This window comes from Mustelus asterias, chromosome 9, assembly GCF_964213995.1.
Source record: "Mustelus asterias chromosome 9, sMusAst1.hap1.1, whole genome shotgun sequence".
NCBI lineage: Eukaryota > Metazoa > Chordata > Chondrichthyes > Carcharhiniformes > Triakidae > Mustelus > Mustelus asterias.
Window position 1 is genome coordinate 16,287,358 of NC_135809.1, and position 243,793 is coordinate 16,531,150.

The 243,793-nt window shown below is 41.8% G+C and overlaps 5 protein-coding genes across 8 annotated transcripts; 4 read left to right on the top strand and 1 right to left on the bottom strand.

Moving 5' to 3' along the window:
• The first annotated feature begins 18,196 nt into the window (after positions 1–18,196).
• On the top strand, positions 18,197–65,041 carry cpsf6 (cleavage and polyadenylation specific factor 6). The gene is made up of 10 exons (XM_078219740.1): positions 18,197–18,337; positions 31,034–31,252; positions 32,020–32,123; positions 32,502–32,647; positions 33,455–33,625; positions 36,940–37,441; positions 38,508–38,623; positions 39,296–39,449; positions 49,876–50,075; positions 63,528–65,041. Exons 1-9 carry the CDS (start codon positions 18,278–18,280, stop codon positions 50,069–50,071), a joined length of 1,668 nt encoding a protein of 555 aa, XP_078075866.1. The 5' UTR covers positions 18,197–18,277; the 3' UTR covers positions 50,072–50,075; positions 63,528–65,041.
• A 34,476-nt stretch (positions 65,042–99,517) lies between these two features.
• yeats4 (YEATS domain containing 4) lies at positions 99,518–112,195 on the top strand. The gene is made up of 7 exons (XM_078219777.1): positions 99,518–99,876; positions 104,128–104,247; positions 106,114–106,180; positions 107,534–107,628; positions 109,192–109,284; positions 109,662–109,749; positions 111,643–112,195. Exons 1-7 carry the CDS (start codon positions 99,826–99,828, stop codon positions 111,810–111,812), a joined length of 684 nt encoding a protein of 227 aa, XP_078075903.1. The 5' UTR covers positions 99,518–99,825; the 3' UTR covers positions 111,813–112,195.
• Positions 112,196–119,242: 7,047 nt separating this feature from the next.
• frs2a (fibroblast growth factor receptor substrate 2a) lies at positions 119,243–196,931 on the top strand. Of its 4 annotated transcripts, XM_078219756.1 has the most exons (8): positions 119,346–119,362; positions 120,444–120,535; positions 172,395–172,505; positions 182,843–182,934; positions 186,151–186,337; positions 190,514–190,672; positions 192,035–192,198; positions 194,366–196,931. In XM_078219756.1, the coding sequence occupies exons 4-8, from the start codon at positions 182,869–182,871 to the stop codon at positions 195,320–195,322; spliced, it is 1,533 nt and encodes a 510-aa protein (XP_078075882.1). In that variant the 5' UTR covers positions 119,346–119,362; positions 120,444–120,535; positions 172,395–172,505; positions 182,843–182,868; the 3' UTR covers positions 195,323–196,931. The 4 variants fall into 4 exon arrangements, with proteins under 4 accessions (XP_078075881.1, XP_078075882.1, XP_078075883.1 ...); XM_078219755.1 differs by lacking the exon at positions 120,444–120,535 and having other exon boundaries at positions 119,243–119,362; XM_078219757.1 differs by lacking the exons at positions 119,346–119,362; positions 120,444–120,535 and adding an exon at positions 134,729–134,785.
• Positions 196,932–198,723: 1,792 nt separating this feature from the next.
• cct2 (chaperonin containing TCP1, subunit 2 (beta)) lies at positions 198,724–222,128 on the top strand. Its single transcript, XM_078219753.1, has 16 exons — positions 198,724–198,857; positions 201,538–201,612; positions 205,691–205,756; positions 205,984–206,095; positions 207,250–207,326; positions 210,665–210,777; positions 211,569–211,771; positions 212,464–212,564; positions 212,680–212,807; positions 212,931–213,034; positions 214,607–214,726; positions 214,847–214,975; positions 215,512–215,615; positions 220,547–220,646; positions 220,745–220,886; positions 221,883–222,128. The coding sequence occupies exons 1-16, from the start codon at positions 198,855–198,857 to the stop codon at positions 221,911–221,913; spliced, it is 1,608 nt and encodes a 535-aa protein (XP_078075879.1). The 5' UTR covers positions 198,724–198,854; the 3' UTR covers positions 221,914–222,128.
• Positions 222,129–225,964: 3,836 nt separating this feature from the next.
• Positions 225,965–242,977, bottom strand: lrrc10 (leucine rich repeat containing 10). The gene is made up of 2 exons (XM_078219776.1): positions 241,670–242,977; positions 225,965–226,012 (listed from the first exon to the last, which is right to left on the bottom strand). Exon 1 carries the CDS (start codon positions 242,690–242,692, stop codon positions 241,760–241,762), a length of 933 nt encoding a protein of 310 aa, XP_078075902.1. The 5' UTR covers positions 242,693–242,977; the 3' UTR covers positions 225,965–226,012; positions 241,670–241,759.
• Between the last annotated feature and the right edge of the window lie 816 nt (positions 242,978–243,793).

Below are 243,793 nucleotides of genomic sequence, written 5' to 3' on the forward strand. Positions count from 1 at the left end.
GATGGCTCCTGTGCTCTGAGTATGTGCCCCCCGACAAGGAACCGTGCCTTCAAGAGAGGAGAGAAGAAAATTGCAGAGAAAACTATAGTTAAAAGAAAAGAAATAAACTAATAGGAAGGTTAAATTATGTAAATGAGACAAAGAAAAAGAGAGAATTGTGGAAAAGAGGAGTGAGAGGGCAAACAGAAGTAAAGTTTAATTTTCTTTTTTGCCAATTCTGCTCTCTTCACTGGGCCTCATTTCCATCCTACACACTATTCCCCCCACCTCCAACCAACTCTCTACAATTGCAATCCTCTTCACTTACTTCAATGGTTGCCAAAGCAGTCCATACTCGCTGGCCTTCCTCCAGCATTTAGGTCAAGTCATCCATTTGCTGCTCCTCAGCACTGTAAACTTAGACTTACAATCACCTCTTCGATTTGATTTATTATTGTCACATGTATTAGCATACAGTGAAAAGTATTGTTTCTTACGCACTATACAGACAAAGCATACCGTACATAGAGAAGGAAAGGAGAGAGTGCAAAATGTAGTGTGACAATCATAACTAGGGTGTAGAGTAAGATCAACTTAATCCGAGGTAGGTCTATTCAAAAGTCTGATGGCAGCAGGGAAGAAGCTGTTCTTGAATCGGTTGGTACGTGTCCTGAGACTTTTGAATCTTTCTCGCGATGGAAGATAGAAGAGCGTATGTCTGGGGTGCATGGGGTCCTTAATTATGCTGGCTGCTCTTCCAAAACAGTGGGAGGTGTAGACAGAGTCAATGGGTGGGAGGCTGGTTTGAGTGATGGACTGGCTTCATTCATAACCCTTTGTAGTTTCTTGCAGCCTGGGACAGAGCAGGAGCCATACCAAGCTGTGATACAACCAGAAAGAATGCTTTCTATGGTGCATCTGTAAATGTTGGGGGAGAGAGTCGTAGCTGACATGCCAAATTTCCTTGGTCTTCCGAGAAAGTAGAGGCATTGGCGGGCTTTCTTAACTAGTGTCAGCATGGGGGGAGCAGGACAGGTTGTTGGTGATCTGGACACCTAAAAACTTGAAGCTCTCGACCATCTCTACTTCGTCCCCATTGATGTAGACAGAGGCATGTCCTCCTTTATGCTTCCTGAAGTCAATGACTATCTCCTTCATTGTGTTGACATTGAGGGAGAGATTATTGTCGTCGTACCCGTTCACCAGATTCTCTATCACCCCAGTTAATGGCAGTGGAGTTGATAACTATCAAAATCAACCTTAACGATTATATTTCTTAGTGAAATAACTCCTCAGAGCCTGGTGTTCCTTCACCAGGTTCCCTTTATTGACAAAAATATCTCCAGTTTTAAGAGTGCTTCAGGTACAAAGTCAGAATCCAGAGTGCCAGTAGATTTGACACTCCTCTTTATATACAGAGATGAGACTCCCTGATTGGGCAGGCAATCATTACCTCCATCAGCAAGCTCATACTCCAAAAGGCCCATCTCATGGGCCTCATTGAGGTCATTACACTTAGCCCACAGCCAGCCTGAGAGGCTAAGTGTAGCTACAGCCATCTTGATGTTTCCCAACTTTGCCTATTTCTGGATATGCACATACTTAAACTCCTGCATTGTCATTGTTGCAGACACCTCCAAATACATCCACACTTCAACACCCCCAGTCCACAAGACACTCTTCAAGTATTTCCACACAGTAGTTCGATTGATTGCTTTCAGGCATAACACTTCACTGCATCCTCCACTTACAACTACTCACTCCCTCCCCAAATGATTCTCTGAGCCCATCTGTAACAAGCAGAAGCTGTCAGGTGCCCACCCCAAATGTTAGCCTCAACATTACCTGCTTCATGTCTACTCCTCTTCCTGTATGTCTGATCTCTTATCATCTATTCTGTTTATAATAGCTCCAGGAGTCAGCTGTAAAGGAACAATGCTTTATTGCACCATCTAAAGTAAAGCAAAAATCACAAACCTGTGGTGAACACAACAGGTTCCAACCGGGCAATGGAACACTGGACCCACTCAGGGGCCTGCTTTGTACAGGGCTCAGTAGACAAGCTCCACCTGGTTAGTTAATTAACAATTCCCAGGGAGCTTGTATTCAACGAGTCCTACAGGGGGGGGTCAAGACGCGCCATCAATAGGTCCAGGCAGCGGGCGATCGACGGGGCCGTCCATCCCGATTGTCTGCCCCTCTACCGCGGCTACATTCGCGGCCAGGTGTCTCTGGAGAGGGAGCATGCGGTGTCCACGGACGCGATTGACGCCTTCCGCGACCGCTGGGTGCCGCAGGGACTGGGGTGTATTATCGACCCCGATAATCACCTTTTGGTTTGACGTTTTAAGTTTCCTTTCGACTTTGTTTTTGGTTTGGGCTGTTCCCCCCTTCCTTTTGGGGAGCTGCCTCTTTTACTTTGTCCCTAAGTTAATTTGAGTTCGTTTACTTGATTGGTATCAAAAGAAATACAGGGGGGGTCATTCAGTGAATTTCCCATGCAAATCATGGGGGAATATCACACTGCTCATCCGCTTTCTACCCAACACATGGCAGTTCAGAGGACATTTACTAATATTAATCAAAGATATCATTTGCTCTTTAATCTTAATTCTTTTTTCCAAATAGCCAGTCATCTGAGGTCCAACATTGGACAGGTATTTAGACAATAGAGTTGAGCAGCACACTCCAACACAATATAATCTTGAAGGTACATGTCCTAAAGACAGAAAAGTGAAAAATATTTCACATTGAACGACAAAGCCTTTTATTTGTTATTTACACTGAAAAGCCACAGGAGAGTAACTAGTATCTATTTTGCTAGTTCTTTGTACACATTTCTCTTTCCTGGCATAAAAACAACATAATTTCTTGCCAATGTTATAAAAATTGGTCCACAGGGACCAATTAAGTAGTTTTAATTTGCATTTTGTGAGGGATTAGTGGCAGAAAGTAGAGATACAGGAACAAGGAGTGGTTGCTGTTTTTTTACCATGATGTGAATTCAATCATCCACAATGTAGTCAATGTACCATTGACCAGAAACTGAACTGGATTAGCCATATAAATACTATGGTTACAAGAGCAGATCTGAGGCTGGGAATTCTGCAGAGAATAACTCACCTCCTGAATTCCTAATGTCCACCATCTACAAGGGACAAGTCAGTAGCGTGATGGAATACTCTCCAGTTGCCTGGGTGTGTGCAGTTCCAACAACACTCAAGAAGCTGGATACCATCCAGGACAAAGCAGCTTGCTTGATTGGCACCCCATACACCACCTTAAAGATTCATTCCCTCCACCACTGATCTACAAGGTGCACTGCAGCATATTACCAAGGCTCCTTAGACAACACCTACCAATTACTGCCTTGAAGGACAAGGGCAGTAGATACATGGGAACGCCATCACTTGCAGGTTCTCCTCCAAGCCGAACACCATCCTGCCTTGGATGCTCACTCACTGTCACGGGATCAAAATCCTGGAACTCCCTCCCTAACAGCACTGTGAGTATATGAACACCACATGGACTGCAGCTGTTCAAGAAGGCAGCTTACCTCAACCCTCTCAAGGGCAGGCAAGGATGGGCATTAAATGCTGGCCTAGCCAGCAACACCTACCCCATGTAAAATAGTAATTTTTATAAAGCCATGACTCACAAAGGCCATGAGAAGCATTTGTGGGGGTTATGGACACAGTCATTGATTGAGCTATAAGTAGGGTCATGAAGGTGGCAGTGGAAGCAATAAACAGGGTGAGATGACATTGGAGAGGTTAACCTCAAACAACTGAGCAGGGTGAGAATATAAGAATGTAAGAATTAGGAGCAGGATAAGACTATCTGACCATATCCCTTGCTTCACTGAGGGATTAAAAAAACTATCTATTGCAACCTTGGATATACTCATCAATGTATCATCCACAGCCCTCTGACGTCAGGCATTACAAAGATTCATAATCCTATGAGTGAAGAAATTATCCCTCATTTCTGTTCTGAATGACTGACCCCTTATTGTGCAACTGTGCCACACGGGCTAGATTCCCCAGCCGAGGAAACAACGTCTCCGAGTCTCGACTCTACCCTGTCAAGCCCCTTCAGAATCCAAAATAAAAACAGAAAATTATGGAATTATTCAACAGGTCTGTTAACATCCATGGAGAGAGGAATAGAGATAATGTTTCAAGTCTTTTTGACTCTTCTTCAGAGGTAAAGAGAGGGAGAGATGTGATTGAATTTTCACTGCTTAAGAGGGGGTGGGGGGGGGGGTGGATGGTGGAGCAAAATAGAAGGTCAGGGATACTTGGTGTTAGGGGAAATGAAATGAATAGATAGAAAACTTGACTCACATGCTGGTCAAATGCTTATGCTCCAGTGAGATTTACACAGCTAAGTTGAGCTAGGGACCTGAGATCAGCAAGAACCCTCCAGCATGGCCTTGGTTGTTTACTGTTAAAAGGGCAAGAATTAAGTCAGAGCAGATAGCGAGCGGGTCCTGCTTCTGGGTGAAGGTCCAGTAATAAATCATGCTGTGGACAAGTTTGGAAATTAAACAATATGTACTGATTAACAGTGTATAAATCGGTGACTTGGTGAGATTGCTGTGTTAGGAAGGAGTGCTGCATTAGAGGAGAAAGCTGCATTATGGGTCTCTAAGACAGTGCTCTTCATGTTTGAATCGGGAATAAACAATCATAACCTATACATTAGTTTCCTGTGGTTAGTCCATAGAAGTCCACCACAACAATTTGGTGTAGTTGGCAGGATACTTGTATCATTGGAATGGATCTGCAAAAAGGGGGAGTATATTTTGTCTCCCACCCACAGTTAGTGCAGCAAGCCTGCCCGAGGGTGGTCTGGTCAAATAACAAAAGAATCTGAAACCAGAGCTCAGGACAGGAGACGCCAGGGTAGGGAGCTAGTGAGCTAGCAGTCATAGAGAGTCATAGAGGTTTACAGCATGAAACAGGCTCTTCGGCCCAACTTTGTCCATACCGCCCTTTTTTTTAAACCCCTAAGCTAATCCCAATTGCCCGCATTTGGCCCATATCCCTCTATACCCATCTTATCCATGTAACTATCTAAATGTTTTTTAACAGACAAAATTGTACCCGCCTCCACTACTACCTCTGGCACTTGTTCCAGACACTCACCACCCTCTGTGTGAAAAAATTGCCCCTCTGGGCACTTTTGTATCTCTCTCCCTCACCTTAAACCTATGCCCTCTAGTTTTAGACTCCCCTACCTTTGGGAAAAGATATTGACTATCTACCTTATCTATGCCCCTCATTATTTTGTAGACCTCTATAAGGGTCACCCTTCAGCCTCCTACACTCCAGAGAAAAAAGTCCCAGTCTATCCAGCCTCTCCTTATAGCCGAAACCATCAAGTCCCGGTAGCATCCTAGTAAATCTTTTCTGCACTCTTTCTAGTTTAATAATATCCTTTCTATAATAGGGTGACCGGAACTGCACACAGTATTCCAAGTGTGGCCTTACCAATGTCTTGTACAACTTCAACAAGACGATCGAACTCCTGTATTCAATGTTCTGACTGATGATACCAAGCATGCCGAATGTCTTCTTCACTACTCTGTCCACCTGTGACTCCACTTTCAAGGAGCTATGAACATGTACTCCTAGATCTCTTTGTTCTGTAACTCTCCCCAATGCCCTACCATTAACTGAGTAAGTCCTGCCCTGGTTCAGTCTACCAAGATGCATCACCTTGCATTTGTCTCAATTAAACTCCATCTGTCATTCATCAGCCCACTGGCTCAATTGATCAAGATCCCGTTGCAATCAGAGATAACTTTCTTCACTGTCCACTATGCCACCAATCTTAGTGTCATCTGCAAACTTACTAACCATGCCTCCTATATTCTCATCCAGATCATTAATATAAATGTCAAATAACAGTGGACCCAGCACTGATCCCTGAGGCACACCACTAGTCTCAGGCCTTCAGTTTGAAAAACAACTCTCTACAACCACCCTCTGGCTTCTGTCAAGAAGTGGAGATGCCGGCGTTGGACTGGGGTAAACACAGTAAGAAGTCTAACAACACCAGGTTAAAGTCCAACAGGTTTATTTGGTAGCAAAAGCCACTAGCTTTCGGAACAGGCTGTTCCTTCGTCAGGTGGGTGGGAGTTCTGATCACAAACAGGCACAAAGACACAAACTCAATTTACATGAATAATGATTCAGGTAAATTGAGTTTGTGTCTTTGTGCCCTGTTTGTGATCAGAACTCCCACCCACCTGACGAAGGAACAGCCTGTTCCGAAAGCTAGTGGCTTTTGCTACCAAATAAACCTGTTGGACTTTAACCTGGTGTTGTTAGACTTCTTATTCTGTCAAGAAGCCAATTTTATATCCATTTAGATACCTCACCCTGGATCCCGTGAGATTTAACCTTATGCAACAACCTACCATGCGGTACCATGTCAAAGGCCTTGCTAAAGTCCATGTAGACAACATCAACTGCACTGCCCTCATCTACCTTCTTGGTTACCCCTCAATCAAATTTGTGAGACATGACTTTCCACTCACAAAACCATGCTGACTGTCCCTAATCAGTCCTTGCGTCTCTAAATGCCTGTGGATCCTGTCTCTCAAAATACCTTCCAACAACTTACCCACCACAGATGTGAGGCTCACTGGCCTGTAGTTCCCAGGCTTTTCCCTGCAGCCCTTTTTAAACAAAGGCACAACATTTGCCACTCTCCAATCTTCAGGCATCTCACCCGTGACTATCGATGATTCAAATATCTCGGCTAGGGGACCTGCAATTTCCTCCCTAGCCTCCCACACTGTCCTGGGATACACTTCATCATGTCTTGGGGATTTATCTACCTTGATGCGCTTTAAGACTTCCAGCACCTCCTTCTCTGTAATATGTACACTCCTCAAGACATCACTATTTATTTCCCCAAGTTCCCTAACATCCATGCTTTTCTCAATAGTAAATACTGATGAGAAATATTCATTTAGGATCTCACCCATCTCTTGTGGATCCGCACACAGATGACCTTGTTGATCCTTCAGAGACCCTACTCTCTCCCTTGTTACTCTTCTGCCCTTTATGTATTTGTAGAAGCTCTTTGAATTCTCCTTTGCCTTATCTGCCAAAACAATCTCGTGTCCCCTTTTTGCCCTCCTGATTTCTCTCTTAACTCTACTCCCACACCCCCTATACTCTTCAAGTGATTCACTTGATCCCAGCTGCCTCTTTCTTCTTATTGACCAGGGCCTCAATATCCTGAGTCATCCAGGGTTCCCTACTTCTGCCAGCCTTGCCCTTCTCTCTAAGAGGAACCCTGAACCCTGGTTAACACACTTATGAAAGCCTGCCACTTACCGGATGTCCCTTTGTCTTCCCACAGACTCCCCCAATTAACTTTTGAAAGTTCCTGCCTGATACCATCAAAATTGGCCTTGCCCCAATTTAGAATTTTAACTTTTGGGCCAGACCTATCATTCTCCATAGCTATCTTAAACTAATAGAATTATGGTCACTGGTCCCAAAGTGACCCCTCGTAAACACTTCTGTCACCTGCCCTTCCTTATTTCCCAAGAGGAGGTCAAGTTTTGCCCCCTCTCTAGTCAGGCCATCCACATACTGAATGAGAAATTCCTCCTGAATACACTCAACAAATTTCTCTCCATCCAACCCTCTAATACTATGGCTGTCCCAGTCAATGTTGGGAAAGTTAAAAACTCCGACTATTGCCACCCTATTTTTCTTGGAGCTATCTGTAATCTCTTTACATATTTGCTCCTCAATTTCCTGCCGACTATTTGGGGGCCTATAGTACAAGCCTACCAAAGTGATTTCCCCCTTCTTATTTTACAGTTCTATCCATATAGACTCAGACTCAGCAGTGCTGAAGTCTCGCAGGTAGGACATTCCACCAACATGTGAAGCTGAGGAGCCAGTGCCATGTGGTGGGTTACGATCAGGAAATGACGTAGTTGAAGCCACGGAGGGAAGCAAGACCCCTGGATAGGTTGAGAAGATTTGGATTCATTTTAATTTTACGTGAGTTTCTTTATAGAGAAAATTCAAACTGTGCTAGAATTCAAAAGGATTGGGTTTGGGTTTAAAATTAAGCGGTACAAGTTTAGAATTGTGAAGACCAGTTTGTTCCCAAGTATAAAGATAAGCCTGAAGTTTGGCGGCAATCCAATTTGCACTTTTCCAAACATTTGAATTTTAAAATATGAACTGTTAAGATTTCGTTCAAACTTTGATTAAGTGGCAAATATTGGAAATTGAAAATTGATTTCGAGAAGTAAAGGAAACAAAAGAGTTGGTGGATAGATCAAAATTGAAGAAAATAGAACAAAATAATTTAATAGAGCAAGTTTAAAAATGAATTCGTTTTTTTTGTGCTTGGGGAGCTTATTTAAATTGACACAGTTATGTGCCTCAGCTCCGGATCTTTATGGTTCTGCAGAAACGTTAACTCTTTCAGTAGACAGTTGATTCTTTAAAAATCTCCACAGAGCTTTTGTTTTTTTTTAATATAAGCGCGTACAAATTAAGTTACAGGAAGTTTGTAAAGTTACAGATATGTTTGGACACGTTAACACATTGGGCACTTGGCCAGAGTGAGAATGGATTGTTTGTATTTTTCTAAACAGGTGATGATGGTTTCTGTCTCCAAGTGAAGCCAGCAGTTTTGAGAATTAAAGCGGAGAATAAAAGACTTTACCATATAGAAAATGGAAATTACCTCTAAAATTACGTTTGAGGGAAAGAACAAACAAGCAAAAATGTTAGCGCCTGGAATCAAACGGAAATGTTTGATTTCTGTTTTAAATTTATTATGAGAATACTTTATTCGACTGTAAAGATTCTCCAGAACTCCGGAAGTGATACAATGAGCGGAAGTTTTGCGTCCCACCTGCCAGGGGAATTGTAGTGGGCGGCTCACGGACCATGTAAAGCTCCTTTGAACTCAGACGGGATTTTCCGGCCTTGGGGCAAGCGTAGTCGAATAATCGCATCCAATAACTCACCTTGGGTGTAGTTCAATGGAATGTATAAATTTGGGTATTGATGAACATTCTAATGAGAGGAAAGTGTAGGTGAGATGACAGCTTTTTCTTAGAAATATTAGTGATTTTGCTGAGGAACTTCTTAAGAGAACTGAATTTGATAAGCTGGCCAACATCTGAGACATTGGAACTGATGAAGTGGAGATGCCGGCGTTGGACTGGGGTAAACACAGTAAGAGTTTTAACAACACTAGGTTAAAGTCCAACAGGTTTATTTGCTACCAAATAAACCTGTTGGACTTTAACCTGGTGTTGTTAAAACTCTTACATTGGAACTGTACAGGGGGAAATAAGCAAAAGTCTTGAGATGGAAACCACTGTTTGAGTTTTTTGGGGAAGATTCCAGAAGAATTATTGAAAGGTACATCCTTTTACAGACAGTGGAATCCAGGTAAAATACACAGAGCAATCCCAATAGACCTGATAAACTTTCCATAAATGCAAAACAAGGTTTTGTGGGAGAGGACAGAGAGCTGCCACTCTGCATGACAAAAGAACATTGCCCTGAATAAAAAGTCTGATTTAAAAAAACACAAGCATTCAGCAGACGGGGAAATATGTGAAGATGACTTACGGATGTTTGATTCCAAGAGAGGATTAAAGAAAGAATTGGAACACCAATGTGATAGTGTAGAAGTGATTTGTATTTGTGAACTAACATACCAGAATGCACTGAAACAATGGGGTTTGCTTAGCTACTTGGCATTGAACATAGAACATAGAACATTACAGCGCAGTACAGGCCCTTCGGCCCTCGATGTTGCGCCGACCTGTGAAACCAATCTAAAGCCCATCTAACCTACACTATTCCAATATCATCCATATGTTTATCCAATGACCATTTAAATGCCCTTAATGTTGGCGAGTCCACTACTGCTGCAGGCAGGGCATTCCATGCCCTAATGGTGTGTGATCTCTTCAGTGGCTTCTTCCCTCTCTGGGCAGAATTTTCCCATCCTGCCTGCCACGGGAATCATAGCGGGCGGGATATGGACTGCGCAAAGGTCCGTTGACCTTGGGTGGGATTTTCCGGTTTTGTGGCGAGTGCGGCTGGTAACTCCCGCCCTCTGTTTCCCGCCCTCGTTCTATTACATTATTTCTGGTGCATACATTAATGCAGAGCTCCAAGGAGCCAATAGGAATAAAAACAAATACATAACATTCCCGTTTAAATTGAATGTCCCCAAACAAATTCTGAGCAAGTTCAACATGAACATCAGTCAATAAATCAGTCACTATTAATCAGTTAGATTGTCTGGAGGTGTTGCTCTCAGAACGGTTTATGGTGAGATTCTGGCTTCTTCTTCTTCACACTGATGGAAACCTCTGGTGTCTTTGCACTGATGTCATTGGTGGTTGGTTTAACCGGCGTTGACATAAGAACTAGAGGTTGTCTCTGCGTCTGAACAAAAGGTGAGGTGTCTCAGTGGTGTCTGGCAGTGTAAGGGGTTGTAGGAAGATTCAAGTCAGGACTCTAAGTCTGATCCTGAATTTTCGGCAGGTTCCAGATTTGGCGGATCTGTTCTTGCAGCCAATAACTGGTCTATATTTCTCCTCCAGATAATATAATCACTGGCCTGGACAGTGTAAGAGACAGGGCCAGCCTGCGCAAGGACAGTGGCAGGAAGTCACTTCTCCCTGTGGACTAGTTCCGAGCCAAAACCCCTTTCCTCGATGGAAAACTCTGTGTTTCATCTTGCCTTCCCACCATTCTACTTGTGGTTGTTGTTGCATTCGCACAATCTCCTTAGCTTTTGGAGTTTTTAAAAGAACATATACGGAATGCAACTGCTTTTTTATCATGAGTAAGGCAGGATAGGTCTTGGTCGTTGAATGTGTGGTATTCCGGTAGAACAGTAGACATTTGTTAAGGTGCTTGATAGGCGAACCTTGTTCCTTGGTTGCTTTCAAGGTTTTTTTTCAGAGTTTGCACAGTACATTGTCATACAGTGTGGAAGTAATGTAAGAACATAACATAAGAACATAAAAACTAGGAGCAGGAGTAGGCCATCTGGCCCCTCAAGCCTGCTCTGCCATTCAATAAGATCATGGCTGATCTTTTCGTGGACTCAGCTCCACTTACCCACCCGCTCACCATAACCCTTAACCTTGCCTTAAAAACATTCAATGAGGTAGCCTCAACTGCTTCACTGGGCAGGAAATTTCACAGATTCACAACCCTTTGTGTGAAGAAGTTCAAAGAACAAAACAAAGAACAAAGAACAGTACAGCACAGGAAACAGGCCCTTCGGCCCTCCAAGCCTGTGCCGCTCCTTGGTCCAACTAGACCAATCGTTTGTATCCCTCCATTCCCAGGCTGCTCATGTGACTATCCAGGTAAGTCTTAAATGATGTCAGCGTGTCTGCCTCCACCACCCTACTTGGCAGCGCATTCCAGGCCCCCACCACCCTCTGTGTAAAAAACATCCCTCTAATATCTGAGTTATACTTCGCCCCTCTCACCTTGAACCCGTGACCCCTCGTGATCGTCACTTCTGATCTGGGAAAAAGCTTCCCGCCATTCACCCTATCTATCCCCTTCATAATCTTGTACACCTCTATTAGATCTCCCTCATTCTCCGTCTTTCCAGGGAGAACAACCCCAGTTTACCCAATCTCTCCTCATAGCTAAGACCCTCCATACCAGGCAACATCCTGGTAAACCTTCTCTGCACTCTCTCTAATGCCTCCACGTCCTTCTGGTAGTGCGGCAACCAGAACTGGACGTAGTACTCCAAATGTGGCCTAACCAGTGTTCTATACAGCTGCATCACCAGACTCCAGCTTTTATACTCTATACCCCGTCCTATAAAGGCAAGCATACCATATGCCTTCTTCACCACCTTCTCCACCTGTGTTGCCACCTTCAAGGATTTGTGGACTTGCACACCTAGGTACCTCTGTGTTTCTATACTCTTGATGGCTCTGCCATTTATTGTATAACTCCTGCCTACATTATTTCTTCCAAAATGCATCACTTCGCATTTGTCTGGATTAAATTCCATCTGCCACCTCTCCGCCCAATTTTCCAGCCTATCTATATCCTGCTGTATTGCCCGACAATGCTCATCGCTATCCGCAAGTCTAGCCATCTTCGTGTCATCCACAAACTTGCTGATTACACCAGTTACACCTTCTTCCAAATCATTTATATATATCACAAATAGCCGAGGTCCCAGTACAGAGCCCTGCGGAACACCACTGGTCACAGACCTCCAGCCGGAAAAAGACCCTTCGACCGCTACCCCCTGTCTCCTATGGCCAAGCCAGTTCTCTACCCATCTAGCCACTTCTCCTTGTATCCCATGAGCCTTAACCTTCTTAACCAACCTGCCATGTGGGACTTTGTCAAATGCCTTACTGAAATCCATATAGGCAACATCCACGGCCCTTCCTTCGTCAACTGCTTTTGTCACTTCCTCAAAAAACTCCACCAAATTTGTAAGGCACGACCTCCCTCTTACAAAACCATGCTGTCTGTCACTAATGAGATTGTTCCGTTCTAAATGCACATACATCCTGTCTCTAAGAATCCTCTCCAACAACTTCCCTACCACGGACGTCAAGCTCACCGGCCTATAATTTCCCGGGTTATCCCTGCTACCCTTCTTAAACAACAGGACCACATTCGCTATCCTCCAATCCTCAGGGACCTCACCCGTGTCCAAAGAAGCGACAAAGATTTCCATCAGAGGCCCAGCAATTTCATCTCTCGTCTCCCTGAGCGGTCCAGGATAGATGCCATCAGGCCCTGGGGCTTTGTCAGTTTTAATGTTCCCTAAAAAACCTAACACTTCCTCCCTTGTAATGGAGATTTTCTCTAACAGGTCAACACCTCCCTCCGAGACACTCCCGGTTAACACGCCCCTCTCCTTCGTGAATACCGATGCAAAGTATTCATTTAGGATCTCCCCTATTCCCTTGGGTTCTAAGCATAATTCCCCTCCTTTGTCCCTGAAAGGTCCGATTTTCTTCCTGACAACTCTTTTGTTCCTAATGTTTGAATAGAATGCCTTAGGATTCTCCTTAATCCTGCCTGCCAAGAACATCTCGTGATCTCTTTTTGCCCTTCTAACTCCCCGTTTGAGTTCTTTCCTACTCTCTCTGTATTCCTCCAGAGCTCCATCTGTTTTCAGTTGCCTGGACTTAACGTACGCCTCCCTTTTCATTTTAATCAGATCCTCAATTTTCCTGGTTATCCACGGCTCTCGAATCCTACCTTTCCTATCTTTCCTTTTTACAGGCACATGCCTATCCTGCAGCCTTATCAATTGTTCCTTAAAAGACTCCCACATGCCAGACATGGACTTACCCTCGAACATCCTCTCCCAATCAATGTCCACCAATTTTTGACAAACAGTGTAACATGAAATGGTTAACAGGATCTGAAGAGTAAGACAGCATTTTTAAATGACTGAGGCACTGACACATACTCCATAAAGAAACTGACTTTAAGACAATTAATTGTACTCCCCCTGACTTGCCATCTTAGAGTCAAATTAAAGTAAAAGTGAAAGGAATTTTGGATTGGGACAAATGGTGTCCAGGGAGAAATAATATTTAATAGTAATAATGCTGTCGGGATAGTTTCCTCGAACAGTATGTTACAGAACCTATGAGGGAGCAAGTTATCTTGGATCTGGTCCTCTGTAATGAGAGGTAAAATTAATGATCTTCTTGTGAGGGATCCTCTTGGAATGAGTGATTACAATATGGTTGAATTTCTAATACAAATGGATGGTGAGAAAGTAGGGTCCCAAACCAGTGTCCTGTGCTTGAACAGAGGGGAGTACAATAGGATGAGGGCAGAATTGGCTAATGTAGACTGGGAACGCAGACTAGTTGGTAGGACAGCTGAGCAACAGTGGCGGATTTTTAAGGAGATTTTTCTCAGTACTCAGCAAAAATATATTCCTGTGATAAAGAAGGAATGTAAGAAAAGGGATAACCAGCCGTGGATCACTAAGGAAATAAAAGAGAGGATTAAATTAAAAACCGATGCGTACAGAGTGGCCAAAACTAGTGGGGAATTAGAAGATTGGGAAAGCTTTAAAAAACAACAAAGAACCACTTAGAAAGCGATAAAGAAAGGAAAGATCGATTATGAAACTAAACTAGCACAAAATATAAAAACTGATAGTAAAAGTTTTTACAAATATATAAAAAGGAAGGGAGGGAGCATGTGGGTGGAGGGAACACAGGTTAACACAGGAACACAGCTAGCTATTCTGTCTGGAGACAATACACATCTCTTTAACCTGTGTTTAATGCTCCCTCCACCCACATTGTCTGTACCTTTAAGACCTGGTTGGCTGTAGGGATTCGCATTCTAATTAGTATTCTGTAACTTGATTTTGTGTCTCTGTGCCCTGTTTGAGAGCACATTTCCACTCCATCTGACGAAGGAGCAGCGCTCCGAAAGCTTATGGTATTTGCTACCAAATAAACCTGTTGGACTTTAACCTGGTGTTGTGAGACTTCTTACTGTGTTCACCCCGTTCCAACGCCGGCGTCTCCACATCATATCTAACAGGAAGCAGAGAGTTGGAATAAATGGGTGCTTTTCTGGTTGGCAGTTGGTGACTAGTGGCGTGCTGCAGGGATCGGTGCTGGGGCCTCAACTGTTTACCATATACATAGACGATCTGGAGGAGGGGACCGAGTGTAGGGTAACAAAGTTTGCGGATGACACAAAGATGAGTGGGAAAGCGAATTGCGTGGATGATGCGGAAAGTCTGCAGAGAGATTTGGATAGGCTAAGTGAGTGGGCAAGGATCTGGCAGATGGAGTATAACGTTGACAAGTGTGAGGTTATCCACTTTGGAAGGAATAATAGTAAAATGGACTATTATGAAAAATTACAACATGCTACAGTGCAGAGGGACCTGGGGGTCCTTGTGCATGAATCGCTGAAACTCAGTTTGCAGGTGCAGCAGGTGATCAAGAAAGCAAATGGAATGTTGGCCTTTATCGCGAAGGGGATGGAGTATAAAAGCAGGGAGGTCTTGCTGCAACTGTACAAGGTACTGGTGAGGCCGCAACTAGAGTACTGTGCAATTTTGGTCCCCTTGTTTGCGAAAGGATATATTGGCCTTGGAGGGAATACAGAGAAGGTTCACCAGGTTGATACCGGAGATGTAGGGGTTAGCTTATGAGGAGAGATTGAGTAGATTGGGCCTGTACTCGTTGGAGTTTAGAAGGCTGAAGGGAGATCTTATAGAGACATATAAGATAATGAAGGGGCTAGACAGGGTAGAGGCAGAGAGATTCTTTCCACTTAGAAAGGAAACAAGAACTAGATGGCACAGCCTCAAAATAAGGGGGAATCAGTTTAGAACAGAGTTGAGGAGGAACTTCTTCTCTCAGAGGGTAGTGAATCTCTGGAATTCTCTGCCCATTGAAGCAGTGGAGGCTACTTCGTTAAATATGTTTAAGATACAGGTAGATAGATTTCTGATCAATAAGGGAATTAAGGGTTATGGGGAGCGGGCGGGTAAGTGGAACTAAACCACTATCAGATCAGCCATGATCTTATTGAATGGCGGGGCAGGCTCGAGGCCTAGATGGCCTACTCCTCCTCCTATTTCTTATGTACTTATGTACTTATGTAATCAATGGATACAGGTGAATCTTTTACGTGTATGCAATTATATGTTATCACGACTTTTATATGCAATTCATGAAGGCCTCGCCTTCACAACCTTGCCCTTGACCTGATGAGCTGTTTCATTTTTGAACTTTTTAAACGTTATTGAAGATATGGACACGATAGCTGTTGAATTTCTTGCGTAATCTTTACATTTCCGTAAACCATCAAATGTGTCCATTTGAGACCAGCTATAGGACAAAATTATCACTCATGCACACATTTCAGCTCAAGCTTATCATGACATAAGAACATAAGAAATAGGAGCAGGAGTAGGCCATCTAGCCTCGAGCCTGCCCCGCCATTCAATAAGATCATGGCTGATCTGACGTGGATCAGTACCACTTACCCGCCTGATCCCCATAACCCTTAATTCCCTTACCGATCAGGAATCCATCCATCCGCGCTTTAAACATATTCAGCGAGGTAGCCTCCACCACCTCAGTGGGCAGAGAATTCCAGAGATTCACCACCCTCTGGGAGAAGAAGTTCCTCCTCAACTCTGTCTTAAACCGGCCCCCCTTTATTTTGAGGCTGTGTCCTCTAGTTTTAACTTCCTTACTAAGTGGAAAGAATCTCTCCGCCTCCACCCTATCCAGCCCCCGCATTATCTTATAAGTCTCCATAAGATCCCCCCTCATCCTTCTAAACTCCAACGAGTATGACAGACCATAAGACCATAAGACATAGGAGCAGAATTACCACTCGGCCCATCGAGTCTGCTCCAACAGAACAACTGCAAGCACTGTAACAAGTTTTTTTTCTTATTCCCTGACACTGTAAATTGTGAACCTCGAAGTGAAACTTGTGTGGCACCTTGGTTATACAGTGCGGCCCCCTTATAACGTGATGGTTGGGGTCCATAAAATGTTATCGCGAAAAAAACGGGGTCGCGCTAAGTCGGGGTCGCGCTAAATTTGCCAATTTTTTGCGGGAAAAAAAGGGTCCAATGATTCATCGCGTTATATCCGAATTCGTGCTAAATCAGGGCACGTTAAATCGGGGTTCCACTGTACCATACTTGGAGGCCCCAGCACCGATCCCTGTATGTTGGCCTTTATCGCGAAGGGGATGGAGTATAAAAGCAGGGAGGTCTGTACCATACTTGGAGGCCCCAGCACCGATCCCTGTATGTTGGCCTTTATCGTGAAGGCCATTCAGTCCATCATGTCAATTCCGGCCCTCTGCAAGAGCAATACATCTCAGTGCCACTCCCTTATCCTTTTCCTGTAGTCCTGCAAATATTTCCTCTTCAGATAATGACCCAAGTCTCTCTTGAAAGCCACAATTGAATCTTCCTCCACCCTACCCTCAGACAATGGACTACGACTAACTGCATACAATGTATTTCCTCGCATCACTGTTGCTTCATTTGCTAATCACCTTAAATTTGTGTCCTCTATTCTTCAATCCTTCTGCCAATGGGAAGAGTTTCTCCCTATCCACTCTGCCCAGACCCCACATAATTTTGAATACCTCTAGCAAACCTCTCTGATTTTCCAGCATTTTCTGTTTTTGTCTCTTCTGAACATTCTCTTCTCCAATCTATCTATGTAATTGAAGTTCCTCATCCCTGGAACAATTATTGTAAATTTTTACTGCACTATCTCTAATGTTTGGGACCAGATCAGAAATCCCAAGGGATATTATGAAGTTAGACAAGACCCCAACTATTTTTTTTATTTTTGGCATTAGTGTGAGGATAAGGTGTTTCACTCCAGGTGTGATTCTATTCACACACCAGGAAGCTTTTGTCAAAACAAACTTTATTTAACAACACTGTTTAACTATAATGAATGAATTAGCTTAACACTTACCAATTGAAATACTTAAACATGACAAGATACAATTCTTAACTGCTACGCTAGCTCTATTCATTCCATTTTAAGCAATGTTCCTCATAGACTTAAATTCTTCTTCAAAATCAGTTCGAAAACAACACAGGATTACATGGACTGGTTCATTGGCTGCCAGTCCTCAAGCCTCCAGAACAACTCTGGTGCCACCCACCGGTACAAGATCCAAACCAAACTAATTTAAAGTGTATTGAAAACGAGTTGCAGTAAGAAATCAGATCTTAGTTTAAGACTGAAATATCAAATTGCAGGTCTTTGAAGTCAGTTTGCTTGGCATAGGGGTGGAACAGTGGCAGAGTGGTTAGCACTGCTGCGTCACAGTGCCAGGGACCCGAGTTTGATTCCCAGCTTGGGTCAGTCTGTGAGGAGTCTGCGTCCTACTCGTGTCTGTGTGGGTTTCCTCCGGGTGCTCTGGTTTCCTCCCACAGTCCGAAATACATGATGGTTAGGTGCATTGGCAATGCTAAATTTTCCCTTAGTGTCCCCGAACACGCGCAAGGAGTGTGGCGACTGGGGGATTTTCGCAGTAACTTCATTGCAGTGTTAATGTAAGCCTACTTGTGACACTAATAAATAAACTTCTAACTTTAAAAGTTTTGGCTGGACTTGCCACCTCAGTGTGAAGAGTTGAGGGTGCAATTCGGAGGGTGGCCTGGCGGGGAGGAGGAGGGCGCTCTTTCCGGAAGTGATGCAGTGACCCTTCAAACGGCCGCTCGAGGCTGAGAGAGAGGCGCTGAAATGGCCGACGGTGTGGATCACATCGATATCTACGCTGATGTCGGCGAGGAGTTTAACCAGGTAAACGGACGGCTCGGCTGGGATGGGAGCGGTGCGTCGCGCCTAGAGAGAGAGAGAGGGAGGAATGCTGCAGTTCACCAGCTCTCCCCACCCCTCACACACACACACGATCGAGGGGGCGGGAGAAGTCGGCCTGTTTCACCCGCTTGAACAGCAGCCGCCCCCACTCTCACGTCCAGAGCCGGCCGGGCCTCTAATCAATAATCTCAACAGCCCATAAACGCAGCTCCGCCCGGGGGGTGGTGGGGGACGGCCTACAATGAGGGTGGTCCTCTTTTCCCGCTTCTTCCCTCAAAGACGCGAGAAAGCAGAGATCCTGACTCCCTTCCCGCTTTTCTTAACCCGCCCCGAGATTAATTCGCAGATTATAATTCTCCCCCGGGGCGGCGTTATCATTTATTTGCTCTAGTTATTTTGAAACCCGTGTGTGCGCATTTTCTCATTCGCCCCCACGGCTGCTGGATGCCGCGCCGCTTTTTTTGTGAGAACAAAACAGGACAACATGGCGCCCGTGTGAGAGAGGGTGGCGCGCCACTAAATAGCAGCCAGTGATTGCGTATCCTCTCCTCAACAACATTCCTGCAGCCTGCCCTCAACTTTGAAACCCCCACTCACCACTTGTCGTTTTCCTTTTAGAAAAAGAAGGGGGCGGGGGGGGCAAGCAAATATGCTGGAAGTACTTGGAATTATCAGGTCAGGTGAAAATTTGGGAATCAAAAATTAACAATTGCCACATTTTTGATTTTAAATTTTTTTTGATGTATTATTGTCACGTGTTAATTACACAGTGAGAAGTCTTGTTTCTTGTGGGCTCTACAGAAAAGGCATATCTTTACATAGAGAAGGAAAGGAGAGGGTGCAGAATGTAGTGCTAGTTATGGCTTGGGTGTAGAAAAAGATCAACTGGAGGTAGGTCCATTCAGAAGTCTGATGGGCAGCAGGGAAGAGGCTGTTCTTGAGTCAATGGGTACGTGATCTCAGACTTTTGTATCTTCTCGATGGAAGAGAGTATGTCTGGGTTACGTGTGGACCTCGATTATGCTGGCTGCTTATCCAAGGCAGTGAGAAGTGTAGACAGTCAGTGGATGGGAGGCTACTGCCATTTCTGCTCCCTTGGCTGTAGTTTCCTTTTTAAAAATCTACTTAAAACTCATTTAGTGCAATTTTGTATTTCTCACAATTGGAATGCAGTTATAAATTGCCATTACTTCAACTTGAACACTGATTATTCAAGAAAGTTTGAGTACACAATCTCCATAATTGCACTTACAAATGCTGTACTCCTGTCAATGGACCAGAAGTAGACTCATTTGTTTCTATGCCCTAGCTGTGTCTTCTCTAAATAACTTTGTGACAGTGATTCATTCGTGCTCTGGGAAAAGTAATTTATCATGAGATAGTTTTGAGGGTCCTGAGGTTGTACCAAATTTTTCAATAGTTAGTTGCCTATGTGCAATGATTACACTGCTTTTTATATGCTTGCAATTCCAGAAAGCCAACAATAAACAAACATTTCCATAATTGCTTGCATCCTTTATTAAAGTTAATCAGTTGGGATTCCAGTCATTTTCAGGTATAGCATGCCACTTGTTATAGATTTTTAGTACAAATTGGGTTGTTAAAATTCTGAAGAGAGGAAACCTATCTTCTGACAGATTTTTTACACAGAGTAGTGGTGCCTGGAACTTGTTGCCGGGGAGGTAGTGGAAGTGGATACGGTAGTGACTTTTAAGGGGCATCTTGACAAGTACATGAATAGGATGGGAATAGAGGGATATGGTCCCCGGAAGGTTAGGGGGTTTTAGTTAAGCCGGACAGCATGGTTGGTGCAGGCTTGGAGGGTCGAAGGGCCTGTTCCTGTGCTGTAATTTTCTTTGTTCTTAGAATCATCAGCTCTGTTCTCTCTCAACAGATGCTGTCAGACCTGCTGAGGTTTTCCAGCATTTTCTGTTTTTGTAATGTGTTTTGTTTCCTGGTTAGAGAACCAGAAAATGTGTAGGGTGAGAGAGAGATGAAGAAAAATGCAATTTAGAATTCTAGGAGCAAAACAGAAAATTATGATTGGCTATGCATGAGTGGCAGAAATGTACTTTCACTTTTTGGTGGTTTACTATACAGAAAAGGAGGGAAATTATTTTCAACTGCACCAGGTGCTATCTGAAAAGTTTATTCTGAAATGCAGTCTTGTATATTGCCAATTAAAGCTCAGTCATTTAGAACATAACTAGGGGCAGGAGAGGACCATACAGTCCAACAAGTCTGCTTGCCCATTCAATACAATAATGACCGATTTTGGGCTTTGACTTCACTTTCCTGGCTGTTCCCATATTCTTGAGATACAAAAAACTGTCATATCTCAACCTTAAATATATTCAGTAGTGGTGTATCCACAGCCCCTTGGGTCACAACCTTTGAGTAAATAATTTTCTCTTCATCTCAGATGTAAATAATCAGCCTTTTATCCAGAACCTGTTCTCTCGATCTTGATTCCCCAGCTAAAAGAGAAACGGAATGTCTGTGTCTACCCTATCCTTTCATAATCTTGAATGTTTCAGTGACGTCACTTCTCACTCTTCTAAATGCCAGATGATACAGACACAATTTACTCAGCCTCTTGTTTTTGGACAACCCTCTCATCCCAGGGACCAATTCAGTGAATCTTTGCTGTACTGCCTCCAATACAAATATATCATTCCTTAAATATGGAGGCTAATGTTTTCCCTCTTTGGGAAGTAGAGGTTTGTTGCCCTTCCCTAATTGTCCTCGAGCTAAACAGTTTGCTATGCCATTTCGGAGGGTAAGAGTCATTACGTTGCTGCGTCGGGCACCGCACGTAGACCAAACAAGACAAGGATGGCTGGTATCCTTCCCTAAAGGACATTGAAGTGTTTTTACAGCAATCAATGATAGCTTCATGGCATAGTCACTATTACTGAAACTAGCTTTACATTCCAGATGTATTAACAGAACTTAATTCCATCAGCTACCATGGTGGGATTTGAACCCATGTCCCCAGAGCATTAGCCTGGACCTCTGGATTACTATTGACATTACCACTGCCATCATCTTCCCACACATGGTACTCCAGGTGTGGACTCACCAAAGCCCTGCACAATTGTAGTAAGACTTTTTTATTCTTGAACTCCAACCCCTTGCAGTCGTGGCCAACATTCTATTTGTTTTCCTAATTACTTGCTGTACCTGCATAATATTTTTGTGTTCCTTGTACAAGCACACCCAAGTGCAGTCTGAACATTAATGTTTTCAAGTTTCACAACTTTAAAAAATAATTCTGCTTTTCAGTTCTTGTGACCAAAGTGAATAACCGCACTGCCCCACATTATACTCCCATCTGCCACAGTATTGCCCCTTACTTAATATCTGTGTAGCGTCTTAGTACCCTCCTCTCAGCTAGCATTCCCACTTTGCTTTGTATCGTAAGGAAAGTTCGATCTATTTCACTGTCTCTTCGTCTAAATTGGGTACGGTGGCATAGTGGTTAGCACTCCCGCCTCACAGCGACCTCAGTTCAATTCTGGCCTTGGGTGACTGTATGGAGTTTGTATGTTCTCCCTGTGTCTCCATGGGTTTCATCTGGGTGCTCCGGTTTCCTCCAACAGTCCAAATATGTGTGGGTTTGGTTATTTTCAACTCAGTGTGGAATTTAGTTGTATTATGATCACTGTTTCCCAGCAGATCTCTTCCTATGATACTAATTAATGCTGCTTCATTATGCAATAGTAGGTTTAAAATAGCTTTGTCGCTAATTGGTTCCACAGATATTACTCCAGAAAACTGTCACAGAAGCATTCTATGAAGTCATCTTGCAGATCACCATTGCCAATTTGATTGGTCCAGTATAAATTAAGATTAAGTCCAAAGATGTGCAGGTTAGGTTGATTGGCCAGGTTAAAAAAAAAATTGCCCCTTAGAGTCCTGAGATGCGTAGGTTAGAGGGATTAGCGGGTAAATATGTGGGGGTAGGGCCTGGGTGGGATTGTGGTTGGTGCAGACTCGATGGGCCGAATGGCCTCCTTCTGCACTGTAGGGTTTCTATTAAAGTCCCCCACAACTATTACATTGCCTTTGTTACAAGATCCAATATTTTTTTGTTTAATGTACTGACCAACAGCATAACTATTGTTAGGTCTATAAACTACCACCAGTCTTTTCTGATCCTTGCTAATCCTAATATCCACACATACTGATTCTACTTCCTGATTTTTCTGATCCAGTATCTTTTCTCATGTCCATGTTATCCTTTATTATCGTGGTTTCCCCTCCTCTTCCATTCTGCCATCTTTTCAAAATGTTTTGTACGCTGCAATATTTATTTCCCAATCTTCACCGTATAATCATGTCTCTGCAATGCTCATTAGATCTAAGCCATTTATCTCCATATCAAAATCATTTTCTTCCACAGCAATCTTTGAGCCATGCATTTCGCTCTTTGACCTTATTTAATCTATGCCAATTTGTTTGTGACTCATTATTCCAGAGACTATTACCTTTGTCTTTCTGCTTTTTAATTTAGGCCGGAGCTGCTCATCCTCTGCTGGATCTCTTTCTTAGTCCCACTTTTGTCATTGGTGCCTATGTATATCACAAGTAGATCCTTCCCCTCCCACTCAAATCTTCTCTGGCCCAGAGAAGGTGTCTTTAACTCAGGCATTGGGCAAGCGATATAATCTTAAGGACTTCATCTCAGCTGCAAAGAACAACATCTATCCCCTGAGTATATTTGCCTTTTCTACAACTGCATTTCTTTTTACTCCTTCTGTTTAAATGGCTCCCTACACTATGGTGTCGTGGTGAGTTGTTTTGTCCAACCTACAGTTTCAACTCGTCTGCACAAGTTGCAAGAACTTTGAATCTGTCAGACAATTTCATGTCTAAGGTTCCTTCATTGCTACCTTCTGGATCCTGTGACTGCCTCCTGGAACAAAGTATCCAGGTAACATTCCCCCTTGCAGTGTCCAAGCTCAGCCTCCAGCTCATCAGCTCTGAGATGAAGTTACATAGAAACATAGAAAAACTACAGCACAAACAGGCCCTTCGGCCCACAAGTTGTGCCGAACACATCCCTACCTTCTAGACCTACCTATAACCCTCCATCCTATTACGCTCCATGTAGTCATCCAGGAGTCTCAAAAGACCCTATTGAGTTCCACCACCACTAACGGCAGCCGATTCCACTCGCCCACCACCCTCTGTGTGAAAAACTTACCCCTAACATCTCCCCTGTACCTACCCGCCCAGCTCCCTAAACCTGTGTCCTCTCATAGCAGACATTTCCACCCTGGGAAAAAGCCTCTGAGAGTCCACCCGATCTCTGCCTTTCAACATCTTATACACCTCTATTAGGTCTCCTCTCATCCTTCGTCTCTCCAAGGAGAAAAGACCGAGCTCCCTCAGCCTATCCTCAAGGCATGCCACTCAATCCAGGCAACATCCTTGTAAATCTCCTCTGCACCCTTTCTATCTTTTCCACATCCTTCCTATAGTGAGGCGACCAGAACTGAGCACAGTACTCCAAGTGGGGTCTGACGAGAGTCTTATATAGCTGCATCATTATCCCTGGACTCCTAAACTCAATCCCTCGATTGATAAAGGCCAGCACACCATACGCCTTCTTAACCACCTCCTCCACCTGCGGGGCTGATTTCAGAGTCCTATGGACCTGGACCCCAAGGTCCTTCTGATCCTCTACAGTACTAAGAGTCTTTCCCTTTATATTGTACTCCTTCATCCCATTTGACCTACCAAAATGGACCACAACGCATTTATCTGGGTTGAAGTCCATCTGCCACTTGTCTGCCCAGTCTTGCATCCTATCAATGTCCCTCTGTAACTTCTGACATCCCTCCAGACTATCCACAGCCCCACCAACCTTCGTGTCGTCGGCAAACTTACCAACCCACCCCTCTGCTTCCTCATCCAGGTCATTTATGAAAATGACAAACAGCAAGGGTCCCAGAACAGATCCCTGGGGCACACCACTGGTGACCGACCTCCATTTAGAAAAAGACCCATCTATACCCACTCTCTGCCTCCTTTGGGCAATCATGATGTGGAGATGCCGGCGTTGGACTGGGGTAAGCACAGTAAGAAGTCTCACAACACCAGGTTAAAGTCCAACAGGTTTATTTGGTAGCAAATACCATAAGCTTTCGGAGCAATGCTCCTTCGTCAGATGGAGTGGTCTCTGTTCTCAAACAGGGCACAGACACAGAAATCAAATTACAGAATACTGATTAGAATGCAAATCTCTACAGCCAGCCAGGTCTTAAATGTACAGACAATGTGCCCTGTTTGAGAACAGAGACCACTCCATCTGACGAAGGAGCTTTGCTCCGAAAGCTTATGGTATTTGCTACCAAATAAACCTGTTGGACTTTAACCTGGTGTTGAGACTTCTTACTGTCCTTTGGGCAAGCCAGTTCTGGATCCACCGGGCAGACACTTAAGCCCAAGTTGCAGACACTTAAGCAGATATGGTTGTCTTGGATCACACTGATGTCCACCAGCTCCCAGCTGCTACATCTGCAATACATGACCTGCTCTGTTGTTTTTAACTAATTGGATTCTTACTTTAGAAATATCCTCAGATACTGAGGCAGCCTGCAGAAAGACCTGGGCAACGTTCATGTTTAGAGTGAAATGTGACTTAACATTCATACCGCACAAGTACCAGGCACTGACCATCTCTGGAAAAGAGAATCAAACTATCCCCCCTTGAGAATTAATGGTATTACCATCACTGAATCCCTCACTATCAACATCCTGGCAGTTACTATTGAACTGGACTAGCTATGTAAATACTGTGACCATAAGCACGTCAGGGGCTGGGATTTCTGCAGCAGGTAACTTGTCTCCTGGCACTCGAAGCCTGTTTACATGTACAAGGCGCAAGTCAGGAATGTGATAGAATACGCCCCACTTGCCTGGATGAGTGCAACTCCAATATCATTCAGGTTTGACACCATTCAAGACCCAGAAGCCTGCTCAGTTGGCACCCCATTCACTCCTTCCACCAATGTCTCAGAAAGGGACACAGTCTCAAGATACGGAGTTGGACCACTTAGGACTGAGATGAGGAAAAATCTTTGTCGTGAACATGTAGAATTCTCTATGGAAGCTAAGTCGCTCAAGGATTTTTAAAATAGATTTTAATGGCTTCAAACAGTATGGGGAGAAAGTGGGAATATGGCATTGAGATAGGGGATTCAGCCATGGTCATATTGAATGGTAGAGCAGGCTTGAAGAGCCAAATGGCCTACTCCTGCTCTTAGTTTCTAAGTCACAATGGCAGCAGTATGCACCATCTATAAAATGCACTATAGCAATTCAAAAGGGTTCCTTCAACAGCACCTTCTAAACATATGACTTCTGCCACCTAAAAGGGCCTGAGCAGCTGATGCATGGAACACCACCACTTGCAAGTTCCCTTCAGAGTCTCGCATCATCCTGACTTGGAACTGTTATCATCATTCCTTCACAATTGCTGAGTCAAAATCCTGGAACTGCCTTCCCAGCAGCACTCTGGCTGTGCCAACACCAGATGGACTAAGAGGTTCAAGCAGGCAGCTAATCACCACCTTGAGGGTAATAAATGGTTAGCCTAGCCATCGATGCCCACGTCCCATGATCAAATAAAAAACACAACTGTTATCTGTAGTTATATTAAATAGTCTAATGAATTAAGTTTTAGTGCTATACTTGTATGTCCTCAGCACCAATTTAAATCACTGCCCCCATTTAGAGGGATGAAATCTTAACGCACCAATCAATCACCTACCTGCTCACCTAATTAATGCCTTTGAAAACTCACCCACAATTGGATGCTGAAATAATGATACAGAAAGTAGCACCTTCTTACCCCTCTGCACCAAATTCCCAAGTTAACGCTCATTCCAACTGCTAAGGCAGCTTCTTGCTACAGTATTAACCCCAATTCAGACTTTCAATTATCAAAGCAAATTATTGCAGATGCTGGAGTCTGAATGATACTGTTTGTTTCCCCATAATTGGAATCAATTACACCTGTATTGCTGGCCACAAATGAGCTAAAGTTCTTGGTAATTTTGGTTTGTGGATATGTTTTCATTGTTTTTCTATCTATTTTACTGAAATGTTTAATTACAGCACCGTTTTCCTCTCCCTGAACTACTGGGTCACTTATCTGCTTAATTTGAACAGAGTATAGTCACGTTCACATTATGTTTTAGATGTTGATTTTAATGTGTTTGGCCCAATGAAGTTTGATGGGCCAAATTGACAGTTATATCATTTGTCATCTTATTGACGTGTGCTCGGAAAATTAACTTGTAACCACATATTTGACCAAGTAGGAAGGCTTTCCTATAGATTTTGCTTGCCCTGCATGAAAAGCCGCAACTATTACTTCTGTCAACCTAAGAAATCCCAGGTAGTCTGTGATTTCCAAGTTTAATTTCTTAATGAAGTAACCATTTATTTTCTAGTTTTTTGGTTCAGAAATCTGAAACAAACACAGAAAATGATGGAAATGATCAAGTCTGACAGCATATGTGGAGAGAGAAATATTAAATGTTTTATGTTGATGACCTTTTTTACTTCTGAGAGTATAAATTCTGTTGTGAGCCAAGTTCCTTGTTGCTGTAGGCATGGTGCAATTTCAAAGAGAAACCTAGGGCTGTTTGTGCACATCTTTGAAGGTGGCAGAACAGATGAACAAAGTATGTGGGATCCTGGGCTGTACAGATACAGGCAGGCATAGAATGTGAAAGCCAGGAAGTTATGCTGCGTTGATGTAAAATGTTAGTTTGGTCCTGGTTGGATTATTGTATCCAATTCTGGGCTCTACACTTTAGGAAAGACCTGAAACCTTTGGAGAGGATACAGAAAATATTTACTTGAATGGGATTTATTATTAAGGGAGTTTTAATGAATTTAAGCTGTAGTATGATTAGAGTCAATGTGGTTTTACAAAAGGGGAATCATGTTTGCTAAATTTATTAACTGAGGATGTAAATTGTAGAGTCGGTAAAGGAGAGCTTTACCTAAAGGTAGTATCCTAAAGACATTTAATAAGGTGCACACAACTTAAAATGCAAGATAAGGGCTCATGAATTTGGGAGTATTAACATGGCTGGAGGATTGGTTAATACAGTAAGAAGTTTAACAACACCAGTTTAAAGTCCAACAGGTTTATTTGGTAGCAAAAGCCACAAGCTTTCGGAGCCTTAAGCTCCTTCAGGTGAGTGGGAATTCTGTTCACAAACAGGGCATATAAAGACACACACTCAATTTACAGAATAATGGTTGGAATGCGAATACTTACAGCTGTCCTGTCTGGAGATGTGTATTGTCTCCTGTATGGAGACAATACACACATCTCTTTAACCTGTCTTAATGCTCTCTCCACTCTCATTGTTTGTACCTTTAAGACTTGATTAGCTGTAAGTATTCGCATTCCAACCATTATTCTGTAAATTGAGTCTGTGTCTTTATATGCCCTGTTTGTGAACAGAATTCCACTCACCTGAAGAAGGTGCTTAAGGCTCCAAAAGCTTGTGGCTTTTGCCACCAAATAAACCTGTTGGACTTTAACCTGGTGTTGTTAAACGTCTTACTGTGTTTACCCCAGTCCAACGCCGACATCTCCACATCATGATTGGTTAATAGACAGGAAGCAGAAAATAGTAGTGTCAACTTGTTAATTCTGTTAGTAGTGGAGTGAATGCTGGTCTATTTTCATGTTATATTAATGACTCCTACAAAGAGATCTGAGAGTAATGCATTCAAGTTTGTTGTTGATGATAAACTAGAACAGAATGTAGGCTGTGAGGAGGACGCGAAGAGGCTACAAAGAGATATAGATAGGTCAAGGATTGAACAAGTTGCAGATGGAGCAGAATGTGGGGAAGTACTTATTCACTTTGGTTGTAAAAATATTTTTAAAAAGGTGCGAAGCTTGTCAATGTTAAAGAGACTTGGAAACTTCACATAGGTACATCAAGCGATTAGGAAAGCAAATGGCATGTTGGTCTTTATCACAAGGAGATTCGTGTGTAACAAGGAAGCCTTGCTACAGTTCATAGGGTTTGAGACTACATCTGGGGTGCTTTGTAGAGTTTTAATCTCCATATCTAAGGAAGGATATAGATTCCTGGGCTGAGAGGATTGTCAAGAGCCTTTTGTCTGTAAGAGACTGCGTAAATTGGGCTCAAATTCTGTATAGAGTTTTAAACAATAGTTCTCAAATGTTTTTTTCTGGGGACCACTTGGGTGGGGCAATAGACCCCAAAGACCACCTACCAGTTCTCCATCACCCACTCTCATCAGAATTAATGGAATTATAATATATATATGTGCATTAATTTTTTAAGCTAAATATCATTAATTATGCTTCATGCTGGGGAAACAGAAATATAAACATTTTCGTACTATAAACGTTAATGTCATAAGGGAACATGTTTACTTGAAACATTATAATGTTATGAAATCGTCAGAAAGAAACTAATGCTTACATCAATAGTAATCAAACAAAATCAATACTAACACAAATATTGCTTATAAATTTGTATTGTCGTTTACACTTATAACAACTATGCTATAGACCCAGGGTCTCACTTGAATGAATGAGGATTCTGGCCTGTTACCTTGCATGGCCGCAACCATGATATTGTGTGAGTGATTTGCATTTTAGGTCTGCCTGCAGCCCACCTGTGGAACCCTGTGAGCCTCCAGTCATCCTCAGATCAGAATTGCTGGTTTATAAAAATGAGATGATCTCATTGAAATGTATGAGATTCTGAAGGGTAGGCACTGACTGGGGAATTTAGACCATGGGCCTTTGCTCCAGGATTAGGGGTTGATCTTTTAGGGCTGACAGAAATTTCTTTTGAATCTTTAGAGAGTTGTCAATGCTCTGTTATTGAATACATTCATAGATTGTTGATCTCAGAAATTCAAAGGATATAGGGCATAGATGAGAAAGTAGCATTTATGAAAATTGATCGAGTTGAATGATGGAGTAGACAGCATTTGACAAGTGTTGCATAAGAGGTTGGTGCATAAAGTAAAAGCCCATGGAATTGGAGGGAGCATGTTAGTATGGATTGAAAACCGGCTGTCACATAGAAAAGAGTTGGAATAAATGGGCCCTTTTCAGGGTGGGAAGATGTACTAGCGGAGTACCACAGCGATCAGTTCTTGGCCTGCTATTGTTCATTATTTACATTAATCACCTTGAGACGATTACCAAATTTGCTGATAATATGAAGATAGGTTGAAGGGCATGTCGTGATTAGAATATTGTGATTCTGCAATAGGATATAGATTGAGTGACTGGATGAAAATCTGGCAAGTATGAGGTCATGCTTCAGTAGGAGGAATCAAAAGGCAGATTATTATCTAAATGGAAAGGGAATGCAGGTGAGTCAAGTACAGGGATCTAAGTGTTCTACTACACGAATCATAAAAAGCTAGCAGGCAGGTACAACAAGTAGTTAGGGTGACATTTTGCCCTTTATTGCAAAGAGATTGGAGTTTAGAAATAGGGAGGTTTTGTTGCAGTTGTAGAGTGTTGGTGAGGCCTCACCTGGAATACAGTTTTGGTTCCCTTACCGTAAACAAATAGTAACATTGGAGGCAGTCCAAAGGAGATTCACCAGGCTAATTCCTGAGATGAAAGGGTTGTCCTATCAAGCGAAACTAAATAGTTGGGTGGGGGGCTTGACAGGGTAGATTATGAGATCGTTCGCTAATGGGAGAGTCTCGAACAAGGGGGCATAGCTACAAGATCAGAGGTGGAAGACGGAAAACATTAAATAATGGGTGACCCCACCCTGAGTTTTTTGGTGGAGACCAATGTCTAGCTATATCCATAAGAGTTTGGAAATCTGAGATAATTAGTATAAATCTCTGTCTGAAACATCCCAGGTATGCCATGATGTTTTGGAGATAGATTACAGGGAGGTGTTCTTGGTTTTGGGTTTAGCTGTGTGTTTTCTTAGAGAAATGGGCAGTTAAAGACAAATAAGGAGAGAATCTGCCAGGAGCAATCAGGTTTATCAGAAATCTAGGTGTTTTCTGATTTCGAGTCACTAGCAAGAAAGCAGTGAAGCCCGTGCTTGAGCTGGACAGTCCATAATCATGAAGAGTTGAAGGGTTGCCTAGTCAGAGGACCCCAAGAAATCCTGTACCTTGGAGAATAGCAAAAACATTGAGGAGAATCAGTGAATCCCTGAGAGCTGTGGCACACTTGGATTTGTTTAGAAGTGAAGGGATCCTCAAATCTGTAAAATGTAGGGAAACTCCTGGGTAGAAATTAGATAGAACAGGGTATGTGCTGCTGAGATTTTCAGGTATAAAGTATATGTTTATGAAAAAAGTGTTTAGTTAGTTAGTGTTTAGTAATCATTTTTTTGTGTTAAATTTGAAATCTTGTGGCATCATTTTGTTCAGTTAATTGGGAGTTTGAATTTATTAATAGTTGCTGGTCTCCACCAAGATCATAATGTTATAGAGGAGTTTGGTTTTTACATTTCAGTTTCTCTTGGTTGTGCTTTCTTTTATTGACTGACCGACAGTGAGGGCTGCTTTAGTCTAGAGGATCAAGTTGTATTTATGTTAATGCAGAGCACTGTTAAATCATAATTCTAGTTGAAGATTTTTATTTTAAAAACTTTAATTATGTTCTTGCCTTATTAGGAAACTGAGTACAGCGGTCATGATCAGATAGATTTGTATGATGATGTCATATCGCCATCTGCCAATAATGGCGACGCACCAGAGGATCGTGATTACATGGACAGCATGCCACAGTCCGTTTCAGATGATGGTGGCAAAACTCCCAATTCATTGGGTCCAAATATTGTTTATACCTATACTGGCAAGAGAATAGCTTTGTATATTGGGAATCTGACTTGGGTAAGTGTTGCGATTTGTCTCTACTTTTTGCTAAGAGTTTTATTTGTACAGTGTTTGAGTTTTGCAACATCCTCAAACAGCTGCAAATACAACTTGTTCAAAGGTTCCTGATTTGGCTCAATAACAGATGAACAAAATATTTTGGGTGGAATTGTAAAGAGTTTTAAGCTTCTTTGCAATAGAAGTTGGATGGATATACTGATAGTAAGCTGAAAGTAATTTTAAAAGAGCCAACCCCATCTGCTAGTGGGAGTTATTTTCCACCACCTGGCCTTAGGAGCCAGGAAACCTATCCCCACTATAGACTAGAAGAGCTTCCACTTTTTCTTTGAGTATCTGATTATCAATAGTTAATGATTGACATGATTAAGAATTGGACCTGCATAGATTAGTTATCTATCTAGCATGGAATATACACTAAATGGTTCCCAATGGTTGAACAAGTGTGTCAGGCCCATTGTCCCCGAGTGTTTCAAAGGTTAATGTTTGAACCCTGTGATGGATACTACCCAGGATTCTCAAGAATTTGCAAACAAAATTTAATGAACTTGTTCATAAACTGCATTTCAGTCCAGTGACAATGAAAGATCTTGAGTATATTCTGAAAATCCTTGTACAGTGTTCACACTTAATGCAGTTATCTTCACTCTTCACAGTTGGCAAGCATCTCTTCTAAATTCAGAAACTAATTTAGGATCTGTGTGCTAGTGAGATATGTATTTTTAAAGCATATTGCTTCTTATTTTTTTCCCTACATTGTCTTACAGTGGACCACAGATGAGGATTTGACTGAAGCTCTTCATTCAATGGGCATTACTGATGTTTTAGAAATAAAGTTTTTTGAGAACCGGGCTAATGGACAGTCAAAAGGGTGAGAGCATATGATGGATTTACACTGTTTAAGCATTACAGATCAACTTCTGCAAGTGTTAAAATTGCAATTTATTTGGGTTCGGGTAATTAGATCTACAAGGAACTGTAATTTCAATAAATTAAGTAAAACCTAAATTGAATAGTGCAGTGAATGTTCATCAGAAACTTGAAATGGCAAGTTATATAAGCTGCAAAAGACTTTAGCACCTTTTGCAGAGGGAAATTGCTTTTAATGATAACCAATCATGTTGAAAGTTAACTAATTACATAAATTTATATCACAGGAGTTGCCATTTTAGGTGGTATAAAAGATTAATAATGCTATTAAATGGCCATCAAAGTGTAATCAAGTTTGGTTTTTATTTTTTAAAACCAGGTTTGCACTCATTTGTGTGGGATCTGAAAGTTCATCCAAAAAACTGTTGGATATGCTTCCTAAACGAGACATGCATGGACAGAATCCTATTGTCACACCATGCAATAAGCAGTCACTCAGTCAATTTGAAATGCAGTCTAGGAAATGTAAGTTTATGCAAATACATGTACTGTAGAATGTGATTATTATTTGCCATACAGATACTCTGTCAAGGAGCAGTTGTGTATAAACTTTTTAAAAATCATTTATGATGGTCTTTACTAATACTAATTGAGCATTTTGATTTAGCTCAGTTAAAAACAGCCCCCAGGCTTTGAATTCAAAGTTCACTCCAAGACTTGAACACTTGATCTAATCTAATCTACCTCTATGCAATTACTAAGCGATTGCTATGTTATTAGTCATGCAGTCTTTCAGATGTGCTTTAATGGAACCTCATTCTATCTGTTCAGGAGAACATGAACACATATCATTATGTTGAGAACAAGGCACTTGCCTTGTGTCTGCCAATTTTTCTATTAACCAACTGAAAATATTTAACTTGAGATTTATCTTTTTTCCTGTTTCTGAAACTGACTCCCATGTTTGCCTATATAAGGGAAATGACTATCTGAAATTGTTGGAACATAACTTACATGAATGCAGTTTTTTCTGCTAAAGCTGGATGTTCTACTCAGTCTTTCTGTGGTGCACTTGAAAATAAATGCACTTAATTAGTGCACATGATATATACTTGTTTGATGTATGAGAGTTTTACCACCACCTGCCCATGGAATGCTCTCTGACACTGCAATTTTGCAACAGTATAAATATAGCATTACCCATCAGTTGCAGGATGATATAAACCCGATGTCAATATATATTAGGTAATGAAACTGCTTTTGATATTTGTTTATTGCACATTAGTTCTTAAATCATGATTTTAAACTGATTGGCAATTATCATTCTTGCAGCTACTCAGTCTGGCCAAATGTCAGGGGAAGGCAAAGCTGGGCCTCCTGGAGCCAACAGTCGCTTAGCATTTTCCCAAAGTGGAAGAGGACGTGGTCGTTTCCCACCATCTGGCCCTGGTGGGGACAGATTCCCCGGGCCTTCTGGACCAGGAGGCCCCCCACCTTTTCCTGGTGAGTGTCAGTGATTATCAGTATTTAATGAACAACATAGGAAGATGGTAACAAAGTACCACACATGCTTTAATATCCAAATCTTCATGATTCTTAATTTCTTAGGTTGTTCCATAATTTCCATAGTAAAGAATAGCAGCTGATCTAGGTTAGGTATTCTTCCTTCCTGTGACCATTCTTGTACCAAGTACCTCTTCCTACATTTCTTCCTGATCTCTCGTCTCTTTTCATTCATGTATGCATCAAGCCACACCTTAACTGTGTCAAAGCTATCTTTTTCAACTACTTCTGCACGGCAGCAAGTTCCACATTCTCACCATTTTCTAATCCTTTGTTTTCCAGATGATTGTGTCATCAAGTCATTTGGACTAATAAGTATTATTCAGGCAATTGCTTAGTTTGTAAGTTCACTGCCACCACACTACGTGCATTTTTTTTTTGGAGATGAACAAGTAATAGCCATGTTCAGATATCTTCCACTGAATTTCAAAAATTTAATTCGTTTTCCTAGACTTCATTGCTGCCAAAGCAAATCTTTAAAGATGTTCAGTGCCGTGAGTTGACATGTTTAGGTGCTATTCTTCATTATGGTTTTTTAAGAAATTGTAATGGAAATATAAATTAGAACGAGAAAGGGTAGTGAATCTTTTGTAAAGGGGCCCCTAGGAAAGAGTGACCATAACAGAATACAAGTAAAGTATGAGGGTCATGTTGGCTGAGGTAGATTGGAGAGCTACATTAAAAGGTATGACGGTAGACAAGCAATGGTTAGCAGTTAAAGAATTAATATGTGGCTTGCAACAAATTTACATCTGTAAATCCAATAGGAAAGGTGATCCAACCATGGGTAACACTAAAAGTTAAGGATTCTATCAGATCAAAGGAAGAGACATATAAAGTTGTGCCAAAAAACTAGTAAATTTCAACAAGAGAACCAAGAAATTAGTATTAAAAAAATAGAATACAAAATTAAACAAGCAAGGAATATAAAAACGGACAAAGCTTCAAAGTTATGTAAAAAGGAAGAAGTTTATGAAAAGAAATGTGGCCTCAGGGCAGTGAATGGAGAAATTATAATGGGTAAACATACATGGAGGAAGACGTGAGAAATCTCCCTGGGGAGCCAAGGGACTAGTAATTGAGGATCTCAGAAAAAAAATTAGTTTCAAAATGAAGTAGTGTTGGAAAAGTTAATGGGGCTGATAAAGTTGATAAATCCCCCGGACCTGATCTATATTCCAGAGTGGCTACACAGATCGTGGATATATTGGTGATCGTCTTCCAGAACTCTATAGATTCTATAGCCTCCCAGATTGGAAGGTAGCAAATGTGACCCCACTAGATAAGAAAGGACGGAGAGAGAAAGCCAGGAACAACAGACCTGTTGGCCTGACACCAGTGGTAGTGAAAATACTAGAATATATTCCAAATAATGTGATAACTGGGCATTTGGAAAATAATGATTGGGTGGAGTCAACATGGATGAATGAAAGCTAAATCATGTTTGACAAACCTGTTGGATTCTTTGAGGATGTTACTAGCAGAATAGATGAGTGAGGGAGAACAAATGGATGTGGTATATTTGGATTTTCAGAAGGCTTTTAGTAAGCAAAATTAGAGCTCATGGGATTAGAAGAAATATACTGGCATGGATTGTGTTTTGGTAAACCAACAACATAGTAGGGATAAATAAATCAATCTCAGCAGGCTGTGACTTGTGTACTGCAAGGATCAATGTTTGGGGCCCCAGCCATTCACAATTTATATCACTGATTTGGATGTGGGGGCCAAATGCAATTTTTTCAAGTTTGCTGATGATGCAAAAATTGGTCAGAATGTGAGGTGTGCGGAAGATACAAAGAGACTTCCAGGAAATTTAGATTGAGTGGGCAAGAAAATGGCAGATCGAATATAATGTGGAAAAATATGAAATTATTCACTTTAAGAAAAACAGACAGTACTACTTTAGTGGAGAGTGATTGGAAAATGTTGATGACCAAGGAGACTGGCATGGTCTTGGGTTCATAAGTCATTGAAAACTAACATGCATGTCCAATAAGCAGTTGGGTAGGCAAATGGTATTTTTGCATTTTGTAAGGCGATTTGACTATAGGAATAAGAAAGTCTTGCAGAAGTTGTATAAAACTTTGGTGTGACCACACCTGGCGTAGTGTGTGTAGTTTTGGTCACCTTATCTAAGGTTAACCAGTCTAATCCGGGGATCACGTTATTTTCCTATGGGGAAAGATGAAGGGGAGGGGGGGGGCGAGAACCTTGGGATAGACTCAGAATAAGAGGTAGACGATTTGGGACCGAGATGTGCAGGTTCAGTCATTGCATATGTTCAAAGCAGTGGTTGGTAGATTTCTAGGTATGTGACTTGGGATCTGGGAGTCATTGTTCAAGATTCTCTTAAGGTTAACGTGCAGGTTCAGTCGGCAGTTAGGAAGGCAAAAGCAATCTTAGCATTCATATCGAGAGGGCTAGAATACAACAGCAGTGGTGTACTTCTGAGGCTGTATAAGGCTCTGGTCAGACCCCATTTGGAGTATTGTGAGCAGTTTTGGGCCCTATATCTAAGGAAGGATGTGCTGGCCTTGGAAAGGCTCCAAAGGAGGTTCACCAGAATGATCCCTGGAATGAAGAGCTTGTTGTATGAGGAATGGTTGAGGACTCTGGGTCTGTACTCATTGGAGTTTAGGATGAGGGGGGATCTTATTGAAACTTACAGGACACTGCAAGGCCTGGATAGAGTGGACGTGGAGAGTATGTTTCCACTAGTAGGAAAAACTAGAACCAGAGGGCACAACCTCAGGCTAAAGGACGATCCTTTAAAACAGAGATGAGGAGGAATTTCTTCAGCCAGAGAGTGGTGAATCTATGGAACTGCCGCAGAAGGCTGTGGAGGCCAGGTGATTGAGCGTCTTGAAGACAGAGATAGATAGGTTCTTGATTAATAAGGGGTTCAGGGGTTATGGGGAAAAGGCAGGAGGATAGGGATGAGAAAAATATCAGCCATGATTGAATGGCGAAGCAGACTCAATGGGTCGAGTGGCCTAATTCTGCTCCTATGTCTTATGGTCTTCTGATGAACAATATGGGGATAGTGCAGGAACATAACATTGAGGTGACTAGATCAGCCATGATCTAGTTAAATGGCGGAGCAGGCTCACAGCTGGCCTACTCATGCTCCTATGTTCCTAAAATTGTTCAAAACAGAATTTTGGCGTTCTAAATATAATGCATGTGATCTTTAGTGCAGATGATTATTATAAATTGCATTGCGTGTAACAGTATCTTTTTATTTTTGTCAGGACAAGGTCCACCCCGACCACCTCCAGGTCCTCCTGGCCCCCCAGGCCCCCCGGGTCCACCTCCACCTGGGCAAGGCCTTCCTCCTCCATTAGGTGGGCCACCAAATCGTGGTGATCGTCCTCCACCCCCAGTTTTGTTTCCAGGACAGCCATTTGGGCAACCTCCCATGGGACCACTCCCCCCTGGTCCTCCCCCTCCTGTTCCAGGCTATGGCCCTCCTCCTGGCCCCCCTCCTCCTCAACAAGGACCACCCCCACCACCTGGTCCTTTCCCACCTCGTCCCCCAGGTCCACTTGGCCCTCCCATTAATCTTGCTCCACCTCCCCATCTTCCTGGACCCCCTCCTGGTGCACCTCCTCCAGCCCCTCATGTAAATCCTGCTTTCTTCCCACCACCGGCCAATAATGTAATTCCCTCATCTGACAGTCGTGGACCACCTCCATCAGATCCATATGGGCGGCCTCCACCATATGATCGCGGAGATTATGGACCTGCTGGCAGGTAAGTCTTGCGTATGCTTAATTTTTATAAATGTCCCTTTATTGATCTTGAGTGAAAATCCCTTATGACGTATACAAATATCAATTAGTTTTAAATTGATATTATCTGGGAATAGTGTGGGAAGGGGACAGTTGGATTTTGTATCGATTACTGACCTTTCACCTTTGAGACTTGGGTTCAAATTCAGCAGTGGTAAATGACCTTTATGGTTATGGTTTCAACTTTATTAGCCAAATGCACGATATGAAACAACCTATAATTCATAACTACATTGGAAATCATAGGCTGCCTTTACATCGCATTAATTGGTCTGAAACTAATGGTATACAGTTTGGGTTTCAGTTGTGCAGAACCTTGTTTACAATAATTGGCTATTGCCTGATTAGAATTTCATCCTGTATGTTTGGTGAGAACTGCGTTGGTGGATGCAAGAAGGGTCAAAATTACCTTCCAGTTATTAGAAATGCAAATATTTTAGAAAGCAGAATGGTGAATCCCTGCTTTCTTTACGCGTTAATTAGAACTTTTCTTTTTTAAGAAGTACTTACTTAGCTAGTAGATCTAATAGTCCAACTTTGACACTCTACTGTAATGTTACAAGAAGTATGTAGATGCTTCTTTCAGAAAGTGTCACTGTGCTTTGACCAGAAATCAGGTTAAGCTTTGATTCATTTCTAAGCCAGACTAAAATCCCATTGCACTAAAATCATGAATCGAGTGTAACTTACACTAGAAGGCAGTAATGATAACTCATGAAATAGTGTTGTCAGACAAGTAGGTTGGTGATCTTCAGAAATTGGGTTCAGGCACAGTATCAATAGAAACTTAGCCACCTTCTAACGTTTTTGCAGTGTCACCACTCAACATTCCCAAGAAGGAAATCAATTCCATCATCAATATTCACAAAGAAATTCATCTGAAAATACTTTCTTTGTATTTTCTTTTTTAATTTGCCTTCCATGATTCAATTTAAGATGTCAAGAAAAGACCGGTGATTTGTTGCTATAGTTATTAGGAAATAAATTTATACTAAGTTTGCTATTGTTTACTATTTGTTTCATGATAGAGACATGGATTCTTCACGGACTCCACTGAGTGAAGCAGAATTTGAGGAAATCATGAATCGAAACAGAGCTATTTCTAGCAGTGCAATTTCAAGGGCTGTGTCGGATGCTAGTGCTGGTAAACTGAAGCAACTTCTTTCTTTCTCACACCACCCACAAAATATATCTCCATTCTGAAAAAAGCAAATTGTGCAGGATATAATTGTACTGATTCTGGTAACCACGTATCTCACCTGGTTTATTATGAGCTTAAGCAACCTGATCAATTGAAGTACATTGCAGTAGATCTTCAGAAGCTGGAGTGCATTACATGTGAAAAATTACCCTTCATTTGACTTCAGAATTATTAATGCTCACACATTGTCGACATAGGCTAGGAGAAGTCTTTGGAAAGTGTTCACAGTTGAAACCAAAGGTTGCACCCCTCTCTCCAACCAAAAGACACATGCCAGTTGTAGCTTCCTAATGCCAACTGCTTGGCTAGCTGAGATCAGCCAGTGGAACTAAGTCTGGAGATCAAATTGGGAAACCTTTTGATCAGTATGGCTTAGTACAGCACTAAACCATTCATTTATTCATTGGACCGTTAACTGACCAGAAAGTAATCTAAGTGAATGTCAGAAGGTAAGATCAAAAGTACAAGTTGTAGGACTGGGGGTTGAGTAAGATAAAATAGTTGTAGTAAAGAAGGAATTTCAGGTGTGAATTCAGGAATTAGTTGATTGTCTACATTTACGATTCTGAACTTTTGGAATAGACTAATGGCCAATTTTTTTCATTTGGATTGCAGGTGATTATGGGAGTGCTATTGAGACCCTGGTCACTGCTATTTCTTTGATTAAGCAGTCTAAAGTATCTGCTGATGACCGTTGTAAAGTTCTCATAAGTTCTCTACAGGATTGTCTTCATGGAATAGAATCAAAGTCATATGGCTCTGGGTCACGGTAAGGTGATAGTTTTCATCCTTGATCAAAATTCAGTAATGTTGCTGGTGTTAATAACTAACAGCAGTTGTGTTGCATTAACTTTGTCTATTAGTTGCCAAAATTTCATCGATGGTACAAGTTAATCAGCAGACAATGACAGTGTTTTGAACTGTCAAATTTGCTTTTTACTAAGTGGAAGGGCTTGCCAGAGCTGAATTTTGCTTCGCAAAGGATGTTAACATCATAATGTTTAGGCATAGAGCAATCATAATTTTCTTTAAATCAGCTGCTTAACTTTCCAACCTTGTGACTGGGAATGGACTGCTGCGTGTTTGCAGCAATGAACTCAAATTGACTAAAGTTAGAATTTGAAATCTGGTCCTGTGTTCAGTGATGATTGTACTGTCTGTGTTATCAAAGCGTTCAAGTGTTTTATTCTGTGCTAACATATTTGCCTTCGACAAGAGCAGTTGCCTCCATTGATGCTTCCACATGCTGAGCAGCAATGTTCCCATAAGAGTCTGATCATGAAAAAAAGGGTCTGATCATCAGCTGAGAATTTCTTTTATCCCCATTTAAAGATTGTCTTTTGCCACTTGAAAGCATAGGATCAACCTTCTTGAAATTAGCTAGTCCCATTCCAGAAATGTTTCATGTGGCTTTGTCCAAATTTTTCAGTGCCCATTTCATTTGAGAGGGGAATTTAAAACTTTTTGAAACCAGAACACTTTTTTTGTTGTCTGCCTTCAATCCTACCCATTGAGAATAGGATGAAAGATTTGATCATGGAAATGAACATTTGCTTACAAATGGACTCTGTTATCTTAGTTTTTAAAGATGAATTAAATTTTTAAAATCTGGAATTAATGGTGACATGAAACAGTGTCACTTGTCATTAAAAAAACCCCATCTGGTTCACATCATGCCCTTTAGGGAAGGAAATCTGCTGTCCTCACCTGGTCTGGCCTACATGTGACACCAGATGCACAGCAATATGGTTGACTCTTAAATGCCCCCTCAAGGACAATTAGGGATGGCAATAAATGTTGACCTGGCCAGCAACGCCCACATCCCTAGTTTAAATCACGGGTAGATAGTTTTCTGATCGATAAGGGAATTAGGGGATATGGGGAGCAGGCGGGTAAGTGGAACTGATTCGCTTCAGATCAGCCATGATCTTGTTGAATGGCGGGGCAGGCTCGAAGGGCCAGATGGCCTACTCCTGCTCCTATTTCTTATGTTCTTATCCCATGAAATTTTTTTTAAAAAAGATTAAACGGATGGTTAAATTCCCCTGATGGAATTCTGGCTAAGATTAGAGCAAATTTAATTTGAATATGGTGTCAAAGCACCCAGGTTGTTAAGAAGGCATACGGTGTGTTAGCTTTTATTGGTAGAGGGATTGAGTTTCGGAGCCATGAGGTCATGCTGCAACTGTACAAAACTCTGGTGCGGCCGCACTTGGAGTATTGCGTACAGTTCTAGTCGCCGCATTGTAGGAAAGATGTGGAAGTGTTGGAAAGGGTGCAGAGGAGATTTACCAGGATGTTGCCTGGTATGATGGGAAGATCGTATGAGGAAAGGATGAGGGACTTGAGGTTGTTTTCGTTAGAGAGAAGAAGGTTAAGAGGTGACTTAATAGAGGCATACAAGATGATCAGAGGATTGGGTAGGGTGGATAGTGAGAGCCTTTTTCCTCGGATGGTGATGGCTAACACGAAGGGACATAGCTTTAAATTGAGGGGTGAGAGATATAGGACAGATGTAAGAGGTAGATTCTTTACTCGGAGTAGTAAGGGTGTGGAATGCCCTGCGTGCAGCAGTCGTGGACTCGTCAACATTAAAAGCATTCAAATGGTTATTGGATAAACATATGGATGATATTGGAATAGTGTAGATTAGAGGGGCTTTAGATTGGTTTCACTGGTTGGCACAACATTGAGGGCCGAAGGGCCTGTACTGCGCTGTAATGTTCTATGTTCCAAGATAATCTCAGAATTGAGGCTTCAGTTTGAAGCGTGACAGTGCAACCAAAAATACTCTCTTGGACCACACATGTCAGAGTTTTATCACAAACTTTCATTCCAAATTGTAACAAAAGTGAGGCTCTTTCTGGTATTGTTTGTTTTTCCTGTGCACCTATTTTTTGAGTGGCACTCAAACAATTTTTCCAGCTAAATCTCACAAAGTTCTCGCGCTTCCCACAAGCTGAGGATGTTTAATGCAGAAGTGGACTGCAATAAGATGTCAATATATATTGCACAATGATTGTGCAATTGGAAAAACGGCTTCAATATCGGTGATAAATTTTGTAATGTTGGGGCCACATACTCTTTCGGGTATAGAAAACAAGCAGTGATTTGGGGTACAGGTGCACAAATCACATGTTACTCTGATCAATAAGGCTACTTAAAAAAAAACATGGGTTCATTTTCTAGAGAGAGAATTAAAAACAGAAAAGCTGTGCAAAACTTGTATAGAATCTTGGTTAGGCCATAGGAGCATGGTGAACAGTTTTAGTTTAAAATTATAACAATTATCTGGAGGCACTGAATTTGTACAGTGATGCCAGAATTGAGAGGTTATACCTATCGGGAATGATCAGGCATGGATTCTTTCCCCAGAAATTGGAAAACTTGACTAATGACCAGAGAGAGGTTTTCAGGATTATGAAAGGATTTTATAGAGTAGAAATAGAACAGATGTTTCCGCTTGCAAGGAGTACCTGCACTAGGGATCTATATGTTATAAGGTAGTCACTAATAAATCCAATAGGGAATTCAGGAGAAGCTGTTCTTCCAGAATTCGATGCTGGAACTCCCTACCGTAAAATGTAGTTGAAGCGATTGGCAAAGATGCAATGAAGAGGACGTTTTGTAAACGCACAAGAGGCAAGTTAGATGGATGTGTTGATGGAGTTGGATGAAGAGGGTGGAAAGATGCTTGTGTAGAGCATAAAAACCAGCATGGACTTGTTGGATAGTATTTACAACAGAGGCAGGCAATTCTGCCCAAGTATAAAAGTGCTGTGTATCTGAATTTCAGAAAATCTTAATTCGTCCAGGAGCATGTTTAGTTTATTGAATTCTTTTAAACTTTGAAGTGGGCACATCAAGTTCCAGATCCATACTTTAGATTTAATTCAGCCAGGACGTCATAAGGTAAAGGATAAGTAAGAAAGCATTGGGGAAGTGTGGGAGAGGGAGAAAAGGTTTGTATGGAATGTTGTGTAATCAGTTTCAGACTATTTGATAAAATTGTATAAATTGTAACATCTGCTTCAGTGGAACTGGATTAGTTTAATTGGAGATTTTGTTGCAGTTTAAATACATTGTATTCAAAAAGTGAAAATGATCACACTGTTCCACAAAGTTCCAGTGATTGTGCAGTGCTCAGTGTGTGTTTTGGTCTAAGACAAATAAAATTGGGTATTCTTTTCAATTTTGCCACTCAGCATTCTAGCTCCCCAACCACCCCCAGTTAATAACCAAAATGTAAATTGCCTCCCCAGATTTGGGCCAGGAAGACGAGTCTTCTATGCAGAGTTAGCTCAGGTATTTGCGTAAGAGATTGAGTAACTAGACACCTACGCAAAAGTCATAATTAATAAGGGTCTGATACTTCATAAATTCGAAGGTATGGCCTTAGCAGGAACCCATCAAAAGTTACAGGTGTTTACTTCAGCGACTGTAAGCATAGAGACAAAAGATTCCTTTGAGGTTGAGGTTTGAAACAATGTGTTGGAGGCCTTACAAAAAGTTCCCTGAGGAGTAAAACTGAAACTTTGTCAAGTTTTAGAACTTTAATGGAGATATTGGCTTGATGCAGATTGAGCATTATAAATTTTTCAGCTGAGCACATTTTGAACAAGCGGATGTTGTGATTAATACACTGGTGCAAAATAAACTTATCACGGGGTTTGTACTTTGTCTACATGCTTCATATGATTGAAGTCCAGCTGTCCAGAAATTAATCTTTCATTCACTTTTCATTGCAAAAGACAGTGGTTTTCTTTGCATCCCAAGTGATGCTGTTTCTGATTTCTGGGCAGACAGTTTCTTTGGAGATGGAGGTTCCTGTATGCAAGGACCCTTCATGGGTGATTCACCTCCTCCATGGCTGAGAAGATGAATCATTCTTGCGATAACCAAGAAACTGTTTGCTAGATTACTGGTTGATTCACGAGATGATGTCACATAACTTTCTGGCTCCCTAGCGTCAGATTTGGGAGAACCCTAAAGATCGTCTGGGGAATCCATAAAAAGTAGGATTAGAAGTAGGCCATTTGGCTCATCAAGCCTATTCTGCCATTCAGTGAGATCATGACTGATCTGATATGATAATCCTCAACTCCACTTTCCTGCCTTATCCCCATAACCCTTGATTCCTTTACTGATTAAAAGATCTTGTCTGTCTCGGCCTTGAACGTGCTTAATAACCCAGCCTCTACAGCCCTCTGCTGTAAAATCAGTAAAAATTTCCACTGATTCATTACCCTCTGACAGAAGAAATTCTTCACCTCTGGCAGAACCCTGGGGAGCATTGACATACTGAGTGAGCTGGGTGCACAGGTCAACGGATCCCTGAAAGTGATAACACAGGTGGATAAGGTAGTCAAGAAGGCATACAGCATGCTTGCCTTCCATTGATGTAGAGATGCCGATGTTGGGCTGGGGTAAACACAGTAAGAAGTCTTGCAACACCAGGCTAAAGTCCCAACAGGTTTATTTGGTAGCAAAAGCCATTAGCTTTCAGAGTGCTCGCTGCTCCTTCGTCAGGTAAATGGGAGTTCTGTTCACAAACCGGGCATATAAAGACACAAACTCAATTTACAAAATAATGGTTGGAATGCGAGTCTTTATAGGTAATCAAGTCTTAAAGGTACAGACAATGTGAGTGGAGAGTGCATTAAGCACAGGTTAAAGAGATGTGTATTGTCTCCAGACAGGACAGTTAGTGAGATTTTGCAAGCCCAGGCAAGTCGTGGGGGTTACAGATAGTGTGACATGAACCCTAGATCCCGGTTGAGGCCGTCCTCGTGTGCGGAACTTGGCTATCAGTCTCTGTTCAGCGACTCTGCGTTGTCATGTGTCGTGAAGGCTGCCTTGGAGAACGCTTACCCGAAGATCAGAGGCCGAATGCCCGTGACCGCTGAAGTGTTCCCCCAACAGGACAGCACGGTAGCACGGTGGTTAGCACTGCTGCTTCACAGCTCCAGGGACCTGGGTTCGATTCCCAGCTTGGGTCACTATCTGTGTGGAGTTTGCACATTCTCCTCGTGTCTGCGTGGGTTTCCTCCGGGTGCTCCAGTTTCCTCCCACAGTCCAAAGATGTGCGGGTTAGGTTGATTGGCCATGCTAAAATTGCCTTTTAGTGTCCTGAGATGCGTAGGTTAGAGGGATTAGTGGGTAAAAGATGTAGGGATATGGGGGTAGGGCCTGGGTGTGATTGTGGTAGGTGCAGACTCGATGGGCCGAATGGCCTCTTTCTGTACTGTAGGGATTCTATGATTCTATGAACAGGAAGAGAACACTCTTGCCTGGTGATTGTCGAGCGGTGTTCATTCATCCGTTGTTGTAGCGTCTGCATGGTCTCCCCAATGCCAATGTACCATGCCTCGGGACATCCTTTCCTGCAGATTATCAGGTAGACAATGTTGGCCGAGTTGCAAGAGTATGTACCGTGTACCTGGTGGACGGTGTTCTCACGTGAGATGATGGCATCACCAGGCAAGAGTGTTCTCTTCCTGTTGGGGAACACTTCAGCGGTCATGGGCATTCGGTCTCTGATCTTCGAGTAAGCGTTCTCCAAGGCGGCCTTTACGACACATGACAACGCAGAGTCGCTGAGCAGAGACTGATAGCCAAGTTCCGCACACATGAGGACGGCCTCAACCGGGATCTTGGGTTCATGTCACGCTATCTGTAACCCCCACGACTTGCCTGGGCTTGCAAAATCTCACTAACTGTCCTGTCTGGAGGCAATACACATCTCTCTAACCTGTGCTTAACGCTCTCTCCAGTCACATTGTCTGTACCTTTAAGACTTGATTACCTATAAAGACTCGCATTCCAACCATTATTTTGTAAATTGAGTTTGTGTCTTTATATGCCCTGTGTACAGAACTCCCACTGACCTGACGAAGGAGCAGCGAGCGCTCCAAAAGCTAGTGGCTTTTGCTACCAAATAAACCTGTTGGACTTCAACCTGGTGTTGTGAGACTTCTTACTGTGCCTTCCATTGGCCAGGGCATCGAGTATAAAAGTTGGCAAATTATGTTACGGCTGTATAAAACTTAAGTTAGGCGGCATTTGGAATATTGTGTGCAGTTCTGGTTGCCACACCACCAGAAAGGTGTGGACGCTTTGGAGATGGTGCAAAGAAGGTTTACCAGGATGTTGTCTGGTCTGGAGGGTTTTAGATATGAGGAGAGGTTTTCGGATTGTTTTCACTGGAAAGACAGAGGCTGAGGGGCGACCTGATAGTCTACAAAATTGGGAGGAATGGATAGGGTGGATAATCGGAGGCTTTTTCCCAGGGTGGAAGGGTCAACCACAAGAGGGCAAAGTTTAGGTGAGAGGTGGTGGGTTTTGGGGAGACATAGAACATAGAAAGCCACAGCACAAACAGGCCCTTCGGCCCACAAGTTGCGCCGATCACATCCCCACCTCTAGGCCTATCTATAGCCCTCAATCCCATTAAATCCCATGTACTCATCCAGAAGTCTCTTAAAAGACCCCAACGAGTTTGCCTCCACCACCACCGACGTCAGCCGATTCCACTCACCCACCACCCTCTGAGTGAAAAACTTACCCCTGACATCCCCCCTGTACCTACCCCCCAGCACCTTAAACCTGTGTCCTCTCGTAGCAACCATTTCAGCCCTTGGAAATAGCCTCTGAGAGTCCACCCTATCCAGACCCCTCAACATCTTGTAAACCTCTATCAGGTCACCTCTCATCCTTCGTCTCTCCAGGGAGAAGAGACCAAGCTCCCTCAACCTATCCTCATAAGGCATGCCCCCCAATCCAGGCAACATCCTTGTAAATCTCCTCTGCACCCTTTCAATGGCTTCAACATCTTTCCTGTAATGAGGTGACCAGAACTGCGCGCAGTACTCCAAGTGGGGTCTAACCAGGGTCCTATAAAGCTGCAGCATTATCTCCCGACTCCTAAACTCAATCCCTCGATTAATGAAGGCTAGTACGCCATACGCCTTCTTGACCGCATCCTCCACCTGCGAGGCCGATTTAAGAGTCCTATGGACCCGGACCCCAAGGTCCTTCTGATCCTCTACACTGCTAAGAATGGTACCCTTCATTTTATACTGCTGCTCCATCCCATTGGATCTGCCAAAATGGATCACTACACACTTATCCGGGTTGAAGTCCATCTGCCACTTCTCCGCCCAGTCTTGCATTCTATCTATGTCTCGCTGCAACTTCTGACATCCCTCCAAACTATCCACAACACCACCTACCTTGGTGTCGTCAGCAAACTTACCAACCCATCCCTCCACTTCCTCATCCAGGTCATTTATGAAAATGACAAACAGCAAGGGTCCCAGAACAGATCCCTGGGGCACTCCACTGGTCACTGACCTCCATGCAGAGAAAGACCCCTCCACAGCCACTCTCTGCCTTCTGCAGGCAAGCCAGTTCTGGATCCACAAGGCAACAGCCCCTTGGATCCCATGCCCTCTCACTTTCTCAAGAAGTCTTGCATGGGGGACCTTATCGAACGCTTTGCTGAAGTCCATATAGACCACATCCACCGCTCTTCCTTCGTCAATGTGCTTGGTCACATTTTCAAAGAACTCAACCAGGCTCGTAAGGCACGACCTGCCCCTGACAAAGCCGTGCTGACTACTTTTGATCATACTAAACTTCTCTAGATGATCATAAATCCTGTCTCTCAGGATCCTCTCCATCAACTTACCAACCACTGAGGTTAGACTCACCGGTCGGTAATTTCCCGGGCTGTCCCTGTTCCCTTTCTTGAATATAGGGACCACATCCGCAATCCTCCAATCCTCCGGAACCTCTCCCGTCTCCATCGACGATGCAAAGATCATCGCCAAAGGCTCCGCAATCTCCTCCCTCGCCTCCCACAGTAACCTGGGGTACATCCCATCCGGTCCCGGCGACTTACCAACCTTGATGCCATTCAATAGTTCCAACACATCCTCTTTCTTTATGTCCACATGCTCGATCCTTTCTGTCCTCCGCAATCCAGCAGTACAACCACCCAGATCCCTTTCCACCGTGAATACCGAGGTAAAGTATTCATTAAGCACCTCCGCCATTTCTAACGGTTCCGCACAAACTTTTCCCCCTTCACCTTTTAAGGGTCCTATGCCTTCACATCTCATCCTTTTACTCTTGACATATTTGTAGAAAGCCTTGGGATTCTCCTTAATCTTACCCGCCAAGGTCTTCTCATGACCCCTTCTCGCTCTCCTAATTTCCTTCTTAAGCTCCTTCCTACATCGCGTATACTCCTCTAAATCCTTAACACCTCCTAGCTCTCTGAACCTTCTGTACGCCTCTCTTTTCTTATTCACCAGGTTCATCACAACCTTCGTGCACCACGGTTCCCGTACCCTACCAACACCCCCCTGTCTCATCGGAACGTTGTCATGCAGAGCTCCAGACAAACATTCCTTGAAAATCCTCCACTTTCCTTCGGTACTTTTCCCCAAGAATGCCTCCTTCCAATTTACCCGTCTAATTTCCTCCCTGATGACACTGTATTTCCCTTTACTCCAGAGAAACACTTTCCTCGCCTGCCTGACCCTATCTCTTTCCAATGCTATCGTGAAGGAGATAGAATTATGATCGCTATCCCCAAGATGCTCACCCACCGAGAGATCCTCCACCTGTCCAGGTTCATTAGCCAGCACCAGATCAAGAACAGCCTCTCCTCTAGTAGGCTTATCCACATACTGTGTCAGGAAACTCTCCTGGACACACCTAACAAACTCCTCTCCATCCAAACCCCTAGCCCTAGGGATATTCCAATCTATGTTTGGGAAATTAAAATCTCCCATCACGACAACTCTGTTATTCCTACATCTCTCCAGGATCTGTTTCCCCATCTGCTCCTCAACATCTCTGTTACTATTGGGCGGCCTATAGAAAACACCCAGCAAAGTTACCGACCCCTTCCTGTTCCTAACCTCCACCCACAGAGATTCCGTAGTCAGTCCCTCCACGGCGTCCACCTTCTCTACAGCCGTGACACTATCCCTGATCAACAGTGCCACTCCCCCCCCTCTCTTGCCTCCCTCCCTGTCCTTCCTGAAACATCTAAAACCCGGCACCTGAAGCACCCAGTCCTGTCCCTGAGACATCCAAGTCTCCGTAATGGCCACCACATCACAATTCGAAGCAGCAATCCACGCTCCAAGCTCATCCACTTTATTCACTACACTCCTGGCATTAAAATAGACACATCTCAGACCTTCAGCCTGAGCACTTCCCTTCTCCCTCACTCGTCTAACCTCCCTCTTACCCTGTCTACATTCCTTATCTATTTGCGAGCTAACCTCCTCGCTCTCAGTCCCCTCATTTCGATTCCCTCCCCCCAACCTTTCTAGTTTAAAGTCTCACCAGTAGCCTTAGCCAACCTTCCCGCCAGGATATTGGTCCCCCTGGGATTCAAGTGCCACCCGTCTTTTTTAAACAGGTCACACCTGCCCCTAAAGACGTGGGGAAAGTTTTTTTTTCGCACAGAGGCTGGAGCGCACTGCCATTGGAGGTGGTGGAAGCAGGCCCGTTAGCAACGTTCAAGGTATATCTTGATGGACACATTAATTGGAGACGAACAATTGATAGAAACTGTGTATCAACACAGATTTGGTGGGCCAGAGGGTTTGTGTCTGTGCTGTATTGTTCTTTGTCCTGTCTTAAATTGTCCTGTCTTACTCTGAGATGATGCTCTCTGGTCCTAGACACTCCCACAAGAAGAAACCTCTCCACACCTACTTAAGCCCCTGGCAATCCATTATGCCTCAATAAGGTCGCTTCTCATTCTCCTAAACTCCAGTGCTCAACCTCTCATAAGAAAATCTTCCATACCCGGGATCAACCGAGTGAACCTCATGGAAGTTCCTTGATAAGGATTTATGCAGCAATTGATCACAATTGCTAACCTAGGGCAATTGCTCAGCGCTGGGAACCATCTGACAAAGCAATTTAAATCACTAACTTTGGATGCTTCAGTCACAGAAGCAATGTGGATGACAATGCCTCAGGTTACATACTGGTTTGTTACAATACAGAATAAAATAAGATTTTTGTTGGTTATGAGCAACCAGCAGAAAAATGCTGGAAGTAATCCTGCGAGTAGTAGAAATTGGTTAATTAACTTGTATGACCATCAAAACAAATGGAACTTTTAAAATAAATGTTAAATTGATCATTTTTTTAATAACTCCTCGTAGAAAACGTGAACGTTCACGGGAGCGAGATCACAGTAGATCGAGAGAGAAAAGCAGACGCCACAAAGAGCGCTCACGAAGCCGTGATCGGCACGATGACTATTACCGTGAAAGAAGTAGAGAGCGGGAAAGGCATCGTGATCGTGAACGAGACAGAGACAGGGAGCGAGACAGAGAACGAGAGTATCGTCATCGCTAAATAGGTGGGTTGCTCTGCTCATTTTAGAACTAAAGTGATTTATTTTTATTCTTCTGCCTATTTCACAAACAGATTTGATAATTCTTCAATTTTATGCAGTAACATTCGACTGGGACCTTATGTTAAGTTGCACAGAAGCTGTTTTAACACATTTCTCAAATAACATTCTTAATTTTGGTAAGTATTACGCCATTGAAATTGGTGTCTAATTTATGACGAATTACATTTGAGTTACTTTACTCTTGAATTCACAGATTAAAGCTTTGCTTTTCATGTAAGAATCTTTTAAAAAGCTTTTTTTCCACAATTTCTGTTCCAATTTAGAATTTTGTTTGGTGCTACATGTGCTGAAGTAATAATAGTTGCCACAGATTTGTGATTCTGGGTGCCTCTGGCTGCATAGTTCCACTTAAAATGTTATTTTTAAAATGTATATCCATTCTTTACTTCCCACCATCCTCACCTCTGCCATTCCAAGCAAATTGCCTTCAGCACAAGGTGTTGCAGATCACATTTTAATTGTGAGTAGGTTCAAAGCTAAGCCTATTGATACAAGAATGCTGACTTGCAAACCTCCTTCTTTTCCATATTGTGGGGAAGGTTTGCATCCAGATGTTCCAAGTTCCATTTCTTGCCAAATTTATGCAGGGGAGATTCCCGGGCATGTTGTAGGAATGCTTAAAGTAAAAGTGATTCTGTGATATCAACTGGCCAATTTACCAGATGTATAATTTGGACTGTAAAAGGATAGAGGAGTACTAAGTTTTGGGTAAATGCACAAATAATGTTGTCACTAATGTTTGGAGGTTTGAATATGTATTAAATTTAAATTTCTTTTCTGTGGCTATGTGGTCTTCCAACTAGGGAGATGGGGCTCTGACTCATTATCTTCAAATTCTTAGAAACAGATTTCGCAGCAATCTAATATTCAGAAGCTTAAACCTTTTCTAAAATGGCTATATTGAGAGATGCTGTGTATACTTGGTCGGTGTTTAGTAATCCTAAAATAGGTCATTGTGAGGATGTGAAGCTGCAAAGTTGAAATTCCCCACAGGAACGGAGTGCAAGAGGCCATGCTACCCTCCCTGAACAAAAATGACAAATGGCATATCCAGTTAAGGTCTTGTAACAAATAACCTGTTGATCCCTGTGGCAATTGATGGTGCCTGAGAAAGGAGAAACCCATTTGCAGGATTTGTGAGTTTTATGACACATTTCTGAAAAGAGCAACTTGATGTGTCCTGCACTGAGACTGACAGTAATATATTTTACCTCAAAGAAACTTTCAGGTAAAGCTCTTTTCTCCTCTTTCTCTCCCCCCTCCCCCACAAATGTTTTATTGTCTGACTGTTTAGATTTGCTCCGGATTGATGATAAACATTCCATTTAAAGCTTTTCGTTCTTTTGCACCTGGTTGAGTAAATAGGCTTTACAAATGAGGACAGTCCTGCACAATTACCTTGGAGTAGTTTTCAAAATGGAGCACTTGCAATTTCCTAATCAGTTTAGCATCTTTATGTCTCACATTTTGCTTTGATTTATTTCTTCAGCAAGCTGCAACTTTTATGCCTTGAGTTACTTTCATTTATGGTATTTATTAATATTCAAGTTGGCCCGTAATGAAAAGGCAAAGGGAGCATTGTAATGATATAAAGAATAATGGTATAAAAAAAAAAGTAATGATGAGTATTGATACAAAAATAGATATTCAAGTGATGTTTTTGTGATGTGGTCTTCAAATATCACATGCAGAAAAATTGTAAAATACCAAATTGGTTGACAGTTTACATTTTATTTCCCACAGGTAAATAGGTTAATATAATGGAATGTTTTAATTTTTGCTTTTTTGTTGAAGCTTATTGTAAATTTAGCTTCAAAATTAAATGCACTTTCTTACCTCTTTGACTTGCACTTTTTAAAGCAGTGTCTGAGTTCTGCTAGTCATTTGGTAATTGCTCAGCACAACACTTTTGAGAAGTTTACAAAATCCAGCCACCAGTGTTGTTAGAGAAGTATTGCAATTTTTATGCTATTATAACTTAAATAGATACGATTGGTAAAAATAATTGTTCATGGATTTTTTTTTACTGTGCAGTTTTTAATTTGGTGGGTGTAGTTTGCAGATCGGCATGGACAAGCTGGGTCAAATGGCTCCCTTCTGTGCTGTATCATTTCTATGGTTCTATTATGCCATGGATGGTTTAAGGCCTGCTATGATTGTTTCTTTAGTGAGATCTTTAAAAAGACCCAGGCTGGTGAAAGTTTATTTTATGCACAGTTTGTATGTAAAGTCCTGTTTTTTTCCCTCACTTTAAATCTTATAAATTTGAGTGTGTTCACCCTGATCAGTTTTTCTCCATGATGTGGGGAAATGTTTGTATTATAGTTTCAAGGAATTGTGAATGTCTTTTTGGTATGCTAAATGTAATTTATTTTGTGAAATCTATGCACTACACTGAATTGGTCATTTCCAAAGTAATTCGCTCAAGTTGGTTTGTGAAGTTAGCAACACAGTTTTTGAATTTTTTTTAATGTATTGCAACCAACAATGTTCATGGAAGTAATAATACCCAATTAGTCATAAAGACATTGCTGAATATCAACACAAATCCTCAGTTACTATTTTTACACCAGAATTGAATGGCACTGTTTAATATTAAGAACATTTTTGATTTAAGGATTCTAATGTGGGGCATTTCAGGAATTTAGGTTATGAATTGTATCTGCCTTGGTTGGATGAAGTTAATAGTGCTGTTGTGCTGCACACTTTTCATTTAAATTTATATTTTATTTATCCCCATTATTCACACATGGAACTATACTAATTGTAGCTATGGAGTATCCTGTCCTAAACTTCACAGTCAGGAGAATAGGTAGAAGCCAGTGCTGTATATGAAATTGAGAAAGAATTGAATCAAAATCTTATGGCACATTTTCATTCTGCCATATTTGGCTGTTGACTATTGTTGTCCACTATTCCTTAAAATTATTGGGCAGTTATCCTCCCCGTTGCTCTTCCAATCCATCTTTAATTGAAGACCTGTCTCTCTCGGATGTATTACTGTCAGTTTAACAGGTTTCAGAGTTTCAGGTTTACTGTAGCTTGTCAAAGATTAATTGGTTTAGTCTGATATTTGTGTATATTTGACTTTGAAGGAGTTTTAAAAAAAGAACACTTGACAATGCAATTCCTTAAATTGCCACTCTAAGAATGTTTACATCGCTACAGACAGTGTTAAACGGATGAAATATGCATCAGTGATCTAATGCTACTTTAACGCCATGATACCAGAAAGCACAAATCTAATCACTCAACTGGGCACTAGATCAGGTTTATGTTCAATTTTAATTGTAGTTATTACTAAAGTTCTTAATGCATAGTCTATAAGTAAATGGAGCTTAGGTACCATAGGTTAGCTGCATTTTATTTTCTGCTTTCACTATACTATCCTGTAAATTGCCTACAGTACATATACATGTAACAGAATTGCACAGTATGTCCTATGAGCTATCTTCAGAATTAAGAAACTATGAAAGCCATGTAAAGTGTCAAATTACACTAAAATAGAGCGGTAAGAATTTTGCCCAATATGACCTATCTGGTAACTTAAATTCACAAGTAATGAATTGAGTTAATTGACGGAGAGCAAATGAGGCTCCTTGTCAGGTGGGGAGTTAATTTTTTAATTCATTGTATAGAAAAATGAATAAAATGTTCATTGAACATATGCATTTGAAGCTATACAATATTCTCCAAGAACTTCTCATTTGGTAGTAACTTTAAGTTCTGTATTTTGTTGTAAGTTGTAACTAACATTTTAAATAAATTTTAATCCAGGGTTTAAATTTCACCAAATCTCATGAATAGTTTGCACATGTAAATCTTTTCAAAAACTTCCAAGGCAGTGCGCACACATTTGTGTTCTGATAAATTTCTATGGTGATCAGCACCTATAACTGATATTGAATGTAAAGTTTTGTTTGCCTTGTATGAAAGGTTGAATTGGATGTTCTGTATATCTTTCCCTGCAATCTATGTATATTCATGTAAAATGTGCTCTCAAATTATAAGCTACCAAATTGGACTTTTTATAGGTTACCAGTACCACTCTACCTTTTGCTTCTCTTAAATTTTCCCTTGAGTTTCCGATGGAAAAACTAAAGAAATTGCTGTTGCCCTGCAATAAACTGTTGGCTGTGCCCTGTAGCTAGCAAAAGTCTTAATTATTTAATAAAAGCATTTAATCTTCAGTAATTTCAAAATTAAGTTTCTTCAGAACTTTGAATTGTTTTAGCTACTTAAAATCTTTTAAAACATACTCCAGCCCCAATTTAAAATCAATCTTGTGTTGCACCTTTCACTATTTACTTGTGTCAACATTTTCTGCAGACTTGGGAAACCTGTCTAGTCTGGTGTTTTTTTTTTGTTTTGTAAATTGGTAGAAACATAGTGCTTATTGTGTCATTTCACAGTTGCAGAAAATTTCTATTTCATCTTTATAAGACAATTAGGGATATAATGCCTTAAAACGGTGAATAAAATTTTGTTAATGGCTGTCTTGTATACAAAAATTAGGCCACAATTTGCATGAGGAATTATCCACAGTAATCAAAACTAGAGGCTTGTACAAAATACTCTTATTGTAAAATAATTTTTTACATTGTGTAAATGTTGTAAAATGCTGGTTTTGTTACCTGTATAAATACAATTTTAAAATGACCTGTCACATGGGTGTGAAAAATTGCTTTGTAATATAATTTGAATGTGATCTCTACAAGTTAAAATTCATTAATTATCCCTCTTATTTCAACCCTAAATATCAAATCACTTGTGTTCTGTGCCATTTCTCATTGTGTTTTTATTATTAGTTGATTTCCTAATTATATCTGTGGATTATGAATGTTTGATAATCCTTAAAGCGACATATGGTTGGATTTATTTCAGTTTTTGGTGGAATAGAAATTGTGTGCATTGTTTTTGTGATCCATATTTGGATTCAGCTTCAAATCTACTTTTAAATTGCTTAATAACTGAACTCTGTATTTCCCAATCCTGTTTCCTTGGATAAATTGCCCAGAAAGAGGACAAAACTTTGCCAGTTGGCTGTGTTTTGCTAAACAAACAATATATTCTACTTATTTCTTTACAAGACAAATCAAATCTTTAGGCGTTTAATATTTCTACGAAACAGTAATAGTGTAGAAAGTATTCAAAGATGTTGATGCCTGAATGAATGTACTATGATATCTTTTTCAAGCAATTTATAATTCCCGTGTGCTTTAAAGGTTTGTACTTTGCAGAATTTTTGTTGTAAAAGCTGGACAGCTGATTATTTCCATTTTCTGGTTTCAAGGTTTTTTGAGGTTTTTTATATTGATAGAACCTATATAATCACCATGAGACATTATTTCCCATCTGGAGATCCTGGGACATGGACTTGCCATAATTTTCTTATGAGCATTTAATAAAGTTTATGGAAGTGATTTTACATGTTGGCTTATTCATTTAATCGAAGTTTTCTTTCAACATGTTGCACCACAAAACCATCTCCAAGGACTTATTGCTCCAGCATGCATTAAAATTACAATCTAAAGTCATGTTTCTTTGTGTTGTGGTAGAGATAAAATCTTTAATCTAGAATAAGTTTGTAACATTTAACAACCCTATCTCTCACATTTATGCCCACCTTTTGTCATTGCATGGGCTTGCTAAAACGGTTGGATATAATTTGCCACATGCTAAGTCATTAGACACTAGCTTTTTGTTAAGTCAGGATAAGTTGATTAAAAATTTAGTGCCATAATTTTATTGCAGTCAAAGGGGAGGCTATTCTGAATGGCCACAATCTTGAGGATTGTGCGTACAATATATAGATGAACCCATATTTATGTCTTTACCCATCCATGCTTTCAAAATTGCTGGCCAGAGGCACCATAAGAGAAGAGCTTTTTAATAATTACTTCTCCACTGAGTTGACCCAATGCTTATGTCAGTGGAAATGAGTTACACAATTAACTGTTGTCGATTAGAGGAATGCCTGATGCACTGGTATGGGAAGAAGACATTTTTATAAATAGAATCATATTGACCTTTTTTGTGTTGTAACCGTGCAGCCTATTATGTCCACTCTGGCTCTCTCAGAGATGTTCTAGTAGCCCCACTCTCTGCCTTTTCCCTGTAGGCCTCCAGATATTTCCTCGTTGGGTAATTATCCATTTCTCTTTTGAAAGTCACAGTTGAATCTGCCTCCACTGTACTCGGGCAGTGCCATTCACCTTAAATCAGTGTCTTCTGGTTCTCGATGCTTCTGTTAATGGGAACAGTTTTTCTCTACTTTGTCTAGGCCATTTATGTTTTTGAATATTATCAAATAACATCTCAGCCTTCTCTAAAGAGGAGATATTGGAAAGGTTTTGTTGATAAGTCTCCAGAATCAAATCAGATGCAGCTTGGGATGCCGAGGGAAGTAGGGATGGAATTTGCGACGGAATTGGCCATGTTCTTCCAATCCTTAGATGCAGGGGTGTGCCAGAGGAGTGGGGAATTGCAAATGAAACTCCCATGCTCAAAAATGGGTGTACAGATAAACCCAGCAACTACAAGCCAGTGAGTTTAATTTCAGTATCTTAGTGGTGGGAAAACTTTTAGAAACGATATTCCAGGTTGAAAACAGTGGGTTGATTAAGCGAAACCACAGATTTGTTGAGGACAAATTATGTTTAAATTACTTGACTTGTTTTTAGGTAGCAGATGATTCATGAGGGTAAATAGGGTTGATGTGATGTACATGGACTTCAAAAAGGCATTTAATAAAGTACCACATAACCAGCTTGTCAGCAAAGTTGAAGCCCATGGGATAAAGGGGGCAGTGACATCGTGGATACAGAGTTGGCTTAGTGACAGGAAATGGAGAGTAGTATTGATTTTTGGATGGGATGAAGGTGTATATAATGCGGCTTTCCAAAAGCAGGGCCTAGTGGTATTATCACTAGACTATTAATCCAGAAACTCAGCTAATGTTCTGGGGACCTGGGTTCAAATCCCACCATGGCACATGGTGGAACATGAAATCATTGTCAATTGTTGAAAAAACCCATCTGGTTCACTAATGTCCTTTGGAGAAGGAAATCCGCCACCCATATCTGGTCTGGCCTACATATGATTCCAGAGCCACAGCAATGTGAGTCTCTCAACAGCCCTCGGGCAACTAGGGATAGGCAGTAAATGCTGGCCTGTCAGCAACGTCCATGTCCCATGAATGAATCGAAAGAAAAAGTATTCAGGCTACTGCTTTTCTTGATCTATATTGATTACCTGACCTGGACTTGGGTGTGCAGGGCATAATTTCAAAATTTGCAGATGAGAATAATAGTGTTTAGAAAAGCTAAACTGAGCATCACTAGAAAGTGGGACAAATGAACATTGGTCTTCTGCCTCTTGCAACACATCTAGTCCTTTGTGAAATTCTTGGTGCAGGTCTTGATATTCAGACTTGAAAAGCATAAAGATCTTTAAGTTGGGGAGGGGTCAAGATATATTCTTGTAGATCTCCAAGTGACTTGATGTCGAGATGTATTCTGATCTTTACATTTTTTTTTAAACAATATTCATTATTATTCATCAATGCAAAATACTCTTCCCAAGTTGACCTTGAATTAATTAGTAGTGGGGAAGAGTGAGGTTGTCATCATAAATGGAATAATTTTCTCTATATCATTGTTTTCAGTATATGAACCTCTGCATTGCGCAAGTAATTTCAATTTAATATCGGAATGCTATTGAAAACATTACTGTCAGAAAGTATGAATCCCATTCTTTCCGTAACATGCATCTCAGCAGCATTCTTAAGAATGAAAGTCTTGTCCAAGACTATTACTTTCAAAATTCTCTGTAGAGATGAGATCAAAAACATTTACTTTATAAGGGGAGGATTCATAGAATCCCTACAGTGCAGACGAAGGCTGTTCAGCCCATTGAGCCACACTGACTCCAATGGAGTATCTTGCCCAGGCCCTATCCCCATAATCCCACGTATTTACTCTGCTAATTCCCCTAACCTACACATCTTGGGACATTAAGGGGGAATTTAGCATAGCCAATACACCTAACCTACACATCTTTGGAGTGTGGAAGGAAACTGGAGCACCCAGAGGAAACCTACGCGGACAGTGGAAGAATGTGCAAACTCCACATAGACAGTCGCCCAAGGCCGGAATTAAACCCAGGTCCCTGGCACTGTGAGGTAGCAGTGCTAACCACTGTTCCGCCCCAAAATTGGAAAAGACTTTGCACCACTAATTTTGCAGCTAAACGTTTTTGTGAAATTTCACTGCAATTGACTTTTAAGTAGAACCAAACTTTGAGGTCAAGTTCACAAATAGGCTTACATTAACATTGCAATGATACTGTGAAAATCCCCTAGTCGCCACACTCCACCTGTTCGGGTACACAGAGGTAGAATTTAGCATGGCCAATGCTCCTAACCAGCATGTCTTTTGGACTGTGGGAGGAAACCCATGCAGACACGGGGAGAACGTGCAGACTCCGCACAGACAGTGACCCAAGCCGGGAATCAAACCCAGGTTCCTGGCGCTGTGAGGCAGCAGTGCTAACCACTGTGCCAGGTTGATGACTATTTTAATATGCTTTTGGCTTTGAGATATCAAGCACTTAGAAAAACACAAGTATTTGGGATTGGCAAATATTGGGCTGATGTGCTGAAAATTAATTTTTGTTTCATTTTAAATTCAGTAGTCTCGGATCTAACTGTAAAAGTACCCCAAAGAAGTGGAAATCTTAGTAACTGCATTGTATACACCAGTTCAAAAAATACTTTTTGACCGTTTATCTATCATCAGTTTCAGTCTTTTCTCTAGTGGATGTTATAACTTCCCATTCATGGCTACAGCGTGGAGTTTGTGGATTTTTATCTTTAATTTCCTGTAGCCCAACTGCTGTGACTAATGGTCTAATTTTAGTTATCGTTATTTGTATATTCAAACATCAGAAGCTGTTTTTGAGATATTGTTGAGTACAGTTTAGCCAGAGTAAACTTAATTCCTTTGCAGGAATTAGTTAATAATTGCTGTCATAGTGGATAAGACAACCGAATGCCTGGTAAAATGTCCAAACACTATATTTTCAAGTGCACATTCTTGCCTCTATTGATGTTCAATAGCACTCTTCTGCACATGGTCTAAATATATAAAATAATTGAATGATGCAGAGGAAATGTGCTGAATCTATAAGTGTCAGGGTTTCAAGTTAATTTTAGCCATTCCTATAGACCAGAGTTGATTTTTTTTTTGTACTGTTGCACTAAACTATTTGTGAAATGAATGTTTGCTAAATTGTAAGCCTACTAATAATAGTGTACATCTTCTATTTAATGATTGGGTAATCCTTTGAAACAAATTGAACAAGATCTGCACTAAGGTGTTCATTTTCTGTATCAACATTTTCTAGTATGCCTCGAGTAGTTTTTTATAATGACCCATTTTATAATTGTCATGTATTGTAATACCAGTTCAGTGAACATTAATCTCTCTATTCCCATCCTAGTCATGTACTTGTCAAGACACCCCATAAAAGTCATTACTGTATCTGCTTCCATTACCTCCCCCGGCAACGAGTTCCAGAGACCCACTACTCTGTGTAAAAAAAATCTGCCACGTACATCTCCTTTAAACCTTGCCCCTCGCACCTTAAACCTGTGCCCCCTAGTAATTGACTTTTCCACCCTGGGAAAAAGCTTCTGACTATCCATTCTGTCCATGCCTCTCATAATCTTGTAGACTTCTTTCAGGTCTCCCCTCAACCTCCGTTGCTCCAGTGAGAACAAACCAAGTTTCTCCAACCTCTCCTCACAGCTAATGCCCTCCATACCAGGCAACATCCTGGTAAATCTTTTCTGTACCCTCTCCAAAGCCTCCACATGGTAGTGTGACAACCAGAATTGAACACTATATTCCAAGTGCGGCCTAACTCGGGTTCTATAAATCTGCAACATGACTTGCCAATTTTAAAACTCAATACCCGGCCAATGAAGGCAAGCATGCCGTATGCCTTCTTGACTGCCTTCTCCACCTGCATTGCCACGCTCAGTGACCTGTATACCTGTACACCCAGATCCCTTTGCCTATCAATACTCTTAAGGGTTCTGCCATTTACTGTATATTTCCTATCTGTATTGGACCTTCCAAAATGCTTTACCTCACATTTGTCCGGATTAAACTCCATCTGCCATCTCTCCGCCCAAGTCTCCAACTGATCTATATCCTGCTGTATCCTCTGATGGTCCTCGTCGCTATCTGCAAATCCACCAACCTTTGTGTCGTCCGCAAACTTACTAATCAATCCAGTTACATTTTCCTCCAAATCATTTTTTATTTATATATCAAAGGTCCCAGCACTGATCCCTGAGGAACACCACTTGTCACAGTCCTCCATTCAGAAACGCACCCTTCCACTGCTACCCTCTCTTCTTTGACCGAGTAAGAAGTCTAACACCAGGTTAAAGTCCAACAGCCGTCCAACAGTCCAATAGCTGTTGGACTTTAACCTGTTGTTGTAAGACTTCTTACTGTGTTTACCCCAGTCCAACGCCGGCATCTCCACATCATCCTTTGACCGAGCCAGTTTTGTATCTATCTTGCCAGCTCACCTCTGATCCCATGCGACTTCACCATCTGCACCAGTCTGCCATGAGGGACCTTATCAAAGGCCTTACTGAAGTCCATGTAGACAACATCCACTGCCCTACCCTCATCAATCATCTTCGTCACTTCCTCGAAAAACTCGATCAAGTTTGTGAGACATGACCTCCTCTTCACAAAACCATGTTGCCTCTCACTAATACGTCCACTTATTTCCAAGTGGGAATAAATCCAGCCTTTTAACAGATAGCCAAGTCACTTTGAGCAGCTTTTAGTCATCTAACCTAGAAGCAACTTTCCTATTGCTCACGTGTAGACAGATAAATAATCTATTAACATAAACGATGAGATGTGAATAGCATTCGCTGAAGATGCAGAAGTAAGTTGACTTGGTAGAAAGACAAAAGCATATTGGATTTATTGAAACGGCTGGTAAATTTGAATCATCAGGAACTCAAAGACTTATAACTTCTGACCAGTTTTCTAAACGTTTTTACAGTAGTTTTGTTGGTAACTTGGGCACAGCACTGGATGAACAACTGATCTGTGTATTGGATTAGATGTTATCCATTTTAGATGTGTGCTTTGCTTAATTGCTCGCTGCTGAGGCAGGCAGGTAGGAGGGTTCTTAATTATCCTTTAAAACTGCAAACAGCATTGGAAACCTCAACCGTGCTTTAGCTTAGGATCAGCCATTGTAATCTGCGGGCTATTGGTCGACTGCGAGGGTACAGTAAGTACTGTTAAACGTGGATGCTGTCCTCAATATTAATATACCACTTAAAATCTACATTGTTTAAAATGTTAAGTGAGTTAACACATTGCAGTAATTTATTTTTAGATTGGTCATTAAATTTCACCGCTGCTTAATGCCTTAATAGACTAGTGACACTGGTTTAAGTGGTAAATGAATGCTTGCACTTTGTGCATCCAAGGATTCGCAGTTCTTGAGGTATTTCCTCTATACAAACATCATTGGTCACTGGATTTTGATGTAATTGTGTGACCGCAATACACTTCAGGAGAATTTTAACTTGTTCCAACAGTGGCATTAATTGTTTATCCATAAATCCAATAATGTTTTAATTTAGATTTGAGTGTAGTCTTAAATTCTGAAGGAACACAATGGTGTGCTTTCCAAATTTAATCCATGTTGGTTCAATTTGAGCTATCTTTATGGCGAGGTGGTGAACATTGATTATGGCATGGCCGAGGGGAAATGCTGTCTCATGGAGATTATATGACATTTAGGCTCAGTTTTATTGAGTGTAAAAGTTTTTTTTATCCCCCCCCCAACCCCCCAACATCTAGTTCAGATGATTACTTAAAATTTAATGTGCTAACAGATGTGGTATTGCAACGTTTCTAGATTACTGCAAAACTGGATTGGTTCTCTTGATTAAATTATACTTTGTATGGCTTTGCTATTTAATAGGCTGTGCTGTTTATAGTTCAACTAAGCATTAAAATATAAACAGCTACTGTTTGAAAGCAGTGTAAAAGTTGTAGCTTCTTCAGGCACAAGAGATTTTATTAAAAGACCTAGTCTGATGCAATTAATGCACAGTTTCTGGATAACAAGGGAGGGAAATGGTGCACAATAACTTTTATTAAGCAATGGATGCATTGGTAGCTAGGTTCCATGGGCAAAAAATTTTAGTTTATTTAGTCCTGTTATTAAGTAATGTAATTCAGAATCAAAAGACTTTAGTTCAGTTAACTAGATATGGAATTACAGGACCTGGGGAAACCTGTGGCTGTTGCAAAATTTTGTAAAATTGTTTTGTTTTTATTCGGAATGAAATAATCTAAATGCAATTTAAATAGAAGATAATGTTAAGAGTTTTAGCCCAAAGCATTGTGTATCTGCATGTCTGGTTATTATGCAAGAATGCAATCCATGTGTGTTTCTGTAAGGTGCAATATATTGACAGTTTTCCAGCAAATACCATTTATCAATTTACTGAAAACGTTTCATGTTTGAAAGGGAGTATTTCCACACTAGCTCAGTTGAGACCTTTGACCTGTAATTCAAGTATCCCCTAGGTTTTAAGTTGATCTTTTCCTTAAATCTGCGGTTGTATGACTTAAATTTCCTCGCCTTAACTGCCTCTCTCTTTAGTTTTCAAGAATTTAAGTATTGGGTGCAAACTTTCACAACTCTAAAAAGAACAGAATGTTTTAACACAAACACACATTTTAGTTGTCAAGTAATCAAGTAATGCATTATGACTGGGCACTTGGTTAAATGTGACTTGTTAGCTCAGTAACTGTTTTTTGAAATAAAGCATTTAAAACTCCAAAGCCAAACACACCTTGGCACTAGTGGACAAATTGTTGCCACTATTTTACTGAGTCAGCTGGTGAAAGGTCACAACTGGGCTTAGTTTTCATGCTTGAAATGTTTTCTGATGAATCTGCGTGGTAGCTGAAGTCTTTTTTAAATGGTTTCCTTCTAAATGTGATTGAAAAATACCTATGACGTGTTAATCAATTAATTTACTGATGTGTAGCATAATATTGGTCTTGAAAATGTATATTCTGGGATTTTTTCCCGAATGTGTGGAAAAATATTTGGCAAAGCTTGCAACTGCTGAAAGTGAGTTTGAATTTTTTCAGATTTCTTTGATCTGTAGTTTTTGAGTACTAATGGGGAAAAAAATGTTCAAGACACCAATATTAATACACAAATGCATGATTTATAATATGTACTCAGTAAATTCAGTATGATGGTGTAAAGTATGTACAAATGTAATCAGGGAAGAACAAAATCTACATCATGAATTTTGACACATTACAGCTGTCTGAAGAGAAACGTCTCCAGATAAAAGAAACAACAAAGGCTCTTCACAGAAAAGACTGCCCTTTATCCATCTGTTGGAATTTCATGGTTGAACAGGAATTCTCAGGCTACGTGGTTAAACGGAGCAACAGTAACGAATAAAGCAAATCCACTGTAATGGTAACTGATTGCTCTACATTTTTTTTATGTTGCTTGATTAACCATTTTATTTGGACACAACCTGTGTGACTTAAAAGTTACTAAAAGCTTTGGCAACTCTTCGTATTCTAAGCGTTAGAAGTACAAGACATGTAAAATTAAAAGTCGTTAGCTTCACTGTTTTTATAGTTCTTTCATCTTGTTACCAAAATTGTTACAAAAATGTTAATGTTCAAATAATGACTGTAAACAGCTAAGTTTCAGTTTATCAAAATAGATGTACTATTAGTGTTGTAATAAACTGTTAAATGGAGCCTACAGTTGTGTAGATTATGCAAGTTCTCAGATTCAGTTTCTTGATGTTGAATTCCTTTTTGAAGGCTGTATGTTGTGGTATTTTAATTTGATAAATTCCAACATGTGTAATTTGCCTCAGTTGGTTTGAAGCTTGTGTTAGTCAAACTCACATTGTAGTTTTAATACAGAAGTATAATGACAAAGAAATCCAGATGTGGCTGATTGAGGACATTTTTAACACGCTCACTTCGCGTTTTCGTTTATAAAAGATCAGTAATATAATATGTGACAAACACTACTTGTGTAGAAGAAAGTATTTTTCCTGTTTTGTATGTCAGCATAGTGTATTGGGCATGAAATTCTGATTTTAGTGAAGGACTTTTTCATGTCCTGTGTTAATTGTTTTTATCTGCCTCTGCTACCTCAATTGGGAAGAGGAATGGTTTACTTCAAAAATGTACAGCAGTTGCATTTGTATTTTAATGTAGACTATTTGGGACTACCAAATACAGTTTTTAACTGAACACAGTACAGACAGACAATCTGAATATAGAAGTAGAAGCCCATGTTCTAAGTTTTTGTTGTGGTAATTGAAACTGAAAGCTCTGTATCTGTTTTCATTTTGTCTTGAGTTTGAATTTGAAAACCACCAAAACCTCTACACACTGCTTTTTACTTTGTGAATAGATTTCTAGCCTTAGTAGAATATGCAGTTAATGTCAAGTATTTTTCTGCAGCCTTAGTTTCTGAAAATTAGCACAAAAGGTGTCTAAAAGCATGTATGGTCAAAAGGGCAGTCTGTGTAGATTAATTTTTGATGGTTTTAATGTTCTTGTACAAATCGAGAACAAATCAAGGATAGCACAGTTTCAACTGTCTGTATATTAGCACTATTTTTGCACTGAAAAGTCTTAAATGTTAAATGTGTGAAACTCAACCACTGGCCAAATACAAAAATGTCTAAGCTTTTTGAAGAAAGAATGCTTTTGGGTTAGGGTGTGATCAGTCTAATGCACAATTGTCAGTTGCAAAATGTCCTGAGTTTCTAAAGTGTAATAAAACAAATCTCAGTTCAATGGGTGACTGGTTGCACTAGTAGTAGCATTTGACTCCCATTTAGAAGTCCTGGTTTTGAGTTCTTGTGTTCATTGAGCTTGGGACTCAGCTATTTTCATGGGAATTATTTCCTCAGTCCCTCATAGCTAGATGGCGGGGTGTTGGAGTCATTTGCTGTGGTAATATTTTTACATGCATGTTGCATTCTGGAGTGGTGGTAAAGGCTCCGACTTTCTTTCCAACATGTGGCTGACCAGGAATTCCTCCAACTCTTACTGCCTGCCGTTGGCATGTGTTGGAAGGATAATCAACCACCTTTTTTGATCATCAGTCTTGGGGTGGGACTTTAACCCGGAACTTCTGAGTCCAAGGCAGAGACACTGCCCACTTCACCAAGACTTCCCTCAGCTAGATAAATCTCTTTTTATGATCAGTGATTTGACTGGGAGATTCAATCCCTAAAGTTTGCTTCCTTTTGGCTAATTTGGCGCATTACTGACAGCATATGTGGGGGAGTTTGTTCACACCGTTTGTAACACAAATTTCAAGCACTAGCAGTGGGGCACTTAAATTTAGCTTCTGTTTGACCGAGAGAGTAAATGTGTTTTTCTAAAAAAACAATATTGACTGGTCATGCTTTCTTTTCTCAAACTTGGCTGACAATTTTTCAGTATCCAAGACAGTTTTGGTTCCTCACTACACTACACAGCATTATTGCAAGTTGTTTCCTTCCCTTAACAATTCAGACAACCAATGTTACATGTTTTTTTTGGCGGGCCATGGTGGTGGGGGATTGACAGCGGGGGTACCATTCATGTAATTCTTTAGCCCATGTAACAGGTGGTGCACTGTTTCACCTCATGTACAAAATTTTTGTGTTTTTACTCAAGTCAGTAGTCGCTTCAAAAAAAGACCGTCTACCATAACTTTGTTATTCTAAAAGTGGTAATTTTGGTTTTGCATTATATTTGTTTTTCTGGAAAGCCTTTGATCTGAACTCGTAATTGAAAAGTGTATTGCCAGGAATTGTAAATGGATCATATTTGTATGAAATTACTTCATTAATTACAAAAGCAGTCAATTGAATTGTTATGGATTGGACATTGTCCTTTTTTGAAATGATGAATTTTGCTTTAATAGTTCTGAACGTTAACCTTTCTGACATTTGCAAGCTATGTTCACCAAGAAACCAGACAGCACAAATAAGGTTTTCCAGTACAGGTATGAGATTTTAAATTAAATAATGTTGGAAATTTACCAAAAAAATTCTTAAAACATGGGTGTTCAAAAACAAGACTCAGGTAAGTAAAATCGTTTTTAAAATTAAATTTGGATATTTTGCTTATCTGCTTTTACATCATTGACTAAGCACTTTTGTTACACATTTTTAAAACAGTTTTTTAAAATAAAACGTTTTATATAAAATTCAAGTGTTTTTATTTATGGTATGCAGTTGTATATAAATGTATCAAAGGTTAGTCTGTAGTTTTGTTTTACTGGCCCAGATCTTTATGGCATTTCTAATGGGAAAACCTTTGCCCTCGTTACAACTATAAAACTGGCAGCTGCTTATCCACACATTGCGGTTAAACGTGGAAATCCAGAAATTGCTGCCAGTGACTTCTTGCTCCTCCATGGTTAGAAGTCCCTGCAGATGGGAAATTGCTCAAATTCCCATTTCTACACGACTGCTCTTGCTGTGAACCTGTTGAAAAAAGTTATACTATGTTGAATGAGATGTGACTGGGTTTTTACAGCCTTCCAAGTTCACAGTTACTGCAGAACAACCTCGCTCACCCTGAAACACGTGTTTGTGGAATGTCATTTAGATTTTTTTCAATTTGATATTTCGATTACCTTAATCCAATGTGCATGTCCCAAGCTTTTTTCTGTGTATAAAATTTACAAAATGTGTAGGATTATTGGCAGTTTTACTTTTTTTGACTGAGAATGTAATTGACTGCTTGTTTTGCTTGGATTGCATCATGCTAGATGCTGTGGCAATCCTTTGTTGATGCCAAAATTAGAAATATCACTGGGAAAATGAAAGCTATGCCAGAGAGATTGTTGGATCTTTGTGGGCTGCTTTCTTCGAGGTCAGTGGCAAGCGCCACCACCTGGCTGCTGATTGCAAATTCTGGGCTAATTGGATGCCTCTTTCTGCTAGTGTCAAATGATAAAACTCAGTCCTTAGAAAATTGTACTTCATGCTGGTTCAATACTCTTAAACTATGTTTAAGGTTGTGATGATATGGTAGAGTTCTTCCAGGTAACAGATTTGCACTGCTGAAGATCTCAAATTCCAGTTGTGCAGGTGTAGTTGGCCTTCATGTCACAGCTCCCATTTTTTGAAAGTTCAACTTAGATTCCACGGAGCGTGTCAAAAGGCATAGTCTCCACGTTCTCTGCTCCCATTAACCTTTGTCATGTGCACAGAATCTTTCCATCTCTGAAAAGTGATGGGCTGTAGCGAGAACTTCACATGGGGTGTCTTCATGTGGCATATTTTTGCTAATATCTGAATCCTTGAGAGGCACATTCTACCACAAGTGTCACACGTGAAGCTTCCAAATGTTGTGGGTTGCTTTCGGCATGGTGCCTGTTGCCAAGCCGCAATATTGTGATGCATACTTCATAGGAGTTGTCGCCATTCTGGTAACGGCTCATGACTCCCATGGGTCCAAATCTATTTAGGTCTGTGCGTCCCAATGTTTTCCCAGTGTAATCCCATTTTAATACTTCAGACTACATCTAATTCTAGAGTGAAAATTGGTTGGGGTAGGGTTAGAAGGTAATTAGTAGAGTTGATGAGGGGAAGCCAGTGGTTGTGGTTGATTTGAACTTCTGGAAGGCTTTCGACAAGGTCCCACATAAGGGGTTAATGTGTAAAATTAAAGAGCACGGTGTTGGGGGTAGTATATTGAGATTAATAGAAAACCAGTTGGCAGACAGGAAACAAGGAGTAGAACAGGTTTTTTTCCCTAAATGGCAGGCTGTGTCTAGTTGGGTATCGCAGGGATCAGTGCTAGGACCCCGGCCATTCACAATATAAATGATTTAGATGAGGGAACGAAATGCAATATCTCCAAATTTGCAGATGACAAAGCTCGGTAGGAGGGTGAACTATGAGGAGGATGGAGAGATGCCTCAGTATGATTTGGACAAGTTGAGTAAGTTTGCCAGTGCATGGCAGATGCAGTATAATGTGGATAAATGTGAGGTTATCCATTTTGGTTGCAAAATAGGAAGGCAGATAATTGGTGATAAATTCAGACAAGGGAATATGCAACAAGACCTGGGTGTCCTTGTACATCAGTCATTGAAAGTAAGCACGCAGGAGAGTCAGATGGTGAAGAAGACAAATGGCATGTTGGCCTTCGTGGTGAGATCGAGTCGGTTAGAATTATGTTCACAGGAATTTGGATGGATCAGGGCGATCTCATTGAAACCTAGAAAATTCTAACAGGATTAGGCAGGGTAGACGCAGAAAGGATGTTACTGATTGTGGGGGAGTCCAGAACCAGGGGTCACAGTCTGAGGATGCAGGGTAAACCATTTAGGGCTGAGATGAGAAATTTCTTTACCCTGAGGGTGATGAGTCTGTTGAATTATCAATTAAGTAATTGAGGCCAAAACATTGTGTGTTTTCAAGAAGGACTTAGATATAACTCTTGTGGCTAAAAGGATCAAAGGACATGAAGGGGAAAGTGGGAATGGGTTACTGAGTTGGATGATCAGCCACAATTATGAATGGCAGAACAGGCTTGAAGGACCCAATGGCCTACTGCTATTTTCTGTTTCTGGAGGGTTGTTGAGCATGGTAGTGGAGGAGGATGTTGGGAGTTGTTAAATGAGGGAAGAGGAGAGAGTCTGACTGGGAAGGGGGTTTAAAATTTCTGGGTTTACCCTGAAAAAGTGAAGACCTCACCATTTCACAGGCTGTTGTAGCAGTGATTAAACTTTAGAACAGATGCGATGGGGTGGCACAGTGGCCCAGTGGTTAGCACTGCTGCCTCAGGGCCAGGGACCCGGGTTCAATTCATGGCTTGGATAAGTGTCTGTGTGGAGTTTGCACGTTCTCCCCATGTCTGCGTGGGTTTTCTCCAGGTGCTTCAGTTTCTTCCCACAGTCTGAAAGGTGTGTTGGTTAGATGCATTGGCCGTGCTAAATTCTCCCTCAGTGTACCCCAACAGGCGCTGGAATGTGGCGACTCGAGTAACTTCATTGCAGTGTAAGCCACCTTGTGACACTAATAAATAAACTTTTAACTTGAAGATGCCATGCTTACTGAGAAAAAAATGACCATTTAAAGGAACCACAAAGCTGTCAGTCCAAGCTCGACAGCCACCATTGCTCGACCGCAATACCCCATCATTGCGGCACACGGTTAGGGAACCCCTGGTTTAATCATCTTATTACGTTTGTAATTATCCTCGAAGCAAAGCTTTGGGCGTTACACTGGTCATGTGATTCTGGCAACTTTCTCCCACAATGTCGTGGTGTATATGACCATATTCCATTGCACAGATGTGCTTGAGCCAACTTAAGCCACCGTTGTTTTGAGTGCTAACAAATGTAGGAGCTCTACCTTTGAGAGGTTCGCAGCATTTGTGATTTTTGTCCTGCCAAGATATACCCACATGCATGTTTCATGAGTCAACCAAAGGTCGTAGCTGCTTTCTGCAGCAAGTCGCTGACTGTTGTCACTGTGGACCTGAGTTAGAAGAACTTATCAATCACTTACAATGAGGTGTTGTTTAGTTTGATCAGGGGCACAGATGCAACACCTCCCATTGTCACGGTTTTCTTGATCCTTATAGTCTCCTCTACAGTTATCATCTGATGGAGTCTCCATCAACATATATGCACCAGTTCTGTGTGCCAGCATCTCAGACAAAATTGTTTCTGTGACTCACTACGAGATATTCAGAGGAGCACTCCCAAGCAACCAGAGGCTCTGCATCCTTGGTGACTTGAATGCAAGTGTTGGGGCAGACTGATTCTTCACCAATGAGGTGGACAAAATCAAGTGACATGAGTTTTGTGCCCTGAATAAATACTGCATCATTAATGTCATCTTTAAGAGCAGACATTGCCATAAGTTATCAAGGTGCCACCTAAGTTCTGGACATCATGAGAAGGTGCAATCTATCCAGTGTTATCCAATTCTGTACCCACCACAGTGCAGATGGCAATACCAACTGCACTTGTCACCAGCAGATTGAAGGTGCACCCCTTGAAAGCTTCACAGTTCCAAAAACAATAGCTGTCAACATCCCACTAACTTTGGTGACTGTCTATATAACTCAGCCAATTGTGGGAATTCTCTACAACATATGCAACGCCCAAATCTGGGCAATTTTGTAATAAACCAGCACAAAGGTTTTGACTACACATCCGTACTGAGCTAACAATTTTACTGGAATTTAATTGGGAAACAGCAGCGTCCTTTGAAGTGATATGTATCTCAACTAAAATTAATACAGTGAATGCATTCTAAAATGCCCTCCGAGCATAGCTGCTGCATGCATGAACTCATCATTTTTTATCAATGCTTGGAGTGAATAGAGGATGAGCTACCGTGGATATGTAGATGAATAAGATACTGAAATCCTGTTTAGGGTGCCAATGAAGTGTCTTAGCCAGGAGTAGCTTTTTTTGCTTTTGCAAAGGAGCACCATTAACACAGCATTCAACCGGGAGACGAGCCTTGTAATAGTGTCCTGCACATTACTAAAGACTTGACTCTTTTTTGACTCCATGTTCCAGTGTAAAATAAATAGCTGTATTGAATTTTGCCATCAGTGATAGGGGACAAGCAATTAAACAGCAATCCAACTGACTCGACAAATATCAAACAGTTGAACTGCCAAATGAGCAATCTTCAGATATTGGTCTTGCTCATATACTTAGTTGGCTACCTCCAAAACCACAAAGATGTGAACCAACATTGAAGTGCTACATGAGATGTTCAGGATTAAACAAGCTCTGAAAATTGATTTCAACAGCGCCACAGCAGTTCGTGTCAGTGCTGTTTCCTTGAGTCAGGGAAGTGATAAGGAGGCTCATCACTAACCTGAGATTCAGTTGGTGCTTGAAGATGAATTAAATGCTTTGTCTTAAAAATTTTAATGGCTTCCATATCCCATGTGCTGCAAGACCTGGACAAATTCAAGGCTTGAGCTGATAAGTGACAAGTAATATTTGTGATATAGAGGACCAGGCAATGACCAGTTGCAGCAAGAGTGAATCTAACCATCTCTTTGTGACATTCAAAGGCATTATTGCTGTCATGTTTTGTCCCCATTGATCAATATCCTGGCTGCATCTATCAGCAGATCAGACAGTGGAAAGTCGATGGTGAATAGCTCACCTCAAAACCACCCACTGCTTAGAAAGCAATTAAAAGAGTATGATGGAATGTGCACAACTTGTCTTGAGTGCAGAAGCAGCAAAATTCAAGAAGCATGCATGAACCAAGATGAAGTAGTCTACTTGATCAGCTCCCATCCTTGCTTAAACATCCATCACCAGTGTACTATTGTTATATTGTGTAGTGCTAAGAGGATATATCTCAGATTGCCAAAATAAATCCAAATCCTCTCAAACCCATGGACACCGTCTTGAAGGGCAGCAAGTGCTATCTCCTTCAAATTAGATATGATGCCGTGTTCTTCATCACTGGGTCAAAAACCTGACCATGTTGCACTTTTGAGAAGGACCAGTGTTTAATAGACGTAAGTAATTCCGTTTTTGGTAATTGCATATCAAGCTTTCATTTTCCCTGGGACTATCACTCGATGCACAGTTGCATACATTACTGAAAATTTGTGAAATGCTAATGGTTTGTAGGATTTCATGACAACATTGTAAATCTGCACTGTAACTTCAGTTTATAGATTTCAAGTGTGAGTTTATTTGCCATAACTGACTAACAGAAAATTGTGATTTGTTGCAGTTAATTTTTGTTATACAAATTTAATTGCAGTTAACTGCTGCAGCATACAGCTATGCTAAAGGGGGTAGTTCACAAAATCCAGAAGTGCTGCTTCGGTAAGTATTGAAGATTTGCTTTCTGCTAAAATTTTAATCCATTGTACATTATGATAATTGAAGTGATTGGATAAACGTTGGAGAAAGCACAATTAGTTATGCATACTGAAGAAAATGAACGGTTCTGTGTCTTGGGTCTCATTCCAAGGGCATAGTTAACACACCTCACTTACCTGCACCCAAAAACAAAATATATGACTGCAGTATTATATAATATGTTATAAAATGAAGAAAAATACTTTGATAGCTTTTTAAAATTAACACGAAAAATCTTCATGTGCACTGAAAACGTCACATGAATTTCCCTCCAATCTTTTTTCTCTCCACCCATCCCCTACCACTCCAGTGGCAAGGAGATGGGTGGAATCGTTAGAGCACAATCTCGAGCAACTTTGCAGACATCCTATGCCACTGAGTTTGCTGTCACTTAACAATTAAACAAAGAACAACCTTAGTTAATGCATTATTTTGTTCATTGTTTTAATGCCAGAGATGTTAATTTTCCTACATTTTACCTACTTCTGATCAAGTTTCCAGCTGAGATCTGAGCACAAAGAATTATCTGGCATTTTCTTGGTCCTTGTGGATCAACGGCTGGTGCATTCATTCACTGAGCTAGAAGCGTATCCAAACATCTTTGTCACATTTTCACTGCAGGTATTCCAAGTGAACATCAAGTAGCAGGCAAGATCTGCTCTTATTAGATAATAAATATTAGATTTCTATAATGTACCTTGTGAAATTGGATAATTTCCCTGAAATTAGTCAGTATGCATTGTAAAGTTCAGGGTTGTTTCCAGTTCCCTTCATCAGGTTAATGAAAAATGATTTTGATTTCTATATTAAGTAAAAATGAAGCTTACTCATCAGTACCAAAGTGTGAAACAGGGCTAGCTTCTAAGTTTAATTGAAGTACTCTTGAACCTTACTTATATAGTCTGCATTTACAGGGAGTTTTATTCAACACAAACCATTCCAATGTGAGCAAAAAGATTTGTTTTTCAGCAATCTAAAGTTTGCAGTGAAACTGCTAAATATTTACATGTCAAACATTTGGCAAGGTCTACCTTTTTCTTTGCCCTTTCCTCTTTATTGTTCTTAAAGAATAAATTGATTTTTTTCCCAGGTGTGATCTGTGAATGAAACCTTGAAGTTGAACGAGTGTAGTAGTTTTGTTAAAATGAAATATCTTGTACTGTTCATAATTTTCTTTTTACAGATTATTTTCTATATGAATTTTGCATGCAGTAGATAAAAAATGATACTCCAATCATAATTTCACAGTGGTAAATGCAGAAGTGTGGCCCATGGTTTTTTGCAGAATATTTCAGGGAAATCAACAGGATGGTGAAGACTAGAAAGACTCATAGTCTTTCAATTTAAAATATATTACCAGATTTCATAATTGGTGAATGATGCATCATATGTATTTCATTTTGTTGGGAAGGAAATGGCAAATTACCACAATCCCTTAACATTTTTTTCATTAAAACTAGAGTTGGTACTAACTGGATTGCATGTGTTGTGTTGAAGCTATATTGAGTAGCTTGCATGATGCTGGTTGCTGTGAAGTTTGTAGTGAACCTCCAGCATGTGACTTGTACTAAAAATGTTGAATACAATTTTTTTAATTTTCCAAAGAAAGGTGACACCATGCAATCCAGCAGCTGTAAATGAAAAACAAAATTAACTTTTGAATTATCTGGAAAAGTATACCCATTGGTGCCTGAAATCCATAGCATGAAATCTCTCACAATTATTCCTAACTTAAAGCACTGATGAATATCCCCTTAGCCTCTCGCAACAGAATCGTGGGAAAATTAAGAGAGTTAACACTGGGTCAAATGGGCATGCTTCGGCAACTTTTGTAATAGACTTGGAAGTAATTCTAATTAATCAAGTATTTGTATATAAATGTCAATTACTGCTTTGCTAGAGAAATGAAATCTGCAAATCAAGGTGCTGTTGTTGCACATCTATGTGTTGGTGTTTTGTATTTATGGTTCACCATATTGTAAATTAACATGTAATTTGCTCCAGGAGTCGAGAGTCATTTGTCCTAAACGTTGTTTTGCGATGTATATTAGAAACATACGAGAACAAATACTTTGTCAATAATTTCTCTAAACCCCTTTAAGTACAGAAATATTATCAACACCAAATTTGGCAGGGTGGGGGAGGTGGATTTGGAATCTAATAGCATTTTATTTTCTAACAAATTACTTGCATTAAAAGCATTTGTTTATGTTATTCCACACTTGGAGATTATATTCCTGTAGATTTGATTTGCCAGGGGACAAAAATGTGGGGTTTCAAATAATGGCAGTGACTGAAGTCAGTCCCAATGTCCAGTTGCTTTAAGAAATACTTTTTAAAAGCATACTTTTTCACTCCAAAGATTTTAATATAACAAACCGAATGTATCACAATTCCCAGGTATACCAAGGTAGGGGTGCATACATACTGGAAGGAAATGCATCACGCAATATGCAATCAGTAAATTGTTAAATATAATCTTGATTCTCCTCATGTCATTTAATACCAATTCAGAAACATTTCCAGATCTTAACTCTTAAAAGTGGATTACAGTGCATGCAGCTCAAATGATTGATTAAATTAAATACTGGCTTAGATTAGAAACAGTTCTGTAAGACATGAGTGTACAAGTTGAAATAAAATTCCACTTTTCTCTATTTAAAAAGGTTAAATGCTCTGTTAAAATAATGGACAAAGGCATTAAACATCAGGGAGTGCAATTTTAATGTTATTGAATATGGAATATTTCATCCAAAATACTGAATTCTATTCATCTGCTTTTTGCTGATCTACTTTGGTTCCATGTTCAGCAAAGATTTTTTAAAGATTCTCAGCCTTCTATTCAGAACTCTCCATGACCTTGCCCCTCTCTAACTGTAACGCTGAACATATCTGCTGTCCTCTAATTCTGCTTTCTCATCCCTGATTTTCTTTCCTCCACCATTTGATGACTGCCTTTGGCTACCTTAGTCTTGAAATCTGGAATTCCCTGACCCCTTCTCCCTCTTTCCTCGAGTTGTTCCTTGAAACCTATCTCTGGCCGAGCTTTTAAGGTCCCTTGTTGTATCTCTTGTGGCTCTGTCAAATTTCCGTCGAAGGCATCATTAATGTTTTACAACATTGCATGTGCTGTACTTTCTGAAAGGTGCTGTATACTACAAGCTATTGTCAGTTTGTATCTTCCAAGGTAAGCAAACAGAACTTAAGTCTTTTATTTAAAGTATATTAAGTTATTGATGTTTATGAAGTGATCCAGCAAGAATTTTTTTCAAAAGGAGTGCGTGAATAAAACAACACAATGGGAGCAGTTCGGCTTCCATGTCACTAATTTTGGTCATTAACCCTCACTAACCTGATATTATGTTCAACAGCTCATGAGACCTCAGAGGCTGTTCAGGATCATAAGTATGTGCCGGTTTAGCCAGAAAATAAGTGAGGATGTTGAACACCTGGTTTGCAGAATAGTTTCATATTTTCCATGTTTTCAAATAGTCTGTTGTTGTGACTAATACTTAGAAATTTTGTATTTTTCTTTATCTCAAAGGCATTGATGTGCAATAACTTGCATCTTATGTTGTGGACTTTCTTAGATCTGTGTATGTTCTGTGTATTTTTTTTTAACCATTAATTTACAGGAGTTGTAGCATTAAAAAAAAATAAAACAAAATCAACATTATCTTGTGTTGATGTTCAGTCCTTTAAAATCATGTGTGCTATATATAAAGTTTCTCAATGCAAACTTCCTAGAGATATTTGGTATAGTTTTAGTCAAATATAGTTTTCTAATTTTTGTGAAAGCGTATCAGTTGAACTGAACATTTTTCTGAAGTACTTCACACTTATTTTTTAATCAGTAAATAAGTTGAATCTTAAAATATCCCTTGTGGTAAATATGAAAGTTTCTTTCCAGCTAATATGGTGCGTCTTCATAAACACAGTAAAAATGCTAAGGGAATTGTCTTTACAGTTAAAAGGATTGCAATGCAAGCTATCATTTTCCATTTTTTAAAAGACAAACTTAGTTGTAGAATGCTTCACCTGTATTAAACTTTTTGGTAACTGAATTTTAGCAGCCCCTCTGATAGCAGAAGTCAAGGTGAGGACCAGTAAAATAGCGAGAGCTGCATCAGAATAGCTCTGCAAATCTGTTGGAAGGTTTCTCCGGACGTGCTTAAGACGAGGTAAAATTAACTGGGGCATTCTGCTCTGATCTGGAGGATTTCTGCCCTTGGGCATCACTTTTATATCCAACTTACCCTTGAGGCTTCTCGGTCTCCTTGCCGCCTTTGCCAATACCTATCTCTCCTGGTAGTGTTTTTAGGGTTCCAGCCAGGTAGGTGGTTTCCTCGGGGCAAAAATCGTTGGGTGGATTCCACTGCAGACAAATGCTGACCTTGGATTTCCATTTGGTCTTGAAGTCCATGCTTACATTCAGCTTATTCTTTGCAGAGCAAAAATAAACTTGGGTTTGACTTGCTAGCTACCCATGGTGCTGGTTCTTTGCATGGATAAGAATGAGCACTTAATCAAAGTGTTGCATCTTGGACAGAAAACTGGAAAGAAATATTTTAAACTTACTGATACAATGTTAAAAGGTACAGGAACAGAGGTGGGGATAGTTGCTTACATAAATCTTTGACAGGACATACAGAATCCTTGGCTTTGTGCGTTGCTCTTTTGCGTACAAAAGCAAGCATGTTATTCAAAATGTTTATCAATCATGGCTGGGGCTCAACTGGAGTACTGTAATTCTAGCACCATGTCTTAGGATATCAAGCCTTCACGAGAGTGTAGAAGAGATTTGAGTGATACTGGATACAAGTGTCTTGAGTTGGATAAGCTGTGATTGTTCAACTTGGAGCAGGGAAGGATAATTTTGATAAGTGGGGTAATGTCATGGCAAATGAGAAACCTTCCATTCGCAGGAGGGTCTGTAACCAGAGGGGATAGATTGTAGGTAATTGGCAAAAGGACCAGAGATATCGAGGGTTTTTTAAAACAGGGTGAGTGCTGATCTGGAATGTACTGCCTGTAGGGGTGGTAGAAGAAATTAAATCTTAACTTTCAAAGGGGAACTGAATATGTATTTGAAAGGGTGAAGTGTTAGGAATATGCGAGACACTACCTTTGCAAATAGCTAGTACAGGCACAGTATGCCAAAATGGCTCTTGGAAGACTTAAATGGGAAATATATGTATGAGTACAATTTCTTTAAACAGAATGCCACAGCAGTTCAAATGAATGAAGTTTAGTTTCCTATCCAGACTAATTCTATGTTTTTTTCCCCCATGGGAACTAAATTCGATAATAAACAAAATCTCTTGCTATCAATATCTTAAAACAATACAGTAAACTCATTTGCTATGTGTTAACTCCACCTCCCTAGTACAAGGGAAGGGAAAATACATAAGAGGCAATGAAACCCCGAGAGATTTCACAAGTCGACTGAGAACTGGATTTTAATTCCAGTGTTGGGATTAGACTGAGGACAGCTTCTCCCCTTGTAATCACCTAAAGAGCTGGACTTTTCCTTATCAACTTGCATGCAGCTCTGAATGGCACTCGACTGAAGTTTGCAAAATGCTTTGTCACAGCATTCTTTGTCATTTTTAGTTTGGCCAACCTAATTTTTTCATTTTATCAATACATTTCCTATGCTTTCAGGTGCAGTCAAGTGACATTGTTCCCTCACCTTCCCACTCCTCAACGAATTCAAGTTCCTTCAGTCTTACCCCATTTCCTAGGTTTACTAATCCTAATGGTTATGGCCATAGGGGCCATGGCCTTAGTGCCCTTTCCTAAAAGGGCAGTTGATGACTCTGTTCTATCAGCCCCACCCTTATAGGCTCAACTGTGTCATGGCAAACGGCAGCCATCAGCTTTTCTGCATTTCGCCATTGGTCTAACTAGTTATAAATATGAACTGGTAACAACCATTAACTTTTTCTGTTATTTGTCCTTCTGACGCAACCACCAGCTTTTCTATTCCCCGTAGGTCCTTTCTGAGTTCCACCCGTTCTTCTGCATGTTAATGATTTCTTTATCCACTATGAACCTCGTGATGGGGTCCTTGGCTCCCCAATTGAAGTCCACAGCGCTTGCCTCCTTCCTGTCAGACATTCTTCTGTCTACCTCTGCGCACTTTGTTCTTAAATCCAGCACAACTCTTATTAATTTTAGGAGGGTGTGTTATATACTTCTGCATTCAGGGGTGTGTGAACTCTCCCTGCATGGCTTCAATCAGATTCTGGTTTGCCAATATGGCTTCAGCTGAACATTAGCCCGCTGGCGCTCACTCATCGTTCGTGACCAATTCTGCACCCTCACGTCTGTGCAATCGATTCTGCACTCACTGTTTGCAAACTCTCATGGACAAGGGGTCTGGCCTCCCTGTGTGGCTTTGGTTAAATAGCCTGCCAGCATGGCTCCACTCGCTTTCCCGGCACCACCTGTCTAACCCGGCCTGGTCTGAGTTTAAAAAAACTTCTGTTCACAAATTACTTGTACTATTTTATATATACTTGTACTTTTGATACTCGACCACACTGTTCCCGGGTGGGCTTACTGCGCTAACTATAGGCAGTAGGTAAATGTACTCGTCCCTTTGCAGAGCCATCCCGAGTGTCTGATGCAGGTATCCTGCCAACTACATTATCGCTGATTTCTTACAAACTAACCATGGGAGACTCAGTAGGTTATGATCACTTTATCCAAGGATATGAGTGGGAGCACTACTTCAGGAGCCTCTGAGGCAAACTCTGGTGTTTACAGAAAAAATGCACATATTTATACCTACTTTGTATGTACATAGATGTGATTTTAAATTTCGTTCTAACAATACATAATAAGCTTTACCAAAAACAGACACACCTTGTGCTAGTCTCGGATTTACCTTTGCACTCCAAAACTTGGGATGCCAGCTCATCAACTGAGCTAGAGTTCCTCAGTCTTCACTGGACACTAGCGTCCACCAGCTCCTACATGCTGGAGCTGCAACATCATCTGCCCTGCCATCTTTATTGTGTTTTATTTAACTAATCCGTTTTAAAGTTTGGAAATATCAGTCTCTAATATCTGTAGTTACATCAAGTAGTTTAGCTAAGCTACAAATTTAATGCAACACCTTTCCCCAGTATCAGTTTTTAAACTACTGTCCCCATTTCGAGGGATAATAGCATTGTGGGTCAACCCACAGCATGTGGACTGCAGCGATTCAAGAAGGCAGCACACCACCACCTTCACCAGCTCATATCCCACGAATGTATAAAAACAAATCTTAACTTCCTTAACCAATATACCTACTTGCTCATCTAATTAATGCTTTTGAACACTCACTAACTACTGGAAGCTGAAAAAAGGTATTAAATGCAGCACCTCCACTCTACCAAATTCCCGAATTGGCATTCGTTGACTCCACTCAGTCTACAAAAAGTTAAAGTAAAGTTTATTTATTAGTCAGAAGTAAGGCTTACATTAACACTGGAATGAAGTTACTGTGAAATTCCCCTAGTTGCTACAGTCCGGCACCTGTTTGGGTCAATGCACCAAACCAGCACGTCTTTCAGAATGTGGAAGGAAACCCCTACAAGCTCCACACAGACAGTGACCCAAATCGGGAATCGAACCTGGATCCCTGCTGTGAAACAGCAGTGCTAACCACTGTGCTACCATGCCGCCCCCGTGCCGCAAGGGGATATAGATGAGATTAGGTGAGTGGGTAACAATTTGGCTGATGAAGCATTATGTGGGGAAATTGCAGTTATTCACTTTGCGAAGAAGAATAGGAGAAAGAAACTTAAATGGTGAGTAATTATTGAATGTTGGTATTCTGTGCAAGTTCTGCATCCTTGTATGAGAAACACAAGTGCATATGCAGGTACAGCAAGCAATTAGGAAGGTAAACGTTGGCCTTTTTTTTTTGCAAGGACTTAGTACAATAGTGAAGAAGTCTTGCTGTAATTGTGTGGGCATTGGTGAGACTATGTGGAGAACTTGTAATGTGTCTTGTAATGGTATCCATACCAAAGGAAGAACATACTACCTTAGAGGAGAAGGTAGACTGCATTGATTCCTCACAGGATGGGAGAGACTGAACAGATTATGCCGATACTTTCTCCATTGTGGAGCACAGGTGATATCATTGATATACAAAATTCTGGTGGGGCTTGAGAAGGTAGATGCTGAGAGGCTGGTTTCCTTTGGAACTGGGGACATAGTTTCAAGACAAAGGGTTGGCCATTTAGGACTGAGTTGAGGATTTTTCTTCACTGAAGGTTGTGAATTGTGAATTTTTCAGCATCCAAAGTGTTCTGGTGTAGAGAATTCTAGTCGTTGAATATGCTCACAGCTGAGGGGCATCAAGAGATAAGAACAAAGAAAATCACAGCACAGGAACAGGCCCTTTGGCCCTCCAATCCTGCACTAACCATGCTGCCCGACTGAACTAAAACCCCCTACCCTTCCGGGGACCATATCCCTCTATTCCCATCCTATTCATGTATTTGCCCAGATGCCCCTTATCTGCTTCCAATACCTCCCCGGCAGCAAGTTCCAGGCACCCACCACTCACTGCATAAAATACTTGCCTCCTACATCTGCTTTAAACCTTGTCCCTCGCACCTTAAACTTATGCCCCCTAGTAATTGACTCTTCCACCCTAGGAAAAAGCTTCTGACTATCCACTCTGTCCATGCCTCTCAATCTTGTAGGCTTCTATCAGGTCGTCCCTCAACCTCTGTCGTTTCAGTGAGAACAAACCAGGTTTCTCCAACCTCCACTCATAGCTAATGCCCTTCATACCAGGCAACATCCTGGTAAATCTTTTCTGTACCCTCTCCAAAGCCTCCACATGGTAGTGTGACAACCAGAATTGAACACTATATTCCAAGTGCGGCCTAACTAGGGTTCTATAAAGCTGCAACATGACTTGCCAATTTTTAAACTCCGTGTCCTGGCTAATGAAGGCAAGTATGCTGTATGCCACCTTGACTACCTTCTCCACCTGCATTGCCACTTTCAGTGACCTCTATACCCAGATCCCTCTGCCTATCAATAGTCTTAAGCGTTCTGCCATTTACTGTATATTTCCTATCTTTATTAGACCTTCCAAAATGCATTACCTCACATTTGACCGGATTAAACTCCATCTACCATCTCTCTGCCCAAGTCTTCAACCAATCTTTATCCTGCTGTATCCTTTGACGGTCCTCATCACTATCCGCAAATCCACCAACCTTTGTGTCGTCCGCAAACTTACTAATCAAACCAGTTACATCTTCCTCCAAATCATTTATATATATATATATATATATTACAAACAGATTATGGAGGTAAGATTAGACAAATCTAGTGAGTACAGTATTCGTACACCTATTCCTTGCATTTTGTTTCCACAAGTTCCAATTATAACTCTTAAGTTTGCTTTGGAGCTATTTAGCACATTGTGATCATTTAACAGAATATCCTTCAATGTGCAAATATGTGCTAACAATTAATTACATATCAGTTTTAACTTGGAAGATTTTTGTTTCTAGATGAAAAGTATATTTAAATCGAGCACTTGATACTCAGCAGACCATTTCCAGTTAAAAATCCATGTTGAATTTGGTTTTGATGGTTCAAAGTATTAAACATTTAAACACTAGTTCTATCATAAGTAACACGTTGAGGATTCAATTTCGTCTGTCACCCATTCATCTGTGTGTGAATTTAAATTGAAAATTAGAGTTCTTTGAAAGAGCAGCATACTGATTTTTTTTTTACTGTACCTCCTGATCATTAATCACAAACGCACTGATGCCCACAAAGAAAGTAATAATGCTTTCTAAAGCACACTAGAATGTCAAGCCATTTCAGTGTGTCACAAAAATTACATACCAGTCACTGCACTTCAAAAGAATGCAACTGCTGCTGTCTTCTACCCATTTGTAAAAGCTGATGACTTGAATAACCTCCTGAGTTGTAACGGCTGAGGCTATTGTACCCTTGCAACAATGGCTGAGGCTGTTGTGCCCTTGTGACTTTAAGAGGGGGGGGGGGGAGGGATTTACTAACAATTAGTTTTACATGGAACTGGAATATTAATTATGTGGGTTAATATACTCGTGGCTTCCATTGTAACGTCAAACATTTGCATGCATAAATAAAGTCTCTGGCAAAGTTATGGTGGCAGAATGGGGAACAGACCAAAAGTAAAGGTTCACCTCTCACTTTTAACAAAATTTTCAGACCGTTGCCATCAGTTCAAAAGACATTTGAGGAACAGTGCCAACAAAAACTGAAAATGCTGGAAAATTTCAGTAGGTCTGACAGCACCTGTGGGGAGAGAATAGAGCCAATAGATGACCCTTTGTCAGAGCTCAGAATCAGCAGATTTATACTATTGGGGGGGCTGTGGAATTGGACAAAGGGAATGTCAATGAGGATTGAAAAGGCTGAGAAGGTGCTAAGTGTCCATTAATGATCAGAATGCGTGAACAGCAGAACACAGGTACAGATTGTTGAACGGCTGCCTGAGGAATGTGGCAGTTGCACTGAAGGGAGGGGGCAAGAATGAGCTGGAATGGAGAAGTGGAAAAATGGATGAATGAGAGGAAATAAAATAAATGGAAATGGGGTGAAGGTGGAGGAGAGAGTTCATTATCTGAACTTCCTCTGAAGTTGTTCCCAGCTCTGACAAAAGATCATCTGGACTCGATGTCAGCTCCTTACAGATGCTGCCAGACCTGCTGAGATTTTCCAGCATTGAGAATTAATGTCATTTAGGGTCAGCAATCTGCTTTCCTTATCCAATCTGACCTACATGTGATTCCAGACCCACAACAATGTGGTTAATTCGTAACTGCTCTCTGAAGAAGGGAAAATGGTGGCGTCGTGGTAATGTTACTGGACTAGTAATCCAGAGGCCCAGGCTAATGCTCTAAGAGTGTGGGTTCCATGGCAACTGTGGGGATTTAAATTCAATTAATTAATAAAATCTTGAATCATAAAGCTAGTCTCAGTACTATCATTGTTTTTTTAAAAAATCTTTTGGTTCACTAATGCCCTTTAGGGGAATCTTCCATTCTGACCTTGTCAGACCCACAGCAATGTGGTTGACTCTACTCACGTCTGCAGTTTTCTAGGTACCATTGAGCAACAAATGTTTACTGGGGCACCATGATACCAGCTGGCTACAGAAAAGTTAAAGGAATGAAACTAGACAGTCCAGTCATCAGGTTAGGTATCAGACATGACAACGATATATCCTGTCCAGTTGACCATGCAAAGTCTTCCTTTCCAATCTCTGGAGACTTGTGAAAATTGGGAGAGCTATTATACACACATTAGTCATAGGAGGACATACCAGACTGTTTTGTCACCATTCCGCCCACCAGAGGTGGTGACTTTTTATACAGTCAGGAGGGAGTTGACCCAAGGATCCTCAACATTGACCCCAGGTCCCCTGCTATTACCACCTAGAATCCTACAAAGCAGGAGGAGGCCATTTGGACCATCGAGTCACCTACCCCCTCCTTCAGCTGTTGAATCAGTGCTTCATGTTAAACAACATAATTGTCAGAATGGAACTACAATAGGTGATCAGGGCAACAACCCCCATCTACCTATTGCAGCTCCATCTGTCCATGCCAGTATTGGTAGGAGCGGTCACCACACCAATATTGTGGAGACAAAGTTCCATCTTCACAGAGGACACCCTTCATTGTAATGTGCGGTACCACCACTGTGCTAAATAGGATAGATTCAGAATAGAACCTGCAGCTCAAAACTAGGCATCCATGAACTGCTGTGGGCCATGACCAACAGAAGAATTATTTTTAACCATAAATTATAACCTCGTAACCTGGCATATCCCTCTATCTACCATTACTATCAAGTGAAGGATTTTATTTGATTTATTGTCACCTATTAGTATACAGTGAAAAGTATTGTTTCTTGCATGCTATACAGACAAGGCATACGATTCATAGAGAAGGAAAGAACAGTACAGCACAGGAAACAGGCCCTTCGGCCCTCCAAGCCTGTGCCGCTCCTTGGTCCAACTAGACCAATCGTTTGTATCCCTCCATTCCCAGGCTGCTCATGTGACTATCCAGGTAAGTCTTAAACGATGTCAGCGTGCCTGCCTCCACCACCCTACTTGGCAGCGCATTCCAGGCCCCCACCACCCTCTGTGTAAAAAACGTCCCTCTGATATCTGAGTTATACTTCGCCCCTCTCACCTTGAGCTCGTGATCGTCACCTCCGACCTGGGAAAAAGCTTCCCACTGTTCACCCTATCTATACCCTTCATAATCTTGTACACCTCTATTAGATCTCCCCTCATTCTCCGTCTTTCCAGGGAGAACAACCCCAGTTTACCCAATCTCTCCTCATAGCTAAGACCCTCCATACCAGGCAACATCCTGGTAAACCTCTGCACTCTCTCTAACGCCTCCACGTCCTTCTGGTAGTGCGGCGACCAGAACTGGACGCAGTACTCCAAATGTGGCCTAACCAGCGTTCTATACAGCTGCATCATCAGACTCCAGCTTTTATACTCTATACCCCGTCCTATAAAGGCAAGCATACCATATGCCTTCTTCACCACCTTCTTCACCTGTGTTGCCACCTTCGAGGATTTGTGGACTTGCACACCTAGGTCCCTCTGTGTTTCTATACTCCTGATGACTCTGCCATTTATTGTATAACTCCTCCCTACATTATTTCTTCCAAAATGCATCACTTCGCATTTATCCGGATTAAACTCAATCTGCCACCTCTCCGCCCAATTTTCCAGCCTATCTATATCCTGCTGTATTGCCCAACAATGCTCTTCGCTATCCGCAAGTCCAGCCATCTTCGTGTCATCCGCAGACTTGCTGATTACACCAGTTACAACTTCCAAATCATTTATATATATATATATATATATATATATATATATATCACAAATAGCAGAGGCCCCAGTACAGAGCCCTGCGGAACACCACTGGTCACAGACCTCCAGCCGGAAAAAGACCCTTCGACCACTACCCTCTGTCTCCTATGGCCAAGCCAGTTCTCCACCCATCTAGCCACTTCTTGTATCCCATGAGCCTTAACCAACCTGCCATGTGGGACTTTGTCAAATGCCTTACTGAAATCCATATAGACGACATCCACGGCCCTTCCTTCATCAACCGTTTTTGTCACTTCCTCAAAAAAAACCCACCAAATTTGTAAGGCACGACCTCCCTCTGACAAAACCATGCTGTCTGTCACTAATGAGATTGTTCCGTTCTAAATGCACATACATCCTGTCTCTAAGAATCCTCTCCAACAACTTCCCTACCACGGACGTCAATCTCACCGGCCTATAATTTCCCGGGTTATCCCTGCTACCCTTCTTAAACGACGGGACCACATTCGCTATCCTCCAATCCTCAGGGACCTCACCCATGTCCAAAGAAGCGACAAAGATTTCCGTCAGAGGCCCAGCAATTTTATCTCTCGTCTCCCTGAGCAGTTGAGGATAGATGCCATCAGGCCCTGGGGCTTTGTCAGTTTTAATGTTCCCTAAAAAACCTAACACTTCCTCTCTTGTAATGGAGATTTTCTCTAACGGGTCAACACCTCCCTCTGAGACACTCCCGGTTAACACGCCCCTCTCCTTCGTGAATACCGATGCAAAGTATTCATTTAGGATCTCCCCTATTCCCTTGGGTTCTAAGCATAATTCCCCTCCTTTGTCCCTGAGAGGTCCGATTTTCTCCCTGACAATTCTTTTGTTCCTAATGTATGAATAGAATGCCTTAGGATTCTCCTTAATCCTGCCTGCCAAGAACATCTCGTGACCTCTTTTTGCCCTTCTAACTCCCCGTTTGAGTTCTTTCCTACTCTCTCTCTATTCCTCCAGAGCTCCATCTGTTTTCAGTTGCCTGGACTTAACGTACGCCTCCCTTTTCATTTTAATCAGATCCTCAATTTCCCTGGTTATCCACGGCTCTCGAATCCTACCTTTCCTATCTTTCCTTTTTACAGGCACATGCCTATCCTGCAGCCTTATCAATAGTTCCTTAAAAGACTCCCACATGCCAGACGCGGACTTACCCTCGAACATCCTCTCCCAATCAACATCCACCAATTCCTGCCTAATCCGGCTATAGTTAGCCTTCCCCCAATTTAGCACCCTGCCCGTAGGACAGCACTCATCCTTGTCCATTACTATCCTAAAGTTAACAGAGTTGTGGTCACTATTTGCCACATGTTCCCCTACCGAAACTTTGACGACCTGACCGGGCTCATTTCCCAGAACTAGGTCCAGTATAGCCCCCTCTCTAGTCGGGCTATCTACATACTGTTCCAAAGAACCTTCCAGTACGCATTTTACAAATTCCTCCCCGTCCGGACCCCCAGCTCTAAGCACTTTCCAGTCTGTGCCAGGGAAATTAAAGTCCCCCACTACAACAACCCTATTTTTTCTGCACCTATCCAGAATCTCCTGACATATCCTTTCCTTCACTTCCCGTGGGCTGTTGGGTGGTCTGTAGTACACCCCCAGCATAGTGACTGCACCCTTCCTGTTTCTGAGTTCCACCCACAGCGACTCAGTACATGACCCCTCTAAGTTGTCTACCCTCTGCACCGCGGTAATATGCTCCTTAACTAATATCGCTACTTCCCCACCTTTTTTAGCCCCTCCTCTGTCTCGCCTAAAACACTTATACCCCGGAATATTCAGCTGCCAGTCCTGTCCTTTTAACCATGTCTCCGTCACCGCAACCACATCCAAATTCCGCATAGGCATTAAGGCCCTAAGTTCATCTGTTTTACCCGTTACACTCCTCACATTGAAGCAGATGCACTCCAGGCCCACTCAGGTCATCCTCCTCCGGAGTGCTCCTCTTCTTAGCATGCCTTGCCCTGGCCCCCAGCTCAACCCCAGCCTCAGTATTTACTGACCTACTGTTTTGTTCCCCACCCCCCTGTCACACTAGTTTAAATCCTGCCGAAACACTCTAGCAAAACTCCCAGCCAGGATATTTGCTCCCTTCCAGTTAAGGTGTAACCCATCCTTTCTGTACAGTTGCCATCCTGACTTGAAGATTTCCCAGTTATCTATGAATTTAAAACCCTCCCTCTTGCACCAGTCCTTTAGCCACGCATTCAACTGTAGAATCTCCCTGTTCCGAGCCTCACTTGCACTAGACACCGGGAGCAGTCCAGAGATTGCTACCCTGGAGGCCTTACTTTTTAGCCTAGCACCCAACTCCCTGAATTTCTCTCGTATGACCCCCCTGCTCTTCCTACCTACATCATTTTCACCAATGTGTATAATCACATCCGTTTGACTACCTTCCTTTTTAAATATGCTTCCTACCCTCTCGGAGACATCCAGTACCCCGGCACCAGGGAGGCAGACTACCATCCTGGATTCTCGTTCACTCCCACAGAACCGCCTGTCCGTGCCTCTAACCATTGCGTCCCCCACAACTATCACTCTCCTAAACCCCTTCTTTCCCTTCCGGACCCCTGAGCCTGTCTCCGTGGAGGCGATCTAGTCCTCGTGGCTTACCCCTGGAGGGTCATCCCCCTCTACAGAATCCAAAACAATATACCTATTTTGGAGGGGGACAACCACAGGGGATCCCTCCACAGACTGCTCACTCCCTTTCCTTCTCCCATCTGTTGCCCATCCCTTTCTTTTATGGGAGACTGCCACTGGGGTACTTTCTGGCACATCACCCTTCTGACTATTACCCCTCCTAACTGTGACCCACGTGTCTTCCTTCCGAGACCCTGGTGTCACTACCTGACTATAACTTTTATCTATTAATCTCTCATTTTCCCTAACTAAACTGAGTTCATCGAGCCTCAGCTCCAGCTCCCTTACACGATCCTTCAGGAGTTGCAGTTCCACACATCTGGCACAGATATGGACTTCTGGGAGGCAGGTTGTCTCCAGGAACTCCCACATCCCACACCGAATGCAGTATACTGGCCTCCCACTCATACCAGCCATGTCCTTTTTAGTTTTTGGGAGATAAAACAAAAAAGGGGGTGTAACAGAAGAAAAACCAAACTACCTTCCTCGCCTTCGCCGAAGCCCTGTGAGCCAAAGCCCTTACAGCTCACACTCTGCTCCCTGCTCACTCCGCTGCCCGCTCCAGACGCTGCCCGCTCCAGATGCTGCCCACTCAAGTGTGGCCTGCTTTTAAACCCTCCAAAAAAAACTTTCCCCAGGCTGCTCCTGGGCCTACTCCCTGTTTTGAAAAAAACCTCCGATTTTTAAGCCAAATTTAACTGAAAAATAAATAAAATGCAGACACAATCTTTCTTATCCTCAGCCTGCTCCTGTGGAACAATGAGGCTGAAACCTCCACGGTAAGCCCTTTTTAAACCTTCCCCAGGCTGCTCCTGGGCCTATTTCCTGTTTTGAAAAAAACCTCCTTTTTAAATTAGCCCTTTTTAAACCTTCCCCAGGCTGCTCCTGGGCCTACTCCCTGTTTTGAAAAAAAAACCTTTTTAAATTAGCCCTTTTTAAACCTTCCCCAGGCTGCTCCTGGGCCTACTCCCTGTTTTGAAAAATACCTCCGATTTTTAAGCCAAATTTAACTGAAAAATAAATAAATAAAATGTAGACACAATCTTTCTTACCCTCAGCCTGCTCCCGTGGAACAAAGGAGAGAGTACAGAATGTAGCGTTACAGTCATTGCTAGGGTGTAGAGAAAGATCAACTTAGTGAGAGGTAGGTCCATTCAAAAGTCTGATGGCAGCAGGGAAGAAGCTGTTCTTGAGTCAGCTGGTACGTGACCTCAGACTTTTGTACCTTTTCCAATAACGGAGAATCTTAATTCTCCGTTATTGGAAATTTTTTGCCGAATTCCCACCATCAACAACCTGGAGGTTACACCATGGTCCAAAAGCTTAACTAGACCAGCCCTATAGATAACTGTGGCTATAAGAGCAGGTCAGAGGTTGGGAATTCTGCGGACAGTAACTCACCTCCTGACTTGCAAAGCCTGTCCATCACTTACAAGGCAATGTGATGAAATACTTTCCACATACCTGGAACTTACTTGGCTCCAACAACATCAAGAAACTCAATACCATCCAGTACACAGCAGCCCTTTTGCTGGGCACACCATCCACCACCTTAAACATTCATCTCCCTAGTGCCAGCAGTATATATCATCTACAAAATGCACTGCAGTAACTCTTAAAAACATAAGAAATAAAGATAAATTTGCTATAGTCCCAGATGATCAGAGGCTGGGAAGAGCTGATTGGTGGTGATTTAACCTGAAGATCGCCACACCTCGGGCGAGGAGTGAAGTTGAGAAGGTGGGGCCTTCATGAATAACCTGTCAGTATGGGAATTGAACCCACACTGTTGGTGTCACAACATTACAGACTACCCATCCAGCCAACTAAGCTAACCGACTGAAATAGGATCAATAGTGAACCTTACAGTCCTTCCAGCCTGCTCCACCTTTCAATAAAATCACATTTGAACTTTGCCTGAATTCCACTTTCTCTCCCACTCCTCATACTTTGATTAGCAGAGACACCAAAAATCTGTCTAACTCCGCATGAAATCTAGTTAACAATGGGCATTCCAAATTTTTAACTTTCGAGCCTGCATATTGATTTCACGTCCTTTGTTTAAAAGTCTGACCTTTTTCTCATCCCACCTTCAGTGTCAGCTTTTTGTCAAACTAGTTATCCCCCACCCATCAATGATATTCACCAACCTTACTCAGCAATCGCCTCTTCTGAGTTCGTGATTAGTTGTCATAGCAACAATAGTTGCGAACAATAACTAACATGCCAAATTTTATTTCAGTGCTGTATCATAGAATCCCTACAGTGCAGAAGGAGGCCATTCAGTCTATCAAGTCTGCACTGATAACAATCCTACCCAGGCCTACCCAATCCTACCCTCATCACCCCACTTATTTACCCACTAATCGCCCTCTCAGTAAGGATCAATTTAACATGGCCAATCTACCTAACCTGCACACCTTTGGAGTGTGGGAGGAAACCGGAGCACCCAAAGGAAACCCACGTGGACATGGGGAGAATGTGTAAACTCCACACAGACAGTCACCCGAGTCTGGCGCTGAGACAGCAGTGCTAACCACCGTGCCGCTGAAAAATTTCTTTTTTGCAAGCAAAAATTGAGATTCGTACAGGATGAATGTTTCTATTCAGCGGACAGATGCCACTTAGATGCAGTAAACACATTGTCTAAGAACACTGTAGTTACAGGTTGTTCTGTGAAGGGATGCCAAAAGTTTTTTTGCTGCTGAAAACTGATTAAATCTTATCCTGCACTAATCTTGGTTTACAAGGTTAACTGAAAATGCTTTTTCCTCAACCACCTTAAAGGAAATCGTTCCTTTCACTATTTTACTAGAATTTTCTTTATTACTGATGCCAAGAATGAACAGTTTGTTATTGTCACGATGTACTTTGCTATAAAAACTATTCTGCCAAACCTACCTACCAAACAGATGTGCTCTCCAGAAAATCACTTGAAACTTGCACAAAGTACAAAAGTCTGAGGTCACGTACCAACAGACTCAAGAGGAGGGAGGAGGTCCACTGGTTCCTTTCCCTGCCGTTTCAACACGGTGAATTGAGCATCAGGCGCCCAGTGGGAAGGCCAACAATTTATCACTGGGAAGGTGGAGGGGTGGGGGGAACTCCAAGCACAAATGGGCGTGTAGGGCAGGACATTCAGTGGGGAGTAGTGTTGGGCCAAGATCCAGAAGATTCAAGCCTCCCATCCATTGACTCCATTCACATTTCTCGCTGCCTCAGAAAGGCAGCCACCATAATCAAGAACTCCTCACACTCCAGACATTCTCTCTTCCACCTTCTTCTGAGAGGAAAAAGATACAAAAGTGTGAGGTCACGTATTAACCGACTCAAGAACAGCTTCTTCCCTGCTGCCATCAGACTTTTGAATGGATGTACCTCACACTAAGTTGATCTTTCTCTACACCCTAGCTACGACTGTAACACTACATTCTGCACTCTCTCCTTTCCTTCTCTATGAATGGTATGCTTTATATAGCGCACAAGAGACAATACTTTAAAGTAAAAGTTTAAAGTTTTATTTATAAGTCGCAAGTAAGGCTTACATTAACGCTGCAATGAAGATACTGTGAAATTCCCCTAGTCGCCACACTCCGGCACCTGTTTGGGTCAATGCACCTAACCAACATGTCTTTCAGACTATGGGAAGAAACCGGAGCGCCCGTAGGAAACCTACACAGACACGGGGAGAACGTGCAGACTCCACACAGACAGTGACCCAAGCCGGGAATGAAATCTGGGTCCCTGGCGCTGTGAGGCAGCAGTGCTAACCACTGTGCTACCGTGCTGCCCCATACTTTACACTGTATACTAATACATATGACAAAAATCAGAAGTTGGTCCCCTTCTACCACAGATTGGCTGCTGTTGTCTGTCTTGACCTGGCCTTTGTGCAGCAGGGGGTCTCTCACCTGCCTGGACCACAGAGCGCAGCTGTCCATAGACACCTGGCCTCCCGTCTCCTTTGTCTCACTTCCTCCTCACTGGAGTCGCCTCCTCCAGTATGCACAGTCCTCCATGGGGACACAGTTTGCTGAAGTCCTCACCCTCCAGGATAGCCCTATCTCCAGGCCGGTATTGAACAGGGTCCCTGGCTGGTTTACCAGGCTGATCCTGGGAATGGTGGGACTGATGTATGAGGAGAGATTGACTAGGTTAGGATTGTTTTCGCTGGAGTTCAGACAAATGACAAGTCACCATCTTGACAATGGAGTCAACCACATCACTGTGGCCCTGGAATCGCATGTAGGCCAGACCAGGTAAGGGTGGCAGATCTCCTTACCTAAAGGACATGAGTGAATCGGATGATTTTTTTAAAACCACAATCTGGTAGTTTCATGATCGATGGTAGTCATGATGTGGAGATGCCGGCGTTGGACTGGGGTAAGCACAGTAAGAAGTCTCACAACACCAGGTTAAAGTCCAACAGGTTTATTTGGTAGCAAATACCATAATGGTATTTAATGGTAAACATAATGGTAAATACCATTATGGTATTTGCTACCAAATAAACCTGTTGGACTTTAACCTGGTGTTGTGAGACTTCTTACAGTTTCATGATCACCATTACTGAAGCTTTCTTTTTATTACAGATTTTTATTTTAATTAAATTTAAAATTGGGATTTGAACCTATGCCTTATGAAATCGAGATACGAGATCAAATTTGTATAGACTTTTTAAATTCTAACAGGACTAGACAGGTAGATGCAGGGAGGATATTCCTGATGGTGGGGGAGTCCAGAACCAGGGGTGACAGTCTGAGGATTCAGGGTAGACCATTTAGGACAGAGGTGAGGAGACATTTCAACACTCAAAGAGTGGTGAGCCTGTGGAATTCATTACCACATGAAGTAGTTGACGCCAAAACATTGAACGTATTCAAGAGGCATTTGGATATAGCACTTGGGGCAAACGGGATCAAAGGTTATGGGGAGAAAGCAGGATTGGGCTATTGAGTTGGATGATCAGCCATGATCGTAATGAATGGTGGAGCAAGCTCGAAGGGCCAAATGGCCTCCTCCTGCTCCTATCTTCTATGTTTCAGGCCCCCTTCCCTCCACTCATTATTTGTAATGTCAGCCAACAAGAACTGAAGAAATAAAATCTGCCAACAGCCAAACACTGCCACCTTTGGCAGCAAACTCTGCTGCTACTGCAGACATGGGGTTTACAGGCCTTTTTATCCACCCTTGAACACTGCCTATGCTGATCTATGCTAGATTTGGCATTATGCAACGAGAAGGGATTAATCGCTAATCTTGTTGTGTGGCATCCTTTAGGGAACACTGACCATAACATGAAAGAATTCTTCATTAGGATGGAATGTGCAGAAGTCCGATCTGAAACTAGGGTCCTAAATCTAAACGAGGAAACTACAAAGGTATGAGACTGAGTTGGCTAAGATCGATTAGGGAACTTCATTAAAAGGAATGATGGTGGATAGGAAATAATTAATATTTAAGGAATGAATGTATACATTGCAACAGACATTCCTTTCTGGCATAAAAACACAACAGGAAAAGCAAGCCAACCACGGCTCACAAAAGAAATTAAGAACAGTATTAGATCCAAAGAGGAGTCAAATAAAGTTGCTAGAAAAAGTAGCAAGCCTGAGGATTGGGGGCAGTTCAGAAGTCAACAAAGGAAAACCAAGAGATTGAGGGGAAAGTAAAGTATGAGAGTAAATTTGCAAGTAACATTAACGTGGACTGTAAAAGCTTCTGTAAGTATTTAAAAAGAAAAATTAGTGAAGACAAACTTCAGACTGAAATGGGAGAATTTATAATTGAAAATCAGGAAATGGCAGAGCAATTAAACAACTACTTCCATGCCTTCATGAAGGAAGACACAAATACTTTCTCAGAAACGCTTGGGAACCAAGCGTCTGGTGAGAAAGAGGAATTGAAGGAAATTAGTATTGCTAAAAAAAATAGTGCTGGAGAAATTGTGACTGAAAGCCGATAAATCCCCAGGGTCTGATAATCTACATCCCATGGCACCATCCCAGGTACACAGGTCACTGAAAGTGGCAATGCAAGTGGAGAAGGTAGTCAAGAAGGCTGACGGCATGCTTGCCTTCATCGGCCGGGGTACTGAGTTTAAAAATTGGCAAGCCATGTTGCAGCTTTATAGAACCTTAGTTAGGCCGCACTTAGAATATAGTGTTCAATTCTGGTCACCACACTATCAGAGGCTTTGAAGAGGGTACAGAAAAGATTTACCAGGATGTTGCCTGGTATGGAGGGCATTAGCTATGAGGAGAGGTTGGAGAAACTTGGTTTGTTCTCACTGGAGCGACGGAGGTTGAGGGGAGACCTGATAGAAGTCTACAAGATTATGAGAGGCGTGGATAGTCAGAAGCTTTTTCCCAGGGTGGAAGAGTCAATTACTAGGGGGCATAGGTTTAAGGTGTGAAGGGCAAGGTTTAAAGGAGATGTAGGAGGCAGATTTTTTACAGAGAGTAGTGGGTGCCTGGAACTCGTTGCCGGGAGAGGTAGTGGAAGCGGATACGGTAGTGACTTTTAAGGGGCGTCTTGACAAGTACATGAATAGGATGGGAATGGAGGGATATGGTCCCTGGAAGGGTAGGGGGTTTTAGTTAAGTCGGGCAGCATAATCAGTGCAGGCTTGGAGGGCCGAAGGGCCTGTTCCTGTGCTGTAATTTCCTTTGTTCTTTTCTTTGTTCTTTGTAAAGGAGGTGGCCATGGAAATAGTGGGTGCATTGGTCATCATATTCCAAAATTCTGTAGATTCTGGAACAGTCCCAGTAAATTGGGGGATGGCATATGTAACCCCATTATTTAAAAAGGGAGGAAGAAAACAGAATTACAGATCAGTTAGCCTAACATCATTAGTAGGGAAAATGCTAGAGTCTATTATAAAGGATGTGATAACAAGATACTTAGAAAATCTGAACAGGACTGGACAAAGGCAACATGGATTTATGAAAGAAAAATTATGTTTGACAAACCTGCTGGAGTTTTTTTTTGAGGATGTAACTAGTAGAATAGATAAGGGTGAACCAGTGGGTGTGGTGTATTTAGATTTTTGGAAAGATTTTTATCAAGTCTCAAGTTATTGTGCAAAATTAAAACATGTGGGATTGGGGTAATTTCTTGGAAAGGGTTGAGAATTGGTTAGCAAGTAGGAATGGCTCTTTTTCAAAATAGCAGGTGGTGACTAGTGGGGTCCCGCAGGGATCAGTGCTTGGGCCCCAGCTATTCAAAATGCACATTGGTGATGTGAATGAGGGAATCAAATGTAATATTTCCCAGTTTTCTGTTGACACAAAACTTGGTAGGAATGTGGGTAGCAAGGGAGATGGTAAAAGGCTTCAAGTTGAATGAATGGATAAATACATGGCAGATGCAGTATAACATGGATAAATGTGAAGTTATCCACTTTGGACAGAGAAACAGAATGGTAGAGTATTATCTAAATGGTGATAGATTGGGAAATGTTAATGTACAAAGGGACCTGGATGTCCTTGTACACCAGTCACTGAAAGCAAGCATGCAGGTACAGCAAGCAGTTAGGACGGCAAATGGTATGTAGGGGTCTTCATTGCAAGAGGACTTGAGTACAGGAGCAAGGATGACTTACTGCAACTGTACAGGGCCTTGGTGAGACCACATCTGGAATATTGTATTCTCGCTGCTCTAGTTGACTTGTCTAAGAATGTATTTGCCATTGAGAGAGTACAACAAAGGTTCACCAGACTGATTCATGGAAGGCAAGATTGTTGTATGAGGAGAGGTCGACTGAGCCTGTATTCACTGGAATTTAAAAGAATGAGAAGGAATCTAATTGAAATGTGTAAACTTCTGACAGAGCCTGGTAGACTGGATGCAAGGATATTGTTTTATCTGGTTAGGGGGTGTAAAATAAGGGATCACAGTCTCAGGATACAGAATAGGCCATTTAGGACTGAGATGAGGAGGAACATCTTCACTCGGGTGAATTTATGGAATTCTCTATTGCAAAGGTTGTAGAGGCCTACTCACTGAATATATTTAAGAAGGAAACAGATAGACTTCTGACTCTAAAGGTGCCGAGGAGTATGTGGAGAGTGCAGGAGTATGGCTTTGAGATAGAGGATCAGCCATGACCATATTGAATGGTAGAGCAGGTTCAAAGGTCTGAATGACCTACTCCTGCTCCTGTTTCCTATGTTTCTTTCCTGGTGCAAGTCCCATGCAACTACCCAAAAATGGACTGAGCAACATCCAATTGCAGTGGATTGCCTCTTTACAAGCTCAAAAACTGCTAATTATTTTTTTAAAAATGGAAGGCAGTCTTCCAATTTCAGCACTTATTCCACTTCCATATTATTGGATGCTGCCGTGATGATGCAGGATTGCCAACCAATGATATCGCGCCATATTTTACATAATTGCAAGGGTGTGACCGACCCAATTTGTGGCTGTAAAGTCCAACTCCACATGTCAGAGCGGCACGGTGGCACAGTGGTTAGCACAGCGCCAGAGACCCTGGGTTTAATTCTCAGCTTAGACCACTGCCTGTGCACAGTCTGTACGTTCTCTCCACATCTGTGTGGGTTTCCTCCGGGTACTCCGGTTCCCTCCCGCAGTCCAAAAGACACGCTGGTTAGGTGCACTGGCCAAACTAAATTCTCCCTCAGTGTACCTGAACAGGCGCCAAAGTGTTGCAACTAGGGAATTTTTCATAGTAATTTCATTGCAGCTTTAATGTAAGCCTATTTGTGACTCTAATAAATAAATTTAAACGTAAACAGAGATATTGTGCACAACATTGAACCCTCTGACCATTGAACAAGAATCCATATTGGTTTTGCAAGATCACAAATGTAATATTCTTGGATACTCCATACAGGACTGTGCAGCATCTAAGGCGTTCATAGTTTTGAAGGGATTGTGTGGAATCCTATAGAATGACCTACAATCCATGCATTGATGTTTTTCCAAATTAGTACAATTTATTAGGGTTTTTTTAGTCTTGTCTCTTGAGAGGGGGAGACAAGCATTTATAAAGGTTATTATATTGTGTTGTATATTGAGGTGTTTCCAGCAGAATAACAGTTCATTATTTACACTGCACCTTGAATAGGGACACCTCATTTTTGTGGTTTTGCTGAAGGTGAAAATGGAGCTAAAGTCCTTTGGGAATATTACTTGCTGGAGAGACAATTTTGTTCTTTGATCTAAACATCAGTGCCTCATATCATAACTCTTAATATATATAGATAAAATTATATATAATTTTATGTGTGCTTCTTACATTAATTTTATTGTTTGTGTTAGATATATCTGAAGGAATAAAAGTCATATTTGTTTTGGTAGAGGTGTCAAACACTCAGGTAGAATTTATATCTAATGGTGAAATTGAAACCAGATGTTCATATGTGTTATCATCTGGATGTTAACTAGAAAAAGATGTTTCCTATTAAAGGGGAAATAACCTAGATTTTTTACATGTAATCAAAGTTTTAGGCAATTTGATTGTGGCAGAAATAAAATCAATGTTTATTTCTAATATATCCTAATCGTGATTTAGATAAATTACCAGTTATGAAATCCTAGTTGGGGTTCGGTCTTTGCAGCTTAAAATACAACTAAAGCTAAGCATTCATTGCACAAACTCACATCTCAGTTCATTATAACTATCAGAAATAAATAACATTTCCTGGCAATATATTCTTATGTGAACAACACCCCCTTGCATCACATTCATTTTTCCAGTTACTTAACTGTCGTTATCAAAGGTTATTTCATTGGACCTGACTGCTCTGCTTCCGCAGTGAATATCCTTCCCACACTCACAAATAAATAATGGCCACGTGGTGAGGCGTGGGAGAATATCCATGAAACTGTTCAAGAGTTGCACCTTTACGAGAAATGACAAGAAGAATGAAATGTTCCTAGCAGGACATCTTTCTTTGACACAAGAATGTTATTTTCTATTTTGTTTTGTTTTGTTTTACTTACTTATTCCCTTCACACCGATGTGTACTGAATCCCAGGCTAAGTCTGCCAAGAAAAGGAGTCTTCAATTTGCTGGACAGGGATCTTCAAGCACTCCTGAACAAAATTGAGTGAAAGTGGGACTCATTCATGCCTCTCCCAGGTCCCACCCCTCACCTTTGATTTGATTTATTATTGTCGTGTGTATTAGGATGCAGTGAAAGTATTGTTTCTTGCGCTATACAGACAAAACATAATTTTCATAGCATACAGAGGGGAGAAGGAAAGAAAAGGGTGCAGAATGTAGTGTACAGCCATAGCGAGGGTGTAGAGAAAGATCAATTTAAGATGGGTCCATTCAATAGTTTGACAGCAGCAGGGAAGAAGCTATTCTTGAGTTGGTTGGTACGTGACCTCAGACTTTTGTGTCTTTTTCCTGACTGAAGAAGGTGGAAGAGAGAATGTCCGGGGTGCCTGGGGTCCTTGATTATGCTGGCTGCTTTTCTGAGGCAGTGGGAAGTGTAGACAGAGTTAATGGATGGGTGGCTAGTTTGTGAGATGGACTGGGCTACGTTCATGACCCTTTTTAGTTCCTGTGGTCTTGTTCAGAGCAGGAGCCAAACCAAGCTATGATTCTATTTCTATGATTCTAAGCTGTGTTACATTAAGAAAGGATGCTTTCTATGGTGCATCTGTAAAAGTTGGTGAGACTCGTAGCGTACATGCCGAATTCCGTTAGCCTACTGAGGAGGTAGAGGCATTGCAGATAGTGAAGAGAAAGATCAGCTTAATATATGGTAGGTCCATTCAAAATTCTAATGGCAGCAGGGAAGAAGCTGTTCTTGAGTCTGTTGGTATGTGATCTCTGACCTCTTAAGGTGGTGGATGGAGTGTTGATCATTTGGGTTGTTTTGTCCTGGATGGTGTTGAGCTTTTCTGGTGTATTGTTGAAACTGCACTCACCCAAGTTGACAATATTCCTGATTTGTGCCTTGTCCCTGGTGGATAGGATTTGGGGTCTGAGAGGGTGAGTTATTTGCTGCAGAATTCCCAGCTCTCGTAGCTACAGTATTTATAGGCTGGTCTACTTAAGTTTCTGGTCAATAGTGAACCCCAGTTTGCTGATAGTGGGGGATTCATTGACAGTAATGGCACTGAATGCCATTGTTCTCTCTTGCTGAATGGTCATTGACACTTGTGCGGTGTGAATGTTAATTATCACATAGACCAGAATTTACAGTATATGAATACGGACTGCTTAACTATCTGAGGTGTATCTTACTCAGGGCATCTGCCCTGCCCTATTCCTGTTGTCCCATACATTTACCATAACTAATCTATCCAACCTCAACATCTTTGGATTATAAGGGGCAATTCGGCATAGCCAATCCACCTAACCTGCACATCTTTGGCGTGTGGGAGGAAACTGGAGCAGAGGAAACCCACACAACCAGGGGGAGAAGTGCAAACTCCACAAGACTATGACCCAAGGCTGAAATTGAACCCGGATCCCTGGGTGCTTGAGTGCTAAGTACGGTGCCACCGTGCTGTCCCTACATGAGAGGAGGAAGATCTACCACTTTGGTGAAAATGGGGGCTAAAAATATATATTTTTTAAACGAAGTACTCAGCAGAATACAGTGCAGAGAGAAGCAGAGTTGCGATTTCAGGTTAATGGCCTTTCCTCAGTATAGGTTGAAAGCATGGAGAAGAAGATAATGGAGGAAGGGGGGCGCATCCGCCATCTTGATGAGGGAGGAGAATGTGTTGATAAGGGCACGGGTCGTGCGTCCTCCATGTTGGTGAGGGAAACGTGGTTGATGCGTCCGCCATGCTGATGAGGGCGCGTACGTCCGCCATGTTGATAAGGACACGGGTGGGGGGGGAACGGTGTGTCCGCCATGCTGATGAGGGAAAGGCGGCGGGAAACCATTTTGGTGAGGGAGTGAAGCCGGTGGCGCCTAAAGGGCAGGCTTACTGACGGGGAGCGGGCGGTGCGGCTTCGCTCCGTGTCGCCGAGGAGAACCAGCGTTGGCGGGAGTGAGGGGAAGCGGGGCCAGTTTCCCCCGGGGTCCAGCAGCGGAGTGGGGGGGAGCGGTAAGCCGGGCGTGGGCCAGGCGAGGCCGCTGCGGCCTAGTGGCTCCAGCCGCTGGTGGCGAGAAACCGCGGGCTCGGGTCTGATTCCGGAAGCGGCGCCGCTCCAACAATATGTTCAAGAGAATGGCGGAATTCGGTCCTGACTCGGGAGGGAGAGTGAAGGTAAAAGAGTCTTTACAGCCTGGCAGGCAGCTAATCCTCTCCCCTTCTGCCCGCAGCGAACAGGGGAAAGTCTGAATGTTTCTAAAATATATTCACAGCAATCATTCAGAGTTATTAACGCTCAGAGGCGGCATTGCAAAGTGCCAGAGAGTGACTCCTTTTGTTGGAAGTCCGGCAGTATTGTAAATATTTCATTTTTTTAAATGCATGGTCTATGTTGTTTGGACTAAATGATCATCTTTTGTGTTGTCCACCCTTGGGGGGAGTAAACAGGGTGAATGTGGATAGATTAGATAGCAGTTCCTGAGCACAGATGGTATCTGCTTTGTCCTTCAGACTCAGGTGGGCCTTTGAAGATGAAGTGAGAATACTTAAAAGATGCCAACTCGCTTGAAATTGATGCAGAGGGATGGGAAAAAAGTGTCTCCAAACAATCATAAACTTGAACCTCAACCCCCACCTTCACCCCCACACACACATCTCCATAAACCTTATGCTCTGTTTCATCTGCCATTACTCTTAGCAACTAAACTCCATGGGGACAAGAAGACAAAAAGCCACAATACAAAGACAATGCAACATAAGGCGCAACCAGAGTTGGAGCGTGAACTAAACGAAAAGTTGCAGAGCAAGAAAAAAAGGGGACATGTCCTCTCTCTGTCTGACCCCACAAAGCATCATGACATTTATTAAGATCATACTGATAATCATTATTTGGTGCTGTCTGCAAAAATTTGACACTTTGGATTGTGGTGGAACCAAGCACGGAAGAGGCTATTTTAGATCGTATTTTGTGTAATAAGACAGGATTAATTAGCTTCTTTTTATGTTACTTAATGGGAAATGGGTTGTTGCCCATCCCTAATTGCCCTCAAGAAGGTGGTGATGGTGGACCGCCGCCTTCAACTATTGCAATCCGTGTGATATAGGAACTTAAGTTATCTAAATTAGTAAAGAAAACGCAAAAGAGAAATTAATGAGATTTTTTTATATTCGTTCATGGGATGTGGGAGTCGCTGGCTGGGTCAGCATTTATTGCCCATTCCTGAGGGCAGTTAAGAGTCAACCACATTGCTGTGGATCTGGAGCCACATGGAGTCTAGACCAAGTAAGGACGGCAGATTTCCTTCCCTAAAGGACATTAGTGAATGAAAGCCAAATGGCTGTGGACTTGATGGCCTTCATCCTGGGTTTCTAAAAGAGATAGCTGATCTTTCAATATTTGCTAGATTCTGGAACAGTCCCGATGGATCAGAAGACAACAAAAATGGCACTGCTGGCAAGAGAAATTGGGAACTACAAGCCAGTTTATCTGACATCAGTTGTCAGAAAAATGCTGGAATACATTGTTGAGGATGTGGTTACAACAATTAAAATCATAATACTGTAAATAGTGGTGAATAAGTTGGCACGATGTACAGGATGATCTAATTTTGCGTAGCCCCCAAAAAATCATGTTTTATACTCGGCGAACCTCCCCTCTTTAGCTACGACATGCTAAACTTGCATTATTAGTCAATCTCAATTTTTGACCCCACAACTGGATGTTTTACTTACTGGTACCCTGTAACAGGGATGCAAGGGATTAAACGGGCAATATGGGCTTTGTTTCAAAGATGCACAGGGATTTAAGATGTTCGCACTCTGTATTGGGTGACAATGACATTTTAAAATGGTGACCATCCACACTGCCGGGAATTCACTTTTTAATACTTGCATATTAACTTGGGGACTCACCCTTTACTAATTTATTGGTCTGTGTCAAATGCTTTCCTAAAATCCAGATAGATCATCTTGACTGCTTCCTCCCCCATCTACTAGCTATGTCACCGTCTCAAGAAATTACAGCACATTAGTCAAGCATGATTTCCTACTTCTAAAACCATGCTGATTCTCCCATGATAGCTCAACAGCCGTCCCCACCTCTCCATTTGTGATGCTCCTGTGTACTGTTCTTCATTAAAATTTTAAAGCATTTACCCAATAGTTATAAGTATGGTTTAGCATTTGCCCAATAGAAGTACGGTTTAGCATTTACCCGATAGTTATAAGTAAGGTTTAGCATTTACCCGATAGTTATAAGTAAAGTTTACAGATCCATAACTTAACGGCTCACCCTCATCCACATTTTTCCTCCTACCCCCACTCCTTTGTGATTTGGTTTGTGTCCAGTGAATTGTGAAAAATATCTCCTAGACCAGGGGTTCTCTAGCTTTTTCCTTCTGAACCACCCCTTCGGCGTTGCTGAAATTTTGCTGAACCCCTGTAAGACAACGTAAGTAGAAGTTGGGATACAATTCAGCACAAATATTTTTGTTTCCTATAAAACTCCTGTGCTATTACCATTCTATAATTTTTTAAAATTTTGTGAGCATTGTTGAAAGGTATTGGTTCAGCAATTTCTCTCCCCTTTCCCTAACTTCACCATTGTCATTCCTTGGCGGAACAACCCCTTGTTTCATCTTGTTTGTAATTGCGCAATCTCTTGATAAATTTGGTCTGGTATTATGGAATCCGTTACGCGGCATTCCCAGAGCATGCTAGTAGTGATCAGAAGGTAAAACGTTAGAAAATTTGGAAATGAACTTGATGTACATTTTGTGATGTGAAGTTTAAAGATATTTTCTCTCCATTAATCAAACTCCTTTACATTATGGCTCTGTTCCAAGCACTGACCTCTGCAAATAGTACCGTCCACCAGGCTCCCAGGTACTTGCCAGTGTTTCTGAAAGGTGAATAAGGGTTTTTTTTAAAAATAAGAGTTGGTCTGTTTTTATTCATATAGTCTTTTGGTGTTGGGCCAAGATAATTATAGACATTTATAGCACAGAAGAAAGCCATTTGACTCATTATGTATAGAATCCCTATGGTACAGAAGGAGACCATTGAGCCTGCACCGACAACGATCCCACCCAGATTCCATCCCCGTAACTCCATGTATTTGCCCTGCCTTTGTCCCTGACACTAGGGGTCAATTTAACATGGTCAATCAACCGAACCAGCACATTTCTTGAACTGTGGGAGGAAACCGGAACACCCAGAGGAAACCCACGCAGACACGGGGAGAACGTGTAAACTCCACACAGTGTCCCAAGGCTGGGAATTGAACCCGGGTCCCTGGCGCTGCGAGGCAGTACTGCTGACCACTGTACCGCCATGGGGAAAGCCTCATTTGCTGACCAAGAAAATAACCTGGGCCAGGGCGGTCATAGTGATGACCCCGAACCATTAGACCTGATAAACTCGACTTGTGCTGAGTGAAGCTCTTGAACCCACACAGTACAGATGGATGGCATGCAATTGCCAGCATGTCTAATATTGCCTGACTCTTGCTCAGATCATGGTTCCATAAGTGCCTTCAGTATGCTGCCCAGGTGGCCAGCCTGGAGTCGAGGCCAGGACAAAGCTGAGTTTAGGGCATAAGGTTAACTAAGGGTGGCAGGGGTTAGCATTGCTGCATCACAGAGCCAGGGACCCAGGTTCGATTCCCGGCTTGGGTCACTGTCTGTGTGGAGTTTACATGTTCTCCTCGTGTCTGCGTGGGTTTCCTCCGGGTGCTCCGGTTTCCTCCCACATTCTGAAAGACATGCTGGTTAGGTGCATTGACTCGAACAGGCGCTGGACTGTGGCGACTCGGGGAATTTCACAGTAACTTCATTGCAGTGTTAATGTAAGTCTTACTTGTGACTAATAAATAAACTTTAGTGCATTCAATTCAACGTATGCAATTCCTCCTAAGAGTGCTTTAAGAAAGAACATCAGAAATAAGAATGAAAGTGGGCCATTTGGCCCTTCAAGCTCGCTCAGCCATTCCACAAAATCATGGCTGATGATCTATTGCAGCCCCATCTTCCCACTCTAACTCTCATTGCACAATTCCTTTAGCGACCACAATCTGATTTACAGGGCAATATTTAATTCTTGGATTCAGGTGAGTGTTGCAAATTGCTGCAGCTTTGAAACTATGGTTCACTAACTCTTGATTTTGATCAAACTATTGTAATTGTTCCCTGATGGGAGATATTCTTGAGTAAGATGCAGTTTATTCACTCAATGAGAAAGGCTGTTTTGCTGATTGAGAGATGACTGCCTTTAATTTGTTCCTCTGCATTGCTTGCTGCAATTTGGTACTGAAATGTTTATTTTCTTGCATTCTTTCCTGTACTTTTTTTTTAAAAAAGCTCAATGTTCCCTAATGTTCATAAAACATCGAGAAACTGAAACGTATTTTCTTTATTTGTACTTCTCCAGGGTGTCACAATAGTTAAACCGATAGTCTTTGGAAATGTTGCTCGTTATTTTGGAAAGAAACGAGAGGAAGATGGACACACTCATCAGTGGACAGTGTATGTAAAACCATACAGGAATGAAGTGAGTTCTGCTATTTAGTCCTTGGTATGTATATTAGAAATACAGGAACAGTGTATGCAAAGCATAGTCTATAAATCGTTGTATTGTACCTTTCGGCCCATTGAAAGGAGGAAAATAAAGTATATAATTAGATCAAAGAGAACAGGGTAAATTACAGCACAGGAACAAGTCCTTCGGCCCTCCAAGCCTGTGCCGATCATGACACCCTAACTAAACTTAAAAAAAACCTTCTGCCCTTACTCGGTCTGTATCCCTCTATTTCCTCCCTCTACATGTACCCATCCAGATGTCTCTTAAATGTTGCTGATGTGCCTGCTTCCACCAGCGCCTCTGGCAGCGCGTTCAAGGCACCCACCACTCTGCGTGAAAAACATCCCCGCACATCTCCCTTAAACTCTCCCCCTCTCACCTTGAACCTGTGCCCCCTTGTAATTGACACCTACACCCTGAGAAAAAAGCCTCTGACTATCCACCCTATCTATGCGCCTCATAATTTTGTAGACCTCTATCAGGTCTTCTCTCAACCTCTGTCTCTGCAGTGAAAACAATCCTAGTTTATTCAACCTCTCCTCATAGTCAACATCCTCGAGACCAGGCAACATCCTGGTGAACCTACTATGCACTCTCTCCAAAGCTTCCATGTCCTTCTGATTAGTGTGGCGATCAGAACTACACGCAATCCTCCAAATGCTGCCTAACCAAGGTTTCATATAGCTGCAACATGATTTCCCAACTCCTGTATTCAATGCCTCGGTTGATGAAGACAAGCATGCCATATGCCTTCTTAATCACCTTGGCCACCTGTGTTGCCACTTTTAGGGAACTGTGGGTGTGCAAACCCAGTTCCGAGATTACTTGTAGACTTTTTAACATAATAGAAAGCTCATCATTAATTTAAAAGTTTTGCTTTTACATTATTTTAAGCAATTGATTTTGATACTGCTTCACGTTTGTGATTAGAGCCTGGCACAAGACTCACCAGGAAAATCAAATTATGACTATTCCAGGTTTATAAAATTTCTATTCCATTAATATCAAAGCATAAACTTCACTTAGCATCCTAACAGTTAGGAGGAAACTTGCATTACGCATATTTCTCAGTGACTGTTGAAATATCTGCTGTGTACATTTCATTATTCTTCTAGTTAAGAGTGAGTAACTGAGTTACCTAGCAAAATTCAGCTTATGCTCCTATTTTATGCTGCCTTAAAACAAAGGTGTTAAAATAGCACAACACCTAAATGCTCTGAGCTATCTCAACTTAATGAAAGTAACCAAGGCTGGGGTATTCCAAGCTCTGAGCTTAAACAGCCAGTCGCTAAGTCACATGGATTAAGGGAGTCATTGGTTTGCTGCCTAGGCATTGTGTTTATGTTGCTCAGTTAGATACTCAGAAGCTATTTCCCAGGGTGAAAGAGTCACTTACTCGGGGATATAGTTTTAAGGTGCGACGGGCATAGGTTTAAGTGTGAGGGGCAAGTTTTTTTTTAATACAGAGGGTGGTGGGTGCCTGGCACTCGCTGCCGGGGGAGGTAGTGGAAGCAGATACGAAAGTGACTTTTAAGGGGCGTCTGGAAAAATACATGAATAGGGTGGGAATAGAGGGATACGGTACCCGGAAGGGTAGGGGTTTTTAGTTCAGACAGGCAGCATGGTCAGTGCAGGCTTGGAGGGCCGAAGGGCCTGTTCCTGTGCTGTAATTTCCTTTGTTCTTTGGCAGCACTCTCACAACTGCATAATAAGGTTATGGGTTCAAGTCCCACTCTATGATCAGAGTGTTGGTAATACATATCTTCACGTTACTTTACCGCTATTTTTAACTGTCAGACACCAACCTGATGAGCGTAAATATTTCTTTTTGTGCAGGACATGTCTGCATATGTGAAGAAAATTCAGTTCAAGCTGCACGAAAGCTACGGAAATCCTCTGAGAGGCAAGTTGAAGCAAAAATACATTTTTTAATTTTTACAATTCTGCCAAATATATTTCAGTAAAAAAAAAATGCTCGAAATATACAGCTTCATCAGCATCTGAAAAGACAGGTTGATATTTATATTGTAAATCTGTTGCCAGAACTGGATACTCGAAGATAACTGCACACAAAAATTGTTCAGTCATCTAAAATAGTGGTTACTGTGATCTGTGGGGTCTTCTGGACTAATCAAGACCCCTGTATTAAGGTGTCAGTGGATATTATCAAGTTTTGCCATGAACATAACTTGGACAGAAAGCATGCTGTATCTTTTTTTTTGTTAGCCACAACACCGCACTGAAGCCACTGTGAAAATCCCCTGGTCGCCACACTCCGGCACTGTTCGGGCACACTGAGGGAGAATTCAGCACGGCCAATACACCTAACCAGCACGTCCCTACAACTGTGGGAGGAAACTGGAAGCAACACACACAGTCATGGGGAGAACATGCAAACTCCATACAGACAGTGACCCAAGCCGGGAATTGAGCCGGGTCCCTGGCGCTGCGAGGCAGCAGTGCTAACCACTGTGCCACCATGCCAACCTATATTTATATGTATATATCCTGAGCTGGACATAGATGCATGTAATCTTGTGATTTCAAAAATCTTTAATAATGATGGGAAGTAAAGTGATTTTTGTCTTTCCTGGTTGTGTATAGTTTCCAATAATAAACTATAAAAATACAGCCAAATCAAAAATTTGGTGCACATCAGCACTTTGCTCTATTTTGAGGATGAATGGATTCCTTCTCACGTAATGGAGAAGCTTGGCTGATGTCTTCCATTTTTAATGTAAAAGGAAATACTGGGAACATCATTTCTGAGCGAGTAGTTCACTGCTCCTACCTCGGGTGACTTGTTGAGGAAGGAGGGTTTGATGATTATGATATTGGACTAACAGCCCAGAGGTCGTGAGTTCTGATCCCACCACAGATAGGAAATTGGAGTCAGTAAATCTGGTCATTTGTCAGCTGGCATGAGGTACAGGCATCATTTAACGTTCAACTGGTTCAACAATGTCCTTGAAGAAAAGGATCCAGCCAACATGCGATTTCAGTCCCTCTTAACGTAGCTGACTTTTAATATCCTCAGGCAAACAGGGATGGGCATTAAATACTGCCTTGTTGGTGTCACCTGCGTCTCCAGAATAAATTTTTAAAAAGGAGATTTACAAACTTTCAATGGATTTGTAGAGATGAAAATATATTATCTTGTGGTTATCCTGCTCTATACGTTGAATACTTCAATCTAGTAGGTTTATGTGAAACATATTTTGAAAAGTTGATTTACCTTTCTTTCTCCCTTCTCCAGTTGTTACTAAGCCACCATATGAAATCACTGAAACGGGATGGGGTGAATTTGAAATTATAATCAAAATCTTCTTCATCGATCCAAATGAAAGACCGGTAAGAAACTAGAACATTTCTAATTTCAAATTTAACAAAAATCTTGGTAGCAATGAATACCATTTATAGATGTTGTATCCTAACTACAGCAACATGGCTTTTTCGGAAATTAAGTATCTCTCTTTCTGCCTTTTCACTCTCGTAACAGTCTCAGCCACAACTCCTCTTTTGATTCTCTTCCCTGATGCCCAGAAGAGGCAGAGTATAGGCGAGGTATCTTCCTACGGGGTGACAGCAATCACTGTGAGATTGGGAGCTGAGGAAAGGTCAGGGCTCGGGATAAATTTCAGTCCATTTTACTCCAAAATTGTGCTCTATCTGTCTTTAAAGGTAGTGGGATATTTTCCCATTCTATAACTTCAGCTGAAACCACAGAGAAATGGTCAAAGTTGCTGCTTGAATGTGGGATAAAAACCATTGAAATTCTTCCCCAGTAATTGAATATTCCATACCAGGTGATGCTTCTCAGGTGCGGCAGGGTGACACAGTGGTTAGCACTGCTAACTCACAGCATCAGGGTCACTGGTTCGATTCCCGGTCTGGTCAGACCTCATTTGGAGTATTGTGAGCAGTTTTGGGCCCCATCTCTAAGGAAGGATGTGCTGGCCTTGAAAAGGATCCAGAGGAGGTTCACAAGAATGATCCCTGGAATGAAGAGCTTGTCGTATGAGGAACGGTTGAGGACTCTGGGTCTGTACTCGGAATTTAGAAGGATGAAGGGGGATCTTATTGAAACTGACAGGACACTGCGAGGCCTGGATAGAGTGGATGTGGAGAGGATGTTTCCACTAGTAGGAAAAATTAGAACCAGAGGGCACAACCTCAGGCTAAAGGGACGATCCTTTAAAACAGAGATGAGGAGGAATTTCTTCAGCCAGAGAGTGGTGAATCTGTGGAACTCTTTGCCGCAGAAGGCTGTGGAGGCCAGGTCATTGAGTGTCTTTAAGACAGAGATAGATAGGTTCTTGATTAATAAGGGGGTCAGGGATTACGGGGAAAAGGCAGGAGAATGGGGATGAGGAAAATATCAGCCATGATTGAATGGCGGAGCAGACTCGATGGGCCGAGTGGCCTAATTCTGCTCCTATGTCTTATGGTCTTATGGGTCACTGTCTCCGTGTCTGCGTGGGTTTCTTCCGGGTTCTCCAGTTTCCTCCCACAGTACAAAGATGTGCGGGTTAGGTGGATTGGCCATGCTAAATTGCCCCATAGTGTCAGGGGTCTAGTTAGGATGAATGCATGGGATTATGGGGATAGGGCCTGGGTGGGATTGTGGTCGGTGCAGACTCAACGGGCCAAATGGCCTCCTTCTGCACTGTAGGTTTCTAGGTACATCTATTTCACCCAGTGCTTGCACAGTTTTACAGTGCTGAAAGTGGGTTACAACAAGGATCTGCCTGACCTACTGTAGAATCAGTTCATTAATCTACGCCTGAACATAAAGGCTTGAACTTTCTGACTGTGTGTATTAACTCCTCGGTGACATCTCATTTTGTTGATTTGCATTGCATTGTTCAAATGTTCTGTATTTGAGTAACTTACTGTGCTCTTTCTGTTAAACAGGTGACACTTTATCATTTGCTGAAACTGTTCCAGTCTGACAGTAATGTAATGTTGGGCAAAAAAACTGTGGTGTCTGAATTTTATGACGAAATGGTAAGCACAAGAAGGAGCTCTTGCAGGGTTACTGAATTTACAGATTCTTCACCAATTCAATAAAAGTACAATTTATTCAAATTGAAGGGTTGCAGTGGTTGTTTTCAAACTTTTTTGTGAGGGTGAGAGTTCTCTGTAAACATTGCACAGTCCTCGGGAACCCCCTCCTAATTTTGTCAGAATGCAGAAGTTGGTGACCTTGAGTTCGAAACATTTTACTCTTTCAAAGTAACGCAACTCAGAAAAGTAAAACAAAATCTTTCATAAGAAAATACTTTTAGGCGACGAAAAGGTAACCTCAATATCTTCAGTTTTCAACTACGAAATCCAGATAAGCTGACTTGAAATTTATGGCATTTAACTACTTTTGGATCTAGATTTTCCAAGATCCTACCGCAATGATGCAACAGCTGTTGACAACATCTCGGCAATTGACACTTGGAGCCTACAAGCATGAAACTGAGTGTAAGATCCTGTTAATATATTTGTATAGTTAAATTAAATAAAATGTTCAGTGATGTAATCAGGATCTTATTTAAGAATTACAATGTTTCCTCCGGTATAAATTCAGACAGCTGTCTGTAATTATCAACAGAAGAAAGACTTGTATTTCTCTGTCCAGAACCTCTGGACCTTCCAAAGTGCTTCGCAATCAATTATGTATTTTTGTTTAACGTGGCATTGTCGCACTGCCCAAATATCAAACATTGCAAGCTCAAAGTTCTCTTTGCAGACAGAGCCATCTGCATGAAATAGTTGTAAATAATTGGCATCATATTAGGTGGTGTGACACAGGTGAACATCTCCAAATTATTGTAAATGATAAAGAGTGATGTGACCAGTTGATTACAGAAGGTGGTGGTGGTTATTTGGCTCATCGTGACTGCACCAGCTTTCCAAACGAACGATCAAGAATGCATGAGCAGGGCTGATATTTTGGTGCAGGACAGGAAGCGCCACACTGTCAGAGGCACTGCCTTTTAAATCGCACGTTGATTTGAAGTGTTTGTTCAGATGGATGTGGCACAGTGGTTAGCACTGCTGCCTCACAGCACCAGGGACCTGGGTTCGATTCCCAGCTTGGGTCACTGTCCGTGCGGAGTTTGCACATTCTCCCCGTGTCTGCGCCCAGGTGCTCCGGTTTCCTCCCACAGTCTGACGTGCTGCTTAGATGCATTGGCCGTACTAAATTTTCCCTCGGTGTACCCGAACAGGCACCAGAGTGTGGCGACTAGGGGATTTTCACAGTAACTTTGTTGCAGTGTTAATGTACGCCTACTTGTGACACCAATAAATAAACTTTAAAATGTAAGTTCCCAATGCGTTATGTCAGTCCAAAGGAAAGAGGCTCTTCGACCCCCGGTGCCTGTGCCGGCTGGAAAAGAGCTATCCAACCCAATCATAAGAACATAAGAAATAGGAGCAGGAGTAGGCCATCTAGCCCCTCGAGCCTGCCCCGCCATTCAATAAGATCATGGCTGATCTGACGTGGATCAGTACCACTTACCCGCCTGATCCCCATAACCCTTAATTCCCTTACCGATCAGGAATCCATCCATCCGCGCTTTAAACATATTCAGCGAGGTAGCCTCCACCACCTCAGTGGGCAGAGAATTCCAGAGATTCACCACCCTCTGGGAGAAGAAGTTCCTCCTCAACTCTGTCTTAAACCGACCCCCCTTTATTTTGAGGCTGTGTCCTCTAGTTTTAACTTCCTTACTAAGTGGAAAGAATCTCTCCGCCTCCACCCTATCCAGCCCCCGCCTCCCACCTTCCAGCTCTTAGTTTGTAACTCTGACTAAACTGATTAACTGATCATTTAACCTAGTTTTCGGGGCTTTGCTGTGTAAAAATTGGCTGTTGTGAGGATAATCAGTACCATGATTGTTCAGCCAGTGTTGATGCCAAGCACTCCCTAGTTGAGTATAACGCAGGCCAGCTGGAGAGTAAAGCTTCTGCTAATCTGGGCCAACAATGTGTCTTAACCCTCCCCCTGAGAACGACATTTAATTTAAGATCATTAAAACCTGCTGTATGCTTCAGTATATCCATGTGAAATATACTAGTCATCCATTTTCAGCTTGATTTGAAACTGAATGATTTAATTTTTAAAAAAGATTTCTTAGTGTTTCATAGATGGAATCCAAGTCCAAAGACAATTCATTTTCAATGTATAATTCACCCAAAAAATCAAAGCTACTGAAGAAGGAGCTTTGAAATGCAGAGAAATAGTTAGACCGGCAATTTTGTGACTATTTAAATAACTGTCAGCAATTCTGTACAAAAGTGAAATATAGAAAATATCTAAATGTCATAGTTTTGTAGAATGAATGGTAAAGCTTGCTGTGTTTATTTTAGTTGCAGAGCTTGAGGTGAAAACCAGGGAAAAGCTGGAAGCTGCCAAGAAGAAGACCAGCTTTGAAATTGCAGAGTTTAAAGAAAGATTGAAAGCAAGCCGTGAAGCCATCAACTATTTAAAGAGTGAAATCAAAAAGATTGAAGATGATGATCAGGGAAAAGAAACTTGAAAAATACCCATTAAGTTAACTAGAAATCTTTCAGAAGGATTTAACACCATTTGCCGAGGACAGTTTTGCTCTTTATGAAACAACGGTTTGCATTGCCTGCTCAATGACTGGAGGTCAAATCATTCAATCAAATTTTACTTTGGAGAATCCAGAACTATTTTGTTTTTAATTTTGAAATGAACTCGTTTACACCTAACTTGAGAACCCCATCTTGAAGAAGCTAACTGGTCATCCAAACAGTATTGTCCAACGAAGAGGAAAAGGGAAAGTGTGTGGCTGTTTTGTATGTGGACTTCCTGTTTATGCATTTTTTATGTTTTATATTTAAGGTGTTAAAGTTGATTTTTAAAGCATATGTCTAAATAAATCAATTTTTCTTTAAACTTGCTGTATGAATGCATTAGAATGATCTTGAGGAAAGAATTGGTCCTACGTTTTATGCGTTATAATACTCTGTGGTACGATTATATCTTTCAGTGAACTGTATAGTTTTGTAAGTAAGATAATGTGAAGTTGCAGAGCAATTCAGCTTTTATTTTCAGTAAATTATTGGGGAAAACATCTGCTAGGTTCTTTCAGTATTTAATGTACACCTTTTATGTGCCTCCACCAACAAGCCTCTTAAAAATAAAAAAGCTCCTGATTTTATTTGTTTATTAGTGTCACAAGTAGGCTTGCATTAACAATGAAGTTACTGTGAAAATCCCCTATTCGCCACACTTCAGGGCCTGTTTGGGGTACACTGAGGGAGAATTTAGCATGGCCAATGCACCTAACCAGCGCGTCTTTTGGACTGTGGGAGGAAACTGGAGCACCCGGGGGAAACCCACGCAGACACGGAGAATGTGCAAACTCCACACATGGAGTCACCCAAGCCAGGAATCGAACCCAGATCCCTGGCGCTGTGAGGCAGCACTGCTCACCGCTCTGTCCCCTAGTATCGCAGTTCCAAAGATTTTGTTCAGATTCTTCAAATGGAAGCACTTGACAAGCTGTTCTGCTTGTCTGGCTCCTTCATATTCATTTGATTTTTGGAGGAAATTTTAATTTGATTTTGAGTCAGAATTGATCACTGTTAACTGTCCACACAAATGCCAGTTTGATGTGCGAGAGAGGAAAAGACAATTTCTTGCTGTTGAATTCAAATCATGGTCGATGAATAGACCAAAAGGAGGGTGGCTTACTCTCAAGTAGAATCTGACAGCAACACGAAAAACACTGCCATTGCTCCGGGTTTACACAGTGATCTGGTACTAAAGTCACATTGGATGCTGAGATGCATTAGATGGTCAATATTGAGCTGAAAGAGTGAGGTAATCCTGCCACTTCATGAATCATTGGCATGAGCATGCTTAGAATATTGTGTACAGTTCTATCGCCACAATGCAAAAATTGCATTGCAGGCACATAAAAGAAACAACCATAATGTGGGAGGCTATGAGGAGTAATGATGTAAATTTGGCATGCGCTTGGCTAGAAAAGAGGTTGAGCGGTGGTTGAATTACTGCTTTTGTTTAGGATTTTGAAGAGGCTAAATAATGTGGGTCATGAGAAGTTGTTTCACCTTGTCCAGAGCAGGAGAGCACATGGCCTGTCCTTGAATGGGCTGAATTCAAAACTAATTTTAAGCAAGTGGTCATTCTGTGGAGTGGACTACCTGTTGGGGAGGGGGGGGGGGGGGGATTCTGGAAACAGTATTGTTTAATTCAATTGCTGATCTCGGAGTTCTTTGTAAGACAGCCCAGATAGAGCAATATGGATTGTATGGTTGTACCATGTTAATAAATATGCTGCTAGTGTATACACAAACTGATTAGCTTGGCAATTTCACGACTAAAGCACTGTTGGCAATCGTGCAAAAACATATAAAATTGTTAATTTAAAAAATATTTTTCAATAATGAAGCTTTCCTTTTAGGTTGCTGAGCCTGAAGGTCAGAGATACTCTGGAAGCAGCTTTGAGGTTGCAGAGTTCAAGGAAGAGTCTATTAAATAATCCACTGCATACAAATTATAGTTAAATGTTTAATGTTTTAGTCGGTGCAACTTGATCTCTCTCAGCTGTTTTATATCAAATTTAAACCAAGTCATGTACAACTGTTATACATTTGAGTTTGATATGTGAATCTTCACATTAAAGCAAACAAATTACTTGGTTTCAAACATGGATAATTATATTAAATCAAATCTAGTTGATTTAACATTTTAAGAGGTTTCAAAAGTTTGTATTTTGCAGTATCACACTTAATTTCACTAGTCATATTCAGATGGTTTCATTAAAATCATGCTACATAATTAGTTACACAAAATCCTCCTTTATCATATAATATTTCCATCTTTAACCTTCCTAACCCTTCCATCACCAAATCCCTACCCTTCAAGCCTTAACTTTTGTTCAAAAACTAGTATGCAGTTCCGAAGTTAACCACTGGGAGGACATCCTGGAGCACACATTTTCCTTTGGTCCTCCAGTATTTCTATATTGGATATTATGAGGGTCTGACTTTGTCACCAGAGGGTGTTGTTCTCTTTCAAATGTTGGTCTTCATGGTGAGACTGAGAATTCAGTTTGAAAAGTATTGGGGCGATTCTCCCAAAAAATATTCGAAGTGTAAAAACGAGTAAATTCCACTGGTTTGTTCAGCGGGGGTTTCCATAAGACCATAAGACATAGGAGCGGAAGTAAGGCCATTCGGCCCATCGAGTCCACTCCACTTTCAAAATGAATCTCCCACACTCTGTGCGTTGCAGAGTGCCTCAGCGTGAATCACGCTGAAAGTCAGTAGGCGGGACCTATTCCCGCTAGAGAGGCCAGCAGCATAGCGCTGAGTGGGCCACTAATCGATGGCCAGCTCAATTGCCGGCCAGCCCCACAACCCCCGCATCGCCCACCGTGCAACTGTCCCCCCCAACAGCCCAATCACTAGCCCCCAAACATGTCCAGGCCCTACACTGACCAAATTGTAGGGAAATGCATTCAGCAGCTCAGCGCTGGAAATCTGGTGTTGGGAGACGCGCGGATTCTCCCAGCCCAAAAAAAAAGCTGCGCCGTAGATTGGGAGAATCGCCCCCATTGTTTTCAAAAGTGCTCGCTGAGTGATTTGTACTTGTGACAGATATTCAAAGCTTCACTTTTTAAATTGATGCAGGTTCAGTAGGGTTTTCTGAATGGACATTTGTACTTGCAAGAACATAAAAGTTGGAATTTTGGTGGGGTGTCTTTGATGACAAACATTAGCATTTGAGAGGCAGAACAGAGTATTAAAATGACAGAAACTAGAACTGTTTAGAACAATGGAAAAGGTACAAAACAAACATATACACAGGATTCCTTTTCTTAAAAATGAAGCTCTTGGTGATCTCTCAAATTCCCAGCACGGGTACAAAAATTGTGCATCAGCAAACCACAGAAATAAAAATGATGAGGATGTCATTTCTGACACCAAATGTTCTTGAGTCCTCTCAGTCAGATACACCACAACCTTCACCACACATCCCAACTCAGATAAGCAACATAAGGGTGGCACAGTGGTTAGCACTGCTGCCTCACAGTGCCAGGGTCCTGGGTTCGATTCCCGGCTTGGGTCACTGTCTGTGTGGAGTTTGCTCATTCTCCCCGTGTTTGCATGGGTTTCCTCCGGGTGCTCCGGTTTCCTCCCACACTCCAAAGATGTGCGGGTTAGGTTGATTGGTTATGATAAATTGACCCTAGTTTCAGGGGAATTAGCAGAATAAATATTTGGGGTTACGGGGACAGGGTGGGATTGTTGTTGGTGCAGACTCGATGGGCCGAATGGTCTTCTGTACTGTAGGGACTCTATGAAGAACATCTGCACAAGGGGTTTTTATGGATCTTTCTAAGTGAGATTACGAATTGTGCACCAATTAATGCCAGATGACTGGTGGTTTTGGGCCATGGTTCATCTTTACTCAGAACTTGGACAGAGTCTGTTCAAATTTTTTTAATGAAGCTCTTAAAATTAAAAGGAGACTTTCATCCCCTCACTCTGGACAAATTGAAACCCAGAAATGCAAGGTGTTTACTCTGTTCATAGTGCAGGTCCATCTAACTGTCATTTACTTAGGCTATCTTCTCTCAGTGAGCTGCAAACCACACGTGGTCCAAACTGCAACCAATTCTCTTTGCAAACACCTTAATAAATTAAAACCAGAGAACATCCCTAAACTCCACCCATCACCATGATGACATAGCCTCAAATTGACTTTTAGATTAATGATTCCTTATTTACAATTTGGATCTGCTGAAGTGAATGGATTTTAGTACTTTTCCGGGTTATTGGTACAAGAACAAAGAAAATTACAAGGAACAGGCTCTTCGGCCCTCCAAGCCTGCACCGACCATGCTGCTCGACTGAACTAAAACCTCCTTCCCTTCCGGGGATTATATCACTCTATTCCCATCCTATTCATGTATTTGTCCAGACGCCCCCTAAAAGTCACTATCGTATCTGCTTCCACTAGTTCCCCCGGCAATGAGTTCCAGGCACCCCCCCACCCTCTGTTCAATGAATGCTTTTAAGCTATTTTAGCTCTAATTCTGAAAATGAAAACATCTTTCTGCGTAATGGATGCCATTACCGCAAGGAGTGCGGATGTCCCATCTCCAATACTTTAGCCAAGTAAGCCCACCTGCTGTTTTACAATTTATTTTTCTGGCTGTTAACCTCTTATGTTAACGTGGTTCCAAGCTTGCGTTAATTGCATTTATCCCACTTACTAGAATTAAGACTTTAATTCCCAAAAACAAAAGTTATACACTAAAACACATGAAGCAGTATCTAGATATTCTCAACAAAGGTCAGTGTACTAACCTACCACATCATCAAGATCGATGTGCACTCAAACTAATATGAAATGAGAATATTTCAATTTTGTGTGTGACAATCTTTGACCCAAAAGCAGTACAGTAAGAAAAATTTGAAATTTCTTCAAAAGGTTTGGAGATTCTTTACTTTTAAGAACGTTTGAAAGGACTTTTGTGTGTTTGTATTGCTTGTAAAGGTATCGGCTATAATCTTGGACAATAGTAGATAGTGGTCCATGCGATCTGGCAACTCTTAACCTGGAAACAGTACCAACAGGAAGGAAGTTAAGAAAGTAGCCGTGTGGCTGGCAAACACAAAGGAGAGCTATAAGCAGAGGAGCTGGAGGCTGAAGGCGTTCAGTACACAGATAACGACAGAAAGAACACATGGTAAAATTGTGAGAATAAGCAAATCACTCCCAGTAAGAGGTCAGTTTTTCTGTTTGGTATAAAAGAAGATAGGAGCTCTTGGGGACACTGTGCAAGCTGGCTAAAAAGACCAAAACCTGGAAAGCTGTGAATAGCTTAGAGATGTTAAAGAGCTGGGTGTTTTCCTTGAAATGGCCAAACTGTGATGTTATTAGTTGGTTGTATGAAAAGGAACTCTGCAAAGCTTTACCATCAGGACTTGAGAAGTGTGCCTTGCTTACGATAATTGTACCTATGAAACTCAAAGGTGAAACCTCTTGAGTTAATGGATATGATAGCTGAGCTACGCTGGGTGAATAAGGAACAGCATATTGTGGAACTGTGGAGTTATGGCATGCTACGTCTGTGCAGGGAGTGATGCAAATACTTGTTGTTGCATAAGATGCATCTTTGTTGTGTAGATTAGTTGAAGTGAAATCTACATTTTTATTTGAATATTATTTGCCTGTTAATTGATGTGCAATTTGCATCGGTTCTGATTCATGTTAAAGTAAAAGCTGCTAAACATGGAATCTTGTTGGTAATTTCATCATTTGGGGGTCATTCGGTAAATTTGGTTATTTTGGTTTCTTCAAAAGATTGTAACACTTGGAATTTCTGAGCTGTGGAGAGGAACTGAGTGATCAGAGCGCGTCACACATAAAATTGTAAAACATTAGTATTCTGAAGGGGAATTGCAAGGTCATTCAAACTGATGGAGCAGTGTTTATATTTAAGTGTCATGTATCAAAACTAATCATTATTAAATGAAATGAATGGTTGGCATTCTTAATGACAGGTTTGATTATATAGTCAGTAAGTATAATTTATAAAAAGAAACTAATCCCCCAGGGGACCACAATGGCATTATGAGTTTAGCCTAATAATACTGTTGCTTTATGGAAAAATTGTGCAATAGCTTCATTAAAAAAATCATATTGAAAAGCTTAAATAGAATGATTATGAATAATACTTGAAAATTTTCCTGATCCAATACATTATCATCTAAGATAAACTTATTGATTCAAACTCATTATCTGACATAAATATGCTGATTTAACAGGAGTATTTTTTGGACCAATATAGTTACAGACTCCTTTATTAAATAAATCTTTAAGCATTACAGAAACATGTTTAAAAATGATTTGATATTGTCCTCTTTTTTTAGAAGACATTGAATCATGCTGAGAATCATGTGGGCGGCATGGTGGCACAGTGATTAGCACTGCTGCCTCACAGTGCCAGGGACCCGGGTTTGATTCCCGGCTTGGGTCACTGTCTGTGTGGAGTTTGCACATTCTCCCCGTGTCTGTGTGGGTTTCCTCCGGGTGCTCCGGTTTCCCCCTACAATCTGAAAAATGTGCTGTTCAGGTGGACTGGCCATGCTAAATTCTCCCTCAGTGTACCTGAACAGGCGCCGGAGTGTGGCAACTAGGGGATTTTCACAATAACTTCATTGCAGTGTTAATGTAAGCCTATTTGTGACTAATAAATAAACGTTACTTTTTAGTATGGCCCCCTCCCTGGTTGGATTGTCAACACACTGTATCAAAAAGCCCTTCTGGAAACATCTAACAAATTGCTCTCCATCCGAGCCCCTGGCTGTAGGGGGGTCTCAGTCAATATGGGGGAAGTTAAAGTCACCCACCACAACTCAGTTGAAGGGTCAGTCACGAGGGGACATAGATTCAAGGTGAAGGGCAGGAGGTTTAGGGTGGATGTGAGGAAAACCTTTTTTACCCAGAGAGTGGTGAGGGTCTGGAATGCGCTGCCTGTGGAGGCGGGATGCCTCACATCCATTAAAAAGTACCTGGATGAGTACTTGGCATCCCATAACATTCAGGACTATGGGCCAAGTGCTGGTAGATGTGAATAGTTGGGGGTTCAGATGTTTCTAATGTGTCGGTGCGGACTCGATGGGCTGAAGGGCCTCTTCTGCACGGTATGATTCTATGATTCTACAACTACCCTGTCATTAACATCCCTTTTCAGTATCTGACAACACAACTGCTCCTCTGCACTGTGGGGATTTTAGGAAAGCTTGGTCCAAGAGGTAGATTTTGAGGAGGATGGGGAGGGAAACAGAGCATTTTCTCCCCTCACTGCACTGGGCTCTTACCCTCCCCACTGGACCTGGGGCCCCGCCCCCTGGACCCGGGGCCCCGCCCCCTGACGCCCTCGTTGACCCGGACGTGTTCCCCGGATGCCCCCGCCCACTCGGGCCTGCGCTTTCCGGGAAGCGGCGCCGCGGCTTTGGGTTCGGATCCTGGACTGTCTGTCAGCGACTCCCCGCCACTCAGCGGAGCCCCGGCGGCACAGTGAGTACCGGGGGCAGGGAGAGGGAGAGCTGTCTGTAAATTACTGAGCTCCGAGAGAGCGAGCAGGACAGAAATATATATAGAGAGAGAAAAGTGGAGAGAGAAATGAGAGAGGGAAAGAGAGAGAGAGAGAAATGAGAGAGAGAGAGAAATGAGAGAGAGAGAGAGAAATGAGAGAGGGAAAGAGAGAGAGAGAGAAATGAGAGAGAGAGAGAAATGAGAGAGGGAAAGAGAGAGGGAGAGAAATGAGAGAGAGGGAGAGAAATGAGAGAGAGGGAGAGAAATGAGAGAGAGGGAGAGAAATGAGAGAGGGAAAGAGAGAGAGAGAAATGAGAGAGAGAGAAATGAGAGAGAGAGAGAGAAATGAGAGAGAGAGAGAGAAATGAGAGAGGGAAAGAGAGAGGGAGAGAAATGAGAGAGAGGGAGAGAAATGAGAGAGAGGGAGAGAAATGAGAGAGGGAAAGAGAGAGGGAGAGAAATGAGAGAGAGGGAGAGAAATGAGAGAGGGAAAGAGAGAGAGAGAAATGAGAGAGAGAGAGAAATGGGAGAGAGGGAGAGAGAGAAATGAGAGGGAGAAATGCAGGGGGTGTAGGAAAATACAAAGAAGGGGAAGAGAAATAAATAGAGAAATGCAGATGGAGTGAGGTTGGGAGAGAACTATTAAGAGAGGAAGAAATACAGAGAGTGAGGCTGGAATATGTAGTGAATGTGGGAGAGAGGAATACAGAAAGAGGGAGGAATAGAGAGCGGGACAAGAAGGGAGTACGGAGAGAGAAATGCACAATGAAAGAGAAAAAGAGTGGAGTGAGAGATTAGTACAGGGAGGTAAAGGGGGAAGGAAATTGACGGGAAGAGAGGGAGTGAAAAGAGGATAGACAAATAAATGGGGGGGGGCGGTGTCAGAGTGAAAGGAGGGGAGCTCAACCCAAGTGCTAGGCCAAGACTGAACCATGTCCCTCCTGTGATCCCCAGACCCTGTGCCATCACCAGTATCCCAACTTGGGAATCAGTGAACTGGCTGCCGGGGGTTGTCTCAGACTGCATCTGATTGTTTCCCTCTCTCTGTTATCCTCCTGTCAAGGCTGCATCGCTCCCCAGCCTCGGAGTTTCCAATTCTCAGCTCAATTGTGTTCAGCCAAATTTTTTTTTCTGGACTCAATTGTGAAATACGAGGTTAGCGTTTGTGAAATAAAGCTTCCATGTTTACATTGGAGCTCATTGCTAAGTGTTGACAGAATGAATGAAAGAAACTGGTCACGTGTGCTTTTTCTGTTTATGAACTGATGGATGTGACTCTGAAACGACCATTTCGAGGAGAAAAAAGTAGAGGATAGCAAGGTGTAGCAGGCAGACAAAAAAGAAGCAAAGTTCCTATCAGAATTGGCAACCTGAGGGGGGCCTGGGTCTTTGCTCTGAGCCTAACTTGGAGTTCAGAGAATGCATTTCATTTAAAAGGGTAATTTTAATGAAATGTCAGTTCCAGGTTTCCATTTTGTATGGGAAAGTACACATTGGCGACACATTGGCTGGTTGTTGATTGTTGCTTATGGAAGAGTGTCTGATTTGCACTAATCTTCATGATTGGAAAAAATACAGAACAGATCTAACAGTGAGAGAAATCTAAGCTGTCCTGTTGACAAATAGTGTTTTATTTTTGATGTACCACATTAAAAAGACAAACCAGGAGTTTTGCGTGACATGTTCGGAAACATTACTTTCTTAGGGTAGCTTTCTTCACTTCAATTGCATAATGTCGACAGAAATTTAAATTTGCATCACAGTGACTCTGTCAATGATTAACTGTGTATCTTGGGCGTGTGACCATAATAAGCACTGGCTTCTTCTCTATAGTATTTAATGCAATCAGCTGCACGTTACTAGATACAAGCTTTATGAACACAATAGTTTGCATGAGTTGTTGCTCTGGCTTAGAGGACGACTTGAGTTTCATATGAGACATTTTGGCTTGCCCAGAACAGACTTTTAAAAAAACCCCAGATCTTTTCTTCAAGATATTTAAAGACCTGAGTAGAATTGAGCATGTACGTATTCATGTTTCTCAGATTGCATTGTCTTTTATTATGTCACTTTTGAAGACTAGAAATTGTAGAGTTGTGTTTTGAGCTTTAACTGCCAGGTACAGAAGCTATCTCAAAAATGAGTCATAATTTGCATTTGAAACCTTGAAGCTTTTTGATGCAGTAACATTAAAAACAGGATAACTGCTCTACTTCTGTTTAAAAAAAAGTTGTGAATTATGTCCTATACTTTGTTACAGTTGGTTCAGTTGTGTTGACAGATTTTCAAAATATTGCACGATGGTGGTTTGTTGCTTGGGACTGATTTTCTTTCTGTTATGTTTATTTATTAGTGTCACAAGTAGGCTTACATTAACATTGCAATGAAGTTACTGTGAAAATCCTCCAGTCGCCACACTCCGGCGCCTGTTCAGGTACACTGAGGGAGAATTTAGCATGGCCAATGCACTTAACCAGCACATACGGTAGCACAGTGGTTAGCACTGCTGCTTCACAGCTCCAGGGACCTGGGTTCGATTCCCGGCTTGGGTCACTGTCTGTGCGGAGTTTGCACATTCTCCTCGTGTCTGCGTGGGTTTCCTCCGGGTGCTCCGGTTTCCTCCCACAGTCCAAAGATGTGCAGGTTAGGTTGATTGGCCATGATAAAAAATTGCCCCTTAGTGTCCTGGGATGCGTAGGTTAGAGGGATTAGTGGGTAAAATATATGTAGGGATATGGGGGTAGGGCCTGGGTGGGATTGTGGTCGGTGCAGACTCGATGGGCCGAATGGCCTCTTTCTGTGCTGTAGGGTTTCTAAGATTTCTAAGATCTTTCGGACTGTGGGAGGAAACCGGAGCATCGGAGAAACCCACGCAGACACGGAGGGAATGTGCAAACTCCACACAGACAGTGACCCAAGCCGGGAATCGAACCCGGGTCCCTGACGCTATGATGCAGCAGTGCTAACCACTACTGTGCCACCGTGATATCTTGAAGTGTAGATAGGCCCCTCGCTTCTAATCGGCTGATTTTTCAAATGCTTGCAGAATACCTGGTATTTGTGGTAATAGCTTCTTGGCAGAAATGCTTGTAAAAAGAATTATCAGAAAGTAGACTGGTTGACTACTTGATGGGTGATGACATCTGTCAGTGTTAATGCTAAGCTTAGAAGTTTACTGCAAGCTGTGCCCATCGATTGATGGTGGATGTTTGATTTCAGAATAGAATTATGAGATGGTGAGCATTTTGTCTACATCAAAGTTTCACCGTCCAATTGCATTCTGCTACAGATTGCCACCTTGCAGAAGTTGGCTTGCCTGAAACTGAACTACAAACTAGTGTTCTGTTGTGCATCAGAGTATTTGGAATGCTGCACAGCATTACTTTTCCTCGTGCTGTCAGAATACGATTTATGTTATCTTCCAGCAACTTCCATGAGATGATGTAACTTGCCCACATCAAATGCTAGTTGTCAGGAGAATGGAGATGGTCAAAACTACAGATCACCAGTGCCCACACTCGGGCAGCATTTAATTTATTTCCTCTAGTTCACTTCGTTTGATAAAACATCAACTTCTGCTGGATGACAGTCCCACGGGTGCTGGAAGTGCATTTTTTCTAGATCAGCCAAGTGACCCTTCTAATGTTTGAACCTGCGTGTGAGGGAGGGAGCTGAGTTGGTGCACTTGGGCTGCGGGTGTTTGCTTTTCCTCTACAGCAACAAGTTACATTTCTAAAGCACCTTTAAAGTAGTAAAATATCTGAACCAAAAAGAAGGCGTCAGAACAAGTGGGAGAAAAAAATTATTTAAGATGCTCCATTATTTTATGGAGCATCTTCAAGGGGAGAGGGAGAGGCAGTGAGCTAAAAGTGTTTAGGGAGGCAGTCCCAAAGATTATGGTTTAGATGGCTGAAGACACATCTGTCAGAAGGAAAATACAGTTGTGAAGATGACTCCTCTGCTGTTGCTAAACTGTCAGACTGCTTATCCGCCATCCACTACTGCAGAAAGAGGCCATTTGGCCCATCGAGTCTGCACCAACCACAATCCCACCCAGGCCCTATCCACATATCCCTACATATTTACCCACTAACCCCTCTAACCTATGCATCCCGGGACACTAAGGGGCAATTTAGAGTGGCCAATCAACCTAGCCCGCACATCTTTGGACTGTGGGAGGAAACTGGAGCACCCGGAGGACACCCACGCAGACACAGGGAGAATGTGCAAACTCCACACGGACAGCGACCCGAGCCGGGATTCGAACCCAGGTCCCTGGAGCTGTGAAGCAGCAGTGCTAACCACTGTGCTACCATGCCGCCCAATATTAAATATTGGGAAGACATTGTTTTTGGCCTGAGCTGCAAACTTCATTTTACTAATATCTCCTTATGTGGCTCAGTGTCATACTTTATTTTACAATGCTCCCCTGAGGTGCCTTGGGACATTTCACTAAATTAAAGGCGCTAAATACAAGTCGTTACAGCATTTATGATGAACCAGAGATTTATTTCTAATGGTTTAAAGTGGGTAAAGTCAACTCTGTCATTCGTATTGTTTACCTGCGCACATCTGTTTGTGTCAAATTGTGGTCCATGCCCCTGAAAGTTCACTCATCCGTGATTTAGCATATACCAGTGGAGGAAACATTACAATAAATTGCTTAACTTCAACTACACACGGCAGGATAAGTGCACCAACGACCCTCACTTTACTCGACGTGACAGAATTACTAAAAGGAAGGTTATATTCTCTCCTTTCCCATGTCCTTCCCACATGGAAAGTGCGCACTCCACATGTACAAGTTCATCATTCGCGATTTCACCTTTCGTGGGAACAGACCCCCCCCCACCCCCCCCCCCCCCCCCCCCGCCCGCCCGCCCGCCCCCCATGAACACCGGGAATTGATTGTGTTTTCCCTTTATTCACACACTCTGCTGGACAACTGCAACAACAACTTGCATTTATATAGCACGTTTAACATAGTAAGGTGACTCAAGGTGCTTCGCAGGAGTATTATCCAAAAACAATTGACACCAAGCCAGGTAAGATATTAGGACGGCTGAACAAAAGCTTGGTCAAAAAGACTAATTTTAAAGGAGGCTTAGGCGATAGGTGGAGATCACAAATATAGTTAGGAGTGACAAAAGCCATTCAACCTAACTCAGATCGTTAAATGAGAATACATTATGGAGGTCTCTGTTAATCCGAGTCGCTAATAAGAGGTATGTGAGAGTATTCCTGGTGACTTGGCCTTTGATTTTTTTCTTTCTCTTTTCTGTGTGGCTGTCTGTTCCTTCTGTTGGTCTTGTCATACTGCCCTCGATTAAGATTGGGACTTTGCCATGTTGAGGAAACAGATGCAAACCCATGCGCTACAAGTGACTTGGTGCAGTGGAGTTTCAACATATTGTGCTATCCTCGGATGTTATGTTCATCGCAGTATGATAGGGCATATTTCATAATGAGATCTGTGTTTGTATGTGATCTAGTGAGGCAGAGGAATGATTCCAAAAGCTATACTCTAATTAAGGAATACAAATAATAAACTGAGTGGAAGTTTGGGTTAATAAGTCATGTGTTTGGTATCTATTTATAGTATAAGTTGTAATTACTCTCGGGCTTCAATCATTTTTGTTCCATTTTCTTGTAATTGTTGTCAGTGATGATCCAAACTGTCTGTACACTTTGTGCTGCTCGCGCTAAACGATTAAAAACCTCTGTGACGTATGTACTGCAATTCATAAATATATAAGACACTAAAGACATGTACACTTTAAAAAAAATTAATTTTCTATTCCTTGTCATTTTTGCTAGAAGGAATTTTGAGAGATTTACGTAGTTTAGAAGAGCTGGAAAAATAATTTTAAAATCATCTTTCATTCTATCCACACAATGGCTTTCCAACTTTCCATCAGCTGTGGCTTTGTTGTAGCACTCTCACCTCTGAGTCTGAAGGTTGTGGGTTTGGACCCCAATCTAGAAATCATTGAACCCTACAGTGCAGAAGGAGGCCACTTGGCCCATCGAATCTGCACCGACTCACCGACAGAGCATCTTACCCAGGCCCTATCCCCATAACCCCACGTCTTTACCTCACTAATAGCTCTAACCTCAGCATCTTGGGAGAAAAAAGGGCAATTTAGCACAGCCAATCCACCTAATCTGTACATCTTTTGAGTGTGGGAGGAAACTGGACCACCCGGAGGAAACCCACACAAACACAGGGAGAATGTGCAGTCACCTGAGGCTGGAATCGAACCCGGTCCCTTACATTGTGAGATAGCAGTGCTTACCACTGTGCCATCGTGCTGCCCCTATCTGAGCACATATCCCACTCCTGTGCAGTACTAAGGATGGGGTAATTGGCTATGGGAGCACTGCCCCTTTGTGGTGCTGTCTTTTAAAGGAAGCCTTGAACAAAGAAAGTGCCCTGACGAGTGGAAATGCAAGATTCAATAGCACTATTTGAGATCAGGGGAGTTCTCCTGTGTATTATGGTTATGATGAGAGCCATTCAAAAGCCATTTCTTTTACCTTTGCTAACTTTATTTTGCCTTAGAATCATGGAATGGTGAGTGCACAGGAGGCCATTCAGCCTGTCGTGCCTGAGCAAGCTCACTACAAGTACAACTCATCTCGTTCCACACCTCCATCTTTTCCCCCTTAGCCCTGCAAATTTTTCTCTCCAGATAATTATCCAATTCTCTTTTGAAGCCCTGGATTGAATCTCCCTGACAGTCAGACAATGCATTCTAGATCTTAACTACTTGCTGCGTGAAACAATTTTTTGTTCTTTTGTAAATCACCTTAAATTGAAGCCTTCTGGTTCTTGATCCTTCAGCCATTGGGAATCTATTCTCCCTATCTACTCTGTCCAGATCGCTCTTGATTTTGAAAACCTCTATCAAGTCTCCTCAATCTTCTCCAATATATTCACATTTATATTAACATAACTAAAGTCCCTCAATTCCTCAACCATTCTCCAGTTTATACCGCACCTTTTCTCGTGCCTTCGCATCCTTCCCAAAATGTCGTGCTCCGAATGGGACACAGTACTCCCCAGTTGAGGCTAAACCCATGTTTTATTCAGGTTCATCACAAAGTCCTTGTTTTCCTGAATCCCAACATCACCTATGCGTTATTAACTACTTTCTCAACCTGCCCTGCTGCCCTCAATGATTTGTGCATGTGCACCCCAGGTCCCTCTGCCCCGTATGCCTTTTAGCTTATATTGTCTCTTCTCGACAAAAGTTGATAACTCGCTTCAGCTGATCTCAGCTGAGGCAGTAATCAAGGTGCTGCAACTCGCTTCAGTGCCCCTCGACTATGAAGGAACATATTCCATCAAATCTCCTGTTATTGATCACCATTGAGTGTCACCTGAAGGAAAATTCATGTGGGTTGAGAAGATAATTTGTCTTTCCAAAGTCCAGTTGTCTGCTCTATTCCCAGGAGGATGCAGGTGAGTTACAAAGAGCACGTGGATCTCTCTCACTCTGAGAATCGACACATCTAGGATAGGCGTGTGGGAAGCAACAAATAAATTCTGCATATAGCATGCATTAGGCTCAGGCAGCTTTTATGGTCAGGATAAGTTAAAGCTGGACCTGTGGATGGTGGTTGGAGGAAGGAGTTTGCCCTTCAGCCTTCCAAAGAGGCTGTACTAGATGTACCGAAAGTCTGTCATTTTAAAAGCTTGTAAGTTACCAGTCACTCGACGAGGAAGTTAATGTTTGATTTTTAAAAAAAGTTAAATTGACACCTCTATTCTGGGTGTCCATGAGCGTCTACTAATGTAGCATTGCTTCAGTCCATTAAGGGACTGGATGGTAACAAATTAAAATGTTGAAGCTTCACTTCTGAGACCTGGTTTCACCTGCCTTGTCTGTAAGACAGCATCATGCATTTCACCACATTTTGGCAAATGGGTTGTTTTACATGAAAGGCTATTGTGAGAATGGAACTGTATTACTGGTGCGGTAGCAACTATTATTTTCAGAAGGTGGAATTCAACATGGGTGATGTTGGGCAAATTCAACCCTAAATCCAGCCAGTGCTACATCTGACTGATGAGTATTGAGAACACGTTCAAAATTGTAAACTTTTTCCAATTCCCCAGTAACAGCCTTGTTGAGAGAGGCAGTGGAGGAAGGAATGTGCATCAACGAAGACTTCACGTGCATAGCTTATGAAACCTACTTTAGGGAAATGGGGAAATAGCAGGGGAGTGGAACTAATTGGATTGCTCTTTCAAAGCGTGATGGACCAAATGGCCACCTCCTGTGCTAAAGGATTATGTAATTCAGAGTAAGGGTGACCGAGGCCTCGGAGCAGGTCACCAATCTCGAATCTCAGTCACGGAACAATGGGGACTTGTGGTGGGAGACAACGGCTAAGGTATTAGGTGATGGCAATGATAGACTGAGAGGAGATTAGTTTGTGATACTTTTTAAAATGTTCATGAACTGTTGTTAGATGCATCAGCAGACAAGTATGCATTAATAAAATGTCAGGTGCTTTTAGTCAAACTATGTGGCACGTCTGTGTTAAAATACTTATGTATTTGGACATTGAAGCAAAACTGGTATTTTTGCTTCTTCCCCCCCCTTATTCTCTCGAAGCACTGACTTTTGCTTGGCTGTGGTTCTATGTATTAAAAAAAAGTACTACATCTAGCACATTCCTCTCTGTTACACTTAAAGTGGAACACTTGACTTTCTCTATCACTCTTCAAAGGAACTCTCCAGGAATACAAAATACAACAGCCAGCCTGTCTGCAATCTCTTAATTGACATCTGTATGAATTCACTCCGTGTTTACATAACAGCAGTCTCTCAACTGAAAACTGTAAGAAGCCAGTGTTTACCTACCAGCAATTAGATTTTGTCATCTTGGAAAGATGTATCTCGGCTTTTTTGCAGATAAATATGACATTGTGTTTTACATGGCACCCTGTTCCTAACTGAAGACAGTGTGTCCTCTATCTTCCTGGGAGCAGTGCCATTGCACTTAAAGTATCGCACTGCCAAAAAGTGTGAAAAAAAGGCATATAGTCATATACAATAAATAAAAGAGCTCCTTTAATGAGAGATGACACTGATTTCGTTATGACTACGACCTCTTAATTGGCCTTAGCAATCATACTAATCATCGAATCCATACAGTACAGTGGAGGCCATTCAGCCTATCGCGCCTGCACCAGCAACAATCCACCCAGGCCCTATCCCCATAACCGCACATAGTTACCTTGTTAATCCCCTGATACTAATGGACCAAATTGACCATGGCCAATCCACCTCACCTACGCATCTTTTTTACTTGTCAAAAATATATTTTAAAAAATTATCTGGGCAGGAGATTCATACTTGGTAACACAACGTATTATTCCATAGAACCCTACAGTGCAGAATGAGGCCATTCGGCCCATCGAGTCTGCGCCGACCACAATCTCACTCACCCAGGCCCTATCCCCATAACCCCGTGCATTTACCTTGGCTAGTTCCCCTGAGACTAATGGACAATTTAGCATGGCCAATCCATCTAACCTGCACATCTTTGGACTGTGGGAGGAAACCGGAGCACCCGGAGGAATCCCACGCAGACATGAAGAGAATGTGCAAACTCCACACTGTCAGTGACCCAAGCCGGGAATCGAACCTGGGTCACTGGCGCTGTGAGGCAGCAGTGCTAACCACTGTGCCGCCCCACTGCTTAGTCGCAAGATTTACTAAGTAAACAGGCTTGATCATCATTCCAGCAATAACAACCTGCATGTAAAATAAATTCTTTAACATAAAGGCACGTTAGCACTGCTGCTTCACAGCTCCAGGGTCCCGGGTTCGATGCTCGGGTCACTGTCTGTGTGGAGTTTGCACATTCTCCTCGTGTCTGTGTGGGTTTCCTCTGGGTGCTCCGGTTTCCTCCCACAGTCCAAAGATGTGCGGGTTAGGTTGATTGGCCAGGTTAAAAATTGCCCCTTAGAGTCCTGAGATGCGTAGGTTAGAGGGATTAGTGGGTAAATATGTGGGGGTAGGGGTAGGGCCTGGGTGGGATTGTGGTTGGTGCAGACTCGATGGGCCGAATGGCCTCCTGCACTGTAGGGTTTCTATGATTTCTATGATTTAAAGAAACATCTCAAAGTGTTTCATAGCAACATACTCAAAAATATGAGGGGATTGTGACTGTGCATTTAAGGCTGCAGGGCTGATGGTTCCTTTTGTGAAAGATTTTTTGATATAAATCTGGGAATTTGATAGTGTAGATACCGGAGGATGTTTCCACTTGTTGGAGAGACTAGAACCAGGGTGCACAGTTTAAGAATTAGAGGTTCACCATTAAACATAGTTATGAGGAGGAATTTATGCTCTCAAATAGTTGTTAGCATGTCGAATTCTCTTCCTCAGAAAGCACTGGAGGCTGGGTCATTGAATATTCAAGGCAGAGTTAGACAGATTTTTAGCAGACTAGGGAGTGAAGGGTTCTGGGGAGAGGATGGCAAAGTAGAATTGAGGCCACAACCAGATCAGCCATGATTTTATTGAATGGTGGAGCGGACTCATAGAACATAGAACAGTACAGCACAGAACAGGCCCTTCGGCCCACGATGTTGTGCCGAGCTTTGTCTGAAACCCAGATCAAGCTATTTCCTCCCTATCATCCTGAAGTACTCCATGTGCCTATCCAATAGCTTCTTAAATATTCCTAAAGTTTCTGACTCCACTATCCCTGCAGGCAGTCCATTCCACATCCCAACCACTCTCTGAGTAAAAAAACCTACCTCGGACATCCTTCCTATATCTCCCACCATGAACCCTATAGTTATGCCCCCTAGTTACCGCTCCATTCACCCGAGGAAATAGTCTTTGAACGTTCACTCTATCTATCCCCTTCATCATCTTATAAACCTCTATCAAGTCCCTTCTCAACCTCCTCCGCTCCAAAGAGAAAAGCCCAAGTTCCCTCAACCTTTCCTCATAAGACCTACCCTCCAAACCAGGCAGCATCCTGGTAAATCTCCTTTGCACTCTTTCCAGTGTCTCCACATCCTTCTTGTAGTGAAGTGACCAGTCCTTCTTGTAGTGAGGTGACCAGTGGGTGACCACTCGTGGGTGGCATAGTGGTTAGCACAGCTGCCTCACAGCTCCAGGGACCCGGGTTCGATTCCCGGCTTGGGTCACTGCCTGTGCAGAGTTTGCACGTTCTCCCCGTGTCTGTGTGGGTTTCCTCCAGGTGCTCCGGTTTCCTCCCACAGTCCGAAAGACGTGCTGGTTAGGTGCATTGGCCGTGCTAAATTCTCCCTCAGTGTACCGAACAGGCGCTGGAGTGTGGCGACTAGGGGATTTTCACAGTCATTGCAGTGTTAATGTAAGCCTACTTATGACGCTAATAAATAAACTTTAAAACTTAAAAAATACTCAAAGAGCTGAATGGCTCCTCCGATGATCTTATGTCGGATGTTTAGTAAATGACTTCAATAAAATGGAAAATAAGTCAGGGTGTATAACAAGTAGTAGATCCACTACCATTTGTTGCCCAACCAAAGCTGAATTATACACCCACAGTGGATAATCTATTGTTTATATTTGAAACAAAATATTTGTTTATGCAGGCCCAGAGGGTGAACCAAACACCAGTCGTTTGCTATAGGGTTGTGTGTTCGGGAAATGAAAGAGGTTAAAAAAAAATGATACAATAATCCAAAATGGTTAGCAGCTTTTCATCAAAGGAAATACTTTGGGGTGCTTCTCTCAGCAGAAAACACAACTTTCTTGTGAATTATGTGAATGTTTATGATTGACGGGATGACTGGCAGTTCATAAAGTCTGCACTTTGCAAGCCCTGCCCCACGGCTCCCTCCCAGCCCGCTCGCTCTCTCGCTCCAAAGTGCAAAAAATTCCTGAGAATATTTCACCAATGGAAAGTAAAAGTAAATGTTGTTAAAGCAGTCCTGTGTTTATTTACTGTTCCAGATAGAGATTGAGACACAGGGAGTGGAATCTTTATTAATGGAACTCTGCTAATTATTTATTTATTGAACGAAAGCGTAACCAATCAAAAAACACAATTCGTCATTGCCAGAGAAATCTCTTGCAATCTCTTGCAAACCAGTGCTCAAAGATAATCCAAGATCTGGCAGCTGCTTGGCCCAATATGGTCAGGCGCCAGGATCAAAGATATTTTGTGGAGGCATCGTACCCCGTACTTGATGCAATTGGCTTTGTGTTGTGGACCTTAAAAGAAGGTCGGAGATAAAAAAGGTAACTTGGGCAAAGTATGCACAAGTAGAAAGAATTTTTGAATTTATGTGGTGAATGTTTAAGGACATTCAAAGCCATTCACAGCCAATGAAGTATTATTGCATTGTCTATAGTTGTAACATGGGAAACATGGTAGAAATGTTGCATGTAGCAACCTATAATTGGATACATCACCTGATAGGAGCTCATAATCCAAAAGGCCAACCTCATGGGCCTTGTTGAGGTCATTACAATCTTGGAAAATGAGGGTAAACAATGAGAATGTCCCAAGGAGAATGAAATCCAAAAGAGTACATCATCAAAATCTGAAAATTAAGTTCTTTTAGCCAACTGATAATGCGTGACAATGTACAAAGAGTACTGCTTGAGGGTGACATTAATGGTAAAAGGAGCCAAGGAAGACCAAGTGTTTCTTGAGCAAGCGACATCAAGGAATGGGCAAATATGCATTATCAGGAGTCAGTGAGGAACACTTGTAGCAGAAGCGACTGTTTGGCAATAGTGGGGAGGTAGTGGCATGCTGGTAACATCACTGGACTTATAATCCAGTGGCCAAGGTTGGCGTTCTTGGTTCATGCATTCAAATCCCACCTCGGAAACTGGTGGAATTTAAATTCAATTAATAAAATCTGTAATTGAAAGCGTCTGAAACATGAAACCATTGTCAATTGTCATAACCCATCTGGTTCACTAATATCCTTTAGGGAATAAAATCTGCCACCCTTACCCTGGTCTGCCCTACATGTGACTTCAGACCACAGCGATGTGGTTGACTCTTAACTTGCCGAAATGGCTCAATGAGCCATTCAAGGGCAATTAGGAATGGGCAATATACACTAGCCTTTCTGGTGATGCCCACATCCCATGAAAGAGTAAAAGGAAAATTATATCCAGGCAAAATGGCTGAAAAGAAAATGCCATGGGATCGTTTCAAGTTTTATTAGTGTCACAAGTAGGCTTACATTAACACTGCAATGAAGTTACTGTGAAAATCCCCTAGTTGCCACCCTCCGGTGCCTTTTTGAGTACACTGAGGGAGAATTTAGCATGGCCAATCCACCTAACTTTTGGACTGTAGGAGGAAACCAGAGCACCCAGAGGAAGCCCACGGGGAACGTGCAAACTCCACACGGACAGTAACCTGAGTCGGGAATCAGACCGGGATCCCTGCAGTAGCAAAAGAGGCCTCAGTTTACATCTCATCCAAAAAATGGCACTTCTGACAATACAGCACCCTGTCAGTACTGCACTGAAGTATCAGCCTGGGTTTCATGTTAAAATATCTGGAATCCACAATTTTCTAATTCAGTGTGTGCCCTGCTGAAGCACAGCTGATATCTACAACAACCATTTACGCTTTTCACAAAAAAATTAAAATTTGCAAATTTCAGTCTCGTCCATCTGCCAAAAAATCCAGAATACCAAGGCATAAAAATAGAATTTGACATATTCCATGATCCTAAATCAGTGGCTTGGTAATCCATTTTCTGGACAAACTATTTTATAGAAACATCATTATAAAATAGTGTAATCTCCAGCTTGCCATGCACAACATGTCTTGTTGCAGATTTAATGGGCAGCACGGTGGCACAGTGGTTAGCACTGCTGCCTCTCAGCGCCAGGAACCTGGGTTCAATTCCGGCCTTGAGTGACTGTCTGTGTGGAGTTTGCATGTTCTCCTCATGGGTTTCCTCCGGGTGCTCCGGTTTCCTGCCACAGTCCAAAGATGTGCAGGTTAGGTGGATTGGCCATGCTAAATTTCTCCTTAGTGTCGGGGAGGACTAGCAGGGTAAGTACATGGGGTTACGGGGATAGGGCCTGGGTCGGATTGAGTCGATGGGTTAAATGACCGCCTTCTGCACTGTAGGAATCTATGATTTTGCACTTCAGATTTTGTCACAAGTGCAGTGCAATCCTAAAAAGTGGAGAAAGACTGAAACCTGAAGTCCCCTGATTGTCCCAGCTACAAGGATCTGGAATTACCTATACTATGACTTGTAACAGGCCAAGCTTATGTGCAGAATTCAGACTACCCATGAGCAGTGCCACAGGAGAACTGCAAATAATCCAGAAATTATTCAATAAACTTTGGTTTTACCAAAAATATAACTGAGAAGCTAATGACCTTTTTGGAACTTGTTTTCAGTTGGGATGCATGGATACAATATAACTCTTTTAAGAAAGGTAAAATCAAACCTTATATTTAACATTGATCCTGAGTTACTGGCATCCACAAAATTCTGCATGGATGACACTGGAAGCTAAAACCTCAAACTAGAAAAACAAGCTATGGTAAATGCATTAAGTTAATTACAGTGGAAGAGCTTGATTAGTTCCATGGTTGGTCTGTTTATCTTATTATAGTTAAATTGGGCTTGATTTTATAACTTGTAGTTGAACTGAAAGATTACAAATCAAAATAACTCCGGCTCATTAAAGTATATTTTTGGGGGGGAAAAAAGTAGCTGTGAAATAATTGGAAGGGGCTCCAATAACAGAACATGAACTCACAAAGCACAGCTTATTGTAAACTGCATTGATGCACAGTAGTAAGTTCCATTTCAGCATATAACCCTGCTTACTAAAAAGTGCCTTGCTTGCACTGGCCTTGAATTGCTATTTTTGATGTGACAGGCTTGCTGCAGGTAAGCAAAAATGGTTAACACTGGATGGAGTTCCCTTAATTTTCAAAGACTGCTGACTGCAATCTGTAACATATTACTTGGCATTCAAATGTAAAACTCGCTTGGCTTTGCGTTGCAGTTGTTTTACTGAGTGGCTGTGCTGGGACAGTGAATTTTAGTTTGTGCCACCTACTGTCATGTCACAGAAATAGATTGATTATCCAAAACATGGCTTGCTTTGGCCTGCTGAACTCAGTCCAACTTTTTCTTTCACGCATCATTTATTTATAGCAAAGGCACAAAAAATATTTTGGCAAGTTACCAATGTGATATATTGCAGCAATTGTTTGGTCAGTTGTATTGAACCCAGTTCAGTTCTTTTTTTTTACTGTTTATGTTTTCCCTCTTATTTCCTCTCCATTTTCTTTACTTAATTTTGTCTGCTGTGCCTCATTCGCAGGGAGGTTGCATCGTTGTGGTTGTGGTGCAGTAGAAAAAGAAACAAGTTAGTCAAATCTCTTGTGAGTATTTTATTTCAAGTAAAAAGGGCTAAAAGTGTTTTGGGTATGAAGATGTAGAGAGAATTCTGTGTCCGAAAGGGGTCGAATGTGTTTGGGACTGGAGAAGCTAAATTATGTTAAATTCTCCATTTAAGGAGGGTAATCCTTCAGCCAGCAAGCTTGTTCATGGGCTGTGGGCGTTACTGACATGGCCTGCATTTATTGCCCATCTCTAATTGCCTTGAGAAGGTGGTGGTAAGCACCCGTGTAGTGTAGCTACGTCCACAGAGCTGTTAGTTAGGGAGTTCTAGAATTTTGCTGCAAGGCTTTATTCCTATTGACGCTTTTTCTCAGCGGTTTTTGAGCGCCTTGCTGGAACAGTTAAGAGGGCTGTTAATAGTCGACCACGTTGCTGTGGGTCCGCAATCATTCATAGTCCAGACCAAGTAAGGATGGCAGATATTCTTTCTCAAAGACATCAGTGAACCAGATGCATTTTTACTACAATCTGGTAGTTTTCTCCTGATTACCATTACTAATGCCAGCCTTTTATTCCAAATGTATTTAATTAACTGAATTTAAATCCCCAGCTGCCAGTTCAGGATCTGCATTTATGTCTCCAGTTTATTTATCCAGGTCTCTAGATTGCTAGCCCAGCAACTTAAACACACTGCTGCCATCTCTGATTGTATTAAGGAGTGTCTTGTGGTATCTGGCCATGTTTTGGATGCATTGTTATTCTCTTCCCTTTCCTGTAGATAGTATTACTTGTCATCTTTTAATTAGTTGCAGTGGATCAGTAATATGCCTTATCCATGAAACCAAGCAACTCTAGCAGGACTTCATCCTCCAGTCTATGAACTGCAGTTTCAGTTCTGTCTTTGCAAGTACCCTATACCTTTTAGTTTGTGCTAAACAGATTTAATTAAAACAGGCTTAATAACTGGCACAGTACCTTGTTCACAGTTTAAAAAAGAATCAATGGTTTATTTTCTCCTTCAGTTGCCAACGCAGCTGTCCAGACTCACACAGCACGTTGTGTCCGTGCAAAGTTGTTTGTTTTGTGCTAATGCTAAACTTGTGTCATTTGTGTCAAGGCTCACATTGACTCTGAAGCAAAGCAGACTGAAAGCACCTTCTCCAGGGAGCCTCTGCTCTCACTGCGCGTACCTGTTAGCTTCACTTGCTCCTGTACCCTTCAGCTCAAAATTGTTTGGCCCTGTAAGTTAGTGGAAGTGTGAGCTGATAACGGTGGAGCGAGAGTGATGGAGCATCTGGCACCTTGGTGAAGGATGGGACCAATGGTGTTTCTTAACTGATGAGATCAAAGAATTGAGAAGGAAACGGAGGAAGGACTGAGAAGGAGGGTGCATTAACGGGGGTGAATTGGATTGAGGGAGAGAGAAAAAAAGACAAAGGAAAAGTAAAATTGACCATTTTGAAATTTTTTAAATCCAGCAACAATTCACTACCTGAAGGAGTGAAATTCCACTGTTTGTTTGTTTGTTTACTTTCTGGGCCAGTGAGGCTGATTGGCAGTCATTAGCAATTATTATGCCATTAAAAGGCTATTTATGCGAGGTTAATGGAAATTTAATGTAGAAACAGAGCAACTTCATGTAACTTACTGGAAGCTTAAAATAAAGCTACTATTTTTGCAAAATTAGTATTGGACTGGTGCAAATCGTGCAACAGCATATAGCGATTCATGACAGGGTATCTTTGTCACCAGAAGTTCCTGGACAATTTGCACATTAGCAATGGTGTGCATCGTTCAGTCACTTACTTTCTCAGAAAATTCTGGATAGATTTGAACTCTTGAGTGCATTGAATGAAACTTTTTATGTCGAAAAAATATATAGTATTTCTTTGTCAAGTCAACCAGTGGGGTTATGGTATTTTGTGCGCATTTGTTAAATACTGAAATGATAAAAGCAAACTCAAAGTTTTAGTCTTGTGTTTCGAAAGTATTTTTCCCTTATTCTGTTTGCTTTTTTTGGATCCTGTCAGGAGATTGCAGTGTGTGTGTGGGGGGAGTTTGGAAAGGAAGGAAGAACTGTTTAGCTGTGATGCTCTGGCCATTATAGTATGGGACAAGCTTGATGGGCCAGCTAGCCGTCATCTGCCCCTCAATTTTGTATGCTGGCAGTTTTCATTTCTTAGTCAAACAAGATCTTGTTGGTCCAACATTGTGGTGAAGTGTTTTCAGTAATTTACGCAGTACAGTAACCAGTTAATGTTTTCTGGAAAATGTCTGACTCTTGTGATTACTAATAAATATTTGTTTTCTATTGGGTCAGTTGAACATTTTTGTGTTTGAAATACATGAGCATTAAATTAGTTTTGCATTTTGAGAATAAGTGCATTTAAAAACTAGCAGCAATGTAAGTTAAGTACCTTTAATTGGAAGGGTTACTCTGCTCAGTGGAAGTATGAAAACTTATAAATTAGCTTAGTCCGAGACATGACTGGAAAATTCCACTCGCCAGCCAGTTAGGGGTGAATGACTTTCCAGCTAAAAAACAAAGCAACCCTGCAGCTTGTGAGAAATTTGGTGTGTTTTTATTCTTTTATTAGCCCTTTGTGACTTCATTGTTTCTTTCTATACTCTGATTTTTGTGTAACCTATTACTAATGTCCACCACGAATGACAAGTATGTGCTTTGTCGGTGCCAAAGTTGTGTTTTATTCATTCATTTTTTATATTATCCTGTTTAAAGTTCATAATCATGGTTGCTTTTACCTTGGAAGTTACTTTAGTTGAGTTTTTAAAAGGTCCCACTGAACTCTATACTGATTACAGTGCTTGAATGGTTAAGTACTGGTGCAGTGAAAGTCATGCATGCCATTAGATATTATAGATGCATTCAAGCTTAAACCAATTGAATTCTTCCATCGCTGGTTCACTGGAATGCTAGTCCTCCAATATGTCAAAATTTGGATGTAACCCAGGAGTTGGAGAAGAATGTAAGCTTTTATGTATTGAAAAATATTTAGCCTTGCTAGTGGGAAGGAATAAGAAAGAGACTGTGTTTGGGAACTTACTTTAGCTCTTCGAGCAGAGATAAAGCTATGGATTTGACATAATCTAAAAGATAAAGTTAATAAAAATAAACCTGTGCATGAAAATAATCCTCTAATCTTCAGTGAATTTAAAAACCCTCCATGATTGCTATTGTTCCTGCTGTAATGATAGATTTCACAAACAATCCAAACATCAGTGTATATTTATGTACAAGCAATTCCAGAATTGATTTTAAACAAGTACTTCAGCTGGGCGAGCTCATAGAATAAACAAAATATCTCATCAGGTACAGTGAATTCCGGGCATTCTTTTACTTGCTTGAAAGACCGCCTTAACTTGCTATAGGGTGGAGTACTTGGAAGTTATGGAACTCTAGTACTTGGGCAAGCACTGCTGTTAATTTCATTGCTCAGGTATTCCCAGTTTTAAAATTTAAACAACAAAGAGTTTGGATAAAGTTTGTAGATCAGCGTTGCTGACAAAGTAGCTATTGTGGTCTGAAAATTCAAAACATTTAGATTGTAGCACTCTCATATAAGCATGGTTGTGTCCATAAAATCAGTGTAATTTTCTTTAATTATCAAGGCCAAGTCTTAAGTCTACTCTCCTGTCTCACTGTTGCATTTGGTTTAAAATAATCTGTTTTAATTACAGGATTGTTAAACATGTACTATTTTTATCCCATATATACTTAAATATGTTTGGTCTTCAGTCTCTTTGTAACTTGCCTTTACTGAAGGTGCACTTTTTATCAGAAACATTTATTTTCCCCAGTAGATTTGATAAAGTTGCCGCACACTGATCCTTTTTCAGAGTGGGGTGCAAGTGGGCAGGAAGTGTTGTATTGCCAGCTAGTACCACTCTTGCCTTGAGGAACATAGAAGACTGTCCCTGCTTGTTTTAACATGTTAACTAAATGGTTTATTCAGTTAAGAATAGATGTATTAATACTATGCTAACAACAATTGAAGCACCGTAACCTACAAGGCGACGGACCAAGAACTGGAAAGTGAAATTAGGCTGATTAACTCTATTTTAGCTGTCACAGACATGAGAGCCCAAATAGCCCTTTTGGTGCTGTTATTTTTTATGGTTCTATGAACCAACAGCGATGTTTATAAAGTTAGAAATTATTTTTAAAAGAATTGACCATTATTCCATGTCATAGAATCATAGAATTTACAGTGCAGGCGGCAGCCATTCGGCCCATTGAGCCAGCACCGACAGCAATCCCACCCAGGCCCTATCCCCGTAACCCCACCTAGTTTACTCTGCTAGTCACCTGGACATTGCCCTGACACTTCGGGGCAATTTAGCATGGTCAATCAACCTAACCTACACATCTTTGGACTGCGGGAGGAAACCCGCGGGGAGAAGGTGCAAACTCCACACAGTCACCCAAGGTCAAGAATCAAACCCGGGTCTCTGGCGCTGAGGCAACAGTGCTAACTGTGCCTAAATTTTTCTTTAAACATTGAAGTTTAGAAATTAGGCCGCACGTAACTGCAGCTGATGGACAGCAGTAGTAGCACAAGACCCCCTCTTCTAACTGGTCTTGCTGTTATCGTAAGAAATGCCCAGATAAAGAGGCTAGTTAGCCTACCTAAGCTCATCTATTCAGAATAAATATAAGATTACATCATGTCATGTATATGCCGCCAGTACCTTACCTTGAAAACTATTGAAAATAATGTGAAGAAATTATTCCTAATATTTATCCAGAGTTGAATAATTAGTAGATTTAACCCATTTCCCCTCCCTTCTATTTAATATGGTGCAGCTTAAAGCTGTTCCTCTGATTTACCTTGTCTAAATTATTATGTATTTTGATTATATTGGCTCTCAGTTACTTCCTTTCAACGTTAAAGAGCCACTGTTTCCACAATCCTTTGGCAGTAGGAATATATCCTGTGCACCTTCTCTGCACCACCCTCGTGACTTGATTATTACTTCATTGTCTTAGTGACCAAAGTACATTATTTTTCATCCTTTCAAATGATTAGTTAAAATGTTTTGGTAGTGTTATTTGTGGATGAATGTTGGGCATGAGACTGTATCCTTTGAATAGCAATATGGAATCTTTTGCATCCACCTATTTTAACCAAATGACAGCAGTTTATGGCGGTGCAGCACTTTCTCAGTGTTGCATCAAAGTACCAAGCTCGATTACATGCTCAAGGCTCATAGTGGGACTTGAATCTTTTGTCTCGAAATTTAAATTTCTAATGATGGTACTTTCAGAAGATGGATAAGAGCTAATGCCATCAAAGAGTAAGAGAAAATCACTTTCAAAGGAGAATAATACTGAGTATAACATGAGAAATTGAATCTTAAATTCTGAAAACCACATTTTAGAATTAAGGTATAACTATGACACCAGATGACCGAGTAATTTAAAGATATCCAGTGACGTAACCATTTAAATATGTTTTTAAAATTCACACAAATGTCATGCAATGAGGCAAACTAATGTGTGTGTGAGAGAAAGCATTAAAGTATTTTTATATGGGGACAAATTAGTGGTCTGGCATGAGGTGGATTTTTCCTCTTGTACCAATTCAGTCAGTGTTCTAAAGCACAGAAATGGAACTAAAAATAGTCAGGTTTTCTGTAGTTTGAACGTCCAGAAACTACCTTGTACTGAGTGGAAAGATCTCATGGCATTACAGTTTCAAATGGGGTGGTATAGCGGTATTTCATTTATGCAAGATGTTCATGTGGACTACTGGGGATTTGCTCAGGGAAAGCCAAATGTTTCACTTGTAAATTACCTCCAATTACTATTCAATAAGTAATCGAGTTGTAAGTTATTTTTTAACCAGATAACCCGTCCAATTAAGGAATGGGTTTTATTTTGTATATTAAAAAAGAATGTAGTGTTTGATTGGAATTTATTACAATTACATCTGACAAAATGAGCAATACTATTTTAATTGATCTATGTTAGGTATCAACTGGTGAATAGTCAGTACTATGGAATAGTAGGATGCTAGCTCTTAGCTTTCTCACTGCATTCATGAGCTCTTTGGACTGTGGTGCTTTTATGGTGGGGGGCAGCAAGGAAGGTCGTCACTTTGTTGATCTTGTACGTCTACTGACTGTGAGGGCTGAATGTAGGTATGCAAGGGAGTGAGATCCATATTCCTCATTGAACTTATCCTGAATGGTCAGAAAAATCTCAGTTAATTTAACTGATGGTGGAAATTATATGCTTTGATTTCATACCCTTGACTTTGTTTTTGAGTTTGAAGCATTATGTGGGCTTAGATCAACTACAAGAGCAGCTATGGTGTACAGATTCTGTGGATTTTGTGTCAGTTCTCTGCGTATTCATAAATGGAAATTTTGGAATTGAATTTTTTGGAGAAATATCAAGAGAAAATAAAAACAAAGTGTCTGATTAAGAAAGGGTTAGTAAGCATATAAAGTGCACTTGAGTCATTCAGAAAGTTTACAGGATCAAGATTTTTTGATTGTGTTTAGATACAACCCAGCTTGATCTAATTGAATGGCAGAATAGGCTCAAGGGACTGACTGATGGCCCACTCCTGTCCTTATATTCTTATCTGGTCCAAGGTTCACTCCTTGCTATGAACTAAGTTAGCTCATTTCAGCCAGAATGACTAGACTTAGCCATAGCGCTTTTGAGTTCAGGAGGGGAACTCAGCTGGAGATCCTCCTTTCCGATTGCTGTCCAGCGACACCACCACTATCCCCAACAGCAGGTTTATGCATTTGGTTGGCCTGCTCACTTGTGATGCCCCTCTTGGTCTTCGTGCAGCTCACCACTGCTCACTGTTCTGACTTGAATCTAAAGATTAGTCACCCTGTCCAGATTCTGGAGGGCAACCAGCAGTCATGGAACTCTATTCCAGCAGGATTCAACATGCTTGGGAGAGGAGGAGCCAAGGAGGATGCGGACGTGAGGGAATTTAAAGAAAAAAACTTCAGCAGAAAGTTGACTAAATTCAGAAGTTAGTGAAAAGAGATGCTAAATCTGACATTCGTGCCATCCTCGAGAGCAAACTATAACACTGTCTCTATCAGATCAGAGCATGCGTGTGTTTGTTTTCTCAGGACAGATGTTCATTTGAACCTAAGGTAAATTACTCCCAACAGCTCATCATGGCCTTTGGGGGCGATCAATTATTCAAAGCTGAAGCTAGAGTTCTGCAGGAACCAAAGGAGTTTTATTGAAAGGTTTGAAAGTTCTCAAGCAGCAGGGTGTTCCCAGCTTGTGGCTGAGTGGTTGGGAGTGACCTTTTGAAAAGGGTCATGCTAAAATATGGCAGAAACACAACGATAATGAGTTACTAATTTAAACAAATTAGCTATTTAAAGAAATTTGGGCTATTTTGATACACTGAGGCATATATTTAGTTTAATTGGCCCAATAAGCAGTACAGAGACGAAAGCTGTTTCTTTGTGATCAGAGAATATTTGCATTATTAAATTACTGTAATACATTAGTTTTAAAAAAGGGTTATTTTTACCCTAAAGCGCTCAATTCTTAAATTCTAAAGTCAAATTTAATTTAATTTCTTTTTTGTTTTGCCTGGGAACAAATAAAATCATGCTTCTAAAATGTGAAAGGGTTTTATGGAGAATAAAATGATCAGAAAAATAAAAGTAACTTGCATTTTATTGTCTCAACATAGTACGTGCCACAAGGTGCTTCTCGTAGAAGCAACAGATGTTGAGTGGAATTAAGAAATACAGTGGTTGACAGCATGATGGTTTTTGAGGGAGGAGAGAGATCTAATGAGTTTGAGGGGTTTACAGAGGGATTTCGGGGAGAAGTGCAAAGGTAGTTTTTGTGGAGAGCTTTATCAATGGTGGAACAGAGCAGGTCAGAGTCTAAAAGAACCATGGAGTAAGGATGTAGGCTTGGAAGTAGATTGGGGTTCTGGTAATACATGAGTTATGGTGTTTGAATGAGCAGTTTGAGTTAATGTAAGCTTACTTGTGACACTAATAAATAAACTTTAAACAGTAGGTAAAATGAGTCTTAAAATTAAGGTAAAAGGAAAATGCCAAAGAGTAGTTAGTGTACATGGATCTTAGCATTTGACTCTAAATGTGGTAAACTGCACACATTCTATGAATATGAACAATAAAAAAATACAAAATGAATTGTGTTCATGACATGAGGCGTTGCACGTCACCAAACCTTCAGAAATATACAGCCAAGGATCTGTAAGTGGGAAGAATCACCCATCTCAACGAATCAGGTTTGATCCAAAACTTTATTCAAATAGTTCCACTGTTGAAGAAGCAATTTCCCTCAATCAGGTTTTGCATAATTCACCTGAATTGTATGGGTTACAGCTCAAGAAATAATCCAAGTATTGTTTTTCTTTCACTTAACTACCAGATTTACTGAGTTGATAGATTCTTGCCTTGTTAAATTCTGTTTGATAGTGCTCCACCTGTGAAGCACCTCGGGCATTGTTATTACATTGTAGCTGCTATATAAGAAGTTTAACAACACCAGGTTAAAGTCCAACAGGTTTATTTGGTAGCAAAAGCCACACAAGCTTTCGAAGCTCTAAGCCCCTTCTTCAGGTGAGTGGGAATTCTGTTCACAAACAGAGTTTATAAAGACACAGACTCAATTTACATGAATAATGGTTGGAATGCGAATACTTACAACTAATCAAGTCTTTAAGAAACAAAACAATGGGAGTGGAGAGAGCATCAAGACAGGCTAAAAAGATGTGTATTGTCTCCAGACAAGACAGCCAGTGAAACTCTGCAGGTCCACGCAACTGTGGGCGTTACAAATAGTGTGACATGAACCAGACAAGACACCACACAACCCTGCCACAGCAACCTCTGCAAGACGTGCCGGATCATCGACACAGATGCCATCATCCCACGTGAGAACACCATCCACCTGATACGCTGCAAGAAAGGATGTCCCGAGGCATGGTACATTGGGGAAACTATGCAGACGCTGCGACAACGGATGAATGAACACCGCTCGACAATCACCAGGCAAGACTGTTCTCTTCCTGTTGGGGAGCACTTCAGCGGTCACGGGCATTCGGCCTCTGATATTCGGGTAAGCGTTCTCCAAGGCGGCCTTCGCGACACACGACAGCGCAGAGTCGCTGAGCAGAAACTGATAGCCAAGTTCCGCACACACGCGGACGGCCTCAACTGGGATATTGGGTTCATGTCACACTATTTGTAACGCCCACAGTTGCGTGGACCTGCAGAGTTTCACTGGCTGTCTTGTCTGGAGACAATACACATCTTTTTAGCCTGTCTTGATGCTCTCTCCACTCCCATTGTTTTGTTTCTTAAAGACTTGATTAGCTGTAAGTATTCGCATTCCAACCATTATTCATGTAAATTGAGTCTGTGTCTTTATAAACTCTGTTTGTGAACAGAATTCCCACTCACCTGAAGAAGGGGCTTAGAGCTTCGAAAGCTTGTGTGGCTTTTGCTACCAAATAAACCTGTTGGACTTTAACCTGGTGTTGTTAAACTTCTTACTGTGTTTACCCCAGTCCAACGCCGGCATCTCCACATCACCGCTGCTATATAAGCCAGAGTTGTCGTTTTAGCTGCCCTGATTCTCGAGGTACAGAGGTTGGCTTCACTTAAGAACTTGGACTGATACTTCAGTGTGCTACTGATGGAATGCTGCATAGTCAGAGGTGGATTTGATTTATTATTGTCACATGTATTAGTATACAGTGAAAAGCATTGTTTCTTGCGCGCTATACAGACAAAACATACCGTTCATAGAGAAGGAAAGGAGAGAGTGTAGAATGATTCACCCAGATTTGGATGGATGGCGCTACTTGAGAGTAGGAATTTTTCCTCATGTAGGCCAACATCCTTCCTTGAACTAGTGCAACCAAAAAGCCATTTGTTTTTTTTATTTGTGAGTTCTTGCAGTGTGCAAATTGGCCACTACATTGCGGACATAATTATTCATTCATTGGATGTGAAGTTCCTTGGGTTGTTCTGAGGCTGTGACAAGGTATCACGTAAATGCCATTGGTCCTTCAGATTTGGATCTTTTGAATAAGATGGTTCCTGTGTGACATTGGCAAGTGTTTTCTTTATGCCAAACCTGAGTTCCAGGTAAGACAAAATAACCTGAATTCATCCTTTGATAGTTGAACGTTTGCTTTGTTTTAAGCTGAATCATATATTTTGTATTTGGGTGTGTACAGTGGTCTGAATATTACTGTAATATTTTCCCTCAACTGGGAAGTGGCTTTCGCAAAGCCTGAGTTTATAAATTCCTTCTTGAATCTTTAGACTACTGTTGCTTCAAACTGCATTCCTCAAATGACAGAGAAGCAGTCATTAAATGAGGCAGAAAGAAATTGAGAAAGTGGAGCAGTCACAGTGATGAGTACTAGAAAATGGACTAAACAAATTTTGTCTGTCCCAAATGGATTTCTTTGGCATGACTGAGCTGCCTCAAAATCAGTGAAGGTTCCCACTGTTTGGATTATGTTAGTAAGTGTCTTTAAAAGGCTTGATATTCATTTCATTTTTAAAAATCTTGTAACTAGGAGTCATGGTATGTTACCTTCTTGGTGCCGGGCTGAAATATTTCACAGAATGATTAGAAAGATCGTCAGCAAAGTGATGGAAGGTTTGTCGGCAGTGCTATCAAGTGGCACTTACTCAGCAATAGTGCTCAGCATGGGTTCTGCCATGACTACTTGGCTCCTGACCTCATTACAGCCTTGGTCCAAACATGGGCAAAAGAGCTGAACTGGAGAGGGGAGGTGAGAGTGATTGCTCTTGACATCAAGACCACATTTGACTGAGTATGGCATCAAGAAGCCCAAACTGGAGTCAATGTGGTTGAAGTCATACCTGGCACAAAGCAAGAGGGTTGTGGAGGCCCTTAGTCACAGGGCATTACTGCAGCAGTTCCTCAGGTTAATGTCCTAGGCCCAACCATCTTCAGCTGCTTCATCAATGATATTCCCTCCAACATTAGATTGGAAGTGGGAATGTTCGCTAATGATTACACAATCTTAGAATCTTAGAAACCCTACAGCACAGAAAGAGGCCATTCGGCCCATCGAGTCTGCACCGACCACAATCCCACCCAGGCCCTACTCCCATATCCCTAGATATTTACCCACTAATCCCTCTAACCTACGCATCCCAGGATACTAAGGGCAATTTTTTAGCATGGCCAATCAACATAACCCGCACATCTTTGGACTGTAGGAGGAAACCGGAGCACCCGGAGGAAACCCACGCAGACACGAGGAGAATGTGCAAACTCCACACAGACAGTGACCCAAGCCGGGAATCGAGCCCAGCTCCCTGGAGCTGTGAAGCAGCAGTGCTAACCACTGTGCTACCGTGCCGCCCACGTGTTCACAATGTTCATTATCATTTGCAACTTGTCACATACTAAATCAGGCCATGTTCATATGCAGCAAGACCAGACATTTCTGAGACCTTGCAATATATAAGTTGGCTGCCATGTTTGCCCACATTACAACAGTGACTGCATTTTAGTAATTAACTGGATGTGGGATGCCCTAAGGATGTGGTAAGGAAATCATCCTCTTTAACGTACTGGACAGATTAAGGAGGGGAAGATTAAGAAAGCCATCACATGGGTTGATTCCATGCAAATGGTTCACTGTGCTGGGGTGTTGCAGTGAGTTCTGAAACAAGGAAAGGTGACACCTATGGAATGGCCTCAACTGAAACAGCATGAGTAACCTTCCAGAAAAGATTGAGCTGTGAGGGAGGATTTAAATTGATATGCGGGGGGGGGGGGTGAGAAAAGCCCAGGCTTGAGATGGCCAGTGCAGGAGAGCAAGATTGATAAAGCAGTTGGAAAAGGCGAATACTTAGCATTTTATACGTTGCCTCTCTTGCAGTTTTGGGACCTAATTAGGCCTTGGTCAACAGCTTTTTGGAACGGAATAATTCTCGGTAAAATGATTCTGGAATCTGATTTTTTTTCTGTGGTCGGTAAATTTCAATTATGGTTTGGTATTGTGATTTCACAGAACATAAAAGTAGTCTTATGGGTTTTACTTTAGGTATTGGTTTTAAAAACGGTGTGTTATGGCAAGTAAATGGAAGAAAAATATATAGTATGTAAAATAGATTCCTTACTTGTTTGCGCATATTCTGAACTGTGGATGCATTGTGGAGATCTTTGTATCCATTACCATAATGAAAGCCCCTTCAGCTGGGATTAAGAGCAACATTCATTAGTTGTCTTGGCTTAATACACTGAATAATTGATTTAAAGTTCCAAAGTAAGGTTTTGGCTCTTTTTCAGAAATATGATGCATTGTAACTTTGTGACTTACTGCTTCACTGTGCTGTGTTTAGGGTAAGGTGTCCAAATGAATCTGTTTGTTTGTACAAAAGGCATTTTCAGATGTTACGGCAGGAGTATGCTGAATGGTAAATGTAAACTATTAAAAGTGTCCTTATGCTTATAATAGCCCTCATTATGAGTTGAATCATATTTTTATAAATTGCAAAAATCTTCTTTAATAGAAATTTAAAACAATATTCATTCATGGGATGTGGGTTTCGCTGCCTAAGCCAGCATTTATTGCCCATCCCTTAGTGCCCTTGAGAAGGTGGTGGTGAGCTGCCTTCTTGAACAGCTGCAGTCCATGTGGTGTAGGTGTACACACAGTGCTGTTAGGCAGGGAGTTCCAGGATTTTGACCCAGTGACAGTGAAGGAATGACGATATATTTCCAAGTCAGGATGCTGAGTGACTTCCAGGTGGTGGCGTTCCCAAATGTTTGTTGCCTTTATGCTTCTAGTGGTCATGGGTTTGGAATGTGCTTTCAGGAGCTTGTGGATGGTACACCCTGCTGCCACTGTGTGTCGGTGGTGAAGGGAGTGGGTGGTATGCCAATCAAGTGGGCTGTTTTGTCTTGAGTGGTGTCAAGTGAGTGTTGCTGGAGCTGCACTCATCCAGGCAATTGAAGAGTCTTCCATCACACTGCTGACTTGTGCCGAGTAGATGGTGAACAGGTTTCAGGGAGTCGGGAGGTGTGGAATATAGTGGATTTTAAATAGTTGTTTGGTAGTACAGAATTTGAGTATTGTTGTAGAAAGAGTCATGCTGTCGAAGCTTTTCACCTTGCGCTCATCAGGACAGAATCGCAAGAATACCAAATTTCAAAGGGAACAATTTATATATACTGCATTAGAAAGGATGCTGGTTGTTTGGCAAGAAGACTCTGGTCAAGGTGTTGCCCTGTGGAATTCCCAGAGAAATATTGTTGAAAAGGTACAATACGTGGGCATGTTATTTTTGTTGCGGTTGCGACCCTGCATGTAAAGATGTCTAGCTTCTAACAAACATAAATGAGCTCGACCGATAATCTTAAATTGACTGTCAGGATTGTTCAATAATCATAGAAGAAATCATAGAAACCCTACAGTACAGAAAGAGGCCATTCGGCCCATCGAGTCTGCACCGACCACAATCCCACCCAGACCCTACCCCCATATCCCTACATATTTTACCCACTAATCCCTCTAATCTACACATCCCAGGACACGAAGGGCAATTTTAGCATGGCCAATCAACCTAACCCGCACATCTTTGGACTGTGGGAGGAAACCGGAGCACCCGGAGGAAACCCACGCAGACACGAGGAGAATGTGCAAACTCCACACAGACAGTGACCCAAGCCGGGAATCGAACCCAGGTCCCTGGAGCTGTGAAGCAGCAGTGCTAACCACTGTGCTACCGAATAAGTGCTGCCTAATCTCAGAATTAAATCTAATGTTGGATGCAATGCTCTGAGCTTTGCTAAGAGTTTCAACAGCATGTCTCTTTTTACAATAATGTACAGTGGATTTTATTCTGCTGTGTGGAAACTTAATGAAAACTTGTCATTTCATTCAAAATAGGTTCTGCATTTAGCAACCGCAGCCATTATGTAGTGAATATACTATAGATATTTGGGCAAATGCAGTCTTCATTGACATTCTATTTACAAAGTTATTTCCAACTTAACTGTATTCAGCTATGGATAGTTTCTGTATCTCAATCATAAAACTTGGACTATTGGTGATCTGAATATAAGTATAGAATTATGGCCAGCATGACAATTGGATGCACACTTTTAAACTGCTACCTTTTGTTAGAATCCTTAGCAAGCAGGTTACAGCAGAATACTTAGCAATTCATAATTTTCATGTTTGTGAAAGGGAAACCATGTTTAATTAATTTGAGAGTTTTTTTGATGGAGTAACAAACAAGGTCGATAAAGGGGAACCTGTAGATGTGGTGTACTTGGATTTCCAGAAAGCATTTGATGAGGTGCCACATCGAATATTACCACTATAAGATGTTGGTGTTGTGCAGATTTGGCCAAAAAGTGGTCCCAGGGCTGGATGTCGGCCTGCAAAGTCCTGTACATGGCCCCTGGAGCCAGTTTTCAAAATGCCGGTCAGATAAGTAGTTTGAGTGCCAGATTCTGCAAGGAACCACTCCTCCAATCACAGACCGTTGCTTTATTGTTGTTCAGCGGGAAATGTGGGAAAGAAAAAGTCTGTGATTGGAGAAGTGGCAAACATCATTTGAGGTGAGTTTGCTGTGGAAAAGAAGGTTTTCTTTCAGGTGGGGGTGGGGAGGAGAGAAAGAGGAGATTGCGTGCATGTATGTATGTGTACATGTACCCAGGGGGAGGGGGGGCCAGGCTGTAGGGACTGGCAGTGAGATGCTGTGTACCCAGATTCATTCAGCAAAGGGGGTAGAGTGTGCGACAGGCGGTGTTGGAGATAAGGCTGACTAACATGAGTGTGTGTGTTGGCAAGCGAGCGTACGCATGATGGCAAGCATGAGTGAGTAGGTGTGTGTGTGTGTGATAGAGAATGAGGGAGTGTGTGTGTGTGCGCCTTACTCCCAATCTTAGGTTTCTCACTCACTCTCACCACCACACATCATCACATACTTTCACCCATTCACACACTGGGTAATGGTGAGTGAGTCAACACCCTGAGACTGGGAATGAGTCTAACGCACGCATATTCTGCTCATTTTTGAAATTATTTTTTATCTTCACAGTGTATTGCTATGACATTGCTTTATTGTTGTTCAGCGGGTTGTTTGTTTTTGTAAGATTGCAACCTTTCTTTGAAATTCAGTTGAATGTTGTGCCCAACCTTATTATCTTCATAAAATTAGCTCAGTGGCTCCCTGAATGAGAAAAATGGAAGTATGCCCCCACACTACCCCCCCCCCATCCCCTAAACAAAAAGGTTGGACAAGCTTTGTATGGGGATAACATATTAGCATGGATAAAGGATTGGTTAACTAATAGGGGGCAGAAAGTAGGGATAAATTGATCTTTTTTGGGTTTGCAAGCTGCAACCAGTGGATTGCCACAACGATCAGTACTGGGACTTCAGCTATTTATAATCTGATTTGATTTGTTTTATTATTGTCACGTGTATTGGTATACAGTGAAAATTGTTGTTTCTTGCGCACTATACAGTCAAAGCATACTGGTTCATAGAGTACATAAGGGAGAAGGAAAGGAGAGGGTGCAAAATGTAGTGTTACAGTTATAGCTAGGGTATAGAGAAAGATCAGCTTAATATATGGTAGGTCCATTCAAAAGTCTGATGGCAGCAGGGGAGAAGCTGTTCTTGAGTCAGTTGGTATGTGACCCCAGACTTTTGTATCTTTCTCCGGCGGGAGAAGGTGGAAGAGAGAACGTCTGGGGTGCATGGAGTCCTTGATTATACTGGCTGCTTTTCTGAGGCAGCAGGAAGTGTATATGGAGTTAATGGATGGGAAGCTGGTTTGCATAATTGACTGGGCTACGTTCACAACCCTTTGTAGTTTCTTGCGGTCTTGGTCAGAGCAAGAGCCATACCAAGCTGTGATACATCTACGTCAATGATGAAGGGTCCAAGTGTATGGCAGCTAAATTTGCCAATGACACCAAGGTAGGTAGGAAAGTAAGTTGTCAAGAGAGTCTGGAAAGGGATGTAGAAAGGTCAGGTGAGTGAGCAATGTTTTGGCAAATGGAGTATAGTGTGGAAAAATGTGAACTTGCCCACTTTGGCAGGAAGAATGAAAAAGCATAGTATATAAACGGAGAGAGGTTGCAGAACCCAGTGCTTCAGAGGGATCTGGGTATCCTGGTATATTAACCACAAAAGGTTAGTATGCAGGTGCGGCAATTGACTGGGACGCAGATAGAATGTTGGCATTTATTGCAAAAAGAATGGAATATAAAACAAAGGGACATTTTACTGCAGCTGTATAGGGTATTGATGAGACCACATCTCGAGTACTATGCATGGATTTGGTCTCATTTGAAAAAAGATATAATTAATGGTGTTAGAAGTACGACAGAAAGGGCTCACCAAACTCCTTCCTGGGATGAGGGGCTTATCTTATGAAGAAAGGTTGAACAGGTTGGGCCTTTCCACACTGGAATTTAGAAGAGTGAGAGGTGATCTTATTGACACATGTAAGATCCTGAGGGGACTTGATAGGGTTTATAACGAGAGAGTGTTTCCACTTGTGGGAGAGACCAGAACATGCGGGCACAGTTTAAGAATAAGAGATCTACTATTTAAGATGTGAAGGTGAAATTTTATGAGTTTTTTTTCTCAAAGGGTGGTTAGTATGTGGGATTCTATTTACCAGAGAGCAGTAGAAGCTGGGTCATTGAATTTATTCAAGGCAGAATTTGACAGCTTTTGGAGTGACAAGGGAGTCCAGGGCTATGAGCAGACAGCAAAGTGGAGTTGAGGACCACAACCAGATCAACCATGATATTAGTGAATGGTGGGCAGTCTTAAAGGGCTGAATGACCTACTCCTCCTAGATCTCATGTTTGTTCGGATGTGTTGCTATCTGGACTGAAATCAGGGTCATCTTTTGGTACATAATTGCAATCCTTTGTCGATACCTCATCATTAAGGCTTTATGCAGGCCCAATGACCCGTTTCTATGCTCTTTATTCTAAGTAGCAATATTGAGCAGTGAAGATACTGGGATCATATCAGTACCTTGAAAACATTACAAGGTACATTTTTGTGCTTTAAGCTCTCAAACCTCATTAAATAGGAAGGGGCAAATCAGTACAAATGTTTAAAAAAATTCAAGAAGGTCTATAATTCTTCTGTCCAAATGATCTGATACTCCCTTGGCTGGCTTGTTTTGGTTTATATATTATTCGTTTCATCACTTGAGAGATTCTGATGGTAGTTAATGTAAGTCAGCTGACTTTATGACTTTTGACTTGGAGTCCGTTGGGTTGGCTATTGCTTCAGCTGACTCTTGGGAGCAGCATATATTAAGTCAGAATAGTGAGTGCCGACTGTAGTTCTCCCAGGATACCAAGGATTCTGTTTTTGTGACGTTGGTTCTCAATGTTAACTCTCCTGCAATTCTCCACAAAGTCTTCTCAGTGCTGATTGTACCTAACCTAACAGTACAAGGATGATTTGTGCTATTTTGACAGCCCAAATATTTTATATATTTGCTTTCTCTTGCCTGTCCACTTGTGGCCCAGTATTATCCCTTTGTTTTCAGATACAGGTGATCACCCTTGATATGTGTTTCTTTCCCCCATCCATTTCTCACATTTCTAAAAGCTCCTGCTTGGAACTGAACGTATATATTTTGTTCCGCTTTATTCCTGATCTGTAAATATATTACTTGGAGGAGTTAGAAAATTGTGCCATGGATGACATATTAGCTTTGATGTAATCTACAGTAGATGGTGGATTTTTAAATATCTTTTAAAACCACGCTAAGTTACACATGTTTAGGGAGTTTAATCTGGTCCAATAGGTCAATTCCACATTTCAATATTTCTGCGTTATAAGTTCCCTGTCCAAATATTGTCACTTTTTGTGGACTATAGAAAATGAGTTAGTTGGGAATCTTATCTCTTTTGAAGATGTGTTTTTTTTTTCTGTTTCATCACTGGGTATGTTCAATGTTGATAATAATTAGGCACATTTTCCAATTACTTTCACATGTCCTATTGCCATAGCCGAGAGCTAATGGTAAGCTGATAGCCTCTAAGGGATACCCAGCACTATGGACCGTTTTACTTCTCATTACCAATTGCCTGTTTGTGGATAAAGTGGGACCTGCATTTCTTTAAAGGGCCCCAGTAGTCGCGGTTAACATGATCCTAAAGGCACTTCATGGAGAGTGTCCTTTTTTTAAAACTGAAAAACCAAAATGAAGATCTGCAGTCCATGGTATAAGCAACCAAGATTGAAAGGTGTTAAAAATCAGGCCAGTAAATCCAAAATAATGATTAGGTCATATAGTTCAACTCTCTTTTAGACTCAATGAGGAAAGTGAATGAACAGTTTCATAGTTCTGTAGGAAGAAAATAGTTAGATTAGGAGGCACTGTGATGAACCTTGATTTCAACATTGAGGTTCTAGAGAGGAGGAAGATGGGGATATTTCCATTGAAGAACAAAACAGGAAAGTTCAGAGGGTCGCTGACTGCAGGAGTGCATACTGAATTGTTGAGCTGAGAGGAAATACCATTGAGGGAGAGAAAATCTTAAAACATGAGGTGAGAAAGGTTTCCCCGAACCAATGGGAGCTTGTTTCCCATATCTCTAAAGGAGTAAGGCAGACATGTTGGAAGACGCTCTTCAGATATTGGAGCAGTTTTCAAATCTTCTCCTGATTTGGGCATTATAGAGTATTATGAGTTTGTTTGCACAAAACAGGAAATTGATCTTCACATGAGAGGGCAAGAGTTCAACTTGAGGTCAGGGAAGTGAGTTGGAATGTGGGTGATGAACCAACAATGAAAGAAAAGTAGATTATTCAGCACAAGCGTAGCCCATTCTTCAAACAAAAAAAAATATCCAGATGCTTTCTTTCCCATGGTCTTTTATTCTAGAATTAAATTAGGGGTTTTCTTTGTGTTGACCTATTCTGCTCCAGTGTCTTGCAAACTCTTTAATCACACTTTCCTGACTTGGAAATATATCGCTCATCTTTCATCACCCTGTGTCAAGATCTTGGAACTCCTTACCTAACAGCACTATGGAAGTGCCTTCATGATGTGGAGTTGCCGGCGTTGGACTGGGGTAGGCACAGTAAGTAGTCTCACAACACCAGGTTAAAGTGCCTAGTTCGATGCCGGGTGTTTGTGCTTTGTTGTAGTGGTTTGGTACAACCTAGTGACTTGTGCTACTTCAGAAGAACCGACCACGTTGTTATTTTTCTCATATGTCTGCTAAGGACGGCAGATTTTCTCCCCTAAGCTGTATTATCCATAGAATCCCTACAGTCCAGAAAGAGGCCATTCGGCCATACTCCGACAACATTCCCACCCTCGTTCTATCCCCATAACCCCACATATTTACTCTGCTAATCTCCCTGACACTAAGGTGCAACTTAGTATGGCCAATCAGCCATCCTGCACATCTTTGGACTGTGGGAGGAAACGCACACAGACATGGGGAGAATGTGCAAACTCCACACAGTCAGTCACCTGAAGCCGGAATTGAACCCGGTCCCTGGTGCTGTAATAAAGCAGTGCTAACCGCTGTGCCACCGTATCACCTCTAAATGACATACGATCATTGTATGGTCACCTTTACTGATACTTTTTTCCATATTTTTAAAAATTTAATTAACGAGTTAATTTTCACAGACCTCTATTACTAGTCCAAATAAACCTGTTGGACTTTAACCTGGTGTTGTGAGACTACTTACTGTGCCTGCCCCAGTCTAACGCCAGCAACTCCACATCATAGTCTAGTTTCATCACTTAAGCTACCATTCTCTTTTATAACTAAAATTATGGCAAACATCTGGCAGTCCCCTCAATAATATGTATTTACTCATTTAGTTTGTGGTTGCTGCAATATTCCCCTTTTCTAAATTGGGTTTGTTGTCACCAAATAGATTGCACTGTTAGCATCAGCATACGCACTGAAGCTGTAGCTAAACAGTGGTGTAGTGGAGAAGTCAAGAGACTGAGTGCGTGTATGTTCAAAGAGGCCAGGGAGAGATTATTGGTTAGGGGAGGATACCTGTTGCACTGTCAGTGAGGCAGAGGCGTGAGAGTGGCCACACAGGTAAAATGGAAGAGCAGTTGCTATTACTAAAAAACAATCTAACATACCCCTGCTTGGATAAAGCACAAACAAGTTAGTTTGCCAAAAAATGTAGTGGAGCTGTGTTTGCATGATTTAAATGGATCATGTATGAGTTATTCGCTATAGTATTGAAGATGTGTCTAATGGAGAGGGAGTAAACCCTGACGGCCCATCTGATTTATTGTCATTACTGGCATAATGGGCGGCAAAGTGGCCCAGTGGTTAGCACTGCTGCCTCACTGTGCCAGGGTACAATTCCCACTTGGGTCACTGTCTGTGCGGAGTACGCACGTTCTCCCCGTGTCTGCATGTGCAGAGTACGCACGTTCTCCCCATGTCTGCATGTGCGGAGTACGCACGTTCTCCCCATGTCTGCGTGTGCGGAATACCCATGTTCTCCCCGTGTCTGCATGGGTTTTCTCCGGGTGCTCTGGTTTCCTCCCACAATCTGAAAGACGTGCTAGTTAGGTGCATTGGCCATGCTAAATTCTCCTTCAGTGTACCCGAACAGGCGCTGGACTTCATTGCAGTGTTAATCTTAATGTGACACACATAAGTAAATGTATTTGAGCTGGCATAAAGTATGCATAAAAAAGGTTATAGCAGAGGATATTTTTGCATGTCTTTTATAGCTATGTACTAAGTACTAATTTTTCAGAAACTCATCATAGTTACCTATAAATGAGAGGTGTAAGGGATGTAGAAGGAGTGTTATAGGACAGTAAGACATTTATTATGTCAATTTTGCTGAGAACAAACACTTTCCTAATTTGTCAGATTTAACTCTCTTCTATGATGAACCTTTATCTGACTCTTGTTCTAAATCTAATGATATTTAATTGTTCAGAACAATTGTTCATTGACTGACTTGTTAAAGAGGTGAATTAATAGACTAATAATATAGGAGAAGGTTTTCTTGGTAAAGAAAATCTTAATTTTTTTCACTGTATGGAATAAATAGTTAATTAAAGACCAGTGCAGACCTGCTTTGATTTAAATTTAAGTTCAAATGTATAATTGAGTGAGAGCCTAAAATGACCATAATTACTGTTTGAAGCAAATATATTTTTCTTTCAGTATAAAATGTTTACTTAATTGCATGAAATCAAAGGCAAAAAATTATTTGCCTTGCCGTATAATTTAACATCACCTTTGAGCTTACTATGGCTGATCACAATGTTCACATGAGATTTCAAATGAAGCTAAATAAAGTCACGATATTTTGGCTATATCCTAAAAGTTATGTATGTATTTTTTTTAAAAACACGTTAAATAGTCTGCAAAAACATCAGGAGGAAAGAAAATGTCCAATTTTGTATAAATCTCTGGTGTTTCGGATTTCCAGTATTTGCAGCATTTTGCTTTTCCCCATAAAGAGCAATATTTTTCAACAAAAATTGAGGATTGGTGACACAGTATTGGATCAAACATTCCAGTGATATTGTTTGATTTTATTTTCTCTGGTTAGGTCGGTTGCCCATGGAATGTGGAGTATACTGTACCTTCATTCAAAGAATTGGAGCAGGTAGTTGCTGATGACACCATCCTTGTTGTGATGCATAGTTTAGCCACACATATCTTTGGATTTGATCTGAAGGAGGTTTGAGTCAATGCCTTAATAGTTTCTGACATGGTTAGAGCAACTCTAGTCATTTTCCCACAAAGTACATTGGTTGCAGCTTTTAAACAGAAAGCAAAATACCACAGATGCTAGATTTTTAGAGAGCAAAAAAAACGGGGGGGAGAAAGCTGGAAATACTTAGCAGGTTAAGCAGCATCAGTGGCAAAATAGAAGTCAGTCAGTCAGTGGCTCAGATCTTAACACTTGCTTGGGTAAGTCAGTTTTTTGAAAATATAAAACTGTCATTTATTTTTGATTATAGTATGAGTGTGTGCTGTACTCTTTCCTGATTCACGCTGTCTGCCTTTTAAGCTGTTTTTACAATACACTATGAATTTGCATACCGATTTAAATGAAGAATCAAAGTAGAATAAAGCATGGAATGAGTTGAACACGTCTGGCACAACTCCATATAAGTATTCAAAATAGGACAGGACAGCAGGGAAGGAGGGAAAAATTGAGCAAAGTGAAGTGAATTTCCAATAATACATCTTGAATTCCAACAAGTTTTTCCTGTTAGTGTACACAGTGTGGTCAACTCAATCCAGAGTTTACATAAATAGAACTTGGACAAGATTTGTTGAAAAAAGCAACTGCTGTTGTTTACAGATTATTACAAACATTGACTCTTGGTTTGAAGCAGGGACGTCGAGGGAGTGAGTGTTGCTGACCAAGGTGATATTTTTGTTTCTTCTTGATCATTGTTCAATTTATTTTCAGTAATAGGAATTGGACCTCAAGTGTTGGGATTTTCTGTTCAAGGCTAAATGCGATTCTGTAACGTTAGCTAGTTTTACTGTCGTGATGTGCCATCGCTAGACCCTGCTTCCAAAGAGCAGACACCACTCGCAGTTCTCCTGTTTTAACAAGTCAGATTCCAGAAGTGTGCTTTTACGTAGAAACCCGTGGAAGGAAAATGCCAGCTCCACATATCTGCGTAAGTAAAATTGACTTGCTTATCCCAACAATCGGGTCACACAGCCACCTTTTTAAAGGGACTGAGCTGCCGCCAGCTCCTGAAACTGAGGCTCGTCTGTAGAGGCAGAGCCAGGTGTCTGCAACCCTCCGCACTTCAATATTCTCAATGTGCCTTTTATACTGTTTGAAACCAGCAGGACTCCACTTTGTCCTGGTGAAGTCTGCTCAAGCAACGCGCTCAAATCTCAAAACAGTTAGAATTCAATTTTAGCAATGCAGTGGAAGGTTCTGGCGACTCTGGCAACAGGGGTTAGTTTGAGGGCTTGCTTTTGCCGTAAGGAATAGGCAGAGAGTGTACTTTGCCAACAATCACAATTCCTGGCATTTTATTTTCCTCAGCAATTCAATTCCCAGCTAAGCACAACTGCACGCACAAACTATGTCGCAGGGCACTGCATCTGACCCAAGATTTAAGGAGATGCAGCCTTTTCCTTTCGGTGTCAATTGTGACCCAAGCTTGGCTTGAACTAGGCCCCTGTCTAGTTTCTGAAAAAATGATGTGGGAGTTGAAGTAAACTCTTGGCCCTGTTTGAAGTGATACAAAAGTTCAGATGCGAGCAAAGACAGCTTTAAAAGACCAGCTGGTCATAATAGGAGTGCTTGGTTGCCAAGGTTACCGTGGTTGTTAGCAAAAGAATGCAGCCAAGAGGGCAAGTTCTCGATGTGTGAGCTGAAGGAAGGAATTTAGTGTGATCATGCATCAGCCCTCCTAATCACACAGTCAAAGAAAGCTGTGTGGGTGTAATGCAGAAACTACAAGTCTGTGCAGTGGGGCCTGTGTGTGGTTATGGTATTTTTTTTCTCTCAAATGGGCCGACAAGCTGACAGCACACTTTCGTTAAAAGCTGGCTTTTATTCACTGCAACCAGACAAGAGACTGTTGTAGCTGGACTGTGTAATTTTGTTGAATGGTCTTCACCTGGTGACTGACTGACGATGCTCCTTGGTCATTTGATCAAAGCACGAACATTGGAAGTACTTCATTACAAAATACAAGTTTAACGACACTGTCTCCATCATACTCAATGATATAATCACATTCCCAGTATACACCTTGCTTTAACCGTGGTCTGTAAATCATTGTGGCAAAATGTTGGGTTCCAATAAAGTGATGTTATGGCTAATTAGTCACAAGCCGAATGGGCAAATGAGTCACAGGTCTGCTGTCATGGGAAGTGGAAGGAATGAAAGCACAAGCTTGGTTGCCGAAAAGCCACACTGCATATATAGTGGCTTTGTTAAAATGTTCTGAAATTTTGACTGGAGCACAAATTGAAAAATCAATATCCAACACAGTGTCTGCGGGATAACTCATTCCCTGCTGTTAAAAAATAACTTTCTATTCTTGACAGCTGGTGGTATAAATGCATTCCTAATATTCATGTCACCATGGCCAGAGCAAAGAAAATTGCAATTGAATCCAGTGACAAATGTGGGCGAACATAGAGTTATCTTTTGAACCATACCCGCAAGAATTTTAACTTTAAACCTTCAGAGATAAAACTGTGCTGGCTAAATGTTCCACGTTCTGCTTTTGAAAGTTGTGCCATTTTATCTTAAAGATATTAAAGTTTTACCATTAACTAAGTGATCTGTGACTGACAGTAAAGGAATCAGTTGACTGCCAAGTGGCAAATGTAGTGCACAATCCCAGATTGACTGTTTGGGAGGAGCATGGTACTTTTTTTTCAAAGAAAATCATTGTAGACTGTTCCATAGTCGCTGTTTTAGAAAGTTGCAAAAGCCATTTTGGTGGGTGGAGGAAGATTGGGGGGGGGGGGAGGAGGAGGAGGGGGAGGGGAGAGAATGGGGGACGTGAAGTAGTTCCCTGAAATGATGTAAGAATAATCCAGTGGTGCTGCTGATTTGGCAGTTTGGAAGTTTTACCTATCCACCACAATTAATTTGAAGCTGTCAGCACTCCTCCCTCAATGTGCTGAACTATGTATCCTTAATCCTACCCGGCTCATATATGTGCATCTGGGTTCTGCCTGAAGGATTGTGCATCATACAATGCTGCTGTGCTGCAATACCTGAGCCTCACCCTATGAATATGTGGCCTAATATATCTTTGGCTCATAGTACTGTTTCGAGTGGATGACTAGATCTTCCCAAGTGTCAGGCATTTTGGTTGCCTTTCCTGACCAAATATGTATCTGCTTGTTTGCCGACAGCAGTTCAATCTCTATTCTCATACTGCAAATATGCCGCCTCTGATTTTGTCATTCTTGGTAGAATATTGAAAGAAACAAGCTTCCTGGGTTCTGTAGATGCAGCTGCTTTTGATGGTGGGAGTGTTTGCACAAATGCAGGCCAATCCTGCATGGGGCAGCACTGCTGCCTCAGTGGTTAGCACTGCTGCCTCATAGCGCCAGGGACGTAGGTTTGATTCCCGGCTTTGGTCACTGTGTGGAGTTTGCACATGTTCCCCATGTCTGCATGGATTTCCTCCCGGTGCTCCGGTTTCTCCCACAGTCCAAAGATATGCAGGTTAGGTGGATTGGCCATGCTAAATGCTCCCTCAGTGTACCCGAACAGGTGCCAGAGTGTGGCGACTAGGGGATTTTCACAGTAACTTAATTGCAGTGTTAATGACTAATAAATAAAACCTTAATTTAAAACTTTCCTATGCATCTGCATCCCAGCACGCTTCACTTCCTTAGTTTGTGTCAAAGGCGTAATGAAACTTGACTGTAGATCAAATCTTAGCTTTTCAAATTGGCTGATGATCAGTCATCTTACAGACTGTCTTTTGCCATGTAATCTTGACATTAAAAATTCCATGTGAACCAAAACTGCACACCCAGTTGGTAAAATGTGCCAAGTGTTGCAGGTTACAACAAGGTAACGGTGACTAAGAATCTTCAGGGAGAAAATGGTCACATTGGTGACCTAAATGAAGGTTTGAATTAATTTAAATCAAGCATTCTGCAAAGATGCAGACTGAAACAGCTACACCGTGTCAAATATCAAAAGTAGTTTCCCAGTGAAACTACTTGTCTGCAAGAGCTGAGCAGTGTGTGTGATTAATCAGGCAATCCTGCATATCACCAATGATCTAAAATTATGATTCATGGTTTTTAAATCTATTTGTGAAAAAAAATCTGATCTGCTTTATGTGACGGTGAGAAATGATGCTCAGGAATGACCCTCACCAATGTGCCTCAACACCACCCTCACCTGTCTACCTCATCTGAGTGACATTTTTCCATGTCTCGCCATAGAGCTGTCATGTACCTCAGAGATTGTAAATCAGGGCAGTGTTGTGCAAAAAGAATTGGACTAAGATGCCTGAACGCTCTCCATATTCATAGAAATCATAGAAACCCTACAGTACAGAAAGAGGCCATTCGGCCCATCGAGTCTGCACCGACCACAATCCCACCCAGGCCCTACCCCCATATCCCTACATATTTCCCACTAATCCCTCTAACCTACACATCTCAGGACACTAAGGGCAATTTTTAGCATAGCCAATCAACCTAACCCGCACATCTTTGGACTGTGGGAGGAAACCGGAGCACCCGGAGGAAACCCACGCAGACACGAGGAGAATGTGCAAACTCCACACAGACAGTGACCCAAGCCGAGAATCGAACCCAGGTCCCTGGAGCTGTGAAGCAGCAGTGCTAACCACTGTGCTACCGTGCCGCTCTCCATATTCATTCCACACAGTTTGATAGGGAAGACTTTCTTCCAACCTGTTGGGGCTTTTCGTGGTGGATAGGTAAGACTTCTAAACTGCCAAATCAGCAGTACTACTGGATTATTCTTACAACATTTCAGGGAACTACTTCACTTTTCTTTCCCCGTTCTGGCTGTTCTAATTGTGGCCCTTCATCTTCAACACTTTGGGCTTATTTTGGTGTGGTTAAAGATGCTCTAGGAATATGAAATCTTAACATTTAATATGTGTATTTACTGTGTCAAGCCTTTATCATATTGATAAAGCATGCTTTTTGTTATAATCAAAAACAGAAAGTGTTGAAGAATCTCAGCAGGTCTGACAGCATCTGTGGAGAGAGAACAGAGTCAACATTTTGAGTCTAGATGATCCAGACTTGAAACGTTAGCTCTATTCTCTCTCCACAGATGCTGCCAGACCTGCTGAGATTTTCCAGCATTTTCTGTTTTTGTTTCATACTCCAGCATCCGCACTATTTTGCTTTTATCTTTTTATTTTAGTGTTACATTCACTTAACAGCTTGCATTTCTATACAACCTTTAATGCAAATGTCCGAAGGCACTTAATAGGAGTGTTATTAAATAAACTTTGACACCAAGCCACATGAAGATATCAGGACCAAAAGCTTGGTTTTAAGAAACAATCAAATGGGGGAGGAAAAGGTGGAGAGGTGTATTGAATCAAATCCAGAGTTTGAGAACTCGACAAGTGGCACAGTGGTTAACACTGCTGCTTCACAGCGCCAGGATCTGGTTTCAATTCCGGCCTCAGATGACTCTCTGTGTGGGGTTTGCGCGTTCTCCCCATGTTTGCATGGGTTTTCTCCGGTTTCCTCCCACAGTCCAAAAATGCGTGGTTAGGTTGATTGACCATGTTAAATTGACCCTTAGTATCAGGGGAATTAGTAGGTTAAATATGTGGGGTTATGAGGATAGGGACTGGGTGGAATTGTTGTCAGTTCAGGCTCAGTGGGCTGAATGTCCTCCTCCTGCACTGGACGAATTCTATAGCAGCTGAAAGCACAGTTGCCAGTGGTAGAGTGACCAAAATCAGGGATATGCAAAAGCTTAGAATTAGAGGAGTGCAGAGTTTGGAGGGCTGTAGGGCTAAAGGAATGGGGAGGGGTGATATCAGAAAAGGATTTGAAAATAAGGCTGAGAATTTTAACATACCCAGGGACACTTCAGTGTAGGTCAGTGAGTATGGGAGTGGTGAATGAACAGGACTTGGTGAGATACAGGAAGCAGAGTTTTAAATGAGGGTTTCACCAGCATATAAGTTGAAAATGGGGTAGAGTTGGGTTATGTTACAGAGGTGAAAGTAGGTGGCCTTGGTAATGGTGAGGATATGTAATTGGAAGCTCACATTGGGGTCAGCTATGGTCTCAAAATTGTGTATGGTTTGGTCAGTTGAGCCTTAGACAGTTGCCAGGGTGAGATATTGAATTAATGGCTAGGTTTGGAGATTTGTGGTGGGGACTGAAGGTATTGGCTTTGTCTTCCTGATATTCCGTTGGATATTCTGTTGAGCGGGTGTTGGGGACAGTCTGATAATTCAGAAACTGAGGGTCAAGGATAGATGCTTGGGGGACCTCCAGAGGTAACAGTGCAGCAATCACTGCAAGTGATTTTGTGTACTTAAGTACTGTACTGTTCAATGCATGTATATTTGTGGCCATAAAAGGTGTTGTTTGTATCGTACCATGATTTGCTCTCTTTGGACAGGCCTGACAATGTCATAATGGAAAATTATTTCTCATTCCTGGACTTCTGGATATCGCTGCCTTCCAGGCTTGTAAAACATTTCTTGACAGGCACAAAAACAATAGCCTGTGTGCCGAACCCTTTTGCGGCTATGCAAAGGCAAATGATAACGAGAAAGAGAAAAGACCTGTTCTTGCAGGCAAATGCTGATATAGTTCTGTACTGTTCCACAGGCACGGTGGTTAGCACCAGGGACCTGGGTTTGATTCCAGATTCGGGTGATTGTCTGTGTGGAGTTTGCATATTCACCCTGTGTCTACATGGGTTTCTTCCGGGTGCTCCAGTTTCCTCCCACAGTCCAAAGATGTGCAGGTTAGGTGCATTGGCCATGCTAAATTGCCCCTTAGATATGTAGGTTAGGGGGAATTAGCGGGGTAAATACGTGGAGTTACAGAGATTGGGCCTGAGTGAGATGCTGTATTGGAGAGTCGGTGTAGACTCGATGGACCAAATGGCCGCCTCCTGCACTGTAGGAATTCTATATTTGAAAATTGCTGTAGGTGCTGTGAAAGAGAAGAGTAACGTGTCATCATTTTCAAACCTATGACAATCTGTGTAGATATCTGAGTACTGCTGAAAAGGGTTTGAAATATTCATGTTTTCGCAATTGAAGGCAAGACAGCAGGTCAGAGTTCATTCCATCACATCAATGGAAAAAACAAAAGGAGCTTCAAGATGCTCTTTCTGTTGTATTTGTTAAATGAGCCAATGGTGTATTTGAATAGATTTACTAGCACCATGCACTCTGTGGAATTTAAATGTTGCCAAGATACCTTTTAGTTTTTCCACCTATTTATTAATACAGTGTCTATAAATAAAATGGCCAGTGTTTAATTGTTTGACCTACAAATCATTGCTTTGAAGCCAAACGTCAGTATGTTCTGTGGAATGTGGTGGTGAAAGGGTCAATGAATGAAGTTAAACATAGTATGGTTGCTTGCTAACTAAGTTAGCAATCTTAGACCATTCCACTTCGGCGCAATTATCAGACCACAATTTCTAACAGATACCCTTAACGAATCTTGTAAGATTCGCATTCAAGTACAGCTCCTGTCCAAAATAATGAAGTAACATGACAGAGCCATCAGAAGGAAATACCTTCTAGCCTCCCTTTAGTCATTGGTAGTGTTGTGGAGAGTTTGGTTTACTCTAATTTCAGTATCAAGCTGTTGCCAAAGACTTTATCAAATTAATAATCTGATTGCTGAGGTTTGACAGCACCCAGCTGTGGAAATATGGCCAGTGTAGGAGCCTTTGAACATTATGGAATGATCGCAGCTGAAAAATGTTGTGGTATTGGTAGCATTTTGGTGCCGGTTTGCAACCCTCTTAGTGCCCTTCTCAGTATTTTGAAGAATTTTGGCCATCATTAGGAAAACAGTAGGTGCTTTGTTGGCTGAAGCTGGAGCTGTGGCTGCTGCAGACTAACACTCGAGCTATACACGGAATGCTGCACGGCTTGGGTGAACGGATGATAAAAGTGATTGTATCTGATGTAAGTGTGGCCAAATAATTATCATTAAATGAATGTTTAGCTGAAAAACCAGTCAGGGGCGAAAACATTATTCATTCTGAAACGAACGCTCAAGTGGATGCGAGTTGACAGACTCACAGATCCAGAGGTTCAGCACTTGCTGGACCCAAGATGAAATTCTGATCATTATTTGAATTATGCATTGGTAATGTGATGGAATTTACGGTTTTTAATTTACATCATTGAATCATAGAATTCCTGCAGTGCAGAAGGAGGCCGTTCGGCCCTTCAGGTCTGCACCGACTCTCCGACAGAGCATCCCACCCAAGCCCCACTCCCTTAACCCCACGTATTTACTCCGCCAATCCCCCTAACCTACACATCTTGGGACACTTGTGGGCAATTTAGCATGGCCAATCCATCTGCTGTGAGGCAGCAGTGTTAACCACTGTGCTGCCCTTCTATTTTTTAAAGTTGGCCCTTAATTGAAAAGGGTAACTGAAAAGAGAAAGTTGGAAAAGAAATGGACCCTCCCAGTTTCTAAGGAAACTAAGGCTGAAACTGAGATTGGAAACCAAAACCTTTGGGCAGATTGAGGACTGTTTGAAACCATATAAAAGGCGACAGAGCCATCAGAGCTCAGTCGGTGATAATGAATCCAGTGGTGCAGTACAAGCAGGCTGAAGAAAGCAGAGGCTAGATCCAGAAGCTGAGAATAAGCAAAGATATAGTTGCCATAGCTGTTTCTGTGACTTTCTTAATTGAGTTTTTTTGATAGCAAATGATATTACAATAGTCTGGACACGGCTGGAAATCAACGGCAGAAATACGGCAGAAATCCACAAAGAGGACAGAATGGAGTAAGGATATGAAAAGCAGTAATAGTCGTCCTGCCAGCTATGGTGGCACAGTGGTTAGCACTGCTGCCTCATGGCTCCAGGGACCCAGATTCAATTCCGGCCTTAGGTGACTATCTGAGTAGAGTTTGCACATTCTCCCTGTGTCTGCGTGGGTTTCCACCAGGTGCTCCGGTTTCCCCCCCACAGTCCCAAGATGTGCGGATTAGGTTGATTGGCCATGCTAAATTGCCCCATAATGTTGATCAACTAGCAGGGCAAATACGTGGGGTTACGGGGATAGGATCTGGATGGGATTGTTGTTGGTGCAGACTTGATGGGCCGAATGGCCTCCTTCTGCACTGTACGAATTCTATCATTCTATTCTATGACTTTTGTCCTTGGAGGACAGTCTTCCTAAGGTTTGCTTCTTGACTGTTCCACCAACATATACCACCATTGCAAATCTTAAGCATTATGTTCATGAGGAACATTGATAGCAAGAATCAAACTAATGGACGTATTAGGATCAATATTGACTCTCAGATGCCATTCCTGGACTGACTGTGCTGTGCCATGGCACAGTGGGTAGCACTGCTGCCTCACAGCACCAGGGACCCGGGTTCGATTCCCGGCTTGGGTCACTGTCTGTGTGGAGTCTGCACGTTCTCCTAGTGTCTGCCTGGGTTTCCTCCAGGTGCTCCGGTTTCCTCCCACAGTCTGAAAGACGTGCTGGTTAGGTGCATTGACTCGAACAGGCACTGGAGTTTGGCGACTAGAGGAATTTCACAGTAATTTAATTGCAGTGTTAATGTAAGCCTTACTTGTGACTAAATACATTTTTATTTTAAGCAGCACAGTAGTTTGTTTTAGGTTATGAGGAGCAACTGTCCCTGATTGATACAGGATTCTACCTTTACAGAATCAGTCTCAGCTCCTCAATCTTGTGAAATGATTGTCAGTGATGTAAATTCATTCTCATCCTACAACTTACAGCTCTGATTGAAAAAGCACCAGAGTTGGGTGCCCCCGGTGCTTATGTTCACCTTCGGAAACACTGCAGCCCTCTTTGCAACTGACACTGTTCTTGGCAGTGAGGATTAATTAATGCTGTGATGCACATAGTGAGCCATGTGAACGATGGTTCCCGATTAATAGGGCTTATGTAGCAGGCTATAATCTGAAGAAAGACCTGGTGGATCTTCCAGTGCCAGCTGTCAGGCCATTAGCTGTAGGAAAGTTGGGTATGTTCACTGTTGGGCCTCATGCAGCCAGTGGCAGTCCCTGCACTGGGGCAGGGTGGTGCCAAACTGAATATGAAAGCAGCTTTTTAAAAGTAGGATATATTTTGCAATTTTAAAAAAACTGTAACCAGTACAATACACCCTCCTAGCGGGGTTCTCATCTCGCCTCCCAGATTATTCAGCCACTTTTGCATCGATGAGTGTCCATTAACACAAGAGCCACAACACAGTCTAAGATTATTAGCATGCTGATATTTTGTGCAACGCATCATGAGAAGGAGGATGTGAAAGTAATGGCAAATAGATTGATGAGGTTGCTGTTAGGGGTGAGTGATTCTACTTACGAGTAGAGACTTCAAACGCCTTTTTCCCCATTAGAACTGAAGGGGTTAACGAACTAATTTGGAATCTTCAAGAGAATGGACATGTTATGGTCAGGAAAAATTAGGAACACAGGAACTGGATTAGGCCATGTAAGCATTCAATGGAATCAAAGCATTCAATGCTGAGGCAATCGACGGAATGTTGTTTTCCGTCTGCAAGTTAAATGTCGGCGTACCCTGGAAAGAGAAAAGCTCACTTACATATTGAAAGTAAGCATTATTGGGACACGGCAAATGGAATTTAAGTAGCATCGTGAGGCAAAAAGAAGGCAACATCTCCAAACTTATTGTTTCCTAGCTCTCTACGATTGAAGAGAGTAGCTGTTTTTTAAAAAAAACTCGAGCCAATCTGGGTACCTTATTAATTATCCCGGACATTGGAAAAGCAAAGTTTCTTCTGCATGTCCTTGTGCAATTTACCTGATTTCAGTATTGTATGTTGTGTCATGCAGAAAGTAAAGGGACAATTTGGTGAAATGAAAGGATGGTCAAACTATTTCAGCCTTGATCTAGTGTATATTTATTTATTAGTGCCCCAAGTAGGCTTGCATTAACACTGCAATGAAGTTACTGTGGAAAATCCCCTAGTTGCCACACTCCGGCACCTGTTCGGGTACACTGAGGGAGAATTTAGCATGGCCAATGCACCTAACCAGCATGTCTTTTGGACTGTGGGACGAAACCGAAGCATCCGGAGGAAACACACGCAGACACGGGGAGAACGTGCAGACTCCGCACAGACAGTATCCCAAGCCAGGAATCAAACCCAGGTCGCTGGAGCTGTGAGGCAGCAGTGCTAACCACTGTGCCACCGTGCCGCCCTCCTACAGTTCACAATAAATATGATGTGAATGCCAGAAAAAAATCCACTTAACGATCATAGTTTGGGTAGCCAGAATTTACATTAGTTTCAGTAAGAGGTTACAGCTCCAGTTTGTATGGAGGTCAGAACAGCAGCTCCAACTTTGTGCAGCAATCGAAAATCCCAACATCAACTGCGAACATCATTTGTGTATAGTAGGAAAATAAGGAGTTTCCTTGCACTCCAATCTTTTCTCCGCCCCACCTCCCCCTTCTCCATACACACCCTTCCCGCCCCACCCCAAAGTCTGAGCTGGCGTGTATCCTATTTATTGCAGACGTTCCAGGGAGATCAGTCCTGTACAAACAAATAGCCACTCATCCCAACCGTTCTGACTGATCCCGTGCCCAAAAATTTTAAATGAGCTCTGCTTAGAACATTTGCCAGAGGGAAGGTGTGGTTTAATATACATATACTCATCAAAACGTTGCTGCAAGTGTGTTGGAGGAAAGGGGAAGGAATGATCATAGCAAGGAAAAAAATACCAGGTACCACTTTAGTTAACAACAACTCGGTTAGTTGAGTAGATCTCAGAATAGCATTGATGCCGATGAAGCCATCTTGTACACTGATCTGCCAGTTATGCTGCCACAAGTTAACCCTTGATTACCTTACCAGAGAGCAGTTTTGTTGATTAAACTAAAATTAATTGTGTAAAGTGAACAAGACTTCTACCCTCTTGAGCTGAAATAAAAGGCTGTAGCATTGCCAGCTGCCTGCAGCAATGTAGCTGTTTCTCGTTTTTATGTGAATTCATTTATAATCGTAAAATCATAGAATGGTTATAGCACACAAGGAGGCTATTTGGTCCATCATATCTGTGTTGGCCCCCCAGAAGCAATTCATCTACTGCCCCTCCCCTGCCTTTTCCTTTAGTCCTTCAAATGTTTGCTTTGCATTTCCCTTTTCAAAAACTCAATTGGCTTTTTCTCCACACACACTCAGGCTGTGTGTCCTAGATTCTAACTCCTCGCTGCTGGAAAAGGGTTTTCCTTTGGTCACCATTTCTTGTTTTGCCAATTACCTCCAATCTGTGGCCTCTGGTTCTCAATCCTTCCGCTAGAAACTAGAACAGTTTCTCCCTCTCTGCTTTGTCCAGAACCCTCATGATTTTGAATCCCGCTATCAGATCTCCTCTTTCTCCTCCAAGGAGAACAGCTCCAACTTCTTCAATTTTTCTACATAACTGAAGTTCCTCACTCAACTCTGATACCATTATCGTGAATCTTTTCTGCACCCTCTCTAATGTCTTCATATACCTCCCAAAGTGTGGTGCCCAGAACTCCAGTTGAGGCTGAACCAGTTTTTTGCATGTTATGCCCATATTAATAAATCCCAGGATGCTGTATGCTTTATTAACCACTCTCAACCTGTCCTGCCACCTTCAGTAATCTATGCACACATATAGACCCAGATCCCTCTGCTCCTGTGTTCCCTTTAGAATTGAGCCCTTTATTGCCTCTGCATCGTGCTACCAAAATTAAGCATTTCAGGTTCCTGTGCATTGAATTTCACTTGCCACTTGCCCACCCACTCCATCAACCTGTCTATACCCTTTTGAAACTCTACACTAGCCTCCACATGGTTCACAATATTTTCAAGTTTTATATCAGCCATAAATTTTGAATTTATGCCCTGTACACCAAAGTCTACGTTATTAATATATTTCAGGAAGAGCAGAGGACACAAACTTTTCCTCCAGTCGCTACTACTTTATTCCCTGTCACTTGGCCAATTTCATATCCATTGCTACTGTGTCTTTTATCCTATGAGCTCTAACTTTGCTCGCAAGTCTGTTGTGTGGCACTTTATCAAATACCTTCTGGAAATCCATGTACACCATATCAACAGCACTACCTTCATCAACCTTCTCTGTTACCTCATCAAAATATTCAAGCAGGTTAGTTAAACAAATCTATGCTGGCTTTGCTAAATTAATCAAATGACTAGAAAGATGGCAGATTTCCTCCCCTAAAGGAATTAGTGAACCAGATGGGTTTTTTCGACAATCGACAATGGTTTCATGGTCGTCAGTAGATTCTTAATTCCAGATCTTTTTTTAATTGAATTCAGATTCCACCATCTGCTGTGGCAGGATTCCAACCAAGGTCCCCTGAATATTGGCTGAGTTTCTGGATTAATTGTCTAGCGATAAAGCCACTAGGCCATTGCCTCCCCTTGACTAACCTGTCATTGCTAAACTTATCCTTATACCCTTTTCTGAGCAAGGATGTAACATTTGCAATTCTCCAATCCTCTGGCCCCGCAAGGAAGATTGGAAAATTATGGCCAGAATTTCTACTTGTTCAAGTTTCCACAAAACCTTCAAAGCTCAGATTTCAATTTTAAAAAATTTGTGATCTATCCCTAATAAAAAAGTTCTTACTTGCAATAAGCTGAATTACGACCATTGCCTGAGTAGTAGATAATGGTTATTTAAGGGGTCTATTCCAAGAAATAGCTTGGAAGAACATGGCAGTGGTCATTTCAAGGAACTTCAGGATCTTGAGATTAATTGTCCTTCCTTTCCTGGAAATATTCATTGATTTTGGGGTCTTGACACAAAGGGGCCTCCCACTCCAATGTAATGCTCAAATGATCATTTGTGAGCGCCAGTATCTGACCACATGACGCATCAGTTTCTCACAGAGTCAGAGATAGAAATCAGGAGCAGGAATCATGGCTGACCTTTCTCCCCCTTTTTTCCCTCTTTGAATCATAGAATCCTACAGTGCAGAAGGAGGCCATTCAGCCCATCAAGTCGGCACTGACCGCAATCCCACCCAAGTCCTATCCTCATAATCCCATGCATTTACCCTGGCTAGTCCCCCTGACACTAAGGGGCAATTTAACTTGGCCAATCCACCTAACCCGCACATCCTTGGAGTGTGGGGAGGAAACCGGAGCACCCAGAGGAAACCCACACAGACACTGAGAGAATGTGCAAACTCCACACAGACAGTGACCCAAGACAGGAATCGAACCCAGGTCCCTGGAGCTGTGAGGCAGCAGTGCTAACCACTGTGCCACCCAAAGCTGATTCCTAGTGTATAAATCAGTATAATAGGCCCTAATAGTTTTTCCACTGTTTCTGCCTGTTGACAAATATTTCTAATTTTCTTCTATGCAATAAAAAGTTGGTGAATGTTCTGGATTTATCATGCTAACCTGAGGTAGCTATATTGTATAAATGTCTGAAATCTAAGTCAGTGACACAGCACAAGTTAAGGCTAATCTTGTGTAGCTTTCGATTGCATCAGTTGAACAAAAAAAACGGCTGAGTAATGCTAGGTCCGTAGGATTGAAACAGTGAGCTTTTGGAAAGTTCCAACTGTTCCTAAAAATTAATTCAATTTCTCGAATTTGAAATAATTTCCAAGACGCATATTCTTCTGTACTGTTTAGACCTAACACACTGGCAATCTTTATTCTGCAGTTTATATGAGCTTTGTGACTAAACAATCTGGAAGTTAAGACATTGAAGGTTAATGCTAAAAAGGTGCATAGTACGAGACGAAATCATCAATGTCTTGTTCAAAGGTTGTGCATAGAACTTGTGCAGTGTGATTCATGCATACTTCAGTACAGTATAATTGGCTATTTTTGTCGTACATAGTGGAATGTCTCGCTAATTGATAATATGCAACATGTCAGCTGGTGGAAACGCAGTACTTTTACTGTTAAATTAGCAGTGGTGTTTAAAAAGAAATGCTGCATGAATCTAGTTCATATGGCCTGGGATGAAAATTTCTGCTCTCCACAGCTGTTATGGGGTCCAAGATAAAGAGGAGCTTAAAATAATTCCGAGTGGACACAAGTGCACAACACAGCTGCCTAAAAGTTGGCAGCTACCCTTCAGAAACCCTACTGTCAAACTGTTTTTTTATGGTAAATGGGAAAAGGATCTTTACCAATTCCCCCTCCATTTTTGATTGAGGTATATTAAGTTGGCTTGGGATATTTACAGTTTTGGATTTTTTTTTCTTAACCCCCCCCCCCCCATTCCTGTCAGTGTCGGGACCCAATTTCATATGAAGCAGGGGTCCTCAATTATTCCATTTGAGTGTTTGTTATTCATGTATAAGCTTTGTCTGTAATTTATGAGTGAGAATGCGGTGATGGGGAGGTGCTCCTCAGCTGATCACACGCTAATTCTATTAGGAATCTTTTTTTTTGAAAAACAGTCAGAGGTGGGAGTTGTCACTAACTTTCCCCTCCAAGCAAAAGGGTGCTAAGGCTGGATGCAGGATCGTTACATTGACACTGGTGATGTTGAATTAATATAGAACAGACTAAGGATCAAACTTGGTATCTTGCAAGGCTTTGTACTAAGCCAGTGGGAGAAACACTGCCAATGCTAAATTTAACCCATGCTTGATGTAGTGGAATGCAAAAAATGTAATTATGTGGCATTATCATCAGTCATTTGAACACAAGAATTCTGCTGTATTTTGGCTTCAGAACTTGGTCCTAGTCTTTCCAACTACAGTTACAGGAATTTAAACTGTTTACTTTGGTTCGATGATCATTATCTTAATTTTATTTGAAATGGAGGTGAATTGCAGTTTAAAAAATGTACACACATTGTGATTTCGTCTACACGTTGTTCTATGAGCGATTGCACAATGTCTGATTTGCTGTGCCCAATGCTTTGCTTTTTCTGTCTTCAGGGTGAAAATATAAGATGGCTGTTCAATGATTACACAGAACTTCTGAAATATGATTGGATTCATGACACTAAGACAGAGACTCGGAGCATTATCTCTAATGGCCAAGTCTGGGTAAGTGAATTCTTAGAGCTTTGCTTAAGATGCGGATGAGAAGGCATCAACTTAAAGATGTGCATCATTTTTTTAATGTACTGTACTTTTTGAACCAGGAAAGATGTAGATATGAAATTTGGAGAGAGTGTGTGTGTTTGTGTGATTGCTTTAAGAGACAGAAGCACATGACCTGATTTTTAACTAACAATCTAAATTGTTCACATCACCTATTGCAAATTAAACCAAATTTCAGTCGAAACGCATTTAACTTATTAAAGAAATTAAAGTTCAACATTCTGATGACAAGCAGGTTGTCTTCATGAAGTTTTCTTTGTACCTGGATTCTTTTTTATTTGTTTATATAACATTAAATTTCTGTTCAAGAAAGATGTTTGTTTTATAAACAAATATTGCACTTTAGCTACAGAACATTAATCTGAAGGCTGTCTTTCAACCTTTTGACCTGTTCTGTACAGTGTCCAATTCGGTCATCTGAATCATGTCCTGGGTTTTGATTTTCAAATGATCATATTGTGGCACAGGTCGTTTTAAAAACTAATATTAAATGCATACAAATGAGATTAGGATTTATATTAAAAATGTTACAAAAACATTTATTCCAGTGCACGGATGGTTTATTGGTTGGAGCACCTGACCCCATTTTCTTTCTCATTTCCATTTTAATTTTCAACATTTCTTCCACAAGCAGTTCCCGCTGACAGTCGTTTGAGAGCTTATCCGAGAGGTTGTTTTTCTTGTGTGATCCACGACAATGAGTGTCAGCAGGTTATTTGATTACGGGTAGAAGAAGTTGAGGATGATCTTCTCCTGTCCACAAAGGGACACGTTACAGGAGTTACAAGTGGGAATCCTGCCTGCTGTTTTTTTTCCTTGGCTCCTCCCCGAAGTGGGAGAAGCCGAGGCAAATTGTGATCCTCATAATGAACATTAAGTAAGTTAAATGACAAGATAGTTTGGGGACAAAGTCGACCATAGAACAACTGTCCTATAAACTCATTTAGGATAATTCAACCATCTATTGGAAGTGTTGATTCTCACAAGTTTTGGATAAGCCATGAAAGTGACCTGAGCTGGTTAACCAGGATGCTAGACCTGTAGGAAGGAAGTTGTACAAGACCACAAGGAACAAATTCAGGGCGTTGCTTGTTAGTCCTTAGTGCTAAGCCTTTGATCTCTGCTGCAGTACAGGCTGTTAACCCAGTGAGGGCCTCAGAACCTGGTGTCCTGAAACAAAAGCTTCAAAATCGCTAAATACTGCAAATTGTGTCTCAGGTGAGGGTGCCACTTTGCAGCTGAATGCACCACCTCATAGACTTATTTTTAAACATTCCAGTCATTTCCCATCAGTGTGAAAACCAACTTAGGTTTACTTTTGATGTATAAAATTTGAGGTATTTCTCAGTTACACCAAATTTCTTGCAAACCCTGGTGTTCAAGACTGAAAATATGGAACTTGAGGAAGTGCCTTTGTGGTCACTGCAGGGGATGAGAGCTGATCTTACAAAACCTAGATTCATAATGCAGCAGCATTAGCTGTCATTCTCATTCCAATGGAAAGGAGTTCGATAAGAGAACATTTGTTCATGTTTAGACTTAGGATGGATGCTTTCTTTTAAGATCAAATCTTTTCAGGAGCTTGTAACCTTATTGGGATCTAGATTACTGGAATTCATCTCCTTGGTGCAAATGGAGGTACATATATTATGTATTGAATGTATTCAAGAGGCAGCTAGATATAGTACTTGGGGCAAGTGGGATCAAAGGTTATGGGGAGAAAGCAGGATTAGGCTATTGAGTCGGAAGATCATCCATGATCATGATGAATGGCGGAGCAGGCTCCAAGGGCCAAATGGCCTCTTCCTGTTCCTATCTTCTATGTCTCTATTTATTCTGGAGTACAAGCCTCTTAATCCAACTCTGTAGCCATTAATGCATCAATTCAGCAGTAAGGATAACATACTAAGGAACAAAAGGTTATCTAAAACTTAATGAGGATACCTGAATTGTTGGTGAACCTTTTGTAGTTTGCTGAGAAATTTAGTTTGAAGACCAGTTTTTAGTTTTATTTAAAAATGTGAAGAAAGCCACCTGGGTGAGGTATCATAAGACTGTCAACAGGAACTGTCCCCTACCAAGGTGTGCACTACCCCTGTGGAAAAAATGCTAAAAATTGTAAAGGGAAAGAGAAATAAATTGGGGGCAGGTGCTGGTTGGGAAGAAAAAGCAGGAGGCTTGCAGGATACCAACTACACATTCATTCATTCTCCCTGTTGAATGAATGAAAGGATTTTAATATGAAGTTAATCTAAATTAAGACCTATTCTTGGTCATGGGTTCCAATGCCTGTGGGCAAACTAGCAGTTATTTATGCAGATTGGTATTAAATATTAAGTGGCATTTCATAAGCATTCTGGTGCCTTTGAACAACCTGGTTTTGCAGCTTTAACTATGCTGAAAGATTCGCTATTATTGAGAAGGTAGTAAACAATGCTGATCCTTATCGCTGGTTATCATAATTTCCATCAAACCTGCTGCACTACATTCTAAACAAGGATTGACAGGATTTGGTATCAAGTAATGTTAAGATCTTTTGGATAAAAGATGCCCCAAGGTGATAAACATTCTTCTGAACAGCTCACTTGTTCAGTTGTTGTCTGCCTGCCTGTCAATGATCATTAAACTGACCAGGGACTTCAGTTGTTATGCTAATGTTTTGACAAGGATTAGTGACCAAAAAGCCCATGATGCACTATCATTTACAAATGATTTCACACCAGCCAACTCACTTTGAACTTTGAGCTGATACCAACTGTTATTTAGCATTGATATCTAGACAGCTGTTTATTATCCAGCTGGATTGATTTTAAGTGTGAAAGTGCAGCCTAGTTCTGCTTCCCAATTGTTGTGGTCGACTTCTTCCAACTAACCACAGGTGACTCAGGAACAGGTTACAATTGTTTATTCATGGAGGGCACTACCCCAGAGAAATCTCAGTTTGTAGGTTACAATAGGGGTGGCACTGTGGCAACACTGCTGCCTCACAGCGCCAGAGACCCGGGTTCAATTCCCGGCTTGGGTCACTGTCTGTGCGGAGTCTGCACGTTCTCCCCATGTTTGCGTGGGTTTCCTCTGGGTGCTCCCGTTTCCTCCCACAGTCCAAATGACGTGCTGGTTAGATGCATTGGCCATGCTAAATTCTCCCTCAGTGTACCCAGACAGGTACCGGAGTGTGGCAACTAGGGGATTTTCACAGTAACTTCATTGCAGTGTTAATATAGGCCTCCATGTGACACTAATAAATAAACTTCAAACTTTACATTAGAGAACAAAAACTATGTAGAGATTTTTTTTTAATGAACTGTCTGCTAAAAGGGTTTACTTTTTTTGCAGAATCCAAACGGGCTAATTCGCTACTTAAAGTTGAAAGAAATAATTTGTGAAATGTGTTGTTAACCGAATCTTATTTTTTAAACACTCATGTTTTGGAAAGTTCAAATTGGATTTCGGCCAAACTGCAGGTTTATCTTTATATTTTGGGAACAAACTATTTCTTTGTAGTTGCATTCTAGCACAGTTTGAATTTCTTTAAACAGAAACACGCGGCAGTTCAAATTAAATGTATTTTTAGTTACCTTTCCAAACAAATTCTTTGAATCTATAATGTTTATGAACAACACCCTGCTTTAGCAATGACTGCATGGCTCTGCCTCCTGAACTTCACACCATAAGGGTTTTGGCCTACCTGCGTAGCTTTGCGACCACTAGTCTGTCAACACGGCCCTGCCTCCTATCTTGGTGCCTCCTGCTCTTAGTTCGCATTTCAGGTTCTTTTGATACGCGACCAAAATGTTCTTAGGCAGGCTTGTTACACTAACTATTGTTGGTAAATATATTCACCCTGTTTGCAGAGCCATTCCAATGATCCGAAACAAGTATCCTGCTAACTACGCCTAATTGTTGTGGTGGACTTCTTACAACTAACCACAGGAAACTCGGGTACAGCTTATAGTTATTTAGTCATGATTCAGGCATGGAGGGCACTACTCCAGAGAAACGTCCAAAGCAGCACTCTCCTAAGTCATAGATACATTGTTTATACAGTTGGTCAGTACACAGAACATTGTTTTAAATTCCACTCTTGTCTACATAGGTTCATTGTTAAATCTTCACCCAAAAGCAGGAACATTATCTGCTCCTAGCTCGAGACCATCTGCCCTGATGTAAGCAGCTAAGTCCTTGCTGGAAGGTTCTTGCTGATTTCAGATCGTTGGGGGTGTGTAATGTACACCAGACTATAAGCATTTGACTAGCATGTGATTTACTCCAATGCAGGGGCGTTAACTGTAACCTCCCCTTTTACTAAATCTATTCATTTCCACTAACACAATGTACTTATCAAAAGATTAATAGCTATGGATATAATCTTCAAATTTATGCACTGCCTTTCACAGTGAAATCCTTAAGTGTTTACATGATCAATTACATTTTGTAGTGGGGACACAACAATTGTTGTTATGTAGGCAAACTAGTTTGCATCTGCAGTATCCCTAAAACCACCATGCATTAAGTCTGCTTTCAATTGGTATTGGTTAAAGGGGAAGCTGGTTTGGAAACACTAAGAGCCCCTGTAACTTCAGCTGAGTTGAGATTAAGCAGATCATATCTAATGCTTTCGAGCACCACTGAATCAACATTTTGGACTTGATTCACGTCTCTAGCTAAAAAGACATTCTGCAGCAATTGCTGAGAGATAAGCCTTTGTCATTGGTGGCCTGACTATTTTTTTGTTGGTTTATCACTACCTGTAGTGTGTACTGCTTTAAAACATTAAGCAGCCTTGTAGAAGTTACCGAGAAGTCTTTGTTAGCATTACTGAACTATATACACAATTGCAGTAGAGGGTGCAGATATGGAGAGGACTCCATGACATACCCTTTCATGTTGCTACCTAGCTCTACACTGCTGACCTTCTAGGTCAGGCGCCTTCTCACATTACTTCCTCAGAATGTGGTGGATGCTGGGACTTTGAGTAAATTTAGGAAGGGGTGGACAGATTTTTAATTAGTAAGGGTTTTAAGGGCTATGGTGAACAGGCAGGTAAGTGGAGTTGAGGCTGAGATGAGATCAACCATGATCGAATTAAATGGCGGAGCAGGCTCAAGGGGCTGAATTGCCTACTCCTGTTTATGGTCCTTATGGTTTCTCAAGATCTTTTGGGTCAATTACCAATGATTGGGGAATGGCACCTGTTACATTTTGGAAAAGAACACCGTCAGCCTGAATCTAGAGGAGAGTGGTTGAACATGAGGAAAAAATGTGCAACAATTTCAGGAAAAAAAATCAGTGAAGGTGGGACAGTGCATTAATTACTGTACTGAAGTGATAATTGACATGCATCACATTGAAAGAGCAGAATGTGTTATTATAGTCAGCACATTGCTGTAGTCTGTCTTTAATAAATTGGGGCTAATTGTGCCATCTAAAGCTTTTATTGTAGTGATTTTTGCACTAAACTATAGGTGGTAAGAATGTGTGCTCTATACATCTAGCCATACATCAGAAAGTTTATACATATCACAAACAATTTGCTGCTAGAGACATTAGCAGTGAGAAAATTAATGATTGTATAGAATCTTTTGCACCTGATTTCCTCTTTCATTGAGTATCCATTATATCCTTTGTAGATTATTTCAAACTTCAAATGAGGAGAGAAAGGGAAGATTGATATCAGGCAAAGGCGGAATCCAGGGTAGTGAAATTGCTGGCCACAATTTCAAAGTCAGTCAAGCATAAAATGAGAAGAACTTTCTTAATTTCCTGGGGCCTTCAAGGAGGAGAAAGGGAACAGGTTTTGATCATATCCTGTTCTTGTGTTCTGCACAGACTTCATTGTATCCCAGGATGCCAGTTTCTAAATGGTGACTAAATCAAACTCTGATTTTATTACATGAGATTCGGTGACTTTTTTTAACAAGCGTAAGGAGATCAGATTTCAGAATTCCAGCTGTTTTCAAGTAGGGTTTATATTGGTTTATAGTAACTAAATGTTGGATTTTTAGAAATGTTTGGGGATCTAATTTCATAATTCCGTTCACTTTCTTTTTAATGAGCTTAAATCAGTAACTTTGGTACTTCCATGTGAAAAATATTCACCACAATAATTTTTTTGTCTTGGATGTGTGCTTGTGACCTCCTCCAATGTTGCAGTCAAGTTGAACAAATTGTGAAAATGTTTAAGCAATACTAGAAAAGCAAAAGTCTATTTTTTAACAAATAACAGACAAAACAAATAATTTTCAATTGTGGCAAACCCTATTCAAATAGTTAATCTTTGTACTAAATTACTTGAGCTTTTCAGTTTCATAGTGGAAATGGAAATGCATTTTAGAAATGCATTTTAACACGCAGCAGTTGAAACATAACTGCCTCAACTTCAAAACACCTTCATGATCTATTTATATTCTGCATAAGTGAAGATCACGTTTTCTTCCAATCATTGGAATTGGGCGGCACAGTGGTTAGTTCTGCTGCCTCACAGCGCCAGGGACCCGGGTTCAATTCTGGCCTCGGGTCACAATCAATTTGGAGTTTGCACATTCTCCCCGTGTCTGTGTGGGTTTCCTCCGGGTGCTCTGGTTTCCTCCCACACTCCAACGATGTGCGGGTTAGGTTGATTAGTCATGCCAAATTAACCCTAGTGTCAGGGGGATTAGCTAGCGTAAATATGAGGGGTTACAGGAATAGGTCCTGGGTGGGATTGTGGTCGGTGCAGACTCGATGGGCCGAATGGCCTCTTTCTGCACTGTAGGGATTCTATGCTGATGATGATTCTATGAATCTGAGTTGTACGAAGCCACTTAGTTGTTTTGGATGTTTATCTAGATTTAGGTTTAATTTAGAAAATGAAATTTAATTTCAGTGCTCTGCCTTTGCTTTGAATCAGTTTCTGCGATAGATAAATCTGATGGAGCCAAATGGTTTCAAACCATATTTATATTGTTGAGTGTAACATTTTAACTTGAAGAAAGCGCCTTACTATGATTTTCCAAAAACTGCAAGAAGAGAAATAGTTAATGAGATCTTTTTGGGTTCTGGAACTGCTGGGATTGGTATCCAGCAACAGCAATAGTGCTGATTCCAGCTCTCTTTCTCAGACAGTTGGAACAACACCAATAAATGTGTCATCTGAATGGCCCTATCTGGTTGCGAGACCTGATTACTGCAGGTTCCACAAATTACTTTTGGATTGATGGCAATGGGAATGACTTCAGCATAGGGAGGTGGTTAGAAGAGTTTATTGCTGAATGAGGTATCTTGGCATTTGCTTTAGTTTAATACACTACCCGGTGTGATGAGCCACTCATTTTAATTGTCAGTGGCGCTGATTAGACATGTCTGAGGATTAAAAGTTTCATAAGACAAGATTAGAGAGCTACTTTGTGTGTTCTGAATTAGCATTTTTCTTAGTGAACAATTTTATTAAGGCCATTGCTTCTATAATTTAACTTCCTACAATTGCTTGCATTGCATTTATTCATCCGTATGAGTTAAAGGACACTCGAATCAAGACTTAAATTTTTAAACATGTCATAATTGGGAGCCTGTCCCTCGTTATCTCCCAGCTAACTGAATTTGGTAAATTCCTTAAATCAGTGATGGGCAACACAGGCTAGTGAGTGGGCCGCATGGGTGGCCCTCCTTCATCTCAGTGGGCCACAAGATTGAAATCAGGTTTGTTCATGACCCCATGAATAAAATTAAATACATTTAATACAAAACAAATATTTCATAAATTATGGAAAATGCTTAATCATCAACTCCAGATGGTAAAAACAAAATAAATATTTACACTTTGGACGCAGAGGAAGTGCATGGTTTTCACAGTCAGTGTTGTGTGCAACCAGCGCGCACCTCACTTCACTTGCCCTTGCTTCACATGCGTATCATTTCAGTCATAGAATTCCTACAGTACAGAAGGAGGCCATTCGGCCCATCGGGTAAGCACCGACAACAATCCCACCCAGGCCCTATCGTTGTACCCCCACATATTTACCCTGCTACTACCCCCTGAAACTAAGGGACAATTTAGCGTGGCCAATCAACCTAACCCTCCAAACCTTTGGACTGAGAGAGGAAACTGGAGCCCCCAGAGGAAACTAATACAGACACGGGGAAAATGTGCAAGCTCCACACAGGCAGTTACCCAAGGCCGGAATTGAACCCGGGTCCCTGGAGCTGTGAAGCAGCAGTGCTAACCACTGTGCCGCCCATACCGGTAGAGAAAAAATTTGGACGGAAACCAGTGGAATGTGGCAATTCTGCGCATGGGCAATGGTCAACAGTGCTTCATGAGCAGCACTCAGAACCCAGATAGCTGCATGTGGCCCCCTGTCTGCAGGTTGCCCACCATTGCCTTAAACCTAATCTACCTATGTTGTTCTCAATTCAGAAATAACAACCCACATATGATTATAGCAATCTTTAAATTATTCTTTAAGTTTGGAGTTCTGGGTGAGGTAGGAACACTTTGTTCCCCTGATTTACACATTAAACCAGTTCTCATTCGACAAACACATATATCGTACCCTCTTTCAGTATGTGAGGTAATAGTGGATGCGTTAGTGATTATTTATCAAAACTCGTTGCATTCTGGGGTAGTGCCGGTTGATTGGAAAACGGCTAATGTTACGCCGCTGTTTAAAAAAGGAAGGAGACAAAAGGCGGGTAACTATAGGCCGGTCAGCTTAACGTCTGTAGTAGGGAAAATGCTGGAATCCATTATTAAAGAGGAGATAGCAGGGCATCTGGATAGAAATAGTTCGATCAATCAGACGCAGCATGGATTCATGAGGGGAAAGTCGTGCTTGACGAACATGTTGGATTTTTATGAAGATGTGACTAGGGCGGTTGATGGAGGAGAACTGGTGGATGCGGTGTTTTTGGATTTCCATAAGGCGTTTGATAAGGTGCCCCATAATAGGCTGCTGAAGAAGATTAGGGCACACGGAGTTGGGGGTAGTGTGTTAAAGTGGATTGGGGACTGGCTATCCGACAGGAAGCAAAGAGTCGGAATAAATGGGTGTTTTTCCGGTTGGAGGAAGGTAACTAGTGGCGTGCCACAGGGATCGGTACTCGGGCCGCAACTATTTACCATTTATATAGATGATCTGGAGGAGGGGACGGAGTGTAGGGTAACGAAGTTTGCAGACGACACAAAGATAAGTGGAAAAGTGAATCGTGTGGAGGACGGAGAAGATCTGCAGAGAGATTTGGACAGGCTGAGTGAGTGGGCGAGGATATGGCAAATGGAGTATAACGTTGATAAATGCGAGGTTATACACTTTGGAGGAAATAATAACAAATGGGATTACTATCTCAATGGAAACAAATTAAAACATGCTACCGTGCAAAGGGACCTGGGGGTCCTTGTGCATGAGACGCAAAAGCCCAGTCTGCAGGTACAACAGGTGATCAAGAAGGCAAATGGGATGTTGGCCTATATCGCGAGGGGGATAGAATATAAAAGCAGGGATGTCTTGATGCACCTGTACAGGGCATTGGTGAGGCCGCAGCTGGAATACTGTGTGCAGTATTGGTCCCCTTATATGAGGAAGGATATATTGGCATTGGAGGGAGTGCAGAGAAGGTTCACCAGGTTGATACCGGAGATGAGGGGTTTGGATTATGAGGAGAGGCTGAGGAGATTGGGTTTGTACTCGTTGGAGTTTAGAAGGATGAGGGGGGATCTTATGGAGACTTATAAGATAATGCGGGGGCTGGATAGGGTGGAGGCGGAGAGATTCTTTCCACTTAGTAAGGAAGTTAAAACTAGAGGACACAGCCTCAAAATAAAGGGGGGTCGGTTTAAGACAGAGTTGAGGAGGAACTTCTTCTCCCAGAGGGTGGTGAATCTCTGGAATTCTCTGCCCACTTAGGTGGTGGAGGCTACCTCGCTGAATATGTTTAAAGCGCGGATGGATGGATTCCTGAGCGGTAAGGGAATTAAGGGTTATGGGGATCAGCCGGGTAAGTGGTACTGATCCACGTCAGATCAGCCATGATCTTATTGAATGGCGGGGCAGGCTCGAGGAGCTAGATGGCCTACTCCTGCTCCTATTTCTTATGTTCTTATGTGATCATACACTGTTAACAAAATGAATTTAAAACGTATATGAGCATAATTAAAATTAAAAAGACCTGGAGTCTGGTAAAAATTTGTTTTTTTTTCCTTTTGTGACGCTTCCCTGACATTTTCCTATAAAATCAGCATCATGTAAATGGAAAATACTTTCCTTTGAATTTATAAATGACATCTTTAAATGTTTTTATTTCAGAGATCAGGCGGTCTTCTGAAGAAGTCATGGGTAGCTGTTGTAGCTGTCCAGAAAAAGATACTGTCCCAGATGACCATCAAGCAAAATTTAAGGTAACATGTTTAAGCTTATTGTGCATTACGACTGCATGTCTCTCTTTCCCTCGTAAACTCCATAGACACTGGTGGGACCAGAAGATTGCGCAATTAAGCCACCTCTACCCCGCGGGGGGGGGGCGAAATCCCTGCCGTCCATGTATCTCTCCACAGATGCTGCCTAATCTCTTGAGTTTCTTTTCCAGTATTTTCTGTTTTTATGTCAGATTTTCGGCACCTGCAGTGAATACTACTTTTTCATCCATGTTTTACCAGGTTCCCTTCCTCCTCCCTCAAATCAAATTTGGGTGGCACAGTGGTTAGCACTGCTGCCTCATAATGCCAGAGACCCGGGTTCAATTCTGGCTTTGGGTTACTGCCTGTGTGGAGTTTGCACATTCTCCCCGTGTCTGCGTGTGTTTCCTCCGGGTGCTCTGGTTTCCTCCCACACTCCAAAGATGTGCAGGTTAGGTGAATTGGCCATGCTAAATTGCCCCTTAATGTCAGGAGGGTTAAGGGGACAGGGCCTGGGAGGGATTGTGGCCGGTGCAGACTCAAATGGGCTGAATGGCCTCCTTCTGCACTGTAGGGATTCTATTAAACTCTCATCGAATAAGTCTCATTCTTTCCTAGCTCCTCTAAACTGGTCAAGTCCCTACTTACGTCAGTTCTTCCTTCTACAGCATTCCGTATTTTAAGTTTGGAGTTGCATGTGACCTAATCAATATTTTCTGATTTACCATATGTCCCGTTCCTCAAACCTGACGGTGCTCTGCACTGTTTTTTCAACTTCGATTCCTTTCCTCCTTGAGAAACCATGTATTGGTTTGCATGCCTCAGTATCAGTTCACTCCCTGGCTCCATTCTTAATCTCATTTACTATTTAAAATCTGCTTGGTCTCAGTCATGGAAATTTATTTTTAGCATTTTCTTCATGGTAAACATGACTTGTATGATCAAAACCACTGCAGCAGGAAACTCCTTTCAAAGGCTGCAGAAAAAAGACTTAAAAGAAGAAACAAAATTGGAGACTTCAGTATTAGTTATAGAAAGTAATGGGCTAAAGTGAGTCTGATAATTGGGGAGAATAGAAGATGCTCTGTGGAAACAATGTGGTGTAGTAATGTAATAAAATATTTCAGTGGGTGAGATTTCCATGCCCTCCTCGCCCCCGGGATCTTCTGGTCCCGCCAAAGGCTACCCCTCTCGACGGTTCCCTGGCAGAAGGACGAGCAAACTACTGTAAAACACCGTAAATATGGGCGGGACTGGAAGATCCCACCAGCAGCCAATGGCGAGGCGCTGCCAGGAAATGTGCCACGGGGAAAATATTGAAATGAAATAACCAGGAATGAACCTTTTTGAAAGTATCAGAAACCATGAATCTACAATAACAACACTGATTAGCAGAGATTTATACACAATCAGCGTCAGAACAACTACATAGTGGCAGAGTGAAATAGATTTAGAGTAAAATTTGAACAAGTCACTGCTGACCAGGGATTCGCCCACTGAACCCCAAGACAGCAACTCGCTTATAATGACGATTCCTAGCATGTTTGAGGGCCTTGCTTTGCACAGTGTTTTATGTTTGGTGAGATTGTTCCAAAAAACTCCGTCCTGCAGCTGTGGGATGATGGTTGGTTAATCAGATATTTTAAAACTTTGTTGTATAAATTGCGTACTCAGCATACCACATATAATAATTTTTGATCCATCTGATAACTACCTAGTGTAAGGTTTTCTGGGGACACGGAATTGGGATAGTGGTGAATACAGAGGAAATGTTGAATGAGGAGACTGGGATGGGGTTGATATGAAAGGGATGAGGATGGTATAGGAAGGCATTTAAAGAAATACTGTGGGATTCAAGATACAGCAAATGCGTTTTTGAAAGTTGCGATTTTTAAGTGAAACGACTTTATGGATCATGGGTTCCCATAGGAATCAATATTAAATCCTGAATTAAGTACCTTTGAACATTTCTTGCCCGGAAAAACCAGTGTGCGGGTTGAAATACTGTGCTATGCATGAATAGTGCTGTGCATTCCTAGCTGGAATTACAAAAATAACAGGCCTTAAAGGATAAAAAAAACATTGAAACAAAATGGCGTTAAGCAGGGTGACTTAAAGCGAGGACTCACTGTATTAATTTTACTGCAAAGGTTTTGCAGGTCTCCGAGTTTAACGAATAATTATGATTTGATGTGCTGTTAAACACAAGCTGTAATATTAAATCATTGCAAAGAATTTTATGTTTAAATTAGATTTTCCATCATTCTTCCAAACTAGAATATACAGTCTTAGTCTATACAGTCTTTTCTCATAGAACAGTACTTTTATCCAAGGAACCACTCTGGTGAACCTTTGCTAAAATCTCTCTAGGGCAAGCATATCCTCCTCTAGTTAAGGAGACCAAAACTATACATACTATTCCAGGTGTGGCCTCACCAATGCCCTGTATAATTTTCGTAAGATTTATTTACTTCAATACTCCAATCTCTTTGTAACAGAACCGAACATACAATTTGCATTCCTAATTGCTTGCTGTACCTGCATGTCAATTTTCTGTAATTTTGTGTGCAAGATTCCTCTGACTGCAATCATTACCCAGTCTCTGTCAATTCAAAAAAATTATTTCCATAATTTTTTTATAGAACAAAGTGGATAACTCTTGCACATCATATTTCATCTACCCAATCACTCACCTGTCCATATCCTTCTGCAGCCTCTTTGCGTTCACTGCTGACTTTCCAATCTAACTTGGTAATGTCAACAAATTTGGATACGCTGCACATGGCACTCACTCCTAATCATTAATGGACATTGTAAATAGCTGAGGCCCGAGTGCTGATCCTTGCAAGTGCCCTGCTGATTACAGCATGCCAAGCACAATTTATTTGTCTATCTTTTACACTTTAGCTACAATCTGGGTATATCTAGGATTCTAAACTTCACCAGTATTTTGCAGGCTTCTATGATAAACAAGATCGCTGCTTTTAACAATGTGGCATTGTCCAAGGTGTTAGAAATCCAGAAACCACACCATATGCATTTTTGACCTAAGACAGCTATTTCTCCATTAGTGGAGTATTAGATTGCCCAAATTCATACATTTAATTCCATAGAAATGAGATTGACACTGCTATCTGTGTTCGAACATTTTTTGGTAGAAGTATTACCCAGTTCGTAGAACACTAAGGTTTAAAGGTGCACCTTTTCCACCCCCCCCAGGTGATTAATGTGGATGATGATGGTAATGAGCTGGGGTCTGGTATAATGGAACTTACAGACACAGAATTGATTTTACACACACGGAAGAGAGATCTTGTGAAATGGCCCTACCTCTGTCTGCGCCGATACGGTTATGATTCTAATCTCTTCTCTTTTGAAAGTGGCCGCAGATGCCAAACTGGGCAAGGTATGTTTGTCATTTATTTATCTGGTTTAGAAGAATACCGTCACCTCTTGCATTTGTGTTCAAATCAATACTTTGAGAGATTGCCTTGTTTTGAATTCAGTTGAATTTTATGGAACTGTTCCATATATGTATAGTAATTTGGGAGAGTATTATTAATTTATAAATAACATTTAACTACAGTTTACTACTTAACCATGCCATCTTATGCTTATTATGGTTTTTTTTCTCATTAGATTTAATTTCCGTTGCTGGTGTTTTCTATGCTGTATTGAATGTTTTGGGGCATTTTCTAATGTTAAGGATCTAATGTAAAAATGCAAGTAGTTGTTTTGATTTTCATAAGTTATTTACTGACCACCTTAATTCATTCATTATTCTAAAGTTCCCCATTTCAGCATCTAACTGAGGGTCTATAGCATTGAATATTCTTTGTGTGAGGAGTTTATGGATATCAATCCTGAATGTACATTTTATCAGGCTGGACCTTGTATCTCATGAGAAATAAGAGTAGGATAGGCCATCCTACCTCTCGAGCCTGCTCCATCATTCAGTAAGATGGCTGATCTTAGATCTCAGCTGTATTTTCCATCCCTTATGAAATGCCTTATAAAAATCCAAATATGCTATATCTACTGATTTTCCCTTCATCTACCCTGCTAATTACATCCTCAAAAAACAAACAAATCTGTCAAACGCTATTTTCCTTTCTTAAAACCATGTTGACCCTGCCTAATCATATCATATCCTCATCTTTCTTTTGCAATTTCAAGTAATATTCTAAATTTTCCTTTTCCATTTTCTTGACTACGTCTGTAAGATGACCTTCTCAATTGTCTCTTTGAGACTGAGGTATTTCTCCATTATTTTCTCGTAACTCATACCTTTGAGATTAGGGGGCATCCTCAGGCTGTGCTCTGTACTGCCTCCAGCACATGAATGTCATTTTAGTCTTGGCAACCAAGGATGGAAGCAGCAATATCCACAGTGCAAAGTTTGTTTGCGACTTTCTCTGACTTGTATTCTACTTTTCAACCGTCTGTTTTTTTGATTGTTGCTCTGTGTTAGCTGGACATGTTGAGTGAAGAGTCTTAAGACTGCTAGGTCTTGCACTCCTTCATTCTTAACAAATTCAGAACCATTCATTAAGCAGATGTATCACAAATGTTTTCTTTCCATGTGCAGTACTTTAGACTTGTCTGCATAAAATTTAATCTACTACTGCTCTGCCTACTTTCATTTTATGAACACACGAATTAGGGGTAGGCGTTGGCCCCTTGAGCCTGCTCTGCCATCAATAAGATTATGGCTGATTCGATTGTAACCTCAATTCCACATTCCTGTCAATCCCCAATAATCTTCACCCCCTTGCTTATCAAGAATCTATCTACCTCTGCCTTAAAAGTATTCAAAAACTCTATGTTTCCGCTGGTTTTTGAGGAAAAGAGTTCCAAAGACTCGTAACCCTCCAAGAAAGAGAAATCTCCTCATCTTTGCGTTAAATGGGTGGCCCCTTATTTTTAAACAGTGACCCCCTAGTTCTAGATTCTCCCATTTTTCATTTGGTATCATCTGCAATTTGACAACATTGCACTGTATTTCTTTATCCAAGTCATTTATGTTGATTAGAAACAACAGCAGTCCCAACACCAATAGAACAATTTCTCTTTTCTCATCAAAATTTCCCTCCATTCCTGGAGGTGTTGATTCCTTGCTGATTATAAATTTCAATGGATTTTACAGCCTTTCACTCAAGTGGCCTTTATTGATGTGTGAGCTTTGACAGTGAGAGTCAGCAGGCTATTCAACCATATAGGGCACCGCAGTAGAGCTCCCTGTTTCAGTAGCTGTGTGATTCACACTTATGGCTCACGCTTGATTAACAACCATTTAGTTCGGGTAGTGGAAATTAAGCAATGCCCATGGATCAATAAACCAAAAAGGAATCAATGCCTTCAGGAGATGAATGGAATTTACTTTTAAATGAGAGCATTCAATGTAGCACAGAAAGGAGCAAAAATGAATATTTGCTGCACAGACAAGATACCCAAGGAGTTTTCTTGGTCTTAGAAGAGCTCTACAGTCCAAGATCTTGTCCTACAACTGCATTTTCATTAAGGACCGTTGAATAACAATCAAAAGCTGGCACTCTTGTTTTTCATCTCTCCCTATACCCATTCTTCCAAAAAATGAGTAGTTAAGGTCAATTTCAGTCCCCTATTGCAATAAATGAACTGAGCATTGGCTAAGGAACTTCCTGATCCGATCTCACTCCATTTTACCAACCGTCATTGCACTTGAGAAACAATTTGTTCTGTCACCACCTTAAGACATTTTAGTGCGAGCACTTTTTTGTAATTAACATTCCAAGCAGAAATTCCAAATAATTTCATGGGAGTCAAAATGTACCTTGTCTTTATATTTAATTTTCCTGAGTGTGGGATAACACCGAGGTGCCACACCCATCATCATTCTTAGTCTGTGTCCCAATCCAAGAATTAAACATATAACCTGAAATAACACTCCAATGCAGTGGTGAGGGACTCCTGGTGATGATGCTGTCCTTCAGATGACATATTAAACTTTCGATCCCGTCTGCATATTTGGTAGTACAGGAGGTAATTAAATATCCTGTGACCCCATTCGGAGAGGAGGAAAGCGTTCTTCCAGTTCCCCAGCCAACATTCTGCCCTAAATCAGTACCGTCAAAATCAAGTTCACCTATCAGTAATTTTACTGTTTGTGGGATCTTGCTGTTTTCAAAAAGCCACAGTAATGAATAAACTCTGTACTTCACAACATTTCATTACTTATAAACCAAGTTTGAAACAATTCAGCGACATGAGACTATTTAATTATCCACTTGGAAATGCGTTACACTATCATTTGTTTTCCATTCAATATCAAACAAGGATTAAATGTCTTGCGTGAATTCAAATGCTCATTGGCGTTTTGTGGCATCAATTTATCAGAATTGATTCAGTTTTGGTATTTGGAAAGTAAATAATTTCTAACATTGAGTACTTAAATTAACAAGAATGTTGACTCTGACTTAATGCTTACAATGGAAGAATAAATCAAAAAGCTGGGAATGGTGGACATCACTGGGTATCTGTCTATACTTGTAGTGGTAAGTGAAGCTCCCTCTGCTGTTCGTTACAAAGAGGCACAATACTGGAGAGACAGCTGGCATTGGTGCCTGCATTTACTGTATGTAATCACTTCGGGGGCCAGCCAGTTGTGTGTCTGTTTAAACGGCATTGCCTTCCCTGGCCCACGCCCCCACGCTGTTACAGTATCATGCAATTAGCATTTCTTTCTCCTTTTATTCTGACAGATTTATCAAATATATATTGCCTCTTATGACCCTTTTATGTAATTTGTGTTCATTGTTAAAAACATCAATGAAAAATCTGCACATTGTTCCCCACAATGGTTTATCATTAATCCAGTAGATAGCCGAGCCATGTGGACCACAAAGACTTAATTCCTGGTCTGTGTGCTGTGTTATTGGATCCTCAGCTGGGGTGGTTGTAGATAGCTATAACTTGCCATGGTGACTCTGGGACAGGGGTGGGTCTGTTCCTGATTGCTATCCAGTGATGTCTTCTGGTAGTGCATCTGTTTGGGAGTTGGGGGAAGATTATACCCAGCTATAACGCTCCAAAGAGTGAATATCCTGCTGGCACTTAATGGCCAGTCTCAGGTGAATAACAGCTAGTGGGGGGAGAGTCAGCAATGCCCTTGGCATCGATACTCTGGCATGCATTCAAAGCCCTCAGGAGAAAGGGGAGGGAAGAAGTTTGTAAATCATTAAACCTTGATTTCACCATTTTAACATTGACATCAACACCTCGAGTTCAAAATTCCCATCCTTGTTTTCAAATCCTCCCATGACATTGACTTAACGCAGTAATTTACCCCAACCCCAGGCTTTTGGTTGAGTGACCTAATATCTCCATATGTAACTTGGCATACTTGTTTTATAATGCTTCTGTGAAACTTGGAAGGTTTTATTATGTTAAAGGTGCCAAATAAATATGTTGCTATTATTTTTATTCAACATGTAAAATGTGTCAATGAATAAAATATATAACATTGTACATATTAATTCAATTTGTCATAGATGTTTCAAAATCTTTTACATTGGCTTCATATTAGATCATTAATGTTCTTTAGGAATCTTTGCTTTCAAATGTGCACGAGCAGAAGAGATTTTCAACTTGCTGCAGGATATAATGCAATCGAACAGTATCAGTGTAGTGGAAGAGCCAGTTGTCGAAAGAACCGAACAGCAAAATGAATTAGATATTCCGAGAACTCCGCGGACACCTACCAGTGAGTATTATCTGTGTTTTGTTCAGAAATATTCCTTGAAAGCCAACAGCTTCACCTTGAAGGCCAAGTGGCTAAAGGATGCCCCTGCTGTGAATTTGGTCTCAGTGTCATTCTGAACTATGAGGTTCTATAAGACCATTTAGGAACAGGATTAGGCCACTCGGCCCATCGAGTCTGCTCCGCCATTCAATTGTGGCTGATATTTTTCTCATCCCCATTCTTCCTCTAACCCCTGATCTCCTTATTAATCAGGAACCTATCTAGCTCTGTCTTAAAGACACTCAATGACCTGGCCTCCCCATCCTTCTGCGGCAAAGAGTTCCACAGATTCACCACTCTGGCTGAAGAAATTCCTCCTCATCTCTGTTTTAAAGGATCATCCCTTTAGCCTGAAGTTGTGCCCTCTGGTTCTAGTTTTTCCTACTAGTGGAAACATCCTCTCCATGTCCACTCTATCCAGGCCTCACGGTATCCTGTAAGTTTCAATAAGATCCCCCCTCATCCTTCTAAACTCCAACGAATACAGACCCAAAGTCCTCAACCGTTCCTCATACGGCAAGCTCTCTTTTTTGTTCCAACCTCCCAACTGGGTGCAGTGTTCAATTGACAAAACATAGATTACTAATCAGCAAACCATGAAGGAATAAGCCCTCTGAAAAGTCTGTGTCAATTTGAACTACTAAATTTTAATTATACATTGGTGAGAATATGAGTTCTTTGAGCAAGTAATCAGTAGGGCGATAATGGAGAACCAGTAGATGTGTATTTGGATTTCCAAAGGGCTTTCGATAAGGTGCCACATAGAAGATTACTACATTGGGGGTAACACATTATCGTGGCAATTCTTTTTTCACTGATGGAAAAAGATATTTTAATATCAATCAGGATATACTACCACATGGTATCCAAAATAAAATGACCGCTAAACAGAAATTGTTTGCTTTTTGCAGCTTTCTAAAATCAACATACTTAGTAATTTTGATTCTCAGACACAGCATTTGCCATTGTTTTTTTTAATTAGCTGTTGAGAATCGGGATTCAAATGCAAATATTTGTTGTAACCAGACTTTACCAGTCAGATTTCTGTTACAGTGGCAGTGAGTTTCCACAAGCGTTTCCCAATTATCTGCTCTAATTTCAATGAAGCAACCCTGGAAAAGTATTATTTTTCCATTTTTATAGGATTTCCATGGCTCTTCAGCTGAAGTTACAGAGGAAGTTTTGTTGTGGCAGAGAGCATTTAAATATAGAAGTTCCACAGATCATGACTGTTCCCGGGTTCACTTGAAACTGTAATTTCAAGCCTGTAAAAAAAAATGTAATTGGGCTGGGTTTACAAATTCTGTTTGTCTTTTCTTTCAGCTCCAGGTTTTGTGCAACCAAGTTTACCAAATGGATATCCTCGGTATCCATCATTTGGAGATGGCTCCTCTCATCCTTCAACACGACATCCATCTGTAGGTAGTGCACGTCTGCCCTCCGTGGATGAAGAGTCAACACACCCTCTGATAGTTTCAGAGGAACAAGTAAGAACTTTGTGACATTTTACCCCTGAACAATTATGTGGTTAAATTGCAAAAAAAAGGTTGTTATTTTTGGTGCAAAGGAATTCTTTTTTTTTCACAGCATTACTGCACGTGCAAAACCAACATTGGCTTGATCCAAAATGAAAGCACAACATTGCTAGAGATCTGAAATAAAGTACTGGAAAAACTCAGCAGGTCTGGCAGCATCTGTGGGGAGAGAGAGAGTTAATATCACTCCTTTGAGATTGCAGAAATCAGTGATACAGGAGTATTATCACTGTTTGGTGATTGGTTTTACTCTTTTGAAAATGGTGTAGCAAAAGGGAAGATCAGGGATTGGTTAGAGGCTGGAGGAAATTAAATTACAAAGGGATCAGGCGTGTGGACTGAGCAGAGGTTTTCTGCTAAGCGGTCACCCAGTCTCTGTTTGGTCCCCCTAATATAGAGGAGACTGGAGTTTTTGGGGCCTTGGGGAGTGATTGAGGTAGAGCAGCAGATGTTTACCTCTGGCAATTAAATGGGATGGGGGGGTGATGGGTTGGGAGTGATAGGAGAGTGGATCAGGGTGTCATGGAGGGAAGATGTGTTTGGTGAGGGAATCTTGCTGGAGTTGGCAGAAATGACGAAAGATAATCCCTTGATTGCATAGGCTGGTGGTGTGGCAACTTCTGGGAGGAGTGGGAAGAGGTGAGAGCAGAAGTGCAGGAAATAGATCAAACGCGTTTGAGGACCATGTCAACCACAATGGTGGGGAGGCGGGGTGGTACGGTTGAGGAAAAAGGAACTTGCGTTGAAAGCGCCATTGTGGAAGCTAGCGTCATCAGAACAGATGCAATGGAGATGGAGAATCTGGGAGAATGGAATGGAGTCCTTACAGTGTAAGAGGTGGTGTTGTTGAGGTAGCTGTGGGAGTCGGTCAGCTTGTAATGAATAATAGTAGACAGTCTTTCCCCAGAAATAGTCGCAAGAGTCAAGGAAGGGAAGAAAAGTGTCCGAGATGGACCACATGACAATGAGAGAAGGCTGGAAATTGATCCATTTTTCCAGTTCCAGACAAGAGCAAGAAGCGAGACAGAATGTGTCCATCAATGTACTGGAAAAAGAATTGTGGAAGGCAGCCTGAGTAGGACTGGAACAAGGAATGTTTCACATACCCCACAAAAAGACAGACATAACTTGGGCTCATGCGGGTACCCATAGCCACATCTTTTAGAGGAATTAATTGTTCAATGAGAGAAAAATTCAGCCACGTGAAGGAGCATTGTGGTGGGTGGGTACTATTCGGGACTCCAAGATTTTCCAGCATTTTGTTTTTATTGGTTTTATCTAACAGTGTTGAAGAGATAAAGTCAGATGTTAAAGATTCATTGAATCATAGATCCCTACAGTTCAGAAGGAGGTCATTTAGCCCAACCAATCTGCACTGACTCTCCGACAGAGCATCCTAATGTAGCAAGCTCCTGAAAATAGATATGCTCTTGTACTCTGCTGAGAAAATATAGACCTAGATTTTGCTGTCAGCGGTTAAGCAAAAGTACTCACCAGTGACCTTGTAGAAAGCAACCCATCTTTATGGCAAGGATTTCCCCTTTCCTGAAATCTGTCTGAATTTGACGCCAAGTTGTTTGTTTCTCGAGAGCAAAATAAATGATTAGGACAATATGTGGGACTAACATAGAAGCTGATATATCATGAAGAAACCTTTATTTTAAAAATGTGACTTTTTTCATCAAAATGCAATAAATACAAAGCAGTGAGGCTGTTCAACAGTAATTATCAGCTTAGTACATGGTTAGTAATCCAGTCACTTCTCGCTTGTCAAGGGACTAAATTTCAAAGAGCAAAAGTTTCTGCAGGTCAGTGATTTCTACTTGATTGTAGTCTAGGTCTTCAACAGCAGACCCTGTGGGAAGTGTAAAATCAATGACAGAAACATCTGCATTTCTGCGTTCACCTGCAGACTTCAGAAATAGCTGTCAGTTTTCAGAGTTGTAAGAATGGTGAACACTTAGTTTCACTGTCATTATTGCAAAATCGACACCATATTTGAAAAACCATGACTCGCGAATTTGAAGATATTATTGCTCCACTGCTGATGTGGTTTTTTTCTATACACTCTTAGATGGTTCTTTAAGCAATGATGTCTTTATGTTTCATCCATCCACAGGTCCACACGTATGTCAATACCTCTGGTGTACATGAAGAACTGAAAAGCAGATCCACTGTGCCACCACCATTGGAACTCCGACCTTTAAATGGTGATGTCAACAGAGAACTAGGAGATCATTGCTGTTCAGTCGAAGAGAGAAACCCCCAAGTTGTTTTTGAACCCGAAGGGGTTAAGTTTGTTCTGGGACCAACTCCTGTGCAAATGCAGCTAATGGAAAAGGAGAGACAAGAAGCCCTGGGAAGTGAGCAGACAAGTGCTGGTAGTGGCACTAATTGTACTGATTGGGACACTGGTTACGACAGTGATGAGCGCAAAGAAGCACCCTCCACTAACAAACTGGTGTATGAAAATCTTAATGGTCTGTCAATCCCCAATGCCTCAGGAGGCAGGCGGAGTAGACTAGCATCAAATAACAGTACAGATGCTCAGAATATCAACAATTCTGCTCAGAGGAGGACTGCACTCTTGAATTATGAAAACTTGCCTTCTTTGCCTCCAGTGTGGGAAGTACGCAAACTAAGCAGAGATGAAGAAGATAGTTTGGGACCAAAGACGCCTTCTCAGAATGGTTATCACACTAATCTTGATCAAATGCACAACTATGTCAACACAGAGAATGTAACTGTTCAGCCTAACGTCCACAAGGTTGATTTTTTACGACAACTGGATTGTTCCCCAAGTGTTTTTAATTTTGATATAAGACGACCGAGTCTTGAACATAGGCAGCTGAACTACATCCAAGTTGACTTGGAAGGTGGTAGTGATTCAGACAACCCACAGACTCCAAAAACACCCACTACTCCACTTCCACAGACTCCAACCAGGCGAACAGAATTATATGCTATGATAGACATAGAAAAGACTGCTGCTATGTCCAACTTACAGAAAGCACTGCCGAGAGATGATGGAACAGCAAGAAAAACAAGACATAATAGTACTGACCTGCCGATGTGAGCCTAGGAAGCACTATTTTGTTCAGTTGCACCTTTGTTAAATAGACAGGGACTGAGTTCTCTCTTCTAAAATCTAACATGTTAAAGACTGAATTAAGGAAAAGTTATAGGAATATTGTATTTTGAGCCTTACATGCTATGCCAGTTTAAAGGGAATTCATGTAGAGCAGGAACTCCATAAGAGCACCCTTTTTCACTTTATCATTCTGCAGTTTAAACTTAGGTTTCAGAACATGGTCACTTTGACAGTGTTAATTCCATTTAACTGAAATGGAATTAAATGCTGCTTCCCAAAACATTGACATTGATGCAGTTATCCAAGTCTACTTTTACGCTGGCTTCTCCAGCAATTCTTACAGAATTTTTATGGTATGTGTATTCTTTGCAGGCAAATTACATACCTAACAAAATTTAATTTCTGTAGTTCTGCTGTGATTGGTGTGCGTGCGTGTTTTTCATTAGACTTAACTGATGCTGGTATACAGCTTGTATTTGTACTGAGATATTGCTAAACAAAATCCAAGTATAAATGTGCATTAATCACTTTCACCAGGCAATCGTGTAACATTACCGAGGATATAATGCAGCACGTCCCTTAATTTCAAAGGAATTTGTTGGCGAATGTTAAAAAACATCATGTTTGTGCCTTACAGTCTTTATGTTCAAAATACTTTGCTGTCAATGTTGTTCCTTTTGCTTGGAATAATTCACTTCTTCTACCAGTTACATCCAGGTCTAATTTGTTGAATGGAATCACATTCTGAAAACAAAATTGCAGTTTTCTCTAGCTGTAACTTTTGACACGATTAGCAACTGGTCATATTCAACCTTCAGTCAGTAAGACAGTGCCATTTAATAATTGTAAAGAAAAGACACTACAGTTATCAATTCCTAGACTATAAAATACACTAAAAGATGAAACTTGCATCTAATATTTCTTGACTATTTTTATATTGTACAATACTGTAAAAAAATTTCTAACATGTTATAAAGTGATAGTCTCTCTTCCTTCATAAATATAGTTATTGTATAAAGGTAGTAAAATAGATCTAAAATTATTTTTTACATAGGACACAAAAAATAGTACAAGCTCCAAAGTGGCGCACATCCTTGCTTAATTTTGTTGTAAAAATTTTTATATATATTTTACCCCTTTTGATGTTTTGAGTTGCAAACATTCCATGTTTTTCTTGCATTGCTCTGTCATAACCGAGTATAGGATATCCTCCAAGCAAACATTAGTTAGACGTTGCCATGTTTTATTGTTTGCATTTCAGGTACTGACGTTTGCCAAAATTGCTGGTTTTAAGGAACGCCCATATGTTTTGTGCCTGAGGTTGTCAAGTGCCAATATAATAATACTTTTTTTTGTAGCATGAGAATGATGATTTTACAAACATTTACAATTGCTACGGTTACCAGGTTTACAAGAGTCCTAGTTTTTGAAGTAAAACCAAATTTTTTAAACAAATCATTGTTTATGTATTTGGCAGCTGCCCAGAGATTCGGCGTTTAACAGCTCTTGAAGTTCACTGTGGAATAAGCTGCTTCACGAGAAGTGAGCAATGTACTTAGCAGTGTATGATTAATAAACTTTTTTCGCTGAATAACAACAATCTCTGGCAACATTGTTAGCATTCATTTCTAAAAGGGGATGCTTGTGCTCAAAAAGTGGTGGGTGGCGACACGGCAGAGCCTGATGCCAGCTGGAGGGCGAGCACGACTGAGTAATGTGAGAAAAATAAATAAATAAGCCCACACCTCATGCCAGGGGTAGAGACAGAAACTGCTGGATATGCTCAGCAGCTCTGGCAGCATCTGCACAAAGAGGGGGAACAGCCTTAACCTCCCGAGATAGCACAGTGGTTAGCACTGCTGCCTCACAGCGCCCAGGGTCCCAGGTTCAATTCCTGGCATGGGTTACTGTCTGTGTGGAGTCTGCACGTTCTCCCTGTGTCTGCGTGGATTTACTCTGTGCTCCGGTTTCGCCCCACAGTCCAAAATACATGCTGGTTAGGTGCATTGGCTGCGCTACATTCTCCCTTGGTGTACCCGAACAGACGCCGGAGTGTGGCGACTGGGGGATTTTCACAGTAACTTCATTGCAGTATTAATGTAAGCCTATTTGTGACACCAATAAACTTTTTAGTGGCTGTCAAGTCTGCTGTGTATCCCCAGCATCTTTCTATTTTTATTTGATTTCCAACAATACTTTTCACTGTATACCAATGCATGCGACAATAAATCAAGATGTGGAGATGCCGGCATTGGACTGGGATAAACACAGTCAGAAGTCTCACAACACCAGGTTAAAGTCCAACAGGTTTATTTGGTAGCACGAGCTTTCAGAGTCTCGCTCCATCAGGTGAGTGAGGAGTTGTGTCCACAAACAGGGCATGTACAGACACGATCTTGTAAATTGAGTTTGTGTCTGTATATGCCCTGTTTGTGAACACAACTCCTCACTCACCTGATGAAGGAGCAAGACTCCGAAAGCTTGTGCTGCCCAATAAACCTGTTGGACTTTAACATGGTGTTGTGAGACTTCTTGCAATAAATCGAAGCACACAATCCGCAGTATTTTGCTTTTGCCCTCAGCCAGGGAGTTATATGGATCCATTCGTTCAGCGCACAATTAAAACAATCTTGTCTCTAGGTGGAGTCTGTCCCAACCGACTCCCAGCCGGGCACTCTAGAGGTGGGGCTTTCATCCGGGTACACTGGGAGGGGGCGGGGCTTCCACCCAGGCGCTCTGGAGACGGAGTTTCCATCCGGGCCCCACACCTCAGGAAGGACATACTGGCACTGGAACGGGTCCAGTGGAGATTCACACGGATGATCCCAGGAATGGTAGGCCTGACATACGATGAACGTCTGAGGATCGTGGGATTATATTCATTGGAGTTTAGGAGGTTGAGGGGAGATCTGATAGAAACTTACAAGATAATGAACGGCTTAGATAGGATGGACGTAGGGAAGTTGTTTCCATTAACAGGGGAGACTAGGACGCGGGGGCACAGCCTTAGAATAAAAGGGAGTCACTTTAGAACAGAGATGAGGAGAAATTTCTTCAGCCAGAGAGTGGTGGGTCTGTGGAATTCACTGCCACAGAGGGCTGTGGAGGCCGAGACGTTGAGCGTCTTCAAGACAGAAATTGATAAATTCTTGATTTCTCGAGGAATTAAGGGCTATGGGGAGAGAGCGGGTAAATGGAGTTGAAATCAACCATGATTGAATGGTGGAGTGGACTCGATGGGCCGAATGGCCTTACTTCCGCTCCTATGTCTTATGGTCTAAAGGCGGGGCTTTCGTACAGGGGGCGGGGCCTTCCCCCAGGCGTTCAGGAGACCGAGGGCGAAATTTCCATCCGGGCACACTAGAGGCGGGGCTTCCATTCAGGCGGTTTGGGTTCTCATCCGGGTGTCAAGAGGCGGGGCTTCCATTCGAGGGCGGGGCCTCCATCCGGGTTACGGTGACGCAGTTTCCGACGGTTGGGCAGCGGCTGAGGGGATCGCGACGTTGGAGCTCTGGTCATGGTAGGTGGCCCGGTGCGAAAGCGCCCGCGGGGCCCAGTACACCGGCAGCCGGCTCCGTGGCCCCGAGCAGCGGTGTCCATTGTCCCGGCTTTTTCAGTCGGTTGGCGGAGCGAGCGGGAACCTTTGTTCCTCCCGGCCGAGCACGTGTTGCGGTTGTTCCCTGGGCTGGGGCCGCTCCCCGGGCCTGGGGCAGTGGGGCACGCTGTTTCGGCGGAAAGACTGATGTTAGAATCGGTTGGCATGGAGGGAAATGACAAGGCGGTGTAGGAGCCCCGGCCTGAGACCGGCCGCCGCCCTTTAGAGTCTGAGGCAGGAGATCGTGCTGCCGCCGTCGAGAGGAGCTGACAAAGCGGCAGCACCGAAAGTTCTAGCACTCGGCCTGAGCCAGTGCGCAGGCGCGGCCCATTCTCTCCCGGACTCAGTTCTGCAAAATGCAAATAAATTGGACCAGACTCGACCACAACTACTCTTCATTCTTGCAGCGCCGTTATCACCACCAAGTCACTTCGCCTTATTAGGCCAGGCCCATAAGATTCTCAAAGAAAAACGGAAAATGCTGGAAAATCTCAGCAGGTCTGTGGAGAGAATATAGAGCCCGAAGGTCGTCCAGACTAGCTGGCTCCAATCTCCACAGACCTGCTGAGATTTCCTAGCATTTTCTGTTTTTGTTTCAGATTATAGCATCTATTTGATTTATTATTGTCACATGTTAAACGTACAATGAGCAATTGTTTCTTGCGTGTTTTACATAAAGCATACCATTTATAGAGAAGGAAAGGAGAGAGTGTAGAATGTAGTGTTACAGTCATAGCTAGGATGTTGAGAAAGATCAACTTAGTACAAAGTAGGTCCATTTAAAAGTCTTGACGGCAGCAGGGAAGAAGTTGTTCTTGAGTAGGTTGGTACCTGACCTCAGACTTTTGTATCTTTTTCCCGGTGGAAGAGAAAATGTCTGGGGTGTGTGGGATTCTTAACTATGCTGGCTGTTTTGCCGAGGCAGTGGGAAGTGTAGACAGAATCAATGGATGGGATCTGCAGTATTGTGCCTTGATCTAAGGTTGTGCTGTTCATCATCCTCCACTCAAGCCTGAGGCTGTGCCAAGTTAGGTCACAACTACGATATGGCGTACTGCAGAAAGTACCAGGGAGGGTCCTCAGGAGAATTACCAGGATGCTGCCAGGAATAGAGAATTTTGACCAGGAAAGATTGGATGAGCTGGGGTTGCTTTCTTTGAAATGGAGGAGGCTGAGGGGAAATGGTTGGGGAGACTTCTTTCCCTGAACAGAGAGGACAATCATCAGCGGCATAGATCGAAGGGAATTGAGGAAATATTTCACCCAGAAGATGGTGGAAGGCTGTACCACGTGACCTGAAATGTTGGTAGATGCAGAAACTTTCATATTTTAAATACTTTGTGGGCTTCGGAGCGATGGGCCAACAAAGTTGGTTACAAACGTGAAGGCCAAATGGCCTCCCGCGACATTAATTTTCTGTGTTTCTAAGTAGTGATGGTGGCGTTAGAACAGGTGACCAAATGTTCAGTCAAAGATGTGGGTTTTAAGATGAGCCCTGGGAGGAGTTTGAAGCTAAAGTTATAGCTGCTAGTGATGTGCAAGAGGTCACAGTTTGAGAAATAGAGAGTTTTCAGAGGGTTATAGAATTGGAGGCTATTACTGAGAGGGAAAAGTGACTATAGAGGATTCAAACACAAGGATGTATGTTAAAAATGGGTATTATTGGTTTTAGGAACCAATGTAGGTCAGCAAACACAAGTGTTAGGTGACAGGGCCTGTTACACGTCAAGATATGGGAAACGATGAGCCCAAGTCTATGAAGCGTGAAGATGGGAGGCTCACCAGAGCATTGATATGGTCGAGTCTAGTGGGTAAAAGCCAAAATGAGAATTGATGCAGTGCTCATAGGATAGAAAATAATTGCAGTGACTGCTTTTCTGTTTACTGCTATATTCTTACTAACTGCTAGGGAGATGCTGTATAACTGGAGTTGCTCAGCTGTATGCTATTGATCACTACGGCTTAAGTAAGTTGGAAAGCTTCCTGCACCTAAACATGAGAGATTGAATAGGTTGGGACTTTATTCCCTGGAGCGTAGAAGATTGAGGGGAGATTTGAAAGAGGTGTATAAGATTTTGATGGGTATAGATAGAGTGAATGCAAGCAGGCTTTTTCCGCTGAGGCTAGGGGAGAAAAAAACCAGAGGGCATGGGTTAAGGGTGAAAGGAGAAAAGTTTAAAGGGAATATTAGGGGGGGCTTCTTCACGCAGAGAGTGGTGGGAGTGTGGAATGAGCTGCCAGATAAAGTGGTAAATGCGGGGTCACTTTTAACATTTAAGAAAAACTTGGACGGGTTCATGGATGAGAGGGATGTGGAGGGATATGGTCCAAGTGCAGGTCAGTGGGACTAGGCATAAAATGGTTCGGCACAGACAAGAAGGGCCAAAAGGCCTGTTTCTGAGCTGTAATTTTCTATGGTTCTATGATGCACATTCACTTGATTGGCGTAATTCAAGCAAATAAAAGTGGTTCAATGTTTTAATACAATAATATTTGGAAGTTGACAATAAATGCTGAGGTGATGGTAATTTGCTACATTTGAAATTACTTATATCATTCATTCAAATTTTCAAAATTAATTTTGAGGTCAATTTTTATTTGATAGGCTTCCCTTTCATTTGCTCCTGTGAACATCTTCAAAGCTGGTGCCGATGAAGAGAAAGCTGAGACAGCCCGTCTGGTAAGCAACAATTCCTTGTTATTCAGCAGGTCCAAAGATTTTAATTTTACCTAATGGAATAATACATCTAACAACAAACATTCAGCATAGAAAATGTTTAAAAACTAAATTGTAGCGGCAGTGGGCAGATGTGATTAGCTGAAGGTCGGGGTCAGAATTAAATCATTTTTATATTTGTTTACCAGTAATCGTCAGCATTTTATGTCTGATTAATTAAGATTTGAATTTAATTGATTATTGCAGGCAGTTGATCTTGGTACAATCGTAGAAACTAGTTTCATTTCCTGTAATACAGTTAAGGTTCAGAGGCAATGATCACTCTGTGTTCTTTGTACTCCACTTGTAAGGTACTTTAAAAATTTTATGCACAAGCAGTATCTTAAAGGGAACAGCTTTGTGTGCAGTCTGGTACCTTCATGCTTACTACACAGTTACACAACTGAGAGGAATCATTGCTCAGAGGTCAGTAATGGGGTGAGGGGTCTAGGGGAGATTTCTGTTTGGTTCAATAGTATTTGTCATGGGGAAAATGTTAAAAGCCAAGTTAATGGTTCTGTAGTTTCCTGCTTTCTGTCTCCATCCCTTTTTGAATAAAATAATTGCATTCTCAATTGTCCAATCTAGGATCTTCCCCAAATCTAGGGAATTTTGGAATATTAAAACCAGCAGATCAATTATCTCTCCGGCCATTTGTTTTAAGTCCCTAGGATGAAGTCTGTCAGGATCTGGGGATTTGTCAGCCCGCTGCTTTAACAATTTGCTCACCACACTCCCCTTGTGATTGTAATTTTCTAAAGTTCCTCCCTCCTTTCCATTTCCTGATATCCCCTTAAATGTCTGCCACTGTAGCTCGATTCATCAATTCTTTAACCTAATTTGCCAGTTATCTTTGGCTAGCTCTGCTTTCATGCCCTTATTTAAGTTTAACATCCTAGTCTTGGGTCCATTCTTCTCTCCCAAACTGAATGCAAGACTTCAATTATGGTAGGATACAATAAAGAACAAAGACATTTACAGCACAGGAACAGACCCTTTGGCCCTCCAAGCCTGCCCCAACCATGCTGCCCGACTGAACTAAAGCCCCCCCCCCCCCCTTCCGGGGACCATATCCCTGTATTCCCATCCTATTCATGTATTTGTCCAGGCAGCCCTTAAAACTCACTATCGTATCTGCTTCCACTAGCTTCCCTGGCAGCGAGTTCCAGGCACCCATCACCCTTTGTGTAAAGCAAAAACTTGCTATCTTGTTACACAACACCAGGTCTAACGTAGCTAGTTCTCTGGTTGGCTCCAGAACATGCTGTTCCCAAAAAACCTTATGAACTTTTCATTTATTCTACTTTTACCCATCTGATTTTTCCAGTCTATATGTAGATTATAGTCCTCCATGGTTTTTTTTTAACCCTTCTGCCAAGCTGCCATTATTTCTGGATTTATTCTTTTCTATTTATTCATTCTACCTTGTAGGTACTGTAAGGAGCCTGTACGCCACTCCCAAAAGTGACTTCTTGCCTTTATCATTTCTTGTCTGTACCCAAACTGCTTCTACATTTTGGTTTCTTAACCATATCATCCCTCCTTTATTGCGCTAATAACACAAAAACTAGGAGCAGGAGTAGGCAATTCACCCCCCTCGAGCCTTCTCCATCATTCAATGTTATTGTGGCTGATCTCATCTGGGCCTTATCTCCAAATTCCTGCTCGCTCCGCATAACCCTTCATCCCATGACTAATTAAAAACCTATCTGTATCCTCGAATTTGTTTTGTTCTGGCATCCATTGCATTCTGGGGTAGAGAATCCCCCAGATTGACGACCCCTTGAGTGAGAATTCCTCCTCAATTTCTGTTTTAAATCTGCTACCCCTTAGTCTAAAATTATGGCCTCGTTCTAGAATGTCCAGTAATGGGAAAATCCGCTCTGCGTCTACCCTGTCAATCCCGTTCTATTCTTCAATCTTATATACCATCATCAATTAACAGTCATCCCTCCACCATTTCCTAACTTCCTATCCTTCCTGAACCTTCAATATTCAGGTCCGAATCTTTAGCCGTGTAGCCATGTCTCTGTAACGGCTATCATTTATTTATTTCTAATTGCACTACCGGCTCATCTGTTTTGATTTGAATACTGTGTGCATTTGGTTACAGAGCCTTTAGTTTTGTTCTTTCGTAACCTCTAGCCTTATCTGCTGATTTACACTCAGATTTGTACTCTCCATCCCTTCTTGGCATGGTGTGTTTATCATTTCCCATATTTGTACCTTTCTCTCTTGCCTTTTCTCTACTCTGTTTACCTATCTTCCCAAATTTGATCCCTTGCCCCCATTATTTAGTTTAAAATGTCCCACGAACTGGAACCCATTTCTACTATACCAGTCTTTGAGTCACGTATTCATTTCTCTAAATCATTTTTGTCCTATAATTCAGAGATTATTACCTTTTGTGGTTCTGCATAATTTGGTGCCTAACTCTTCATACTGACTATGCAGAACCTCTTTCCTTGTCATCTATGTTGTTGGTGCCTTTATGGACCATCCCCATTGGGATCCTTCGCTCCCATTCAAGTTCCTCCAGCCCTGAGCCGATGTCCTGAACCCTTTCACCAGGCAGGCAACATTGTCTTCTGGAGTCTCTCTTTGCTGCAGTGAACAGTGTCGATCTCCCTCATACTGTCTCCTACTTTATGCTTCCCCCACTTGAATGACTTCCTGTACCACAATGCTATAACCAGTCAGATCATCCATCCTGCAGCCCCCACTCTTAACCAAACAAGAACTTCAAATTGTTTGACTCCTGATCTCTGGGCTCCCTTACCTTCGTTGCTTGCAGTTGCATCCTCCTGTCCCTGACCACTAATCAGATCAGAAGAGCCAATCCTAAGTGTGACCACCTTCCTCATACAAAGTGTTCAGGTAACATTCCCCCTCCCTGGTCCATTGCTGCTTGGCCTCCAGCTCTGTGACTGAGCTGGAGCTCCAACGTGCTGCAGCTGTGACACATCTGTCCTGCCATCCTTAATTTATTCCAATTAACTACTTATATTTTGTTGATAATTATTTTCCATTTTTATATATTTTGTTAACCTTAACACGTCCATATACTATTTTATTGTGGAGTTGGATAGCTCAGTTGGCTGGACAGCTGGTTCATGATGCAGTTCAATTCCTATACCAGCTGAGGTTATTTATGAAGGCTTCCCTTCTCGACCTTGCCCCTCACCTGAGGCGTGGTGATCCTTAGTTTAAATGACCACCAATTTACAATACCCCCTCAAAAGGGGAGAGCAGGCTATGGTCATCTGGGACTATGATGACTTAACCTTTTTTACTATTTTAAACCTTGAATGAAATGGACCTTAATCACTCACCAGATATTCACCAAATAGCTAGCTTCTTCCCCTGTAGTAGAGCAAGAACCAATTCCTAGAGGATGACAAAGGTAGAAAAGCAGAGAAGCATCTCCTTTACCTAATCCCTTTAACTCCCAGCACACCTGTCACATTGAGAGGCTTGAATTTATATGGCTCTGAAACTAAAGACATAGCCCCAGGTAAAGAAGAACCTTAAGCTAAGCTTAAGCTAGTTTCCTTAATTAGCTTCAACTGCTCTCCACTGGGGAGCTTGTATGTATCCCTGCTTGAGCCTGGATGAAATTTAAAATGTAAGTAAATTTCAGTTAGGTATTAAACATTAAATACAGACAAAATTAAATTTTTTGGAAAGAAATATGATACCCTCACCTAACTCCCAGCATTCTCGTTATTAAGTTTTCCAATATTTTCTTTCCTTTCTCATTACTCAGCTCTCACATCATCACTGATTAATGTCAACCACATGCGTTCTTTAGTGGCTTGTGGAAATTAAAGAGACTGGCTTGAGAGCTGATCCAGAGCTGTCTGAACACATGAAGGTTTAAAGTTTACTTACTGGTGTCACAAGTAGGCTTACATTAACACTGCAATGAAGTCACTGTAAAAATCCCCTATGGAACTATTGACAGTTTCTCCTGCTGTATAGTTTATTTGTAGTTTTGCATTGGATAAAAAATTTTCACCATGATGTATCTGATTTGTTTCAGTCTTCTTTTATTGGTGCTATTGCAGTCGGAGATTTGGTTAAAAGTACTTTGGGCCCAAAAGGCATGGTAAGTGGCAAACCTTAGACTTAACTCAATTTATATTAAAGCATATAAACTTATGTATGCTCTTTTTGATAAATTTATAGGTTTTTTAATGATTTTTTTTGTCATACATTTTAATTTTAGCATTGGCAATGAATAGGAAGAACATTCTGTGGGTGTTGCATATTTAAAGTGTTATTTATTTATGACTCGATACGCTGCTCAATAAGGAATGATTATTCCTGTTCCAGGACAAGATACTGCTGAGTGGAGGAAGAGATTCTTTTGTGACAGTGACCAATGATGGAGCCACAATCCTTAAAGCTATTGGTGTTGATAACCCAGCAGCTAGAATTTTGGTTGGTAAGTTAATGGCCTGTAACTTTCTCAGAGTGTAATCACCGATGGATTGCCATTCCAGAGGGACATGCCTTTACTGGAGTTGTAAAACCTTTGTCTCTCTCAACCTTCCTCACTCAGGCAGGGTGAGACAGCAACAGAGTGTTGCGCCCCCAACTGCAGTGACATGGTGTAAATGAAGTGCAGTGAAGGGGGACACCCCTTTTTACGTCACTAGCTGCCACAACGGTGAGAGCAAGTGGAGCTGGGGGTTCAGACATCTGAAGAAGGGGACCCACGCGAGGCTTCAAAATAGTTACTCTGAAGTTAGAAAAGCTTTTTTTGCTTCTAATTCTTTCAGATACTTTTCACTGTACACTAATACATGTGACAATAATAAATCAAATCAGAGGACTAAACTGGCAGAAGTACCAAAGTTAGCCACTTAAATTGCTTTATCGGATGGTTCCTTGCCAGTGCAATTGTCCTGGGGAAGTTAGCCCTTCTAGACAATTGCCAGGTAAACCCTAACGTGGGAACTTCCAAGAACTTCCAGTGCATCATTGGGGTCCATCTCAAATTCAACCCTTGGGAGCCAGGAAGTTGTTGCCCAATATGATGATCGATCTTGTACACAAAATTCAAACAGGCCTCGGAATTACATTGCTGGAGTTAAAATTGGGAAAGATCTTTTAAGTAATGTATCAGTTCTGCTGGCTTGCGACTTAATTTGTCTCTGGGTGGAAATGAGAATTAGGCTGAGTTGGAGGTTTCTTCAGCCTAGGCATTACGTTGTTGCTTTCCAACATATTGGTATATTTCGAGCTCAGTGGATGAGTTCTTTCAGGTAAGACATAATCAAGAGAGCACCCATGTATTTGCTTGCCAACATGTGGCTAACCATCCATGGCGGTTAGCCACACGTTGGCAAGCAAATAAGATTTGCATTTGTGGAGGCACACAACAGTATTGTATTCAAATTTGCATAAAGTTAACTTGAAAATATTTTTTCTGTTTGGTTTGGACCTTTTTTGGGTTGACAATAGACAGACCAATAGTTTTGGTTTTGGATAGAAGTAGGTATGGTGGTGAGGGCAAAGCAGCTATTATCTGGAGGACATTTCTGGCTGGAGAGTTCAAAAAATAATAGTTTGCTGATTATGTTCTCTTACAAACAGAGCTATCCAAGGTACAAGATGAAGAAGTTGGAGATGGAACGACATCTGTGACCGTGTTAGCTGCTGAACTCCTGAGAGTAAGTGGAATGTCTTCAGTTTGTGCATTTGCAAAAAAATGTTGCCAAAGGAAAGAATCCTTTTGCAACCTCAACATTTTTACACTCTGCCAACGATTGTGTAGAGGATGCCTGCTCATTAATCAGGTGGAGGATGGAAATGGTATGAAAATTAATTTTAGGGTATTATAAATAGGATGTATTTGCTGGTGTGGATTAAATATCTAAACAATGTATGCAAACAGTTGAGTACCAATTAATATATCTCCGTTTTGTTGGCTATGTTGCTGTATTTTCCAAATTGCACTAATGGCATTTCTTCGCATGAAAATGCCTTAAATGTTTCAAAACTTTAATGGAATTTTTAAATGATGAAGGGCAGCAACTTACAGTTAGATATTGCTTCTCGCCAGTCTTCCAGCATTTTCCGAATACTACAAACCAAAAGCCTGGAGACTGTGGTGGGGGAGAGGGGGATGGATGATGACGAGTTTCCAGCACACAATGTGCACAATAACTGTTGGATAAGTTGGTTACCTTTTCAATAGATTTGAAAGCTGGGGCCACTTTTTTTGGTAAATTGTTGATCTAATGCACCTATACAGTAGTATGCTTCAGTCTTGTGCCTAACACTCACCTGCATTTGATTTGACTTATTATTGTCACATCTATTGGGCTACAGTGAAAGGTATTGTTTCTTGCCCGCTACACAGACAAAGCTTACCATTCATAGAGTACATAGGGTAGAAGGGGAGGAGAGTGTGCAGAATATAGTGTTGCAGTTACTAATGGGGTGTAGAGAAAGATCAGCTTAATATATGGTAGGCCCATCAAAAGTCTGATGGCAGCATGGAAGAAGCTGTTCTTGAGTCAATTGGTACGTCATCTCAGACTTTTGTATCTTTCCTGGTGGAAGAGAGTATGTCCAGGTTGCATGGGGTCCTTGATAATGCTGATTGCTTTTCCGAGACAGCGGGAAGTGTAGACAGAGTCAATGGATGGGAGGCTAGTTTGCATGATGGACTGGACTACGTTCACAACCCCTTGTAGTTTGATCAGAGCAGGAGCCATACCAAGCTGTGATACATCCAGAAAGTGTGCTTTGTATGGTGCATCTTTAAAAATTGGTGAGAGTTGTAGTGGACGTGCCAAATCTCCTTAGCCTCCTGAGAAAGTAGGGGCGTTAGTGGGCTTAGATTAAATGAGGACCTGCCACTGGTTTTAAGGAGAAAAATGCATTTCTTGCTTGCTTCTACTTAGGTTTGCTACCAGCTGTATTCAATGCTATCTGATATTTTATGACCAACATTGTTCAGATTGATTGCTGAACAGAATTTGGGGCCTTGTGCCTTTTCACCCTATACAGTTCTTGTTACTGTCTCAGAGGTACAGCTTTAAACAATATTCCATGCATATTTTATAGTGGATGGAATTATTGAATATTGAAGGCAGCCAAGAGACAGCAATGACATACCCACAAAGTGTGATTTTGGTTTATTGCCTTGTTGCTCTGGACAAATTGGAAACAGTATTAGGGAATCTCCAATAAGGAGTGGTGAAAGATGAGAATATAGAGATAATTTCTCCCAAGTTTTTGGAAGGGATGGAAAGATTTGACATACAAGTTGGTAGTTGGGCCAGTTCTGGGCAAAATAGATGGTGCTTGATGTTGCCATTATGTAGGTGAGGTTGATGATGAGAAGCTGGGACTGGAGCAAATAGTGGGTTGATTTCATGGATCTGATAAGTGAACTGGGATGCAATGGAACAGTAACCTCAAAGAAATTTTAAAGTTTATTAGTGTCACAAGTAGATTTACATTAACACAGCAATGAAGTTACTGCGAAAATCCCTAGTCGCCACACTCCGCCTGTTTGGGTACACAGAGAAGAATTTGTTTTAGCATGGCCAATGCATCTAACCAGCACATCTTTTGGACTGTGGGAGGAAACCGGAGCATCCGGAGGAAACCCACGCAGACACGGGGGCAAACTTGCAGACTGCACAGACAGTGACCCAAGCTGGGAATTGAACCCGGTATTTGACATACAAGTTGGTAGTTGGGCCAGTTCTGGGCAAAATAGATGGTGCTTGATGTTGACCAGGAAGAGGAGATGAATCAAAGTTGTTAGAGAAAATGAAGCTGTGCTGGATGATGAGTTTTAAGTAATCATTCGATGGCAATGCTCTTATTTGTGAGCCTGTTTACAAACATCATCCCTGGTGTTGTGAGGCAGCAGTGCTAACCACTGCCACCCAAAATGGAAGGCCAGAAGGGAAACTGGAAGTTGGGAAATGAAGGACAGAATGAAGTGTCTAGAAAGTCCCAAGATTTTTGCATCGTGAATGTTACCTGAGGGGTGCTGGGGGTCGTAAGTGAAAGCAGTTTAGAGTTTCTGCTTTCAGACAATCTTGACATTAAGCAGTTTTGACCAGGAAGAGGAGATGAATCAAAGTTGTTAGAGAAAATGAAGCTGTGCTGGATGATGAGTTTTAAGTAATCATTCGATGGCAATGCTCTTATTTGTGAGCCTGTTTACAAACATCAACTCGGGATGATGCTTAAATGCAGTATGAAGAGAATGCTGCATTGTTGGAGGTGCCAATTTTTCAGGTTTTTTTTTAAGAGCAGGGAGTTCTGGTTTCTGAGTCAGCATTTGTTCTGAGACCAATATGATTACATTGATGGTCATTCGTATCATTGTTTTTGGGACGCGCTCTCTAATTTGGCTCTGAAGCAGTTTGGGGTTTGCTGATAGTGTTATCGGTGATTTAGTGAGAGAAAATGTTTAGTACAAATGATGCTGAATGTGAGCTAAAAACATTAAATGCAGTTTCAGCAGAATAGAAAAGACATTTAGTGAAATGTTGAATAATCCAATGGAAGTGGCACTGCACATGACATAGTTGCCTTTCAACAAAGAATCCTTACTATAAATTTTCATGTCAACTAATAATTGCAACAATAAATAAGAACATTTGCCTCTAACAGCAGAATGGGAAATTGGAGAACAATGAATTAAAACTGCCACTAGGGGATATTTGAGCATGTATTCTTCCAGCATTTTTTGGTAATATATTTTAAAAGAAATCCTATATAATCAGCACTTACAAAGGAATATTTTCATGCATTTTGTTTACATTACTTCCAAATATTTGTCAGTTTTAAGTATTTAAGCATTTAATTAAAGAACTATTGGCTATTACTGAAGAATTTTCTGTTTATAAATAAACAATCCAATTGAGTATTTGATTGGAAATGTTGCTGTAATATGCTTGATTAACTGTCAGTAAAATTAGGTCCTGAACAATTTATTTCTGAGAGTTTGATTTTATGGACTTCATTTATCCCTTCTTAGGAAGCAGAATTACTTATTGCTAAAAAGCTTCATCCTCAGACAATAATTGCAGGCTGGAGGAAAGCAACCCAAGCAGCAAGAGAAGCCTTGAAAAAAACTGCAGTGGATCATGGGTGAGATCATTTTGTATTTTTAAAAAGAAGACTTGAGTATGAAAAGTAAAGGAATCAAAATGCACACTTTTATTTTTGGCTCAAAACCTTGATAAATGTTGTGATGCAAAATCTCCTTTCGTTTGGTCGAATTTTTAAGATTTTTGAAATCCATTGCTGACTAATAACTTATTTTAAAAATGCTTTGAACTAAATAATCTGCAACCATCGTTTTTAAAGTTTTCAGTTTTGAATTATATACTTGATTTCCGATGGTGTATATTGATGTTAGAAGAAATTACAAGTAGTTCAAATTTTCTGTATAATAAGATTTTGTTTATCATCAGCCAATAACTAACAGAAATTTACAAGACACTTTCCCTTAGTTCTCCAGTTATATGGGGAAGACAGCAGCATTTTTAGGGAATATCTCATTCTTCACCCTTTTCTATTGTAAATGCCAAACAAATTGAAATCCCACAGTTGAGCATATTCAGCTGGTCCACAAATGCAACTAATTCTTATTGATTGGGGGAAGAATTATTTCATGTAATTTGCTAGTCTTCATATTTCATGTTTGAGTATAGAAATACATAGTGACTTGCCAACTATATAAACTGCACTGGTTGCAGTTTAGCCATTGCTTCACTTGATCTTAATCATTAGGACTTTTTATATTGGATTGCATAATTGTGTAGTTAAGAATTGAACTGAACTTGGTGATGCAAATAGCAAATTAGAGTGCTTGTACAGTTGTGTTATCCTACAAATATGAAAGTTCTTGATGTTCTCCTGACTCTCTTTATTATCAGGGATGATGAAGTCAAATTTCATGAAGATCTAATGAATATTGCCAGGACTACGCTCTCTTCCAAACTGCTGACTCATCACAAAAATCACTTCTCTAGTCTGGCAGTCGAAGCTGTGGTCAGGCTGAAAGGTTCTGGCAACCTTGAAGCTATTCATGTGATTAAGAAACTTGGAGGGAGCTTAGTTGATTCCTATCTGGATGAAGGTAATGTATGTTGAAATTTATGAAGAGATGTTATTATCTAAGTATCTAGTAGGTAGGCTTTGGGTTCTCAGAATGATTAAGTGATGAGGTTATAAATAATGATGCCCGTATGTGATTTAAAAAATAGCTTTTAGTGTAATCCTGACAGTTCACTTTGAAATCAGACATTCTCAGCCATTGATTGTACAATATTCTTTTATACATTTTGTGAATTTGCACAAAGATATTTCCTAAGTTCTGTACTCTTCCTTCCCAGGCCTTTACATTTATTTGGCTAGAAACCCCATAGTTTATGGTATAAAGCCATTGTACTTAAATCCGAGTCTTCAAGATCGTTTGCCGATGAATGCTATGTCAACAGCATTTTGTTGCTTAATATTTATTCCTATGTCACACACGAGGGAAATAATTTGAACAAATTCTCCTTGCCTTCATTTCCAAATCTACAAAACTAAAATTAGCTGTGATTTTTAACCAGTCATATTGCCAGATATTGATATGAGCCATTCATTCTGCTGACCAATAATTGATTTTTGTCATCGTCAAACTAGGGCTAGGCATAAATGTGAGTAGTTGAATTGTTTTCTTGGAAATTATAGAAAGTTATAATGAAGAGACTAGTTAGATCTAAGAATAAGGTAATAGTGACCACATCAAGACTGTTCAAATACTCTGTGCATAATTGTTTACAGGTTTTCTTTTGGATAAGAAAATTGGAGTTAACCAACCAAAGAGAATTGAAAATGCGAAAATTCTGATAGCAAACACTAGTATGGATACAGATAAAATTAAGGTGGGTGAGAATTGTTTGAGCGTCCGTTCCTCTGGTCTTGATAAAGCTGCACGACTCCAGTAGACAAGGACAAGTGACTAGAATTGCTTTTGATCCATATTGTGTCTTTTGACAGATATTTGGTTCACGTGTGCGAGTAGATTCAACCGCAAAAGTTGCAGAAATTGAACTGGCTGAAAAGGAAAAAATGAAAGAAAAGGTGGATCGAATCCTGAAACATGGGATCAATTGTTTTATCAATAGGTAGTCATGGCATTTTTATTTTCAGAGCATTATGATTTGCAAAACATTTGTATAAATAAGCTATTTTTTAGTGTTGCAGTTAAAATAACAGTATATAAATACACTTCAATTTTTATATTTCAGACAGCTCATTTATAATTACCCTGAGCAGTTGTTTGGTGCTGCAGGTGTTATGGCCATTGAACATGCTGACTTTTCTGGAATTGAGCGACTTGCACTTGTAACTGGTAAGAAGTCATTAACAAGACACACTTGCCCTGTCGTTGGGTGAGCAGCATCAGATCCATTTGTTTAAATAGATTGGTACCTTTGTGTACACCAGCTCATTATTGCTTAAGTTTTTTTTAGTTAATTTGCTTTCTTCAGTATTCTATTTTCCAGGAATCCTGGTCTTTTTTAATCTTAGATTTCACTCTGTTTTAAAAGCAACATAGTTGTTTGGCAATTTTATGTCTGATATTTCATAACATAATTATGAAATTATTGTCAAATACATAGAAATTGCATTTATTTATTAGCCCATACCTTTCCAAATGCCAATTTACATTTTCCAGGAATATTGTCTCTTAATGTTTCCAAATCACTGGCAATAGGCCAATGTCTCACTTTGCCTGTAGTTTCTAGGTTTATATCTCCCCACCCTGAAAACCTTAAAACTGTATGTGATAACAAGAAACAGAGTCACTGGGTATCACAAAGACTATAGGTCCTGACAGCATCTGGGCTGCAGGTTTGTGTTCCACAACTTGTCATGTCCTTAGCCACGCTGTTCCAGTACAACTACAACTCTTATATACTTTGCATATCGTGTAGAAAATTGCCCAGGCATGTTCCTATGTGGCCAAGAGATAAGTGCATCAGTGCCATCATGCGACTCTTGCTCTGAAGCAACCTGCTCGTCTATAACAAAGTGGTCCATTTGATTGAACTGATTTTAATGCTATAAAACTTGAGTAATGGAAAGTTGAGGCATAAGGCAATATTGTGCTGTTTGCATGAGCTACAAACAGCTGATCACGAGAAGATTTGAATAAATCTTTGACTTTGGTGTTCCCAATCATTTTACTAGTGGGAGAGTAGTTTGATCCAAAGAGAAAACCAGCTTAAAGTTTTTTTAAAAATGTATTTATTAGTCACAAGTAAGGCTTACGTTAACACTGCAATGAAGTTACTGTGAAATTCCCCTAGTCGCTTCACTCCGGTGCCTGTTCGTGCCATTGCACCTAACCAGCACGTCTTGGAGACTGGGAGGAAATCGAAGCACCCGGAGGAAACCCATGCAGACACGGGGAGAACGTGCAAACTCCACACAGACAGTGACCCAAGCCGGGAATTGAACCCGGGTCCCTGGCACTGTGAGGCAGCAATGTTGACCACTGTGCCACTTTACAGTTTGTAAAATGTGCTGTGATAAAATGGACTACATTTTGCATACTTCCTAATGTTCAGTAGGCCTTTACATGCATTTACAGAGCCTTAAATATTTAATTTGTGTTATGCTTTTGGAGTATGAAAAAAATATATAAATCATTGTTGACTATTTAATTGCATGTAGGTGATGGGCATTAACTGTAATTCCATAATAAACAGACTAAATACTTGCTGGGTTAGAAGTCGTTTGGCTGGTAATAACTTTCTGCAGTATAACACTGTTGAATCATTTACACTTTGAAATTATTTAACTTAAACATTCTTAAAAGGTGAAAAAAGTGATGCAGATTAAGAATGCAAAACGTATTTAGGCCCTTAATGAATATTGATCTAATAAACTTTCGTGAACCTATTGTGAAATATTTTAGGTGGTGAAATTGCTTCCACCTTTGACCATCCTGAATTGGTTAAACTGGGGCACTGTAAAGTTATTGAAGAGGTGATGATTGGTGAGGACAAGCTACTTCGTTTCTCTGGAGTGGAGCTAGGTAGGTGATTTTTAAAAAAAAAATATTTCTTTAAGGATTCTAGGTAAAGTTGTTAAAATAGTGTATAGTAATTGTAGAACATTAACTTACAACACTTGTATCTTTCCACTCGTCCTAAAGGTGAGGCATGTACCATTGTTCTCCGAGGAGCTACTCAGCAGATTCTAGATGAGGCTGAGCGATCTTTGCATGATGCCCTCTGTGTACTTGCTCAGACAGTAAAAGAAACTAGAACAGTTTATGGCGGAGGTATGTTTTCTTTTATCTTTATCAATGGCTTGCTGATCACTTCGAAGTTTAGGTTTAATTAAGTTAGTGACTGACCTCTGAAATGGATCGATCTGCCCACCCTGCATTGGAGGTGGCTTCTCAACCATACTAGAATCCTACAGACTTCCACTTTTTAAAGCAATAAATTTAAAGAGTTTTCTGATTAGTGCTGAAATGTTGTTTGAACAAACTTCGTAACACCCGGTGTATGAATCTGATAAACTTGATGCTGGTGTGTTGATGTTATTTTTAAGCTTATTACTGACTGACATATGTTGACATTCTTCAAGAGTTAACATTTAATTTAGTGGCGATTAACAATGTGGAAGCTGACAGTTTAAGTTGAGTAGGTTCATCCTGCACCTAACTCACTGTGTTTGTCTCAAATCAACAGCACCCTCAAGAGAAGGGATGCTGAGAAAGTTCACCTGTTTGAGGGATGCAGTTAATGTTCCGGATTTTCTATCATGCGAAACAATAATTACCTCTCTGATAGGACACTCCTCTTTCTGCAGGCTGCTCAGAGATGTTAATGGCACAAGCTGTAACTGAACTTGCTGTCAGAACACCTGGCAAAGAAGCCGTAGCAATGGAGTCATTTGCTAAAGCGCTAGGAATGGTAAGTTTCATTACACGGTTGTACCTTGCCTTTGCCTTCCCAGTCCCAACGTGGTGCCTTCCCTCAATGTAGAGTTCACTTTCAGTGCTTTGATTACCAGAGGTGTTCTATGCATATAACTGTATATGCAATAGTTACTTCATTTGATTGTCCTGTGATGTTTGTTCAGCTTTTATTGTTTAATCATGCCAGTTACTGAAGTGTTCATGGAGTTTATTCTTAACTATAGTTACTGAGAGATAATCTTAGCTGCAGTCATCCACTTGGTTCCTCAGTAACTCCAGATTTTTAAAACTGACGTAACTTTCCAACAAATTATTGAAAAAATTCCTATGAGTATTATAAGATTTTGCCAGCGACGTGTTTCACCTCTGACAGAAATGGGGTTGGTACCATTTGGCCATACTTTTCCATGCTGGTTTAATGTTCCTCATATCCTCCTGCATTTGCTGCTAATACAATATGAGTTGACAAAAAAAACAATTTCTTTAATGGGCAGCTCAATTCTATACCATATTATAAGGCAAATTTGAATCATGTTCTGGGTGAGATTCACTCTGAAATGGAGGGGAAATCACCTAGAGTTCTAGCTTCTGTATTGCATCATTGTATTGTAGATGTTAATGCTATTATTTATGAAATACTTAACATTTATCACAGATATCATGTAAAACGGGAATTTACCTACTGATAAATCAGTTATTGGGAAATTATTGTCCCCGCACAGAACTATACTCTTCCAGGCAAAACAAAAATATTGTCAAATTAGTCGTGTTAGCAATAACAATCCCCATCAGTGGTTACAGATTAAAGTAAACTAAATAAAGTTTATTTATTAGTCGCAAGTAGGCTTACCTTAACACTGCAATGAAGTTACTATGAAAATCCCCTAGTTGCCACATTCTGGCACCTGTTCGGGTACACTGAGGGAGAATTTAGCATGGCCAATGCACCTAACCAGCACGTCTTTCAGACTGTGGGAGGAAACCGGAGCAACCAGACACGGAGAGAATGTGCAGACTCCGCACAGACAGTGACCCAAGCCGGGAATCGAACCTGGGTCCCAGGCACTGTGAGGCAGCAAAACGAAACAATGTGCCACCGTGCTGCCCCTATAGCACAGACCACCTCCTGATGCTTGTTATTTCAAACTCTTACATTAGCTATGTTATGCCATAAACACCTGATGATCCATTCCACAAATTGTAACACTACTGCTGAATTGAACACATCAAATGTGGCTGCGGTACACCAGTGGTTTCCTCACTATTTTAAGCCTCTGCTTGCCATTAGCACATTGCTGTTAAGCTGACTCTTCTCAGTATTAAATATAATGTCTGACCATGCTTGTGTATACAACCTTTCTGTACTTGCAATGAGTGCTTGTTAGATTTTCATTATGTATCCTGTGCACTAAATGGATCATATATCCTGAAAATTATGAAAAGACGAATCATGATATACTATTTGATTCGTCATGATATAATCATGATATACTATATGTGATGCATATAGGTACTGCTGACATCGGTAGGAAGAGGGAAGGGGTCATGAAAAGAGAATATAGGGAGTTGGGTAGACAGCTGAGAAAGAGGAATGCAAAGGTAGTAATCTCGGGATTGCTGCCTGTGCCGCGGGAGAGTGAGAACAGGAATCGGTGGAGAATTAATGCGTGGCTGAGGGACTGGAGCAAGGGACAAGGATTTGGGTACTTGGATCATTGGGACCTCTTTAGGGGCAGGTGTGACCTGTTTAAAAAAGACGGGTGGCACTTGAATCCCAGGGGGACCAATATCCTGGCGGGAAGGTTGGCTAAGGCTACTGGAGAGACTTTAAACTAGAAAGGTTGGGGGGAGGGAATCGAAATGAGGGGACTGAGAGCGAGGAGGTTAGCTCGCAAATAGATAAGGAATGTAGACAGGGTAAGAGGGAGGTTAGACGAGTGAGGGAGAAGGGAAGTGCTCAGGCTGAAGGTCTGAGATGTGTCTATTTTAATGCCAGGAGTGTAGTGAATAAAGTGGATGAGCTTGGAGCGTGGATTGCTGCTTCGAATTGTGATGTGGTGGCCATTACGGAGACTTGGATGTCTCAGGGACAGGACTGGGTGCTTCAGGTGCCAGGTTTTAGATGTTTCAGGAAGGACAGGGAGGGAGGCAAGAGAGGGGGGGGAGTGGCACTGTTGATCAGGGATAGTGTCACGGCTGTAGAGAAGGTGGACGCCGTGGAGGGACTGACTACGGAATCTCTGTGGGTGGAGGTTAGGAATAGGAAGGGGTCGGTAACTTTGCTGGGTGTTTTCTATAGGCCGCCCAATAGTAACAGAGATGTTGAGGAGCAGATGGGGAAACAGATCCTGGAGAGATGTAGGAATAACAGAGTTGTCGTGATGGGAGATTTTAATTTCCCAAACATAGATTGGAATATCCCTAGGGCTAGGGGTTTGGATGGAGAGGAGTTTGTTAGGTGTGTCCAGGAGAGTTTCCTGACACAGTATGTGGATAAGCCTACTAGAGGAGAGGCTGTTCTTGATCTGGTGCTGGCTAATGAACCTGGACAGGTGGAGGATCTCTCGGTGGGTGAACATCTTGGGGATAGCGATCATAATTCTATCTCCTTCACGATAGCATTGGAAAGAGATAGGGTCAGGCAGGCTAGGAAAGTGTTTCTCTGGAGTAAAGGGAAATACAGTGTCATCAGGGAGGAAATTAGACGGGTAAATTGGAAGGAGGCATTCTTGGGGAAAAGTACCGAAGGAAAGTGGAGGATTTTCAAGGAATGTTTGTCTGGAGCTCTGCATGACAACGTTCCGATGAGACAGGGGGGTGTTGGTAGGGTACGGGAACCGTGGTGCACGAAGGTTGTGATGAACCTGGTAAATAAGAAAAGAGAGGCGTACAGAAGGTTCAGAGAGCTAGGAGGTGTTAAGGATTTAGAGGAGTATACGCGATGTAGGAAGGAGCTTAAGAAGGAAATTAGGAGAGCGAGAAGGGGTCATGAGAAGACCTTGGCGGGTAAGATTAAGGAGAATCCCAAGGCTTTCTACAAATATGTCAAGAGTAAAAGGATGAGATGTGAAGGCATAGGACCCTTAAAAGGTGAAGGGGGAAAAGTTTGTGCGGAACCGTTAGAAATGGCGGAGGTGCTTAATGAATACTTTACCTCGGTATTCACGGTGGAAAGGGATCTGGGTGGTTGTACTGCTGGATTGCGGAGGACAGAAAGGATCGAGCATGTGGACATAAAGAAAGAGGATGTGTTGGAACTATTGAATGGCATCAAGGTTGGTAAGTCGCCGGGACCGGATGGGATGTACCCCAGGTTACTGTGGGAGGCGAGGGAGGAGATTGCGGAGCCTTTGGCGATGATCTTTGCATCGTCGATGGAGACGGGAGAGGTTCCGGAGGATTGGAGGATTGCGGATGTGGTCCCTATATTCAAGAAAGGGAACAGGGACAGCCCGGGAAATTACCGACCGGTGAGTCTAACCTCAGTGGTTGGTAAGTTGATGGAGAGGATCCTGAGAGACAGGATTTATGATCATCTAGAGAAGTTTAGTATGATCAAAAGTAGTCAGCACGGCTTTGTCAGGGGCAGGTCGTGCCTTACGAGCCTGGTTGAGTTCTTTGAAAATGTGACCAAGCACATTGACGAAGGAAGAGCGGTGGATGTGGTCTATATGGACTTCAGCAAAGCGTTCGATAAGGTCCCCCATGCAAGACTTCTTGAGAAAGTGAGAGGGCATGGGATCCAAGGGGCTGTTGCCTTGTGGATCCAGAACTGGCTTGCCTGCAGAAGGCAGAGAGTGGCTGTGGAGGGGTCTTTCTCTGCATGGAGGTCAGTGACCAGTGGAGTGCCCCAGGGATCTGTTCTGGGACCCTTGCTGTTTGTCATTTTCATAAATGACCTGGATGAGGAAGTGGAGGGATGGGTTGGTAAGTTTGCTGACGACACCAAGGTAGGTGGTGTTGTGGATAGTTTGGAGGGATGTCAGAAGTTGCAGCGAGACATAGATAGAATGCAAGACTGGGCGGAGAAGTGGCAGATGGACTTCAACCCGGATAAGTGTGTAGTGATCCATTTTGGCAGATCCAATGGGATGGAGCAGCAGTATAAAATGAAGGGTACCATTCTTAGCAGTGTAGAGGATCAGAAGGACCTTGGGGTCCGGGTCCATAGGACTCTTAAATCGGCCTCGCAGGTGGAGGATGCGGTCAAGAAGGCGTATGGCGTACTAGCCTTCATTAATCGAGGGATTGAGTTTAGGAGTCGGGAGATAATGCTGCAGCTTTATAGGACCCTGGTTAGACCCCACTTGGAGTACTGCGCGCAGTTCTGGTCACCTCATTACAGGAAAGATGTTGAAGCCATTGAAAGGGTGCAGAGGAGATTTACAAGGATGTTGCCTGGATTGGGGGGCATGCCTTATGAGGATAGGTTGAGGGAGCTTGGTCTCTTCTCCCTGGAGAGACGAAGGATGAGAGGTGACCTGATAGAGGTTCACAAGATGTTGAGGGGTCTGGATAGGGTGGACTCTCAGAGGCTATTTCCAAGGGCTGAAATGGTTGCTACGAGAGGACACAGGTTTAAGGTGCTGGGGGGTAGGTACAGGGGGGATGTCAGGGGTAAGTTTTTCACTCAGAGGGTGGTGGGTGAGTGGAATCGGCTGACGTCGGTGGTGGTGGAGGCAAACTCGTTGGGGTCTTTTAAGAGACTTCTGGATGAGTACATGGGATTTAATGGGATTGAGGGCTATAGATAGGCCTAGAGGTGGGGATGTGATCGGCGCAACTTGTGGGCCGAAGGGCCTGTTTGTGCTGTGACTTTCTATGTTCTATGTTCTATTTATAAGCTTTACGCTATTTGTAAAAAAAAAAGTTAGATTTGAAACAGATACTCGACCTGTGGTGCATTTATGCTTTCTTTCCCTCCAGCTTCCCACTATTATAGCTGATAATGCTGGGTATGACAGTGCAGATTTAGTGGCTCAGTTGCGAGCTGCTCATAGCGAAGGAAAAACAACATATGGATTGGGTAAGCAACCCAATTTGAAATGCATTTAAGTTGACTTTGGAAATATTTTTTTAAGTGATTTGCTGCAATAAGTAAAAATCTGCAATTTCTATTGTTAGACATGACCAATGGCACCATTGGGGACATGGCAGTAATGGGTATTACAGAGAGCTTCCAAGTGAAGAGACAAGTACTGTTGAGCGCAGCAGAGGCAGCTGAAATGATTCTTCGAGTAGATGATATTATTAGAGCAGCGCCACGGTAAGGCTTTATATATGCTGGACATTGACAAAGAATTAAATAAAACTGTTAAATAAATAAAAACTTTCTATGCACATGATCTGTTCCAAAAGAAGAACATTCCTGAGTATTATGTGCTGTCCCCATGTACTCTAATTCATAAATTTTATACGCACACATCAGTGGTAATAAGAGGTCCCATATGTTGATTGCACCATTGCTGCATCTAATATTTTACCTGTAAACTCCATATATAATGACATTGGGGAGGCAGTGGTGTCATGGTATTGTCACTAATCCAGAGACCCAGGATAATGTTCTGGGGACCTGGGTTTGAATCTCACCATGTCAGATGGTGAAATTTGAATTCAGTAATAAAAAAATCTGGAATTAAAAGTCTAATGAAGACCATGAAACCATTCATAGAAACCTTACAGTACAGAAAGAGGTCATTTGGCCCATCGGGTCTGCACCGACCACAATCCCACCCAGGCCCTACCACCACATCCCTACATATTTACCCACTAATCCCTCTAACCTACGCATCTCAGGACACTAAGGGACAATTTTAGCATTGGCAATCAACCTAATCCACACATCTTTGGACTGTGGGAGGAAACCAGAGCACCGGAGGAAACCCACGCAGTCACGAGGAGAATGTGCAAACTCCACACAGACAGTGACCCAAGCCGGGAATCGAACCCAGCTCCCTGGAGCTGTGAAGCAACAGTGCTAAACCACTGTGCTACTGTGCCGCCCATTGTTGATTGTCCAAAAACCTATCTGTTCACTAATGTCTTTTAGGGAAGGAAATATGCTGTCTTTACCCTCCTTGGCCTACATGTAACTCCAGACCCACAACAATGTGGTTGACTCATGCCCTCTGAAATGGAGGGCAGTTAGGGATGGGCAATAAATGCTGGCCCAGCCAGCGATGCCCACATTCTGTGAATGAATAAAAAGAATTACCTGCAATGTGATGGTCAGTACATTTGTAATGTTTATTATCTCTTTCAGGAAACGTGTACCTGATCATCATCCTTGCTAAGCCATGAAGATCAATAATGAGAACATTTGGACTCGTACCAACAGTGAACATGGGACACCACCCAGTAGAACTGAATTAGAAAATTTGTATTTATAAAATTGTAGTATGTTTAAGTCAATGTTCAATTTGATTACAAGATCTTACTTGTAGATGAGGCTCTTGAAGATGAGGCTATATTCAGGTTGCCTTATATTAAAGTTTTGTCATCACAAGTTCTTATGATAGTCGCACGATGTAATTTTTCTCCATTTAAATAATATTCCAATTTACTATTATTTCTTCCAAAGTGGATAACCTCACATTTGCTAACGTTATATTCCATCTGCCAGATCCTCGCCCACTCGCTCAGCCTATCCAAATCTCTCTGCAGACTTTCCGCGTCCTCCACGCAATTCGCTTTCCCACTCACCTTCGTGTCATCAGCAAACTTGAATACCCTAGATTCAGTCCCCTCCTCCAGATCATCTATGTAAATGGTAAACAATTGAGGCCCCAGCACCGATCCCTGCGGCACGCCACTGGTCACCAACTGCCAACCAGAAAAGCACCCATTTATCCCAACTCTCTGCTTCCTGTTAGATAGCCAATCCACGCCAACACCTTACCCCTAACTCCGTGTACCCCAATCTTCTGCAGCAACCTTTTGTGAGGCACCGTATCGAGCGCCTTCTGGAAATCTAAAAACACCACATCCACCGGTTCCCCTCTGTCAACCGCACTAGTGACATCTTCATAAAAGTCCAGTAGATTCGTCAAACACGACTTTCCCTTCATGAATCCATGCTGCGTCTGCTTGATCGAACCATTCTTATTCAGGTGCTCTGTTATTTCCTCTTTAATAATGGACTCTAGCATCTTCCTAACTACGGACGTTAAGCTAACCGGCCTGTAGTTACCCGCCTTTTGTCTACTTCCTTTTTTAAACAGCGGCGTAACAGTAGCTGTTTTCCAGTCAGCCGGCACTACCCCAGAGTCCAGCGAATTTTGATAAATTACTACCAACGCATCTGCTATTACCTCAGCCATTTCTTTCAGTACCCTGGGATGCATTCCATCCGGGCCCGGGGACTTGTCTACCTTCAGTCCTATTAGTCTACCAAGCACCACCTCCTTAGTAACAGTAATTGTATTAAGGACCTCCCCTCCCACCAACTCTCGATCTCTAATATTCGGCAAACTATTTGTGTCTTCCACCGTGAAGACCGACACAAAGAACTTATTTAAAGTCTCAGCCATTTCCTCGTTTTCCAGTATTAAATCCCCTCTCTCATCTTCCAAGGGTCCAACATTCACTCTAGCCACTCTATTCCTTTTTATATACTTGTAAAAACTTTTACTATCATTTTTTATATTTTGAGCTAGTTTAGTTTCATAATCTATCTTTCCTTTCTTAATCGCTTTCTGAGTCGTTCTTTGTTTTTCTTTAAAGCTTTCCCAATCCACTAATTCTCCACTATTTTTGGCCACTCTGTACGCATCTGATTTTATTTTAATACTCCTTTATTTCCTTCGTTATCCACGTCTGGTTATCCTTTTTCTTACAGTCCTTTATCACCGGAATATATTTTTGCTGAGTACTTTAAAAAATCTCCTTAAAAATCCTCCACTGTTCCTCAGCTGTCCTACCTACCAGTCTGCTCGCCCAGTCTACATTAGCCAATTCCACCCTCATCCTATCGTACTCCCCTCTGTTCAAGCAGAGGACACTGGTTTGGGACCCTACTTTCTCACCCTCCATCTGTATCAGAAATTCCACCATATTATGATCACTCATCCCAAAAGGATCCTTCACAAGAAGATCCTTAATCCTACCTGTCTCATTGCACAGAACCAGATCCAAGATAGCTCGCTCTCTCGTAGGTTCTGTAACATACTGTTCAATGAAACAATCCCGACAGCATTCCAAGAACTCTTCCTCAAGCCCTCCACGTCCAATTTGAGTCGACCAATCAATATGTAGGTTAAAATCCCCCATGATTATTGCCGTTCCACTTTTGCACGCATCCATTATTTGCTTGTTTATAGCCCTCCCCACCTCTTATTATTTGGGGGCCTATAGACCACGCCTACCAGTGTCTTTCTCCCCCTACTATTCCTTATCTCCACCCACAACAATTCCACGTTTTGCTCCTTAGAGCCTATGTCGTCTCTCACTACCGTCCTGATATCCTTTATTAACAAAGCTACCCCACCTCCCTTTTCTACCTGTCTATCCTTCCTAAATGCCTGATAACCCTGTATATTCAGTTCCCAGTCCCGGTCACCCTGCAACCACGTTTCTGTGATGGACACTAGATCATATTCATTTGTATGGATTTGTGCCATCAACTCATTTACTTTGTTTCGAATGCTTCGTGCATTCAGGCAAAGTGTCTTTATGCCAGCCTTTATCTGGACCCGGTTTGTTGAAGCGCTACTAACATCTCCCAAGCTCTTCCTTTAGCTAGTTTCTTCACTATACTCCTGGCATTAGAGTAGACACCTCTCAATCCTATGGTCTGACCTCTCCCCTTCTCTGTTCCCAGTCCACCTGCCCTCTTGCACTGCCTATAACCCTTCTCTGTTTGCGAGCTACCTTCCTCACTCTGTCACGTCGCTTTGATCCCCTCCCCCCAACCTATCTAGTTTAAACTCTCCCCAGTGGCCTTAGCCAACCTTCCTGCCAGGATATTGGTCCCCCTGGGATTCAAGTGCCACCTGTTTTTAGTATACAGGTCACACCTGCCCCTAAAGAGGTCCCAATGGTCTAGGAACCTGAACCCCTGCACCATTCCCTCAGCCACACATTCATCCTCCACCTCACTCCATTCCTTTCCTCACCTTCCCGTGGCACAGGCAGCAATCCCGAGATTACTACCTTTGCTTTCCTCCTCAGCTGTCTCCCTAATTCCCTATACTCTTTTTTTCATGTTCCCTTCCCCCTTCTTACCCACATCAGCGGTACAAATATGTACCGCTACCTCCGGCTCCTCTCCCTCCCACCTCAGGATTTCTGGGACTCGCCCAGCGACATCCTGGATCCCAGCCCCAGGGAGGCAGACCACCATGCGAGACTCCCGCCTGCCTCCGCAAAATCGCCTGTCCGTCCCCCTGACTGTCGAGTCCCAGATTAATACCGCCTTCCTCCTCCTTTCCTTTGCCCTCTGAGTTACAGGGCCGGACTCCACCCCGGAGACATGGCCACTGCTGCTTCCCCCAGATGGGCTGTCCCCCCCCAACAGTAGTCAGACAGGAGTACTTGTTATGTAGGGGCACTTCCACCGGGGTGCTCTCAATCACCCGTGTTTTACCCTTCCTGGCTGTCACCCACTTGGCCTCCTCCCGTGGCCCTGGTGTGACCGCCAGAGGGACCTGGGGGTCCTTGTGCACGAATCGCAAAAACTCAGTCTGCAGGTGATCAAGAAGGCAAATGGAATGTTGGCCTTTATCGCGAGGGGGATAGAATATAAAAGCAGGGAGGTCTTGCTGCAACTGTACAAGGCACTGGTGAGGCCGCAACTGGAGTACTGTGTGCAGTTTTGGTCCCCTTATTTGCGAAAGGATATATTGGCCTTGGAGGGAGTGCAGAGAAGGTTCACCAGGTTGATACCGGAGATGAGGGGTGTAGCTTATGAGGAGAGATTAAACAGATTGGGTCTGTACTCGTTTGGAGTTTAGAAGGATGAGGGGTGATCTTATAGAGACATATAAGATAATGAAGGGGCTGGATAGGGTAGAGGTGGAGAGATTCTTTCCACTTAGAAGGGAAACCAGAACTAGAGGGCACAGCCTCAAAATAAGGGGGGGCCGGTTCAGAACAGAGTTGAGGGGGAACTTCTTCTCTCAGAGGGTGGTGAATCTCTGGAATTCTCTGCCCATTGAAGTGGTGGAGGCTTCCTCGTTGAATATGTTTAAATCACGGGTAGATAGTTTTCTGATCGATAAGGGAATTAGGGGATATGGGGAGCGGGCGGGTAAGTGGAACTGATTCGCTTCAGATCAGCCATGATCTTGTTGAATGGCGGGGCAGGCCCGAAGGGCCAGATGGCCTACTCCTGCTCCTATTTCTTATGTTCTTATGCTTTTTACTTCGAATCTTGAAGCATTGGTTTATATTTTCCTGGGAAAAAAACACGAATCCCACTATTCTTAATAAAATAGGAGCGATTTCCATAAGTCTTTTGGAGGCTGCAAGTGTAAGCAGAAATGTCACTGAAATGAATACGGTTCTAATTTTATGCATGGAGTCATTAAATATAAAACAATAGTTGTTTACTATGTATCGAGACTTGGTGAGGCAATTGTTGAGTATTCCTTTGCTGTGGACATCCTCCTGCAAGAAGGATACAGCAGTGAAAAGACTTGCTGGAATTATATCAGGAATGGGAGGGTATAACAATGGTTTAAAGTGATGATCAAAACTGGTCAAAAAATTGGGTCTTTTCCCCTGGAACAGAAATTATTAATTGACATCAAAAGTTAAGATTTTGAGCAGTTAATTGTTAATTCAGCAACTGTAAACTTTGTTTATTACAAAGGGGAAATTACAACTTCATGAAGGTTGTTAAATATGGAATATTTTACTACAGATAGCTTCAAGCTAAGGCTACACAACAACATAACTTGGGATAATTGGATCAGTATGTGCGAAGGAAGAGTGCAAAAGGATTTGGGGAAGTGAGATGCATACATAGCACCAATTAAGGAGTTGCTACAACCAAATAAACATTACAGCTTCTCTGTGCTGTAAATCCTTTTGCTTTTGAACTTCAGTGTTTTACTATTTAGTGAATATTTTTGGTGTGACATGTTTTGATATTGAGCAGACTTTCCAAGAGCTGGGACATTTGCCATTTATTACTGTGGTGTGAAACTGGAGAGAGAATGAAACATGTTTAAACAAGCAGCTTTCTCATTTCAAACTCTGTTTCCTGAGAAGTAATATATATAGTGTACAAAAGTAAAATGCTACAAGTGTTAAAAATCTGAAATAACAAACTACTGAAAATATTCAGATAAAGCAACACCTGGAAAGAGAACCTGTTCATGTATTAGGTCATTGCCCTTTCATCAAAACTAGAGCAAAATTAGAGATGTAACAAGCTTTATAAATACGGATGGGGAGTCCTGAAAGGCAAAGGTATAATAGGGTGTAAGGCAGGAGCAACTAAGGGAATAATAGCAAGCTAAAAGAGATGGAAATGGGACAAGTGAAGAAGGTGTAAATGAGAATAGTAGAAATATAGCAATGTCTGTCATTCAAGATGGGGATAGAGCTTCAGAATCTGCAATTGTTGAATTCAGTGAGTAGAAGGTTGTAAAGTGCCTAATTGAAAGATGTGATTATATTCCATGAAGCAGTGGAGGAGGTTAAGAACAGAGACCAGAATGCAGATTGACTGGAGAATTACAATGACAGGTGACCAACAGCTCCAGGTCACACTTATGAATTGACCTGAGATGTTCCACACGGCTATCATCCAATCTGCATAGAGAAGATGATGTACAGTGAATAAACCAAGCAACATCCTATTTCTCCATCCTCGATAATGGGAAGAGAAAAGGTAAAAGGGTAGATGGTGCATCTGCTGCTCTTGTGTGAAGGGTTGGGGGAGGGATTGAGGAATGGGCCATAGTTTTGAAGAAAGTTTGATGTCTTTAGAATGCTGAAAGGGTTGGGGAAGTCATGCTGTTTGGCAATGGAAGACGATCTGGAGCCTAATGGTGGATGCTGAGGAACCCTATTATGCTTCTGGGAGGAAAGGGAAGGAGTGACAGCAAAAGTGCAAAAAGTGATAACAGTTTGTGTTTTAAAATGGAACAAACACATGTCTTGTCACACATAGTGGAATTGAATGAATGATCAGTTGAGAAAAAAACTGACAGCAGAAGCACTAGTATGAAGGAGACATCATCTGAACAGAAAATTATCTTGATGCCTGGAACCAAAACATGACAAATTTTTAGAGGATGGAACAGAGCTTTTCCAGCAAATAAATGAGAGAAAAGTCAAGAAAGGAAATAATCAGGATGGACCATGGGAAGGGTGGAAACTGGAAGCAATGTTAAAATTCTCCAATTTGAGTCGAGTAGAAACAGCACCAACAGTTCAATATGTCAGAAAATGAGAGGACTTGACTGGAACTCCTACACAAAGGCTGGTCTAGGTAGGGCCCACACTATATCATAGCAACACCTTTTATGCGGAGTCAGGAGATGCTGTTCAGTGAAAGCAAGTTCAGCCAGGCAGAGGATGAGGACTGGTTGGACTTCCATCCAAGGAAGGAGAGAACCCTCCAGTCTTGTGCAGATGATGATGTAATCGGATTGGATGTCCATGCTTGGGGGAATATGACCAAACAAAATGGCAGAGGGCATCCAAAGTGTTGTGGATTTAAACAGGAAGAGACTGGACAAGGGAGGTAAAAGCTGAGATGGGGAGAAATCTGTCTGAGTCCTAGCTTATTCCATGTCAGTTACAACTGAAATTCCATCCTTCATTTAATGAATCTATCAGGATTGGAACTTTGCAAGATGTCCAGTATTTGAACCACTGCTTTCATGTATCTAAGGTAGCTTTGCGCTATCACATATGTGTCTCGATTGCTCTGGTACTGAAGCACTCTTATCTCAAAACTGCCCTGGTCCACTGTTTCATTTCATCAAGTGCTTCAACAAAAGGTGGCATGGGGCATAGTGGTTAGCACTGATGCCTCATAGTGCCAGGGACCCGGGTTCAATTCCAGGCTCGGGTCACTGTCTGTGTGGAGATTGCACATTTTCCTTGTGTCTGCGTGGGTTTCCTCCCACAGTCCAAAGATGTGTGCATTAGGTTGATTGGCCATGCTAAATTGACCCTACTGTTGGAATTAACAGGGTAAATAAGTGGTGTTACAGGAATAGGGCCTGGGTGGGATTGTGGTCAGTGCAGACTCGATGGGCCAAATGGCCTCCTTCTGCACTGTAGGGATTCTATGAAAAGACCGATTCTTTCTATTCAGTTTTAGGGATCTTTACCTGTGGTGCTGTTCCACTTTCCCCTGATCCATTTCTTCAAATTTCACCCCCTGCCTTGTTTTCATTATCTCTCCTGACCTTTATCTCTCTGACATCAAAGGCCTCAGCTTCACCCCCTTCCTCAAGCTTGGCCCAATGCTGAGCTTTTCTCTCTTCTGCCTCTGCACCCCCTTCTTTGACAGGAGACTTCCCACTGCATGTTCTCCCATTTTCAGGATTCATGTTCTGCCTGGAACCCTTTCCTCTGGCCTCTTGGCCAGCTCTAGATCTTTTTATTGAAAACTGCTTGTGACAGCCTACTAGGGAACAGGTAATTCTGGATCTGGTGATGTGTAATGACGGTAAGAAGTCTCACAACACCAGGTTAAAGTCCAACAGGTTTATTTGGTAGCAAATACCATAAGTTTTCGGAGCACTGCTCCTTCGTCAGATGGAGTGGAAATGATTTCCACTCCATCTGACGAAGGAGCAGTGCTCCGAAAGCTTATGGTATTTGCTACCAAATAAACCTGTTGGACTTTAACCTGGTGTTGTGAGACTTCTTACCGTGTTCACCCCAGTCCAACGCCGGCATCTCCACATGATGTGTAATGAGGCAGACTTGATTAGGGAAGGACATACTGGCACTGGAGCGGGTCCAGCGGAGATTCACACGGATGATCCCAGGAATGGTAGGCCTGACATACGATGAACGTCTGAGGATCGTGGGATTATATTCATTGGAGTTTAGGAGGTTGAGGGGAGATCTGATAGAAACTTACAAGATAATGAACGGCTTAGATAGGATGGACGTAGGGAAGTTGTTTCCATTAACAGGGGAGACTAGGACGTGGGGGCACAGCCTTAGAATAAAAGGGAGTCACTTTAGAACAGAGATGAGGAGAAATTTCTTCAGCCAGAGAGTGGTGGGTCTGTGGAATTCATTGCCACAGAGGGCTGTGGAGGCCGAGACGTTGAGCGTCTTCAAGACAGAAATTGATAAATTCTTGATTTCTCGAGGAATTAAGGGCTATGGGGAGAGAGCGGGTAAATGGAGTTGAAATCAGCCATGATTGAATGGTGGAGTGGACTCGATGGGCCGAATGGCCTTACTTCCGCTCCTATGTCTTATGGTCTTAAGGTGAAGGAACCCTTCAGGAGCAATGACCACAATATGATAGAATTTACCCTGCAGTTTGAGAGGGAGAAGCTGGAATCAAATTTAACGGTATTACAATTAAATAAAAGGTAACTACAAAGACATGAGGGAGGAGCTGGCCAGACATGATTGGAAAGGGAGCCTAGCAGGGAAGACAGTGGAACAGCAATGGCAGGAGTTTTTGAGAGTTATTCGGGAGGCACAACAGAAATTATCCCAAGGAGGAGGAAACATGCTAAGGGGAGGATGAGGCATCCATGGTTGACAAGGGAAGTCAAGGACAGCTTAAAAGCAAAAGAAAAAGCATACAAAGTGCCAAGGATTAGTGGGAAACCAGGGGATTGGGAAGCTTTTAAAAGCAAGCAGAGGACAACTGAAAAAGTAATAAGGGGGGAGAAGATGAAATATGAGTGTAAGCTAGCTAGTAATATAAAGAAGATAGGAAGAGTTTTTTTTCAATATATAAAAGGTAAGAGAGGCAAAAAATAGCCATTGGACCACTGGAAAATGAGGCTGGAGAAGTGATAATAGGAAACAAAGCAATGGCAGAGGAACTGACTAGTTACTTTACATCAGTCTTTACAATGGAAGGCACCAGCGGGATGCCAGAGCTCCAGGAGAGTCAGGGGCACAGGTGAGTCTAGTGATCATCACTAAGAAGGTTCTGGGGAAACTGAAAGGTCTGAAGGTGGATGAATCACCTAAACTGGATATACTACACCCCAGGGTTCTAAAAGATAGCTGAGGAAATTGTGGAGTCATTGGTGGTGATCTTTCAGGAATCACTGGAGGCAAGGAGGGTACCAGAGGACTGGAAAGTAGCTAATTTAACACCGCTGTTTAAGAAGGGAGGGAGGAAATTATAGGCCAGTTAGCCTGACTTCGGTCATTGACAAGAGTTTAGAGTCCATTATTAAAGGTGAGATCGCAGAGGACTTGGAAGTGGATGATAAAGTAGGACTGAGTCAACACGGCTTCATCAAGGGGAGGTCGTGTCTGACAAATCTGTTAGAGTTCTTTGAGGAGGTAACAAGAAAGTTAGATAAAGGAGAACCAGTGGACGTGATTTATTTAGATTTCCAGAAGGCCTTTGACAAGGTGCCGCATAGGGGACTGTTAAATAAGCTAAGTGCTCATGGTGTTAAGGGTAAGATCCTGGCAAAAATAGAGGATTGGCTGACTGGCAGAAGGCAGAGAGCGGGGATAAATGGGTCTTTCTCAGGATGGCAGCCGGTGACTAGTAGTGTGCCTCAGGGATCAGTGCTGGGACCACAACTTTTCACAATATACATTAACGATTTGGGGGAAGGAACTGAAGGCACTGTTGCTAAGTTTGCAGATGATACAAAGATATGTAGAGGGACAGGTAGTATTGAGGGAGCAGGGGAGCTGCAGAAGAACTTGGACAGGTTAGGAGAGTGGGCAAAGAAGTGGCAGATGGAATACAATGTGTGAGGTTATGCACTTTGGAAGGAAGAATGGAGGTATAGACTATTTTCTAAATGGGGAAATGCTTAGGAAATCAGAAACACAAAGGGACTTGGGAGTCATTGTTCAAGATTCTCTTAAGGTTAATGTGCAGGTTCAGTCGGCAGTTAGGAAGGCAAATGCAATGTTAGCATTCATGTCAAGAGGGCTAGAATACAAGAGCAGGATGTAGAACATAGAACATAGAAAGCCACAGCACAAACAGGCCCTTCGGCCCACAAGTTGCGCTGATCATATCCCTACCTCTAGGCCTATCTATAGCCCTCAATCCCATTAAATCCCATGTACTCATCCAGAAGTCTCTTAAAAGACCCCAACGAGTTTGCCTCCACCACCACCGACGTCAGCCGATTCCACTCACCCACCACCCTCTGAGTGAAAAACTTACCCCCGACATCTCCTCTGTACCTACCCCCCAGCACCTTAAACCTGTGTCCTCTCGTAGCAACCATTTCAGCCCTTGGAAATAGCCTCTGAGAGTCTACCCTTCTCCAGACCTCTCAACATCTTGTAAACCTCTATCAGGTCACCTCTCATCCTTCGTCTCTCCAGGGAGAAGAGACCAAGCTCCCTCAACCTATCCTCATAAGGCATGCCCCCCAATCCAGGCAACATCCTTGTAAATCTCCTCTGCACCCTTTCAATGGCTTCAACATCTTTCCTGTAATGAGGTGACCAGAACTGCGCGCAGTACTCCAAGTGGGGTCTAACCAGGGTCCTATAAAGCTGCAGCATTATCTCCCGACTCCTAAACTCAATCCCTCAATTAATGAAGGCTAGTACGCCGTACGCCTTCTTGACCGCATCCTCCACCTGCGAGGCCGATTTAAGAGTCCTATGGACCCAGACCCCAAGGTCCTTCTGATCCTCTACACTGCTAAGAATGGTACCCTTCATATTATACTGCTGCTTCATCCCATTGGATCTGCCAAAATGGATCACTACACACTTATCCGGGTTGAAGTCCATCTGCCACTTCTCCGCCCAGTCTTGCATTCTATCTATGTCTCGCTGCAACTTCTGACATCCCTCCAAACTATCCACAACACCACCTACCTTGGTGTCGTCAGCAAACTTACCAACCCATCCCTCCACTTCCTCATCCAGGTCATTTATGAAAATGACAAACAGCAATGTACTTCTAAGGCTGTATCAGGCTCTGGTCAGACCCCATTTGGAGTATTGTGAGCAGTTTTGGGCCCCATATCTAAGGAAGGATGTGCTGGCCTTGGAAAGGGTCCAAAGGAGGTTCACAAAAATGATCCCTGGAATGAAGAGCTTGTCGTATGAGGAACGGTTATGGACTCTTGATCTGTACTCGTTGGAGTTTAGAAGGATGAGGGGGGATCTTATTGAAACTTACAGGACACTGAGGCCTGGATAGAGTGGAGGTGGAGAGTATGTTTCCACTAGTAGGAAAAACTAGAACCAGAGGGCACAACCTCAGGCTAAAGGGACGATCCTTTAAAACAGAGATGAGGAATTTCCTCAGCCAGAGAGTAGTGAATCTGTGGAACTCTTTGCCACAGAAGGCTGTGGAGGCCAGGTCATTGAGTGTCTTTAAGACAGATAGATAGATCCTTGATTAATAAGGGGATCAAGGGTTATAGGGAAAGGGCAGGAGAATGGGAATGAGAAAAGTATCAGCATGATTGAATGGCGGAGCAGACTCAATGGGCCAAGTGGCCTAATTCTGCTCCTATGTCTTATGGTGTTATGGACATCAGCCATCCCAGTGATTCTGCACCAATCTCATTCTATCTCTTGTAAGTGCAACATTTTTCTCGCTGGTTCAATCCTAACATTGTCTTTAAACCTGCTGATAGTGGTGGCACTGTTTAGTGAACTGTCCTCTACCTAGTTGAGGCTGAATGCCAAATTTGACATCCTCCACCTCTTCCTTGAACTCCCCCCCCACCCCCCCCCTCCCCCCCGCCCCCCACCTACCTCCACCACCACTAAGCATCTAACCATTGTTTCCAAAATTGTCACCGACCTCGCCTCAAGATATTTTCCTTCCATGCTCTCTTGACCTTATGGTCCCCAAATCTGCACGGCCCTCTTTCACCTTCTTCCCAAGACCAACAAGCAGGAACTGCCTTAATATATCCTCTGTTTCAGCCTTACCCTCACAGACCTGATCAATGTCTATCTCACTTCCAGTAAGAAGTCTCACAACACTAGGTTAAAGGTGAGCCTGATGAAGGAGCAGTGCTCCAAAAGCTCATGCTACCAAATAAACCTGTTGGACTTTAATCTGGTGTTCTGAGACTTCTTAGTGCCTACCCCAGTCCAACACCGGCATCTCCACATCATATCTCACTTCCCTACATCCAAACCCGCTCCCCCCCATCACCACTAAAATTTCTTGGATCTAACTTTTTTTTTACATAGAACATAGAATCCCTATAGTGCAGAAGGAGGCCATTCAGCCCATCGAGTCTGCACCAACCACAATCCCACCCAGACCCTATTCCTGTAACCACATATTTACCCTGCTAATTCCCTGACACTAGGGTCAATCTAGTATAGTCAATCAACCTAACCCGCACATCTTTGGACTGTGGGAGAAAACCCACGCAGACACGGGGAGAATGTGCAAACTCCACACTAACAGTGACCCAAGGACAGAATCAAACCCGGGTCCCGGGCGCTGTGCAGCAGCAGTGCTGACCACTGCGCCACCGTGCCATTCCCATGGATGCCACGTCCTTCAAAATCTCCATCCCCCACCAGGACTGCCCTGCGGGCATTCTTGAATGGAGGCTGACAAACAGTTCCCATCCACCACTTCCACCCTCTGCCTGGCTTCTTCACTCCCTTGAGATAAAAAGGTGACAAGGGAACCCAAATAGGTCCAGACTATAATTGAAACAGGAAATTGAAAACTCAGTAGCTCAGAGAACTTCATTTGAGAGAGCTAAGTGAGTTAAGGTTACAGGGCAATGACCTAGAATCAAAAAAAAGTTTCTTTCACCACAGACGCTACCTGTCTTGCTGAGTATATCAACTACTATCCACAAATATCTTGTCTTACACTAGTCTACCCTGCTTCCTGTCAGGACTTCATTTCGTTCTCAGTTTCTCTTGTCTCCACTGCATTTGTTCCAAATCAGTTCTTCCTTTTCCAAACCAAGGATTCCTCTCCTGGACAATTGCATATGTTCCATTTCATGTGAACCCCCCTGCCCGCCCGCCCTCCCTCCCCTCAACCACAAAGAATACCAATTAATACTAAATTAAAAATGTTATCAAAAAGTTACTTTAACTTTCCTTATGCTAACATTCATGATTTTACTTCTGACCTCGCTCATATTGTGTTTTTATTGATCTAACTTTTTGTCTCCTACCTAATCTAACCTGTGCTATTATCTCTAAAATATTTAGAATTAAATACTCAGAACATTTGTTTCTGGCTTATACATACATTTTGGAAACAAGACAGTTTTTAATTTCCTCATCAAAAGCTGATGGAAAACCTAGAATATTGACATGGTCACATCAAAGTTGATTTGAGCTGAAATGTTGAGATACGTCTGATATACATCAAAAGGAAGTCTTATGAACATTCAATTCTGACAACGCTTTGATACAAAATTATTGGGCAGTGGGACATTAGAAGTATGCAGTCTCAAATGTTTACTGATAACCTATTTTTTAGTTTGGATGCTGCAAACCGCAGAGAATCTTGGTCTGGAACAATCAGCATTAATATTCCCAATTGCAATGGGGAGCAGTAAGGGTTTTGGAAAGATTCCAGTCTTCAAATCATGGTATAAATAGAGCATGAAAATGCTTAACATTCTCCTCCATGAAGCTGATTAACGTGGCCTCTTGCATTTCATAAAGAGAACAGGGTAAAAATACAATCCTTAACCTGTCTCATACAAATCAGTACATATTAATTAGCTTAATTCTCAAATTCAGAACTTTTCTGTTTGAAACCCCACAAAACCAGAAGTTTGTTGCAGGAAAAGTTAATTTTTTTTGCCAATATTATGAAAATAAAATCATACACTGTGTGTGGGGAGGGAGGGGGAATCAAAAGGATATAAAGTCATGTCATGTAGGATAAGCAGTTTCCATATAAGGGAAGATATCTGCTGACAGAGAGTGAGTAATATTTGCTGTTGTTCTTGAAGATTCCATGTGGAAGCCTAGAATCTAGGTGACCTTGTTTTAGCATCACTTAAGCACATCTGTCAGAGATGTTTCTGCCACATTTTCCCACTGTTCCATTTATATCCTGGTTATGCTGGGACTAATGGTTGAGTTTATGAAAGTTGATTTGAGTGTTCCTTCAAATGATAAATATTGTGTATGCTTCAGCAATGATGTTCTTTAGAAACAATGAATGGGATGTGGTGAACAATTTTGCACATTTAAGTCCAGTTTGAAGCACTCATGACAAGTGCAGTACAAGACCTGGAAAGTGCCAAAAGTGAGACAATTGGAGTGTTCCCCTACCGACATGCAATCCCTTTATTGTTGAAAAACTACCAAGTAAGGCATTGTTTAAAAAAAGCCAAAGAATGACTCACAAATAATGATGAACAAAGTAAAATTGGATATTAATTTATGCCTGAAAATCTTATTAGGACTCCCCTTTTACTCTAGTTCAGTGCTTCAACTGAATTTAGTAAGATTCAAAAATCTTGTGTTGTTTTAATAGTGTTTACATAAAAATAAATGTTTTATTTATTGTCAATGTGCCATTTTTATCCCTCACCCCTTAATCCTTGGAGACAATGAAATATGTTGAAGTATGACTTCATGCGGTATTTGGTTCAAATTATAATCCTAAAAACTACCTCTAGCAAATGTTTTTGCTATTTGGTCCTGGGAGTGGGGGAGTGAGAGGAGATGGGAGGGGGATATCACAGTTGATCTCAATTCTACTTCACCCAGCATACACACACAGCTTTCTAGTACAAGTCACCAGATAGCAGTAAAAGCTAAAGACTTGGCTGATTTATTGGTGTTGATCAATAGAAATACCACCACCACCCTCGCTGACGCCAGTTTAGGTGGCACAGACAAGCAGTTAAGCCAGAGCTTTTCTGATCTACATGACTTAGTAACATGCTGCCTTTACCAACCAAGCCTTCAGGACAACTCCACATACACTATGTTCATCTAAAATTACTTTGTCTTTCAAATATACTATTTTCAATTAAAAGAAAATAACATAATTAGGTTCCAATAAATGAGGGAGTGTAAGAAAGTAACACCACAGCTCCTCATTAACTTTAAATGTGGGGGATAAGGAAAGAGATGCAGAGGCAACTATTCAGATGATTTCAATAACAAGTAGTCCATAAGCTCCTCATTCTTGCTGGAATGTGAGGGGTGGGAGTGAAGGAGACTGGGGAGAAGGGTTTTCGAACCTATGGTTATGGCTAGCCTTGTGGCAGAGGATGCATGTTACAGTGCTATACAAAAAGTCAGCATAAACATTGCTATGCAAATATATTTTGATAGTGAAGCAAGTTAAATCACCACACAAAACACTGGAAATTCAGCACCTGACATGTGATCCTGCAGGTACAGGACCCCCTTAACCCTCATGAAATGTAAGCACACATCTTAGAAAAAAAACTTTATTACATTATGAATTCTAAAGCTTTTGGGAATACATAGATATAAAAAAAATTCATATTAAGAGTTATTATTTGACGAACTGTCGAGGATGAATCATCTAAAATGAGATCTACACTGCAGTTATGCTGTCAGTTCCACTGTATCTTTGCCAATGTTGCACCAAGCTTTTTGGCACACTGGCACAGACGGATACTTGCATAATATAGAACTGCTTCTGTTATTGAATAAGCTCTAGATGGTGATAAATCACCCTATTTCTGTGGAGTGGATATGGTAACAACCGAGCAATCTGAACATGCAGGATTTAGGAATGGATCTGTTGCTGAGAAATTGCAGTCCTTTGCCATTTTAGCCATGAATTGTCACACCAGCAGCTGTGCCAAAACACCATGCATGCAAGTTCCACTGTGAAGAACCAGACAGCTCTACTTCTAAAGGAACACTTTCTTAGGAGTTACTCAAGTTAAAAAAAACTTGGACAGTGTTGACGCACAGCATGAGCCCAGGATTCTTTGTTACAAGAATTTCTCCAATGTTGCTACGTAAAAGGCTGCATCATTGGTGCTGGAGAAAGCAAGAACACTTCCAAATGGTAGCCTTGTTTTATTCCTGCCTTGGATTCTGAATTGCTCTGAAGAAATTAACAACAACTGACTTATTTGATGCATAAGTCAGCGTAAAAATGGAATGCACTTTCCTCCCACAGGAAGGCATGGCAGTCATCACTTTCTGCTTGTATAATTGCTGAAAAGTTGTTAGTAGGAGCTGGTGGATGCTATGCAAAGACCTTCCTTTAGTAGTTAAGAGCAGCCTTCCAAACACTACCATACTAATGCAAAATTCTGAACTTCTCTGCTCAAAGTAAAGTTAATGTATTAGCCACAAGTAGGCTTACATTAACACTGCAATCAAGTTACTGTGAAAATCCCCTAGTCGCCACACTCTGGCACCTGTTCGGGTACACTGAGGGAGAATTTAGCATGGCCAATGCACCGAACCAGCACATCTTTCAGACTGTGGGAGGAAACCGGAGCACCCGAAGGAAATTCATGCAGACACAGGGAGAACATGCAGACTCCGCACAGGCAGTGACCCAAGCCAGGAATCAAACCCAAGTCCCCCCTGGCACTGTGAGGCAGTTGTGCTAACCACGTCAATGTTGTGGAATTAAACAGACACCCACTTAGAATACCAGATGCTGAAGTGATCTGTCCACAGACCAGATATAGAATAGATTACATGCACAGCAGTACCTACTCACTATCTTATCTCCAATGTCAAGGATACTATCAGAAGCAGCCCTGTCAAACATAGCAATTTAAGAAGTCTCACAACAATGACAGGATTGTGGAAGGCATCATGTTCCCGTTGGGATTGGAGGTTTCTTGGGTGCTTTTCATCTCTGGGAATTGTGAATGATAAATATCAGGAACCCACTTTTGAGTCTAGCAATGGAAACAATTACTTCTCAGTTTGCCCATGAAGGCCAGTAATGGGTTTCCTTATTGTTAGCCCCTATGGGTTATCTCCCACTATTAGGGGTTGTGTAAGGGGATGGAGGAGGGATTGGTTTGTGTTTCTTTTGCATTTCACAATAGCTCCCTCTAATTCTCCTGCACTACCTGGCAGCCTTTAGGTTGTCTCTATTCTATTTTGATCAGAGATGATAATTTGCAGTACTGCACCATCCAAAGATCCTGTCATTTACAATATAAAAGTTATATGAAAGATTACGCTACAAAGCAAAAAAAAAACTGCAGCTGCTTGAAATTTGAAATAAAAACAAAATGCTTGAAATACTCAGCAGGTCAGGCAGTATTTGTGAAGAGGGAAACAAACTTCACATTAAAAGTCAATGATTTTTCATCAGAACTGGAAAAAGTTAAGAGTCAAAAGTTAAGAGTTAAGTTTAATAGGCTTTAAGCAAGAGTTGCAGATCTAGATGGGAAGAGATTGGATAAAGAGAGCGTCAATATAGGAAGAAATCAGTTCCAGGGGACCAAATGCAGATTCTTGGCAGAACACCTCCATTGGTATGACCTTGAGCTTCCAGTCCGTGCCTCATTCTGACCTCACTGTCCTCAACTCCGATACTGTTCCCGTGAAACTCAAGGGAATCTTGAGGCACAGCACCCCAGCTTTTGATTAAGAATTTTACGACTTTCCAGGCTCAACATGAATTCAACAATTTCAAATTCTAATCGCTGCTTCCATTTTTATTCTTGGGTAGCAACTATTGGTGAATGTTCTACTCTATTTTCACTTCCTATATATCCATCTTATGTTCATCTACTTGTACCATTACTAGCCCCATTTCCCTTGCCATAAGACCATAAGACATAGGAGCAGAATTAAGCCACTTGGCCCATCGAGTCTGCTCCACCATTCAATCATGGCTGAAATTTTTCTCATCCCCATTCTCCTGCCTTTTCCCCATAAGCCCTGATCCCCTTATTAATCAAGAACCTATCTATCTCTGTCTTAAAGATACTCAATGACCTAGCCTCCACAGCCTTCTGCGGCAAAGAGTTCCACAGATTCACCACTCTCTGGTTGAAGAAATTCCTCCTCATCTCTGTTTTAAAGAATCGTCCCTTTAGCCTGAGGTTGTGCCCTCTGGTTCTAGTTTTTCCTACTAGCGGAAACATCCTCTCCACGTCCACACTATCCAGGCCTCACAGTATCCTGTAAGTTTCAATAAAATCCTCCCTCACCCTTCTAAACTCCATTGAGTACAGGCCCAGAGTCCTCAACCGTTCCTCACACAACAAGCTCTTCATTCCAGGGATCATTCTTGTGAACCTCCTCTGGACCCTTTCCAAGGCCAGCACATCCTCCCTTAGATAGGGGGCCCAAAACTGCTCACAATACTCCAAATGGAATCTGACTAAAACTGTATACAGCCTCAGAAGTACATCCCTGCTCTTGTATTCTAGCCCTCTCGACATGAATGCTAACATTGCATTTGCCTTCCTAACTGCCGACTGAACCTGCACGTTAACCTTAAGAGAATCTTGAACAATGACTCCCAAGTCCTTTTGTGTTCCTGATTTCCTAAGCATTTTCCCATTTAGAAAATAATCTATGCCTCCATTCCTCCTTCCAAAACCTCACACTTTTCCACATTGTATTCCATCTGCCACTTCTTTGCCCACTCTTCTAACCTGTCCAAGTCCTTCTGCAGCCCCTCTGCTTCCTCAGTACTACCTGTCCCTCTACATATCTTTGTATCAACTGCAAACTTAGCAACAGTGCCTTCAGTTCCTTCCTCCAAATCATTAATGTATATTGTGAAAAGTTGTGGTCCCAGCACTGACCTCTGAGGCACATCACCAGTCACCGGCTGCCATTCTGAAAAAGACCCCTTTATCCCCACTCCTACCTTCTGCCAGTCAGCCAATCTTCTATCCATGCCAGGATCTTACCCTTAACGCCACGGGAACTTAACTTATTTAACAGTCTCCTATGCAGCACCTTGTCAAAGGCCTTCTGGAAATCTAAATAAATCACGTATCCTTTATCTAACTTCCTTGTTGCCACCTCAAAGAACAGATTTGTCAGATGCATTTGAGCCATCATTCTGTTCCAAAAAACATCAGCCATCCCCTGCCTTAGCCTTTGCTTAACACCTTTTACATATCTGAACTTTTTGCTCCCAGTTCTGATAGAAAGTCACTGACCTAAAGCAATTAAGTTTGTTTCTCCCTCCACAGATGCTGCCTAACCTGCTGAGTATTTCCAGCATGTTCAGCTTTTATTTGTGGTGAAGTCCAGGGGTTGGGGAGAGGAAAGGGGGGGAGGGGGCAGTGTCCCATTATGTGATGTAAAACAGAAACTTCTGGATAAACTCAGCAGCATCTGTGGAGGGAGAAAAACACAGTTAATGTTTCCGGTCCACTGATCTTCTACAGATGTTGCCAGACCTAAAATTTTGAAGTTTATTTATTAGTGCCACCAGTAGGCTTACATTAACACTGCAATGAAGTTACTATGAAAATCCCCTAGTTGCCTCACTCCAGTGCCTGTTTGGGTACACTGTGGGAGAATTTAAAGTTTATTTATTAGTCACAAGGCTTACACTAACACTGCAATGAAGTTACTGTGAAATTCCCCTAGTCGCCACCCTCCAGCGCCTGTTCGGGTCAATGCACTTAACCAGCACGTCTTTCAGACTGTGGGAGGAAACCGGAGCACCTGGAGGAAACCCACACAGACACGGGGAGAACGTGCAAACTCCACACAGACAGTGACCCAAGCTGGGAATCGAACCCGGGTCATGTGAGGCAGCAGTGCTAACCACTGTACCAGATACTGAATTTATCCAGCATTTTCTGTTTTTATTTAAGATTTCCAGCATTCACAAGATATTGTTTTTATCCCATTATGTGATATTGCTCAGGGAGTGAAAAAAAGTGCAAATAGCAATTTTATGCATATGTTTCACAATACTTTTCACTGTGTGCTAATACATGTGACAATAATAAATCAAATCAAATCAAATAATCAAAGCGAAATGGAAAGTTTGAAAATTACATTTGTTAGAGGGGAGGTTGCTTTCAATGTTAACTCCAGCAGCACCTTTTAGCCAGGATCCTTGCTCAGTTCATTCTTCTGCAGCACCCCTTAACCAGGATCCTTGCTCAGTTCATTCTTCTGCAGCACCTCTTCACCAGGATCCTTGCTCAGTTCATTCTTCTGCAGCACCTCTTCACCAGGATCCTTGCTCAGTTCATTCTTCTCTGGAGTTTCAATGTCCCTGTGTTGTTCCACTGGCTCGGCCGTGCTCTCTGGCGGCGGTGGGGGTCTGTCGCTGGCCGGGGGGCGGTAGTCAGCCCACCTGCCCACCCTCCTGACCTCCTCGGCCACCGCGGGGGCGTTCCTGCAGGGGTTGCGGTCGTAGATGATCAGCTTGAGGTTGGGCAGGTGGCTGAGGCTGGGGAAGGAGCGGATCTGGTTGCGGTCCACGTCGATGATCTCCAGGCTGGGCATGTGGAGCAGCACGGCGGGGAAGTCGCACAGCTGGTTGTCGGCCAGCCAGATGCTGTGCAGCTCCGGCAGGCGGCGCAGCTCGCCGGGCAGCCCCTCCAGCTGGTTGCAGCCGGCGTGCAGCACCCGCAGGCGGTGCAGCTGGCCCAGCACCGCGGGCAGCCGCTCGAAGCGGTTCCCCTCGATCCACAGCGTGTGCAGCTCGGCCAGCGAGCCCAGCTCGGGCGGCAGCCCGCACAGCGCGTTGTTGCCCAGGTAGAGGATGGAGAGCTGGCGGAGGCGGCACACCGGCCGGGGCAGCTCCCGGAAAGAGTTGAAGTCCAGCGCCAGGATCTGCAGGCAGCCCAGCAGCTGGAACTCGGGCGGGAGGCTGCTGAGGTTATTGTTGCTCAGGTACAGCCTCATCAGCTCAGTGAAGGCGCAGAGCTGCAGGGGGAACCTCCTCAGATGCTTCCCACTCAAATCCATCATCTTATCCGGGGGCATCTCCTCCAAGTCGCCCCCCAGCAGCAACTTCTGGCAGGATTTGGAAGGGAAGAATGCGAGGACAGACATAATAGCATTCCCCATTCCAACTACATGTTTCACTGGAATCAAACACCAGCGCTCCTGGAAGGCAGGATGCTGCTACTGAGCCTTTCAAAGTTCCCCCTCAAGCTTTTAAGTGAAGGCTTGGGATTGCAGACAGTGTTGCTGATAACTGCAGGAATGCGCGTTGACCGTGACCTGACAGTGAGGACCATATAAGTTAAGCTTCACTGTTAAGAATCCAGCACACACTCTGCTACCTCCTTCCTTATCTCCAGACCCTAGTGGTGCTTGTCAGAGACATTCGCCAAAGCAGAGTACAGCAGCTATTCAATATCCACCGAAATGCATGTGGCCAAATCTATCGCACACACAGCTTCATTTTTATACTTCAGACAACGTTTAATGCAAGCCAGATCCCCCAAAACGAATGTCCTTACACATTGCTTGTTCTAAGTTTCATAAAATAAGATGTGTTGCAGACGAGAATTTATATATTAATTTTATCAATGAAAATGTTTATTCCTTTCTGTCTCGTGCATCTTTTGATTGGATGTACAGGAATGCTGACACACACAGGACAGAAGCCAACTCTGCTTCTTGTCATTTTTTTTCCAGAATGCCAGCCTGTGATACATTAACCATAGAGGCATTCAGCATAAATAAAGCCCCTTCAGCCCTTGCACTGGCCAAAGACAACTCACCTAACTATTCTAATCCATTTCCCAGCGGTTTTCTGCTTATATTTTTGGTTGCTCGCCAGGTGTTATTCTCCAAAGCTAACCCCCTAACACCCCCCACCCTCCCGCCCCACATTCGTTTCAATTTTGGTCGGGTTCATTTCATCCATAGAATCCCACCAATGCAGAAGGAGGCCATTCGGCCCATCTAGTCTGCACCAACTCTCCGGCAGAGCATCTTACCCAGGCCCACCCGCCACCCCACCCCATAACCCCACATATTTACCCCAGTAATCCCCCTAATCTACATGTCTTGGGACACTAAGGGATAATTTAGCAGGGCCAATCCACCTAACCTGCACATCTTTGGACTGTGGGAGGAAACCAAAGTACCCGGTGGAAACACATGCAGACACGGGGAGAATGTGCAAACTCCACACAGACAGTCACCCAAGGCCGGAAT

What these genes read in the sequence shown, in the direction of transcription:
- cpsf6 (XM_078219740.1), top strand. Translation starts at nt 18,278, where the DNA reads ATGGCCGACGGTGTGGATCACATCGATATCTACGCTGATGTCGGCGAG. An exon ending in TCGGCGAGGAGTTTAACCAG is followed by an intron (nt 18,338 to 31,033) that starts GTAAACGGACGG and finishes TTGCCTTATTAG; the next exon opens with GAAACTGAGTACAGCGGTCA. An exon ending in GCTAATGGACAGTCAAAAGG is followed by an intron (nt 32,124 to 32,501) that starts GTGAGAGCATAT and finishes TTTTAAAACCAG; the next exon opens with GTTTGCACTCATTTGTGTGG.
- yeats4 (XM_078219777.1), top strand. Translation starts at nt 99,826, where the DNA reads ATGTTCAAGAGAATGGCGGAATTCGGTCCTGACTCGGGAGGGAGAGTG. An exon ending in TAAAACCATACAGGAATGAA is followed by an intron (nt 104,248 to 106,113) that starts GTGAGTTCTGCT and finishes CTTTTTGTGCAG; the next exon opens with GACATGTCTGCATATGTGAA. An exon ending in CTACAAGCATGAAACTGAGT is followed by an intron (nt 109,750 to 111,642) that starts GTAAGATCCTGT and finishes TGTTTATTTTAG; the next exon opens with TTGCAGAGCTTGAGGTGAAA.
- frs2a (XM_078219755.1), top strand. Translation starts at nt 182,869, where the DNA reads ATGGGTAGCTGTTGTAGCTGTCCAGAAAAAGATACTGTCCCAGATGAC. An exon ending in ACCATCAAGCAAAATTTAAG is followed by an intron (nt 182,935 to 186,150) that starts GTAACATGTTTA and finishes CACCCCCCCCAG; the next exon opens with GTGATTAATGTGGATGATGA. An exon ending in CAGATGCCAAACTGGGCAAG is followed by an intron (nt 186,338 to 190,513) that starts GTATGTTTGTCA and finishes AATGTTCTTTAG; the next exon opens with GAATCTTTGCTTTCAAATGT.
- cct2 (XM_078219753.1), top strand. An exon ending in TGATTCCTATCTGGATGAAG is followed by an intron (nt 211,772 to 212,463) that starts GTAATGTATGTT and finishes AATTGTTTACAG; the next exon opens with GTTTTCTTTTGGATAAGAAA. An exon ending in ATTATTAGAGCAGCGCCACG is followed by an intron (nt 220,887 to 221,882) that starts GTAAGGCTTTAT and finishes TATCTCTTTCAG; the next exon opens with GAAACGTGTACCTGATCATC.
- lrrc10 (XM_078219776.1), bottom strand. Translation starts at nt 242,692, where the DNA reads ATGGGGAATGCTATTATGTCTGTCCTCGCATTCTTCCCTTCCAAATCC.